At 38.5% G+C, this 288,358-nt stretch overlaps 9 protein-coding genes and 7 non-coding genes across 20 annotated transcripts; 10 read left to right on the top strand and 6 right to left on the bottom strand.

Annotated features, from left to right (window-relative positions):
- Positions 1-13,871: 13,871 nt before the first annotated feature.
- On the top strand, positions 13,872-13,943 carry trnah-gug (transfer RNA histidin (anticodon GUG)). Its single transcript has one exon. It is a non-coding gene; the product is annotated as a tRNA-His (tRNA).
- A 2,037-nt stretch (positions 13,944-15,980) lies between these two features.
- On the top strand, positions 15,981-16,052 carry trnah-gug (transfer RNA histidin (anticodon GUG)). The gene has a single exon. It is a non-coding gene; the product is annotated as a tRNA-His (tRNA).
- Positions 16,053-16,706: 654 nt separating this feature from the next.
- On the top strand, positions 16,707-27,010 carry clptm1l (CLPTM1 like). The gene is made up of 18 exons (XM_059350481.1): positions 16,707-16,957; positions 18,825-19,053; positions 19,166-19,260; positions 19,434-19,623; positions 19,773-19,963; positions 20,060-20,138; positions 20,858-20,975; positions 21,099-21,193; positions 21,628-21,712; positions 22,655-22,758; positions 22,912-22,977; positions 23,984-24,034; positions 24,152-24,234; positions 24,359-24,393; positions 24,540-24,595; positions 24,724-24,768; positions 25,046-25,161; positions 25,251-27,010. The coding sequence occupies exons 2-18, from the start codon at positions 18,889-18,891 to the stop codon at positions 25,333-25,335; spliced, it is 1,659 nt and encodes a 552-aa protein (XP_059206464.1). The 5' UTR covers positions 16,707-16,957; positions 18,825-18,888; the 3' UTR covers positions 25,336-27,010.
- A 624-nt stretch (positions 27,011-27,634) lies between these two features.
- On the top strand, positions 27,635-29,813 carry rplp1 (ribosomal protein, large, P1). Its single transcript, XM_059350196.1, has 4 exons — positions 27,635-27,840; positions 28,834-28,908; positions 29,317-29,428; positions 29,689-29,813. The coding sequence occupies exons 1-4, from the start codon at positions 27,769-27,771 to the stop codon at positions 29,769-29,771; spliced, it is 342 nt and encodes a 113-aa protein (XP_059206179.1). The 5' UTR covers positions 27,635-27,768; the 3' UTR covers positions 29,772-29,813.
- A 1,067-nt stretch (positions 29,814-30,880) lies between these two features.
- Positions 30,881-30,953, top strand: trnav-cac (transfer RNA valine (anticodon CAC)). The gene has a single exon. It is a non-coding gene; the product is annotated as a tRNA-Val (tRNA).
- A 1,022-nt stretch (positions 30,954-31,975) lies between these two features.
- On the top strand, positions 31,976-32,048 carry trnav-cac (transfer RNA valine (anticodon CAC)). The gene has a single exon. It is a non-coding gene; the product is annotated as a tRNA-Val (tRNA).
- Positions 32,049-34,649: 2,601 nt separating this feature from the next.
- Positions 34,650-89,689, bottom strand: ptk2aa (protein tyrosine kinase 2aa). 4 transcript variants are annotated; one of them, XM_059349281.1, is made up of 35 exons: positions 89,562-89,689; positions 83,134-83,160; positions 76,410-76,654; positions 75,087-75,256; positions 73,315-73,402; positions 72,822-72,901; positions 71,879-71,941; positions 69,503-69,557; positions 64,498-64,638; positions 64,154-64,231; positions 63,819-63,926; positions 62,788-62,905; positions 62,344-62,374; positions 60,715-60,779; positions 57,337-57,354; positions 53,929-53,985; positions 52,938-52,958; positions 50,671-50,768; positions 49,694-49,778; positions 49,488-49,588; positions 49,063-49,178; positions 48,420-48,520; positions 48,051-48,140; positions 47,719-47,923; positions 47,332-47,443; positions 47,152-47,226; positions 45,144-45,251; positions 44,441-44,551; positions 40,970-41,032; positions 40,353-40,392; positions 39,974-40,077; positions 37,816-37,971; positions 37,453-37,533; positions 36,551-36,636; positions 34,650-36,449 (listed from the first exon to the last, which is right to left on the bottom strand). In XM_059349281.1, exons 1-35 carry the CDS (start codon positions 89,578-89,580, stop codon positions 36,332-36,334), a joined length of 3,234 nt encoding a protein of 1,077 aa, XP_059205264.1. In that variant the 5' UTR covers positions 89,581-89,689; the 3' UTR covers positions 34,650-36,331. The 4 variants fall into 4 exon arrangements, with proteins under 4 accessions (XP_059205264.1, XP_059205266.1, XP_059205268.1 ...); XM_059349283.1 differs by lacking the exons at positions 52,938-52,958; positions 83,134-83,160; positions 89,562-89,689 and adding an exon at positions 60,304-60,390; XM_059349285.1 differs by lacking the exons at positions 83,134-83,160; positions 89,562-89,689 and having other exon boundaries at positions 44,447-44,551.
- A 13,468-nt stretch (positions 89,690-103,157) lies between these two features.
- On the bottom strand, positions 103,158-103,229 carry trnah-gug (transfer RNA histidin (anticodon GUG)). The gene has a single exon. It is a non-coding gene; the product is annotated as a tRNA-His (tRNA).
- Positions 103,230-103,636: 407 nt separating this feature from the next.
- On the bottom strand, positions 103,637-103,708 carry trnah-gug (transfer RNA histidin (anticodon GUG)). The gene has a single exon. It is a non-coding gene; the product is annotated as a tRNA-His (tRNA).
- Positions 103,709-104,138: 430 nt separating this feature from the next.
- On the bottom strand, positions 104,139-104,210 carry trnah-gug (transfer RNA histidin (anticodon GUG)). The gene has a single exon. It is a non-coding gene; the product is annotated as a tRNA-His (tRNA).
- A 1,146-nt stretch (positions 104,211-105,356) lies between these two features.
- On the top strand, positions 105,357-134,487 carry dennd3a (DENN/MADD domain containing 3a). Its single transcript, XM_059350468.1, has 31 exons — positions 105,357-105,531; positions 106,885-106,937; positions 109,001-109,089; positions 109,250-109,405; positions 109,572-109,704; positions 110,694-110,809; positions 113,601-113,731; positions 113,823-113,934; positions 114,085-114,204; positions 114,957-115,055; positions 115,146-115,265; positions 116,213-116,328; positions 116,654-116,809; positions 116,929-117,025; positions 117,108-117,211; positions 118,514-118,719; positions 118,801-118,960; positions 119,408-119,564; positions 120,208-120,430; positions 122,422-122,501; positions 123,245-123,424; positions 124,559-124,729; positions 125,661-125,790; positions 126,152-126,259; positions 127,977-128,074; positions 130,743-130,897; positions 131,527-131,593; positions 131,799-131,871; positions 131,960-132,078; positions 132,438-132,575; positions 132,744-134,487. Exons 3-31 carry the CDS (start codon positions 109,009-109,011, stop codon positions 132,936-132,938), a joined length of 3,801 nt encoding a protein of 1,266 aa, XP_059206451.1. The 5' UTR covers positions 105,357-105,531; positions 106,885-106,937; positions 109,001-109,008; the 3' UTR covers positions 132,939-134,487.
- Positions 134,488-141,823: 7,336 nt separating this feature from the next.
- On the top strand, positions 141,824-210,617 carry LOC131984606 (solute carrier family 45 member 4). 2 transcript variants are annotated; one of them, XM_059349493.1, is made up of 15 exons: positions 141,824-141,959; positions 143,585-143,660; positions 193,070-193,258; positions 196,543-196,722; positions 196,835-197,025; positions 197,115-197,301; positions 197,558-198,013; positions 198,693-198,964; positions 200,212-200,373; positions 201,091-201,190; positions 201,667-201,747; positions 201,839-201,969; positions 202,114-202,182; positions 202,270-202,424; positions 205,092-210,617. In XM_059349493.1, exons 2-15 carry the CDS (start codon positions 143,639-143,641, stop codon positions 205,255-205,257), a joined length of 2,361 nt encoding a protein of 786 aa, XP_059205476.1. In that variant the 5' UTR covers positions 141,824-141,959; positions 143,585-143,638; the 3' UTR covers positions 205,258-210,617. The 2 variants fall into 2 exon arrangements, with proteins under 2 accessions (XP_059205476.1, XP_059205475.1); XM_059349492.1 differs by lacking the exons at positions 141,824-141,959; positions 143,585-143,660 and adding an exon at positions 163,499-164,672.
- Positions 210,618-215,062: 4,445 nt separating this feature from the next.
- LOC131985302 (G-protein coupled receptor 20) lies at positions 215,063-217,687 on the bottom strand. The gene is made up of 4 exons (XM_059350348.1): positions 217,502-217,687; positions 216,994-217,250; positions 216,759-216,891; positions 215,063-215,647 (listed from the first exon to the last, which is right to left on the bottom strand). The coding sequence occupies exons 1-4, from the start codon at positions 217,685-217,687 to the stop codon at positions 215,063-215,065; spliced, it is 1,161 nt and encodes a 386-aa protein (XP_059206331.1).
- Positions 217,688-223,635: 5,948 nt separating this feature from the next.
- Positions 223,636-226,493, top strand: cfap20 (cilia and flagella associated protein 20). Its single transcript, XM_059349716.1, has 6 exons — positions 223,636-223,984; positions 225,431-225,510; positions 225,609-225,720; positions 225,814-226,002; positions 226,132-226,245; positions 226,387-226,493. Exons 1-6 carry the CDS (start codon positions 223,901-223,903, stop codon positions 226,390-226,392), a joined length of 585 nt encoding a protein of 194 aa, XP_059205699.1. The 5' UTR covers positions 223,636-223,900; the 3' UTR covers positions 226,393-226,493.
- Positions 226,494-228,002: 1,509 nt separating this feature from the next.
- dgat1a (diacylglycerol O-acyltransferase 1a) lies at positions 228,003-244,787 on the bottom strand. The gene is made up of 17 exons (XM_059349714.1): positions 244,374-244,787; positions 241,655-241,742; positions 236,295-236,335; positions 235,203-235,288; positions 234,476-234,528; positions 233,835-233,940; positions 233,418-233,546; positions 232,889-232,963; positions 232,704-232,807; positions 232,550-232,588; positions 232,110-232,151; positions 231,866-231,910; positions 231,515-231,627; positions 231,161-231,226; positions 230,873-230,960; positions 230,162-230,224; positions 228,003-230,068 (listed from the first exon to the last, which is right to left on the bottom strand). The coding sequence occupies exons 1-17, from the start codon at positions 244,643-244,645 to the stop codon at positions 229,922-229,924; spliced, it is 1,557 nt and encodes a 518-aa protein (XP_059205697.1). The 5' UTR covers positions 244,646-244,787; the 3' UTR covers positions 228,003-229,921.
- A 1,648-nt stretch (positions 244,788-246,435) lies between these two features.
- On the top strand, positions 246,436-262,857 carry zgc:63863 (uncharacterized protein LOC393372 homolog). Its single transcript, XM_059350278.1, has 10 exons — positions 246,436-246,641; positions 247,913-247,967; positions 249,284-249,414; positions 249,518-249,598; positions 250,467-250,653; positions 250,777-250,878; positions 254,015-254,156; positions 255,071-255,255; positions 256,595-256,704; positions 257,615-262,857. Exons 1-10 carry the CDS (start codon positions 246,572-246,574, stop codon positions 257,794-257,796), a joined length of 1,245 nt encoding a protein of 414 aa, XP_059206261.1. The 5' UTR covers positions 246,436-246,571; the 3' UTR covers positions 257,797-262,857.
- The last annotated feature ends 25,501 nt before the right edge of the window (positions 262,858-288,358 follow it).

Here is a 288,358-nt window from a genome sequence, read left to right as displayed (position 1 = left end):
GAAGAGTTGTGTGGTGAGAAAAGGAATGGAGAAAAGGAGCAGGGAGGAGAAAGAACAGGAAAAGATGAAGAGGACAAGAGAAGGAGAAAAGGAAACAAAGGAAAGTAAAGTGGGGAAAAGAAGGGGGGAGAACAAATGTAGAAACACATCAATAAGAGGGAATAAGAAGAAGGAGAGTATGGGATAAAAATAGAAATGAGAGGAAATTAGAGACGTGGAAAGAGAAAAACTGAAGGAAATTAAAGAAAAGGGAGAGGAGGTTAGAGTTAAGGGAAGAAAAAAGAAGAAGACAATGAGAGAAGATAAAAGGGGAAAATAGACAAAAGATGAAAGGAAAAAGGAAAGAAGAAAATAGGAAATTAAAAGGGATGGAAAAAGAAGGGGAGAGAAAAGGTGTAGGGAAATTGAGTTTAAATGGATAAACGGAGGGAAAATAGGAATAAAAAGAGGAATAAAATAACAGAGAATAAAAAAAGATAGAAAGAAACTGAATAACTGGAAAGACATGGGAAGTTTAGGGGAAAACTGAAGGAAAGAGGAAAAGAGTGGAAAGACAAGGAAAGGAAAAGAGAGGAAGGTTGAGGAAGAATTTAAAGAAATTGAGTGGAAAGGAGAGAGTGAGGTGAGGGGAGAGCTGAATAAAAAGGAGAGGAGGAAATAGGTATGAAATGAGTGGAAGAAATGAGTCGACTAAAGAAAAAAACAAGAAAAAAAAATACAACAATAGAGGAAAAAAGAAACTGAAGACGAGACGAGAGAAGAAAGAAATGGGGGCGAGGACGAAGAGAGTAGACAGAGCGAAGGGATATTGATAGAGGGAACGGATAAGGGATGAAAGCCTTCTTTCACTGAGTGATGAGGATGTACTCACATCACACGCTACTTACCCAGGATTCATAGCGTGAGATGAGTTCCCAGCATCCCTTTCATCTCCACAACATCCAGTAGTGGTCCATCAGAGGAGAGCCTGGGGAGACACTCAGCTGCAGACAGTCACACATGTGGACACACGGAAAACACAAACACACACACATTAATATACGATGGAATGAAGACACACACAGACATGTTTCTTTGTTTTTCTACGCACACAAGACTCATATGCACACACTTGACTATGACTAAATGAACTAAGTACACAAACACACACAGACACACATGCATACGGGCACTACAAAGTGGTCAGCTGTCTCATCGTATCCGTGGTGATCACAGAAGCCACTTGTTGCCATGGTGTTTGATCTTTCAGTTGGCACGGTTACGTGCTAACATTCTGTCAGACTCTTACAAGAGTGGGATTTTTTTTTTTTTTTAAGAAGATAAAACTCTCTGTTTTCACATGTTTAGCCTATGCTTGTGTGATTTTGTAATTCATTTGTTAAAAATGAAAGGAATAGTTCAACATTTTGGAATTTTTGGGATTAGTATCAATCTTTTCTCACCTGCCACTTTATTAGCTACACCAGTTCAACTACTCATTAAAGTAAATATCTAATCAGCCAATCACATGGCAGCAACTAAATGCATTTGGGCATGTAGAGATGGTGAAGACGACCTGCTGAAGTTCAGAGGGAGCATCAGAATGGGGAAGAAAGGTGATTTAGACCCTGTTTACACTGGGTAATCGGATCACAAGTGGTCAGCGCTAAATCCAAGTGGTCAGCAATAAATACAAGTGCAAACAGGGTTCAATAAGTATTGTGATCAGATCACTCAAACCATCTGCTGTGGTGGTCTAGGACACATTTGACCACATATATTTTGCTGTGTATACGCAGATGCATCCTGATGCGTCCCAGATAAGGCTGTGGCAGGATAATACGTCATCAATGCAGGCCATGTGGTGATCATTTTGATGACAGAGCGTAAAAATTGAGAGGACTCACATGGGGAAGTTTAGGAGGGTACTGGTGCCTGACAGGCTCGACTGAGTACTTCAGAAACTGCTGATCGACTAGGATATTCACACACAACCATCTCTAGGGTTCACAGAGAATGGTCCCAAATAGAGAAAATATATAATGAGCGGCAGTTCTCTGGGCCAAAATGTCTTGTTGATGCCAGAGGCCAAAGGAGGATGGCCAGACTGGTTCAAGATGATAGAAAGGCAACAGGTAACTGAAATAACCACTTGTTACAACCAAGGTCTGCAGAAGACCATCTCTGAACGCAAAACACGTCCAACCTTGAAACAGCCACACTGCCACTTTATTAGGTACACGTTGCTAGCTAATAAAGTGGCCGGTGAGTGTAACTCTCTGTTAAACAAACAATTCCTTTGGGAATTAAAGTTTGTTTACTTTTTTCTCTCACACTCATCCTTTGTCCTAACTGTCATCCCTCCATCTTCCTTTGTAGCTAAAATAAATTACACATATCATTTATATATAATTCATCGAGGGATATACTGTCATATTTGCACAGAAAGCAAAAACCAATTTCCTGTTGTGTTAATTTTTTCTGTTTGAGAGGGCACAGATTTCCCCGGTGTTCATTTCCCATTTGTGCGTGTGTGTGTGTGTGTGTGTGTGTGTGTTTACAGATTGTAACTACACTCATGGCTGCCCCAGCAAGAGAACATCAGATGTCTCTCCATCTCCCCTCCCTTATCTCTCACTCGGTGCATCTGTCCCTTCAGCCCTCCATCGGCGCCTTCCCTCCATGATCCACCCGTCTCGGCATTGCCACAGCGACCAGAGCCACTTCATCCAAATTGACACACATGTCGAGATGAAAAGATTGGGAGAGGAGAGGGTGAAAGAGGAAAGAGGGTAAGTAGCCTGAGATGTGGAGAAACAAGTTGAGAAGAGTAGAAAGACAAAAAAAGGCACAGAGGAGAAGCCAGGGCTGAGGATAAGAGAGGGGGGAGATGGAGGAGAAAAGGAGGAGAGATGAAGAGAGAAACAATCGAAGCTTTACACTCATAGACACAGTATGGAGGCCAGCGGTCTGTGAAAGTGTCGAAGTCACATCTGAGTGAAAGCTCAGCGGGGCGAAAGAGCAGCGGTGTGAAAAAATAAAGAGAAAGAAAGATAGAAAGAAGAGGGGAAAGAAGGTAAGCGTGTTTGTTTTTAATGCACATTTTGACTCAGAGCAGTTACAGTCTTCAAAAAAAAAGTTGTCTTTTTTTTGGAAAAGTTATCACCAAAGATGTAATGTGAACCTGTGACAGAGTTTTTCCTTTGACAGTGAAGGTGCAACATTGATGTTTTTCTCCCACCTTCTGTTAAATGCCTTTCTAATATATGTTTGGAGAAGAGGAGAAGAGACCAGGTGATTCAGAAATACAGATCTGGATGTAACCATCTTCAGATTTCAAATTTTCTCTTGTCCCTGGCAAACATTTCATGCTTTACCTTTCCATCAAAAAGGGTCAATTGGCCTGTGGACTACACAGGAAGAAATGCTTAATTTTATTTTTTTTTTTTTGTTAAAACCGGGTTTGGATCAATTCTGGTACCCAGTACAGGGTAAAGTTTAACCAGTAGAAATAGATATAAAAACCACTGGGTCACCAATAAAACTAAAACACTGGGTTGTTTTGGTGCATATTTGGCATCATTTGTATTATGTACATTGGGTTATTCAGCCATACCAATATGTGATTATTTTGACCCAGTTACAAGGTCATATTTACATTGATGTTGGGCCAAAAATCAAACCAAAAATGATTTTTACATTCATCCAATGTAATGTTATTTTAAGTCTTTATATAGAATCATCAATTAAACCAAAGAATAATTTAATTCATTTTAAATTGATTTTTGTTGGGTTTTTGACCTATTCTAATGCATTTCTTTTGAGTCAGGAACATCATCTTTCATATTATCTCAGTAAATGTCATTTACTGGTGGAATGAGGAGAGATCTAGACAGAAATAGAAAGAAAACAAAGCAAAAAATCTATTTTTTTTGTCGCCAAGAACACCAGCGTTGCCATGATCAACTGTTCTTGCTGCCATGCTCTCGATGTTGGCATCATTATCGAGGTGACCACAAGAGCATGGATAAGAAGATGCACAAAAACTCCAAGATTACAGCTTGTTTTCATGTTGTTAAACTACAAACTACAATACTCAAGCGCAAGCAAAGTCCAAATCTGAGGAGAGGTACAACCATAGATTCGAAATTCACTTGGTTTCTCAAACTAATGTTGTAAATATATAATTATATATATATATATATATATATATATATATATATATATATGTATATATATATATATATATATATACATATATATATATATATATATATATATATATATATATATATATATATATAATTAAAATTATTAAAAATGTTTGGTCAATATAGATCAAGCTACATTAACAGGTAACCCACACTGAGCTGCAGCTCCTCAGCATTACACATTCATCTTAACCTGCGAGTGCATGAGAGGAAGGAGAGCATAAGAAAGAGAGTTGACTGGAGCTTTGAAGAGTTCCTGCTGTTGTGCCTGGAGGTGACTTTGTCCTGTGTGTGTGTGTGTGTGTGTGTGTGTGTGTGTGTGTGTGTGTGTGTGCGCGCGCACGCGCGCTTTGGTCTCTCAGATCACTACTGGGATAGATAGCTGACAAGTCAAATGAGGCCATGTCCATCCTCTGCTCTCCCCTCCTTTTCTACTTCCTCTCTCTCTCTCTCTCTCTCTCTCTCTCTCTCTCTATCTCTCTCTCTCTTTCTCTCTCGGCTCGCTCTCTCAGCTGTGCGACAGATAATTGACATATTACCAGCCAATGACCTTGTGTCGTACACGAATTCCCACCAATTAAAAATTGGGCCATTTCCTTGTCAACCCTGCATAATGTGAATTCATACGGTCCACAATCTAAATGAGAAAGACACACACACACACACACACACACACACACACATATATGCAAACATGCAAACACACCTGCACACTCACACACAAAAGGTAATTGTGTGGTGATAGATGTTCGCCATACATTAAGCCAAGCATGTCCAAAAGGTAACGGCCTATAAGAGTCAGTGATGTATGCAGAGAGGTCAGTGTGTGTGTGCATGTATGTATGTGTGTGTGGTTAACCTTGGAGGACAGTAGAAGGGTATCCAACTAACTTCTCAACGCGCTCAATCACAAAGAGACAGAGCGAGGGTGGCTGCAGACCGACAGAGAGAATGAGAAAGATGGAGAGAGACAGGTGGCGAATGACAGAGAGAGAGAAATAGTGACAGAGACGGAGGATGACACAGAGAGACAGATTGAAAGAGGTTAAAGATTCAGATAGACGGTGAGAGAGCGGGGCAAAGAGGGAGAGAGGGGGGAAATTAAAAAGATGAGTGTGGGAAAGTGGCAGAGTTAAAGAGAAATCCACAGTGTGTGTGTGCGTGGGATCACTTAATCACATGGAGGAAAGAGAGAAGGAAAAAAAGGAGGAAGGAAAGGAAGAAGGCAGTCCACAAGGGTAGAAGGAAGGAGGGAAGGAAGGAAGGGTTATTATTATTGTGCAGGGAATTTAATCAAAACTCAAAGGCAAGCAAGTAGAAAGAAGGGAATGAGGATTGAAGAGAAGGGAGGCAGGAACGAACAAACAGCGGAAGGAAATGAAGGACAAAGCAAAGGAAAGTAGGACAGAATGATGAAAGAACAACACCAGAAGAAGAGAAAGAAAGAAGGCCCAAAGACGAGAGCCATGAAAAATACAAAGGAATGACAAAGGTAAAAAAAAACAAAAAAAAACAAAAACAAATAAAAGACTAATTTATGAACGGGCAGAAACACTACATGAACACTGACTGCAGGTTTAACGTATCCTAATGAACAGGTTCATATGATATATTACAGAAATGTATGCTTCATAAGATATCTAATGAAATATAACCTGTTATAGTTGTCTTGGAACTGTCGCATGAATGCTTTTTAAAACATGTGACAGTAGCTGTTTTTAACATGTGGTTAATGTTGAAAAAAAAAAAAAAAAGTTTTTGAAAAGATCATGGTTTTGGGTTAGCATACCGACCTCTGTACGTCATTACTGGAAGCCCTTACATAGGACATGATGTATAACAACGTTGACTTTTACTTTCAAATGGGATATAAACACCAGTCTCTTAGGTAAAAGTCCAGTCTTAAACGGCCTTTATTGGTCTTTATACTGCATGGTCTCGTTAGCTGCTTTTCTACTATTATAATTATGGCCACTAGAGGTTGCCTTGGAAAACAAAAAGTCAATATGAGCTGCGATAAACTGCACCTCTCTCCGCAAGTGGATAATTTACGCAATTAAAGTGCATTACTTTAAAGATGTAGTTAATGGTTAATCACCCTGGCTGCGGCAGACAAACTCAATCAAAGACAATAATACATAAAATAAATGAAATACACACTTGTAGGCTCAATGAAACATATAAATGGAATACAGTACATGACACAAAAAAAACACTAATTATATTGAAAGAAAATTTTCTGGTCTGCTGTAATACATATTTAGAATATTTAAATCAATTTGTAGTTAGGGGTCAGAGTTCACCTGTCACTCTTTTCATCAAAGCTATTTGTGTGATGTGTGTATAATTATGCTCCTAATATTAAGTGCAAAGAAATCACTGCTCTATGGCATCATGGCTACTGTCACCACTGACAGAGAAGGCGTGAGTGAAGAAAGAAGCATCAGTAATGATTTTCAGTCACGGCAGTAGTGCGGACCACTGCTTCCTGTGTATTTATGCAGCACTGCTGGACCACAAAAGATGCATGAAGGAATGAAAGATTTTTATGGGAAAACGTGGTCGGGAAACTGTCTTTGTGTCTGATCTATGAGCTCTCCCACAATATATTCCATATTTTGCCAACCTGTTGCCATTGTACTGAATCTTCAGCTGAAGAAAAATTAGCATTTAAATGAGGCAAGTTATTTTCTTTTTAACGCCCGCTCTAAATTACTAACGCTGTAGCTTTGATTGAGATGAGAGGAGGGAGACTGGTGGCTTTTTTAGTGTTATTGACCCAGAAAAGGTTGAGTGAGCACGCTTGCTCTTTTTCAGCAACACCCCACCCTGCATCTAACCCTCAAAGTTACACTCGCACAGCTGAGAGCCGCTGATCAGTAGCCTAAAACCTGAACCTCGGATGTTTGGCACCGGACTGCATGACTGATGCAAGCTGTCTCGCCTAAAGGACCACTCCAATGATTTTCAGCCTTATCTGTACGGTGTGCATGTCACACAGAGATTCCTTAATGCACCTGTACACTTGGCAGGACTCTCTGCATCGTGTAGGAAGGCTCCGTTCACCTCCCCAAAAACTGCACTGGATGATGCAGTCCTGGGCTAATAAGCTGCAAGAAAGTTCTCAAAGTTTAAATTTATAATGTGGAACAGAGCATTATTAAAAATGTATCCACCATTTGAAAACATTGAAGGGAAAGGTTAGATTTTGGTCATGACAAAAAAACTTTAAAAGAGATGAAAAGATAGATAAAGCCAGAAAACATTCCGATATTTACCTTTTCTCTATATGATTAAGACATTTCGTACAAGTTCAGTTTGTCACTTTTTTTTTTACATTGTTCTTGTATTATCTCTTCTAATACAATAATTTTAAACATGCACCTAATGCTGCATAATAAGTTGGTTGCATGCTCTGCACAATGCAGTAAGAGCGGACTCTGTCGTCTCAGCAGGAGACAGGTAGAATGTACCAAGAAGTAAATGACCCATGTGATTGTTGAGGGGAAGTTTTGAAACAGACCTACACTTATCATGTGGGTGGTCAGTCTAATCACAATCAGAATCACTTAATTTAACCAAATGTACAGTGTACAAAGGAATTTCACTACAGTTCCATAACATAAGAGCGTTAATCAGCGCCAGTGCTAGACAATTATCAGCAAGGAGGTCACTGGCTTTTAATAGGTGGTTACTCCTTTTTACTGGTACTGATGGTTGAGTAGTTTGACGTTATTGCATTTGAATAGTCTAACCTCTATAGAGTGTTATAGAGTGTTAGCTCTCCAGCTCTTGGCTACAAACCATAGTTGGGAGATGTTTGGTTCCTTAGCTTAGATCAGCTGGTAACAATCTAAGTTTTGGCACCTAAGGACATCTGGACAGGCATTGTCCTCCATGCCACCAGCACCTCTGGGTGTAGATGATAAAGAAGGAACTAAAATGGGTTGCTGAGGGAAAATAATCATTATAACAATGGACAACAAACAATACCCTTTTATCCAGCTTTTTCATATAGTTTTACTACACCCATGGTCCAGTTCGACTAATCAGCCTTCATACTGGAGAAGAGAAGAAGTCGTACTCCTACATCCACGGGGTCAGTGCTCCCCTGCTGCTGTGACTAACCTTTGCTCCACCATCTCAGTGCAGCAGCAGTCAGGCACGTATAGGGTCTTTGTGGTTGAGTGCCACATACATGCACCAACTTCAAGCTGCTGTGTAGAGCCTGAAAAGCTGCAATGCTGCTCCTCACTTGTGCCTCTTGTAATGTCTGCAGCACCTTTAACTTTACTGTTATTTAATTACTTGCTGAGCTCAGCACTGTCCACTCCACCAGAGTAGTACATTAAGTCCTCCCCTAAGAAGAATGAAATCATATATTATGCTGTGTGTGTGCTGTTTTATGACATATTCAAATCATTTTTTGTTTTAACATTTTTCATGTTGCAGCTTTAATTCAAATCACGTGTCAATACAGACTATATACGCGTTTGTGGACGTATATAAGTCTTTGTATCTGGGTGACTGCAGTGATTTGGTTGGTAAAAGAAAGAAAGGTGATATGTCTCTGGAACTATACATTTCTGTAAAATGCAATTTATTCAAATAAAGGGAGCAGGTCAGCAGGGCTCTACTGAGAGGAGAGCAAAAGGTGTCGGGTTAATACTCCAAGACTAGCAATTGAAAATGTGTGCAGAGGGACACATTCTTCCTATCTGGGAGGTCATTTGGAAATAGAGTGCTGAGTAGCCTTCTCTCTGCCCCTGACTGGAAGGCTGTCTTTTTTCTCGCTCTCGATTTCTCTTCTCTGCGCCCCTGACTGTGAAACTCCATAAAGAGTGATGGATGTTGATGGAGACACACGGCGTGGTGATTATGGATCATCGTGGAGTATCAAGGAAGGACGGAGACAGACAGACAGACAGACAGACAGACAGACAGACAGACAGACGGAAACCGAGAAAGAGAGAGACGATTGCAGGCTCAGAATGGTTAATGACAGAATTCATCTGTTTTTTGTAGATGGAGCTGTTGCGCCACTGAGTGGTGAAAGGTTTAACTACTGCCACCAGGGATATTATAAAATATAAGGTGTAGTTCAGACCAAATCTCAAACTGTAAAAAAAATTAGTAAATATAAGTTGTGATTTTCACATGAGACAGATTAGTTCTCTTGTTTTTAACATTTTCTCTTCAGCAGGGTCAGCTTGAGATGGAGTTGGTATAGTTGTAGTCAAGGACAGTTCAACAGAGCAGATGTTTGATAATACTGTACCTTCATCTTGGGGGAAGAGCTGGCAATTTATTATAGAATAAAAAGTTAGTGTATATATTGAAAGAAGTACTCATATCAAAGTACATAAGTATTGTTTGAATTGTGCTTATAATATCAAAAGCAATGATACTCATCGTTTTGCAGCAGAATGGTCCCTGTTGGTTCTAATATTAGATATTAGATATCATATATTAGATATACCAATGCATGTGAAATACATTCAGATGTTGCTGTGTGTTGATAAGGACCCAATTCGAACAACGTTTCATACAATTGGGCTGTTTAATCTGTTCCATATTTGTCTTAATGTGTAAACTGATGACTGTTTAGTATCTTAGTATCTAGTATCTTAAACTTAACAGCTGTCAAACAAATACTCGTAGTAATACAATTACTTTATTACCTTTGGGCCTGAAAAGTGAAGCCTTAAATTTGGGTTTTTTCTAATGGCCAGCAGGGGGCGACTCCACTAGTTGCAAAAAGAAGTCCAATTGTATGAAAGTCCATGAGAAATATACCTGATAGCAAACATTTTCCTTATGAGTTCATGTTCTCAGGTATTCTTATATACAGCATGATGTTCATTTTATAAATTAGGGTCCCATTTACTATAAAATAGACAATAACTCAGGTTATACTTTAGGGGCTTTAGTGGCTAACTGTGTGTTTTCGTCTTAGAAATACAATGTGTTTTCACTTCATGAAAGGTAACAGTAACATTTGGGTCCCTTAAAAAAATCTTGTTAAGCACTTGGTTGTAAAGACACTCTAAGGAGTTGGCTGTTCATTTTGAGTTACAGTCACTAACCAAGCTAGATAGCACTAACTTAAGATCAACTTTCATGATTTCAACGGCCAAAATGCCAAACTCAAGGCTTTGAAACGGGAGTCTACAATCGAATGATGAGTATATGATTCAACAAAAAAAATGTTTTTACTTAAATGTAATGGAACAGAAGTATGAGGTAGCAGAAAATGGAAAATCCAAATGAAAACTGTACAGTACCTGAGTTAAGGTACTTAGTTACATTCCACCCCTGTATTAAAGAATATAGATTCACATAAAAGCAAAAAAAAACTGCATTAACAAATTACATTAAATGAATAAAAGTAAGAAGAGAAGTGGTTTTAAAGACAGCCTAACATTCTTAGTCTGGCTGTTTCAGATATCAGAGGCCCTCAGAGAAAAAAAGTCCGGTCACCTTTAGTCTCAAACTTGGAAGGACTGTTTGAAGAACCTGCCTGAGGATCTCTGCTGGCTCACAGGGGACCAAAAAATTCAGTAATTTAGCTAATGTATGTGACTCAGGTTTCCTGAGGGAAGGAACAAGTACATCACTGGTATGGGATAGGATGAAGCCTTTTAATCACATCTGACAAGTGAATGGGCGTGGAATACATCAGGGGAAAGTTCTGCCCTTCTCTTGGTCATATATCTAAAATGATGCCATTTTTTTCTTTGCATTTCTTTTTTCTGGGCTGTTCTTGACGTGCTGTTCCGCCCAAAGGCTCAGAAACATTGGCTGAGTATTTCATTACTTTGGGAGGTTTGATTGTAATGCAGCTCTCTCTCTCATTTATGCACTTTTTAATTTGAATTTCAATCAATAATATAATGGTTTATATTCTTCATAAAACAATGCTAATTTTCTAGGCCATAAAATACAGTGAATTATAACAGTCAATCAGTGTGTTGTGATACTCGTATCATTCTGAGAACTCCATAATCTGCTCCGGGTTCAACTTCTCTGTTCGTTCATTCATGCTGAAGTCACCACTGGAACAACCACCAAGAGCATGTTATTACTTTGTTTTTCAGCCTGACCCGACATGCAACATTGTGGGTGTGTTTGATTTGCGTGCTTGGTGGGTAGTGCATTTAACCAGTGATTAACATGGATTTTAACCTTTTTTTCTCTCCTTTTTTAACTGGGCCGAGTTATAGTAATGCTAATCCTCATCTTAACTGTGTCCCAAATGTCCTTGTTCTTATTCTTGTGCACCGTTTGTACAGTTCACAAACTGTTATCCCCGACCTAGGTGCTGCTGATGTCACAAGATGATTAATTCAGTGAAGAAAAACTTCACATATTTCTATTCATTTTTCGACTTTGGACTAAATCTTTTCTTTTATCTAAAATATAGATCATTTTACCTTTTTAGGCTTCTGGTGAGAAAGTGGTTATCAGGGGGGCAGGTGGGCGGGACGCGGTCTGAAATGACAAGACATTTAGTTATAAGGAGCACCAGGTGGAAAGAATGAATAGATGAAACACTTAGGAACTGCTAACCACTTAAGCACATTTAAAAAGTGACAAATCTTAGCATAACTAATAACCATATCTGTCACATAAATGCATTGGAGTAAAAAGTACAGCATTACCGTCAGTTATAACATGAAATGGAAATATTTAAAGTACCTTAAAACTAAACTGAAGCGCAATATTTGAGTAAATGAGCTTAAATACTTTCCACTGCTGTTTCTTTATTAATTTATTCTATTATTTATTTCTCTCATTATATTATAATGACTTTTATTTGGTTATTTTTTGCAATTGGACCAACCCAACATAAACATAAAAAAGTCACTTTGCCTGTAAATATCTTGTATTTATAAAGTTGTGTTGCTTTTTCAAATGTTTATAACCTGTTTAAAGGAATTAAAAACAGCAAGAGGAAACAGAAAAAGGTCACATCAAATACAACTGCTGACATATAAGACCAGACAATAAAGCAGAACAGAAAAACAACCAAAAGTTAAGAAAAAAATGACCATATGAAATACACGTCAAGGTTAATTGCATCATTAAGAGGCATTAGTAAGTCCTTTTAATCAGTGTTGACTGTGCCCAAAACGGTCGTAGGCCATCTGACAGACAGGAAGCAAGAGACAAGGATAAAGGACAGAACATGCGTCTCTCTCAGTGATACAGCAAAGACAGGTAGGGTCACAGTTGATACAGGAAGCCTAATAGTATCCACCAGGAGATTTATGAAGTGATGTTCAGTTGGGAAATTTGCCCACAGAGCACTTTCAAGATGATGGTGACGAAATTTACAGCTAATGTATATTCCACATATAATATCCTGATGGCAGAGTCGTTGAGGTAACAGGAGTCTCTTGGACAAATTATGACCATGTTGACACAGCGGACACCCCGTTAAGGCCAACTGCAGGGGGTCAAGGAGTGCGGCCGTAATACATGTGAGATAAGAAAACACTGAGAGATACTCAGACTCTGTGAAGATTGAGGTCAGCGTCCCGGGCCTGAACTTACAGAGGCAGGTGAGCTTGAACTTCTTAAGCACAGGAGTGATTCAGGTAGGTGAGGATGTCTTCTAAGGACAAACAGTGTCTGGTTAAATGTCACGGATTAAATGTCACTGTGACTTGTGTAGATTCGGGCTGTTTCACAGCAATGAGGATGTTTCATAGGTAGTAGCAGAGGCATAAAAACACCACTTGTACACTTTTATATCTGTTGTATGGCCTCAGGTTATGTGGGAGAAATTGGTAGCTGTTAAATCATTTTACCCTCAGGCAGCTAGAACCCTTCATGAGTCTTTATTGACATTATTCTCACTGTTAAACACAAACACTGTAAAATTCTGACATGTGAAAGATGTAGTTTAACAGGAGCAGTGCTGTGTTTTAATGTATATAAATTCAGGAAAAGATTTCCTACATTGTGCAGAGGGATATTTGTTAGTTCTGCATGATTACTAAGAGCAGTTACTTGGCATTTTTTGTAATGAGTAATGGCAATCATTGGAAATAAATATTTTATTGAATGCACATGAACACTGATAATATTGTACCTTATACTAAAAAAATGGATGCAGCCACACAAAAATAGTTCCAAAATATACTTCTTCTATAAAGAATAACAGAAAATGTACACATAAAATGTATAATATAATTAAAGCACAAGTAGTTTAGTGGTAAAGGTTATTAAAAAAATTGGAGAATATGGTTATGAGCAATACATATTCACTAATCAACAACAGCAAGAAGATTTTATCACCGTTTTTATGTATGATGTGTATATGATTGGGTTGTTTTCTAATCATTATTTTATCTTCATGATGGGAATAATCACATTTTCCTCAAATTGCTTGCTTTAACATGTCTATCATGTTGCTTGTCTATAACCCCTTCCTATTGCTGTGTGACAAACATGGGCCAATATTATTCTTATTATTCTTATTATTCTTATTTTTTAATTATGTGAGACTTTAATGGTTCAATAAAGGTTACGTTAAAACATGTAGGCTTGGTTATGGATGAATGTTTTGCTTAATTTACCTGGTTTTGCTGAAAATGAACACAGTTTGAAAAGTACTGGGGATATTTTTGTTTCCAACTGATTTGTTTACAAGGAGGAAGTCAGACGAAATAGCCAGCCGTGATCGTATAGTGGTTAGTACTCTGCGTTGTGGCCGCAGCAACCCCGGTTCGAATCCGGGTCACGGCAGCTAGTTTTGACAGAGAGAAATGGGACATGTCTGATAAAGAGCATCAGTTTGATAGTGTCTTCAACAGTGTTGCCACAGTTACCTTGAAAAAGTAATCCGATTACTGATTACTCCTTTAAAAAGTAACTTAGTTACTTTACTGATTACTTGATTTTAAAAGTAACTAAGTTAGATTACAAGTTACTTTATTAGTTACATTCAGCAGCTGCCGACAACAACCCCTCGCCGCCTCAACATAAAAATGACAACCAGTTTTAAATTGCCAATACTCATTTTATTGGAAGTGTATTTTTAACAGTAACATACAAACTTAAAAACAATTTCCTGAAAAAAATACATGTTTTTATAAAAAATAAAATAAAGACAGTCTGTCTTGACTTCACTTAAAAACAAATACTCTTTTTTAAATAAGAAATAAAATAAAGACAGTCTTTCTTGACTTTACTTAAAAATAAATACTCTCTTTTTTTTTTGATAAAAAATAAAATAAAGACAGTCTTTCTTGACTTTACTTAAAAATAAATACTCTTTTTTTTTAAATAAAAAATAAAATAAAGACAGTCTTTCTTGACTTCACTTAAAAATAAATACTCTTTTTTAAATAAAAAATAAAATAAAGACAGTCTTTCTTGACTTCACTTAAAAATAAATACTAGTTTTGCCTTGTTTCTCATGTACACAGTGAACTAGAACGGCCAAGACAGTCTCACAGACCGTTCTGGTTTTTCTTTTATAAATAACTTCGTTTACATTAAAACTACATGTCTCTCAGTCGGCGACTTTTCCTAAATATATGTGTTTGATGGTTTCTGAAGCTTACAACTTATATATAATAATATATTAAAATGAAACAAACTCTGAGCATTTATACCCCGGACTGCCAATAGCGATCATATTGACTGCTGCATATAAACGGCAGTTATAGACCACTTTGTCCAGCTGTGCTGTGTGAATCGCAAGAGAGAAAGAGATGAGATACCGGGCGCGTACGGGCAAAAACTGAAGGAGGAGGATCGGATGGTGGCTCAGGTAGCGATGAGGAAACTGTCACTGTAAGCTGCACACCTGTCAGCTGCACACCTGTAAGCAGCTGTGCTCCATGCAGACATTTCTCAAACTTTATTTTGTAGGCTAAGGACAGACTAGATCATGATTGTGTTGGATATAAAGCGCCATATAGTCATCCTTACTGATTGACTTAACGTAGCCTGAAGGTAGTGGGAGTGTCTGTTGTGAGTTTAGGGGGACGTCAGCCAGAGCTGTAGTGTGTGTGTGTGTGTGTGTGAGTGAATGAGTGAGTGAGACTGCTGCCTGCTGAACAGAGGATCGCAGAAAAAGGATCTGAAGTGCCCGTGTTTCGGCTTCAAAAACCCGCAGAACTGATCCGAAAACAGCCCAATTTTATCCACCCACCCAAACCCATTTTTACCCGCAAAATAGATTGCAAAACCGCCGATCGACGTCGCTCCCCGAGTCGCAAGAAGAAAGCAAATATATCGTTTTACTAAGGAAAATGACAAAAAATAGTAACGCACACAGTGACTTGGATAAGTAACTTTAATCTGATTACTGGTTTGGAAATAGTAACGCGTTAGATTACTCGTTACTGAAAAAAGTGGTCATATTAGAGTAACGCGATACTAATTAACGCGTTACCGGCATCACTGGTCTTCAATAACTGAAAATGACGAGGTGAATGATACTTTCGTAAAACACACAAACTACAATCTGCCGTGAACTCTCAGCACAGGTGTAGGCCTAATGTCTTTTAGGAAGAAACAGTGTCTGGTTAAAAGTCACTGATTAAATGTCACTTTGACTGTTGTAGACGTGGGAAAATACGGGTGAATACGTCCATATGAGGTTACTATATCAAGGGGGAAAAAGTGTGATAAACAATAACTTGCGCACATTTATTTGTGATATATGACCTAAGGTTATCATGGTGAAATCAGTATCAACTGTTAGATCGTAACCCCGGGCTACTGAAAGCCTGGTTGAGATAGTTCACATGTCGAGGCCAGATCTGCTGGCCAGCCGTGATCGTATAGTGGTTAGTACTCTGCGTTGTGGCCGCAGCAACCCCGGTTCGAATCCGGGTCACGGCAGCCAGTTTTTAAGGTGATGGATGAGCGCACATATGCTGCATGTATGAAAATGAAACTCTGATGCTCATTTATTTGAAAACACTTGGCCTAATGGATATAATATATTGGTGTCACCCAAAAAAGCATGATTCCTGTGGTCTATGTCTAGTATCTTCAGGTTGAATGCACTTATTGTAAGTCGCTTTGGACAAAAGCGTCTGCTAAATGACATGTAATGTAATGTAAAAAGCAACCCTATCGGCGAAACACTACAAGCAAGAACACTGTTTTTCATGCACTTGTCAAAATTGAGATTTGAATAAATATCCACTTTTTTTAGCACTTACATACACCACATTTTTCAGTTTCATTCCTATTTTTCTGAAGGTTTTTGTTTTTTAATCACGGCCTGATTTATATAACATTTTATACCTGGTGATATCTATTAGTTAACATTTTAACCTATTTACAGCTGTAGTGTCTCCCTAGCATGGCTTAAAAGAGGTAATTGCCTTAATATCAATAAGTAATAATTCAATAATGTTAATAATTTATAATAGGTCGCCTATATATTAGGTTAAATAACTGTTCTGTTCGAATACCGTTGATGGTCGTCATCCTTAAAGTGTCTCAGTGCCGTGAAGTCTCGCGATACCACTTCCCAAATCCCGTCAAAATACAAACCAGGAAGCGAATGGCGGAAGTTTAGATCCACCTCACGCTTTCAGCTTCAATTTTTGAGGCAGAGCTGTTTTTTTCTGCTGAATGAAGAGGTCAGCCGAGTAGACAGCAGATGCCTTCAGCTAAAAACGGTGGACGGTTTTGAAGAAACGATGTCGTCGCGCTTAACTACCGGGCGGGATCGATGAAGTGACTGGTGCTGAGAGTGTCCTGTCACTGACAGCCTGCTACCAGATTAAACACCGGTAGGTTTAACGTATAGATTTTACTCTCCCACAACACATGATAACCTTAAAAGAAATCTGGCAGGAGTGACACTTTGTTAAGATTTAAATAAAAATCTGAGAATAAATAATTGCATCTTGACTAGCAAAGCCACAGAGAAGCAAGCAGCCCTTTTGAGTTTAAATTAAAGGGTTTCAGATCGCCCTTTAGCCAGCCGACAATCAGTAAAATTATTGTCAATTTCTACCACCAGTAAACAGTGATGGCTATTGACTGTAAACACAAGGAAATAAATAAATATGTGGCAGATACGTCTGATAACTCTGCCAGTGCATGCTCAAATTTTAATAATAAAACTTTCATAGCAAGCTCAAAGGTTTAAATCTCCGCTAACAGACTACACAGAATATACTGTACACTCGTTAGGGTGCACTGATTTAACAATAACATCTCCAATGTTTGCCAGAGGTGTAATATTACAAATGCAGATCTTTTTACATATGATCTGGCATGCCAAAACTGCAGGAAATATATTGCTAAAACGACCTCAGAAATGATAGAAGAGACTACTTGGCATGATACTGAAATGTGGTTCCTATTGAACCAATTGAACCAATTGAACCAATTGAAAATACATGCCTCTGTTAAATTACTAATTTTCCTTGCCAAGGAAACAATGCATTTTAGAAACCTGGAAACCTGATCTCCGTCACTCACAAAGGCTCTGCGGGGTTGCTTGGCTTTTTGTACAGTCATTGTTATTGTAAGGGAGCGTGCATTGTACGATTTTTCTTGTGCATTACTTTTTCCCTTGTTCTTTTTCCTACAACAGGGGAAATAGCAGTTGAAATACAGCCTGTATTTTATTGAGTAAAACAATGATTACAAACAGCTGCAACAATCAGAGTGAAAATATATTTTTCCTCAATGTCAGTCCATTTCCTCCTATCACCCGCCATCTCTTGTTATGTCTAGATGTGAGGCTGTCTGTAATACAGCAATAACAGGATGAGCAAGTTCTAGCCAATTTTCTTGCAGTAAAAAAGTGTTTTTCTGCATAAAAGCATGCTGTCAAATTGTTTACAAGAAACATGATACATTATTCTATTTTGGGGAAGGCCATTTTTACTTGTCCGCATACTTTTGGCCATGTAGCGTTGTGTATTTCTCATGACGAGTTTTTTAAGAGCCAGCTGATGAACACAGAACATATCATTCAGTCAGCAAGGATTTTGGATAAAAAGAATAATAAAGTAACAATAAACAGCACCTTTCAAAACACCTTTCAAAAGTTACAAAGTGCCTTAAATGGTTAAAAATAAAAACATTTCAATTATGTAAAATCAGACAATACCAATTAAAAAGAAAATAAATACCCCAAAATATTACAAAATATAAAGCAATAATACATTTTTAAAAAGATAGGACATGTTGGAAAGTTTTTTGCTCATTTTAATAAAAAGCTGTTTGAGAAGTGATTGTAAAGATGCAAGTTCTGTAAGTTTCACATCCTCAGGCAGGGAGTACCAGACATGAGGGGTCCTCACTGTTAGAGTTCGGTCACCTTTAGCTCTGAGCCTGGACTTAGGAACAGCCAGCAGAGCCCTGCCTGAGGATCTGAGGCTGCACTTTTCATTTAGGAGCAGCAATTGAACAATGTCACTGTGAACTGAACCATAAAGGGCTTTAAAATAAATCAGTAAAATCTTTTTCTTACTGGTAACCAGTGAAGAGAGGCTAAAACAGAGCTGATATGATCTTGTCTCTAGTGTTTGGTAAAAGCCGAGCAGCTGCGTTTTGTACCAGCCAAAGGCGTGAGATGTGTTTTTGGCTTTGGATAAGCATCCCACTACACGCTAACCCTCTTTCTATGACTCCTCATTTCAGACTTATGGCCCTGCTCCTCAGCTAACCGAGGGAGACGACGCTACGAGACGACGACACAAGCATCATGTTCCTGAAAACATCTTTCACCACCCTGATCGTGGGGGTGTTTGTGGTGTACGTGCTTCATACCTGCTGGGTGATGTACGGGATAGTGTACACTAAACCCTGCGACAGCCCCAAAGGTGACAACTGTATCACGCCCTTCCTGGCAGAGAACCCGAAACTAGAGGTCAGCCATGTAGAGGGATGGATGGTCCCACTGCTCAGTTTTCATCACACTGTGCTGCCAGTTGTGTGTTGCATAAATGTAATCTGTTATTTCTTTGTGTGTGTGTATCTAGTTGAGTATCTACACTGCACTTCGGCAAAATGCAGAGGGAGGGCATACTTTAATCCACAAAGAGGAAAATTTTGATGTCAACAACAAGTTTGAGAGGTTGGTGCAACTCATATTTTTTGTCACTTCTTAGATATGACTATATGGCTATAAGCCAGATAAATGACTTGTCTCCATCCTCAGATCTGAAGTCAGATGCATAGTCATGCATAAGCCTTATTTTGATGTAAAGATTTAATATAAATCCTTGCTTTCCTCTCTTTTTCCTACAGGATAGTAAATGTCTCTCTCCCTAAGAAGACCCGCAACAATGGAACTCTATATGCACTAATATTTGTCCATGAAGCTGGTGTCACTCCGTGGCAGGATCCGCATCAGGTCCATTGGGTGGCTCAGCTCACCACATACATGGTCCCTAAACCGCCGGAAATCTCCTTGATATCTGGAGAGGATCAAACGCAGGTACATCTCAATGGTTTCCCTAAACACTTCCTGGTATTTCAATGCATTACGTCCTGCATCACATAGAGTGCTGTGTGCCTGATGCATTGGGTTGTCTTTTCACTTTCTTTTGTTTTGAGACACATTACTTTGGCCATGTGATCACACAGGGTCAGAAAGAAGAAGCCCAGCAGAAGAAACGTGATGGTAACCCCGCGGCAGGAGGAGCAGCTGGTCCCACTTCCACGTCAGATCACCCAGTTTCCCACTGGCGCACTCGCCTGACACTCAACATTGTCAGCGACCACTTCATGTTCGACAGAGAATACCTTCCAAGTGATGTCCACACCTACCTCAGAGTGTAAGACAGTGAATAGAGAATTACTATTAACAGATTAGACAGACTTTAATAAGGATCCAGAGGCATCAGAGGATGTTTTGTTTTTCTGTGTTTCAGATTCAAAAATGGTAAAAAGGTGGTTTATCTACCGCTGCTGTTTGTTGATCAACTCAGTAACCGGGTGAAGGACCTTGTGGTGAGTTTACATTTAAATATATATGAAATAATACAATGTAATTGAGATTTATCAGTGGCAGATTTTCAAAAGCAATTTTTTAAACTTGCTTAGAGGAAAATGCTAACACTTATACTATAACCTGATGACTCAAGATTGGTAATGACAAGATCCTTGTTGATTTGTTTGAAGTGACCCCATCCATGATTTGCTTCCAGCCTTAGAATAATATAAAACCAAAGCTTAATTTCTCACCTATAAATAACAAGTTCAAGTTCATTATTCTTATCATGCACACAGCAATTACAAAGAAGCAATCGTTGGCACTGAATTAAGCCTCAGACACGCTTCAATAATGCACATTAATTATGTATAAAAACTAAGTTAAAATAAAAGTAAAACAAAGACCTAAAATAGTGCAAATTACAATAAAGGGCTAAAATACAGTATAATCACAAAAAGAAATATAAATATGTGCGGAGAGTGTTGCAAATGAAGTAACTAAATGTAAACTGCATTGTAGTAAATGTATGTATATATGTAAGTATAATTGCAAGTAAGAAAAAAAAAATATATATACACAGACACACACAGTTGGAAAACAGCAAGTAAAAATGAGTATCACAGGAATATAATTAAAAAAAATTCTAAGTATGGAAGATAATAGTTTGTAGAGATTTGCAGGCCATTACGCATCTAAAAGCAGAACTCTAAAAGAGTGTGGTTGTGTGTGTTTGCAGGAGATCAACAGCACCTCCATGGAGCTTCCTCTGACCATCTCCTACGACTCCATCTCTCTGGGGAGGCTGCGATTTTGGATCCACATGCAAGAAGCTGTTCTCTCTCTGCAGCAGTTCGGTATGTTAATCATCTCACTCTGTCTCTCTCTCACAAATAAAAAACACACACGCAGCCGAGAAGCCTTTCATTCTAATGCCATGTACATTTGTCTCTCTGTCTGTCGCTCTGTATGTGTTGCAGGGTTCACAGAAAAGGATGCTGATGAGATTAAAGGAATCTTTGTGGACACCAACTTGTACTTCCTGGCTCTGACCTTCTTTGTAGCTGCCTTCCATGCAAGTCTTAACCATGGAGCACCACACCACCTTACACTAGAATAGAATAAAACAGGGCAGAGCTCAAAAACACTCAAAGTGCAAAGTGTTGAGCATTGCATGATTCTCCAGCCTATAATTTCTTGACATAAAAATACATGAATAAATTCCTGATGAAACATATTGATTTTCCCTGATGTGGAACAATAATAAAATCAGCATGACAGGATAAAAGATAAAGGTTTAATACAGCCAGCCCTAACTACTAAAATTGTATAACCAGCCAATACAGTATTTTTAGAAGCAAACTTTTACCCATTCTGCTTTCATCCTGAACATAACAAAAGCATTTGAAAGTTCCAAAACACCTCCATATTAAAGAGAATAGGGCACTGAGGTTTACTGACAGTGAGCAATGAACTACAGCTTAAAAATCATGTCTATTTCTTCTCCAGCTCCTCTTTGACTTCCTGGCGTTTAAGAACGACATCAGCTTCTGGAAGCAGAAGAAAAGCATGGTGGGAATGTCCAGCAAAGCAGGTCGGTAACTTTATTCCTTTGAAAAAAAACAGTATTGGACAGTAAACCGATTATATTTTTTTATATATTTTGTGCTCTCAATAGCAATATTAGCCATATTGTTTAGCTTCTGATCATTTTCTATAAATTCTGAATCCACAAATGGTCTGGAATTGTCTGACTTTAAATGATGCTTTAATTGTTTTATTGTTAAACTTAAGCAGTATGAAACCTATTGTAAATGTGAAGAAACAAAAAAAGCTACAAGGAGTGTACATTTTTGAAAGGATGTACATTTGATTTGACTCTGAACTGAAGGACTTAAAATGAATAAATTGTTGATATACCTCTCAACGTGAATAAAGACAGTTTTAAGGGGAAAAAAATTGGACAAGAAACAAATGCAAAACAGATGCGTCAGTTGGGAAAAGTTTGGTGATTCAGCTGCAAACTATAAATTTGTTGCGAGTGGCTGAAAAGGGAATTACAGTACAGTATGTAACTGTCAGGCATTGAAGAGAATCTAAAAGAAAGTGGTGGGTGGCCAGATGTTGCGCTCTACTTCTTTCTGCTCAGCAACAGAAACACAACACAACAAAGGATGCTTTTGCATTCTTGCTGTCAGGTTATGGCAAGAATCTGCAAAATACTATGGAGCAATATTTCACCCACTGCAATATAAAATGGGAAGAGTATACTTCTGATTGTTTTGCCAGACCTTTCTCCTGCACTGAGACTGTGTAACCCCACAGATCTGGGACCATGAGGCAACTTGACTTATGGATTTTTAAAGTAGAAAACAACAGTGTGGTCAGAATATGCATCATTGATTTGGAACAATGCTGAACTGCATTTATCATTTTCTGGATCACGTCTAATCCACTGAAAGCCTGGACAAAATAACTCTGCAGCCATGTCAGTAACTTGGACCGAGCAGTTACAGGATTGTGTTTTGTTTTCCAGTGCTGTGGCGATGTTTCAGCACCATCGTGATTTTCCTCTATCTGTTTGACGAGCAGACCAGCCTGCTCGTGCTCATACCTGCTGGCATCGGCTCCATCATCGAAGTAAGTAAAATACATGTAAATACATACATACAGAACTGAATATTAACATACATGAATTCAACAAAACTATTGATGGTAGGTTGATAAGAATAAAATGTGTGATTCTTGTTGATTAATGCATAATATTCTGTGTTTTGGGATTTTTTTTTGCAGGTATGGAAAGTGAAGAAGGCCTTTAAGATTCAGGTTTTCTGGAAAGGAGGCAAACCAACATTCTTGGTAAGTGTGTGTTTGTGTGTAACTGGTTGATCTGTTTTATACGATCAGTCATTTATTTTAACAGCTCAGTATAAATCAATTCTTGCCTGTCAAGGTTGCTCTGCAGTGTTTGACTGTTTTATATGGATTGATATGCGGCCCATCAGTGCCATTTCCTCTAACTCCTGTGCACATATTTCTTTGAATAGATTTTGTTCATTTTCTCTGCCTGCTGCTGTCATACAGCTCACTATTAAATTAATGTAGGTTGAAGCTGAAAGCACAGAGCAGGCACTCAAGCTACAGCCAAATTTTGCAGCCATGATAGACAAGTCAACGTAAAAAAAAATGTTTCTGCAAAAGGGTATGATTGGCCTTGTTATAGATTTAAGTAGAAAATGCTACAATGAGTGGTACTTTTTTAATATTACGTATTTACATTGATGTAATGCATTTAAGAAAGGGGGGGGGGGGGGTATGTCAATATAAAAAATTAACAAAAATAGATATGGATCAGGGTTTATCTTGAAGTTGATAGTATTTTAGTTTTGTATAGTTGTTATCTGTATTCTTTTACTATCCTTTCCATGTCACATGAAACCATTTAGCTTGATTCCTAATCGTGTGATTTATTATCTCCCTTTTATAGATTTTGTTAATCGTCTCCTTCCATTTGCTTAATTGTTGAACCTCTGGTTTCAGCCAATTTTTTTTTTATCTGCTTAAATACCACTGCTATTAAAACTCTTAAAAGATACTTATCAGTTTGTTGCGAGAGTGGCTGTGGTGTTCTGCCAAGAAATAATTGCTCAGGCCCCAAAAGGATGGTGCACTGAAAATGGTATCTATCGCTTCCCTTTGGCAATGTGACGTGTAGTTCTAACGAGTGCATATAGTTTGGAATTGTCTCTTTGGCCACAGCATTTCCCCGTGTTTCAGATCCACTCACCTCACAGCTGCACAGATAGAGAAAATGTGAATAAATATGTGTGCTAACCATAGTTTGTTTTTCTTTTCCGTTGTACAGTTTGGGAAATTAGATGAATCAGAGAGGAGAACAGAAGAGTACGATACCCTGGTAAGACACATGCAGACGATGCAATATAATAAGCCATACTACATACTGCACATGTGTTTACTGGACTGTCAAGGTTGTGCTGTAACTCGATATACACTACGTTGTGTTTCTCTGTAGGCCATGAAGTATCTCTCATACCTCCTTTACCCGTTGTGTATTGGAGGGGCTGTGTATGCTCTAATATTCCTTCGATATAAGAGGTAGGGCTCTGTGTGGTTACACAGCATGTACACATTTTATAACGTGATTACTTATCATGTGATATGGATGCCGTCAGTCTCATCTGTCATTATCTCTCTTTGTGTCTCTCTGCCCCTGTTTTAGCTGGTACTCGTGGCTGATCAACAGCTTGGTTAATGGTGAGCATTTTAAAACACTCTGGACCTTTTAACTAATGCACTGTGAACACTAATAGAATCACAATATGAATACTGCCTTGTGTTATTAATTCCAGTATCTGATCAAAAAGAAAAGTTTTTTCACCTGTTCTTGTGGATGATTCCAGGTGTATATGCATTTGGCTTCCTCTTCATGCTTCCTCAACTGTTCGTCAACTATAAGGTCAGTTCATCACAGTTAAATTGTGTGTGAGAAAAAGTTTCAAAGTTTGCATCTAGGCATTGCAAAAATTGACTTTCAATGTTTTGTCTTTCAAACATCCCACTGACTTATTATGCTTAATTTAACAGCTGAAATCTGTGGCCCACCTGCCCTGGAAAGCCTTTATGTACAAGGTGAGAACACGACTCCAGTTTGTTAGTTTTTCTGTTTTGTGTTTGTTAAATTGTTAGTCTGGAATTACAGACTTGCTGTTACACTATAATAGTGCTAATCGAATAAATGACCACATTTTCAGCTGAAAAATGTTGGTGTTGATGTTCTGGCACAGATGACTGATACTGAAATATGTTCGCTATGACAACCATTTTCAGCATTCTTATTTTCTTATTTTTTTCAAATTAAGTTTGAAATGTAATTGATTGATATTGATGGTTTTTTTTTTTGTGACAGGCATTTAATACCTTCATCGATGATGTGTTCGCCTTCATCATCACCATGCCAACATCCCACAGACTGGCCTGTTTCAGGGACGATGTGGTGTTTCTAATTTACCTCTACCAGAGATGGTACATGCACAACACACAGATTTCTAAGTCACCATCAAAACACTCCCACAGCCGTTTTCTAAACTACAACATTCTCTCCCCTCCCTCAGGCTCTATCCAGTGGATAAAACAAGAGTTAATGAATATGGAGTTTCTTACGACGAAAAACCCAAAGGAAAGAGTCACAAGGACTAGTGAGGAGAGAAGAGTTTATTGGCATCCATGATCTGGTATCTGCGGGTTTTGTCTTCAGTCCACTGGTATCCGCTAGTTGGTGTTGGTTATCTGGTATCAACAGAGCTGGTTTAATGGTCCAGAGTCAACGGTCAGTTAGTTGACCAAGTGCATCAACGTGTTTGTGGTTTTTGACTTTCCACTTCGTCCCATAGTGCAGTGCAAGTGTTGAAAGATCGACGTGTGCTTATCAGCCTTTTGGAAGGGTTTATTTGTTTGTTTTACAGCGTGTGATGGGACAGGAAGATCTTTAACCTCTAGCCTATTCAATGTGATGCAACAACCTGGGAAAAAAATCTCACCGGTGTGAATGACCGGAACCGCGCTCACAGGACACTACTCAGCCTCGGTATGAAAGAGTACACCGATGACTACAGTATCTCTCCTATAGTCGATATTGTAAGCATTAATTCTGCTTTTCCTCTTTTTCAAATATGTCAATCCACAAAGCCAGTCACATTCCTTTTCTATTGGAACAGCTTTATACTGTTAATATCTACCTTAATTTCCAGCTTGGCACGTCTGCAAACACTGGTTAGGTTGCTGCAAGAGTAAATTTTGATTTATTACATTGGGTGGGACTCCCATTTCAAGCTGAAGCCGCCTCTTGAGGATCACTGTAAATATTTTGTTTTCAGAATTTTTCATTGCAATGTAAAAAAAAAAAACCCTCATTATTATCATTCTTTAAAAAAAAACATGTCTATCATATATTCATATTCCATAAGTGCAAAACCTGATACACCGGAGCTTTTAACAACAATCACAGTTTCTACATTGTAAGTGGATGTAATGTTAGCTCAGTTAACTATTCCTCACGCAGAATTTGAGAGCTTATATGTAATTGCACTCATTATGTTTTAATATTGCTCAGTGAAAAGGCTGTTAACAATTTGCCCCTAAGAAAGTGTCAATGAGTAGACAATTTTTTATCCCAAATTATCATGTAGACAGAGCTAACATGTTTAAAGTCTGGGACCAAATTCTAGAATGACGGACTCCATTTAACCTTCCTGTTACAGTGACAATATACATGCTTATAATGACTGAGGGCACTTAAAAAGTAAAAATAATTAGTCAAATTTAAAATAGACCTACGTCACTAACTTGTAGAGATGTGCTAATGTACTTTCCACCTAGGTACAAAGTGTGTACTTTTATCAATGAAAGCCACACTGTCGTTTTCGTCCACTCTTGTTTTGCAGTTTTACCTGCTCAAGTATTTTTTACATATCAGGGCCAAGAAAATATGATTGTGCCAAATATGAGAACGGTTCTTTAAACTGTTTGTGAGCTTTGTATGTCCACCATAAACTGTCCATCTGATGTTTTTAAATAGACACTGACATTGTAAGGGAAACCGTAAATTGTAAGACTTGAGGAAAGTATTACTACATTTGGATTTACAGTCACATTTTGATTTTTTTGGCCCTAGTTTTAACGTTATGATTATTTTTCCTTTGTTTCTATGTTGTTGATGTTTTTTTTAATAGAAAGATAATGGATATATTAGATCAAACACAGTTTTTTTTTCCTGTGTAAATGGGGCCAGGAGAGATTTGCCAGAAAATTGCCTTGAAATACCTATTGTTATGTTTGTGTTTTTGATTGTGAATTAATAAAATTGCTGACTGAATATATTGTTTGCATTGGATTTGAATTTTATTCTGTACATTTTCTTCAGAGTTTTGGTTCTAAGTGATAATATCAGCAGGAATTACAAAAAGCCCACATATAGAATTACACTGTTTCAGATTTCTCAACATATGGTATACCTATGTAGAAATTTGATAGAGTGCTCAATATATATACAGTATATTCAGATCCTCTTGAGTACAACCAACTAGTAGTCAACTTAAAACTCAAATGTTCAGATTTTAAAGATCTGATAAATTAGATAAAATATTTTATTTGATGAAGTGGAAATGAAAAAATAAGTGTGTGACTCGACCTCTGAAAGATTATACCACTTGTTAAAAAAAGTGAATACATTTAAAATTAATATAATTTTGGATAATGATAATATCATTAATTGATATTAATATTAATAATGATAACTTTCGTGTTCTCAATTGTGACGGGGGGTAATTGTATTCAGTTTAACAGGTAAATCTATTTATGTTCAAATTTAAAATAGTCGGAGCTCCAGATTGAGAAAAGACCCCATGGACTACGTCTAACGTCACTGTGTGTGCGTACTGTCGTCAGAGGCACGCAGCCCCGACGCAGAGTATATCAAGCAAGCTCCCGCCCTCTCCCTTCCCTTTTCCGCGACAGGAAGTTAACGTGCCTAAGGTGCTTGGTTCTTCACCAGAAGCTAAGGCCCGCAATCCGGCAACTAGCACCGTCAAATTTAGGCATCCGCCCCGTCAAATATAAAATCTAACATCTACAATGGCCTCCGTGTCCGAGCTCGCCTGCATTTACTCCGCTCTGATCCTCCACGACGATGAAGTGACCGTCACCGTAAGTGTCCCGGCTTATCCCCGACAGCTCTGCCTGTCCTACCTGCTAACTCTTCTCTCTGGAGCGTTGTGTTCGTGGCAGAAGCCTTGAATGGTAAAACTGAGATATTTAGGACTCCACTGACAAGTTAAGATAGTAATATGACGGCTAATATTGAAGTTAAAGTGTTCAACTGTTAAGACAGTCCCGTCTACCGGGCAAAATGGCGGCATGGTTGTTGATAACGTAAGGCCACGTTTCTGGCATCAGGACAGCTGGTGTCAGTGTTGTAACTTTTATGAGCCATTTTTACAACCTGTGGCTGTAGTGGTGTTACCCGCCACACGTCTTACACATTTGAATAAGCAAATAGTAAGTTATCGATCCACCCTTGATTCAATTGACAGGTGCTAACTAATGCTAAGCTAGTGATGCTCCACAACAGCACAACATGCTTTTTTCCCCTAGCAGTGTTGTCACCCTAAAAAGTTTGGTGATTAACTACTTAATATCACCATATTCTAGTGTCTGCTTTGAATTCATTAATTCGTATCATTAAAGTATGTTGTCCTGACAGATTCAATGCACGTGGATGCTGCACAACATAAATAGGAGGTGTGAACCGCTGCATAAATTAGGATAAAGTGTGCTAATATAGGCATCCTTGTGGGGCAGCAATATAATGTGTAATCACTAGCAGGGTTTTAACATTTACAAATTATATAGTAGCAACAGCTGAGTCAGTTGATGGGCTGTAAGTCATGTTAGCGAAAACTTTTATTTAGGCTCAGTAAAGCTTCTGCTGAATTCAGCATACCTCTATTTTTTTTAAAACAGTAATGTTACATTTTAAAAAACGGGTCGAATAAAATGGCAGATTGATGGGATTCACGAACACTTGGCTCACTCCTATCTTAACATTACTATCTTGTGTACTGATGTGATTTAAATAAATACTAGCCATTTAAGAATGAAGTACATTTGTTAACAATCACTTTTTTTGTCTGTTTGTAGGAGGACAAGCTGAATGCTCTGATCAAGGCAGCTAATGTCACAGTGGAGCCCTTCTGGCCCAGTCTGTTTGCCAAGGTGAGAGAAACAAACACACACTGTTCTGTGTTACACATGCACAGTTTAAACTATTTGGATGGATTTGTCTGCTTTTACTTAAAATCCTAAGGGCCTTTTGGTGTCCACAGCAGTTTGATCAACAGTTAAATGCCACATAAGGCAAGAAGTTATTTTCACTCAATGGACATCCCAAAAACGTATTCAGGAAAGCCCTAGTTTTGCAAAGGGTTTGTCCTGAAATGTAACTGTACAGTGGTAGGGTTCCTAAGTATTCCACAGTTTGCTAAAAGTACATTATCAGCGTTGACTTAAATTGGAGAAGAGTTTGCGCTACATAAGAACAATATTGATATTGAAACTTTTAAGTTCTGTGGGTCTGTGAATCACTTACCAGAAGAGAGTTTGATCTGTGACTGTCATTCGTAGGCCCTGTCCAGCGTTGACATCGGGAGCCTGATCTGCAACGTTGGTGCCGGAGGTGGAGCTCCAGCTGGCGCCCCTGCTGCTGGTGGTGCTGCCGCTGCTGGTGACGCCCCAGGTAACTAGACAAACAGTGGTATAAATTGGGTAGCAGGTTTTAGATGGGGTTAAAGACTGCTCCGGTTTGTTTTGCAGCAGTCATAGAAATTGGGTGTACTTGAAGACATGAATATAAATAGTCTAATGCTGTACTTTGTGTGTCCATAAAAGGGTTTTTCGATTGCAAATCTCCCAGAGCTTTGACGACAAAGGGTAGTTTCTGCACCCTGTATCTTTTGCCCTTTGTTAACCATACCCTATCTTTGTTACCCCTTACAGCCAAGGAGGAGGAGAAGAAAGAGGAGAAGAAGGAAGAGTCTGAGGAGTCCGATGATGACATGGGCTTCGGTCTCTTTGATTAAAAATGATGTTTTTGTAATAAAAAAACAAAAGTACAGAAACTATTGCTGCTTTGCTGACTGTTTTTGTTCTTCACATGTTACCCTCTCAAAACCAACATAAGCCACCTTACGTTACCAAACATTTTTAACATGTTACAGCTGCACTAGATGACATAACTTTATCTGGTTTACTGACCTTGACACACTTAATTTACTAGTGTACATGTTGCAGCATTTTCAAACTTAAGTGGGCATTCGCTGAATTGTGTTAAATGCCAACAGAAAAAAGCACAAATGATGAGCAAACAATGAAAACCACTAGATGGTGAAAAGATGACTCCTTAAACAGTAGATTATTGTGGCACTGGTTTTTTACTACAGCTGTCTGCCATGATTTCTTAATTTTGTATGTTTGTCATTTTGCTGGTTGTACTTTTAAGGAGGTGAATGAGTATTTGGAGAGAAATGAGAGGAAATCAACGGGGGGGGGGGGGGGGTGCTGTCAGATGTGAATTGGTCAGAAAAAGGCTGCAGGAGCATGTATATAATGATTTAGAAAGGGTTTATATTTAAAGACTATTTTGGAAGTTCAGTGTAACAAAGTGAAAACTTGACCTAAAGCTTCGACTATCTACAATATAATAACCTAGCTCTTCAGAGAACATCTTTCCTAGCACCACACGATAATTCTACTCCTTAAAGAATTGTCACCAGCACTTATTGATGCACTAATAGCTCTTATTGCACTATACTTTGACTGTTTGCTTTTATTCTTCCTGTAAGTCGCTTTGGATAAAAGCGTCTACTAAATGCAATAACATGCTGTCGCGCTTTATATCATGCTAAATGAATTAACATGCTAATTAAATTAATTTCCACTACCGGAAAATGTTCCACCTTAAACTCTGTTCCTTTTTTTTAAGTTAACGTTAGATCCGACTCCGAGTAAACTTGCATTTTTAAAATAACTGCGAAAGCTCTCCATTGATGATAATGTTTCCCTCACAGACCAAGAGTGAAACAACAAAAAAAGCCTCTAAAGAGAAGAAGTTGGATGCCATCTAACCACGTGTATACATGTATAGATAGATGGTGTATAAAATGTGTTCTGACGTCACTATAGAGCACAAGTTTCCGTAGTGTAGTGGTTATCACGTTCGCCTCACACGCGAAAGGTCCCCGGTTCGAAACCGGGCGGAAACACATTTTCACTTTTTAAGAACTATTTATCTCACACGTTGTCAAACACAAGTTAAAACAGAGGGAAATATGCCGTTGGAGTTATAGAACCCTAACGTTAACGTTGTTTTTTTAAATAAATATCTTGTATCTAATTGTTTCTTGTGAAATCAATAATAATTACCATACTATTTTTAGTATTATAGATATAACAACACCAATAATAATTATAATAGTAATAATCATTACTATCATTAATATCATTTCTGTTGTTGTTCAGTTTAATTCAACCCTTGACCAGTAGCAGCATGTAAAAGGACCATTCTTTCAAGTAGCATGATTACCTGATGTTTAATAAACAGGTGGCATTATAACCACCCTAAAGATTTATTGTTTCACCATGATTTATTCAAATATCAGCGATCAAATATCTTAATAAATGTTAGAATGGATCGGATGTGATGTTTTTTAATTGTGCACACACTATGTAGCAAAATGTATGTATGTATGTTTGTATGTAGCAGATCGCTTCTCAAGTTGTCAGTCTCTCCGATATCTCTCACTCAAAAGTCAAAACGGAGGTGTCCTTACTTTAAGCATCCGAAAGGGGGAAACAGCGCCACCAATTTCCCACTTGTGGCCAAAAATATATTACATCCGTAGTGATAAGAACTACCATAGAGAATGAATGGGAAAAGTTAAGGGCCAGTATTTACGGAAACACGTTTTATTTTATTTAAACAATGGACACACAGTGTGAATTTCATTTAGGGTTAGGGTTACTGGGCGCACTACATTAAATGGGGGCGGCTGGTTTGACTATGGAGAAAGCGAATGACGGCTGACTTGACCGCAGTGTCAAAAGGAGGTGATGCACTTCTAATAAAAAACGCATCCGCCGTATAATGCAGTCACATTATGACTTTATAACAACAGCTCATAGCAAGAGATGTATTAATCACATGCGGTTATCATAACATCATTCAGACCACTTTGCATTAAGCAACATTGAGAAAAACGGTTTGAATTATTGTATCTTACCACAAGTTTCCGTAGTGTAGTGGTTATCACGTTCGCCTCACACGCGAAAGGTCCCCGGTTCGAAACCGGGCGGAAACACATTTTCACTTTTTAGTAACTATTTATCTCACACATTGTCAAACACAAGTAAAAACAGAGGGAAATATGCCGTTGGAGTTATAGAACCCTAACGTTACTGTCCACTTCTTCTGTATCTAACCAATATATGAGTTCGTTCTCTCAGAATTAAATACCACATAAAACCTGTTTATCTTTTTAAGCGGATAATGCAACACTTTGCGTCTTCATAAATTCAGTGCTTAATGTCAGCAAAACTCTCAAAACTCACCCATTAGCAAACGGACCAAGTCCAATTAGCACCTGGACAAAGTGACCAAATGTCGATTTGCCCAAGAAATGATCCACCATGCATGGCTTCCAATGTGATAAGAATGCAAAAACAGCCAACACAGATGGCAATTACTCGTGCAGGACATTTGACATGACCTGAAAGGGTTAAATCTCTAATATAACTAAAATAAAATTGTAAATTTGTTGAATGTTTTCAACTCTCTTTTTTAAATTACATTTTTCATTCAAAACAAACAAAAAAGAGTAGCACTTTAATACATAAATGTGATCTAACAAAGGTAAGGGGCAAATATTAATCATGTATGCTGTTTATATTGCTTGTAATTTGGATGAAGTAAACATCTGTAGAGTATTTTAACATAAAATTGTTTGATTGTGTTGAATTAAAAACCAAAAAATGCAGCGGGTCCACCAGACCCGCAAACACTGGCTGAGTAACAAAAATATGAACAGAACACAAGGGTTAAGTATGTCACTACACAAAACACTATGAACGAGTTTAACAGAGCTCCTTTGCTTCGCATTCGCAGTTTACTGCTGCAAGCTGCTATTAGAAACCTGACACTGGCTCATTTGCATACTGAAGGGTGATTGGAAGTTGGGCAGACAGCTATCCCTCACAGCGAGCCGGCAGCAGGCCGATACACTGAGCAGAGCGAAAAGGGGAGATGGAGCGGAGGCGAGAAACATGACACAAGAAACAACTTGATATATTTTATATTTAAGGGGGCAAGCAAGACATTAAGACATTAAGAAGTGGAGCGGAGGAGAGAGGCATGAAATGATAAAAATATATGAAATATAATATATTTTGGGGGATTTAGTTTGAGGGGGCACAACATTTATTTGAGGGGGCCAGGCCCCCTCTTGCCCATGCCTAGACCCGGCCCTGATGTCGAATGTGAAGCAGAAAATGCAAAATATATTGTTAGCAGACTACTAAAGTTCGGGCAGGTTCAACTGTGTGATACTTTCGTACATTTTAACAACGTATTTATGATGCATTGTAACAGCATTCTCCTCCTTCGCAAAGCCAGAAGCAGAATTTAAGTTTCTTACAGAATGCAAGCATATCATTTAAACTTTTTTATTTTATTTTATTTATTAATGCTGTACCTGGATTCAGGGCTGTTGGTGGAGTCGGTTGTATGGAAACGGGTTCTCCCTCTTCTATTGATGCTTCGTGAAACCAACTCCTGGAAGAATCAAGTCGCTACTGTCTTCCTGTTAGTCATTTAGTCATGTGTCCACAGCTGCATACATGTATCTGTGTACAGGGGCAAAGGGGCTGAAGCAAGGTCTGTGAGCCTGAAAAGTTGTCCTGGAAGATATGTATACAATATATTTAATTTAGTAAAATATGAGTTTAAAACTGTTCTATGCCTGATATCAGCCATGATGACTGAGAACAGTAGGCCCCATGTCCAGGGGTTGGACCAAGCCATTATTTTTTTTAGAACCATTATTTTTACATTTCCGAAACTTTGAGTTTTGAGTCCTAAATACAGTCATGGAAAAAAAAATATTAGACCACCCTTGTTTTCTATAAATTCTTGTTCACTTTAAGGCTTGGTACAATTAAATGCACATTTGTTTGGACAAATATATTGATAACAAAAATACCTCATGAGAGTTTAATTTAAGAGCTGATATGTAGACATTGTCCATAGTTTTCTTGATGATTTTGGTTATTATCAAGAAAACCATGGAAAATGGCTAGATATAAGCTCTTAAATTAAACTCAAATGAGCTATTTTGTTGTTATCATATTTGTCCAAATAAATGTACCTTTAGTTGTACTAGACATTAAAATTAACAATAAATTGAAGAAAAAAAGTGTTCTAATATTTTTTTCTGTGACAGTAATTCACACTAAACATGAGTAATGATAAAGTAAAGTTACAAAAATCATAAATCTCTATTTGTTCTTCCTGGCTCTTATGAAACTTGATTAGATATTGTTTGATTGGTTCAAGCTAAAACAAACTTGCTGGGAATGAAATGTGTTAACTTTGATTCATGAAAGTTGATTTAAGAATTGAGAGGAAATTAACTGATTTGTGGCATACCTTTTAAATAACACACGTCTTGATCTTTGGACTTGGGAAAAGATACCAAGTATTTTTATTTTTTAAGTAAAAAAAAGCTAGAGTCCAAATGATTCGAAAGTCATTGGTGCTGAAGTCCAAATTAAGTTGAAAGTCTTTTTTAATTTCATCAAGTCTTAAGTCATCAAATTTGTGACTCGAGTTTCACGCAAGTCCAAGTCACGTATTAGCCAAGTTGAGGCTGCAGACAAACACAAGAAACAGAGAGAAGCTAGCGGTATTTCTTAATGATAACAGTGTTTTTATTTGCTTGGTTTAGCAACTGTACATGTGACTCCTTCCTGAGAATACTGCTCACCTCAGGGGAGAGGGAACAGTGGAATGGAGAGAGAATCAGAGAGGAAGATGAGGCTGAAGGGAGGGGAGGTAACAGAGGGAGGAGAAGTAGAAATGGTGGGGAGGGTGATGCAGCAGGAGAAGAGAGGGAATAAAAGGTATAAATAACTCTGTTGGAAGGAGGTAGAAAGACAGGGAGGAAAATCAGAAGGACTGATTAAAGGGAGAAAGAGAATTCAAAAGATAAACTCCATGAGCAAGACCTGTGCACCCATTTGGCCACCAACCCACACTGTTGTAAGGTATCTGTCCCTGGTGAAGCAAGGACTTAAGTAATGAAAACTGCATTTGTAATTCAGACCCTAAAAAAGTCCCTGAAAATCCAAGTCCTGCATCGACTAAACTGAAGTAAATTTGAGAAGTGAGAGCTTGCACTTGTGAGAAGACAAACATGATTGAAGGAACCCACAATATGACTGATGCAACAACACAAATTACCTTCAATATACAAAACAAGCAGTAAAGATGAATGGATTTTACATTTTTTTTTCTTGCAGAAAGTTGTGAAAAATAACAGGTGAGTTGCTGCAAACATGTTCAATTAGTGGATAAACCAATATCATTTGAGTGAAATGTTCCTTTTTAGTCAATTGCAGCACATTTGGCACAGAGTGACCTACTGTACAGTTTAATTAGAACCTCCATTGAAACTTAATAACCAATCTCCCTCCACCTCCCACCCCTCTGTCCCTTCACTCCCCCCCCGTTCATCCCTACTCCTATTCACTAACATTTCATGCCTCAGAAACGTGTTAAAAATATAGCTTCTTTGTATACTTTACTATGCAAGTTAACTTAAAAAGTGGCCTGTGACATTTAGTTTGTTCTTCAAAATACAGCTTTCATATTTCATTGTTATGCCAACTCTTGATGCCTGAGATAAAGAGACCTAGAGAGAAGAAGGTGAAAAATACAAAGAGATGAAATTATGGCATTTATGAGCAGCTGTAAATCAATTATTTTTGCCTGCTGAATTCTCAAGAGGAAGACTGAACATAGAGACATACTGTAAGAGTCAAGGCTGATAATAGTAATAATAATAATAATTAATAATGATATAAAAGCATGTTTAAACAACAACATTATCATATCATCTTCATTATCCTCCTCATCCTGGCTCTTCAGTTCCAGTTGTTACGTCCTGCATGTGGAGAGTATTTAGTTGTGTTTGTGTAGCACATTATGGCGCGTCCGTTCACCAAAATATCTCTGCAGTCCTTCAAGCGAGCCTCCGAAACCTTTCTTCAAAGATTTAAAAAGTAGCAATGGATGATTCTTGTTTTCTAAAACTCATCTTTGAGGATACGTGATGGGTGAGAGGAGCGTTTTCTCTGGATACAAAAAGCAAAATAATGCAACAAAAAGTACAAAACAACACGATATTGACCAAAACATGACCGTCGCCAGAGAGAAAAAGGAAACGATGAGGGAAGAGAAGAGGGAGCGGATTGTTTCAGTCATGTTTGCTGTCCATCAGTTCATTTTTTTCATCCGTCCGTCACCAATATCCATCTAATTGTTCTCTGTGATTGGCTACTGCACTTTCCTTCTCCACGCCGACAGAAGCTAATGCGGGCGGATCATCTTGAGTCGTGATTGGTCGATGACATCCAGCAGGTTCTTGGCGTCGACCGCGAGGGCGTGAGCTGCCATTAGCATCTGTTTCTTGTAGTCCTTTTGTAAACTGTCCGAAAAACACAAGACAGTTATTAAGTCACTGTTACTGTAAAGTAAATATTTATATATATATATAATAATATATATATTTGTAGTATTTGTACTGACCTTGTCATGACATACTGTTGGGCCAGTTTCATCTTCGCTATTAACTCAGCTAGGTCTGAATTCAACAACTTCTGGGCCATCTCAATCTGTGACAACACAAAAAAATGTCAGAACTCAACAAACAAAAGGAAACATGAGTAAAACTTCCGTGCCAGCTAAATCCATCAGGCTCTACTCAGCTTGAACCTGAGCAGAGGTCTAATAAGCAAGAAGTGGGAACACCTGTGTTTGTGTGTTTTAAAACTACAGAACAATCAGAACACTGTGATTGTGAAGAAAACTAGTGAGGAAAAAGACTACTTTCTCACCTGACTTAGTCTTTATTTTACTGTTTAAATGCTCTCAATATCATAACAACCAGTCATAGCAAGTATAAAAAATGGATATGTAAATGTATTAAAAAATAATCTAATATATACGTATACAAATTAAGACTTTTATAAGTACCTTTTTTCGTTTTTTGTTTTGGCAGCCCACTGCACAACCCGACATGTACAAAACAGATTACAACTCTTCCTGCCTGCCAACATGCATGTGCGATTGTGTGTGACGCTAGAGTGACGTGTTCTGATAACGGGTTTATTTCAATGTCCGAGTCAGTGTCTGCTGGAGTTGGGTTTTGCTCCTGTGATCTTAAACATGGTCAGAAAACTCAGTAACGTCTTGAGTTGGTATCTTTATCGATAATCTGATCTAATCAAACATATTTAATATTATTGTATATTATGTGTGTTGTATACATGCATGTATGCATGTAACAATTTATTTTTAAGTTTTTAATAAAATAAGCAGATTTTACTCAGAGGCACCTTAAGTTACAGGGTTCAGGGAACAGTTTTGCCCTTTTTATTAAATTATAATTGTGTGTGTGTGTGTGTGTGTGTGTGTGTGTGTGTGTTTACCTCTCTGTGTGTGCTGGCCGGCAGCGATGGAAGTGTCTCGTCTACTGTAGCTAGCAGAGTCCTCAGCGCCAGACCCACCTCCTACACGTAAATAAACGTACATACTTTGGCATCAGTCTTCAGTTAATTAGTACTTTTGAATTTGTTGATAGTGAAGGATATTCTATATAACTTTTGTCTAAATGCTTTGAAATAATAATAGAAGAGTGTAGCATTATACCAAATCCTGTGAGCCAAATCCTAAGTTACAGTGAGCTAAAATGACACTTAAGATGATATCATTTTGCAGCTTTTTTAATTTACCACACTGCGTTGGACGTTCTGCCCCTGTTATGTTTTTCAGAGAGTGAAGGCTGATCCTACCTTGACCATTGGGACGTACTCCTCTGGGGCTGCAGGTTGAATCCTGTTGGACATCTCGATCACAGCTTTGACCAATCCTGTGACATTCTCGTACACTTTGTCGTTGGAACGATCCAGGTTGGCGGTGGGGGGCGGGCTGATCTCCTGAGGCTGCAACTGCACCAATGAGGAAAGCATGACCCTTATAATGACACACTAAAAACTGAAATGTAATTATTTTTTTAAATGAATTCCTTTCAGAAGTTGTATTACAAGTTAAATTTAAATTCTTAAGAAAAGCTCTTTCTGCGACCAGGGTCAACAGAGGTGACTGTAGTTAGTCAGACACAACACTGGGGGGCAGTGTTTGACTAGATTCACACACACACACACACACACACACACACACACACACACTTTGATTGTTATTACTATCTACATGCATTTCTACCTACATACTACACACATGGTGACTTCTCTACAATGACAGAGGAGTGTGCTCGGCTGTTAGTACAGTGACAGGATGGACAGGGTCAGTTTTGCTAGACTCAACCTGCATTAAGAAATAGTTTTAATACTCATATTAAATTAAATGAAGAGCTTAATATGAAAGTTTTGCTCGTAGTCCCAAACCAATAAGCTTTCTTTACCTGCTCAATGTTTATGGTCATTCAAGTTTTGGACACATTTCTGAGATGGTTAAAAAATCCTTTAATGCAGCTGATTGGATTTTGTTTAAGCTGGAGGCATTAATGTGGGGACGTGATTAAAGCACGGCTGAAGTGATTTGCAGGCTGCTCCTTTAATGATAAACAAGCTCTGAGGAAAAGCCTCGGTGGATGGCTTGATTTAAATTTTAAAAAATCTAGTTTCTGTATGTAAACAAACATATTCCACAGCTTCTCTTGTGAAGATCACAAGTCACTGAAATCAGCATAAAATGTATGTAGATTTTTAAAACCAGTTAATGATTGGAACTAACAACATTAACTATATTATCATCTAAAGACATCAATGACAAACGATGATTAGTTTACAATGTTTCTATTGATCTATGAAAAAAACTACAATTACTTTTACATTGGTTTTATTGTTCTTTACCAGAGATATTAAAACCAGCTTAGAAGCATTTGATTACCAGTATCCATTACCTTGAAATGGGAACAGTAGAAGAAGCTAACATTGTTTTATTTGTGACAAAACAATCTCAACTAACTAAACTGCCAATCATTTTTTTCAATAATCAATAAATCTTGAGTCTATAAAATGTGAGAAAATAGTCAAAAATGTCCATCCCAGTCGAAGGCGATGTCTTTAAATGTCTGTCCAAAGGCTAGAGATGTTTATTCTAATATGATATAAAACAGAGAAAGGCAGGAAATCTCCATATTCGAGAGGCTGAAAACAACATTTTCTGCCATTTTTGCATAAAAAGTTAACTGATCCCATGACAAGAATGAACTTCCACGCTCAAAAAAAAAAAATGTATTTGTCTTGCTTACAATGATAGTTTGTTCTTCCTCTGGTAAAGAAAAACATTCTACTACAATTCAGAAAGCTCCATGAAGCTTCTCTACATATGATAATAAAGATAACTATTGGCTAACCAACACTACAGCGATGACAGACGAACACAAAGATCAGCTTACCCTCCACGGCTATGGGGAGGTTGAGGACATGGGAGGGAGGTGTGGTGGGGGGAGTGGGGGTGTGACAGGGAGGAGATTGAAGGGAGGGTTGGGGTGTGCAGCAGGTCGTGATGGGAGGAGAAAGAGTTTGACAGATTGATTCATGAACACACGGAAGTAGAGTGATAAACAGGTCAGAAAAGCAGGATGAGGAAGGAGAAGATGGCAGGGTGTTAAAGGGGAACAAATGCATGGATGTTAATGAGAGAGGGGGACAAAAGAGTAAAGGGGGAGAGAAGAGGGACAGCACATTAGGGCAAAGCAACCAGAGGCAAGGCATGGCATAGCACAGCATGCAACCCATCTGCAAAATGCCAAATAGTGTTGAAATGAACTTAAAAACAATGTTAAGAAAGAGGCAAAGTCAAGGGGACAAAAATGCTCCATCTGATCATTTTTAAAACAGGGGAATATATTTTGTATTTTGAGAAGATTGACTGTGTGTTCATAGCCCTGATGTGTTTGTGCATAATATGTGTGTGCAGGTATACCTTGACCCCCTCGTTGTAGCTGTCGACAGGGCAGAGGCTGGCCAGGTTGCCGAGGTGGCCAGGAGCTCCAGGGCGGGGTGGTTTCTTTGGAGGAGCAACATGTTCTGAACAAAAGGAGCATAATGGTATAATCTCTCTGCAGTTTCGAATAAGTTCAATGCATGCTAAAGCTGTTTTATCACTGCCACAAGGCAACTGCCCTGACGGCCACCTTCCTGCAAGAGCATTCCCCCAAAAACTACAACATTGTTAGTTTTATTTCTGTACTTTTGTTTTAAGTCAGAACATGTATTTATTTATTTATTTATTTTGACAGTATTGTTTTACAGTGTGTGATCGCTTCTTATACTTCAGTATGTCTGTGCACTCGTTCTCTCACCTGGTTTCCCTACAGGCTGGTAGATATGTTGGCTTCCACCCTGTGCAGAGAAAAACACACACATGCACAGTTTAAACTTCCAGCTGTTTTTAGTCCTTAAATGACCATAAAAAGGAGACAAGAGACGAGAGAAAACATACATTCACAGTTGTTATTGCATATTTGAGATATTCCCACCAGTGACGTCACTCCTCAGTTTAAGTTGATACAGTGCAGTGATGATAAGGTCAATGCTGTAAATAGCTTTAAGATAGTATAACCCGCAGTAAAATGTGACTGTGCAGTGCTTTTGGGTTTAAAGTTCCCATGAGCCCTCTGTGGTCATGTGGTTGGTGTGTAGGCAGTACCCTCACTGGCACACAGACAGAAATACTTTCGCTCCTTCTCCCAGCCTCTGTGTTTCCTCTCTCTGTCTGTCTGACAGTCGGACTGAATACTTTCCCTCTGCCTCCCTCTTGAACTATTTCATTCGTTAGCTTTCTCCTCTTTGGTACGATAAAATGCAACTCTTCTCCCCCTTATATTTCCATTTTTTAATCCCTTAGTTTCACACACGCACACGCGCGCACACACACACACACACACACACACACACACACACACACACAGTGACTGACCGGTGCTTGTAGTGTGCCCTCCTCTCTGTCGATGCTTCCTCTGCTGTTTCTGGACTCTGCCTTCTGCATGGAAGAGACAGACATTTGATATATCAAAACATATAATAAAAAAATATATTTTTTTAAATTGTAACGGTTTCCATTACTCTAACAGTTGTCCCAGGTGTTTCTACTGTAGTTTAGAGATAAAATAAAGTAAGTAACACATTGTGATATGATTCCAAATTGTTGACATCTTACACAACTAACAACCAACTAGCATGGAGCATTCACAAACAAACAGAAATAAGTGACAGTCACTTGCAAGTTATAGAAATAAGAACTATATGCAAAGCAGCTGCAGAAAAATGCACCATTAACCAGCAAAAAGACCAAAAACTATGACCACACTGCCTCAGAAAGTGAACATCACCATCAATTCAGAGCAGAACAGATAAAAACAATCCTGTCCAAAGAAACAGAAAACTGTCTACATTTGCATGAATAAAACCCAAGCATGACTCCAAGTCCCTCTCTCTTTCTGTTTCAGTACCGTTTTGGTGAAGCACGCCTTGAAGAGATGCATCCTGGGAGAATAGAGGCTGAAGAAGACGGGAGGAGGAAAGCAGAGAGTGGAGGCCATCGAGAGGAGGGCGGAGATAGGGACAGAAAGTATGACAGAAAGATAGAGGTGCAAGCAAAGAAAAACTTAAGACATAGAGGAAGAAAGACTGATGAAGAAAAGCATCAAGTGGAGGACGGAGAGAGCAGAGAAACTCAGAACGTGGAAGATGAGACTGAGAGAAATGAACTGAGAAAAGACAGAAAAGTTGAGTCAGAGAAGAATAGAGGGAGAGGAAAAGACAGGCAGAGAAATAGAAGTTTTTCCAGAGGAGGAAAAGCTCCACTGAGCCACAGAGAAAAGATCCAACTGCCTCACTCTCCTCTGTTTCTCTCCAGCAGTCTGCTTCTCCCTCCCACTTTTTCCATCTCTCTGCATCTCCCTCAGTTGCCCTTTCTCTCTCTGATGGGTGACTCCTCGTTCGTTCCACCCTCTCCACGGCTCCTGCCAATCCCACTTCCTTTCTCCCTCCTTCTGTCCTCCACTCTTGTTCCTCCTCACAAACTTCCATCTCTTTCTTTTCAGGCTTTACTTTCTCCTTCTCTCTTATTGATGGTTTTCTTTAACTCTTTTATTCTCCCGTTGATCTTCCTTGAAGTTTATCAGAAAGCTTTCTTGCATAATTCACTGATAGAACTTCTGCACTTCAGACAGTCCTCTTTAGTGTATTAACATCTTCCAATTTAGTAAATGTTTTAATATCAATCAATGCAAGGATACTAAACTACTTAATGAAAGTCCTGCATTTTAAATTGAAATATACAAGTATATAGAGCAAAATGTACTTCAAGATTAAATTAGGGCAGCAGACACAACTATCTGGATATTTGTTTGTTGGGTAGGTATTCGGTATTCCTCTTTTCCCTTCAACACTGTAGAATAATAGAATCCTTAAAAAAAATTATGCCTTTAATTAAACCGAAAGACATTTCTCGCCTCTCTTTTGGACTCTGTGGTTCGCTGAGGGCGGGGCTTTTCACACCCATCCAGTGCGGAGCAGAGAGAAAGGTGAAAGGAAGACTCAGCAGTCAGCTAAATTGTTGTTCTCGCTATCAATATTAGCTGAAGTTCCATAGGCTTAAGTTAATAACCTAGGGGAAACACTGCAGCCCTATACTGCTCATCTCAGCTGAGATCTGGCTGACTACAAAAAAGCCCCAAAAATGTTTTTCAGAACTGGATTCAATATTGTTTTAGACTTAAATTTAAGGGTCATATTCTTCTAGATAAATGCTACATTTAGGGTTTCTTTGGGGGAAAATGTTTTAAAAAAAGTAGTCACCATGCATATTACTGCTCTAGAAGTTTTACAGCTTCATTATACAGACAAACTTAAGGCTTCAGAGGTTTGTGCATGGACAAAGGGTTGATGGACTAGTATGGAATGGTTGGGAAAACTGGCAATAAAGTCTTTCTAATGGCATTAGAGCACAATGCATTGATATAGGCCTTAGTCAACACAACTTGTTCAAACAAGTGATGATGCACCAGGCTTCAGTAATACAGATTTCATAAACCAGTCTTAAAACATAATCCTCTCATCATTTGTCTTTGCGGTTTCAACTGGTGGAACTGTGACATTGACCAATGAAAACAAGATTAACAGACTTTGAATTGACCACACTGACTTTCTTGTTTGTTCGAACCAACTTATGGTCTTAGCAACGGTGGTGCATGAGAGGGAATGGTAAAAAGAATTCTCTGGCATTTGTCAAGAGTCAGAAATGTGGTTGAAAAAGGGTCTTTCTACTGATGATTGTTTATGATTGTTTGACTTAGTCATCCCTGCGCAGGAAGCTTTGAAAAACTTTGTGGAAGTGGTTGCAGAAAGGAACTCAATCAAGAGAATATACAGGCCAGGAAAAAGAGGGAAAAAAAACAACCTAACGATCAAATAAAGTTACTAAATCACAAATACGATATCAACAATTTAGTCTGCCAGGTATGTCCTGAGAGATTTCCTTTTCTGTGAAGCAATAAATTAAAAGAGGGGACATCTCTTGCCATCCTTCATCACTCATCTCCCTTTTTTTTTTCTCTCTCTCAGTTCTCCTACACCTGGCTCAAAAATAAAAACCACCCATCAAGGAAAGAGGAGAAACTATTTGACCTTAAAAGAGAAGAAAAACAGACTTGTTTTTCAAAAGTAGTGCTTTGGCTCCCTTGAGGGGGAGATGCTTCAATGTCTGATGAGATAAATCAAGCAGTAAGCCAGTTCAAAGGTCTGAAAAAGATATTCGGTAGCTCATCTTGCAACAACAATACTCATAAAGACATTTTACTAAGTGGAAAAAAGCATCCCAAAGCCTCACACATTCAAACAAAGCAGCATGTGCAGGTTGAAAGGCAGCTAATGATAGTTAGTAGCAGCTTCCTCCCTGGGTAGCTACAATAGCCAATCAAGGGGGGCTTAGTTACATTTATTTACATAAAACAGATTTTTATTGTGTTTTACAAAGCATTATGATGACCCCTAAAAATATAATGGAATGGGTGTGAGTCTTCACTTCACATTTCTCTCTGCTCTTCACTGGATGGGTGTGTGAAAAGCCCCGCCCTCAGTAAAAGACAGAGTCCAAAAGAGAGGAGAGAAACGTACCTTTTGGTTTAATTAAAGGTATATTTTTATAAGGTTTATTCTACAGTATTGAAGGGAAAACATTTTTAAACCGATTACCAACCAAACAAACAAATATCCAGATAGTCGTGTATTGCAGCCCTAATTTAATCTTGAAGTACATTTCTGACTCTTGATATATGCCAAAGAACTTTCCTTTAAGGGTCCAGCATTTACTAAAGGTGATGTTTTGCTCATAATATAGCAAAAATGCACGGACAAAATCTGTAAGCTTATATATTAATTCCATTACCATAACCATGAAGCTCTCCTCCTGCTCCAGCCACCGCTGGTCGTCCTCCATCTGTTGTTGCTGCATCATCAGCCTCTCCTCCATCATCGCTTGGCCCACACATCCACCGTCCTGTACAAAACACAGGGGCTCTTTTTAATTTTTCTTAATTTAATGATTTTTTAAAAACATTTAACCACACTAAATAATGAAATTCAAGACTTCTGTCAGGTTCAGGACAGCGACATTATCACCTCCATCATCTTTATAAGCTGACAAGTGATTGAAGCGCGTGATGATGTTAAATACATAATAGAAATAATTGCAGGATCGAGTTGCCATTTTAAACATTTTCCTGACTGCAGCTGGAAAAAACAAACTTGACAATACGGTTGAAATGCCAGCACCTCACTACTGCAATGCCACCTGCTATCTTTAATCAAAATGGAAAGTGCATGACACAATTGCATATAAAAGTTGAGATCTAGGTTGTTTAAGCTGATTAGGTACATTCTTTGTGTTTTCTAGGAAACTTGGATGCAGCTTGCAGTGACGTGACAGCTCAACAGATACTTTAATGGGTGCAGATTTGGTTCACTAATGGAAGGCGTGATTTGAGTGGCTGAGATGTAACAGAATACATGGAAACGTCTGCTCTCACCACTTTGTGGAAAAATGCAATGGATTTAATTTCAAATGTCACTTCTGAGTTGAGTGTGCGTACCTCCATGCTAGGGCTCCACAGTGCGGTGTGTTCAGGTCTGTGTTGATTCCAGGAATCAGTAGGAGGGTAGCTGCCTCCGACTCCTCCTACACCACCATGTGCTGACGGCTGGAGGTGGACAGACAGAGATAGAAAGAGTTTAAAATATGGCTGATAATGGTAAGTAAATCAACAGTGGATACAAAAAAAGTCTTTTTACACATTTGTTTGGAGGACACAGACAACTTTTAAAGAATTTGTATCCATTGTGTCCATTTTTCAGCTCCAAAGAAGTCACTGGGCTGTGAAAAACAAAGGTTTGCTTTGAAGAAAACAGAACTGGAAAAACTCATTTAAAAGCTATAAAGGAAAAGAAATGACAACATTTCTGAAATGAAAAAAACATTTATGGTAGATATCCATAACGGTTCAGAATGCAATGATAAGTTGACGAATAGATAAGTCAATCTACAGAAGAATAACTGGCAGAAAATGCTGCTTTTCAGCCTCTCCAATATGGCGACTTCATGCTTTTATCCATTTTATATCATATTAAACTGAATATATTTAGGTTTTGCACTCACAAGATATATAAACACTTAACCTTGACATTGTTCACTAGTTTCTGACACTTTATAGACCAAACGATTAATCTATTAATGAATAAAATAATCAGCAGATTAATCTATAATCAAAAGAATTGTTAGTCACAGCCCGAAGACGGTTACAAGAGTATAAATTGTCTGATATTTCCTGAGAGAATTTCTTTCCCTGTCTAGATTACAACACAAAAATCCTAATATTCGAAAACCATTTGTGCTTTCATAAACGTTTTAATGAAAAACAGTTGAGGGCAAACCTACATCTCAAATACAGGCTCACAAAGGTCATTGGACCAGAGTGTTTAACAAGGAATTATTATGAAACAATGATACTAATCCCACTAACGCTTAGGAAGAATTGTTAATAATAACAAGCTTTGATTTGGCATGAGGCCCCAAAGAATCATGGGAGTTCTTGTAGAGTGTTTCAGCTGCTCTCAGTCTAGTGTGTAACGCATGCTACCGAAATATAAAGATGTTATTCTGAAGTGTGATATGATCAAGTTTGACTTAAATAGCAGTTCAAATTATACATTCCTTATAAGGACACGAGGGAAAGAGAGAGAGAGAGCTGCTTATTGCCATAAGAGCTGGAGAGTGGCTTTGATTTGTGTGTGTGTGTGTGTGTGTGTGTGTGTGTGTGTGTGTGTGGCTTTAAGCACTACAGGAAATGCCTGCTGTCTGCTCGGTTTATGAGGAGAGGAATAACTGCACTGAGAGTCTCTCTCATTTTCTCTGCCTTCACATTTCTCTTTCTGGCTTTGACACATGCAGCGCACGCTCCTGTCCTCCGGCACAGTCCGTCTTCTGAGTTAAATCAGACTTTACTGTGGCAGCCTTTGTTGTGATGATTGTACTCAACAGACATTTCAGAGACCAAATTAAAAACATGATTTATAGAAACCTGACAAAAGATGCTTCCGATAGTGGAGGATTAAGTTTCATTGGTATGTTTTTAAAATTCGTGATTGATGCATATTTCTTTGTTTTCCTACAAAGTTTTGATTTAATACTTCTTGGACTCTTTTTGCACCCTCTACCAGTGGTTTTTGCATTAAAATAGTGCTGAGTGCTGCAGGGATGACATATTTGTTGTAGACAAAGCCAGAAGTTAACATCCCACTTATTCCTTTGGCAAAAAGCCAAACATGTTTAAAAAAAATATATTTCTGATGATATGCATCTTTCTTAAATAAGTATCAGTGGTGTTATTCCTGGTTCTTGTTCTTCATGATTCCTGTAAGACTTAATATTCAAATTAATTCTTCCTCTCTGTAGCCATTCACACGGCTGCTGTTGCTACGAAAAACCTCTGGAAGTGAAAGGAAAACACTGCTGCAGCCACAGTGGATGAGAAGGAACAGAAGAGCACAGTTTTCTCACTAAGAGAATGTTGTGTATTCGGTGTGTGTGTGTGTTTTTTGTACCGAGAAGTGGTTGAGTTGAGGGCTGGAGAAGAAGCCTTCACTGGAACGAGGACTGGGGTAACCTGGTCTACTGGGCTGCAGACAGAAAGATAACAGTTTGTGTTTATCAGCCGGGTCAAACACACTGGGCTGCAAAACAAAAACTAATCAGATAAACAACAGGAGATCATTCAGTCGTACTTTAGGCGGTGCTTCATCAGACCCTCCAGAGTCCCAGGACACGGTGACTTGTCTCCTCATCTCCATTCGAAGCCTCTCCTCTTGTTGAAGCTTCTCTTCCTCCAGTATGGTGCTGCAAATGTTACATACAGAGGATTGATCTTAATAAATGAATAATAAAGTGAATCAAATAAATAAAACGTGGGGATAAAAGCTTTGTATCACCTTTATGAATGGACTAATACATTTAAAGGACAATTCTTCTGCATAAGGAAGAAAACATGCTCTCACAACACACATGGAAACTTTAAAGACAAAACGCCTGACAATGTAACATGCATGTGGCATTACAAACACAGCAAAACAGTGAACTTTTACGCACAAACCAACAAAAAACACACTTTCTACCTGAGTTGTGTTTTGAGTTCAGTGAATCGCGGTCGCTTGCTGGGGTCGTATGACCAACATTTGGTCATCAAGCTGTAGAGGGTGGGTGGGCACTGAGGAGGCATCGCCAATCGCTCGCCATTCTCTATCCTACCAATCACATCGTTGTTCTTCACACCCTGAAAAGGCTTGATGCCGTACATCAAGATCTCCCACATACACACTCCTAAAGAGAGACAGGGAGAAAAACAGATGTAGCAAGTTAGGGCTGGATGATGTACTGTAAATCTTTTTTTTTTTTTTTTTACAGTAACACAACACATGTTGTGTAAACTAAACACTAAACAGCTCACCAAACATCCAGACATCACTGGCAGAGGTGAACCTTCTGAAGTTGATAGATTCAGGGGCCATCCATTTGATAGGAAGTTTACCTTTAGAAGCTGAGACAAAGACAGACACAGAAACATTAACATTTTATGCCTAACTTAAATTATGGTATGCATCATTTAGTTTTGCATTCACTCAACGAGCTAGAGAGTGGAAGAAGACAATGTTTGCAAACATGTGCAGTGAGTCAAAATAAAGTGCAGTATCCTGATGTGACCTGTTGGTGGTGGTAAAGCACAGGCAAACAGAAAAGCTGTTACATACTTCTAAACAAAACTACAAGTGTTACTGAGACAACAAACTGGTCTCAGGTTAGCACTGCGTGTCATTACCTTTGTAGTAAGAGCTGTCCTCCATGTATCGTGACAGACCGAAGTCTCCGAGCATCACACAGTCGACTGAAGAGACCAACACATTTCGTGCTGCTATGTCCCTGTAAGACATCAGAATCAATTGTCATTAGGCCTGAATCATAGATGATGTTTGTCTTTTCATATATGCTAACTATCAATCAAAGAGCATGAGAAATGTACTGGGAGACACCATGGCTGCTCCTGAAAACCATGCCATACATTATTTTAAGATTACATTTCAAACACCACTCAGAACCTTCTTTTGCAGACATGAGTTACAGTAAATATGTTGTTTGTCTCGCTTCTATCCCTCACTTTTATATAACTCTGTTTCATCAGGTCTAATGTTCTATGCTTTTATTTATGTCTTCTATTATGACTATTTATACTATTTCATCCTTATCCGTTAATCATTTTATAATTGTGTTTTGAAAAGTGCTTTTCAAATAAAATGCATTGTTATCATTACATTAGATACTAAGATTCTTGATTATATGGTGGTTAATTATGGTGAACTTGAACTCTGGCATGATAATAACAACAGAAATCCAGTACATGCATATTCCCCCACTTATTTCTCAGTCTATAGTGTGCATCTATATATATTTGTGTGTGTGTGTACCTGTGTACAAAGCGTTTACTCTCCAGATATGCGAGCGCTGTGCTGAGCTGGTAGGCGAACAGAATGAGAGTGGCTAAATCCAGATTGTACTTCCTCACCTGAAGGAACGAACGTAACTGTGGACAGAAAAACACAGATAGAGAAACAGTTGTATTAAGTGATTTATAAAATATGGCAGACACTGTGTCAATGGATGTCACCATTTCACTCTGATAGTTGTCTTCCAGCAAAACCTTATTTGGAAGTATTAAATGTGCAAGTGTAAGTGATTCTCTTTTACTAAATGTAAGGGCTTTGAGTTCAGGCTTTTCCTAGGCGCCTGCCATCATGACTGAAACTCAACAGTTTTCTTTGTATACTGACAAGAAGTGACATACTCTCTACTTTATTCAGTCCATATGTGAGAATGTCATCCACAGGCATACCTCTCCAAGAGTACACAGCTCCATGATGATCCACACAGGGTTTTCTGTGATCACTCCAATCAGCTTGACAATGTGAGGGTGGTCAAACTGACGCATTGTCACTGCAAAAGGAAATAAGAGCGCATTAACACACTCATAATTTATTTAACCATGAAATGTTGGTTTCCTGGTTGGTTAATAATAAAACAGAGTGGTGGTCGTCTTACGTGCTTCTTGTAGAAACTTTTCTCTGACGCTGTCTGACGTGCAGTTCTTGCAGGTCTTAATGGCGACTGGTAGAGATGGTTTATCCTGCAGAACACACAGTGCAAGTCACAACAGGTTAGCAGATTATATGTACAGATAATACAGAATAAGGCAAGTTGAATTTGGTATTACAAAAGAAGAATACAGTTTTCTATACAGGTGTATCTCAATAAATTAGAATATCATGGAAAAGTCCATTTCATGTAGTTCAAGTCAAATACCAAATACCAAGTCTTGAGTGCATATAGATGGATATAACCTTTTCAGAGGCCAACATATTCCATATTAAACATACTTTTTAAAATTGGTCTTTTGCAATATTAAAATTTTTTGAGACACTGAATTTTAGGTCTTCGTTAAATGTAAGCCATAAACATTATAATTAGAATAAATTCAAGAAATTAAGACATGAAATGTTTCGTTATGTGTGTAATGGATAATGTGTTATTTCCACTTTTTGAATTGAATTACTGACATAAACTTTTCTATGATATTCTAATTTATTGAAATGCACCTGTATGTTGCTGCAACTTTTTTTGTTTGTTTTGATCATTATTATTTAATGCTTGTTAATTTATCTGAAGTATATCACAATGTAGTAAACATGCAGATAAAATGTTTGAATTATTGTTTAATGCTATGCACAGACAGAACTTTAATATGTGTAAAAAAAAAATCTGACAACAATTTACTTAAAATGTTCAATTTTGAGAACAACGTTTGTAACTCAATATGTTCATTTATAAAGTATTATAATAAGATGTAGGTAATCTGATTTTTGCACTTGTTGTCAGGTTGCAGACTTGAGAATACTTTTAAAATTACTTTTTTTTATCTGGATAATACAGCAACTACCATACATATGTTTTATGGTTTCTTGGTAAGAATGCAAGAAAGTGTGCCCTGTGTGTGTGTGTGTGTGTGTATTTCCACATACCGGGCTGTTATAGACTCCTTGGTGTACATCTCCAAACTGACCCTCTCCTATACAGCGGCCCAGCTCTATCCTGTCCCTCTGGATCTCATAATCCCGCGCTGATAAGAGAGGAGGAGAACAGTTTGTGTAAAGAGTGAGATTTATACATTTACCTGCTGTGAGAACACAGTAAAGACCCATCACATTTGACATGCTTGACTCGGACCATATGGATGGGGTTTACCAGGGAAAAGATGATTTGAATGGTTTCAGGTGATTTTTTTTATCATAGAAAAGTAAGTTAACATCATTTGAAATGGTTTCAAACTCTCAGGAAGTCAAATGATTGTTTTTGGTAAACCCGACCCACTGGCAATCAGATTAGACTAAAATGAACCATTGAAAATATATACAAAAAAAAACATTTCAACCTGGGATTATACTCCCTTCCCCTAACACCTCTAACTAGACAAACCTCAACATGCACACTGCCACACACCAACAAACGCTAAAACCCTTAACAGTTAAAATATAAAGTTCGTAAAAATCTGTTTACATGCACACCAGAGTCCCATTATCATTTCTGTTTATTCCTGTATTCGGACACAGTGAAACGGGGCTACAGGGGAAAAACATAAACAAAGTTGTTCTGAATAAGATAATTAATGGAGATAAAAACTTGGTGAGCTCTGTGCATGTAAACATCAAAAGCCCATTTTGAAAACAGTCTGCTAAGCCGAGAAGAACATCTGGACCTGGATCTTTTAGTGAAATATTGAAGAGACTGATCCAAAGTGATGCGCTGGATCTGAAGTGCAGAATGTCTGCAGTAACCTTTTCATATTCACTGAATATGTCTGAAAGAATTTGAATGAAAGCGGTTGTTTTTGCACATGTTTTGACATTTATGTGTTATCAATATTTCCGCCTTGTTGAAAAGGTCATGAAACATTTCTACAGTGGTGCGTTAGCTGCCAACTGACCACACTAAAAATGGACTAAACACTGAGTTTAAGAGGTTTACGTAGCACACTAACCGTACAAGTTATACAAGTTCACTTATCTGTTGAGCTAAACAAAGTTCAGCTGTTTGACTTAACCAACAGATAAACACAAATACCAACAGCAAAACACATTCCATTAAAAGATAAATTTACTGCAATTAATCCAAACGACAGTCAGGAAATTAATAATTTCTTCAAACACAAAAGAACCCACAGATGGAACATACGACCGTGATAATGAATCCAGATTAAGAAATAAAAATGTCATAACCGACACGATGGTGAAATGAGAACCAAGCCAATAAACAACACAAACACTGTGAGATTGTTTCGCTGAAGAATGGGAACATGATTGATGATTAAACTATTTATGAAGTAACATCTTGCATTGTTTATGGATTGGCCCTCCCTTTCATTTTCAACACAAGACCCGAATGAACTGCACTCTACAGAACGCCAACAACCACAAGTCAACAACAGTCTGGACATTAGGTACCTTCAGTCTTTGTATTTTTCTTTGCCAGACACAAGCAGGGAAAATGAAAACACTGGTTCTCTAAAAAGCCACATCATTGATTCTGTTACCAGGGCTCAAACAGTAACTTTGAAACCAGGCCTCAGCTTTTGGTTGCCGAAACTGAATTTTAGTCCCCTATGTTCTGAATAAGATACCACTCTGTTGTACACTAGCTTAATAATCAAAAAGGGACACAAAAGCATAACAGCTTTATTTCAGTACCTTGAAATAGTTGTATACATACCTGTATGTTGTTTTTGTCATTTTCTGTTCAGCTGCAAGAATACGTTGCCTCAGAAGGCAAAGAACTTAATTTGTGATGTTGACGGTTTGGTTGAACTTTTCACCAAACAGTCAAACAACCGAAACTACTTTGCCATTGTCTCCAAAACAGATGCCTGTTAAAATGCAAATAAATGCAACACGCAGCACTGTCTGGTCCTGGTTCTGACTGTGACTGCAATATTTAAGAAAAACTAATGAATGTATATCCACATTTTTTCAAAGGTCAAGAAATGGTTGCCAATTCCTCAAAATGTTTGCCAATAGAAACCTGACAGCTGTTACGGTCGAGCCCTGTGTTAATCAAGTCAATCAATGGGCATTGTTAGGTTTTAATTAATAAATTACTTTGCAGGAAGATGCACTTATTAGTTCTAATGAGGAAGGGTAAAAGCAATGTCATCAAGTGCCCGGCAAAGAAAAATATGACTGAAATCTCAAGGCATTTCGGTCGGAAAGATTGAGAGAGAGACAGGGAGTTTTACCTTCAACTACTCCATAGCTGACTGTGTTGGCGATGGGAGAAAGAGGAAGAAAAAGAGATGAAGAGAGGGAGAGAGCCAGACAGCTGCTTTAAGATTGAAAATAGCTCAGAAACACACACACATACACACACACTCGTATACAGGCACAGATAATTGATCCATTTCACTCATTACCTGATGTTTAGTTAACAAGTTAATAACTGAATGGTCAAACCAGTCAGTTTTCTATGCAGTCTTTACAGTTATACAGTCTCATTTTAAAGATACAGCAGACAGCATGACATGAACACACAAACTCAGGCACAGAGTCGGAAAATATGTCAGAAGTCTGCAGAAAGTCTGTTTAGAGGAAGTCGCAGGAAGACGGAGACCAAAAAAAGCAAAGAGACAAAGAAATAAATCCAGACGGAGAGAGATAGAAAAAGACTGTGGGAGGAAAGGAGAACACAGTCCATTTTCAAAGTTGGCCACGCAATCAAATATACGAGTACTTTGTACTGGCCAACACATCCACATTAAATGCATTGGAACGGAGGGCAAAAAAACACCATTACTCACAGAGCTGCAGCCAAACGTAGCAGCACATACAGGGTTTTGACTAACATATGAGTGAATTTGACAGATGCAATGTGTGCCCAACCGACCGGAGCTAAACTGTGTGAGTTGTAGCCTCTCTGACCTCCAGCCGGTGTCTCTGCTGTTTATATAAGATGCTAAAACTGGCTTGAATTAGCCGCTACCTAACAAAATGTAGTTTATTGTAACTTTTCTGATATTTCCTGTATGAGTGTGGTTCTTGGAAACACCACAATGGGCTAATTTGATAGCAGAACAGAAAAAATGTTTGTTTAACTCGTAAACATCTGACAGAAGAATAACAGTGAAACAGTTATTATATTGTTCTCCTGCTGCAGTGCAACACAGGCTCTTTTTCTTGAGTTACTTTAGTTAGTAGATGTTAGGCAAAAAAGAAGAAATATAAGTTACTTACTTGAGGGCATGGTGTATGTGTCCTCTTCATCCACTATTTCAGCATAGTCATCCGTCTCTGTAACACGAGATAAAAACAAACATTGTAAAAAAATGAAAAGATTGAAATAAAAAACATACACACAGGAACTAAAGTCTAAAACAGCGCATACATTAACACAAACAATAGGAAAATCATGCACATGTTCGGTTTACCGTGCGTCCGCTTTGGTATGAAGGGTCGCCGATACACACACAAACACGTGTGCAGTAAAAAACAAAACTGCACAATAAAACTAAGAAATGACTGGCTAAGTCAGAGTTTCAGCGACTCCTGCGCAAAGCAACACCCACGTAGCTCCTCTCTTTCTCTCTCCGCACACACACACTTGGCGGATAGTGTCAGCTGAGCATGTGTTGTGCATATCTGTCTGTGTGAGAGCAGCTGGGCTGCAGGGAGTAACTGTGGCGGTGGAGGAGTGGAGGGAGAGAAAAAGAGACGGAGACAGAAAGGAGAGAGAGTTTGAGAGAGAAAATGAAAGATAGAACAGGAAGGAGATACCAGGAGGAAGGGAAAGAGAAAGAGAAAGAAATAGTGGGTCGTCTAGATGTAAGCAGATGGTAACGTTTAGGATCAAATCTGTGCAGAATCAGACAGATAGGCAGAGAGAGAGGGGGAGCGGAGAGAGCCAGCAGGAAAAAGAGAGGGAAAGATGGACCGAGTCTATCCTAACCAGATGGTGGTGTTTAAAATAAAATCAGTGTGCAGACTCAGCTGTTGGAAACAAGAGTCAAACATCTGCTGTCCTGAACGCTACCCTCTCAGCTCTGCCCAGGATTTATCAGGCTCTGTGGGAACGTGTCCCTAAATTTATCAGAAATCCTTTACCAAAGCCTGTGGTTGATTTTCTCATGATAATCAGCCATGCAGAGCCTGCCATGTCGAATCAACTGAAGAAAGAACTACTGGCTACAAGTTGTTGCTGTTGATGTAAGGCAGGCTAAATTATACACTGGCTGATAGTGAAGGGGACTGAAAAGTGTTTAATGGGAAAATAAATAGTTCAGTAATATTTGGGAAAATGCATACATATTTGTTTTACTGCAGTTTTGGGCCTAAATCTTGTATCCTGATTTAGGTAATTTCACATCTTGTTTACAACATATAACTTGATATATCATGTTTCCTGTTAATTCAATTATAAAATAGCCTATATTGAATAACCACATGGTAAATCCTATTTTTGTGTACTTCATAAACGCAAAATCGGGCCTCACTCCCTCCTGCAAGGATCAGAATATAAAGCGTTGTCCAAATTACCTAAATATTGGTGAAATACAGTTCGGCGGATGACTTTTTTTATAATAGATTTTATATAGAATAATGATGATGATGAATGATTTTTTAGATAATTTTGATGTGGATATTGTCATATCGCTCAGCCCTACGAGACTTTGATGAGAAGATTGATACCGATCACATGTCTTTATGGTAAATATGAAACTACAGCAAGAAAACACTTAACTTATCTTAGCTTAGCATAAAGACTGGAGGCAGGGGGAAAAGGCTAGTCTGACTGTCCAATGGTGGGGAAAAAATCCTCCAAACCCCACCTCTAAAGCTCACTAATTATCATGGTATATCTTGTTTGTTTAATCTCTGTCAAGTATTAGGCTTGACGTTTCCCCTTGTTTCCAGTCTTTAAATTAAGCTAGGCTTACCAGCTGAAGGTTCCAGCTACAAATTTAATGGTCAGATCTGAAAGAGTTATTAATATTTTCATGCAACTCTCATTAAGAAACACATTTATATTTTATAAAGTATCAAACTATTCCTTGAAGGATATGATGAATGACATCGTCAGCTTTAAAGTTTAACTTTTATTTAGATTATTTTCATTATTGATAAATCTACTGATTATTATTCGTTTGATCTGTAAAATGTCAGAAAATAGTGAAAAATGTCTATCCCAGCTTTTCCAAGGTGATGTCTTTAAAATTCCAAATAGTCAGTCCAAAACCCAAAGATATTCAGTTAAAATGATAGAAAACAGAGAAAAGCAGGAAATCCCCATGTTTTCAGTACATCCCATAGGGGAAGAGGTTGGAAAAAGTTTAGACTTTTAATCAAACAGGCATGACTTCTGCTGAACCACTACTGTGCATGATTTATGTTTTACATGAAAGGAAAGGAAAGACTTTAATGCGCGTCTAAAAATATCTTCATATGAGCTGGAATCTAAGCAACAGATCTGCTGACTGTCGGTGCTGCGAAAATGTGTTTTATTAGATAAACTGATCATAAACAACATTGCATTTATGCAGCAAAGGGTGGTTTTCATCAGTCGAGGTGTATTTGATAAAACACATTGCAGCAACAGGAAAACATTTTACTTTATTGTTGTCGATGTCTCAATATTTGCATTTTGTAAAGGCTGATTTTAAGTTGTTTCTTTTGGTTTTTCAAATTTGTGTGTTGCATGTAAATAGGCAGGTTATTAAAATGGTTTAAGTTCTATTCATTAAGATTTTCTTTAGACAGATTTCTTAGTTTCTACTGTGAAGTCTATTGTTCGTATTGCTGCATATTCGCTGCCATGTGGTTTAGGATTTGTTTAAAAGAATCAACCCTTTCTAAGTTTGACTGGTCTAACTCTGTCTTTTTCTGCTTTCAGTGGAGGGATAACGTGTGTGTGTGTGTGTGTGTGTCTGCTTGCATGCATGTGTTGCGTGTGCGTGTGTTTGTGTGTGTGATCTCGTTAGCCCATTATAGCCAGGAATGCACCCGCTCTCGAATCCAGCAAACCTCTCCCTACTCCACTCTGTGTGCATGAGAGTGTGTGTGTGAGTACACGTGTGCATGAGTTTGTGTGTGTGTGTGTGTGTGTGTGTGTGTGTGTGTGTGTGTGTGTGTGCGTGCGTGCGTGTGTGTAGAGAGAGAGAGAGAGAAGAGAGAGAAAAAGGTTTGGAGGAGTTCCCTTAAAGAGAAATGCCACTTAATTTCCAGATTCTACTTTTTTGTGTGCCGATCTTGTGGTTAAAAGCAGACATATTTCAAATTTAGTGGTAATCCACTTTAAAAATAATCACAAATACAGAAGACTCAGACACAAACAAAACACAACACTATAATAGTAAAACCACTCTAGCTACCAACAGACCAAACTTAAAAAGCTACTGGTGATTTATTCATGTTTCTAATCACTGAAACATGAAAAAACAACATTCAGCTAAAGAATCTTCTCATTCTAAATTATTTAAATCACATACACACACAGCGCCATTGTTAAATATGTAGGAAAGCATGCATAGACATCAACCCACACACCAACACACACACGCTACCCTTTCCCGGGAGGTTACAGTGTGTTTGGTGAGGACTATAAAGAAGGGACAACAGAGAGAATGATAAACAACAGCGTAACTTTACCATCCCCACTAAGATCTTCTGCAGGGTCCAGGAGAGCATGCAGGAAACGGGACAGCAGAGGAGGAGGAGAAAGCAGCGAGGAGAGAGAGAGAGAAAAGCAGGAGAGAGAAGAGAGCGGTTAGAGCATGAAAAGCCTTGAAACAACATGGGAGATGTTGCAGGATTCTGCAAAAGCCAAACAGTCAGTGAGCAGTTAGCGAAGTTCCAAAATATCTCTGGTGAAGAAGCAGAGTTAACAACTTTATCATTAATACAGAGCAGACACATGTGAGTGTAATGAGGCAAGGAATGGCAGTGTTTGAACTCCAGCATGGTTTTGATTAAGTATGATGTCTACATCAAGCATTAAACATTTGTGAGTTGGAGAGTTAATATAAAGTTGTCAGACAGAGGATGCAGCAGAGTGTGGCATGTGAGATCCTGTGGTGAAATGGAGAAAAAAGGTTGATTTTTATGCATGATTTTAAGGTTTCATGTAGTTGCACTGGGACTAAACAGTAGTTTTAACTATACTGGATTATTGTAATGGTCTCTTAAGAACCAAAACAAGGAGTAGGGATTGATAAGATTTTATTGATACCAATGATATTAGCAATTCGTCATATTCTTTATCAGTTCCATTATTGACCCATGATCAATTTTCTGTGTGAAAAAAAATAAGCCCAGAGTGCAGACAGTGTGTCTGTTAAAGAAACCACACTTTGAAGCATTCCCTCCTCTCTGCCACGACTCCTTCTTCTTGTTAATAAAAGGAATTGATAAACCCAGAGACACAGATGGATTGAATGATTTATACAGTTCTTTCTTTCTGGCCAACAGTTGGATGAGAAGGAAGGATGATACCACTTTCATGTCTGTTCTGCGGTAAATTTACAGCCTGCAGCCGGTTAGCAAAAGAGGGCAAACAGCTGGTCTGGGTCAGTCTGAATGTAACAATATCCACTTAATAGTCTCCTAGTCATAGCTTCTTATTTATTGTACTGGACATACACAAGAGTAGTGTCATTCTTCTCATCTATCTTTTAGCAAGAACACAAAAAACTTATTTATTTACATCCTTGCTTCCAACTTTCTGACAGTGAAGACACTTTGCTGATAGCTCTCAGCTTAACTTGCATTCTTATGCTTTTATTTAGTCTGGTAGAAATGACGAATTATAAATGACATATTAAAAAAAACATTGGTTAGTGTGGCTTTATTTCTCCATTTTAAATGGTTTTCCTTAACAATGTTTTCCATTGACTTCATATCCATATTGTTGTCTGTGTATTGCAATCTTTTTTGAATGTTGGAGCTGTTTTTTTTCATCCTGTGAAGCAGTGTATTCATTCGGTGTTTTAAAAAGTTCTTTACAGATAAAGTTATCATGGCAGAGCTATTCCAACTGCTATCTAAAACAGTAGTCAGCAGTGAAATTTTAAATTCGAAAAGTAGGATGCCGACCGTGCCTGCGTGTCACTTCTGGAGCCTTCAGCAGGAAAAGTTTGGATCATTTGTTAAAGTTTTAACAACAAACCAGCTGCTGTCCAGATTCATGAGCTATTTGTCTGAGCAGTCCTACAAGCTCCTGAGGAAAGCTGCCACAAACACTTAATGTGCATACATTTTCATTAAAACAACATTTCAAATGTTATTTCTGGTACTGATTGGCTGCTTGAGGACATTTTACAGGGCAAATACTTGGTGGTCGAACCCGAATCTTTCAAATGGAAGAACGATCTTTCTAACCACTTGGCAACACTACCATGTATTAAGCTCTGCCTCTTTCAATTAAATGACATAAAACACTGAAAATAATGATTAAAAATAACCAAACTGTGACTTAAACTGCAAGGCATGCGCTGAACTTAGACTCGGGAGAACCACTTCAATCTGTAAGTCAGTACCATCTACTTCCAGTCACATCACTCTGTTGACTGAAAGAAAGATGTTTACAAAGAGGAACATGGAAAATGTCTTTGTCAGCAGGTTGGCAAAAACTGAACATGGTTACAGATAGTAAGAAAAACACAAAAGCCTCAGGTTTGAATACTCCGAACACCACGACCCACTGGCAGGTTTGAAAAGTATGTTTGGAAAAAACAAGACCAAAATTTCACCTTTAATTATAGTCAGAAACTGTAAAAGTAGAAATAAGTTTTTCAAATTTTTGACTGATTCTCAAAGAAATTTATTTTTTTATAATTTATGGCATTATAACTGAGTTATACTACACAAGAAACATTTTACAATCCTCTCTACCAGAAGCCATGATTGTGACGTCCATGAAGTGCTTAATGTATACATATTGCAGTAAAAAACAAGCCCACCATGAGTAAAATGTGCCAGGAGCAGAAAAGAAATGCCCTGAAACGGCTTGGGCTTCAGGGTTAAAGATTCTCAGTCAGAAAGTACTGCACAATTCTTTTCCGTTTGTCTGTTCTTATTTAAAGAGCATTGGCTTGGTTATAAGCAGCAGCACACAAGCAGTTACTGCGGTTGAAGCATTTGTGTTTGTGTGTGTGTGCGTAAGACTGAATTAGTCAAAGCAACCAGGCACTGAGGACAAAGATAGTTTAGTAGAAGAGGGCATCCTTGAAAATTAGATGGATTGTGATGTAGCAGATAAAAGTCCTTAAATCCACAAAAACTTTTTAATTTTATATCAAAATATGGAAAGACACAAAACAGCTGCCAATTTTTTTTCAATAGTTTGAATATATATATATGTATTTTTGTAGCTTTTCTTGGCTGAATTATTGGCTTAAAACAATCAAAATAATACTTCAAACAACTGTTATATATTAAAGTGCATTTACTTTTCAATCTTCAGATTTCAGAGGTTTTTGAGGTTTTTCTGTACACCGTCTTTACTGCAAAGTAACATTACCCAATAAGTATGATCATGAAATCCGGCATTTTATTCCGCCACATCACAATTTTGTGGAAACGCTCTTCCAATAACAGTCCAGTGAGAGCCGAGGATACCATTGGGCGGCGAATCTGAACAGAAGACAAAGGGGAGGAGGAAACGCCGCGCCTTGGTTGGCTTAGGAGGCGTCGATGTCACTAGGTCTGCAGCCAATCAGGCAGGAAAGAAGACCAGAGAGTGAAGGGGGAAAAAAAGGAAAAGAGTGAATGGATACGAGCATAGAGAGGGGAAGAGGTGTGGAAGACCGAGGGGGGAGAGGAGGAAGTAAACAAAAGAGAGCAGGGCAGGATGAGAGAGATGGAGAGGCAGTCCCGACAGAGAAGACAACAATGAGAGATGAGTGAGAGAGAAAACAGATGTCGGGAGGAAACGGAAAGACAGAACAAAGACAGAATTTGGAGCCAAGGAAGCTAGTGTTCATCTTGCTCCTTAACCTGTCGATGTGTGCATTATTTTTTTTATCTTACCTGAGACAGAGATAGCTCTTACTCCACTCCGCACTGCTTCCAACTTTTTCTCATTATTGGACAATCTGGAGAAGAAGAAGAGAGAGTCAAACACTCGGATATAGCAAAACAAACATATTGAGTTAAACTGAAGCCTCTTTAAGAATCTTTAAAGTCAGATTTCACTGAAAGAGTAGCCCGTTTAAACTGCTTCTGTAAACTAACCCTTACTGTTTCAATTATCTCTCTTGCTTTGACCGTGGTCTCTCTGTCTGTGTCATCTGAGCTCTACTATGATCTTTACATTGCAGACCACAAAAGAAAGAGCGAAAAGAAACTCAGAGTGAGAGAATGAGAGAAAAGAGGAGGGGACTACCCAAGTGTTTAAAAACCCTAAGTGGAAAATATTTGGCTCCTAAACTTATCTCCTTATTTGACCACAGACAGAGCGAGAGAGGAGGAAAAAAGAGAGAGAGATTTGAGTTGAAATGACCAAAAGTAAGCAAAAAAGTTGCTGTTTGAATTTGATTAAGTGACAGTGAAATGTGAACACACAGCGTCCAGGGTTTTACAGTCACCGATAAATAAACAATGAACTCCACTTGTACCAAAGCACCAGTGTTTCCCCTGTTAAAAAAAATTAAGGCCCTGCAGTTCTGGGCCAAAAACCATATAAAAGGCTCAAATAAAGTTGTCCAAGTTACGCTTTTTGATTTTTTTATATAGGAAAAAAATGCAGGCTGAATTAAACAATGTGGGCATGAAACCTTTTGAAAACGGATTAGTCTTTTGAGTTTAGATGTAATTTACGCGCATTGAACTGCCATGATGATGTCGGATCACTGCAACAGACTGATTATTTTCATTATTCAATCACCTGTTGATTATTTTCAGTTGTAAGTAATCATCTAGTCGGGAAAAAAAATGCCAGAAAACAAAAAAAACGACCATCAAAATTTCTCAAAACATTTTCAATTCATGATGATATGACACAGAGAAAACTGCTAAATATAATTATAATTATATTTCATTAATGTATTTATTTATTTTAATCTGGACTTTGAAAATGTACCATATCAACAGCATTAATAGATATGCACACATTTGAATTTATTTACTTTATTTTTTTTTTCATATCTACTGTCTCACCTTTTTGTCTTACTGTACCAGAGTATGTAATACCAATGTGCTAAATGTATGAAAAAAGATGTATGCATGTAAATATCTGTTTTCAATAAAAAAGAGAACATTAAAAAAGTATTTATGATTGATTTCTGTCAATCGACTGACTTTTATTCAGCTACTTGCATGCTCCACTCATTTCTAACACGTTCATAAAATATTAAATGAGACAAACAAAACATAAAACTTCAGTGCAAACAATGAATTAAAAAAATGAAACATTGCAACATCACAATCCTCTACTATTCTACGCAAACACTGAGAATGATAGTGTTGTGAAGATATTTTTTGTGCTACAAATTTCAGATTTGTGCGACAAGACCGTTAAGCCGAGAATTAAGCCCCTCACAAAATGTATTCTTTACATGAGACAGATCTGATGACTTAAAGTTGTGATATAAACCAGTTTATAAACTTCTGTAACTATAATTTTACTGAAACAACACTGAGAATGAGGCAGGTACTTACTTTGGGATAGAAGGCAGTGCTCTCTCTCCCTCTAGAGGACAAAAACACACAACATCAGGATCAGAATGAGTGAGTAGAGTATGCAAAAACTTAGTTAAACAGCAGCATTAAAACAGAAATACAACTTGCAGGTCAATAGTATAGGACCAGTAATGTAGTTCAGTATATCACATATTATACATTAAATTGGAGCACTGCACAACTACAGAGACAACCATACTTCATATACCAATTTAGCGATATTGGTTGTTGCAATATCCAAATCAGGAGAAGCTTTTTAAAAATATTATTTCATCATTATGGGAGCATATAAATATTCTTAGGATTCTTGTTCAGTGGCGGAAGGCACTTCCATTACTTTTTCTAAATTGTAAGCAATTCAATTTACAAAATTTAACACTTATTTTTATACGGGGCAGAAAGGAGGGATCAACTGTTTCATACCTTTCTGAAATCTGACGATGAACGAGTGAGTTTCCATGGAGATGAGCCGACAGTAACCGTCAATCAAATCAGCCAAGTTCTCAGCCATGGTCAGTGATGCTGTCGTAACTGTGAGAGGCTGCAAACACACGCACACACACACGTACACACACGCAGGCCTGTTACAAAGAGCCATTATCTCCAAAGACATACACACATATTTTAGCACATAACAGCACAGTGGGGGTTTCCAGCTGCTCCTTACGTCAGGAGAAAACTCCCCTCTCTCCCTCATAGTATTGCTGAATCCAATACTATAAAACAAATAAATAACAGAGAAAGACTCCACTCTTACAGCAGCGGGTGTTGACAACGCCTTCCTCTGTGAATAGAGCCATTATGTGAAATCTATACATGGAAAACCATTAGTTAATCTCTGTATCCATCTCACTCACACACAGAGGGCCAAGTAACCAAGCTAAACACTATGATGGACACAACTTATGGCCTTTACAGCCTTTAGTATCCACTAGAACACAAATGAGAGAGTGAGGCCTTAAATTCTTCATCCTTTCCATCACTCCACAGATTTATTTGGAAGTGTCTAAGATCAAGCACACTTTATATTTTGAACACTAACTCACATCATTGTTCAATTTGCACCAAAACTTGCCTTCAAGTGAGGAAAAACAACTAAATTTCTAGTATTTCTATACATTAACTTCCCACAAGGCCCTCTTCTCTTGTTGAAATTATTCTTGGGGAAGGTAGAAATTCACTGCTTGAATTTAAGGCAAAGTGAGAAATAGTTTGTACGTAAAGGTGGATTACATAAAAGGAGGAGTGATAAGTACTGTGATTTTATCATAATGACACAGCAGAATATCAAACGGTAATGTTACTACATATAAATGGAAATCAGGTGGCTAATATGTCAAATGTCACTATTTTGAGTTGCTGAAAGTCTCCAAGATATGCTTTAAAATGTAAAGCAAATTTCTATATGTAGACAAAGGGATTGTTTGATAGACAAACTGATAGTGAAGTAATACCTCAGGAGCTCCGGCTACGTTGAGCTGCAGCATCCCTTTCCTGTCCTTCTCCTCCATAGCAGAGTACTGGATGGACTGAACTTGGTTGAAGTTAGCTAGATGGGTTGGCTGGGGACAGAAAAAGGAAGAAAAAGTTATTTATAGCTCTTAAACTATCCATATTCATTCACGATCAAATCAACAAGTGATATCAATGGCTTTATTTCAGGAGTCAAGCCTACACTTTCACTTAAAGTAATGGCCAGTTTTGGATGTGGAACATTACAAGCAGAGGCCTTTTGTAACAAATTTTAAACCTGGCTGCTTTGTACAACATGGTCATGGTAGGTACTCACCGTGGATCCCTTGTCAGTGAGGTAGCTGATCCCCTCCTCTGGCCCGATAGCTAACTCCACCTGGATCACCCAGCTGGACTGTTAGAGAGGAAAACACGGATATAAGTTAAAAGAGGAAGAAAGTAGAAGTAAAGATAGAGGTGTGGGAATAAGAAGTTGAGGAAAATGTTAAATCAGGAGCAGAGTACTTGTAAATCATGGCATGAATCATATCATTTGAAACACTTTGGCACAGCACATCTTGCACACATGCAGGACCTGTTGCCACCAAAGGGGGGCAGCCTAACACAGCCAAACACATCCGTCAGAGTACACCAGGATACAGCAGACTGGAAGAAACTTACCCCAAGAGCACATTTAAAGCACTCCTTGTCATATCGGTAGATTGGTGCGAGTACTTCCAAGAACTTCAGGATGCACTGCTCATCGTTGAGATTGGCTACCTGCTTAAACGTCTGCTGAATCAACTTACGAAGCGTTTTAGCCTGAAGAGAGGAGAGAAATGGAAGAAAATTAAAACAAAAGCTGACTTTATATCTTGCTTAAACAGCAGAAAAATTGGGACTGGGCTGGAAATAAAAAGGAGGAGGCATGAGTCCATGATTGCGTGTGAATGTGTGGGCGCCAGAGTGACAGAGACACTAAGAGAGTAAAACATTGATTGACTAATAGTCCGCTCTGGTTCCAATCTAATTGACCTCACCACTTCATTTCAGAGGCACTCTGAGCTCAGATCAATACCTTAACAAAGACACTTTGATACATACATTGATTGTTGGTTACCGCTCAATTAAACATCAGAATCTGTGCGTTCAGCTGTAATGTTACTTTGATCTCTCTATACGTAAGTGCTCGTACAGACTTTAAGCGTGACAGTTGCGTTTTTCAGACCTAATTTCTTTTTTTTTTTAGGTCGGTTATGTCATAGAGTAGACAGATGGGGAGCTGACAGAAAGAAAATCCATCTAGGAACATTATTCATTATTCTCTGGAGATAAAGATGCACAGCACACACACAAACCCTCATAAAATGTCATATATAATCCTCTTCATCTGATGTATATGTACCAAAAAGAAAATACAACTTATATGAACAGGAACTGACCCCTGACAAATTGACCCTTTTAACCCCTTATCCGCAGCTTTAATGCATATCTACGGACAAATAATCAGTATTATGGGCCTTAAAATGTATATAGATGACGGTGTTATCCAATCACACATAAACAGTGTATTTGTGCAAAAATACACATTTACACAAGCACACTAAGAGTACAGACAATCTCTGCTCTATAAATAGTTCTCAATATATAGACTAAGATAAAGATTAGTGGGGATTTAGTTCACTGTAAACCAGGCTTTAAAAAGCATGAGTGGATTTACAGTAGACTGAGTTCATCACAAAATAAATGAACAGTTTAACAGCTAAATTTACAACCAGAAAACAATCAATTCCATTGATTTATTGACTTCAAATGTGACTTGGACACCATTGACTGATGTCAGGTGACTCTAATGAGGCCCACAGGATGTAGTAGAAGTGTATATAACCCCCTTGTGTACACTAAACATTTAACATTTAAGGGATGAGTCATTCATATAATAGTCATTATGTCTTAAATATTTTCTATAATTCATTTTATTAAGCTGCTACCTATTTCTTTTGATATTCTTGCTATTCATTTGTAATAAAAGCATGAATATCTACACTTTTGTAAGTATTACAGAGCCCTGCTGCCAGCTGTCTACTCAGTAGGCCTGAAGGACTCAAGGAACCTATAAACACACACATTTAAAATGCTCCTGTGTGTCCAGCTATGTGTGTGTATGTCTTTTCAACAGATGTCATAACACACAAATGATTACAGAAAATAATGTGTGTGCGCTGATGTGTGTTCTTGATAGGATCAGTGTTTTAATTCCTCGAATTCCACACTCACACACACACACACACACACACACACACACACACAGATATTGTCAGTTTGAAGTATCCTCCCTTCCTGAGAGGAAGTACTGAGGAGTGCCTATCGGCTCCTCGTCACACAGTTTATTTGTCACATTTTCAATTCATCAGTCTGTTTCAAAAAGGACACATTAATGCCTGTAATAAAAGATGCCTGGTTTAAAAGAAAACAGGTTTCTTCATCAGGGTGGAATTAGTTTAAAATGTGCTTTCCAATCAGTCTTTCTGGGGTGAATTATTGTGGAATTCATTTTGATTAGACAAGACCAGTCTGTGAATTTGTGTTACTTTCATTTTATAAATTAAATGCTTTTAATATGTTCATTTTCATGTCAGTTCAATGTGAAGCACTGTAGCACTGTAATTTCTTTGTTGTAAAGCACTTTGTGCTGCATTTCATGTATGGAAGGTGATATACAAATCAAATTAAATATCATTAATATTATAAAAAGTAGAGCATTTTTACTGATCTTAACACATGACTGAAATATTATGCATATATTTTTATCATGGAGTCTTTAATCCGAATGATGCTCAGTCAGTACACTGTTGTCAACTAAGAGACCAGTACTGCACACAACCCAGATCCACTGTGATAAAATAATACATTATAAAAACTACTTAACCAATGCATTAAATAAGATTTAATCTAAATAGACTGTATGAACTTTCTGGCTTCATTTGAAAGCTTTTACACACACATTCATCATGTAAATAATTAAAATCAGAGGAGATTGTTCTAGCAGACTTTTAGAAGTTTTATTTCTGATTGTGCTCTTATGTCTTTATAGTATGCAAACACATTTTAGGCTTGCTGTAGAATACACTACTGAAATACTCAATAAAAAAAAAGTTATCAATATGATGATGAAACGGACGCCTCCGCTCAATCTGGGCTGGTTGATCACAATTTGATCTCCAAAGCCACTAAAGGTCAGTTTTACTAAACCTGCTGCCCAGCCTGTCAATATGAATGAACAGACTCTGCTCCTTATAAAAGCTTTCACCACAGCTAACATCAGTCACTGTTTACTACCACAGCCATCTGCTCTGCAGTGTGTGTGTGTGTGTGTGTGTGGCAGTAGAGTCCATTGAGGGTGAATAATCCCATTAAATGACTACCATTCTCTTTCACCAGAGCGAACGACACAAACGTAAATGACAGCTGTGCTCTCTGTCTCTTTACACGTCTGTATGTATAGCACATGAGCAGATGTGTCAGAGCCTGATCATTTGCTTAACATTAACATAAGTGTTTTTAACTGCTAATAAATGATATAATGATGCATAGAAAAATACTCAACGACAAGCAAGTTATTGGGCTGCAGATAGTTATATTATTTCCTCAAGTTGTTGATCAATCGTTTGGATTTTGGAATCTGGCATCAAATAAATAAATATAAATATGCTTCTTGAACTGTTAATCATTAAGATATTAAATGTTATATTAGCATTAGCATTAGAATCTAAGTGTATGCTCTTCAGGAACAAATTGGTCAAAACAAACAGAAATCAAAATTCCAATGTAAAATAAATTGCATAAATCAGCCTCGTCTCCAAGCTATTTAAAATCAGTATTGGCCGATATCCCACTTCAGTATTGGTATCGGAGCATCTCTGTTCTTTATACAACACTTTTTTGGCATAGCAATAGTCCAACACCTAAATGTATTCCTTTTATTATGACATAATTACAGCTGGGGGCTGGAACCTGAAAATATTTTGTATTTTTGCTTGAAAAACAACTTAAATCGTCATGTATCATAAACCTTTTGTAATCCAACAGACCATATATAGTGAAATAAAAATCAATATATGCCATTCTTAAATTACAGCAACAGAGGAGCCATCCAGTCGAGTCACGTGTGGCAATTAATGGATGTTTGACTGAACGTGTGTGTGTCACTGAATGCATCTTCATGGCTTATAAAACAAGACACAGGGGAGTGTGTGTTGTCATGTCTGCCAAAGGAGTAGAAAATTAGTCAAAGAGGAGAGGAGGTAAAGTAGGTGATGAGGGGGGAGTCAGCGGGGGAGTCAGCAGGGCTGGACAGACGGGGCGCCTCCTCATTGTTGAAAAGAGAAAGTGGGTTTAAACATGACCTTAGGGTCACACACACACAACACACATACACAAACACAGTTTTCTCCCTCTGCAGAGCATCTGTCCGCCCGCCTGCTGACATCAAGACCTTTTCGGGTCACTGGTGCCTTTCTTTCACCCACACACACCAAGACCCTCCCCATAAACGCGTGCCGTAAATTTATCACTGACATAAACACTGTTCAATGTGTCCCTGTCATCACATACGAACGTAGACATCCAAAATCTGCCAAAGTGCAAATTAAAAGTATATTCTCACAGAAAAGCTTATTTATAAAAAAGGTACATGTTGCATGATTACCATTACAAACCAATGTATAGACTAGCACAAAAACAATCCCTTTCAATCATCACCTATGACCCACTAGAAGTGTGTGGTGGCATCTGTACCTGCAGAGACCCTGCCATCTGTCATTTTGCGGTGTTTAGGGTATTTCTGTGCATCATTATTGGGGCACAAAGCTACAAAAATACCAGATGGAGTGCCAAAAAATTGCAAATATAGTGAAGTTAAACACAAAGAGGACTGAGCTCATTCCAAAACCAATTTGAACCAAATTCAAATTTCAGAACAAATCCTGGACTGTTTCCCCTGTTTCCAGTCTTTGCTCTAAGCTGAGCTAACCAGCTGCCAGATGTGGCCTTATATTACTGGGTATTGATTATTTTCATCTAACTCTCGGCAAGAAGGCATAAAAGAGTAATTCCTTAAATGTCAAACTATTCCTCTAAGCGGTGATGCTTGCAGAACAGAGATTCTTTACTGTTAAAAACTACATTAATCACACTACATATAGCTTGTGAGCAGGTAATGTATTTTTTTCCTTATCATTCTATTGCTCATGTCCATTCATCTAAACTGTGCTGGTGTATTGGCCAAGATTTAAATTTAATCGTGTAGAGTCTTGGACTGCTTCACACTTTGTCAGCCAAGCCAGCCCGGGTCTGACAACACATCAAGCAACACGTTCAGAAAACTGGCTTTAAGAAGCAATTACTTACACTAGGGAGCTGCCTATAAACCACACACTTTGGTAACTTTTAGTGACTGAGCTACTCCAGTGGAGCAGATAGGTCACAAGCTGAAAAAGGGGAGAGCACTGCTTACTCACTCAACCAGGACACCCAAAGTTTGATCATAAATCCTCCTATTTAACTATTTCTTCCATAAATATTTCAAGAGGTGAAAGTGAATAGAATGTTTGTTTCAGCAACTTGACATTATATTGGGTGAACTCCACCTTTCTTTTGATCTCCATTCAAACGTCATTACTCTTACCTTGACTGAATCCAACAGGTCTTTTGGGAAAAAGCGCCTCAAACCAACGTCTTTCCTGTAAAGAGAGATAGAAGAGGAAGAGAATGATTATTATGCTGTGATTACACTGAGGAATGGTAATTGACATGCACTTCTGTCTTTATCTGATGGAAGCAGCTTATTTTTTCCTCTGCAGAGAAATTACCAACTACATCCACAGACAGATGCAGTTAGGCAAGTGAAAACAAGGACCAGAAAACAGAAACAGAAAGCTATGACTAAGTGCTGACTATACGGAGCACTACTCATCTTTTCCTAAGAGACGGGGCTGAGGAAAAACAGAGAGAGCGGAGAGAGAGAGAGAGATAGAGAGAGAGAGAGAGGCGGGGAGGAGTACAAAGAGGGAGACCACAGAGACAAAGAAAGATGTGCAGAGCTAAAACAGGAAGCTGGCTAATGACTCAAACTCCTCTGGAGAGTAGACAAGTACAGGGGGAGGAGGCGAGAATGAGTGAAGAGAGAGTAGGGGAAAGGCTGAGAGCTTACATCATCCTATTTCTCCAACACAGGTCAAATATCAGTCAATTATTATCATGGTGTTATTACAGTGTGTGGTGCGCGACAGGGTTGGGATTTCAATTCAAGAGCAGTTCAAATGGTGTCGAGTAAGTTGTAAATCACGGACAAATTGCTGCCTTGTGGTTGTCTAAACTGCCAGGCTCGCCTCAGCTTAAAATATCCTCATCTATGGCAAACACACGTGCAAATACTATTATTTCGCTGGCTTGGGGTCATCTATCATCATGTCTATGAAAGGATACTTTGTAAAACATGCTTTATGCAGAATGCTGCCAAGGCCATGCCCTATCTTGCAATGTTAACAAAAGAGAAATATAATTTGTGTATCCACTCCAAAAATCGGGCCAGCAGTTTTTCCGTAATCCTGCTGACAAACAATCACACTGAACCGAAAACATAACCTCTTTGGCAGAGGTAATAAAGGGCTATGAAAGATGACACACCAAGCCGACTAAAAAGAACAAACATTGATGAATGCCCACTGATTAAACCCAGTGCATTAGCTCACAGACCACAAGGACTACAGCCAACTACAGCCAGCTGATCTCCTTAGAGCACATATTCAGTGGCTGCTAAAGAGGAACAGTTCACACTAATGCAAATCTGTTGAGGATATCTTATTATAAACTTGGAAAAGTAACATATGGAAAACATGGGACTGTAATTTCCTAATAATTTCCCAACAATGTCTGAGAGGTTTCCTGGAAAGAATATCATTGGCACAAATTATAGGGGAAATAGATTGGTATACTTCTTGTTAATTAATTTCAATTAATCGTGAATGTAACCTACAGAGTGAACTTTTGAAAGTTAAAGCTCTTTCCAGGAAACTTCTTGAAAATTATCAGGGAAGTATTCAGAAATTATGGGCCCATAAAATAAACTGTTTAATTATGTTCTTTCACTTTTGGAAGGACATAAAGAAAAAAAGCAAGGGTGAAAAAATGGATATGGACCAGAGACACTCAGCTAGAGCCCGGATGGCAAACTGTCAGTTTGGTGTATTCAAAGCCCCGGCAGCACTTTCCTTCTCCCTCTCTTGTTGGTTTAAAATATGCATGACACAACATCTTTTTCCAATCAAGAGAGAGAGGCAGCGAGGGAGAAATAGAGAAAAAACAAAAGGGAGGACAAACATACGAGAAAAGCAGGCAAAAATGGAAGATGAGAGCATAAAGGAGACAGACAGAGAAGGACTGAGAAGAGATACAAAGAGATATCGGTGGAAAGACAGAGGGCATTCTTCTTAGTTAATTGGAGAGCTCATTAAGTTGACGGACAGAAAGAAAGACTTCATTGGAAGAGGCAGCTCATTAGAACCGGACCACGTTAGAGCCAAGCCTCGTTAGGGCCAGATTTTGTTCATCAACATTCATCTACATCCATCTCGTGGATCAACACATGGAGCAAATCAGGCAGCTATCATAGTCGGTGCGAGCAAACCCGAATAAATCTACAGAAATGAATAAGTATTAAACATATGTGACTGGGTGACTGTTGAACATGAACATTGTAGCTAGATTGAAGAGTTTCTCTGCATCAGTCAATGTAAAAACATGTCAAATCACATTTGGACTGCAATACAATTGATCGTTTCTTAACGTTTCCAGACTTTTTATGCAATTACCAAACTCTTACTGAAACCCTTTCCATTGTTTTCCATTTGTGCAGATTTCTAGGAACCCTGTACTAAAAACTGAGGCATTTTCTGTTACTTCTGCTGGCTTACAAAACCTAATTTCCAGGTAGAAAAAGGATGTAATGTACCAGAGAGGTTGTGAGCTGTTGCAGCACGTTGCTCACGAAGGAAATACTTACTCTAATAGTTCATAGTTGGATTTCTTGTCCAGGGCGTTTCCTCTCATCTCTTTGAAGAACCTCCTAGAATTGAAACCAGCAGAGAGAGAGCACGGTCAGATACATTCACTGCAGTAACACACATTAAAAAGACTTTGGGACTTAATATGTACCAAAAACTATTCAGGTTTATCAGGACATGGATTCCTGTACAACTCCACCAACTTAAAAAATTAATAAACAAGGAACCAAAGTCGTCAGACAAATTCAAGGAATGGCAAATTACTTGGTTGTTTTGTTTACATGTAGCCCTTTCATAAACAATGTGATTTCCTGTAAGGGAGAACACAATTTTCTGTTGTGCACTACATGTGTGAAATGGCAGCATGTGAGAAAATGGCTCAAGAATTTGGTCTTCCTTTAAATAATAAAAACTGACTGTTGGAGAAACAAATTAAATATGAAGGTATTTGAATGTCATCGTTATTCAGTTTGACATTCTCAATGGTCTCAGAGACCTTCACTGTCTGCATGCATGCTGATGAAGAGGCTCCGGCTGCTCGAGGTTACATTAAGATGAGGACCTTGTATATATTCCAGACTCCACTAATCTGATCTGGGGGTTACACACAATGCTGTATTTTTTACTCCAAAGCGGTGTGATTATGCATGATTGTTTGGCAAGAATGATGACTGAGAAGTAAACCATTTCGAATAAAAACAACTCATCTGGTGGAGACAACACTTTCAATAAGGATATGGCTTTAACAGCTTGTTCAGGCAAAATAGATTAAAGGAGATTGTAATTGTTTCAGAGTGACTAACTTTTATTCTCAACTTGGCTTTTGTTGTTAATAAAAAAAGTAATTGAACATGTGAATTCTATTAGTTTGTAGTATATTGTAGCTTTGGCGCGAAAAGTCCTAGACGAGATTCGCCGTTCAGTAGTGCAAACATTTCCCACCTGATTTCTAGACAGCCCAGTTTGAGAGCTACATCTTGTTCCACCTGTTCCCCCATCTCCATCATGTAGTCGTTCTTCACCTGGGGGACACAGACACACCAGAAAAAATATGCTCATTAAAACATTCATTTCTACCACCAACAAATGAAAAGCCTTCCATCTCACACACACACACACACACACACACACACACACACACACACACACACACACACACACACACACACACACACACACACACACACACACACACACACACACACACACACACACACACACACACACACACACACACACACACACACACACACACACACACACACACACACACACACACAGTCCTGTTGACCTAGTTTACTCCAAAGCAAACACATACAGTCCTTCAAGCGGTGCCATATGTCTCAGTGCTGGCTGGCTGCTGGCAGAAAATGAAATATGTTCGTGTGTCTGGGTGCCTCTGTGCGTGCATGATCGTCTGATTGTTTGTGTGTACCTGGTGGTAGAAGTAGTTGAGTGTTGGTTTGTCTTCTGTAAACTGCTGCACAAAGCCCTTTGGAAGATAGCGGATCCTTAACTCATACCTACAGAAGACAAGAAGAAAGGGAGTGAGTGTAACATTATCATATTTCAAACTTTAGAGGCAAAAACAAGTCTTGGCCTTCATATTGTACAACAACTTGCAGCCTGTTTTTAGTAGAAATAAATGTTGGGATATAGTTTTATGTATGAGTCGTCTTCTAAATGATGGAAAAACATCAGATAAGTAAGAGCAAAAAGGGAGAGGAGAGGAAATCGATAAAAGAAAAGACAGATCGTACAAACATAAAGATCTGAACATGGATACGAAGACATAGGTTCAGGGAAGGAGCAGGGAGCTAAGGAGACAGAAGGAGTCAAGGAAAAAAATTGATATGCAAAAATGCAAATTAGGAGTGAAATATCAGCGGAGGAGAGGCAGACAGAGACGCAGAGAGTTGTTGACTCAGTCAGACAAAGCAGGCATCTGGTTCCCTCTCTTTTAATGTCCAAAGAGCAAAAGGTCTTCACCTCACAATAGCATTAGCAGCCAGACCGCCACAATAAACATAATATATATACCCGTGCATTAACATCCAAACTGCCAAACCAACTCAACCACACAGCACCACACGCACATACAAGACCTCCCCTCATCATACAACAGACGGGTGACACTTTTTCATCACGTTGTTTGCAGTAAATCACTTCTTTGGTGTACAATGGGGCAGACTGCTACAGCGAGACTGTGACTGACTCAATTTACATGGCCAAATAAGTCACGATTAATGTCTAGAAACTGGTTATAAAATTAAACCAAAACTATAAGAGACAATGGGATGGGTGCTGGATTAAAGAATGTCCAGCAGAATGGAAACACACTGATCTGCACAAGTGACTTCTGTTAGAAGAACTTTAATGCTGTGTAATGCACATGTGATAAACTACACCTGCTGGAAACAGTCAACATCAAATATTAGTAAGGTAATACTTTCTATAATAAGCAGAACATCTTTCAAATGAGATCTACTTGGTGTGTGGATCTAATTGTTGAAATTCTGAAGTAAAACCTCAGCTTTTCTTTAAGGACCTCCATGCACCTGCCACGGAATCAAGCTGGACAACATTTAGTCTTTGGCATCTTGATAAATAAAGCAAGCCACTACTCTGCTTGGCTTTCTTAATTAAAATAGGGTCACACCAGATTCCACTCCCCATTCTTTTGTATGAGGAACAAGGGGAGAATTGATGAATTTGACCCACCTATTCAAAGTTTCTGACAGTCAACATTGCGAGGCTCTCTAATGTTCGGCAAGTTTGACAGAAACTGAGACTGATCTCGTGTTCAGAAAATAATATTCTTTTTATCATCATTTTCAACTACATGGCAAAATATTACAATCAGCAGAAATGCAGGGACACTGCTTGGCCTAACAAGAAGACTTTTTGGACTGCTGTTATTAGCCTGCCACCCACGCTATTGCCCCAAGTTCACGCTCACAATCCTTCCCACACCATTTCCACTGAGCACGCAAGTAAATTTCATAGGAGAAAATCTGATTTGACAGCACCTTTACAACTACTCTGCCCGTTAGCAAATCAAATCGCTGCACAGCTCTTTGTCGGACACATGCTCCATTCTCAGCCTGAAGCAGTGTACAAGCTTACTATGTTTGATCATCTCTGGTACGCTACATTAGCACAATGAAAATATGCTGTTCAGCAACACACACACTCTTCTTCTCTCACCTCCACTCCTCATTTGGCCGTGCCTGGTCATATTTCTCTCTGACGTGAGACACGCCCATATCAGGGTGGAGCCAATGCACCTGATCTCTGGATTGGCTGTTGCTGAGACGAAGGCCAAAACAAGACGTCCAGCGCACTTTATGGATGTCCAAAATCTTCTGGATGATTCCCTGGAAACAAAATTGCAAAATATTATGTAATATACTTTATTGGACCACTTTCCCTGCACAGTTAGATAACTTTAACTTTAAGTTTAAAAAGGAAATAAAAATGTTACTTTGTGAGACTCAACATGAAGGTAAATTGGGCTAAATTACAAATCATTTTCCTCAAATGTATATCATTGTTGTAAATGCTACATAAAACAAAGTTTCCCAGTTGACAAAAACAGTTAGCCAGTCTAGAAGGAAGTTAGTCTGCCATACTTCAATATGTCAACTGCGCTCATTTTTATGTCTGGCATTTTGCATCAGGTCAATGAGTGCATGTGTGTGTGTGTGTGTGTGTGTGTGTGTGTGTGTGTGTGTGTGAGTAGGTGACTTCAAGCGATTTAAAGTGACGTTCCCACCCAAACAAGTTGACAGACATCATACACACATGCATGATAATGCTCACAGAACCATGTGTTTTGCCAATGCTAGGGGGGTCTGACCTAGATACTGAAGGAGAAAGTGAGGAGAGGAGAGGAGAGGAGAGGAAAGGAGAGGAGAGGAGAGGAGAGGAGAGGAGAGGAGAGGAGAGGAGAGGAGAGGAGAGGAGAGGAGAGGAGAGGAGAGGAGAGGAGAGGAGAGGAGAGCTCCTCTATCGCCACTAAATTTTGAGCAGTCATAAGTAGTTTCTGTGACATGGGAGTGGATCTAAGAGCATTCTTACAAGTAAACATAACCTAGTATACACGCAGAGACAGAGAAAGCGTGCCCTGAGGTTATATGAATTTGCTCGCATAATATTCTCACTGTGCCGAGTGTCTTTTATCAGAGAAGACAGCTAAGACCTCGAGCTGAGGACGAACAGCAAAAATTCTTCTTTAAAACTACTGCTGGGGGTAAACCGCTACATATAGGGACACTTAAATCTTACCACTGTGAAAGTTATAATGTTCAGTTTTAGTACAATAAGGCTTTCTGGTTGGTCTGTTGGGTAATGTTTTCAAGAACCACTATTGAATGCAGAGATTGTCATCAAAGCTAACTCATTTGACTGTAGTTTTTTTTTTAAAATTGGATTTTATTGTCATTAAAAAATGTTAAATAACACCAGCCTTTTTTATGTGTTTTGTCACCATAAAAACATTCATGTTAGGACATCAAAGTCTCTTCTTACCCTGACATCGGTTGCATCTCCGTATCTGATATTGGAGGACCAGCAGCTGTTTTCAGTGTTGGTCTCAAAGTGATGGAAGACTTTGAGAACCCTGTCCACGGAACCGGCCATGGTTCTATCTGACCCCCCCGCACTCAGTCGTGACTTGGCGCCTCCCAGGAGGGCATGGTTCAGGTTGGGGTCCAGGTAGGCCGTCGCCATGGTTTTCCCTGCTGACACTGCTGCTGCTAGGTGTCTGTCATATTCTGGACAAGAGGAGAGAGCTTGTTAGACATTGGTGACATGACGAAGAATAAAGACCAGAATCAGAACAAGACATTTTTTTTATCTTGATTAATCATTTGGCCAATATACTGTATAACCTGATGCCTGAAGTGAAATTGCTTGTTTTGTGCAACAAACAGTGCAAACGAAGAGACATTCTGTTTACAATGATTGAAAAAAAAAAAAAAAAACTATTCTGTCTTTAACACGTCACAAAATAAAAATATGCATTATTTCTGACGTCTTGTTTTGCCAACTGTCTAAAGATATCTGTTTTATAATGATTTAAATATACATATATAACAGGTCTGACTGATCAGCTCATTGCCTAAGCTCCACTTGTGTCTTTTTGCTCATGGTTATGATTTCCAAAAAGAAAGTCAGTAGAGTAGAATATCTTAAATCTCTGGGGCAGTGGGTGTTGAAAAGTTCAGAAAAACTAATTATTAATTACAAAAAACTGTTGCCAGCTATTTCTCTGCTCAAATTCTCAAATTGATTAAATCAACTAAACATTTCAGCTTTAGCTTGTTCGTATAAAATAATAATAGACTGCTGTAAAGTTGTGGACTTGAATCCTGGTCTTGTTTTCCTTAGAATAAAGCTTTTCCAGTATCTTTGGATATGACGTTTTTTGGCAAGACAGTTCTTTGGTATTAAGATGAAAGACACTGAACAATGAAATACCAGAGAGAGAAATAAATACAGAGCGGTACAATCAGGGTCAAGGCTCAGTATGTTACCACCTGTGTCTATGACACAGAGAAGACAATGCACCTCAGGTTGACGTTTTTCCTGAATAAGAAGCAGTGACATTGACACACTTCCTGGAATTTCAGGGTAACTTCATCTGGGAATGCCCGGCAAGAAGCACCTACTCTAAATCTGTGTGTGTGTGCCATTGTAATCATGACACGATGTGGGAAAAAAAATAGTGAGATCTCTTTCACTCTCTCTTATTCTGCTTCCCCTTTGCCCTGTGATTCTCCTTCTCTCTCCTCCATTAAAGGAAAATTGATATGTTCAAGCAGGTAATTACACCTGAGAGAAAGAGACGGAGAGAGCAGATACAGTGACATGCACACACAAACACACACACATAACTGAGAGGAAGGACTGTAAAGTTGTTGAGAGACATATGATGGTAAGATAAATGTGTACTTCCATGTCAGCAAAGTCTTTCATATCCACAGATCTTTCTTATGGCTTTCAACACTTTAACCTACGTTTCTCACACACACACACACACACACACACACACACACACACACACACACACACACACACAATTTATGCAGAGCAACAGTAGCATTTGGCAGTACACCAAGTCAGTTCCCATGGAGTCAGATGTCACACTGTGGAGGGGCTTTGTGCTACTTGTGTTTTAGTGTGTATTTCTATGTGTGTAAAAATAAAATATTTAATTCGTACCTCTGTCCCAACACATGGGGAAAGGACTACAGCCGCTCATCGCCATCGAAACACATGTCTGTCCCTCCCTGTGTCTGTCTGCACCGAGGACAGACAGACAGCTAGCGGTCTCACACCCACGCATCACACACCGAATGTCTCGTATACAGAAGCTACATAAATAAATACACACACCAAGGTCCTGACACAACAGCAAAGGACGAACACGCTCACATAACCCAAACACTAAGACAAACACACACACGCTCCGTCTCCAAGGCAGAAATCTTTGTCTCCAACTTTTGTCAACAGCTTCGTAAGCCAACAGTTAGTTCCAGAGGGGTAATCCTCAAAAAAAGCCAATTTTCTGGTCTGTTGAAAATTTGTACGGAGCATGAAGATGCTACAAAAACTGGTCGACTGGGAAAATGTGAAAAAAAAAAATCTGTCTTCTTTATCCTTTCCTGTTATCCGCAGTTGCACAAGTCAAGCAAGATCCCCAGAGATGTAAAGCAAGTTTCATCCGCTCCTCTTCTTTTTCAGTGCACTTCTACTCCTCAGTGGCCCCTCGCTGATGAAAACACACTGTTTGTTTTTTGCCCAATTTCTGCCCCATGCCTGCACTCCATAGTTACACAGTTGCCCTGGAAGAGTCAAGCGACCATCGCTCAGGAGAGGGCTCCAGATATTTCACTCAGTGGAGTCCCTGTGATGGTGAGAAGACTTCTCCTTCAGTGAAAGTTCACAGCTGAATCTGACATACAGTACGGTGTTGATCCAGTGAACATTCAGTTAGTTAGTGGTCACAGAGAAGGAGAGACAAATACTGAGCTCAGTCATAAACAAACAGAAAGTCATCTTCTTCCCTTGGAAAAAGAAAGTGAGAGAAAAGAGTGAGCCAGAAAAACAAAGTAGACAGACAAAGTGGGACAAAAAGAGAGCGAGAGAGAGAGAGAGAAGTGCAGCGATTGTTTCAGGATGAATGAGAGGAAAAAGAGGACAGAGCAACACAACTGAAAGAAAGTTGAGTGGGGAATGAGAGAGATAGAGATAGAGAGAGAGAGAGAGAGGGCTGCTGGAGAAGCAGGAGGAGCTAGAAACTATTAATATGCTAATCTCACCAGTCTCTTGTGTTCAATGAAAAAAACCCTCCCACCTCTGTTTATGAAGCTGACCTCAGAAGAGCCCTCGTGTTTTACCAATATTGCCAACACAAATGCATTGCAAAGGAATAGAAAAATCTCTTTAACTACTCTAAGATACTACAAGAGACATCTATTTCACTCACTGAAGATAAAGACCAAAAACCAGGACAGAAACAGTAATCAAACCACTTTAGATCTACACCCACTTCACTATTTATACCCTCTTCCTGAAGCCCATTTAAAGCTGAACATCTCCATACTGTCCATTGTTTCATAATTGGCATTTTTAACTCAATCATCCACCATCCTGTAAACTCTTTCTGGCTGCCAACTCTGCCAACACAGATGCTTCTTCATAACAAAGCATCATGGAGGAAACATAAATAAATCATATGAAAAATGTTCTCCAAAACCCTAAAGAGAATAGAACAAAAGAAAGGAGCTTTTTTGGCAACATAAGTGTTGCCCTGGCAGTGCCCAGCATGTAAACTAGCAGCCGTTAGCGACATGCCAACCAATCCACTTCCAAACCACAAGGTCTCAATCAATCCCACTTCAGACTGCACATTCAAAGTCACTGAGCTTCACTTTGAGGGTCATGCTCGCTCTAGTTTGCACTCGTGCTGCATCTCCAGGGCAACATGCCTACAATATCCTGCGAGCGAGTGGTACCTATCGCGGTGAGTGTTACTGCTGACCAGATGCCAGCCTCCATTAATCACACAAACATTTATACGGTCTCAGCTGAAGAACTGAACAGACCTCAACGAGGCACTGAACACACACACGTACAGAATGCACACAGCAACGTCACAAAAGAAATCTTAATGGTACCTTGTGTGTGCCCGGGAGTGTGTGTGAGTGTGTGTGTGTGTGTGTGTGTGTGTGTGTGTGTGCATGTGTGGGTTTCCTAAATGGTACATCTCAGGCATTGGCCATTGTTATGAAAATCTGGAGGGAGCAGGGGGTTTAAGTAGTGTGTGTGTGTGTGTGTGTGTGTGTGCTGAAAGCCTTTGTCAGAGGGCCGGATGTTGCCATGAATGGGAAGCGCTCTTTGGGACTGTGCCAAAGTCTCTCTCTCCCCCTTCTCTCTCTCTCTCTCTCTCTCTCTCCCCCTCTCTCTCTCTCTCTCTCACTCACTCACTCACTCACTCACTCACTCACTCACTCACTCACTCACTCACTCACTCACTCACTCACTCACTCACTCACTCACTCACTCACTCACTCACTCACTCACTCACTCACTCACTCACTCACTCACTCACTCACTCACTCACTCACTCACTCACTCACTCTCTCTCTCTCTCTCTCTCTCTCTCTCTCTCTCTCTCTCTCTCTCTCTCTCTCTCTCTCTCTCTCTCTCTCTCTCTCTCTCTCTCTCTCTCTCTCTCTCTCTCTCTCTCTCTCTCTCTCTCTCTCTCTCTCTCTCTCTCTCTCTCTCTCTCTCTCTCTCTCTCTCTCTCTCTCTCTCTCTCTCTCTCTCTCTCTCTCTCTCTCTCTCTCTCTCTCTCTCTCTCTCTCTCTCACTCACTCACTCACTCACTCACTCACTCACTCACTCACACTCACTCACTCACTCACTCCGTTTAAGATTTTAAGGTTGATGATGGTTGAAAACACCCACCACCTTTAATATAAAAATATCAATTCAAAGGCGCAGGTAAACCTCAGAAGTGTAAAAGCTACTTTGATCTGTCGGTGCATATGTTTAATCAGTTAACAATCAATGTGTTCACATCCAAGCCTTGAAGTTGAAATTCAAAGGCTTTTTGAATTACAAACATATTTTTTCTCACTGTTTTCCTACATTTAAGGTTCCTACACCTATTACAAAGTCAAATCCCCTTGGTAAATTAAATATTTATGTGCAGTATACACAAGCCTGATTCTGGAGAAGCTGGGACACTCTGTAAAACACAAAAATAAAAAGAGAATGCATTACATTCAGAATACAGAGTGTATAATAAAAAAATAAAATTAGAATTTAAAAAATGAACATTTAAGTGTTTTCAAGGATTTCCAGCACCCATAGGAACCATGTAAGTTAGTCTTTGGCTGCTGGCCCTGTCACAACTACATGTAACAATAAAAGTTTTGTGGGGATTTTCTTAACAGGAAGAGTCACAAAGCAACTGTACAGCTCCCAATGACTCGCAATTACAATTGTTCTTAAAACACACACTAATTCATTCAAAACAGTACATTTGTTGTTGTTTCGTGTTGCTTTCTTCCTGTGTATTTATGTTTTCATTGTTTATTTATTGTGTGCTATGCTGTTGTAATTGTTTGATATTAAATTAACTAAACAATTTTAAAGAAATGTTAGCAGGGTGACACATTCTTGTGTTATTAGTTGCTTATGTTGAAGAAGGAACAATTTCCATTTTTTCCTGTGTCTCAGTCAAGTGTCAGTCATCGTTTGGTATATCAGTTTAACAACATCTTATATTTCCAAGTTTAACTTGAACTGATGACATGCAACCCCTCTGACCTCGCTAACCAAATAAATAAACAGATGAATCAGAGGTTCAATGAGAATCATCTGAAGCCTGTGCAGTGACGAAGACCTCACACTTATCAAAGTTTTCACCTCAGGCAGGAAGGAAGAAAACTTAAAGAAAACGGTCTTTGAGTTTAGTTAACAAAAAACACCGCCATAAACACTGGAATAATTACATCCTGTTCTGTATTGACAAATCCGATTTTTCCATTGTTATTTTCTTGCTTCCTTGCAGCTGGCACTGAATAGGAATTGCAGAACACTGGCAACTTAAATCATCTGATATAACCATCGAGCCAGGCCTTCTTTCATGGCACGATGCCATGACACATACATATGCTTCCCTGCATAGTTTATTTAGGTAATACAAAAGGGGAAAACTACCCTCAGGTTATTTGGAGTTAAACTTGGGACTTTCAGCTGTCTTCAAATAGCATATTTTGTTTCTGGTTTATAAAGTGTGAAGATTCCGATTAGTCACACACTCCAACTAGAACGATGTTCACACTCTCCCTCACCCCTGTCTGCACTAATAAAACAAACACACCCACACACACATAGATAGTCCCACTCTGTCTGTTTTCTCTCTGGTTTAATCATCTTACACACCCAAAAATATGACTCACAGTTATGTACAATTTGTGTCTCTCATTAGTACCAACACAGATTATTAGCAGCTTCGGCTCCTTAGAAAATCTCAGCAGTTTATGTCTCACTAGAGGGTGTCAAACAACAGAACAACACATCCACCTATCATCATCACACATACGCAATTCATAGACTTTTTCCATGATGCAGCCACTACACCCGTTTTCTAAAATACAGAAAATCCTACTCAAGTGACCCACTATTTATTGGACTACAAAGAGCCTGCATGTCCAGATTTACTGATTATTTAAAAAGTGATTAAAATTTTAACATGAAGAGTCATATTTGATTTAATTTACCTAAATATATTATACAAGTACTGTGGATAGATGAAGTCCATAATCAAGAAATGTTTTATTTTTATAAACCTGTGTCCAGCAGCAAGTTTTAAAACATAGTCGTGTGGATGTAGCCTTAGTTGTGACCAAATTTTTAAGTGAGCGACTTGATGACAGCACATGATGACAGCAAAGACAAATGAGCCTACATCAATTTTTGTGATTAAGGCACTGTTGAAAGCCCCAGAAGGCTAGCAAAGGCTAGTAAATGGGTAATGTGTAAAGTTCAATTTGTCAAAAATATTCCTCAGGTCAGTGGAAGGATAAGGACTAATATTCCTCCTCTATGCCTGTTAGGGACCCCTTGTGGTGACCTGGCCACACTTGCCAGTGTGCACGTGTATGAGAGAATGAAGCAGCTGAGTGACCATCAGTGCTGTAGCTGGTGTGCAAAAACACAAGGGTCAGCGACTCACCTGTGTAGTAGGCAATCCTGGAAATATCTGCAAGAAAAACACAGAAATAACAGAGTTAGTTGCCTTGTTTCAGTATGAGCCACTGAATAAAGAGATCATCAGGTAAGAACAAAACTGTCACTGATGTTTATTACGTGAAATCCCACAGCAGCTGTTCTCAGATCAGTTACTAAATGTGCCTGCAGCACAATATATGTTGCATTTTACAACTTTGATCAATATTTGATTGACTTTTAAACAGGATATTGATGGATGATTGGATGATTGATTAAAAAAAAACAATCAATATCCCATTCTTCCATGATTTACCCCCACCCGTGATTTGCTGAAGCTTTATTGGTTAACCTAATTAGCTGATGTTCACAATGTTCACAGATTCAGGCTCAGCAGCTGTGAGTTGAGGACAGCGAATGGACTTCAGTTAGGTCTTCCTACTTGCATTCATTTTGTGAATAAACAACAAAATAACATGTGGTTGCACTCTTAAAGAATGCAGAGTTTACATGCTTCAAAGTTTTTGAACACAACAATAAGAATGTGTGGTTTTAAGGCTGGAAAATGCTTCCTTGACTAGGCCAATGTGCGTGCATCCCAAAATTGAAAACCAAATGGCAACCCAAAGAACGGATACCCAAATAGCTGAATATTTGGGTCCAGCCCGAATGATGTCTATGGGCTCATTTCTTTTTCAGCTATCTTGACACTCACAAACAGACAATGCATTTGTTAGATTTGAGAGGTGAGTGCATCAGCTTCCGTGCATCAACCTAAAGTAATGAACTTAACATAAACACCCTTCTTCACAGCGAAGTGGGGTGTTGACTTTAATATTCCTTATATTTATTTTAAGCTCTGCCATAATTCAGTCTGTAGTCATTAGGAGATCTACAGACTGTTAACCGATGGCCAAATGACAAAACATAATTTCTTAGGTGACTCTGTAGTCAAAAACTATGCATAATTGTATTGCACTGTAAAAGGATTTACTCAATGCCACTTTTTTATGAATAACTATGCATACAACATGGGGCATGTGAAGAGAAAGCTTGATTTAACACAAACTTGGAATATTAAGATGCTAAACACTGCACAGAGTGCTCATCAATGTCAGTTGAAAGTATGTATGGTTGAAAGGGCTGAGGGGCTAGTAGGTACACTACACCACATCGATACTACAGCTCCCAAAGTCCCGCAGGAAGCTCAGGAGAAGCTTCCTGAAAACTTGACACCAGGACCTATCACACCCAGTTAGAGCAGTGATACGGCTGTCTGCAGCAGGAGGTCAGGAGGATAAGTGCCTAAGTGCCTTTAGACACCCTGATGTACTCACAAACATACACACAGCATACACACAGACACACAGACACACACACAGGAGGTGAAATGACAGCAGGGGTTGTCAACAATGATGATGTAATGGTAAGAAAATCCACAAACCAAGAGGAAATACCAGAAAGGTGACTCATGCCGGTGTATTATTGACAAACCCTTTGTAATATGAAACCAGGACCTTATAGCTGGTGTGTGTGTGTGTGTGTGTGTGTGTGTGTGTGTGTGTGTGGGTATAGTGATGGTGGTGGGATTCAAATACAACATCATTACAGTAAGACAACTATTGACAATCCCAGATAACATCTTTGGCTGAGTGTCCACAGAGCAAAATCACAACAAAAGCAGAAAAGGTCTGATTTGGTCTACAGTGAGGTCAAGTGCAGCTGCCAAACTAATATTGCAAGACTTATTTTTATTATTAAGCACAACAATTTTGCAACATGTTATCTTGAATCACTCTTTTGATGACTAAGCCGAAGCATCCATTATAATAAACGGCTAGACCATTTAAGCAGATGTGAAGCTGCTTGAGTCCTAAAGTGTCCATAATGACATCTACAGTATCTAGCCCTACACACACCATCTGGCCCATAGATGCTCCCACTGACTAATTGTCTTTCACTGTCTCTCTTGTGCTTTCAATGTAAGTTAAGTGCTATGTAGCCTGGAATCTGCAGCCAAACTGGCGTTTGCTACAGTCTAGACTAAAAACCATAGGAGACTGTGGTCTTCTCATGTCTGAGAAACACGATTAGACTGCACCTGAAAAGCTGGGGAAAATATTGTCATCTTTATACAAATGATAAACATCTTAAACATTTTTATAGCTGTGCATTTTTAGTTCAAAGTTGCTTTTTTATACAAGTTTGAATGTATTTATACCATTGGCAACACTGTGTTTTCTCTCCATAGAATATCCCACGGGGGACTAGCATGGTGCTAATTACATACCAGTCTGTTTAACAGCCTCCACTGCACATATATCAAAGAGTACGATGGGTTATTCTTACACACACACACAGTTGCCCTGTAGACTGGCAGGCAGCCCAAAACACCTGCTCCTCAAGCTGTCCTCAAGAACGTGATGCACAGGAGAGAAGATTTCATTTCTCAGATCAGTGCAGTTATACTGCTGTCTATCCCACAAATTATTTACCCTTATTGTCAAAATGCTGCTTTTAAATCCGTATTTTTTTCTTTTTGAAGGAGTTTTAGAGAAGAACGCCCGCACAGCAACTATTTTCAACTGTTTCCCCACTTTGGGATTGTAACCTACACAAGCTATTGTGAAGGAGTAAAATAAAATACATAGAAGAGTTCAGGCAGCACAAAAATAGTCTTGTGCCAAAACACAAACAGATTTGTAATTTGCATTTTTTTAATAGTTTTTGTTACGTCAGTTAAGTATCACTCGACTGTTATTAACACACTAAAGTCCAAAAAACAGTGTCAGAAAACAAACTGTCAACTACCATCACACACACCTTCACATACAGCCTACTGTATTTACACACAGACACACTGTTGAAAGGCCCTGTGTCTGCAAGCTGTGTATAATTGCACGTTAATCACAGTTTTTTTTGACAACGGTAATTAGACAGAACAATTGTGAGAGAGAATGTTGCGCAATGATGTCTAAACTACAGGTCTCAGATCAGTAATTAAATTAAATTCACAGTCTAAGGGAGGTCAAGGAGTCATGCATTTTTGTCTTTGCTGTAGTTAGTGATGGAAACAGTCACAAATTAAAGACAAAACCCTCTTAAACTGGGAGATTTAAAAGCAAAGTTATGTTTGTCATACATTTGACATTAATATATGAAAACAGAAAGAAAAGGTGTGCTCTGTTGAAAGACAAATTCCCATCATCAAAATGAAATGACTGTTATCAGAACAAAATAGTGTTTCAACATTACAACCTGGTTTTCATGATTTTTATAGTGAAAGCTTCCATTACAATGTCCAAAAATACTTGCTCTTGCTTGTCTAGACTTTTGACAAGTTCAGCCTGTGTTGCTCTGGATTTATATGTGTATGGAAAAAGGAAAGGCTGAAGCAGCTGTAACTACAAACAGCAGCTGATGGAAGTAAAAGTCAGAGAAATTTTGCAAAACCGTGTGCAGCTCAACGCAACAGTGACGGATCAAACTGGCTGAGGAGGAATAGAGCCAGATGTTCCTTTTCCCACAAATAATGAAACACTTCTCCAGCAAGACTCTACTGAATTAACCTGATGAGAGCAGTCAGCTGTTCTGCCTCGTTGCTCTGTGTCTAATGGTTAAAGCTGAGCTGGCACACGCCTCTGTGTGTGTGTATGTGTGTGTGTGTGTGTGTGTGTGACCCTCTGGACAATGGGGCGTTACTGGAGCGTGCAGTCTTACGATGCAACAACATAACCCTCAGGCACCAATCACACCTGCCAGTCACAGCAACATAAAAATTCATGGAAATACACACATACAGGATTTTTTTGTCCTTCAAAATATATTTTGCAAGGACAGGTTTTGAGCACAGTTTTGACTTTGAAAGCGACACATAATGTGCTAAGTAACGTTACACAATAATATTATGGAGGACAAGTGCATGGTTTCATGACTCAATTTAGAGTGAAAAACATGAACAAATCTGCCAAGGTGAGCTGCACAGGTTATGACTTTAAACAGAAGCATGTGCGTTTTCTCATTATTCATATTCAGATAAACATCAAGCAATTATTCAAAGCCTGTCACGTGAACACTAGATAAAATAAATTGCGTGCACACACACACACACACACACACACACACACACACACACAGATGATGCATACTCCAGATAAATCCAACACGCGTGCAACATAATAAGGTCACGTGAACGCATGACTGCTCATACACATTTATCTGCAAAAGCGCACACACTGTGACACACACATTCACTCAAGTGTGTATAGTTCAGGTGCAGTGATAAAGCTAACTGGCTTACTGGAGCGGCACACATGTTAATGTATCACACTCAGAACAGATACACTGTGTATAATTCATCTCAACAGATTTAGGACGAGTGAACCGGTGAGATAGCGTAAGCTCTAAATTTATTTTTTTCCAAATGGTACCAGTTTCTGTTTTTTAGATAAATCAAAACACATCTGACATTAATGACCAATTACATTGCAGTCCCTGTTGTTGGTTTCAGCATGTATTTACAACATGCGCTGAAAACACGTCTTCTGAATAAGAAGAAAATCAAACGTATCATTAAATATTGAATTCTTCTTTCATTTTGTATGAGAGCAAACACTAGGGAACTGGTGTACAAAGGCTAAAAAGTGAATACCCAATTCTGATTGGCCAATGAAAGGAAACCCTTACCGACTCAGCTCTATGCTCTGTAAGATTGGAGTAGTACCATGCTCATATATGTATAATTAACTGCTTTTTCTTTTTCTTCTATTTTATATATTTTTGTGGAGTTTTACGTATCCTAATTGAGGGTCTTGGAATAGAGGCTGTATACTACATAGATTTAAAAGCGCTAAATTTAAATTTGTGATTTAAGGATATATAAATAAAACCATTTGACTTAAGCTTACTTTTTATAAGTGCACTTTTATCTCTCTGACCTGTTTAGCTGCCAAACATAGAATCAATCATCTGAAGAAGTTTCTGCTATGGAAATGCTTGAAGCTAACAGCAGGTGAAGGTGCTGCAACTTGTTTAGCAAACTGCATTATTCCTTAGCAAATTCCCATCAATTATAAACTAAGTTCGACATATTAAAACATACTGAAAAATAGATGATTTAACCTAGAAACAAAACACTGCAGGGGGAATTGTTACTCCATGCCTACGTTAAGAACTTACACAGATACACAAATGTACACAGAACACACTGAAATACACACCAACACCTACACATGGAGCCACGTGGGCAACACTCTGCACAAGGATGCACACTTGTGTTCAAACACAACCCACTAATTTGACACACATATCAGCTCGCACATACTGCTTACCTCCCACACACACACACGCACATAAACACACACACACACACACACACACACGCACATAAACACACACACACACACACACACACACAGCGCTAACCCCCTTCACTGCACGTGCACACTTCAACTTGAAGCCTCCTACATACAGTCAGCCAAACCCTTACATCTCCTTTTTTCACATACAATCCTTCATCATAAGGGTGGCAGATGGTAAACAAGACAGAATAAAATAGGGCTTCAAATATTCTGATAAATGATGGAATGGTTTCAGATAGAGCTGCAAGTAGCTAAATGTCATCATTGATTAATCTGCTGTTTATTACGCATTAATCATTTGCTCTATAAATGTCATAAATTAATAAGACAAAATGCCTGTCACAATTTCCGAGAGCCTAAGTTAATACCTTCAAATATTTTTTTCAGTCCACAATACAAAGATGCTTAATTTACAATGATATGAAAAGCGACACAATTATCACATTTGAGAAACTGAAACCAAATTAATGTTTGTTATTTTTGCATAAGAAATCGTAACTGTGAAGTCCCACAGCTATCATAACTGTAAATTGACTAACTGACTGATCATTTTCCATTCTAGTTAACTGGGACAGTGTTTATGTGCATGCAAGTGTGACTATTGGCACCCTCTTCTTCCTCTTCCTCCTCCTCCTCCTCCTCCTCCTCCTCCTCCTCCTCCTCCTCCTCCTCCTCCTCATCATTAACATCATCACATGCATAACTCCTGCAAAACTACATGTTATTAACAATCCCTTTCAGTAATACTTTATACACCTCTTCCTCTATCTTTTCTCTGACATTACAACCACCACAAACTGCACTTATCAATACTTTTCAATTTAGACACCCACATGTCACAGTTATAAGAAAGAAAAAAATAACTAGAACAGAACTTAACCCTGCTTAATGATACAGTATGATCAGATACAAGTGCATACAAATGTATTGCTTAAACACAGTTTATGCTCATTCATAAATTTTAAAAACACACACTGAATACATTTTTACAAAATCATAAATACACATGCACACACATGCAACCACCTACCCACACATCAACAATACTATACTGTATGTTTGTTTAAAACCTTACCATGGTATAGTCCTTCCATTTAGAAGTCCCAAAGAGAAGAGAAGAGAAGAGAAGAGAAGAGAAGAGAAGAGAAGAGAAGAGAAGAGAAGAGAAGAGAAGAGAAGAGAAGAGAAGAGAAGAGAAGAGAAGAGAAGAGAATAATCCCCCCTGACAGACAGCTAAATTGGGAAAAGCCAAAATCCCAAGCTCCCGTGGTCTTTGGGCAGGCGTGGTGATGTGCTAGCCAGCTAACTCAGTAATGATGGCTAATGTCGGCTTAAGCTTACAAGCCAGCCTCCTCCTCCTCCTCCCTCTACTACTACTACAACTACTGCTAGTACACTGACAGCAGCCCGAGTGGGAGTAGAGTCGGGGAGGGAAGACGGAAGGAGGGAGAGAGCGAGGGGCAGCATGCAGCCTATGACTGTGAAAGGGGGGAGGGAGGCGAATGATAGAAAAGGAGGAAGGAGGAGGGGTGTCTTTGTCTCCCTGGAGAGGGGCGGAGGGGGAGAGAGGGAGCCAGATGTACAGGACTCGGAGGGAAATCAAGAGAAGAGGGAAAGACAAGAGATGGAAAGAAATGATGCAACAACGTCTTGAAGAGAAGTGAGAAACGGAGGGGAAGAGGCATAAAAAAACAGCAACAACATGAGGAAAAAAGATGAGAAAGTGAAGAGAAAATATTAAAAGTGAAAAAGACAGAGCCAAGAGTAACATAAGAGAGATAAGAGTGTGAGCTGTATTGCCTTTGGCTATTCTGCCCCTCCGTCAGAAATTCACCCCCGAGGAGCTACTCAATTAGTCATAATGCAATATCCCTGACTCAACGTTGCCCTACAGAAATCATCAATCTTCAGAACAAAAAACATGAGAAATAAAATTCAATTGTTCCACTGACTTTGTTGGATGAGGGGTACAAATTTAATCCAATTTTACTTTCATCAAATCACATGCAGAGATATAGAGGGAGAAAACCCACCCTACATTTTGAGTCTCACCCAGCAGGCTCAAATCAAGTCATTTTGTCAAATCAGCAGTTATCTCATGACACTTTTCATATACTTCATAAAACCAATAAAGACAGGGTTCCTACATCTTTCTGCAAAGTCTAATTGAAGTACTTTTCAAGCTTTTTTTCTTCTTTTTCGAGCACCTAACAGCTGTGATATATTACACACATATATACAGTACATACAGTTTATACGATATAATCGTAAAACACATTCTGAAGATGGGAAACAATGTTGGGTGACAAAATAAAAAACTTTTAAAGTCTTAAATGTGTAACAGACATCATCTGATATACAAGAAGTTTCGTCTACAATCACTGAAGAAGTTAGCTTTTGATAGCAGGAACATGTTTGTCCTAAAGGCAGAAATCTGTTATTGCTGGAACTTTCCTACTGTATCTATGGCCATTTTCCACTATTTGTGCCTGCAGATATGGACCACAAAATGTGCTCAAAGTGCCATAAAATTACTTGCCGGTCTCAGATTCTTGATGTTATAACCAGTATGTCACATTATATTTACTGCGAATGACCATGACTAAAAGAAGCTCTTTCTCTCTCACACACAAGCAAGCAGACAGACAGACAAGACGAGAGTTGCTCAGGAGTAAAGCAGATTAATGGGCCACTGGATTAGTAGGCCAAGATGTCACACACACACATACACACGCACCGCTTGTATACGCTTACTCTCATTTAGAAGGTAGACCCAAGCTCCATCCCTCATATCCCTGCTCGATGAGTTGGTGTGTTAACATCGCCCTCTAGTGGTGATACATTTTCCAGTGATGTGCCATATCATCTGAAAGCCGCCCTGCTGCTCACACTGCGTGGGTTTTCCTTAGATATATTTACCACTAGGGCTGCAAGGGTTAATGTGATGTTCTACTTTGTATGAAAATAAAAACATTTTTTTTTAAATCATTATTTTGTTTAGAAGTTACAGTTATGGAATGTAAACAAATCAACCACTGTAACAGATTCCAAAAATCCAACAAATTTTCCAGACCAGTACAGTCTGGAACTTACTCAGTAAGATCCCATGAGCTTCAAGCAGCAAGAAAACAAGACAGCTGACAATTTTTTGATTATTTCTTTTTAGAAATCCGCATTTGCCATTTTTAGGGTTTGACATTTATGTTAAATAGTTTACAAACAGAAAAAAATCTATTTAGCAAACTAGGGCTGTTTCCCATTTGAACTTTGCCCTTTCAAACGCATATCTCCCAACAGGAGATTGTCCATATCAGAATAATTCTCACTTACTGGAAATATTGGTTTAGGGGAGAGATGGCACCTCGGTAGAGCATACAAGAGGCAGGGCACAACGCCAAAAGTAGGCCTATGCTGCTGAAATCGTGGCGTTTTGTTTCCACATAACTGGTTCCTAATTTGGTCGTAAATCCTTGAATTAGTCTAATGATTTTGGCGTCAGCCTGTACCGTCAGAAGTTTCCTCATCTCGTGGTGTCTCCAGTTAGACATTTTCAGACTTTTCGGATGTTTGTGTTCTTCTGGTTTTTGCGCCAGCCGCATGGTAGAAATGTCATCAACACACCCACTCGCTCGCTGTGAACTCTCCAGACAAAGATCTATTCTATTCACACATGGGCTCAATCAGATATATGCAGACTTTGTTCTGGAAAGGTAAAGTCCATTTCATGTTTGGTCAAACTGATTCAGCGATTTTTAACATTTGCATTCTCACATACAACTCCTTTGGGTAATGTCTAGATAAATTCAGCTCTGCATTGCTTATGTTAAAGGAACTTAAGAGAGACAGAGGGAGGAAGACAGACAGACAGCCTCGAGACTATTCTTCAATGAACCTTTGTTGCAGGAGAGTCCCTACTGGTGAGTAATCTCACATACATTGACACACAGGCAGACAGAGACACTGTGGTATTATACCCACATCTGACCTCAGCAACACTAGTTTATGGTAGCACACCAGTCTGTGAAGCTGTGTGTATGGGTGTGATGTCATACCTCTGGCTCGTGTCCAGGTGTTTCATTGCTGATCTGTGCATGTGCTTCTCTGTGATCTGTTATGACTGTGTGATTTTGTGGGTGTGTGGCTGCTGTGCATGAATCGAGAGAAAAGATGAGGTCATATGATTGGCTGAGCAGACTGATGCCTGCCCTGGTCTCATTCTCTCTCTGTCTCAGTAAAGTACCTGGCTTGTGCTAGTTAAATACTTTATGGGCAGTTTTATTCTGGAAACCAGTCACTCAACATTATACACAACCCACCAACAATAAATTAGCATCTCTTCATTGTCTTCAAAGACTGCAAAGAGTATCTGGCCTTATGACGGAGTTGCAATGTCAGAGAAAACTGATTTGCTTTTCCATGTATAACATATTTTTAAATATTTTGCCAAGGCATTCAGTACACTTCTGCTTTCATCCTGTGTTATCATAACACGTTATATCTTATCTGTGCAATGTGTAAAAAAAAACAAAAGTGTAAGTGAACCACTGAAGATTCAGAAAGTTACAGAAAAACTTCAGCCAGTTAAAACCCACAACGTTTTTATGAGGGGGTAAAGCATCATTTTCACACTTGAATGAATTAAGCAAATGAGATATAACATGTTAATGAGGGAATTTTCTGGTGCTGCTAGGCTGATTTTGTTACCTCTGGACAAAACCAGACTTGTTGTTTGTTGTCATTTTCAGACTTGCTAAGCTCAGCTAACCAGCCGCTATAGAGGTTCATATTTAGTGCACAAACATGAGAGTGGAATCAATCCCTAATACAACTCTTTTGGTAAAAAAAAAAAAATGCATGTTTCCCAAAATGTCAAACTATGTCTTTAACTAAAGACTCACTTATTACTTCAATCTATGTTTGTGAATTGCTTGAATGCGGTACATTTGGTGTGTGATAATATCCTGAGGTATCATAACCGCTTAACACAGAGAGGTACAGTAGGGGGCAAAAGAAATGTATTGCCAAGGTTATCTATGAAACTAGAGAAGATTGATTCATGTGTGGTAGTACACAGGTACAATGATAATGTTTAAATATTTAGAGGTATAGTACATCTTGGGACAATTCTTTCTTGCCTCATCTCTATATTTCTGTTTTTCTCCCTCTTTTCTCCAGCCAGCTCTCTCCTCCTCCCACCTCTTTTCTCTCTGCGTCTATATGACAAAGCCCAACAATTACTTCTTTCTCTCTCTCCCTCTGTGACTCACTGCAATGTAATTACACTGACTGTGACCGCTCAAACACGACACACACATACAGAGAGAGAGAGAGAGAGAGAGAGGGAGAGGGGCAACTTATTTACAATATCTGTGGTTGTAATTGTTCTTTTCTAGTCTGCAGTTCAGTCACTGCTTCACTTTGAGAAAACTGAGGGAACAAGAGAGCGGTCATTAGTGTGTCGAGTCATTTCAGTTGAGTCAAGGAGTCAGTCTGCACACACACACACACACACACACACACAGACACGCACAAACATGCATATATACACACTAAGGGAATCGCTGTGCTCCAGTTCCATTCATCACTAGCTGACATGCTGCACCAATGACCTGTATCACCAAAGGTAGCTTGCTCCAAGTGTGTGTGTGTGTGTGTGTGTGTGTGTGTGTGTGTGTGTGTGTGTGTGTGTGTGTGTGCATGCCCCAAGGAGGGACAAGTCATTACCTACAATGTCATTTCCTGCCATTGTAGCAAGTTTCAGTGCACACAGTAAGAATGCTACGCTGCACAGTAGCCCATACACACATGCACTAAAACAACTGGATTTGGACAAGATCAGAAAACCTACTAATATATTGTCTTCTATTAAGCTTGTGCATGTTTTAACCACAACTGAAGTAGTAATATAGTACACTGTAAGTACATAGCCATCTGCTTGAACAGCCTGACATTCAGATTGCAATATACCAACTACACACACTCATACACAATCATTAAGTTACATTGTTTTGGGGAATCAAACCCTCAAACATGGTCTAAAGTTATAAACAGAATTAGGGATGCACCAATCTGGCTTTCTTGGGCCAATATAAATTCCATTAGTGTGCAAGATTCTGCAGAAATTGAACCTCAAAAATGGCTGGCCGATGTATAGAAGACTGTAACTTTATTGTAAATCGCAATGCCAGCAGAGACCAGAAAAACTGTAAGCTGCTTCACATACAAGTGAGTTGAAGAGCGAAACTGCTGTGTTTGCTTTGCCAATTCTCTCTGTCGAACCAACTACCACTGGGTGACGGAAAAACATTCTACTAACTCTGCAACACTTGTGATTTCTTTTCCAGGAATGTCAGCACAGACAGCCAATTCGTAATACTGCAAATGCAAGGGCTTTCATCAGTGGCTCAATCACGTTAAAATGTATTTTAATGAGAATCTCTGAGATTATTGCTTTAGTACTGCCACTACATTATGTTAATCATAAAGTTGTCTAGTTTTTTAAAAGGAGCACAATGGAGGATTTTTGACCCAGAACAAACAATGGATTGAAAATGGATCTGACCCAACATAGCCAATCCTTCCACTAAAAAAATGTGTCAAATCCAATCATGGAGTTTAGTTAAATACTGAAGACAGCCCATGCAGGATTACATGCATATCTGCAGGTGGCAGGTGTGTCCACCAGCCGGATATCATTGTGTTATTGTAAAATTAAACTTGAATTAGCAAACGCACAAATGCACACATATATTGTTAAATCAAGTTATAATGAGCTCAAAGTTACTTTAGACTGAAAAAAACAAGACAGTGTTCACTCATGTTATCTTGGGTAAACCCAGTCATTATCACAGCACAGTGACACACAAACATACCAACACACATATAAACACCCAGAGAGGTCTGAGCAGTGTTGCTGCTGCTGAGAGGAAGAAGGCGTTTTCCTCTCAGCTCCTGAGGGACGCAGCATGCTTTAGGATGTACAGTAAGTGCTCTGTGAGTGTGTGAGTGTGTGTGCGTGGAGGGGTGTGGGGGCTGCTTCCTGAATGCAACCAATCCAGAAGCAAAGGGAATGGACCCTCATTCAGCCTCCTGCCTTCCAAAACCCACAAAAACACACACACACACACACACACACACACACACACACACTCCTTTTCCTTCACAGCTGAAACTACATGCAGGGAGGATGCAGGGGAATAAGTTGAACGGAAGAGAAGATATAAGCTAAATTTATAGGTCACATACTATCACGTACATGCCGGCACTTGCACACATATACACAGAACGGCAGTCATACTAAAATTAAGTTACTGGTGCGAAACAAGGAACACCATCTGTTCAATTCAACTGTTCATTCATGATTTTTTTCCCTTCCTGTGGTGAGACGGCAAAATGTATTCATACATTTGTGCAAAATTTGAGAAAACAGTTCAGACCTCCACACAGCTGCAAATATTTACACAGCAGGTATGAAGTAGCCAATCACTGGAGAGAAGAAATGCCACCCTGTTTGCTCGGAAAACGGCAACAACTCATCATAAAAAAATGCTTTCATTGAAAACTCAAGGAAAGAGTTGTTTTTTCCCCTCCAGACAAATTATTTCATTTGGTATCATGAATTCCTCATGACACACATATTAAGGACACACATACTCTTATTCAGGACCTCTGCATACCTCCACACACACTTACAAACACACACACACACACACACACACACACACACACACACACACACACACCACAGCATGTGTCTGCAGTGATTGCTATCACTAGTTGGAGTCATTATGAGTCCCACCACATAATGCAATCTACTGACTGGCTTTTGTTACCCTCGTCTTTCTCTATAGTTTTTCTGTCTCTGTCTGCCTGTCTGTCTTGAATAGAACAAACTTGAGTAGAATATATAGTAGATGGCTGCAAAGAATAAAAAAAGTTGGGACCAAAACAGAGCATGAACCTTGCAGGAAAGAAAAAGAGAAAACAGACTACAAAGACTAGAGTTCTCTGCAATGTAACGGACTGCTCCTGTAAGATCTCTGAGTGTAGTCAAGTGTTTCTATAAATACAGGCCTCCTGCACTGCTCTGCAATTTACACACACACGGACCCACACTCTCACACTCACACACACACGCACACGCACACACACACACACACACACACACACACACACACACACACACACACACACCACTGCCACGCCTGTATTAGCCTGCTGAAGACCAGCCACAGGAAGAGTCGTGTCAGAAAGGTGCAGTTATTTACTCTTGGTAGTTAGTTCATTTTCTTCTTACCAACTTACTGACATCAATCACAAAAGCCTAGATTTAATTTCTACAGCAATGCAAAAAACAACAACAACACTAAAAGCGAGTTTTTTAGTTTATGTGAAGGGATTTCCCAGAGCCACATGATGTATGTCCAACGCAAATAAGCGTTGTTTTCTGCTTGTTTCTCACACTGACAGTAATGACATGTTTCCACTCCAGATAAAGGATAACGCTGCTTTCATTTTGGTCCTGTGATGCCAAATTAGTAGACTGTGGCTGTAGCTCACCACATGGTTCAAACGCACATGAATGAGATGAATTTCAATGGAATCATATTAGACAAATGCCAGCTATCTAACTCACTTAAACACTGTGTGCAATAAATTGTATAAACTGGCAAAATAGCCACAGCAAGCTGTCACTGTTGCTACAAATTCACCATCAAAGACTGCTGAAAGAAGTAATTCTGCATGTGGCGCAGCACTTGGTCACGGTAAGTGAGCTGAATGAATGCAGCCGCGGAGAAACTAAATACAAGCTCATTAAGTGGATAAAGCTAATTAGCAGTGCAAGCCTTGTTTACTAATTCAGAAAAAAAACATCTCAAACTTGTAGAAAGCTCCATGAATGTCATTTCCAATCAGCAACATTTAAATAATAATAGGTGAGTGGGTAGAAGGGTTTAGTTTTACAGCTGACAGTGTCTAGTGCTATGGGTTTTAAACAAGCAACATAGGAGACAAACCATTAAAACTCTGGCTTTTGTAGTGTAGGAAGTAGTGTCTGCAGGACGTCATCCTGGGACAGACTTATTCTCACCACAATAGCTATTATTCAGATGAAAAGAATTTTCCAGACTTTAATGTTAAAACGTCGCAACCACCTCATTTTGCTTGTTTCAGTAAACGACAGCCTATATGAATGAAAAGCAGCATAAATGACATTGAGAATAGTATTTGTATTGAGCCATACTGTGACTGTGATGTGCAGGTGCATCCATAAACCAAAACCATGACCTTAAGGCAATTTTGCATTCCCTACATTAACAGCCATGGATCATATCAGCATACAACATACTGCTTTAGGTTTAACTTGTCCACAGAATTGCAAATATAAGTGTGCAGAAGAGCATCCATATTAGTATACTGTAGGTCTGAAGCCTCAGTGGCCTCAGGGTACTGCAATTCATTAGCATTTTCTTGCATCTTGAATATGAAGTAGAGGCAAATCAAGCTCCAGCAATTTTTACACTTGGGAAAATGCCGGCGAACACAGAGCAGCAGCATGTTTCAGAGATGTTTTACTTGCCTAGTGACATTAAACTTTTAAGTGTTTTATATCCATTTATCTACTTATCCTTTTAACAACTTTGTTATTTCAGGGATTAGAAGTTATTAAACCCGTGCTTTAATGAAAGGGAACTTCAAGGTTTTTCAATATGCAGGAGCATATACATTTATAACAGCCACAATCAGGGGGTGCTTACGTTAGTATAGGACCTAAGACATGTATTTTTCATGAATTCGATAAGTTCATTAACTGTACTTCATGTGAAATAAAATATATAAAGTACAGCTGATTTTTGCAGTCTTTCAGTCATTACTAGACTAGTTGACAATGTGTTATGTATAATGTATAATCATTATCATATCATCGTCATATCATTGTCACCATATATATATATATAAATATATATATTGTTAGGGTTTATGAAAGTCTTGAGAGACACCTAGCTGACACACATGGAAAAATGAAACATAACTGATCCATTTACTTATAATGGAAGAGTTCAGTTTGTTAGGCAGGCAAATCATGGCAAACAATCATCCTTGAATCATTTACACAGAGAACTAAAAAAAGTACTTAATAAAAGGGAATTAAGAGCTAAAGGTAGGCTAAATGTAGGTTAATCCGGTACATTCATTTAACGTAGGTTGGAGTTAAACCACTGAAGTCCAGGAGATTTTGGTTCAAATTTGTCAACTTGCTATGCATTCATTTCTGTCTCTGTTTAGCATCTTTCAGTCTGTCCTTACATCACATGCATGGCTCCTTTTTCTCGACACAAACTTGGCTAACAGTCAGATTTTTCATTTTATTTTAATTTATAAAGTATAAAGCTGCCAGGAACCGAAAATACAAGCAAAAGACACAGGTGTCTATGGAAATGTACCTTTCTTTTTTTTCTTTTTTCTTTTTTTTTTTTACCATTTACCAAACAGTAGAAAAAATAATAAATAATAAAACTACAAAACAGTCTATTTGCATGTAAATTAAAAATAGTAATAGTTTTCATTGTAGAAAGAGAATTCACATTTTACAAATGGTCTAGAAACATAAATGGCACACTGTGAAAGCTCCTATGATTGCACTTTCAACTGGCTTTCTCAGCTTGTCTACATATCATATATAAATAAAGTTATTACTCTAAATAAAACATGTGTATTTTCAATAAATAGATGGACTCCAGAGGGTTAACGTTACTCCACATTCACTCCATGTGACTGTGGCGACGAGTTTGGTGGCAGTAGGTCACTCTTCCTTTCAACTGCCCCAAGTTACTAAAAGGAAAACTACGTCCTAGTTATGTTGCTTTTAAAGCGAAGCTACTTTAAGAGTTATTTATTTCCTATAACAAAGTGAGAGCGGTTACAAAAACTGGGAGAGGAAAGAGCTATCGCCAGCCTGGACGAACGTTAAACCAACCGCATCCCATACTTTCTTTTAGCTGTTGAAATAATCCCCAAAACACAATATCACTCACGTTGACTTGTTCCAGGGGACGTCCGAGAGGTTTGTGTTGACTTTACCGGCGGGAGAAGCTGTTAACAGTCGGCGTATAATCCGTTATTTCAGTTGTAGAGCCGGGAGTAGTTACAGTTAGTGCTTTTTTTTCGCTCCTGCCTGTCTCCCCCTTCTCCCTCTCCCGTCGCCTGTTCCTGCTTCCCCTCTCCACATCCAGCATTCCAATATGGCCGCTGCAGGGAGCGACACACACACACACACACACAGAGAGGGGGAGAGAGAGAGAGAGAGAGAGAGAGAGTTACTCCCTCTGAGGAAAGCCTTGCCTCAGGCACAATAAACTGCAACACATGAATGAATGAATGAATGTTAAGATATTTTACATGTTATTAACATGCATTTATTATAGAGTAAGAGTAGTATAGTGCAGTGGTGGAAAGTAACTAAGTACATCTACTCAAGTACTGTACTTTTTTGCAGCAGACAAGTACAATTTTGAGGTACTTGTACTTTACTTGAGTATTTCATTTAATGTAACTTTATACTTCTACTCCACTACATTTTAAAGCAGGGGTCTCAAACTCAAATTACCAGGGGGCCGCTGGAGGCAGTATTAAAATTACCAAAAAAGACACAAAATTATTTCAAAAAAGAAACAGAATTACCAAAAAAGACACAAAACTATTAAAAAAGACACAGAATTACCAAAAAAGACACAAAATTAAAAAAAAAAAGACACAAAATTACCAAAAAAGTAATTAAAGGGACCTTCCACACACAACACGGTAAAGTGCCATTCATAAAAAACTCACATTAAACTTTCATATCAAGGTGAGGGCCACAAAATATCGTCATGAGGGCCACAATTGGCCCGCGGGCCACAAGTTTGAGACCCATGATTTAGAGGCAAATATTGTACTTTTTACTCCACTACATTTAGCTGCCAGCTTTAGTTGCTTTTCAGGCCGAGATTTAACCTAAAATATATTTAAAGTGATTTGACTTGTTGTTGTTGTTGTTGTTGTTGTTGTTGTTGTTGTAATTTTAATTAAACCTCATAACAGTATATTAAGAAGATAAAATGAGCCCTGTCTTGATCAAATTAAATGTTGCTTACATAAATGCATCATAATATTAATTCAATAATATATTTGGAGTATATAAAACAATCTAATTGAGTCCATTATGCATAACAAATACTTTTACTTTTGATACTTCAAGTACATTTTGATGCTGACTTTTGTTTACTTAAGTAAGTTTTGAATGCATGACTTAAGCTTGTAGTAGAGTAATTTCACAATGTGGCATTGGTTCTTTTACTTAAGTAAGAGATCTGAATATTTCTTCCACCACTGGTATAGTGGTAGTTGTAGTAGCCTACTATCAACTCTATTTTATTTTTTCATCTTAGTAACAGTGGTGGAATGTATAGAGTGAGTGGTACTCAGGTACTGTACTTAAGTAAAATTTTGAGCTACTTGTGCTTTACTTGAGTATTTCCATTTATGTAACTTTATACTTCTACTTAGCAGCCAGCTTTAGTTACTTTTCAGGCCAAGATTTAAAATAAAAAACACGCAGCTAAAATCAGTTAAAATAGACAATAACAGAATATCAAGTAGTTAAAATAAACCTACATATCAGTAAAATGCTATTTACATTGTATAAAAATGATAATAATTCAATAATATATTTGGACTATATATACCAATCTGAGTGGGGCCATTCTGACATTACTTTTGATACTTTAAGTACATTTGGATGCTGATACTTTTACTTGAGTATGATTTTTAAATACAGGTCTTTTTCTTGTAGTGGAGAAATTTTGCAGTTTGGGAATTAATACTTTTACTTAAGTAAGGGATCTGAATAATTCTTCCACCACTGCTTAGTCAACAACTGGTTCTGGTCATCTTGGTCATTTTTGGTCCAAGTCCACGAAGCTTTCTTTATTATTTTTTTCCATGCAGAATGACTTATTTCAAAGGATTATGCATATCTCTACTAAACATTATATTAAAGTGGTTCTTTTTTATGACCATTTGTGGAGAAACTCACTTTAAAAGATCTTTTAATTAAATCAACTCATCCATTAGTCAATTAGACAAGAACATAATTTAGACAGGCTTTATGTGTCCCAGCAAGAAATTATGTGTTAAGAAGATATGTAATGTATGTCGTCTATATAGCGACCTGACATCTATAGGCAAAAACACTGTCAAATTTGTGCTGTCAGTAAATATTCAGAGGTTTGTACTCCTCATGGAGAACAGAAGAAGGGTTGAGGGGGATTTTGTCAGTCAGCCTGAAGGGAACTCTTAGTATAGCTGTTGAGGAAGGATTTTTTCACAGACTTACCCATCACCTTGGAGCAGAACCCCAGAAGCAGCAGTTAAATGCTGGCTTGCTAGAGTAACTTTTCAATTATTTCTGAAAAATTACATCATGTGATAATGTCCTCTGCTGCAAAATCACTGATCCATAATTACAGGGGAAATGTAATTATTCATTAACTACCAACCATAGTCAATGATAAGGCTGATATTAAGTCTGTTGTTCTGACTGCAGCTTTTTTTCTCTTTTTTACAAAGCTCCTTGCTGAATGTATATTTTATCATAAAACTCATCTGTATGCCACCACCCTATCAGTGTGCTTGCCTCTTCTTTAAAACAGACTACCCTGAACAGTGTTAACAAAGTCATTTTTAAGAAAATAATCTCAGTTCTGAATAATAATGCACAAAAGTCTTATTTCCAAAGCTCTTACTCTCCTTTGAAACTGGACTGCCTTGACCCAGATTTGAACTAGAGTTCCTGTGGCCACAATGCAGAGTAGCCTTCTAACCACTATAATTTTCACAACTGACCATTGATCAACAAGATCATGGGCAAGTGAAATGACAAGGATCCAGATTGTTGAAAGTTACCCAATTTCTTTGAGAAAGAAAGGTTTGCCTTGTGTAAAATATGGAGAAAATCAATGGTTATATGTCATAATACTTTTGGAATTGAACAATGCTGTGTCGATGACGCTTACCTTTCTCTTTTATGTAGTTTTTAATAATGACAGAGCCACGTGAGAGTGATTATACTGAATTAAGTAGCAATTTAGATAGTCAGGCGGCTTAGGACCAGATTTTAAGAAGAATGGGGACATGCCGGACAAAAAGCACCACATTTTTTCCACATACTCTCTATCACTATAGGTTTCAATTTTTGGTAGGAGCGACTTCATCAAGATTGCTGATTGGAGATGGCAAATAGATATGTTCACTTTCACCCAGACTGGTAGGCAACTCGCTTCAAGTGCTGCGGTAGGGAATCCTGAGCTGAAAATGTTTGGAATCTGTGTTCACAGGAGAGTGCAGATTATCTGCCATGTACACTGCTCAAACAAATCAAGGGAACGCTCTCATCTTATGTCAGATCTTGATCAACAAATTATTTACAGTGAGAATCTTTACTGATGTACATTGTATAATTTGTTGAGCTCAAAAGAGTATAAAAATTGGTCAGTGAAAACCAAAATCGTTAACCCATTGGATGGCTGGATTTAAAATCACACCAAAAGATGTTTGACAGCGTCTATGGTTGCGGCTAAGGTCAGATTCGTCACCTTACGACACATTTTCTCAGCTCTCTCTCAAAACTAGCTGCCGTGACCCGGATTCGAACCGGGGTTGCTGCGGCCACAACGCAGAGTACTAACCACTATACGATCACGGCTGGCTATCTGGTCAGCTGATAAGGGAGAGTCTCCAAGATGTCAGCTTTTTGGGTTGAGAATGAAATTGTCTTAAGGGACATGTTGTTTTATTAAAAAATAAAAAATATAATGAGACGTGCTTTTGCCCTTTTTAAAAAAATATTATTATTGTTATTGTCTGACCGGAGCATTATTAAACGTGGAAATAACGTCACCATCCTGCCGTCCACCGCGTAATATCGGTGCAGTGCAAGTTTTGCCTGGGGACAGGTCACCTCTAGTGTTTGACCAGTGTTCGCTGGGTTACACACCTTCATCAGTGCAGACGAATGCAACATTCTTGCAATAAATCCTACTCTTAATATTTTAATGTTTGGGTATTGTCAGGCATGTGCAGCTAATCGCAAATTCAGAGAGCCTCAAAAGCTGCCGTGACCCGGATTCGAACCGGGGTTGCTGCGGCCACAACGCAGAGTACTAACCACTATACGATCACGGCTGGCCATCTGATCAGCTGATGAGAACTAGTCTCCAAGATGTCTGATTTTGGGTTTGAATGAAATGTGCCTTAAGGGACATGTTGTCATTTTAAAAAAAAATACAATGAGACGTGCTTTTTGCCCTTTTTTGAGAAGTATTATTATTGTTTCCAGCTTTGTAACAGAGGGTCTGACCATTATTAAACGTGGAAACAACGTCACCATCTGGCCGTCCACCGCGTAATCTCGGTGCAGTTTTTGGGGTGGGACTGGGACAAATATTGCCTCGGGAGAGGTAACTTCCAGTGTTTGACCAGTGTTCGCTGGGTTACACCTTAACTGGTGCAGACTAATGCAACACTCTTGCAGCAACATCCTACAGTAAGATTTTAATATTTCGGTTTTATCAGGCATGTGCAGCTTGTCCCAAATTCAGAGAGCCTCAAAAACTGCCGTGACCCGGATTCGAACCGGGGTTGCTGCGGCCACAACGCAGAGTACTAACCACTATACGATCACGGCTGGCCACCAGAGACGGTGGCTGACGATCTCAACAGATACTGTTTGGTTGTCAGTGGCTTATATTAGTTGTAAGAGTTTATTGACTGAAAATTTGTTTAGTGATAGTGAAATCAGTGACAAAAAATACTAGCCTATATTATGCCCATACTATTATGTTTTATACCGTTATACTTGATACTCTGTTCGATTCCACCCTATGTTTTATTGCTGTATTAAATATTGTCATGCCATTACCTTTAACCTTACACTGTATCTCACAATCCCATGCCATTAAGAATGTATGTAAATATGTTCTGACTTCTGATTGTAGCATAACTTTTCATAGTATAGCCTATTTGTATTACACCTCCATATAGGCGTAATTACAGGAAAAAAATCCATTAATTTATCATATCATATTCACCAATCATATGTTATGTCTATGTAACATAGACTTACTGACCCTGCTTCTATTAATCTCTAAGACTGTTACTTTTTTTTAACCATACCATTCTCAATATATCTTGCAATTTTTGTTCACCTTCAGTTTTGAAACATTTTTTAATATTATTGTTTTATTTTATTTTAGTTTTCTATATACAGTTCATCTAATTATAATTATTATTGTACTTTATTTATCTATACTATTGCTGCCTTTGTCCTGCTGTTACATTCATATTTCCACTGTGGGGATCAATGAAGATTTATTACTTAAACAGAACCGAAATCACAGCTACTAAATGGCATTTATATCTATATAAATATTATATATATATATATTATATATATATATATATATATATATATATATTATGTTATAAATGCAGGCAATTTGAAGTACTGTTGTTTTTCTATTACATTTGCTTTTGTAATTGTGTAAACAATGACGTTGATTCCAATTATTTTATTGTAAATAAACCAGTTATTATGTTATGTTATGTTATGTTATGTTATGTTATGTTATGTTATGTTATGTTATTATGTTGTATTAAAAAACCCGCACCAAATTAATTTTTAATGGTCTTCACATTTAGCAGTACACTAAATACACAGCAGATGGCGCCATGGTATTGTTTACCCAGCAACCGGAAGTGTAAAAGAAAAAGCTTTTATTTTGAAATTTGGGATGTCCGTCCGAACGTGGCGGAGCCTTTAGTTTGACAGAGCAGCGGTAAACCACACTGAGAGAACCGTTGAATCACAGCGTACTGTAAAAGTTAGCGACAGTGTTGAAGTCTGTAGCTTTTAGACTTTTTAACAGATTTATGACAGCGAGCTGGAGTTAACGTTATCTTTAATTGTCGCCAGTGTCAGCGTCTGCCAGTGGAAATGATCGAGTAAGGTGAGTCTTTGATTTCAACGTGGCTATGTCAAGAATCTTGCTTGACCTGTTTTAAAAAGTCAGTTTCATGTCCGTCAGCTAACTTCACGGCTATGTCAGTTGCAGTGTTAAATAGTCTAAAGTCCTGTTTATTGGCATGGTGACAGACAGCTTGTTTTACTGACGATTTGGTGTGTAAATAATCCCGTGACTTTATACTAACCTGGCTCAGTCAGAGTGCACTGTTTCAATTAATTTGTCCTTTATAACGTAACGTAGTGAATCCAAGGGAAATGTCTTGGCTCATAACCACATGTTGCTTTACTTTTTTCTCCACCCGCCAAAACAACTAAAAGATTGAACGAATGAAAATGAGTGAGATTACAGGTTGTAACAACATTAATATACAATGCAGTTTTGTTATAAAGTGAGGGGAGACATAGCAATGAAATATTATAAGATTGTCTTGATAATAAAGGCCACATTACTGCATACTTGCATTTCATTATGCTTTCTACTGGTCCAAGTCATGATTGATAGTTTTCTCACAAACCAGTAAAAACCTTGTAAATGTTTGCTGGTGCCCATTAAAGGGACATGTCATCCTTTTTAAAAGTTCACACTCTTCCTGTGTCCCAAACAGTGGTGGGAGAAGTATTCAGATCCTTTACTAAAAGTAAAAGTAGTAATACTACAACAGTGTTACAGTGCGATACTTAACAGCATTAGTTAGATATAAGTAAAAGCTTAAGTATAAGCCTTAAAGTTAAAATACCAAAAATGAAACACTCCTTATGCAGAATGACCTATTTCAAATTCATAGGCCTATATTATATTAATGTATTATAATTGTTGATGCATTAATGTGTAGAATATTTAATGTTTCAGCTGGTAAAAGTGGAGCTTATTTGAATAATTTATATATTAAGGGTAGCTTAGTAATACACGGTTGCCCATAAAGTTGGAATAATTTTGTTTTCAGACACAATCCTCTGTTTATTGTGGTTTCATTTTCATTATGATATGTTTGGAAGAGTGATTAATAAAGTTGCGAGAAGATGTACACTTTATCTGTCAAGAATGAATCACATTGTCACAACCTTTTCATGGAAAGAGGTGATAATAATTTCTTTATTCCAACTTTATGGGCAGCTGTGTATTAGTTTATTTAGGTTTTGTATTAATAATCTAAATCTGCACAGTAGCTTAGGTTGTTTAGTAGACTGACAAGTACATTTGGCACCAAAATGTAGCATAAAATGGAAATATTCAACAAAATCATTGACCCATTTACTGTCCATGGTACTGTGCCAATTTCCAATTAAAAACTCAATTGGATTTCTAAATTTGGAAATGATTGTTTCGTTTTTATAGAACATTGGCAGAACCGTCCTGGGGCACCGGAGTCAAAAAAGCATTTGATTACTGTAAGTGTGCCCCTTATCTTAGCCACCAGCCTTCTTCCGTTCATCTTTTAAATTCTAAAAAAAGCCAGCAACTGCTTGGTGGAAATGTTATCACCTCTGTCAAAGCAGCTTCCTTTCTGAAATGTATGACGACAAACTTACTTGTTAAAGCTCACAACGACAACTCCACTCAAATCTTATCTAAGTTCTTGTTCAGTGTGTTGATGACTCAGTGTTGTTTTTCTAGTGGAGTCTTTGTAAACAGTGTGCAATGTTGAAGCACTTTCATTCAAAATGCCATATTATGAACGTCTAGATTGTTGTTGTTTTCTCACATGCATGACATCTGCATTTTATTAAGTATTTGGGTGTGTGTGTGTGAAGGGAAGTGTCCTGCCAGTTCAAGTGTGTGAGATGGTTATAAAAGCGTTATGATGGTGGACACTGGTTGAGTTTATGAGAAGTTTAAATGCACACTTACCCCTACACACACAGGGTTTCCACAATGAGGGGTTTTCGGGGGAATAAATGACTTAAGTTTGAGTGTGTTTTTCCGTGACACAGTAGGGTAGTTAGTCAGAGGCCGGAATGGCCTGAAGACTGAGAGAAAGAAAGCAAGCAAGTGTGTCGATGGTGAAGAAAGGAGAGAAAATGACACAATGGAAAAGGGGACAAAAACAGAACAAATATGGGATGAAAGAGGTAAGAAGTAGATAAAAGGGGAAAAGCAGGGAGCTGAGATGAGAGACGGGGAGAGGAAAGAGGAGGAGAGTTTACAGACATGAAAGAGAAAAGGCTGAGAAAAAGAGGAAGATTTCAACACAGTGCAGTTCCTTGGGTTTTGCCTGTAGCTGCAACTAATGCAAGTCAGATGTGTATTCTTGGGTCTGCCTGAGCCAGACAGATAAGTAGGCAGGTAGGCCCGAGGTTGATGAGGACTTAACATACTTCTCTGTATTAGAGCTGCAACAATAGGTTGACTAATTGATAAATAATGGCCAACTATTCTGACAATTGATAAATTGTAAGTATTTTCTAATGCAAAAATGCCAGAAAATACTGTTTACAGCTTCTCGAATACAGAAATCTGACATTTCCTGCTTTTCTCTGTTCTGTCATGTCGAACTGAATATCTTTGGGATCAGGACTGGCAAAACAAGACATCTAAAGACATCACACTGGACTTTTAGAAACTGGAATGGAGATTTCTTACCATTTTAAAGACCAAACAGACAGACAGACAACAAACAGAGCCTTAACATAATCAATTCCAAGTACTAGTTATTTAACTTATGTCTGGTTTTAAATGCATTCAGAAGAAAATATTTGGAACTGTGCAGATGTTTTGGATAAAGAGCCACTGGAGCGCATTAAATAGGGTTGTCAGTTATACAATAACACTTTAATTAAAATAAGGTAATTTTCAACAGAATGAAGAGGTTTCCTCTCAATAATGTGCTCACCATGTTGAGCAGCTTCGATGTTTTCTGTTACAGTTAGTTATAGGAGTTTTCCCATCTGTGATTTTGATGACAAAACTGGTTCACTGCACCAGTGACTAAACTAAGATGTTTAACTTGTGTCTGAGTGTGCATGTATGTCGACACACATCTGGAGGAAGTTGCAGGAATAGCCCTTTGTCCGTGCGTGTGTGTGCAATACGTAAATTAGACCAAAGATTCTGCTTTTTTTTCTTAGCTAATGCTATATTTCACAAATTAGATTGCTCATGCTCTTGTTTTGCCTTTTGGTAAACTTGAACTCAGATGAGTTCAGCATGTGGTTTGGGAATGTTTTGTGAGTCATGGCCAAGATTAAAATCTTTGAACCATCACCACAGATTCTTTTGCCATTGTCTTCAATCAATCAATGTCATCAGATCCCTGTTATAATAGCAAGATGGAATGGTCTGTTCAGGGATTATGAAGTCAATTAAATGCCCGAATAAACAAGGAACTCAAATTACTTCCTTTCCTTGCAACATTACTGAAATCACCTAATATAAAAATGCTACAGGTTGACATATTTATGTGATGATTATCTCATCCCATCTGAATGTACGTTTCCTTGTGTGTTTCTGGCAGTGTGTGTGATGGCAGAGCTCCCGTCTGGACTGCTGGAGGCATGTGTCGTGATTGGAGCCTCCAGTGATAAGCTTCGAGACGTATACCAGGTATATTCACACACCCACAAAAACAAAACCATGTGCACACTGTCAGATAAAGAAGCATGCAAACAAACAGGCATCTTCAGCATTCACACCTTGCATGCTTCTCGTTTTGTTCGCTACTAAACAAAGAAGCCACCCTAAATATTTCCAAACTGTGTCATAGCTTCATCTGCAGAGTAAGTTAAACGACCCACCCCTGTTGGAAGCTGAGGTACTGCAGGTCCATGCCCCGCCATTTGTTTCCAAGGAGAGTAATTCCAGCCAGTCGATTGGACCAGCTTTCAGTCGTGTCCAGAGGAGGAAGAGCTTCATTAAAAAGGTAAGCAATAGATAAACAGTTATACATTAATGGTTACTTGCTTTGTTTGTCAAACAGCTCACACATGCATAAAGGATTGGGCATTTCAGATCACATTCAGCATACATCTTTATTGATCACTTACAGAATGAAAATCCACATTTGTTGTTTTTCTGTTTGTTTGCAGAAGAGGCGAGATCGTGGTGCAGAGGTGCCTAATGGAGAAACAACCAATCGAAGTGAGACGTCCTCAGCAACAGAGGACATCAGTGTTCCAAAGGATCTGGACCTCATCGCCTTGCCGCAGCTCTGTTTCCCTGGTATACTGTGTTTTTTATACTCTGTGCCAAACTTAACATGATCATATTTTCATTTGAATAACACAATGGTGGAAAAAAAATCTGTGTTCTCTAAATACAATAGGTTTTTACCTCTGTATGTTTTTTGGCATTGCCTGTATCTAGAGCATTAGATTACATGTCCAATGTAGTGATATGATTTACCTTGCTGCACTATGGTTATGATTAAGGATCACAATCTTGCCAATCTTGCTATGCTGGCTCAATGCTCATGGATCACTATCCTGCCAGAAGTCCACAGTGTAGATTATGCATCAAAATGACCAGGTGCTGTGCAGACTTGCACTACATTCATACCTTTTAGCCATATGTCTTTTAGTATATGACAAAAAATCTGAGTTTGTCAGTAATTATTGCAAAATGGATGTTGACGTGACTAAGGTGTAGGTGTGTAGGTGGTTTCCAACCACCTACACAGTCTCCCATGAAGTTGGAATAAAATATTTTTTACTTTTTTTCATGAAATGATTGTGATAATGTGATTTATTCTTTACGGATAAAGTGCATATCTTCTCAAAGCTTTATCTTAACTTTTTATATAACCTTAATCTCTTCCAAACATATCACAATGAAAATGAAACCACAATTAGCAGAGGATTGTGTCTGAAAACAAAATTATTCCAACTTTATGGGCGATTGTGTATTTTATGCACATTTTCAATTTGTGCATAAAAAACTTGATTGGAAAAACTTGAAATAAAGAAAAACAAGTGACGGATTCAAACAGTCTTCTAATTGCTACACAGATCTGATGTAACCTTCCTCACACAAAACGGCAAATGTCATAATTGCATCAAGTTTTCTAGATTATTCTATGCCCGTTGAGGTTTGACTGGTGCTCTTTAATTATGTCAACACATTTGGATGGAAACCTGGCTAATGTAGCTCCTTTATGACCTGAACATATATGACATGGCATATCTTGAGACTTCTTGCTTTCCATTGGACAGGTGGTCTTCAGTTAGCCAATGAGCAGAAAGAAGATAGTTATCACTTCCTGGTTTTCACTGACCTGTTTGGGAACCGAACTCATGGAGTTGTGGTGCAGTACTACAGAGCTGTGCAGGTACACACACACACACACACACACACACACACACACACTCACAGACAGACTATGAGGGGTATTTTATGCCAGCACACTATACTTAAACGCCTAGAATGCGTCGCCTGTGCCAGCATAAAGTCTGATTAATAGGCGTGCTTACAGACACGCGTATTGCGAGTACACCAGATAACATGGGTGACGGGTGAAAAGTGCCACTAGCGAACGTAGTGGACGCCTGTGTGTGTGTGTGTGTGTAACGCGTGTACGCCTATAACAGTTCAGCTGTTACACAGAGTCTCAGCTTCATACGGGGTTGTGAAAGCAGAACTTATAGATGAACTCCAAGCCCCAACAGAGCTGTCAGGATATTTCTATCATTTTCAGGCCCGTTTTTATTTTCTTGATGATATTTAATGATAGCAAGGGTGGAAGGGATAATTAAAATAATTTCAGCTACTTAAAAATAGTAATACTAAAGTGCGACGCTCACAGCCAGTTCCCAGTTCGCTCTTGGACATACAGTTCATTACGCATCAGCTGTAATGTACAAATTGAATATTAAGTAGCCATGCGGACCTGTCCAATGAATAAGGATGCTTTTTGAGTAATTTTATGCGCTTGGACATACAGTTCATTAAGCATCAGCCGAGCATTGTCCGGTTCTGAGCTTTGTGCTCTGTGCGCGTTCTCATCAAAGGAGCTGCGATCGCGAGCAAGCTTCCCCCATATTCCAGGGATTTATTATGATGCAGCTACTGCATTGCCATGGTGATGAGATAAACAACATGAAAGTAGCTTACTTCAGAAGCGATCAGCAGCACCGGTGACCGGGCTCCGCCCGGTCAACTTCTGCCCGGCGCTCTGTATAACATGTGGCCTTCCCAAACATCAGGCTCACCCGCCGGCATTAGTTATGATTATGATTAATAATCAATAATAATTATGTTAATAAATGTGAACCGTGCATGGTTCAGAGAACAGTAGCCTATACTAGTGCATGATGATACTTTTTCCCTCTTTTTTATGCTTGATAAGTATTTATTAATACAGGACTTTTTTTTGTCACGCAGTGTTGAGATACTAATATTAATACCATCAGTATTTCCCAGTATCTCAAACCGAGAAGGTAGTAGTAGCAGATTAACTGCGATAGCGCCATCATTGCCACTGAGAGAGGATTTACAGACGTTTCCTTTTTCTTTATCTTACGAGGATCTCGTAATTATGAGATCAGGATCTCGTAATTACGAGAAAAGGTGTCTATTTTTTTTTAATCCAGTGAATGCAATGCGCTTCCGTACACAAGCTCTCCCAACAGAGCTCTATAAAGGCTGTACACAATACAACAGTAAAGACAAAACATGCGTATCGGCTCTATCGCACGGCACAATAAATCATTTTATTGCACAAAGTGCCGACTACAGATGAACCCAAACAGTAGATAAGGTGTTAAGGAACAGCATAACATCAGACAGAATCCTCACATTAACGGCGATTGTTGTTTCAGTACCACGGACAGCTCATGCGTAACAGAACATTCGCAGATCATATCCTACAGCAACCAGTTAGTGTGGAAACCAGTAAGGACACAACACCGGCCTTTAATCTTACTGTTGTCTCACGCCAGAGTTTACTTGTACTGTTTAAGGTTGAGCCGCCAGCCGTTGTGAGAAATAAAGCACGACGCGGTGCGAGCCGCAAATATAACGACCACCCGTCAACGAAGAGTTCCAGGGTGGTCACAAGGGCCGAGTTACAAATGCAATTATACATTTATATCCTTTCTTACATACTTGTTTACATTTTTTGTAACAAAATATGTTTTTATCAAACTATGATGGCGAATTTTGAGTTTAACAGCCGCTTCGCTTCACAATTAAAGCAATCCATGTTTTACCAAGAGAGACCTATTACACAGTTTAGGCTGTTTCAGTCTACCTAAATGCAATTTAAGTACACGCCTCGGCTGATGCTTAATGAACTGTATGTCCAAGCGCATAAAATTACTCAAAAAGCATCCTTATTCATTGGACAGGTCCGCATGGCTACTTAATATTCAATTTGTACATTACAGCTGATGCGTAATGAACTGTATGTCCAAGAGCGAACTGGGAACTGGCTCTTTAGTATTACTATTTTTAAGTAGCTGAAATTATTTTAATTATCCCTTTCACCCTTGCTATCATTAAATATCATCAAGAAAATAAAAACGGGCCTGAAAATGATAGAAATATCCTGACAGCTCTGTGGGGGCTTGGAGTTCATCTATAAGTTCTGCTTTCACAACCCCGTATGAAGCTGAGACTCTGTGTAACAGCTGAACTGTTATAGGCGTACACGCGTTACACACACACACAGGCGTCCACCACGTTCGCTCGTGGCACTTTTCACCCGTCACCCATGTTAACTGGTGAACTCGCAATACGCGTGTCTGTACGCGTATGTAGAATTGTACTTAACAGTCACGCGGGTCTTCATGTCACGTATTTGAGGCGTAGTTCACCCGTCACGCAGCCGTCACGTAGGCGTATGCGCAACAACGCGTGTACAGCGTCTGCGTGACGCCTACGTGACGCCTGTCTGTCCATTGAAAGTGAATGGAATTTACACGCGCACGTTAGACGTTTGATGTCATCGCATAGGCGCTGTACACGCGTTTTAGTATAGTGTGCTGGCATAAAATGCCCCTCATACACAGACAGACAGACAGACAGACAGACACACACAAACACACACACACAAACACACAAAACTTTTTTAATCCAATGACTGCAGACGGTTGTTTCTCATTGGCTGTCTTCTCTGTCAGTCCTGTCAGGAAGGTTCTATCCAGAATGGCCACAGGTGGAATTCATCAAAGTCCCGCCTCTATGTCCCCTTCGTTGTGTGTGTCATCTCAAAGTTTCCCTACTACAACGCTCTCAAGGACTGCTTGTCATGGTAGTAATTTCTATGAAACACATGGAGTAATAATCAGACTCAGTTTGAGGTGATTAGCTCAAACCTGTTTCTGTCTCCCACACCTTCTCAGTCTCCTGGTCCAGTTGCGACCTGCAAGACAAGCTGACGTTGAGGAGACGATAAAGGAATTTTCAGCCAGGCTGTCCCTGGTGCCTTTACCCCCTCCCGGACAGCTACATGTGGTCAGAAAACATTTTCTCCCTCTCTCTGTCTCAGTTGAGATATATCTCACCCTCACTTTATCTGTATTTCTCTCTATGTGTGACCAATTTCTAGATATTTCCAGTACATATATGTGTGTGTGTGTGTGTGTGTGTGTTTCTCCACATTAGTCCTTCAACCTCCGTCCCCTCCACGTGGTTCTTCCATCAAGGGAGGATCAGGACAGCCCTGTTATCGACATCGACCTGCATCTTCCTTTCCTCTGTTTCTCGCACACAACACTGCTCCAGGTAATGCACAGCACAGAAACTGGTATTGCCTTGCATATAAACAATAGAAGAAACCATAAAGTAATGAAAAATATATATTAAGTCATATGAAAAGTGGTGGAAGGTAACTAAGTACATTTACTTATACTTATACTATTGACTTGTACTTTACTTGAGTATTTCAATTTATGTAACTTTGTACTTCTCCGCTACATTTAGCCAACAGCTTTAATTACTTTTTAGAAGATTTAACATGAAAAATATGATTCATTTAAAGTGATTAGACTTTTTTTTTTAATTAAACCTCATAACAGTATAAATAGTTAAAATGAGCCCTGCCTTTACAAAGTTAAAACACTGGTTTCATTAATGCACCAATACAAATAATCTAATAATATATTTAGAATATATAAAACAATCTGAGTGTGTTCATTCTACATAAGGAGTACTTTTACTTTTGATACTTTAGGTACATTTTGATGCTGTTACTTTTGTACTTTTACTTAAATTAGTTTTGAATGCAGGACTTTACTTGTAGTTCAGCAATTCTACAGTGTGGTATTAGTACTTTTACTTAAGTAAGGGACCGGAATACTTCCTCCACCACTGCATATGAAGCTACTTTTACTGTTTATGGGTCCTTTTTTTGGAGAAAAAAGAAGTGAAGGGCGGCAAATTTCCCCTTGCTCAGCTTCTTGTTGGAAAAAATAAAAGCTAATTATTAAAAATGAGAAAAAAAATCAGTGAACCTTGTGATCCCTGTCTCTCTCTAGGTGCTGTCCTGTCTCCTCCAAGAGCAGAGGATGGTGTTTTTCTCTTCAGACTGGGCCAGACTCACTCTGGTTGCAGAGAGTTTGCTTCTATACTTGCAGGTCAGTGGAGGAGGAACATTGTGTCGAAATAATAATCGTGAAACAATCTGTCTTTTCATGTGTCTTCTGTTCCTGTAACATCTCTTTCAGCCTCTGTCCTGGCAGCAACCTTATGTTCCTGTCTTGGCTCAAGGAATGCTGGACTTCCTCATGGCTCCGACAGCCTTCATGATGGGCTGCCACATCAGTCATTTCGAAGAGGTCGCTGCAGTGAGTATAAACAGTCGCAGTCTACAGACTTTCTTCACAGCATCAAGGTTTACAGTCCTGGCTTTGGTTCAAGTCATGTTGGCAAATATGACCTTTGTTACCCAAGATGATGGAAGCGATGTTTGATGTTTGATGTTGGAGGAAGTTGATATCAAGTTAATATCCAAACTATTTTTCTCTCCCTAACATGATACATTTAGGGCAGGGCATTATTTAAAAGACTAACAAGTCAGAGCAGCGTGTTGTGTTACATCAAATGATATGATATTCATTACATTTTTGAATATTTTCTTATTGAATTAAACATCTTTTTATTAATCCACCACATGGTTAGACACTCTTTCTGATGACAAAATGTGTTTAAATCATGAAACACAGAATTAATTAAAAAAAAATCAAGTGGAAAACATAGAATTAAAAAAATCAAATTAAACCAATTAAACAGATTTCATTGGACCCTATACTGGACGTATTATGATTATGATTGAATCTTGTGTTCTTAATAAAACAGAAATGATGTCTTGCATATAATAGTCAGAATCAGTAGAATTAACAGATAGATACATAATGCTTCAACTCTCTTTATAATATCAATACATGTGTAATTCCAATTACATTTTGTGACTGTTGTGTTTGAGCTCACATACTGTATTCAACAATAAGTGATTCTCTGCTGCATTCATCTTTATTCAGTGTCTTACAGAAGCGTAGTTCACATATTTAACAGTAGCTGTCTGTTACTCTGACAGAGCAGGGCACAGTCAGGCTGTGATGAATGAATTGTACCCATTGTGCCTACAATACAGTATGTGAACGTGTGTATGAACGTGTGTGCGTGCGTGTGTGTGTGTGTGTGTGTGTGTGTGTGTGTGTGTGTGTGTGTGTGTGTGTGTGTGTGTGTGTGTGTGTGTGTGTGTGTGTGTGTGTGTGTGTGTGTGTGTGTTTAGGAGACAGAAGAACTAATTCTGGTCAATATTGATGATGGCATCATTCAGTCGTCATGGTCTGAAACAATTGACTTACCAGCTATCCCTCTGGCTGCAGCTGAGAGCTTTACGTCAAGGTAACACACACACACACACACTGCACACTATAAAAGTAAACTGCTTGCTATAAATTCTCTTCACTTTTGGCCTGAAACACTGTGTTTAACAGTGTACCACCACTCCACAGTGCAGACTTTGGTTTTACTAGAAATCATTTTGGCACTGGAGCCTAAAATAGAGCCTCAGCTTGTATCAAAAATGGAACTATAATTAAGTCTACAACCTAAATACATGATAAATCAAATTACAAAAAGAACACAATTCAAATGACTGAAGTCAATACATGTCCTTGAAGTCCAGACTGGACAATACAATGCTTACATACGTGCTGTGTGTGTTTAGGGCAGAATGTCTCCAGCTTCACTATGACTTGGAGCTGTGTCATCTTGGAGCGGGCACCGATGCTAACACCCTGCGCTGCCAACGCAGAGAATGGCAGACACGGCTCAACACACAGATACAAAACATTGCTCTGGAACTAGTGGTCAACATCTTCAGGTAACGCTGTGCTACAAATAGTTGTAATTATAGAAAACAAAAACCTATTTTTTATTTGTCAGAATTAAACAGTTTTCCAGTCTGTATGTTCTGTGACTCTGTTTTCATCACTTCGTCAGAGGCGTCCAGGACTTTCTAAACCATGAACACAGAGTTTTTAACAGTGAGGAGTTTCTGAGGACCAGGGAGCCAGCAGACCAGGCCTTTTACAAGAAGGTACACACTCACATACACACTAGCACACACACACAAACTCTCACAGCCCGTGCTTCATGTTTCTCTTTGTTCTCGTCCCCAGGTATTAGAAACTCATATCTTCCACTCGTTCCTGCGAGACAGGCTCAACAGGAAACGGGACACCTTCAGCCGCATGGAGCAGAACACACGTAGCCATGCACACAGGTATGATGATGGTATAATGTCATAATTGAGGGACAGAAACCAGGCAACACTGAGGGGACAAAAGTGCAAGCTCAATAGCTTCAATAGAAAAATTGTACTAAATAGTTGATGCACAGTATACTTTGAAATGTATGTTCAGAGTGTGAATTGAGACATATAGTCATGTAAACTAGTTATTTTCTAATCCAGTCCTCAGCCTGCCACCGATACCAGGGCTGCCCCAATGTTGTTCTACTTGCTAGACCATGTAGAGCTGAAACAGTAAGCTGACCAACAGCTAATTAAGTTTAAAACGTTTGGACAAAAGCAAATTGAGGACATCGCCTTTTATTCACCAAGTAATTCATCTATTGTTTGAAAACATAGTGGTCAGATTAGTTGATAATGGGAATGCTCATTAATTGTAGCTTTAAAAGCAGGCAAAAGGCCACTTTCATTTAGTTTTTACATACATTTTCATGTGTGTGTTGAGACTGAGAAATGCAAACAGAGTAGGAGACACATTAGGATGCCTTTCAATACACTTGTACAGAAAAGAAGTGATTTGTCAATAAATACTTAAAAAAAATAATGAATCTTTAGGTTTTACCGCTCAGCACTTCCCCATAAAATTAAAGTTAAATTGCCTGTATGTAATGATATAAATATTGGCAAAAGTCATAATTAACCCTTTTTTCAGGCAAATAAATATATTTGGTAACTTCAGGTAATATATCAAGAAAAAAGTTGCAAATTGACTAGATTAAAGTGGCAAATCTACAAGAAAAAAAGTTGCAGATTTAAGAGATTTAAAGTGGCAAATATGTGCGAAAAAAGTCGCAGATTTATGAGAAAAAAGTGTGAAAAAAGCAACTTTTTTCTCCCAGATTCACCGCTTTAAATCTCATAAATCTGCACATTTTTTTCTTGTAGATTTGCCCCTTTAATCTCGTAAACTTTTTTCTCAAAATATTATTATGTATGTTTTTTTTACACATTCTGGCTGTATGTAATATCCTCCGATATTCTCTAGGGTTAAAATTTGGAATTTGCAAGTATTTCAATGAGTGCCCTATTAAGGGTTAAAGTGGTGAATCTGGGAGAAAAAAGTTGTTTTTTTTCCACTTTAAATCTCTTAAATCTGCGACTTTTTTTCTTGTAGATTTGCCACTTTAATCTAGTAAATTTGCAACTTTTTTCTCGAAATATTACCTGAAGTTACCAAATATAGTTCTTTGCCTGATAAAGGGTTAAATCTGATTTAAAAACTATTTATTTTTCCCCCTCAACCTCAACCTCTGTCTCTTCTTCGTCTTTCTCCAGGAATCGTGCAATGACGGAGTCTCCTCGGCGTCCTCTCATGTCTGATCTGTCCCGGAGCGGCTACAACAGCTACACCAGCCCCAACGACAGACTGAGCAAGCGGCTGGGAGCCAGCCTGCCGAACCTGGAGCAACCTGCCAACGACACTGTGACTGCCCTCAGCCCCCACAGACCAGCCTCCCTCAGGAAGATGAGTCCTGATGTTGGTCAGTACTGATGATGGATTCATGGAGGGTGGAAGTCAATTAAGGGTCAAACTATTTATAATTTCCTTTGTCACCTTTCAGGGTTGAAGTTTGCTCAGAAAGCGGTGAAGGTTTTCCGCCTCCCAGACTTCCCCCCTCCGCTGGCCTATCATTATGTCCAGAACTATTATTCTGACATGGTTTCTTCCCTGGGGAAGGCTATTAACGCGACACCACCTGAACAGTCTTCTCTGCTGGCCAGGTACTGTAACGAGACAAAAGGGAAGAAAAATATGTGGAGGGGAGAAAATGTTTCACAATTTATTGTATATTTTACTTAAAAACATTTCATATCTGAATGGTTTTTGGTGTCTTGTTCATCAAAAAATGCTGATACAGTAAATGGATAATTTGGCACAGTACTTGTGTAAATTGTTCAGATTATAATTTGAAGTTCCTGTAGACGGTAATGTTGCCATAATACCAGAATTTTAAACATTGATACAGTTGTAGTATATAAAAAAACTAAACTCTTTCGGTACCATGGCAAATAGGGAAAAAAAGTAATCTGCACACAAAATAGGATATTTGTTTTCTTTTTTTAAATGAACAAACTGCACACAGTGAATGACAGAGAATCCTTTTACAGCCAGGCAAACAAAATAGTCCTTGTCAGATACCTAAAAACATCCATCTACCTGTCTTCCAGGTACCACTACCTGCGAGGTTTGGTAAACACAGTGTCCAACAAGCGTCTGGATGCACTGGAGGATTTCCAGAGTCTTTATAAGACCGACTCAGATATCTTCCCTTCTCAGATGGTGAAGTCACTGGTCGACTCTCTGCTAGAAGTTGAACGGTTACAGGTCAGTCCGTCATGAATGAAGCGAGTTTACTCTGCTTGCTGTAAATGTTGTTGACTGGATTCACTTCAGTTAATTGCATCAAGTGCACCTTATTTTATATACAGTATACTGGACAGGTTGATTTTAAGCAGTCATTGTTGTTGAGGTGTATAACATGCCAATAACTCAAGAAAAAGTAAATACCGGTAGATTAGTTCACAACCTTTAAGCTGTATCAGCAGTTCTTTGATAATTCTGATGTAGAGCTGAAACAATTAGTCAACTCTTCAATTAGTCAATCAACAGAAAAGAATAGCAAAATATTTTGATATTCTATTAATTGTTAAGTACATTTTTCCTGCAATAATAATAGAAAATTATGATTTTAGCCTTAAAGTATGTAGATTATTTCTTTTTTTAAATGTATTAATTTAGATTATATCAAACTGAATATCTATCTATACATATATATTTTTTTATTATTATTATTTATTTATTTTTATTTTATTCACTATTTTCGACATTTTGTAGATGAAACATTTAATCGAGAAAATAATCGGCAGATACATTTATTATAAAAAATATTATTTTGTTGGAGCCCTATTCTGATGATTTAAAAGTATTTATTAGCACTGTGGTAATAATTGACAGGCCGTCTCCTCAGGTGGAGAAACGTCCAGAACTGAAACGGCTCATCACTCGGGTCAAGAGGGATCAGGAGCGGGAACGTGCACGCAACGGCAACGGGCACGAGGAAGGTGCTGTCAAGCGTTTCCAGCTGCCGAAAAAATACATGCAGCTGGAGGAGTTTGTGAAATGTATCCAGGAGTCCGGCATTGTAAAAGACCAAGGAACCATACACAGACTCTTTGACGCTCTAACTGTGGGTAAGTAGTGTTTACATACATGTATATGTGCGTGATTATACAGTAAAGCCTTATTCTGTACAATAAATGCACATTTGTGAGAGCAGTTCAGGATTTTTCCCATGTTTTTGATCAAACAGACTCCAAGATGTGGCCTCAGCATACACACACACACACACACACACTCATGCACACACAGGCTAAACCCCTCCCTCTTCCTTTTTCCAGGCAAACATTTATTCCTCAGGTTAATTATTACCTCACCCCATCTTGAAGAAGGAGGGTTTGTCGTGCTGGGTGTGTTGGTGTTGTAGGTGTAACCAGGACTCCAGTGGTCATTTACTGGAATTCAGCTGGTGGCTAATGGGTAATTTAAAAGTTAGGCATGTTCATGAAAATAGCTACATACCTTGCTCATAATCTCACCAATTCGCCAATTCTCTCAGGTAACTCCTGGCACTGAATTTGTTTACATGTCAGAGGATATTATTGCACATTAAACACCACAGTTTAAATGTTATAAACTTTACGAGCAGCCGGTGGCAACTAGTTCCTGACAGCGTGAGAGCCGCAGTGACCTGACAGCATTCCTGTGATTTCTGCTTGTATGCATGTAAACGGGAAGGACAAGATGTTTGGCTCATACGAGCTATCGAGAGAGTAATAAGGGTTATTTGTTTTGGCAGAATTGCATGCTGGAAAAATCCTTTTTTCAGGAAGAAAGTTTGTAGTGAGAGCTTATCTTGGCTTCCACACTATGTTATTGGAAAATAAGATTTCCTTTCCCCTTATGACCTGCACTGGAAGAAGAGATACAGACAGGTCAGAGTGGTGGACGCCTGGTTATCAGCTCAAAAATCCAACTGTGACTGAGTACTTGACTTCACAATTTCCACAAACAGAATCTTTGTGGGGAAATATTGAGGGGTTCACAGAAATTTAGGACAATATGAAGTTGCTGGAGTTCATCAAACTGCGTTTTGAGTTTAGGACTGTGCCTTTTACCAAATGTTAATTTTGCTCACTGGCCTTTGACACAGGGCTGTGCCTGTATGGGATAGGGTTAGCTTGTTGTGGGGGAGTGCACAGACGCTGTATGTAGTCATTGTTGTAATGTACAGTACGGACGATAACCCCCAACTGTTCACTCTGCGGACATGCTGGCCTGACTCATTAGACTGCTCGGAAAAGGAGTTGGTTCAGTCAGCTACCAGATGTTTGAGAGAGAGGGAGTATGAAGCTGCATTTCCGTATATCTTGCTCAGTCAAATATTTCTGAGTAAATGAAGATCAAAATGGAGTTTGCAGATTTTGTGTCACAGGTCATCTGGCTCTGCTGCTTCAGAGTAATAAGGGACGTTCCTAATGACTAATGTACCTGATGTTTAAACAGGAATTCAGGAAATCATGCACATTTCAATCTATAAGGTGTTTGCAGCGTTTGTCTATGAGCAGCAGCTCTCAAATTATGGTCCACATTCCAGTATATTCTGAGAGAGACTTGATCAAACTGTATTTCGTTATTTACTTCATTTTATCCATTACATAGTGTTCCAATATTTTTTATTTTTAGATATATTTAGATTTATATATTTTTTTCCAATGTTTTTTTTTTTGCTCTTTTCTTTTTTAACATTAGTAGTTAACAAATGTTCAGAAGAATATTAACATTTCAGTGCAAATTATATCAATTTATAATTTAAATGTGTATATTAATTAAATAATGATTTCAATAATAACTGACTAGTATGTCTACTAACGAAGGAAGCATTAACATTTAATAGACTAGTCAACTATCCGCACAAATCTGTACGTGTAATACAGGATAACTGACGTCAAAGGTGTGTGTGTGTGTGTGTGTGTGTGTGTGTGTGTGTGTGTGTGTGTGAGAAACAACAAGAAGGTGCGTGGATTTTCATATTCGTGTGTTTTGTATTGATTAGATGTGAAAAAATATTCATGTGTACGTGAATGTGTGTGTGTGTGTGTGTGTGTGTGTGTGTTTGTTGCAGGTCATCAGAAGCAGGTCGGTCCAGAGCTGTTCAGAGTCTTCTACACCATCTGGAAGGAGACTGAGGCCGAGGCACAGGAGGTCTGTATGCTTGTAAAACACAACTTAAAGGCCTGAATATTAAATATACAGTACTGGCATCCATTGCAGTTATATTCCCATTCACAGTGTTGAGGGTAGTGTGACATATAGATGGAAAATCGCTCATTTTATGTTTGTCAGCTGATCATAATTGAAATTATAAGCTTATTTTACCTTTGCTTACAGGCTTGTAAACAGCAACAGGAAACATCCATAACTAATATTTGGTTGTTTAGCTTGTATTCATTTAGTTTATGTATACATTTTGTGTGAGAGAAAGATCTGATTAAGAATTAAGAAATCAAAAGAAAAGCAGAAAGCAAATTATTGACATGTCTGGTTTTGACTGAAATGTTGTTTAATGTAATTTAGAAAGAACATTTATAATGTCAGTAGAAAATGTTGCAAATCAAACCATATTGAATTATATGAACTTTGAGTAACTTAAACTAGTTAAAGGTTAGCAATGACTGAAACTAGTTAATTGATGAATAATACCATATATTTTCCTTATCTTTGTTACCTTTTGTTAACTGCAAATTTTTAAAAAGTAAAACGCCGAAAGAGTTATTTTTGATCAATTGAATAAATAGATTTGCTTTTTAGTACCTTTTTTAGTGTGTGCAGTTTTACAAATTGTATTATTTTTAACATCATTTAACATCAAGGCCAATAAAGTCCCACAATGAAAACATTTTGTGTACCAGTTGAAGTCAGCTGACTGGTGTTAATGTGATTTTCAGGTGTGCCTGCCAGCATCTGTCTCGGAGCACATTGAGCCCAGCGAGTGTGTCTTCAAGCTATCCTCATCTGTCAAGACGAGCCGCGGCGTGGGGAAGATCGCCATGACTCAGCGACGGCTCTTCCTGCTCACAGATGGACGACCGGGATACGTAGAGGTGGCACAGTACAGAGAATTAGAGGTGAGACAAAAGACCTTTTGAGTCGAATGGGTATTCACAAATTAGATTAAAGATGGCAGAAGAAAAGTCATGAGGAGAGGAGGGTTCAAAAATGCAAAAACCTATGGCCGATTTTGAAAGAACCCCCTAAAAGTTTTTCTGGAAATTCAACAGAAGATTTTTCAGCCTCTGTAGCAGATAGAAATGAAATTCAAAAAGTATTTGAGAGTTTATACCCGTGGCTTTCATGAGAAGTTGAGTTTATTTGTCCAAACCTTCAATAAAGTTTTTTTAAAAAATCAACAAACTCAGCAAATGTTACATTTGACTGAATAAAAAAATCCTATGCATAATACTAATACATGGCCATTGGCAAGATGCAAACATGATATGACCATTGGAAGAAATAGACATAGTTCTCATTAGCCTACTGTAATAAAAATAAAAATAATTATCATAATAATAGTAATAAATATTAATAATACATTTTATATATTGCACTTTTCAGGGTACTCAAAGACGCATAAAGTAATATAAGACAAACAGTCATGATTTCTTATGTCATCATCACGATCAATTATTATTATTATTATTATTATGATGATTATTATTATTAATAATAATAATAATAATAATATACTATTAATAATATTATTATTATTATCTCCAGATGGCCACAAATCTGTCATCTAAAAACATATTCCTCATCCATAAATGCCGGTCGATTGGTTCCGAGGGTTCAAAGTCCAGATCAGCAATAAAATCATCGGCGCTGTTTTCATCAAGATCGCTTTCGTCACTTACTTCTGAGCTCCTCCGCTATAGTCGTCTTCCGCCATGATTTCAAAGTTCTGGAAAAGTCCCATGTTGCATTGCAACACTCCCACGTGTATTCTGATCATGATTCTGATGCATTTCATTGGCCAAGAGACCGAAAATAGGTGGAAAAAAAATACAAATACTACAAAACGACGTATCCGCTGTCCCGGCCTTAATGGTAGAATAACACAACAGCGCTCCTGGTTTTAATGGTAGAAATGCGTTAATGCTTTCCCGGCTTAAATGGTTTAAGTCAGGACTGCAAGCTGGTCGCCACAGCACCAGGTTTAATCTTGCAACCTGCATCCTGACCTTCTTCCTTTTCTTTTCCTGCAGGAGGTGAAAGTGTCCTCGGCTCCATTCCTGCTGCTGCGAATCCCCAGTCTGAAGTTGCGCGTTCGGGGCAGAAAGGAAGCGTTTGAGGCCAATTTGAAAACAGAGACTGAGCTATGGAATCTGATGGTCAAAGAGATGTGGGCTGGGCGCAACATGGCTGACCAACACAAGGTAAAGCTGTTACTCAGAGTGCATGTGTGTGTGCCAGTATGAGTGTTTACTGTACATGTGGGTGAGAGAAGGGGAACCAGAAGAGAGGAATAAATTAATGAAAAGAAAGATAATTTGATGAGTAATTATGAGTCTTCATGACTCATATGTCCTTATCTTGGTTTCTGTGTGTGTGCATGTATGTGTGTGTGCATGCATGCATGTCAGTCATTGTGAACTTCAGTGACCTGTGGTAGGTGTGGTTGAAATTCCCAGAGGCATACACGAACATAAATTCAGTTAATACAGTTCAACAAGAGGAGGGTTTCCTTTGTGAAACCAGGCGATATTACTGTCTCTCACATTTTGTTTAATTGGCTGTAGTCAAATATATTATAACTGTACATCCAGCTTGTCTGACAGGATAGATATGCAGCCTGCATATTGTCAAGAAACACCAAATAATTAAGACAAACTATAATATTTATATTTATAAGTGAATCCATACTATAATTCACACCATAAAATCTATTTTTCTAGCCTTGCTTGAATATATATAAATAACAAATAAAGTAAAAAAAATAAAAATATATATATATATATATTAATTTATGTATACAATAAAATGTATATTATATGATTTATTTATAATTGTAGAGGACACAACACTTTGACTTTAAATGCTCTTTTTAAAAAAAATTATTTCATCATTTTTAATAATCTTTTTCAAGAAGCAAACATATAAAATCTAATGTTACAAGACATGATGTCCATTGGAAAAAATAGCACTTGCATATTAAGAGACATAATTTGGTGAACGTTAATTATTGTAGACATGCATCCAAATGCATATAGATTTTTTTCTTGTACATATTATCTCCTTTTTTATTTGTGAAGCAAAGATGCTACGTGTCAGGTTTAACTGTAAGTGTAAATGTCTCTCTGTCTCCAGGACCCTCAGTACATGCAGCAGGCTCTGACCAACGCCTTGCTGATGGACGCAGTAGTGGGCAGCCTCCAGAGCAGTAAGGCCATCTACGCTGCGTCCAAGCTGGCTCACTTTGACCGCATCAAGATGGAAGGTGGTGATGATTATTGTTGCTGATTGTCTACTTTTACCACCCAGTACATTAACATGGAAAGTTTCATGAATTCAGTTTTCTTTGATTTAGTTTGATTGCTTCTCTGATACACTAAAAACACAATTAATGCAAGCTGTGGTTAATGACTTTGTTATGGTTGCTGTTTGCATACTAAAGACTCTCAGTTAGGACTGGTTTGAGATCATTCGGAAATGTTATGTGGTCTTTAGTACCTAATGACTCATCAGAGGTTGTGGGGAGAGTTTTACGGTTGTTTGGGGGAGTTTCAGTGCATGCTTGTGAATTCACCACCTGTAAAATGTTAGTTACCTCTCTTTAACGGTGGTTTGTGTGTCTCCAGTGCCGATGATGGTTCCCAAAACAACTGCAGAGACGCTGAAGCACAAAATCAACCCCTCGCTGGAGCTTGCTGCACCTCAGGCTGTAGATGTTCTTCTATACACACCAGGTACAAACTGCAGCCAAGTAATCCCTTCACTCTTCTTCTTATCACTGCAGTGACATGTGTCATCTCTCTGTGACGCCAACACACTAGCCAATACACTGGCTGGCTAATTTACACATGACCTTTGCTTTGTCATCACCTTCCCCTTGCTCACTCACTCTGTTTCACTCCCACATGTCAGTGATCAAAGTGACAGATCACATAAAGCTGCATATAAAGTTTCACAACAACACATCCTTCTTTCCTTTTGTAGTACTACGCAAAAAGGAAGCCAGTTTATGAAAGATATACAATTTAGCCTTTAAAAATCGATTCAGAGAGAAAAAAATTAGGTCAGACTTTGAAAATTATAATCTGAATTTTTCTCACTTGCCTCTTGGGACTTCTGTACTTGTGGCTTTATTTGTTCCTGATAATAAAATATATCCACCAGCAACAATTTAAAGGAAACCCTCAATAAATGAGTGCAGAAACTTCCAACGACGACCCAAAGAGTGACTGGATTTCAAGAAATTTGAACACTTATTGGAGATCTGGGAATTATAATGTGTTACACGGTGAATAGAATAGGATAGAAAGTTTTATTGTCATTATATATTAAATACAATGAGATTACGGGTGCCCCTCCATTAGTGCTTTAAAAAACGATAAAACATGACAACCACATTTAACATGACACAATTGCAGCTATATGAATAGTAAAACTTAATAAGTAAAAAAAAAAAAAGTAATTGCACTTCAGTATAGCTAAAATAAATGATTAACAGCAAAATTGTGCACACCCCTACATGATAAAAACACCAAATGAGATATCTAAAAGTATTTATCCCTGCAGTTGAGTTTTTAGAAAGCTGAAGCTGGTCCGGCAGCTTTACAAGGACTCATAATTTGTTTTTCTTTGAATGTGTCACCCATCAGGAAGTGGTTATATCTGACCCTAAAACACAGGCCTTGTTTACTGTTGTTGAGCCTTTGTGTACAATGCTGTGACTTTATTATGCTGTAGGAGACTGACTGGCGCATTACGTGGCAGGAAGACCGAGAGCTTAAAAAGAACTACAAAGCCTTCAGTGGACCGACCATCTGGGGCCACTTAGATGCCCGGCTGGTGGCAGACTGACCCCCAGCACTAACACACTCGTGCACACTCATACTAACAGTGATGGCCACATATACAGACTCTGTTCAGTTCTTCTATAGCAGTCAGCTCTCACATTTCTGTTGGTGAAAGGAACAAATCTGGCTATTCAGATCCTCCCTCCCTGCCTCTCTCTGCCTCTCTGGTTTGAATATAGGTCACTGAATTGAGTTCCTGGCGTATGGCCAGTTCACTCCCACTTCTCTCCCCTCTCTCTTTCTCCCTCTCTCCTCTCCACTTCTCTCTATTACTCTCTCCTTCCTCCCTATGTCCCACTGTCCCTCGGTGCTGCTCCTCCTATGAAATACAGGAAGTTACTTTCTTTTTCTTTCCACCAGCGATGTCTTTAAATAGCACAGAATACGTTGGAGGAAATCTGACCGTTAGGTAAAGCCTGGGTGGAGTCACACAGCAGAAAAATAGTTTTGAATATGAAGTGTTTCTATTCAAACTGTTGCTTGAAATTCAAATCTCCTTCTTGGCCTCCTGGAAGAGTAAACACAGGCTGCTGTAGGTCATAAGCTTGAGATAAGGTGTGGAGAAATAACTGATAAATACTGTGTGTGTGTGTGTGTGTTTCAGGTCAGCTATGGGTGTCTGTGAGCGGGGGGAAGGTGATGGTGTTTGATGCTTCCAGCTGGTCCCTCACACACACGTGCCATGTTGGGAATGCAAAACTGGTAAAGAAAAGAAAAGACACACTGCACACACTTATTTTGACAAAATTGAACCAGATTTTTCCATCAAAAATCTCTTTTCAAAGCCCTAGTTGCATGGGACTGTATTAACCCCATGGAAATCCACCATGTCTGTGATTTGTCAAGTAAATATTCTACTGCACATTACCTACCGTACTACGCCAAACAGGTGATAATATTAGTTCTAAGCAGTTTTGCATCTTGGTGATTTTAAGGTTGTAATTTTTTTTTTTAACTCGTTTTCGCAAGTTTTTTTTTCTTTTTTTTCTGCCTTTTTTCTGCCTTTTCCCCATCTGAAAATGATGGAGGCTGTGAATGGAATTATGAATGAAAAATTTCACAGGTGCAAATTAAGGAGGCTTATCTTACTTCACTTGCTCTACTTGTTCAGGAAGTGAATGTTATGCAGAGCCTTGATATTTCTACGGGAAAATGGAAGTAAATTAAATTTCAATAGAGCTCAAGTCTGAGTTTCTAAGAGCCACACATCCTCAGTTATTTTAGTTGATATCTCTTTTTCCCAATCTTTAGACTGTATTTGATTTTGACAAAGTTTATGGACAATCTGAATCAATACAACAGGAAACACTGATGCTCTTGAGAACTTTGGCATTGTTTAAATAAAAACAATAATACGTTTCCTGGCGTAAAGCAAGCTCAGGACTATAAATGGACTATTTAATATAATATCTCACTGTGGCTTTTTCTGCTTGTACTGTATTAACAGTAGATTTGTTTTAATGCAGAATAGCCACTAACAAAGTTCTTTTTTTGGTGATTAACACATTTGACTTCCTATATATTCTTCAGAATAAAAGTCCTCCAGTATGTTATATATATTTAAAATATTTTATTGTGAAGCAGTAAAAATAGACTTAGCATGAGCATCAACACAGACTGCTTTCCAATATTTATCTAAAATGTAGCTAAAGCTGTTGGATTCCTTAATGTTGAAGTGAACATGATTTTTTTCGTAGTTGTCCCATCACTAACTGACAGCACTTTGTCGTCTCGACATCAGTGGACAGAATCAGCAGCACGTGCATGGCACTAACATCAGATACAGATAAAACTGTTCTCCTCAGGGTTTTTTCCCGTATGCTTCACATCAAACAGTGTCAGTATTATCTTCAGACTTGTAAGTACATGTTTTTAAGGAGTGCACAGTGTGTTTTGAATAGTTTTCATTCCCCTTAAGACCAAAACATCATCTGTGCAAACATTGACTTGCATAAGAAAATAAAAAACAAGTGAAAACGGGATGCCTTAAAGCGTTTCGGAGAGCGTTCAAGGTAAATTAAGTTAAGGATGAGTGTTACGTTTTTAGGTTCTGTGCTAATCACTGACCTCCACTACAGGCATGCAGGTCACAGTCACATGAAGTATGTTAACCTGTTAGTGTGTGTGTGTGTCTGTGTGAGTGTGTTTTCTTTAGACTCAACCATAATATTTGCTCACGGTTCACTATGAGGTTGTGCATTAACTTCTGAACCATGTTCTTACTTCTACATCAGTTACTTGAAGCGTGACAAATTGTAAAACTAGCAATTGATGAGAAAATAACAGGGGAAGTTTGGGGGAAACTCCTATTTTTAAATCTGTATTTTTTCCTGTTTTTGTTTGACTCTGTCTTTTTCTTTCAGTGTTACATTTTTGAAACAACAACAACTACAAGATACATTGTGTTTCTATCAGTTAGATCTTCCTCAGGCTTTTCTCTTTTTTTGAGGAAGACTTCACCTCACACGCCTTAAAAAGAGGAAATAAGAAATAAACTTTTTGGTTTCTAAAAGTGTGCAGAGCTCCTTTGTGTCCTACACTTAATACTTTTTTCTCCTCTACCTGAACAGTTTTGTTTGGATGTGTGCACACTTGGTCCCTTTTCTTAACTTTGAATCTTTAGACTGATGTGAGATGTACTAAGATATGTAAGATAACAGTGTGTTTGGTAGCAAAGTGTAGATTATAAGACAATGCTACCACCTAGTGGAGAAGTATTGCACAATGAATTTCCTCCCACACTAAACTCTCAGGGATTTCACTTTAACCCTACCCCAATATAATGCTTACCATTATGCCTATCTCAGCCACTGAAGAAAAATGTTAGTCACAGTTTACCAACAGGATGTCTTTGAATGTTTTGGTTTGTCTCACCAGCAGTCCAAAACCCAGACATAATCAATTTAAGATAAGATGAAGAAAAGCACCAACTCCTCTTAGTCCTCTTTTTTGTAGAAGAATAACTAAAGTGTTTATTCAGTTATCGAAATGGTTTCTCTCTCATAACTCGGTAATTATTTGAGTAATTGCTAATAAATTAACTCATAATATGTAGTTTGAAAGCTACTTGTGAGGCCTTATGTTTCCCCCCTCTCAACAGCCTCTCCTCCATCACAAAGTTTACAAAAGCCTAAAACTAGTAGGTGCTGGACAGAAGAACATGTAAAAGACAGAGAAATACTAGATAATGCTTCCATGAACATATATTTATTTTTCCACCAAAATGATGTTTAGTGTGTGGACTCTATATCCCTGTCTCCTTATTTAAAATAAGTAAGAGTCTACTCATTCAAGAATTAACCCTGAATACTTCCATATTTTGACTCTTGATCAGTGACATATCTTTCTGTCTTTCTCTTTGTTCTTTCAGAACTGCATGCTGGGAGTTGATAAGGACCAGGTCTGGATGGGCTCCGAGGACTCCGTTATCTACATCATCAGCATGGTGGCCATGGTCTGTAACAGACAGCTGACTGAACACAGGGCAGAGGTCACCGGACTGGCACTTGACACGGACAAATACGGGTAACGCGCACACACAGACACACACACACACACACACACACACACACACACACACACACACAAACACACACTGTTGATGACTTAAGTATATTTCACCAAGTATTTCACTCTTTCTATTTTTGATGGAAGTGCCTCTGCTTTGTCTTTTCAACCTCAGCACACTATTTTTATGAAATGCAGTTTTTCTTCACACTTTCTGCAATATTGTTTATGAACTCTCATGCTGGTGAATTAATTTATATTTAACCCCCTGTGTTTTCTTTTACAAAAATCACCAAAATTACCGCATTTTTAATAGCCAGAAACTGTGAAGAAATAGGAATTAGAATCATATTTTTTAAATTCCAACCATCATTGAACAAATCATGTCTAATGAATATTTTCATCAGGAATGGTAACCAAATCAAAGTTTAAAATAAACAAGAATGAACTACAAGCCTACAATATCCTTAATTCTGCGGTTGTTGGGTCAATTGAAAAGCCATGAATGAAACTGAAAAAAGTGCCCCATAACTGCTTGGGGTTCAGAGGGGTTAACTAAGCTGAGAGATGTGTTCAGTCCTTGTGACATGTATGTGTAAATTAATCCTGCATCAGAGTGACATGTAAAATGTTCAAATGTCCTTCAGCCAGAAGGTGGCGTACTCCTGCAGCGCAGAGGGGAGCATCATGGTGTGGGACGTCTCCACACTGCAGGTCAGTTTCAAACCAACAATCTGTGATATTATTCTATAATTCAAGGACTGAATAAAACAGTATGCATATGCATGTATACTGTCATAGAGGGTCAGTATGACAAAAAATAATCTTGAATTGACAGTTAGTTAATTCTGTTATTTCCCTGTTTCAAACCAAAGGTTTTCAGTTCATAATCATGATCTTTGTGTCACTTACTACCCAGGCGAAGAGACACTTTCGCCTCTCGTGTGACCTTCTGCAGTCCGTCTTCAGCTGTAACGGGACGCTGTGGTGCTGTGAGTTTCTCACAATTTCTCTGGAGCATTAAAACAGGAAACTTAAGAGGTGATCGTAAAACCTGAATTTGTCTGCCTTTCTCTCCAGGCTCCAGGGACAATATAATGGAGGTGTGGAGGACCGGTTCATTGAAACATCGTCTGAGTCTACCAGAGCAGCAAAAAGGATCCACAGCCACATTCAGCTCTATACTGCTGCTACCAGAGGTACCACACACACTATGTTATTATCTCTATATTGTTGTGTTTTAGTGTTTTACTGTATTTGAATGTGACCCTTTTCCTTTGTGTGTGTGTGTGTGTGTGTGTCTGTTTGTGTCTGTGTGTGTCTGTGTGTCTGAAAGAGGAGCAGCACGGTCCTAGAACTAGAATGAAAAGAAACACATCTAAGCCCTCTTTCTCCCTTTAATAAAACCGTATTTTTAAGTTGTGTTTTTGTGTTGTTTTTACCATATAACAAAAAAAAGTATCTTCACATGAATGTATTCATATAAATCTGATGCTGTTAAGTTGTTGAGTTGCTATGTATTGATTTGCTTTGATGTTTGTGTGCGTGTGTGTGTCAGGCGGAGGAGCTGTGGAGTGTTTGTGCAGACTCAGCAGAAGTGTGTATTTGGCACATTAAGGACACCACCAAACCGTATCACCGCGTGGCTCTGCAGGACTGCAGCGGATGTTACTGCATGATTAAAGTTAAAAACCAGGTTAATATACAGGACTGCACACACATACATAACACTTTAATATCTATCTTATCTATCTTATCTATCTTATCTATCCTATCTATCTATCTATCTATCTATCTATCTATCTATCTATCTATCTGTGACATGATGTAAAACCACATTATCTCTCTTTTTTTCTCTCTCTAGGTGTGGGTTGGCGGTGTGGGCCGCAGCTCTACCAAAGGGAAGATTTACATCCTGGAAACAGAACGCCACCAGGTCCTGAAGGAGCTTCACGGCCACAGCGACAAGGTGACGGCGCTCTGCTCTGCGGAGGATCGGTATGTCCTCAGCGGAGCTGGCAAACTCGATGGAAAGATCGCCATCTGGAAGGTGGAGTAGAGCTACGGACAGTCTGGAGGAGGACTCAGTTTGAAGTTGGAGCCCTGAGTTGAATATGCAATTCTAATCCAACACACTTCTTCTCAAACTTAGTGAATAACACCTCACAGTCCACAACTACACAACACTATAAGGATCATACACATGCAGATGGGGTGTATTTCCTTCGTCAGAATCACAAACTCCACTTTTAACGCCATCACTCTGTTTAAACTACTCTGGACTTCCTGTGAACTACGCTGGAAAATCAGCAAGGAAAAGAGTAAATCACAGCCTCGACTTGCATCTCAGACATGTGAAGGAATCACGTGGCGGTCGTGTGAAACAACAGGTTTACATAAAGTGTCACCAGCTGAGCAGCTTCTCCCACCTGCCATGAAGCGGGGACCTGCAGTTAGAAATTCTAAAAGTACTAACACGTTATTTTTTAGGAACATGAAGGACGAATTAAGACTGAAAAAAAACAAAAAAAATGGGCACAAGTGCTGGATATTTTTTTATCCAAAGTGCTTCACTTTAATGAAGGTTTATACATATTTTTTTTGTATTGTCATAGCATACTTTATTTAATGCCGCACCCTTTTTTATATAAAGTGTGATCACACTAGTATTATGTGAGAACATTGTGTGACTGAGCCTCGTCTCCAGCTGCGCTTGTGCAGCTCAGAGGAGTCAAACTACCCTGAAAACAAAATGTGTGATTGGAAATTTCACCATCACACGGGAAAGAACATGTTTGTTTTTATTAAAGTTCTGCTTAAATGGGCGGTGGAGAGTGATCCCTGACATGCAATACAGCAACATGTGCTGTATGTTTCAGAGCAGATCAAGGGAAACAAGTTTGCAATAACTGGAACCTGATAAAAACACATATTATGGAGCAACCTCAAATTGTTTCCCTCTGGTTATATTTCTTTTTTAAATACTTACCTCATTGTTAAACCTGTTTTCTACATTCTTCTCTATTTATTTCCCTGCAGGAGTAGTTTTACCTGTATAACCAGGTGGTTGGTTTTAACAGGTAAAGCTGCTTTTAGTTATAGATTGACAGAAGAGTTAAAGGTCAAATCTAAGTTCCTGGCTATAAAATGCACGTTAAATTTGCATTATAGTTATTTATCATTTTCATTGAAAAGGCCGAATCTCAATTTGAATCTCAAATGTTAATATGTGTTTATAATCTGTAGACATTTGCGTTCTGTGCCTTTTTATTTGGAGTGAAACAGAACAGACTGAAGTTTTCTCATTTCCCTTTTTTTCCTTTAAAATATCTGGGACTTCTGAACAATCAATAAGTTTAAGAGTAAAGACACATATGTTTGTCTCCTGTTTAACAAATGTTTTTGTTTTAACATTCCTGAGGTTCATTCAAAGGTTCAACTTATCTTTTACATGTATTTATACACTGTATATAACTGGTGAATGTGAGCATAAAGTACATAACTTATGTAAACTAAACTGGTGATGATGCAGACAAGACTTCATATGAAACTGTGTAATATCTCCAAGATTTTATAATATTTAACCAACAGTGAACAAAGTAAATTTACATTTTATAAAGGAAGTCTTCACTTTGTCTTTATTTTAAAACCAAAGCAAGTTTCAGTGTATTCTGTTTCCAGAGTTGGGTAACTTTTCAGATGTTTCTCTGACTTTTTCTTTGGAAAATTTTACCTCCCTTAAAATTATTCAAATAAAACTGGTGGAAAAGTACTAGAAAAGACATTACGTAACTAGCGAGGAAGGCTCACGAGCAGATGCTGCTTCATTTTTAAAGGATCACAAGCCAAAAATGCGGGACCACTGTTCTATGCAACGTTTTACAATCTAACAAACATCTCGTGTTTTATGGCATTCATTTATTACTGTGCCCATCCCAGGTCCACATGCTCTATGTATGCAAATGATTTCCAGTAGATTTCCAGTTGAAAACTTAACTCAATCCCCATGGTGTTGCACTTTCCAGAGTTCACCAGAAGATGGTGCTGTTTGATACCAAGTGAAGTTAAAGTCGGAACAGATAGAAGTTCAGTTTCACACATCAGAACCTGCCTTGTCTATAAGAGGTTAGAAAATTATGACGAAAGCCCTCTAAGATTCCCAAAAGGCCAAGGTTGCATCCTCTAAATTTTAATCTGTATCTATTTGTTTTTAATTTCATCCAACCATCATTCCAAACCCCAAATATTCAGTTTTGATTCAAGCATGACAAATAAAAGCAGCAATTACTCACATTTAAAAAGCATGGAACCAGAAAAGATTTAGTTTGTATCCTGTTGAACTTTTAGTCTTACTTTCTCCTTTCTTTTTGCTGTATTTTATTACATAAGTAGTACAACAATACAATATTGTTTTTTGTGTACACTCTAATTCTTGAATATTTTTTTACCTGTTTTGAGGCAGAACCTCGACTTGAAAGCACTTTGGTCAAACTCCTGTTATTTTTATAATTGTCGTATAAATAAAGTGACTTTGCACAAAAGAAATGATCTATGGCTGCAGCAGGGTGTGTACCCTGTTGACAAACTGTCTGACAGACATCCACAAACAGAAAGTGACAACAATCTCAAGAACACAAAGGTCAGTATTGGCTCTGATAGGATTTGACGCACCTATCTTACTTCAGCTGTTTGCCCCTCACAATTTAAAAAGATGCTTTTTATTGTGAGAGTCGACTCTGGCTGAGCAGTGCATACTGATGTATGGTACAGTAAAAGTTTTATTTAACCAGGTGTTAAGCCTCTGGTATGAATAGGGACATTTTTGTCTGAATGGGTCATTTTTTAGCTTTTATTTTGACAATAATTTTCAGATTCAGATATAGACCCATTTTTTCTAATGGGATGGAAGATTGTGATTTAAAAACATGGCAACATTTATAAAATTAAAATTAAAATTTTAAATACTATAAAAAAATATATTTTTTGTAACAGTTTTTGGAAGTGGACATTTTTGTCCTCAATGGCCTTAAAGTGTAGAAGATTTTAAAATCTGACACTAAACAAAATGAACGACGCATCAAAATCAGTGTTGCTAATCTTTAACATATTCACGACTGTGATTTAAAAAAAAAAGCCCAAGCCCCCCATCATTTATTATATGGAAAGTAAAATATTTTTTGTGTTTTTTTACCCCCATAAAAAGCAGCAGTGACATCATGTAATCAAGCATTTAGATTAGATTAGATTAGATTTGTTGTCCCCAGGGGGAAATTCATTTTCACAGCACTGTACATATGAACATTAACAAATAACAAAGACGATCAGCAGTGACATCACACAACACCTGACAGATAAACATTACATGGCAAATATACATTACACTCTGTTCTCATCGTGCTCTTTTGTTTAGAGCAGTAATGGCTGCTGGGATCAGGCTTTTTTAAAGGGTTAAAATGACAAAAATGTTTAAATATTTGGTAGTTTTGATCAGGAGAAAGTTAATTAAAAGATTAAACCCAAAAAACTGGGAGAAAATATTTATATATAATGTTTTTATCAAAGTTTTTGGAAGTTTTTGTCCTTAATAGCCTTAAAGGATTATATGCTAAAGTGACAAAAGAGGGTTAAATAGAGCACAGGCCTTTGTCACATGGTTTTATGATATGATAGATTATAGATACAGATTTTTTTCGACTTTCAATACATATGTGAAGAAGGATAATAGGATAAAGTTTGAACAGACTTGGTCGACCTTGCTCATGTGTTGTTGTTTTTTTAGCAAAACACTGACTCCCTGCAGGGCTGCTGCTCTTTGAATGACCTTTTTGATGACCTTTGACCTCTCTGTGGAGCCGGTCAGGTTGTTTTCACCTCAAAGCCTAACTAAAACTTCCATCCCCTTTAAATTCTGCATGTGCAGCTCTGTGCAGATTTATTCCTGTAAATCTGTGTGTTTATGTGTTTGGATGTATGTGTGTGTGCCGGACATTGTTGTTGCGTTACATAAAGCCATAAGCAGCTGTTAATCTCTCACCACGAAGGTCCTCTCATGGTTTAGGCTGCAGGGGAAGATAAGTCCCTTTTTCTGTGTCTCCTGCAGCTCTTAATCAGTTCCCTTTTTAATCCATAAATGTGTACTTATAGGAAGCAGGAGCTCGATTTAAGAGGACAAAAAACACAATCGCTGTTTGTGCTGCAACTTAAAAAGGCTTGAAACCGTAACTCTGCAGTATAATTCCACAAAGAAAGTGTTTTTCTTGCTGTCAATAAATGAAAACACTAAAAAAAAAATCAATGCCTTTTGTCTCTCGAAAACCTCCTTACCTTTGTTTCTAAGTTTTTTTTCATGCCTACTGAGGATATGAATCTTTAATTCCCCTCAATTCTCACCAATCATTGTGTCATCCCTTGGACATGCAGTCACACTTTACTACATTCCTACAACATTAAACTTACTGCAGATAACATGACCTTGTTTTTTGGTTTCTTGTCCATGCATGTTATGACAGACTGGTAAACAGGATAGTAGAAGAACACCCTGCAGGGCAAAGCAAATGATAGAGAGCATTCAAATTATTACGTGTCTCGACATCAGGCAGATCTTTAACTTCGGATGATGATGATCATTTTGGGTGTTTATGTTTTAAATCTATTGTAAGTGTAGAAAAGCAGCTGTTTTCACAGTTCTACACATTCCATGACACTGGATGCGCAGAAAAACATATTTCTTCTGTTTCTGTCTGTGTTTTGATATCAGTTCCTTCTCAAATTAGACTTCAGATATCAAATTATGTTATCTGTTTGGATGGCCATGCAAAAGAGAAGCAGAAAGAAACACAGAATGAGGAAATGATACGATTTTATCTTAGATCCTGATAAATAAATAAAAAATCATTCACAATATGTTGAATGCATGTGCATCTCAATATATTAGAATATGATGATGATAAAATTGTATGATAAAAACATTTTATGTCAGTTATTCAATTCAAAAAGTGGAAATAACACATTATATAGATCAATTTCTCACAGAATGAAACATTTCATGTCTTAATATATTCAATTTCTTCTAATTATAATGATCATGGCTTACATTTAATGAAGAAGAAAAAAAGAAGAATTTTTAAAAGTATGTTTAATATGGAAATGTTGGCCTCTGAGAAGTATGTCCATTTATATGCACCCAATACTTGGTTGGGGATCTTTGACTTGAACTACTGGAAATTGACTTTTGCATGATATTCTAATTTATTGAGATGCACCTGTAAGTTTTGGTGAATTTGTTTCCCAGATAATCACACATGAGCACAACTCGAGCCAGAATAAGAAACTCAGGTGTCTTTTTGACCTAGCCAGCAGGGACAGGACCTGGCCGACCTCTGTCAGAGCTGTAAGTATGGGTGAACTTCAGCAGTGAAGCCGGTTTACTGCACCAGCCAGAGCTGCAGTCATGTTTCAGCAGAATTTAAACAACTGCCCAAACCAGTTGTTCACAATATCTGTCTTCAAAAAGCAAAGGAGAGCACCAAGTGACTTCCACAGTGACAGCATAAACACATTTGTATGTTTTGTCCTTATTGGAGGCACTTGGTATTTGACCTCAGCAGTCTAATGGATCTGTTGCATTTATGGAATTTATGGAATTTGTGTTGAGTTTACTTAACAATTTACAAATCCTCTTTAAGTGCTAAAGAAGTTTCACGAATGAACATAATTTCTGAATTGCTATGTGTACACACACACACACACACACACACACACACACACACACACACACACACACACACACACACTTTATCAGCTGTTTATTCTGTGGTGCTTTCTATGAAGGATTTGTGATTTGTTGTAGAGCAGAAACAATCAGTAATTGATTGACAGAAAATTTATCAGCAAAACTTTGGATAATTGATTAATCATTCAACTCTTTTTTTTTAGTTCCAGAGACCCAATTGCATTCATTAAATTGAAAAAAGAGGCTACTTTGGTTTAAATAGTGTTAAATGTTACATTACTAAATATATTAGTGCTTAATTTAATCGCCAAAAACTCTGACTATTCCTAACTAATACAGTATATACAAAATGCAAGATAAGGAAATAGGGAAAGGGTTAATCCAGCTCAGTATTCATTTTTACTCAAATAGATAAAAAATAGGGGGAAAAAAGAAGAAAAAGGTTGACACACACACGTGACTTTGTTTAATGATCTGAAAATAATACACATATTTTAGTCATTGGGGATTGTTTATACACATTAATGGCTATTAGTATATTAAATCAATCCCTGTGTTGAATGAGGATTTGTTTTGGTTTTGTTCGGCCCTGGGCCATCTTTAGCTGAACTTGTTATGCAGAACTACCCCTCCCAAAATCCCAAATATCTCGATTTAAACTTCTGTTATTGGATGTTGAAAGTTCGTTAAGGGAGGAGTTACAACTTCAATACTGTTCTTCGTGGTAGGGTTTAAAAGGTTTACTGAACAGGACAAAAATGCAGGTATTAGTTGTTGTTGTTGTTGTTGTTGTTTTTTTAGTTTTTTTTACATATAGCACGGGAAACTGTGTGATCCCAAATAGTGAAGAAGTAAAACAAAACACAAAAACACAACAAAACAATGGTGGAATAATTATTCAGATCATAAGCTTATGTACTTAGTACTTTGATTTGGTATCAAAATAATTGTTGTTATCATCATCTGCTACAAACACACACACACACACACACACACACACACACACACACACACACACACACACACACACACACACACACACACGCACACACACACACACACACAAACACTTGTCATATTTAGACAAAGATACTGAGCTTAACTCAGCCTTAACCTTCTTCCCTTACAGAAAAAACACATGTGGAGCACATGTGATCACGTTTTTGTTCCAAAAACACATGTGGTCACATGTGCTCCACATGTGTAAATGTTGTTATTATGTCCCATCATACCCCTGCTGCAGGTCATTTTTATAGTCATGCCTCTCTGTGTTTTGTTTTGTTTTGTTTTGTTTTGTTTTGTTTTGTTTTGTTTTGTTTTGTTTTGTTTTGTTTTGTTTTGTTTTGTTTTGTTTTGTTCTTGCTTTTATTAGTTACTTTAAAATTATTTGTTCCATTTGAATGTTGTAAAATCTGTCTTATGTGGTGGGTTGTTTTGAATGTATAGAGTAACCAATATATACAACATTACCCTGAAATATTGAAGAGAAGAGGAATAAATTACAATAAAATCAATATAATCAAGTACCTCAAAATTGTAGTTGAGTAAAACTCAGACTTTGTCAAATTTATCTTGATATAAACCAATGTTGTGAGTGTTGACAAGCTCCTGCCTCATCAAGTCACATGTTTTGGGTGTGCCCATCTCTTCACAAATATTGGCCCAATATTTCTGAAGTGTTATCAGGTGCTCTTTAGCTGCTCTTTTATCCAGTTGCACCAGCAGCACTCGTTTGATTCCAGATAGACTAGTCCTGCCAAGATTTAATGCAGAGTCAGACCTTGTGGCCCGATAGGCGAGACGCCTGATATTACATTGCTGAAAGTCATCCTCTGCTCCATCCCACAAGGCTTTATTGTATTGGAATAAATGTTCAATATGCACCAAAAAAAACTGTATGTCATCTTCTCAAAGTTCGTCCAGCAGACTCTGACTTGCAATCTGCTGGCAAGCAGCACAGAAAGAGAAACAAAAAGCAGCCGTCAGCGATGTTAACCCTATAATGTCATTCAACACTGGGATAAGTACTCAAAATCACTGCAGCAAAGTAGAGCTGGCATCAACAACATGAAACAGCAAACAACTCCTTAGCTCATTCTGCTTGTAGGTTTTAACATAAATAGAACCGTGACAGTAATGCTACATGCATATAGAGTACACTATATTACTATATATATATATATATAGTATCAATATCTGCCACAAAAATCTAGTATCAGTCAATTCCCCCCCCCCCCCTTTTTTTCTTTTAATCTTACTTACGTTGATTACGAAATACTAGTCTTTATCTAATAGTAACTATTTTATAAAATGCCATTAGGACTGTATGTTTTTTTTTGTCTGGCAGCTTCTTGTTTTTTTCAGCTACTCTTTTTTGGACTTTTTTTACATTGTTTTTGTCATGTATGCTTAAAAACAATTTCAGAAAGTACTGTTTACAAAGGAGAAAACACCAAAAGAAAAATTAGTTTGGGAGAAAAAAAGAAGAAAAGAAATGCATTTGAGTAAATATACATGGTCTCTTTCAACAACTACAGTCATGGAAAAAAATATTAGACCATCATTGTTTTCTTCAATTTCTTGTTCCTTTTAATGCCTGGTACAACTAAAGGCAGATATGTTTGGACTTATATGATAATATCAACAAAAATAGCTCATTAGAGCTGATATCTAGCCATTCAGTGGTTTTCTTGATAATGATTTTGGTTATTATTAAGAAAACCATGGAAAATGTTGTTGTTATCATTATATATCATTATAGACCAACTGTTCTACTTGTTGTTACCGTTGTTTTATTGATTTTATTGTCTTATGGTATTGACATCAACCTGCCAAAGGGACTAAAGATGTAAATTAGCCGTTGGCTATAATCTTGCATATTTACATGTATATGTTCATTAATATAAATTGTCCCTGTTTTAAATAAATAAACTCAAACTCGAACATATTTATCCAAAAAGATGTACCTTTAGTTGTACCAGGCATTAAAATGAAAAAGAAATTAAAGAAAACAAGGGTGGTCTCATATTTTTTTCCATGACTGTACATATATGTATTTTTTATTTTATTCTACGGTATTCACCTTTAAAAGAAAATCAGCCACTCAGCTTCTTTGTATACCACCGCCGCGGCTCCGCCCCTTTATGCAAATTAGCCGTGACGTCGACGGAAGCCAGCGCTACGTCTCTTCTTCCGACAGCTATTCCTTTAAAGGCGTATTTAAAGCCCTGGCTGCAGTTGCAGGAGTAGCGGACAACCTATGCAACAAAAGCTGCCGCAGAGCCGAGCGACTGTCCGACCGCTCAGCGGACACACACACGGAGCCAGCGGCTGACACGACCCGGCGAGGTGAGCTCCGTGTCCGGTGAAAGCACCGGCGACGAGAGGGGACGGATATTAAACATTTTGTAGCCGAGGTTGGTCTGCCCCGGCAGGCGGAACACACAGCATCTCAGGTTGCTGCTGCAGAGAGAGGAGGAGGAGGAGGAGGAGGAGGGGGAGGCATTTACAGTAGTTTGTGTAGGCCTGTGTCAAAAACAAAAATAGAGGAGAAACTGGTGGTGCAGACTCTCTGGCACAGGTCAGGTTGCATAATTAGTCTGCTCTCATTATAAAGTGTGTTTAATTAGGATATCTGAATGGTTTAAATAAATAAAAAACAGGTTAAAAAAAAAAACAAGAGGCTCAGTGCTGCAGTTTTGACAGCTTAATTTCCTTTACTAAATCTTCTGTAATTAACAAGGGAGAAGCAGTTTATACACCTGTCACTCTGGGTGAGATCAAAACAACACAGCTAAGAGTATTTTTAGATTTTGGGGCTTGTCAATCAAAAAAAGCAAGTATGAGGAGTTGCCTGCTATGGTTATCATCATTGTTTTCATTATCAATGGCCGTTGGTGCGTTTAAATGTTGCGGGTGTCGGTGGCACCAGCCTGCAGTTAAGACTTGTTGAAGAAAAAAAAAGACATTTAGGACTGAAAAGACTGGTTGATTAATCGAAAGATAATTTGTCAGCATGAATTTTATCAATGTATTATCTGTAAAGTTGTTTCTTAAGCTAAAGTATCCTTTCAAATGAGATTATTTTCTGATTGTCTTGGTGTTTAATGGTCAGAAATGGTATATTTTGGGTTCCTTCAGAAGCTGGAAATCCTTGAAAACACTTGAATTTTAATGTGGTGTATTCAAAGTGCTTGAAATTATGGATAAACAGGATGCCAAATCTACTTTGTGACGTTGTCACAAAAACAAATGTTGGTTGTTAACAGCTCATTAACCTCTAATTCAATGTGAAGTGGAATATACTGCATATACTTTATGTACTGTGTGTAAATATGCAAATTAACTGTAAAAAAAATTGCTTGAAAAGTGCTTGAATTTGTCAGTGGGAAAGTCGTAGGAACCCTGAATGTCTTTGAGTCTTTCAGGCTGTTGGACAAAAACAAACAAACAAACAAGCAATTTCAAAGCATCACCTTGGGTAGTGCCTGGAAAGGGACCGATTAAATTGATTTATCTAGAAAATAACTGCAGATTAAAATGATAACACAAGTTTGCTGCAGTGATATAAACATTGAGCTCCTCCACCTTTTTTTCTCCCAGAAAACATTTAAAAGTAATGTTTTATTTTCCTTACAGGACCTTTTTAATGTGCATTAATTTGCTACTATTCATTCACATTTTCTATGAGATGCATTCGAAGGATTCTACACACATTTCTGTGACTGAAAGCTGCAGCTCCATCACATTACTGGTGCAAAGGCAGAGAGAGAGACTTTGCGTTACGTGTTTTGCTGGTTTGTTGACAGCTCCTGATTTATTTTCATGCATGTGCATGTGAGAGTAAGAGCTGATGTTGCTGCAGGGTCGGCCGTTGTATTGATCTAATGTACAGTATAAGCTGACTAACTGTGTTTGTGTGTTCTGAGCTGATTTGCTGAGTGTTAACTCTTTGTTTTTCTGTGTGTGCTCAGGTACGACTGCAGGGCTTTAAATTGCAGCCTGGACCAAACGTCTCAACGACATTAATGAAGCTTTCAAGGCCTTTTGGTGAGTCTAACATGCAGAAACACTTAGCAGATGGTACAAATTTATTTGTATTCACTCTTAGCAGTGCATTTAAAAAGTCTTCCCTGTGTTATTTTGCTGTTTGGACGAGTCAATCTGCACAAAAATATAACAAAGGTCCCAAAGAGAAATGCAAATAGCCAACAGATGTTCTTCCTCTATTTTCTTTCAAGTCTAATGTGTTCTTATTCTGCAAAAAAAAAAAAAACCCACAACCATTATGAGCAGAACAATACAAAAAATAGACATGCAGAATGATCTGATGGCGGTCTCGGCTTGGATCGACCTGACAGGATTGGCACACACAAACGCAATCATACATCCTAAAAAAAAATAAATCAGTATCTCTTTGTCTGTGCTTTCGACATGTTGCGATGCAGCCTGAGTTTCAGGTTGCATGCTGCAGACCGGCCGGTTCTGCTGAAGTGAAAGCAGTCGACTTCCTCTTTTATTAAATACTTGCTGACTATCAACTGGTGCTGAGTCAGCGTCAGGTTATTACCAACAAAGTGTAGCGAGACGCAGCTGGTCACGAGTAGACAGTCACATGAGCACACACACACACTCATGAACTTAAATGTACATTTTCTCAGAAGTTGTGCAAACACAGCACATGCCACCATATGTTGACATTCACAGAGCTTTTGATCAGCTGCCAACATACAAATATTCTCATACTTTGCATGCAGAACTGGGGTATATTTCCATAAACGATGTAAATAATATTGCTTCCTTTGCTCCCAACTTACAACAAAGTAAGATCATAACTACATACACTGTTCTAACAGAGATACCTATAGTGTCTCAGATCCACCCAACAAAACACACACAAACACACTCATTAATGAGGATGCGATTGAGGTTTGCAACTGAAATATAAGCTATTTAATTCCTTGGCTCCTGCATGTTGTTATGCTTCTGTTGAGTACTGTGCTATGAGCCAACAGCAGTACACTCAGTGCAACCCCAGATGTGTTTGTTCAATGGTTTCCACACCACACGACGAAGCATGAGAGTCTCAGTGGGAGCCGATGCAACTGGCAGGTTGCTTTAAAACAAGAACGTGTCCTGCCTTAAAGACATTTCAGATGCTTTATCATGCAACCTCCATGTCCCTATTTAAGTCCTCACTCTCTACTGGCAGGACTGGATGATAAAAGCCACAATTACAAATAAAATCTGCAAAATAAGCAACTTTTCCATCGATGAAATATACTTCATGTTTCTGATTGGCTAATGCTGCTCCATGCTGGAAACTTTGTTTCACTTTGTGTTGTCGGCAAAAGCTGAGCCCAGCTAGAATTTTCAGGGTTTTTGCAGCTTAATGCAAGTTTGATTTAAGACTGTTTCAATGCCAAACATAATTAAATTTAAACCAATTTTAGAATAATGGCAACAACAACAAAAAAAGCCTCAAATGTATCGTCTTTTGGTTTTAATCATGGTGCAAAATCTTGGTTAAAATTTCCATTTCTGCTGTCGTTGCTCACTAGCAGACAGTGAATCCTCTGCTCTGAGCCTCCCAACCTGGAATAAAAAAATAAAAAAATCAAAGGAGTGCTGCCAAAAATCACAAGAAAACTCTATGGAACTCTATTTGAAGCAATTAAAATGCCTTTATTGTGAGTCAAGCCTTGACGGGGAGTATGACCGAACTCATTTTGGCATTCCGTCCAACTCGAATACGCCATCTTCATCACTATGAAGGCATTTTAATTGTGTTAAAGAGAGTTCCTTGGAATTTTCTTGAAACTCAATTTGTGTGGAGGAAGTGCTCCTCTTAAAACATTTAAAAAAAATATTAGTGTTGTTAGTTCCGCTATCGTACGTGACGTTAATCCGAGAGGTATTGTATATTAAAGAAATAAATAAATTTAGCACTTATTTTGATATCTTACAATGAAATGTCAGAAACGCATGAATACTATGCTAACTCCTGTGTCTAAGCATTTTTAAGACTTTATTTTTTTGAATAATGATTTGATACACAGCTTATCTTTATTGTCCAAAAGCCAACATTTGGCTCAATTAATTTAAGTTACACTGCGGCCCCTTTCATGCTCTCACGGCCTTTCTGTGTCACACACACACACACACACACACACACACACACACACACACACACACACACACACACACACACACACACACACACAGCTGATCTGGCTTTGTGTTCCAAACCCTGATCCTGTGTGTAGATAACCCACTTCCTACTGCTGTGAAGTTTCTGTACACAAACCTGAGAGAGAGAGGGGAAAGAATCGAGCAAGTACGTTTTCCCACCTCTGATCAGAGAGCAAGACTGTGTTTATGTGTGTGTGTGTTTGTCGTCTCACTTACATCAATGCCATCAATAGCCCCCCTTATCTCCACCAGATCTTACACACACACACACACACACACACATACACTTGTTGCTGCTATAAATGCTTTTTTTTTAGTCAAAGTTTTCATCAGCTGAGGGGAAAAGACAACAAGATGCCTGTCTTTATATTTGTTTTATTCAACATTTTTGAGGCAAATTGTTAATGTCAACTGTGTAAAGATGTGACCCGACCTTTACCTTTAAGTCTGGTGGGTTGTTTACTTTCTAGGTGGATAAAAAAACACGCCTCACTTCTTAACTTGGGCTAATTGTTCTGCAAATTAATCCTGTTTGAACTCCCTCTTTAGAGAGCCAACTAACATTGATGTCTCCGAAAACAGAAACATGTTACGGTTTGATTTACTGGCGGTTTAATAAGTGTGTGTGTGTGTGTGTGTGTGTGTTTGTGTGTGTTTGTGCGTGTGCGTGTGCGTGTGTGTGTGTGTGGATCTGCTCCACTTCATGCCTGACTGGATGGTTTTCTAGTGGCGGAGGACTGTTATCAAAGTCAATATCAGATGGCCTTACTGTATTTAGCCCTGGCTTTGAGTTAGAGGACACACGTGAGTGAGTTTGTCAATAACACAAAGTGTCTTCCAAGAATAGAGACTTTCCACTTTGTTTGCTCGCTCTCCTGGCAGCTCTCCTCCACTCTGTCTTGTCTCTCTCTCTCTTCTCCTGTCGTTTCTTATTTGTATCTTGTTTACATTTTTGGCTTTAACTCCTGTAGTTTAAAGGCAAATACAGTTTCAGCCAATATGGATAAAAGAAAAGTGGATTTAACTATATGTCAACTGGGCAAACTGTAATATGACTGAAAGCTTCAGAACAGCTGCTAAATGGACCCTGTGGTGCAGCAGTTTGTTAACAGTTAAGAGGCTTTTTAGGTTATTTTAAAGTGCTTTGATGAAAGATGCAATAGGAGCATGTAAATTATCATTTGAAGTGAGAACAAAGGAGCTGGTAGTGTTTGTAAAGAGGCTTTCAACATGAGTTTTCTGTTATTATGAATTTCTTAGGCTGCATTCAAGGCAGATCATACGGCGTAGTGAAAACGCCAGTAATCCCATTCATTAAAGCATTTGGGCTGTGGAGGTTGGCACCATAGGGTTCCCCTATGGCGGTAAAGTTGAAGCGGACTCAATTTGTGGAGAAATGCAGCTGCAGTTGCCAATCCCACGACTGGCAAGCTGGTGAGAGAATGCAGGAAACACCCTGTCTATCAAAACAACTTTGGTACGAGAAACTTTAAAAAGCTAAGAGGATAAAACACTGACTAAAGAGATGCTTGTTGGAGCTATTCTGTTCGGGAATTTGATAGCATGTTTCCTCCATCAAGCTCAGTCCCTCCGTCTTATCTTTCAAGTGCGGTTGGAAATGTTGCAAAACTGATTGGAAAACAATCATTGTGAAATATAAAGGCTACAATGTACCCTGTTTACACAGGTATCTTTTTATTTCTCATAGTCATATTGTTTCAGGTTTGCTGTTCAAGGTCACATGTGGTCACAGAACAAGTTATCTAGAGACAGCTGGCTTGTTTCTGAGTTTTTTTCACTCTTGTCAGAACAGAACAATTCGCTGCCATTTAACCCTCTGTTTTCATTCGGAGGCGTGAATTCCTCTTTTTCTGTTTATAATTACATGTGCAGAAACAATTCTGGCCACCCCCAAAAGGGGAATGCAGCCAGACTGGTAAAACCAGCACCAAGAAGCTGTCAAAAAACTATTAATTCAAAGAGCAATTAATCTGACAGCTTTGTTCATGCTCACTATGTGCCTTTTCTCTGCCATTTGGAGCTTTGGATAAGCAGCACTGATGTTTCTGCAGGGCTCCAACAGTCTTCTCCACTGCACCAAAAGTCAGATGAGCTCAGATAGTGTGAACAAATTTGGCCTCACCACACGTTTGGCCTCTGCCTCCTGTGGTTGATTTTAATCAGTGTGTTGTTGTGAAACATCTGCAATTTTTCACGCAATGAAAAAGTTTTCTCCTTCCAAAGTTTTTTCCAAAGTCATCTTATGACGCAGTAGAAAAGTCTTAAATCAAATAATGAAACCTCGCTCTTGAGATGTCTCTTTGGGTCCGGTCCAATCACTGTCCCCGTCTTCACTGACTCATCCTGTCCCGGGACAAACTGATGTCCTGCTTTCCAATTGAATTATTAGAGCTGACTGGATGCCAGAGACGGCTGGCAGCTTTTACTTCTTGTCTGAGCATTTTTCAAATCTTCACCACACACCACACCTCTCTGTGTTTTGATATGCTGTGTGGCAGTTCAGCTTTACCTCAGGGTGTCTGGCAAAGTTGTTGTGCTGGTGAAAAAAGTCTTAACAAACGTCTTAAAAGTCTTAACAAACTGGGCGGCTGACACACACACACACACACACACACACACACACACACACACACACACACACACACATACACATTACTGGATCATCTGTCTGTAGTTTGACTCTGTTGTGTTACAAATAAAGCTGCAGCTGTTGTTGGATACTTGCAATCTGGCATGTGAAAAAAGGTGAAATATTACCAAACTGTTTTTTTTTTTTTTAAATCTAGTCCTTGGCATGAAAGGAAGTGGAAGTTTTTATCTTGTATAGCTTGCAAAAAAACCCTCTTCTATATCTCACTTCCTATGTATTACTCGGCTCGACTCAACTCACTTTTAGCTAAGCATCTATTTAATTTTCAACTGTGAGTTTTAACAACTTGTTTTGTCTGACCAGCAAGTTAAAACCCAAAGATATTCAGCTTGATATAACAGAAAACCAGCAAATCTTCACGCATGAGAGACTGAAACCACTCACAAAAGGTGAAGTGTGATTTTATATTGCCCATACAGTATACAGGTGCATCTCAATACATTAGAAAATCATGGAAAAGTTCATTTCCAGTAGTTCAAGTCAAATAACCCCAACCAAGTATTGAGTGCAAATAGATGGACATACTTGCCAACATTTCCATATTAAACATACTTTTCGAAAATTGGTCTTTTGTAATATAAAATTTTTTTTGAGACACCGAATTTTAGGTCTTCATTAAATGTAAGCCATAATCATTATAATTAGAAGAAATTAAATAAATTAAGACATGAAATGTTTTATTCTATGTGTGTAATGGATCTATATAATGTGTTATTTCCACTTTTGAATTGAATTACTGACATAAATAAACTTTTCTATGATATTGTAATTTATTGATATGCACCTGTATATAATTTGAAGGAAGAGAAAAAACAAGGATTTTGATACAAAGTCACACTGCTATAGTTTTTTCACACATATATCAAAGACGAATGGACAGCTATCACAGTGACACAGGATTAAAACAAGGAGGATCTCTTTTTCACATCATGAGGACTTAAACAACAACTCATAGATTCATTAAATTATAAAAAATCACATCAGTTCTAGCTTTTTTTTTTTAGAGTGCATCATCTAAAAGGGGCCGTTTATACAGACAGGCAGGCATGCAGGTAGTCGGGTATCTGGGGTGAAAGAAGAGAGATGATAACTGGCTGTGAGCCAGTAATGTCATTAACCCTGTTAGTAATACTGCACTCAAAGTAATGGACACACTTGTTCACATTTGAGCTGATTTGCGTGCTGCAGAAAAAGAACATCCTTTTTCAACATTTTTACAAATAAAACATGATTCATCACAGAAGCAGAAAGACCTGTAACATGATATGTACAAACTGCTACTTTATGATTCAACTCAGTGTCACGTATTAGTGAGAGAAGCATTGATTAACTGTACATACTGGAGCAAAGTGTGTCATTTGCAGTGTGAAACATTTGTTTTTCTTTGATTTTCTGTCTCTGTCAGTCTTATGTGGCTGTTTTTATTTCGTTTTTTATCACTCAGTGGGGTGAAATCCAGCCACAGTGACGGCTTTTATTGCAGCCTCCCAAATATAAAAATGCGCACACTCATAAAATACTTTGATTAAACGCTCCACCAAACAGTTTAATCATCTGTTTGTGGGGCTCAGTTATTGATTTTTAAGGCAGTATTTAGATTGGTTAACTCTGTGTTTTCAAATAAACAGTGTGTGGTTTTTTTTTTTGGTTTATGAAAATGTTCTCAGAGAGAGTTGTTTTCTGCATCTTGGTGCAAGCTTTTGGTTAAATCCAGCACCATTATGAGTCATCACAGCCCGCCTGCTGCCAGATTTGATCATAAAATCATGTTTTGGATGCTGCAGATTGTTGGAATGATGTTGTAGACTCATGACTCATGAAAGCTAGTCACTGTTTAAATTGTAGATTTTCTAGTCACTTTTACATTGATTACAACTCATTTATTACTCATCATATCATGTATCACATTTTTCTGGTGTGCCTAAACTAAAATAACAAGTAACTGTCATTTATTCTTTGATTGTTGTACATTTTCAAGGATTTTCGATGATATTGGACCGCCACTAGCTTGTAATGTAAGTAGACGACATGTTTTTTTGAAGTGTCAGTTTGGTTTTATGTGCATTAGGCTCGTCAGATCTGTACCTAAAACTATTGACGCTACTGACACTACTACTAATGACTTTAATGTATTGTTTGCAGCAATTTTTTTCACTTTTATGCAACATTTGACATTTTAGCCACCATTCTGTTGCTAAATTATATGAAGACTTTGTTGTTTTTGTGTGTAACCACTAGCAACTGTGTTATGTGATCGTCTGACCATATTTCATGGACCTTCATCATTAGACCACGTCTAATGTCCATGAGACATTTTTCTAGCCTGCTACTACCTTATCCACCCAAATTCAATCCTGAATGCTCTGTGTTTTGGTTCACATCCTTCCTGTGGTTCGGACTGTGTTCTCACCTGCAGCGACCCGAACTCTGGTGCAGCTAACCGAGACCCACATGATTGAGCGGACCAGAGTTCGGTTCGTTGGTTCGCACCAGAGTTCATCTGACAAAATGCACCATAGTTTGTTTCAAGCGGATGAAACAGCTCAGGTGTGAATGTCTCTGAAGTCTTGTTTTGGGTACTGACACTGGCATTAAAAAGGATCAATGCAAATTATATAAATTTTCTCTGGTCATGTTTTCAGAATTTAGGCATCAACTTGGTACCAAAGTATCGGTTCTTGTGACACCCCAATGTGGCTATGTGATGGTAAATACTGTTTGATGGTATAAATTGAGATTTACTGATTTACTGATCCCACAGTGGGAGCTATTTAGGGAAAGCTATGTAGTAAGTCAGGGCTGGATTCTTGAGTAATCTCATGATTTTTAGTAATTCGTCACCGTTACGTGATTTGCGCAAACATGGAGGAGGAGAGTGAAGTTGTAAATACAGAACATGTGGAGGTGTCCCGTTTACCTTTTAAAACCTGTAATACTTGAAATTATGGGTCTCGGGAAGGCTTTCATTTTAAAAGAATTTCAGTTTTACGGTGTGAAGCTGCTGTTTTTGTTTGAAACAAAGTTCCAAGTAAAGGAAGAAAACAAATGTGATAAAATACAACTTCTGAATTCAATTTAAAAAACAACAACTTTATTGTGATATATCTAATGTCACTGTGATCTAGAATTATCTATACCATGTTATAAGATTTTGCCTGTATTGTCCACCCTAAATCATAGCTGGGGAAGTCAGATTGCATTTTCGCACAGAGGTTTCATATTTGTGTTGGTGTTAAACATTTACGCATCAATGATCTTCATTTATACAGCAACTCCTTTAGTTAAATCAGATTGCTGTTAGCATGTGATGTTTGCTGGAAAGCCTATAACCAATGTGGTATGTGTTGGCACATGATTGTTTTGCACATTTTGATGACTGAATTTTACTTTGTGTGTGTGGTCAAGCAGTGTGATGCTGTTGCTGTCAGTTGGCCTTTATCTGCATCAAGCATAAGTTTGTGTGCGTGTGTGTGTGTGTGTGTGTGCGTGTGCGCGTGTGCGCGTGTGCGCGTGTGTGTGCGTGTGCGTGTGTGTGTGTGTGTGTGTGTGTTAGGAAGCTCTACAGCGGAATATTCCATTAGACGTGTGGGCGGGGTAAAACTTAAAGGTCTTGTACGATCCTGAACAGGTTTGCACAGGCAGTTATTCTTTTGGCTCGTTGTCAAAAGAAGCTGGTGTGAAACAATGATGTTTGTTTTTATCGGCACATCAGTGTTTAGCTGCTTTAAGTCGGCCCCTGTGGTGAATTGAGGTGGTTATATGTGTGTTTATTAGTAAGGTTTGTACTCGCTCAGAGGCAGGTTTAGGGTTATGTGTTTGTTTTGATTAGAGAGAGGAAAAAGTATAGAGTGTGACAGATCTTGGTCACACTGGTGGCTGAAAAGAAGAAAAAAAACACCCACAAATAGATACATCAAGTAGATATATATCAGCTCCTTGCATGCTCTTTTAGTTTTCTTTTTTTTTCTATCTCCTGTTTGGCTTGCTGCTCCCTTGCGGGTTAAAGCCTCAGGAGGCTGTAAGGGGGGAGGACACACACACACACACACACACACACACACACACACACACACACACACACACAAGGTCTCTCTAAAAGGGGGCAGGCCCCCCGGGTCAGAGAGACAGGATGCAGGTGGGGGGTGCAGTAATGTGATGTTGGGTAGGGGGTACTGTAGTTAGAGGGGGCACAGATGAGGTCTGAGGTGGTCACAGTGTGTGTGTGTGTGTGTGTGTGTGTGTGTGTGTGTGTGTGTGTGTGGTTATGGTGACAAACAGAGCCAGTAACGTGACTCCAGTGTAGAAGTAGGCCAAGGCTGCTGTCAGCAGCCTGTCAAAACCTCACTGTATCCCGCTTCAAACAGTCAGACATGCAGGAGTTTACGCAGCGTTTTTACATCAGGAGTCTGCCATCATCATCTGTTAGCATGCTAGTTGTGGGGGGCAAAAAAGAAGATATGGGTCAGCAGATTACATAAAAATGACACAAAATGTATGAGTCACTTGAAACTACATTGACATCAACTGTCTAGACGGGCTCAGATCAGCAGGCTGTGGATTTAAATAACAGTGTACATGTTTGTGTGTGCGGCCTTCACACACAGGACACTCTGCTGTTTCTCAGACTAATAATATTGTATGTTTTATAATGCTCTGGTCACCTTCAGCCCGTCTAAAGAGATGCTATTTTTGCTTTAGCCTGAAACCTAAAATAGTCGCCTGTGGAGGTTATGATGAAGAGAAAATGTACTAAAGGACCAAACCACTGAAAGAAAGCAAAAGGTCAGTGATGATTTTTTAAAGCAAAAACTAGTTAGCTAGCTGTGCTAACACCTGTGACCTGACCTCAGTGTTTATGTGGGCCAGTCAGAATGCTAACCAGCTAGCCTATTAGCCAGCGGGGCTAAAAATAAACAATAGGATAACTGGGCTATTACTGGCTGCAAAGCTAGCTGACAGGACACACAGCAGGACCCTCTCCTTTTATAACTATGCTAGTAGTGGATGCATAATTCTTAAACCTGCTTTGTTGCACCACAAAGGCACATTCTTGTCCTCTTGACTCACAGATGGCTTCAGGTGAAATAACAGAGCATTTTAACACTAAGGTTGCCATGGCCATTAACTCCGAGCAACTTGTTTTTTTCAGGTAATGCGTTGTTTATTATTATTATTATTATTATTATGCAGGGGAAAAAATGTAGAAACTATAAAGATATACTCAGTACAGTGGCATCCAGACTCATGTTTGTAAGCCAGTTTTCACCTCAAAACAGAATAGATAGGTTAAGCAGCAATAAATTAACAATAATCTGCATAAAAAAGGGCCCTGCCTTATATTTAACTCCACCAAGGAGGTTAAGTTTTCACTTCTGTTGGCAGGATTACAGAAAAACTACTGGGCCAGTTCTATTAAACTGTCTTAAAGGGTGTAGCATGTGCCAAGGAAGAATATAACATTTTAAAGTGGATCAGTGTCCTGGGGCAGATGTACAAATACATTTGTGCTGCTTTCATTTGGTGTCACAATAATCAGAAAAATTATTTCCAGATCATATTTTATGGCTCACCTGATCTGTTTTATTTGTTCTTTGTTGTCTCATAAATACCGGAAAAAGCTATCAATATGTTGTTTGAACACTGAGCAATAAAATACAACACATTTGTGGTTTCCACATTACAAATTAAAGCTCATGAACGCACCAAAATTAGAAGTTCAACTTCCAAGGCGCTTTTTCAACTTGGGAGCATGCCACTTGGTGGTTGTTGTTCTTTTGGAAGATGTAATAGCTGTGAGAAATTACCTAGGACACTGACGCGAATGTTGTTTTTCTCACACGGCTGTTCGTGATTATGTTCTGAGTAATATGAATTTAAAGTGGCTTATTGTTGGCATAATAGTTCCACAAATGCCTGCTGGCTTGTCTAATTGGGTGGAGCAGTTCTCTCCTTGAATCACCCATTGATACTTACTTGAACTTGTTTATCAAGAAACTCATGCAATATTTACATACTGTGTGTGCGCATGCATGCATATGTGTGTGTGTGCATATGTGTGTGGGCATGTGTGTGCATGCAGGCGTGTGTGTGTGAACATATATATGATAATATGCAGCAGAAACCTGATCTTGGTATTCTGTCTAGTGATTTTTTTGTTTAAAAGTAATTAAAATAATATATTAAGTATTAAAAAAGTCTCTGCTTCAGTGCATATTTAATGTGACTGGGTTTCTCTTGCAAATTAGATGTTTAAATCATCATCATATTGCTGTACATATAACCATGACCTTAAAATGTTGGTAGTTTTTACAGCGAACCGGCTCGTTAAACTCGATCAAACTGTTGGCAGAGTTGTCACTCACATGCAGAAACAATGTCGGCATTCGTGTCTTCCTGTCATACTATCAACTTTACTCTTTGGCAATCGCCAAAGAGTAAAGTGGGCGAAGACGTTTAGCATCTATTTTGAGCATAGAGGCTTGCAGCTGTAAGGTTCAGGTGAGGTTGAGATTGGAGATTAAATTCGATCTGTCAGTGGGAGGTCCTCATAGAAGCTGTAATATGTAATATGTGAGTGAGGGACAGTGCATGTATGTGAACAGCAGGTATATTATGTCATATTCATAGCAGCCAGTATAGTGATATAAGCCCCGTGTTATGGAGGGATTTGTCATTGAGGGAAGTGCACGTTGATACACATGTGCCCCCCGGTACTCTCTGCACTGCAGCACCATTGCACCATAATGCACACATCCAGCTTCTGTTTACCCCCATCTCTCTCTGTCTCTCTCTCTCTGTCTCTCTCTCTGTCTCTGTCTCTCTGTCTCTGTCTCTGTCTCTCTGTCTCTCTCTGTCTCTCTCTACTTATCCCTGCCATCTGCCTCCCGATGCTGGGAATATGATTATTTCTCATGGGAATATCACCAACAGAATGGGAATGTTGAAGTGTTTGTGTGCATGCATTGCTTTGCAGTTAGCAGCCTGTGTGTGTTTACATGTTTCTCTGTCAGTGTCGATGGTCCAGGAGCTGTCTTCTGTGTGTGTGTGTGTGTGTGTGTGTGTGTGTGTGTGTGTGTGTGTGTGTGTGTGTGTGTGTGTGTGTGTGTGTGTGTGTGTGTGTGTGTGTGTGTGTGTGTGTGTGTGTGTGTGTGTGTGTGTGTGTGTGTGTGTGTGTGTGTGTGTGTGTGTGTGTGTGTGTGTGTGTGTGTGTGTGTGTGTGTGTGTGTGTGTGTGTGTGTGTGTGTGTGTGTGTGTGTGTGTGTGTGTGTGTAAGACACACAAGAGGGAGAAAGTATGGGACTAAAGACTAAAGAGTCTCTGTACTCCGGTCACACTATTGCAGACTGAAGACCCAGAAGACTAAACGTCTGTCAGTGACACCACAACCACACACACACGCACACATGCAGACAGACACGGGTACACTTTAAAACCACATCCTTTTTCTGCCAACAAAGATCTTCATGTCTTAGATTGGATCTTGTCATGTCTTCAGCTTTCTCCTGTATGCAAAACATTTTAGTTTAGACAAATCCAGAACAATGAATACTGATGATATCCTTTACTACTCAAACACAAAACAGTCACAGTAAATGTTTATAATAGTCATGTGAAATACACATAAACTGTGTATACACACATTTGTTATTTTTTTTCTTATATTTGCACGTATACTAGAAAAATATAATTATCAAATTGCCTGCCATCCGTCAGCCCAATAACCCAACAAGTGTGTGTTATGTTAAGCAAGCTCTCTTAGCTTTTTTTGGTTAATACATAAACAAAATAAACTCACAAAAAGTAAAGGAAATGGAAAGAAAAGAAAGGAAATATTCTGATACCTTTTCCATATTTAATAACAGAAACCTTCTAATTTGTCGAAGGAAGACCATTACATTAGCCAATGAAAATTACAACCCTACAAACAAACAAACAAACAAACAAACAAACAAACAAACAAGCAAACAAGCAAACAGACAGGGAATAACTCAGCCAATCCAAACCCAGCGTATGAATTTAACATTAAAGAAAAACGGATAACACAACATAAGAATAAAAGGAAAGAAACTGAACTAATATTTAAAAGATGATTTTACAAAATAAAGACAAAAGATACCCACAAAATTCAGTTCATCAATCAACAGACAATAATCTTATAAGAATACTGGATTTACATAAACACGATCATAAGTGAATGAAAAGCAGCTTAATGTTTCACCAGGAACCAAAAGATATGGAAATCAATAAAATACTAATGTGATACTGAAACCTTATAGCTCCCAGTGGCAGTATATAAAACCAGATTACGTTATTTTATGCCTCTGATGTGAACCCATCTGTTCCACCTTCAGGGATTTCTTGTGTTTCTCACAAAATACTCCCATATTGAACAAAATAAAGCAACAGGATCAGGTCACTTCTTCTCAGGTCTTTGCTTAAAAATATTGTAGTCAAGTGTCTCTTTCACAGTAAGAAAAACGCCTCTCTTTATTTGCAAACGTCCACGGGCCTCAGCAGTATGTGAACTTGATCCCGAGGTCCTCAGCCTTGTAATCTATATCCAGCTCTATATGGGTCAGTGCTACAGTATGTTGTGCGTCATCTTCGCACTGTTCACGTACCTTGCTGGTGTGCAACACCAAAATAAATGTCCAGGAACAAGCTGACGGAATAACAATAAATCAGTTGTTGCAAACTTTGCAAACAAACACATAAAGACTCACAAATAGGTCCACAAAGATTGATATACATATCTAGGGCCACACATAAACTGTTTTCTTTATTGAATATTTTTATGTCAGAAGATGTAAGAAGTAGAACACTCCACCAAGGCCGTGCCCTATCTTGCTATTAACAACAGTGAAAAATTATCCATATATATCAACCCTGTGACTTGTATCCACTCCAAATTTCAATTGGTTCTTCCTCGGCCCATGCTACACGCTACAATTCTACAATCCTGGTGTCATTTAGCAGACGCTTTTATCCAAAGTGACGTATATTTGAGAGCTTGCACAACACAAGCAAAGATCAAATCAGAGTGCACCAACTTACACAGTTTCATGAAAATTGGAACAGTGTTTTTTTCTGTAAATCTCGCTGACAAACAAACAAACCAAGCTGAAGTCAAGGGGTTTGCATTAATAATTCGTATTTTATCCAACCAGCAGATCAAACTCAAAGATGGTACTTTTACAATGAAATAAAAAAGTAGACAGGTGAACTTTTTTTTTACTTTTGAAAAGCGGGAAACAAGAAAATGCTTGAATTAATTAAAAAATATACACTTTCTGTTGCATTGCTGCATTGTAAAAAAAATGCTTAATTGCTGACAGAACAGTCACTGACTTGGACCCCTATTCCATTTAGCAATTACAGGCAGTCTGAGTCATCCGAACACCAGTGGACAGCTCTAAATAAAGGTTATAACACTGTCAGGACGCATTGAGGACGCATTCAGATCAATTGTCAAAAACCCCAGAGAAGTGGTTTAGGCCGCATGTATCCACATTCAGATAGTACTGAGAACAAGTATGTGACTCTTTTCCAGATTAGGGACCACAAATGGTCACTAAAGACGCATGTGGAGACGCATGCTACTGCCAGGTGAGAACACATAGACTGAGAGCCGTTCACTTGTCTTCGAATCACAGACCACATGTTTATGATGAATGGAAACATTGTCTTGTTCTGCATCACCCAGTCCTCAGATTGAGTTTTCCAAGACGCCATAAACTGTACACATGTAAACATATATATGTGCAGTCTTTGTTACACAGTCCTCGGATGTGATGGGGTTGAGAGCACCAACATCCATGTTTGTCTCCAGTCCACAGACTCAACCAGACTGCTTGTGGCTCAGAGCAGGTTGTCCTTTAATCACAAGACTGGCTCTTCAGTCCCTGGCACCTCCTCTCTACGTGTTGAAATGTGCTTTGGCGAGCCAGACCCTGAACCCCAGGTTACTGCCAACGGGCAGGCCAGCTCTTTGCATAGTAGCCGCCTCTTTTGTTGTGTGAATGAGTGTGTGATTGAGTGAATGAGAGGCAAATTGTAAAAGTGCTTTTCCTGGTAGAGGCGCTATATGAATGCAGTTCATTTAGCACTTAACCTGATCTGCAGAAATGGGTAGCTATAGGGTTTCCAAAAGGGTTGCACAAGACACAGAGAATATGTGGAGCTATTTATGTGCAATTGTAAAATCCAAGTCAGTGGTTATTTGCACATTGACACAATGTCCTACACAAGATCAGGCCTGCAGTGGGCAGGAAATATGTCTGTTTTCTCATGTTACATGTAAGAGAGCCACAGACAGGGCTGAAGAAGAAGAAGGAGGAGAAGGAGACGAAGCAGGAAAATCTAGAGGGTAGATGAAGTGAGAAAGGCCAAGCTTGTCCCGATGTCCTGCCGGTGTCGCAGGTAATCTGGTCTGTGGCACAAGAATAAACACTCACTAAAATAGACCTGGGTTACGTGTGTGTAGTATGTGTGTGTCTGCAGATTCAGAACGCGTGTGTGTGTTGATTTGCGAGACACAAGAAACGACACTTAATTTGTCCGTGACCTTGGACTGTACAGGCATCTCCTTTCCCTCCCTCCTGCTCGTTTTCCTCTTGTCTTCTTTAGGTATCCCTTTTTTTATTCTCTCTATCCATCTGAGGATAAAGTTAATCAAGTTTTCTTGGCAGATATTCAACTATATTGTTTTCAACCTGTTTCTTAGCTTGTCTCCATCCTGTATTCCCCTTCTTTTTGTGTTTCTTTGCTATCATCCTCTCCACCTCCCCTCACTTTACCTTCCCTCTCTCCCTCTCCGCTCTCACGTGAGTCTGTACGTTGTTTATTTTGGCTCCCAGAAAAGCTGATGTGAAATTCTATATAAGCTGAGCTCATGTTACGGACACACACATGCACAAACACACAGAAACAATAGGACAACTGACTGGTGCTTACATGTACGGACCTATAATCAGATAGCATTCACTGCTTTGTTTGCGTCTGTGTGTTTTGTAGGACTGAGAATTAGGGCAAAAAGTTCTATCACCAGTGAGAAATGGATGTATGGATGGACAGCAGCACCATAACTTGTTTTTTTATGTTTGTTGACACACAACTACAGTTACATAAGCACAGACCCACAGATTTACATCACAGACATGACACATACCTTTTAGACCCACAAAAAACACCGGAGTAATCAAACCTGATGTGTTGCATTCCTCATGGGTCATTTGGCTGGTTATTCCTGGCAGGTGTCCACGCCTCAGTCGCTTACTGTGTTTCACATTCAGAGCACAATATAGTTGACTATAGGGATGCTAATAATACTTAATGTTGTGTGGCGAAATATGTTAAAAGACTACAGTCATGGATTTCTGTATTTCAGAAGAAGAGATTGTAGAAAAAAGGTTATAAAAAGAAGAAGTCTAAAAAGTGAAGCAAATGCAGAAACATGCATTATTTCTAACGGCCAGCAGGGGGCGACTCCACTGGTTGCAATTAGGAGTTGGATTGTATTGGAATCTATGAGAAAATGACCCTACTTCTCACTTGAATTTATACCTCAGTAAACATTTTCTGAATGAATTTCAAGTTGCTTTAAAGCTTTTTATTGCTAGAATCAAGCAAATTGACATTATTTCACTTCGCAACTGTTGAGCTCAATCATGTGTGTCCAGGACGAAAACGTGAGTAACCTGTTCCTCTGGGTGGGTTAAGCCGCACCATTGTAATATCATTGCTGCATGGAACCCTTCATAATGCCACCCACGGTAGAAGGATTATTAGATTAGATATCTGACAGCTCAGTGCCACAGTCTGGCTTTCTTTTGTTGCACCTGGGAAGGACATCACTCCACATAATGGGTCTTTGTTTACAATTTCTGCAACAAGACAACTCAAAGTGCTTTACACAAGTCATCAAAAGCAAAAGGACATAACATCAAGTTTAAAAAAGCCTTTAAAATCAAAAAGAGTGAAAACAACAGATAAAACAGAAGCTAGAATATAATAAAAGTTACAGTGCAGAGTTATATAGTTAAAAAGTGTAAAATAAACTGCAATAACACTTAAACTAATGTCCCATTAGTAGATATTATTAGGAACCTAATTATCGTATTGCTTTGGGCTGGAATACTTTTTGGATCATTTTTCATATTGTGTATTCCCTTTTGCATGTTGTTTGTTCAACATCACTTAATGTGCATATCATTCGACAAGGCATTACAAACCGAGACCATAATTTTAGCATCTCCACCCTGTTTGGATGTTCCCATCTTTCCCAACTTAACCGTACTTTCCCTTCACACTGACATATTTGTTTTGTTGTTGTTGTTGTTGATAGCATGTTGTGACACATTTTGCCACGGAGGTAATTTCTGATGCCTTGCCACATCGTGTCCTCTCTCGTGGTGTTTTTTCCTGCGGTCGTCCTCTCTAATTTTAACATAAGAGATCTTCAATTAGTGTGTATTTGTGATGTATATACGAGAGCGGGTTGTTATGTAATCTGCTGCAGTGTGTGAGGTCAGTTGAGGAGGGGGCTGTTCGTGTGTGTGTGTGTGTGTGTGCGCGCGCATGCATGTGTGTGTGTAAAATATTCATGTCTTGAGTGCATCTTGAATGTTAATGGAGACATGTGAGAGAAGAAATGGAGAGAAAAGATGAACCGGAGAATGTAAGAAACAGGCGCGGAGACAAATATTTTTGACCTCGGCCCTCTTCCATCTGTGTGCCTGTCTGTCTCCTCTCACCCTCTGTCTGTCCTTCTGCTCCTCTGCCTAACTTTTTCCCTCACTCCATCTCCATCTCTCCTCCTCCCACCTACCACCTGCTCAAACGCCCCATCCCCTTTCCCTCCACCCTCCCGCCCTCACTCTTATTTTGTTTTCTTTCTCAATCTCCCTCTCTCTAAGAGGCTTGATGAGGGTCTTAGCACTGTTATAGTGTGTTTGTGTTTGTGTTTGTGTTTGTGTTTGTGTGTGCTTGTGTGTGCGAGATGTTCACGTGGCAAGCATTAGTGTGTGTTGGGTGTGACGAAACGTGCCGTCTCCGCAGGGTCATAATCCAGAGGCCTGCTGGACACAAAAACACACACTTTGGAACTTAACTCTGTGGGAAATCGTATTAAACATACATGCAGTCTGTCTCTCTCTCTCCCTCTCCCTCTCCCTCTCCCTCTATGAGGCGTGTTATTAGCCAAAAGCTTTCATGCCTCATTCTCCTCATTTCTTCTTCTTTTTTTCTGTCCACATATCTCTCATATCTTCTCACCAAACACACACAAGCCCTCTGTTTGGAACAGTAGCTCAATTTGAAAACGACGCATGCTTTCATCCTCCCCGTCCAGTTTTAAAGGCTGTCCGAGTGTGTGCGAGGATGAATCATGTGCTCAAACCAATTACACTGTTTAAAAATGGACTCTTTTCATAGGAGAGTGTGTGTGCGTCTTGAGTTGTGGTATCATCAGCATGTTGGTACTCTCCGAGCACTCACGCTTCACAGATTCAAACACACGTTTTCTCTCCTGCCCTCTTGGTGTCGGGTCATGAAGCTGGTTTTGGATTAATCCGTCCAGGGTTTGAGTTATCGGTCTCTGACATTTTCACTTCTTCAGGCTGATACAATAAAGATAACTGGAATTTTTTTGTGGCGCTTGCAGCCTTGAATTTTCAAGAGGCAGCATCTCTATGCAGAAATAATGGGACGTTTTTCTAAAGATTGCTCCCAGAAGTTTTTCACTTTTTCTTTCGGTAAGTTTTTATAGAAAAAAACAACGACTGCTTACAGTATAACCAGGACATTATCATTTCTGCAAAGAAGAATTTCTGTTTAGTATTTAAAAAGTATTTTATGCTACATCACCTCTTTTGCATTCATGTAGTGGTAAAAATGTTGAAACTCTCTTCATGGAGTGAAGTATCAAGCAAGAAATATGTTCATCTTTTCATATAGTAGGAAGAGAAATGAAAAGGCTGTGACACTAAAAATTTTGAAAAGATTTTATTCATACCAGTGGGTTTCTGTTGAAGCCTAATTGTTAATAGTTCTCTATCCAGCATTTCCATTCATCGGCTTAGAAAAAGCAGCAATTTTTTCCTCCGATAAACCTTTTCTAGAGCAGGCATTTTGTCTTGTCATTGAAGGAGAAAGTAAAGATATTATTTAATGTAATACCATTAATGATGGCTGCATTCTACTTTAGGGACATCCTAACGTTGTGCATACTGGCCCACTGTAGTAGTTTTTGACATTTAATGGAACTGAGCCATATTTAATGTTATTCATTTCACCTGTGCTTTTTCTTACCATGACAAGTAGAACGTCTGCTGTGATAAATCTTATTATCAACATGTCCTTGGTACTGTACCATCACCTCTTCTTCTTCTTAAGATTAAAATTTCCTTTATTAGTCCCACAACGGGGAAATTTCAAGAGTTACAGCAGCAAAGCGGATAGCAAAAAACAATAAATGGTAAACAGCAGTATAAACTGGAAATGTAAGTAAATAAACAAGTAAAAGATATAATAAAGTATTAACAATTTACATTATAAACAAGGAGAAATATAAAAAGTATTAACAATCAAAACAAAAATAAAATAAAAAAACTTTTAGGAACATTATATACAATGTAGACAGAGTCAGCAGTTGGACATAGGTAATATTGCACATATAAATCAAATTATAGAAATATTTTACAGTGTTGTTGGTGATTGTCAATGTTTGGTTTGTGTGGTCTACTGGAAGCAGTGCTGATTGTAAAGTCAGTAAAGTTTTTGTGCCTACTGATGACAAATAAAGTAGCTTTTTTTTAAATATATGCTCTGGTCAATGCATATATAATTAAGTTACTAATGTGGTGTTTTTTCTCTCCCTCTCTTCTTCTCCTCCTGACCAATGGGACTCTCTACCTGCTGCCGTGTTCCTCCAGATTGATCAGCCAATCGATGGGGATTTTCAGAGGAGCTCCGCCCCCCTTCGCTGCCTGCCCTCCTCCTCATCCTCCTCCCCCCTCCTCCCCCCGCGGCCTCTTCTTTGCCCCCACCCACTCCGTCATCCAGACCTCCATCCAGCCCTCAATCCAGCCCTCCATACACAAAATGACTCTGAAACTTACTGAATGGTCTTCTATATGGATTTTTACAGCTTGTAATAGACAGTAAGAAAAAGAGGGAAAACCTCAATGACAAAAAAGCCATAAACACACCACACACACACACACACACACACATACACAAACATATACACCCTCACGCACACACTCACACACTCACACAAACACACCTGACAGAAAGAAGCAAACGCACAAACTCACTATTGGAATGTACCGCACACTCTTCCTGTGAAAAATTCAACTGCTTCCTTTTATTTTTCTGGATTTTCTACAAGCCTTCGGAAAGCTGATTTTGTTCCTTTCTTTTCTTTTTTCGACTCTGGGACAAAACAAAAAGCCGAGAGGAGGATTAACAGGTCTTGAAGTTGAAGCTGCAGTGTTTTTGGGAGGACAACTTGTTTTTAGGACAACTGATTGCTGAGGTTTTTTTTGTTTTCTTTACATTGACAAGACAATAGATAAGTTTTCCTTCATTTTTTTAGTTTTAGAAGAACCTAAGCTCATTTGATCTTCTGATCGTTTTTTTTTATTGTAGTGGATATTAGCACTAATGTTTAAAGAAGTAATAGTTGTTACTACCATATAACTAGCCGATTACGACCACAGGCTGCAATTTGTAGCTTGAAAAGATTGTAATTAAGTCTTATAGGTCTAAAGTAACTTGACTTGATACAAGAAAGCAGGGACATAGTATTGTTTCTTTTGGTAGCTACAGGTTATTGTTCTCAGCTCTGTCAGTGTGTCTGAGGGGGTACACTTGTTCTCCCGTTGCGTGCATGCCCTCCACCATGCCTCCCCAGAACACAGAGGCCGACGCCATGCAGGTCGGAGCTCTGGTGGGCGGGGTCAACGTCAAAAAGTCCACGGCATCGGGCACGGACGAGGAGAAAGGAGGAGCAGGAGGCGAGACAGACGGATCGGGAGGCGGAGGAGCAGGAGGTCGAGGAGGGGAGGAGTCGGTGAGCGAGGGATCGGTGGAGAGCATCCCGCTGAAGAGATGGGTGATGCACGGGGCCGTGATGTTCGGCCGGGAGTTCTGCTACGCCATGGAGACGGCGCTGGTGACACCTGTGCTGCTGCAGATAGGTGAGTGAAGAGTCCACACACAAAGATTCACCAGGTATATTTACACAAAAACCACAATTACATCACATTAAAAGTGTCAAATACCTCAAGAAAGTTCACTTTACCTTCCTACTTTCCACCTTACACACCCTTCTATCACACAGAAAACTGTCAGTTACATTGACTCTTTATAAAGCAGCAATGTCACAAGTATATCTGCAGTAGTTAATTTCACTATCTTGGTCTTAAAAAATGTTGCAAATAGTGACAAAGACCCTTTTAAAGTTTCCCAAAGTCCAGGATGACGTCTTTAAGCCTACATTCAGGCTCCAGGCAAATCTCATTTGTTTCTCAAATCAGATCTTTAAGACAGACTCAAGTGATCAGATATTCGTGTCCAGACCACACCACCCCATCTGCATAGGTTGCTTTCTAGTACACGGCTCTCTGAAGCTCTGTGTGCAGCTGTTGCCTGGCAAAGGCAGCATTGTTGGCAGCGCGGAGGTCCCCGGGGTGTTGCCAGTAGACAATAACCGTATATTTTGGTGCTTCGTGCTGCAGTCATGGCGGGCTTCACTGTGCAGCGAGAGGTATGGTGCTGTCCACAAAGTACTGACTGGTGTAGTGCTTCAGATCTACTGTAGAAGACGATAGGTGGGTTGCCAATTTTACAATACGGTGAGGAATGTTTGGCATGCTCTTTGGCTGATTCTAAAACCGATTTGAGCAAAAACGGCATCCAGACAGAGAGGCATCTGTGGAAATCTGATTGGAATTGATCCGTTTTGCAAATATTGCATCATGTGTTGCTCTCAGACCTTATAAAATCAATCTTATAAAAGCCGAAGTGTCTTGCTTTGTACGACTGTCAGAAAGTTCAAAGATATTCTGTTTATCATCAAAAACAGCAAATTCTCACAAGTTGCAACCATCTAGTTAAGAAACAATAAAACAAAGTGTATTCTGCATAAAATAAGAAGTCATATGCCAGACTGAGTGCCTTTAGGCTTAATATAGTGTGTGAGAGGGAACAGGGATTCAGGTTGTTTGTCCTCATGTTGTTCTGGCATTTAAGAGGACACGCTGACAGCTCGATGTGTCCCACCTCCTGTTCACCTTGTTCAGATGGACTTCAACTGGATCTGCCTGGAGATTAGCTAGCTCTCTGTCTCTCTCTCTCTCACACACACACACACACACACACACACACACACACACACACACACACACACACACACACACAGACATCCAGTCTCTGAGAGCACGCTGTCATTTGCACCTTGCCTCATCTTTGACAGCCTTTTAGAATTCGCCAAGTCCAATTTGGAGTACACTGGATCCCCGAGGGGAGAGGCAGAGGGTGTGATGAGTGAAAAGGAGGGGAGGAAGAAAGAACATGAGAGTGAGAAGGGGAGGCAGAGAAAGAGGGCGATAAAAGGCGGAAACAGCCGTAACCTTGTTTATAATTCAAAGTCACTTCCCATGCAGTCCCCCCCTTCTCTTTTCCCTTCCTTCTCTTCTCTCTCCAAATCTCTCCTTCCCCCTCAGTGGCATAGTGTGATCTCCTAGCTTACATAACCAAGGCAACATGAGTGGCAGGACGTTCTGTGGCCACCGTGACTCCTGGCTGGATCACCCAGGATGAGCCGCCACAGGGAGAAAAGCTTTGAGACACTTCCAGTTATCTGTTATTTCCAAAGGACTCTTCTGAGAACTGACAAAAGAATGTTAAAATGTTTAATACATTATGGCATTAAAAGCCAAGATCAGTCTAAAAAAATAATGAAATCATTCTTGAAAACAACTTGTACCTTGTAATCATAATTACATCAACCTTTTAATCAGGCCAGGGGAGTAGCTGCATGTTATAATACTAATTTTAGCCTTGATTTAGCTGCCCTAACCTATTTTATTTTTTTTAGAACAGGATGTGTCTGAGCCCCTCTTAGCAGATTTTAGAGCCACTGAGAGGTCCAACTGCTGCAGATTAGTCCAGTGAAATGAATAAAACGAAAGCAGACAGGGTGGTGATTTCTAGCCGAGTTTCATCACTGATGTGGAGAGTTAATCCAGTCATGTCGGTCCTTTCACGTCGGGCTAATTGACTGCTGTTGAATCTGACCTTTTGCGCTGATCACAGGGATTGCCTTCAATCCAAGTGAATTATGAAGTAGATTGTACCCAGTAGGGCACATTGCAACATGTTTGAATTCTATGCTGATGTTTTTTTAATCTTGCACCCATTTACATGACCGGGCTTGAAATGTCTCGAGATAAAGATTTGTTCAAATTGCATCCCATTAGGCATAAATATTTTAACGCTAACAGGTTAGTCGGCACCATATTGTGTTGTGGGAACACACCTGCAGGCATAAATCATTTCTGTGAAACACAACATTGACATTTCATAACCTTTTAATATGCAGAACCTGTTTTCTTTTACTTTTTACACATCCAGCAGACACAGAGCAACATATTATTTATTTGAAGTCTTGTCTGGTAGGGAGTTGTCTTTGTATTGGTTGTAAAGGTGTAAGTGGCTGTGGTGCAGAGTGATGATGTAGGACACTAGAATTGCACAGATCTTTGTAGTCGTAACTGTTATACATAATAAAAGTGAAGCTAATAAAGTTCAATTAAATGTATGCATGTTATCCATTTTTTTTTAGAATACATGCACTGTATATGACCTATATTAACACATGTCTGACCGCTTAAGACCTGAGATGGAAATTATGTAAATACATGGCCAAAATGAACATATCTATTTGACCAAATAATAATCTAGTGATATTCTCAATAACTTTAATGGATTAATTGACCCAGAAAATGTATATTTTGACACCAAGATTGATCTTCTAAGTGGCTTGGAAGATATATTGGTTCTCATAGATTTTATATGGCTGCCATCTCTGATCAGCAATCAAGTGGCTCTCACCAAAAATTGAAACTTATGGTGATGGACAGCATGTGGAAAAAATGTGGTGCTTTCGACCGGCGTGTCCCCTTTATTTTGACATGACTGTTGTTGTTGGTTTATCACTAGAACTGATTTATGGTAATATTAAGGACTGTTCCCAGTAGCAAAGATTTTAGTTCCTGTCCTAAGCAACTTTCTTTGGAATTACTTTGCAACACAAACTTCACCCTTCTTGTGATCAGTGTTGAGCAGTATTATTGTAATTTGTGATGCTAGCTTCAGTAGTATTTCAGTAATAATACTACTTTGTTCATCATCAGTAACAAGTAGTATAACAAATTTCTAATGAAAATTCAGTAGGTAGATACATTTAAAAGCCTATGACCTTATGTCAGAGTACATCCATATTTTATACAGAAATCCACCAATCCAATCATATCTTCGGAATAATTTTTGTAATCGTTGGGCATGCACATCACCAAGCAGCAAGCTATCTTGGAAGATAGACATGCTCACATTCAGCAATACATCTTGTGTGATGGTAGTAGTACACTGCAAAAAAACTCAACCTTAAATGTCCTGAAACACCCAAACAAACAATCAAAACTGCTTTTTAAACATGGACGGCAGGAAACAAGTGGCAAAGAAACTAATGAAGCTTGTGGCTGAGCGTGTGGTGGATGAAATGTTAGAACAGAATATCCCAAGGTAAAACGTCATTTGCAAGCTATCTTTGCTTTATTAAATAAGGGAAGTTGTTTAAAATATTGTGTCTCATGATCAGGTGTGCGTTCATCTAGCTTTTTAACTTTATTTATGGATTCAAAAGCTTCAGAAAAACTTCTACTTCGGAGTCGTAGCTGTCTGAACTTGGAGGAGAAATGACATAATTACCTATTCTATGGGATGTAATGAGGAAAGGTAATATAACAAGTAATTACTGTTTGAGTAGTAAATAAAGTATTATTATAACTTTTGAAGGAGTAATGAATATTAGCTACATCTTACAAACCTAGCCCTGCTTGTGATAATTCCAAGATCAGCTCACTAGGTTTTATTTCATCCCGTGAATCCATTTAGAAGTTATGTCCTCATGAATTTCCCCCACAATGGCTGGTTTTGTGCCGATTGATTCATATTTTTAGCCTGCTGACAGACAAACAAACAGGCCTAGTGAGATGAAAACAAACCCCTCTCCAACTCTGCGGGCAGGGGTCCAAGTTCTGGGATAACAAATATCGACCCCCTCCATGTGCTTAATGCTCCATGCATGCTGGAGACCGACTGTAGCTACTGGAATTAGCTGGATAGCTGGCTGGTTGGCTGGCCCTGAGTGAAACCATTGTGTGTGTAACCCCACAACACTGGGGTCAGAGAAAGTGTGTGTGTGTGTGTGTGTGTGTGTGTGTGTGTGTGTGTGTGTGTGTGTGTGTGTGTGTGTGTGTGTGTGTGTGTGTGTGTGTGTGTGTGTGTGTGTGTGTGTGTGTGTGTGTGTGTGTGTGTGTGTGTGTGTGTGTGTGTGTGTGTGTGTGTGTGTGTGTGTGTGTGTGTGTGTGTGTGTGTGTGTGTGTGTGTGTGTGTGTGTGTGTGTGTGTGTGTGTGTGTGTGTGTGTGTGTGTGTGCTACGGACACAGTTTGGTGAAGGAGCTCATATTTATACAACCCAGAGAAAGGATAAGACACTTCTACCTTACAAGGTCTTGTGTGGAGAGCATGCAGAGCTCTTTCCTCCTGGCAGCAGTCACTCAGACTAAGACACAGACTTTTTTTCCTATAAAGGCAGGGACATGCATAAAGACTAATGGACCAATCACGCATCGCATTTTTTAAAATAAAACTTGGCCTTGTCTGCTTCAAACCAGTGTTACAGGCACAGAGAGTAAAAAACAAATGTCACGTGGAATAACCAAAACCAATCTACTGAACTTTGGCAGATAATAGTATTTTCATGTATTACTCATAATAAGACATTGATTGAGAACAGGCCACACAGCTCCGGGGCATGTTGTGAAGATTTTCTTTCTTGTGTACAGGCTTTGATTCATTCTGCGTCTCCTCCAGATTTATTTTACTACAGGCCTTTTTTTTTTTTTTTAAGATATCCCGGCTCACTTAATGACTTAAGCTCAACTGAGGTAGGAGCAAATGAGAGAGAGGCTGAGTCAATGATAAAACGAAGATAAGGAGTGAGAAGTGAAGGAGTGGAGGAAGTAGGAGGAGGAGATGAGTGCAGACAGCGTGCTGTGCTGTTGTTTTGATTCGGAGGATGATACATTACATAACAAGCTTTCAGCGCTCAAAGTGTACACCGACAAAGCTGTTAAAGCATCATGATGCTCACTGAAGACAAATGAGGAGGAAAAACTGTTAATAAACTGACAAAAAAAACTGTAAATAATCTGATGCATCCAGGTACAGTCACAGAGTTATATATAAAGGTTACATCAGGATATTTACTTGTTTCAGATTTGGGACGTTATTAGACACCCTGTGAGTCAAATACCTTCAGAAACCTGGCTCAGAATAAATGTATCAACACAGGGACATTTAAGTGTACAGTAGCAGAAATTAGCGGTGGGTGATTGAGTAAATTGAAGGTCTGATGTGTTTTCAGCTCCTGGAAATACTCTTGGACTGTTATCTTTTAATATGTTTTAAGTGTTGCACATGCCCTCATAAATATCGTTGCAAATCCTGCAGAAACAACTTTTATCAACAAACAACAACAGTTATATTATACTGTACAGATTTGTTATAGTATTTTTCAGTATCCTTTTTCACATTTTTTAATCATGCTTTTTCTATTCTATATTCATTTTCTGGACTATCAATGTCTTTATCTTTATTTTTTATTACCTTGAAACATGTTAATTGCATGCACCAAACACAGTCTTGACACAGAGACTAACTTAAATTCTTGAAGACTCATTGTAGGAGAAAATGTCCATATGCAAGAGAAGGGAGACACACTCCTTTCACTTTCAATGAACTTTATTAAATACAGCACTGTGAAGGTCTCAGGGCCAAAACATTGTATTTTGGAAAGTTGTTTTTCTTGATTCCAGTGCAGCAATTTATTGATTTCTGATTTCCTATCTTTAAAAAGTTATTGTACACCTTGAAATAATTTTATGGGGCAGCAGTTATTTTCTTCTTCAGGGAGAAAGTATCGTCAATAAATGCTTTTTTCTTGCAGCTCATATTCAGAGTGAAGCCAAAGATCCAGTGTTATGGTATTTGATGAGATGTAGATGATTTATTTAGCAGCAGCTTGCTGGAGTGCAGCTCTCCAACATGTCACTCAGTTGCTTGTTCTCTTCTAACCACATGAGTGTGTTTCGATACCAGATAGCGCGGTCTAAAGGTGACCCACCGGGCGCTTTTTCACCATAAGTCGTGTTAAATCTTAATCCGTCTATTTGCTTGTTTGACTAACTAGCAGTGCATGCAGCAGTAGCTGTGCCACCAATGTGGTACCCAAAAACAGTCGAGGGCTGGCAGCTCTGCTGCATTGTTATCCCTCTTTGGCCGTCTTGGATTTACTAAAGGAGATTACCACAATCCAACAGGAAATGTCATTCTATTCATTCACAGGTTGTGTGTTAGAAAGCCTCAGCTCCCTCTAATAGTGTCTTGACTGTTACTTCCACCTTGCACTGTTTGACACAACACACAGCAGTAACATATGCATGCTGCGTCTTAGTAGTGGAGTGGCTAAGTGATATAATCATTCAGTTTATGATACAAGCGTGAAAAATGGCATGAACACTCTCCATGGGTCATTTAACAAGAAAATTGTCCGAGACATTTGAAATTTTAAGATGGCGGCCATTTTTCAAGATGGTCGACACCTTAGTGAAGCAGTTAAGTGATATAATGGTTTACTTGGTGATACTAGCATACAAATTGGCATGAGCAGGCTCTGTTGGTCACTTGACAATAAGCCACCCACAGTTACTTGAAATTCCAAGATGGCGGCCGTTTTTCAAGATGGCCGATACCTTAGTGGAGCAGTTAAGTGATACAATGGTTTATTGGGTGATACACGCATAAAAACTGGCATGAGCAGTATCTGTGGGTCACTTGACAATAACCCACCCACAGCCACTTGAAATTTCAAGGCGGCAATTTTTTTTTTCATGATGACTGCAGCCTGCCATGTGGATCTTTAAATTATTAAGAAATGTATTGGGTTCCTCAAGAGAGGTTGTTTGACTGTGCTTTGTCTGACTCCTTGCCCACGACCTGTCCAGTTTGCTAAAACCTGTCAGAAGTTCCCTCCCACCGGCATAGCTCTCCGGGTTCACCGAGGTACACAAGCTCAATGAGGGCTTTTTAAAATACCTTTTTAAATTACTTTTTTAAAAACTAACTGTCATTAAACATGGGTGGGGAAACACAGTTGTGGGGGTGGACGGACGCCTTTGTTTTGTGGACTGATGAAACATTTTCCCAGAAGTGTCATGGGGTGTCAGGTTGCTCTTTGGCAAACTTCAGGCATGCAGTGATATTTCTTTGGAAATCAGCGACTTTCTCCTTGGTGTCCTGCCATGGATGCCACACCTAGGTGTGGTAGACTCCTTTTTAAACCATACATAGTGCTGCATGTTCTTCATAAAAAATGCTCTTTGGCAATCTTCAGGCATGCAGTTATGTTTCTTCCTTCGTAGTGTCCTGCCAAGGACACTACACCCTTTCAATTTTACTTGTGTGGCAGACTCATGACTAGAAATGTTAATCAGTTCCAATGACTCCTTCAAGTCTTTACTTGTTACACTGGAATTCTTTTTTTTACCTCACTGAGCTTTCTGCGTTGTGCCTTTGGAGTGAACTTGGGTGGCGCCCACTTCTAGGAAGAGTAGCCACAGTACTAAATTGTCTCTATTTGTGGACCATTTGTCCAACTGTGGACTGGTGAATACCTAAAGTCTTGAGGTTACTTTGTAACCCGTTACAGTCTGATGCAATAAACAATTCTTGATCGCAGGTCTTCGGAGAGATCTCTTTTTGGCGAGGCATGGTTCACATGGGCAGATGCTTCTTGTGAATAGCAAACTCAAATGTTTGAGTGTTTTTTATATGTCAAAGTATCTCTACACCTCACTCAAATCTCATTTTATTATTAGGACTTCAAGTTTGCTAACTCTTGACTCCAATCAGCTCTTAATGGAGTCATTAGCAAAAGGGTTCACTTTTTCTACTAGCATTAAGAGTGTCTCATATATATATATTCAATAAAACATGGAATATTATAATTGTTTGCATGGTATGAGGATAAGTACGTTGTGTCCATAATCAGGACTTAAATGCAAATCAGATCACATTTTATGACAAATTAATGCCGAATTAACTTTTCTTGCAACTGTATATTTGGAACAAAACTAGTTATTGGGCCATCACAAATTCAGACCCTGGTTGCCATGGGGCTGATGGTTTCTAAGCACTACTAAGAACAGAAGTGCTTGCTATCCAATCATTGAAATTACTAAATCTCCAAAATGACTAAGGTTTTTGAAGACAAATCACAGCATGGATTTTTCTATGTTGTTACAAAAGTCTGGGTATATTGATGTAATATTCTGGAAGGGTTTTGATCATTTTTATCATCATCATTTTCATTTTCACTTTGATGTGTGGGATACAATTAAGTTCATGCCTTAACCCTACACTTAGTCCGATCTTTCATCCAATGCCATTTTTACCCTGTACGATCTGTACACCACCCGATTAACTAAAACTACTCAGAGAGTTGTCGTCTGTTCTTTGACTAACTTTACAATTGGCTGACATTGAACCCCACTCTGAGTTTAACAGCAGTGATATATCACCAGTGTGCCCTGGTAGTGCAGATACTCACTCTTGTCTAATCTGTCTGTGATCAACAAATCAACACAACTGTATTTTGATGTGTTAAAACTTGTTCTTTAGAATAATCTAAAACCCAATACATTTCTATGAGAAAATTGATCTTTTGAGGATCAAGGGGGCGGCCATCTTGAAAATAGACATTTCAAGTGGCTGGGAGTGTTTTTTTTTGTCAACCCAAGTAACTGTGGGTGGCTTATTGTCAAGTGACCCATGGAGACTGTTCATGCCAATTTTTATGCTTGTATCACCAAATAAACCATTATATCACTTGACTGCTCCACTAAGGTATCGGCCATCTTGAAAAATGGCCGCCATCTTGGAATTTCAAGTAACTGTGGGTGGGTTATTGTCAAGTGACCAACAGAGAGTGCTTATGCCAATTTGTATGCCAGTATCACCAAATAAACCATTATATCACTTAACTGCTCCACTTAGGTGTCGGCCATCTTGAAAAATGGCCGCCTTCTTGGAATTTCAAGTAACTGTGGGTGGGTTAATGTCAAGTGACCAACAGAGACTGCTCATGCCAATTTGTATGCTAGTATCACCAAATAAACCATTATATCACTTAACTGCTCCACTGAGGTGTCGGCCATCTTGAAAAATGGCCGCCATCTTAAAATTTCAAATGTCTCGGACAATTTTCTTGTTAAGTGACCCATGGAGTGTGTTCATGCCAATTTTCACGCTTGTATCATAAACTGAACGATACTGCCAAAAATGAGCACTTAGCCGCTCCACTATAGTGATCATCCAGCTTCTGATGCAAATTGTCCTGTGATCAACTTGGTTAAAGCGGTAGTCCCACTGATCAATACATGGAATGTAATGTGTGAAATAGCACCTGACCTGTTTAATGCAAAATATAATGCACTATAAAAGTGCATTCCTTTTTTATGATGTTGGTAGAGTTGGTCTTTATTTCCGGCAAGGTGGCTCACCATTGCAATGAAATGCTGCAGGAAACCCAGAGGTTACCAAAAGTACCTGTCATATTTCACACATAAGCTAGATTGTAGAATGTTAGCATGCAGCACAGTGGACCCATGGGTGTTTTATAGACCTGGTTACTGCTTCACTACTTTACTGCTAAGCCTTGCAGCCAATTTTTTGTGTTGCAGCCAATAATCCCCCTGCCTACCAAAAAATCCTTTTCCTGAGAAAAGTAATTTTTGTAGAATCTGTGACATCATCACAATGTAAAGCCTATGGGCTGAGTGGGGCCAGTGGAAGAAACAATGCTGCTCATATCCAGTCAGTTGCATAATGCATAGGTAAACCTAGAAGCTAGAAATTATTTTACGTGTATGCAGCAGGTGAGCAAATCTCATTGGAGTGAAAAGATGTCCTCTTTGGGTCCGGTATACAGTTCTTATAATACACTCATGTGGATCAGTGGTGCTAGACTAGCAGCAAAAGAAGGTTCTCAAAATAAAAGCCCAGTTTGCTTAATCCATGCAAAATGCCATCTTGTTCTTTATTTGCCATATATGCAACATGCTACAACTACTTTCATTTTGTTCTGTAGCTTGTTACTTATGTTAGCTGTCAAATCCAGTGTTTTTAAAAAGCTAAATTGTCATTGCAATCTAACACCAGTGACTCAGTTGGCTTTGTGCTGTTTTATGTAGCAGTCTACAAAAGTTAGATTCCCACGTTGCATGTTAGATTTAGCATGCTATTTGTTCTGCAGCAAATCAGCTTGATCTTGCATTGTTTACGCGAGCACCCCAGGTAGCCTAATCCACCGGGTGATCCTATCATGTTAGCTGGTCTAATCTAGTGGATGACCTTGCAGACAGAGTAATGCGAGGTTATATAAATGACTGGCTTGATGTCACACAGTGACTAATCACCATAATCTGACCCAGTCATTCATGGGACTGAGTAGATGAAGGACAGAGTAGGTGAATGAATAAAGAGAGACGCGGGCATTCACCGAGGTGCGGATGAGACTCTCTATGTGGGAAAGAGAAAAACCTCTCGATAGAGAGAAGTGTGAAAAATGTGAGAAATAGGAGCCAGTGACCGTATGAATTGTTTTCCTGCCAGCCTGCAAGGCGTTTTAACCACAATCTTCAGTCTTATGTGGTCTTTTTACACTTCAGCCTGTGTCTGCAGAGCAAGAGAGAGCAGAGGAGAAACACACCAGTCTAGTCAGTTATTTAAAGCCTTCCTATTCATAGCATGTTATATAATCGCTGCAGTGACTTTGTTCATTTATTAATGTTATTGCTGTACACACACAGACACACAAAGCGGGTTATTTGCTAACATCACCACTGTTGCAGGGCGTTGTGTTATTGGTGTTATAAGGATTTAATAGACAAACAGCCGGTATGTGATGATTGATGCCAGCGGTTCCCAAACGATGGAGCGTGGACCACGAAGGGGTCGTTGAGAGGCTTCGTCAGTAATCAACACTGCAGTTCATGTGTTGTCGTTTGTGATCCAAATGCAGAGTCAGCAGAAACTTTAAGACAAAGCCATGTTATGTGGGTTCATACGGGTGTGCCATGTTTTTCCATGCAACAGCCGATAAGCTAGGTATGTGTGCGCTATTAGTGTAAGATATGTGAGGAATGCAGGGCTGAATGTGTGTGTGTATGTGTTTGTTTGTCAGCACATTGCTCCCCAACCGCCCCCACCCCCCTCCCCTCCCCTCCCCTACCCTCCAGGGAGGTGAAGTCATCAAAAACAAACCACCAAAGCACTCTCAGGTGATGACGAGGGACAAAGAAACATCAGGGGAAGCAAATTCTTTAAACAGCGGCTGCAAATAACAGCATCATGTTGTTGTATTATTGGATTGATAAATCGGTAGTTTAATCAATCGTTTTGCTTATTTAATCTCTGAAGGGCAGCTGGTGAAACAGAAAAAGTACGAAGAACTTAAACACACAAAAAGATCAGTGCAGTATTCTATAAATGTGCTGAAAATGTTCATTAGTTTCATATTGAAAATCACAGACACAGTTTGCAGCACCATCCACTTTTTGTTTGCATAAACATTATATTTATAATAATAGTGACATTCAGTACATTCTGTAAATAATAGATGGCACCATGTGATCATGAGAGGTAATGCACCTTGACCTCCGTCTATGTGCTGGATATTACTTACTGTATGTTTTTCAAAGAGCAGTAAATAAACAAATTTTATTGTAAGTCAAATCCTGTTATTGTGAAATATTTTTAATCTAAACCCTGAAGTGGAGACTGTTCTCCCATGACATCAGCTTCAGTCTATGTGTATGTATGTATTCATAAGCAAAAAACTAAACAACACAACCTTGCTCAAGTCAGGTCACGCAGGTTTTTGCTGCAGTTTTAGTGTTATCTGTATCGTGTGATAGCTCATGTTAGGAAACCTTATATAGATATTGTGCAACTTCCACAGTGGATGCTCTTCAACTAAAGAAACATACATTTGATTTTAAATTTGATCTGTTCTCTTATAAAGATTATTTGGTATTATTAAAAATCAAATGAAGGTAACAATTCTGAAGTGGCATCAAAATCATTATAGATCAAAATCTCTGCATTTTATTTAAGTTTAAGGTAAATGTTGTGTATGTTTAAGAATTTTGGATTGTCCATAATTATGTTTGATCATTTGTGTGGACTGCAGGAAGAAAAGTTAATACATTGGGTTGTTAAATTAATTGCTTGTTTCCACACGTGTTGTTCAGATGTTTGTCTGTGTAAATACCTGCGAGTGTGCAGGTGCAGTTTGATTGTTTTGGTTGTGGAGCTTTCATCACAGATGTTCTGTTTAATAAGATGCACATGGCCTCCAGAAGGCCCAATACGGAAATAGATCAGAGGTAAACACACAACACACAACACCCACACTGCATTAACACTTCAACTACAGCTCATCCAGAACATCGCAGCTCTTCAGTGATCTCAGCAAAAGACTAATGGGACAACAAGCTGCTGCAAAGAATTCTCTTCATCCAGAGTGTTTGGAGAGCTCAGACAGCTTCACACCACTCATTATGAAACGATACATCATATCCATATTAATCCTCAGGCTGTTGGAGAGATCAGGGAAATTTACTTCAAAATAAAATAAAAGATAATAATGAAAATATGAATAAAATAGTATGAATAAAATATTTATAATTGAATAATATATTATATATAATTATTATTATTATATTATATATATTATATCTTTTTATAAAAAAGATAGAAAATTAAAAAATAATAAAAAATGAAATATTAAGATTACAGAATTATCAAATGTTTTCAATAATAGTTCAAAAACATTGTGCAAAAATATATTTCTGAACAATAATAATCATAATAATAGCCAAAATTAGGCCCATATGCATTGCATTGTCTATGGAGTATGCACTCTTTATTAATAATGGTTCTGTTTCCATGTAGTTTTTTCACTTGGTATCAGTTTATTTTTCATATAATACAGAACAAGTCGGCTGTAGTATAGCAGTCAGTCATACAGACTAGAAAATCCATAAAACAGCACGTCACACACACACACACACACACACACACACACACACACACACACATAAACACACACAACAGCCCTAATAGCGGCCAGCGAGAGACGCAGTAATGGCTGGCCTCAGGGTTATTTTATGTGTGTATTTAAGAAGGAGAGTAGAAAAACATCTGCTCTCTCTCACTGCCGCTCATTGGCTTTGACAGTATATAGCTGAAAGGATGGATGGGTGGATACAGACGGACTAATCATGTGCAGTCATATATCTGGATAAAGGCTTGTGTACTCCTGGTAATGATGATATGTTTTGACCTTTTTATAAGCAGAAATGCCTGACCAGGGACAGGGGGTCACAGATTAGCCTTATATGCAGCAAATCTGTATCATGTTATTGTAACCTTACCTGCTACAGTTTGTATTGCATTGTCCCTGATACATCAACTAAGAAATAAATAAAAATTAATGAATGTGGGAGTAATTTAAGGAAAAAAGATGTATCTGTGCAGAGAATAGTTGTCTTGTTGTGGCTCTGACTAAGTTTGCTTGTTTTCCAGGAAAGTATAAAAGCTCACAGTATTTGCCCAAACTGATCTGAAATTTATCCAAATTAAGGAAGGACCCAATATATTTTTCAAAACATCACATCTTGCAGAACTGCAACTGCCCATAAGGTTCATCTTGGGGTAGAAAACGAATTCATAAGTGTCAGAAGGAGTTTTGGACAGAAAAACAATGATTGAGGAGAAAATGGAGGTTGTAATGGTGCATTCACATGCTCCTGTGATGGTCCCATTTCCCACATTTATTTTGAAAATAATAAATAATACAAGTAAATAAACATTAACATGCACAAAATAAATGTGTATAGACTAAATAAAAAGAGACATAAAATAGATCTTTATTTACAACACAGAACTAAGAAAATGCAGTCAAGGAACACCTTTCTCTCTCCCCCTCGTCCCATTTCTGTCACTTCGAATAAGCACCTGAACGCATCACTGTAACAAGACTTTTTGCTGACCTACTGTTTCTGTTGTTACATAATATTGCTGGCTGACTGCTGCGGCTGATTGGCTTCATTGATCGCTCCTTTGGTAGCGAAAGGGCAGCCGGTGATGCGGTGTGGAGCTTCCCGCATGTGATAGGTCAGGCTCTATCTGAGGGCCCGCCTCCCTGCTGTCAGTCACATATGGTCGTATGTTAACGTAATTGGCAGATGGTGGAGGCATTAAAAGGGAGCTGAATGAATACATTGAGACATTTTTGTAGATCGGCATACAGCAGATCTCACGCCTTAGATTTCTCTCTCAGTTTCAATCTCCCTCCATCAGTCTGTGTCTCTCTCAGTAGGAGGTAGCCAGTTTACTGCAGTGCTGTTACATAACTCTGCTGACTAGAAGCAGCTGTGTATGTGTGTGTGTGTGTGTGTGTGTGTGTGTGTGTGTGTGTGCATATATGCAGGCTTCATGCAATTTTAATGCCACCTTCCTATACAGAAAGGAATGGCTGGTGGGGTTTTTTACCCATATGAACACGCACATTTAGTGGATAACAACCACCATGGTTTGTGTCAAACGTGCTGAATGGACAAGTTTAAAACCAGTTTCCACTCAATATACAGCACGTGTGTGTGTATTATTTGTCATTGCCCAGTACAAGTACAAGTACAGCGAAATTAAAAGGGCAGTTCTCGTTTTAGTCCAACAGAATACATAATTAAAAACATAGTGGAAAAAATATAACAAAACCAATAAAAAAGCATGTTTCGGATTTTAACAGGGACATAATGGGAGTTATTGCACATAAAATAAAATAAATATATGTATGTTTTTTTTCTTTCTTGGAGGCGTTCAGGGCTGTTCCTGAGTCTGTTTGCATTAATGACATTGACACTCTGTGAGAACACACACAGACACACAGACACACAGACACACACACACACACACACACACACACACAAATACGGAGCTCAGTGTGTGACTGACTACAGACTGCCCATTCATCACCACATGATTTTCTTATATATGGCACCCTTGCTGTCAAATTAATGAATAAAAGCAAACAATTATAACAAACACTATCAGCTAAGAGAAACCCATAACAGGGTCTGAGTTCAGTTCTAATTCCATGCACTACTTTCCAAATTAATTAATTAATTTTTTCTTAAAGCTGCATTTCTTCTCTTCTTAAGATGTTTCTTTTACCTCTATACTATTCTCCTTCTTGCATTGCATTCATTTGCACTTTGTGTCATCAGCGAAGCCACACACAGCCGCACATCGCTCAGTATTTCACTCCGCTTGGCACTTTGTAATTGATGACCTTGCCTGTGCAGCTTGTGAGTCTGTGAGTGCGAGTGTGTGTGTGTGTGTGTGTGTGTGTGTGGGAGTTGCGTGTGTCTGATTGATGTTCTCGCCATCTCTCACTGCTGGGAAGTACAATGACTCACTCCTTTCTGTCTCTGCCTCCTTCCCTTCGTCCCCCTCTTCAATCCATGAAAGCATGTTTTGCCATTTAGGTAGTTTGGTAGGCTGCGTGTCTTTTTTGTTGTTTCTTGTTGGTTTTAGGTTATAATATATGAATAAATAATAAACTCTGTTTGGACTGCATCTTTGGGAGTAGGGAGTCATCTTTTCATGCTACGCTCAGGTTTCCTCAAGGCCGGGTGTAACAGTCAGCTGGGGTTAACAGGCAGCACAAGCTGGTGCCTTTTTATTTGTTTTAATCTCAGCAGCGTTTGGGTCACTAGGCTTCACAAATATCTGCAGGATGTTCTGTTTTAGGTAGAGAGCTGTTCGCCCAACATTTACAGTGCCTATTAAATGTTTGCACCCTCCATGAATTTCAAAGTATTGTTTTATTGTTTTACAATTATGAATCACGTTTGACTCAGTGCAGATGCAGATTTATGTTTTTTACACAACTAAAAAGATGATTTAATTTAGACACTTTCAAGATATAAAATTGGAGTTATTGTGAATCCTTGAGACCATGAAGCCACCATGGAGCCAACATTCGGTTTTTCAGTTATTTTCCAATAAAACAGCTGCCACCAGCACATATTTTACTTCCAATAGCCCGCTCCGCGCTGGCTTTTTGCTGCTTCTAGTAAAACATGTGCAGAGCATGCACCGCCGCTGCGTGCTGTGACAAATACCATCCATTGATCCATCCATCTATTTTCATCCACTTATCCGGGGCTGGGTCGCGAGGGCAGCAGGATACGCAAAGTTTTCCAGAGGTCCCTCCCCCCAGCAACAACTCCCGGGGACACTGAGATGATCCCAGGCCACGACCATGGGGTCTCTTACCAGTTGGACATGCTCAGAACACCTCAAACACCCAGCAGGCTCCGTGCTCCAACGTCTGAATTCCTGGAACTGTGCAACACAAGTTGTACTGGGCCGCTGAAATTGTGACGTCTGAAAGAACCACGACACCACATCTTAAAGTGAAAGTGACTGGACTAAATCATCGCCGTTATTGACCTCAGAAGCTTTGTTGCTGTTACTTTGTGGTTAAAAGCTCACTGGAAATCACATTGTGTTAATAACTCTGTGGCAGCTAAGTGGCTGCTGAGCTATTGGCCTCATTAACAGTTTTAAGTTTTGTTCTGAACTGAACAAAACAAGTTTGTCCCAGAAGATTCTGGGAAATTAAGTCAATGATGATGTAGACACTGCAGGTTAATGGGAAATGGGTACACATTAACCTTAAATGGTCCTCTGGAAGTGAATAAAATCACTTTGTAATGCTTAAAACAAGCTTAAAATTTGATATACTCTCACTTGCATATTTTAAAAATTAATTTAAAAAAATAAAATTTGTTTTTTCACCCTTGTAAACAAATATTGCAGATTTAACCTTTTAATATAGTCAGAAATCACTACTCAAACATGTGCCCTAAGTGCTGCTGGTGTTAGAGCTACAGTGCATGTTTGCATTTAACATGTGCAATTTAAAGTGCATTTAACATGTACTTTACTTACTTTTATGTATTGCTTTCTATCTCACCACTCCTTTTACTTCTTAACTTTTTACTTTTTGATTCCTTTTACCTTTTTTCTGTCTATCTGAGAATGTCTTGTGATTGTTCCTGCTCTGTCTCTTATTGTTTTTCTTTTAACGTAAGAATTATTTTTAGGTTTATGGCATCATTCTCTGTGTTATTAACTGCTCTCTGTCGAAGCACTATGTAAACTGCTGTTTTTAAAAGGTGCTATATAAATAAAGTTATTATTATTATATTATTATCACTGCTTGTGGACGATATTAAAGCGATCTACTTAGCTGCAGAGACACAAAGGGGCCTGCAGCATTCATCTTGTGTTGGCATAAAACCTGCAACCAGATGCCTATCAATAATAGAATATTGATGTTAATATTTCAAATCTGCTCCCAAAGTCCATCTGTGGCCTTTCTTCGATTTTTTGCCTCCGCCCTGAGCGCTGCACCTGACTCACTTCACATGTTTTTGTTTTGTCAAAAACACCTGCTTCCTCCTTTCCCTCTCTCTCTCTCTCTCTCTCTCTCTCTCTCTCTCTCTCTCTCTCTCTCTCTCTCTCTCACCCTCCTTCCTTCCTGCCCACTTTCTCTCTCTCCCTTCGTGACCTCTGCCCCACTCTCACTTTCACACCATTTCTCCGGCTCTTTTCGGGACGCTTGTCATTTTTCTTGCGGTTTTCTCACGCCAGCGCAGGATATGAAAGGATTGTTTTGTGTTTATGGGAGAATGGGAACGGGAGGGATGGGAACAGAGAGAGAGAGGAGAGATGAAGGAGAGAATGAGGGGGTTTGAAAGGAAAAAAGTCAGATTGTTTGAGTTTATAGGTGCTGGATTGCACTTTTGTTTGGAGGATTGATAAGAGACGTGAGTGACAGTGGGTTTTGTTTACCGGATAGGAAACACAACATTGTTATCATCGTGAGAGGTGAAGCAGAAAACTCTGAGATGAAAATGGAGGCGTTGGAGAAAAAAGAGATCCCTCATGGCGCAGGAATACAGCTTTTAAAAGTGAATTTTGACTCACTTTGCTATCAAAATTATCCAAAATAAAGACAGGAAATGGGTAAAAACATCAGGCAGTGTTTTATATTTTTCGTATTGACAAAAACTCCCATGAAGACTAGAAACCAACAATTGGTTTGCTGGTCTAAATGTGTCTTTTAGCGCCTAACAAAGCCTTCAACTACAGTTCACAAATATTGAGTTTAATTTAATAAAATAGGTTAATTTTGTAATTTTGTAAAACGGCTTATTTTTATGCAAGTGAAAATGAGAAATTGCATTTGTAGTGAACTATTTTCGGCTTTTATTTTTTTAAATAATTGATTATAATTGATTGACCTGCAGACACCACTACAATAGTCCAGTGTGCTGAAAATACACACAAAAACAAATTTTCTCTGTATCTTGTTTAGACTTTTACAGTGCACATGTCACTCAGTGTTGCAGCATGACTCACAGATCTGCTTTTAATAGATTTTGGACAACAATGGAGCTCGAAGGCACAGAGGAAAAAGTTTAGACTTCGGATACACAGACAGCACTTATTAGTAAGATCAAATATTAGTTGTTACATAAACATACATAAAAACAGAATGCATCAAATTTAGAATGAGTGCATTTATTTCCAAATAAAAGTTTCCCATTTTGAGCATCAAATATCTTGTTTTTGTATTGTATTCAGTTGAATGTTGGTCACAAATTTGCAGATCACTGCAATCTGTTTTTTTTACATTTCTCATAGCAACTATTTTGGGATCGGGGTTATACATAATTTTTCAGTTTTTATGGGCTTTCAGGGGCAAAGACCTCTCCAGGACAGACCGAATACAGAAGGCACTTTCTACAACTATGGAATCTTTTTTCTTTGCTTCAGGAAAGAATAAAAAAAAAAAAAAAAAATTGTAGTGCAAAAATCAAAAACAGAAATGCCGTGAAAACAAGGAGAGGACTGTTTAGGTATGACGACTCATAGTATTCAACTGATCATTTGTTTGATATTATTTTTAAATGAAACTGCAGCTGTGTACAGTATAAAAAGCTCAAGTAGAGTTGCTGTTAAGGGAAAAAAGCTTTTAAGTTCAGCATCAAATTCTGCATAAACTGGTTGAACAAGGTGTTGTACACTATGTGAGTGATTTCTCATTTTTCACATTTTTACCCAAAAATTTTCTGGGTGCAGCCGCAACGTGGAGAAACACACGTAAAGTCTTCCAAAAAGTGGTGATGAATGGGCAGTCTGTAGTCAGTCACACACTGAGCTCCATATTTGTGTGTGTGTGTGTGTGTGTGTGTGTGAGAAATGTGCATAGTAAAATGAGCGCTTTGATGATAGATGGAGCACATTGTACATTTTTCTTTCCCACGATCAATCAACAACACACCCAGCCGTCTGCCGGCTCGAATATGAACTCTTTCAGTTGCTCTCTCCATCCTTCCGGCTTTCTCCCTCTCTGTCCGTCCACGTTTCCTCCCTGCGTCTCTCACCTTATCCTCACCGTCCTTACTTTTTTCCCCCACTTTCCTTCATCCAAATCCTTTCTCACACTCATTCTCTTTCTGTTTCCTCCTTGTCTCCTAACTATACTCATTTCTTTTTCTCTCTCTCTGAAATACTTCCTGTGCCTTGATTCTCTCAGTATTGTTCCTTGTGTGTGTGTGTGTGTGTGTGTGTGTATGTGTGTGTGTACTGTACTAGGAGTGTGTGGGAACTGAGCTCTGTGTGTTTCTTATTTTGGTAGGTGAGTCTGTACAGTATGTCTCTGTCTGTGTGGGAACAGAGACATGTCTTTATTTACTAGGTGTGTTTTTCTTTATCTGTGTTTGTGTGTGTGTGTGGGGGTGGGGGGTGGGGGGTGGGGGGTGTGGAACAGTTTAATAGAAATTGTTTTCCTGTTTTGATGTTGACAAACCAACAGACAGACAGATTCCTATCTGCTGCTTTGTCCCCTCCCTGCTTTATAACTGAGTTTTAACAGGTATTGTGTATGTGTCTCTGCTGTACTGGTGTCTTATTTTTCCCGCTATGTTTATGTATAGTTTTGTGTGAGCGAGAGAGAGAGAGAGAGAAAGCAGGAATAAAAATAAATGTGACACAAACGGAGAGAAACAAAGCTTTCCTTCGTCTGAACAAACTCCACAACAGGAAGCCCTGTGTGAATGACACAGCCATATTAGGAGACAGGAAGCGAAGGTGATGGAGTCTCCGTGGTGACAGGGTTCCCAAGACCTGGTCACCACGGCGACAGGGGTCAAGCCTTGTTTATGGCCGGCCGATGAGAAACACAGAGGTTGACAGTTGTGCAGGACCTGTAAAGTTTCAAGAGGGGGCAAAGTGCCAATGGGACACAAAGCTCACAGTGTCCCTGCTGGGGATTTTTGTTACTTTCGCCACAAGTTTCTTTATTTTTATCTTTATTTTTCACTGTTTACTAACTAACTGTTGCAAAATAACAATGATTGCCCAGCAGGCATAACTCTCTTGTACTACAGGGTGTCCATTAAATCTCTTTACCACTTACAAAAAATACTACAGAAGCAAATGAACAGACAAATACGTGGAAATTATTACAAAATGAGGAGTAGACATTGAAGTTTTTTTTGCCTCATTTAATACACCTCTACATGGGCACCGTTAGTTGCATGAAGCACATCAGGCACTATCCCTGTCTTCATAAATTTCTTGACCATGCACAAATTGATGGATGTGACGGTGTATTTCTTCCATACTTTGTTCTGTAATTTTGCTGAGTCTGCATATCCGATTTTGTTTCAATAAACCATTATACACATTGTGCCTTCTCTTGAGGAGTAGCCATTTTTGTAGGGGTTTATTTTACCACTACCTATTTCATCAACGGGGTACCTGAAATATACAAATGCAATGTGATTTAAAAACTTTCATAACCACTGAGTACATCCAACAAAACAAGCTCTTTTTTGTCTTTTTTTAAATTATTATTTTCATCATTTCAGGTTAAGACATCAAAACTATGAAAGGACACATGTGGAAATATGTACTGAAAAAGTGTTAAGTTACTTAGTTTAGTAAGCTTCTTTTTAGTTTTGATGTTTTTAATATGAATATACAATGTAGAAATGATAATAAAGATAAAGAAAAACCATTGAAAGAGAAGGTGTGTCCAAACTTTTGACTGGTACTGTTCACATCAGACTTTTGCCCGTGCAATTAAGTTTCAATACTCGGCAGAAGCAGTGAAGTGCTGCTACTCATCATCAGTGGTGGAAGAAGTTTATATGCTATACATACTGACCTATTTGCATTTTACAACCTCCTTTGTCCTCTCCTCTCTGCTCTGTGTAAACATCTTACAGTTCACAATTTGCTGGATTTTTGTCATGTGACTGTTGGTCTCAGTCGAGTCTTTCATGACTTTCCAGTTGTGCTCAGGAGTGCAGAATTTTTTTTACAGGATATTTTTAGTACAAGCAGTTTATTTTTTGTTAATTTTATTATTTTGATTTATTTTAGAAAACATTCCTTTCAAACCCAGATGCAGGTTGTTGGGAAATATCTTGTGCTTTAAAATATTTTTTAAATACTGTTAAATACAATAAAGTGAAAAACTATATATATATATATATATATATATATATATATATATATATATATATTTAGAATAAGAAGAATTAAGCTGTCATCTTAAGTAGAAGTAGCAATGTTACAGTCTAGAAATACTCTGTTACAAGCAAAAGTCCTGCATTCAAAATAGTAAGTAAAAGTACAAACATTTTAATATTAAAAGTTACTTGAAGTCTCAAAAGAAAAAAAGTGTTTCTGCAGAATGGCCCATTTCAGGATCATGTTTGACATAACACTGGATTATATTTATTGATACATTAATGCATACATCACTAATGTTTAAAGTGCTTTATCTACTGCTGGGTGGGTTTTAGTTGTTTTTGTATTACTAAACTTAACCTGAAAAGTAACCTTATCTGTCAGATGAATGTAAATGTTTGTAAAGTATCTCAAAATTGAACTTTGTCCAGCCTAGTCTTCACGTTTCCATTGACTAAGTTCATCTGACAGATAACATTTAAACAGACGAGAAAACACCCAGCTCTATCCCGAAGTTACAGTTGCAGCAAGCGTTTAATAATGCAGCACAGTTATCATGATAAATGATGTTGGGGCTTTCTGCGTCACAGTTTCAGAACGGTCCACTGACCATAATTCTTGCCGTAGAGAAACATGTGATTCTTGGACATGTGGTGAAAACATTGAAATTACCATGATGGCAGCAGCAGCAGGGAGGTTTTCACATGACAGCGGAATTTCGCAAACAAACAAACTCCTTTCCAACCGACTGTGTTGAGTCACACAGGTTTTGCCTGAATTTCCCAACCAAATGAACTCCGTGTATCCTGATCTGAAGGTGTGTTAATGGATCTGTGGATGTTTTACAAAAGCTCTTGATAATTAGATATCATGGCACTCAGTTATTGATGTTTGTGTCATTAAAGAGGTTCTTTTTGAGAATTATGAAAATGTATTTTAAAGGGATGAGAGCCTAATGCACTTTCAATCAAATTAGCTGCCAACAACTGGCTCTTCCCCTCCATTTTTTTTCCATCTTTCTATCTCCATAGCTCACTGAGGACTGAAACATCAGTGGCATCTTCCTCTCATTGATCTGCAGAAACACTCTGCTCTCTCTCCTCCTTTGAGATAACTGTGTGACAGGATTATGGCTTGAAATCACTTGAAGGGAAACTCTTTAGAAGTTTAACTGACTTTTTTCTTTTTGCAGAATGAAACAAACAAACAAACACACAAAAACTTCTTAGAAATTAGAGGTTAAAAATACACCTTAACCACTGATTAACTTCTTAATCCCAAGTCATTTAGTTTGTTTTGGTCCTGTCACGTTTTACTCACTCTTGCCTTGTTATTCACTGCAATATGTAAGTCCGACACCTTTACTGAAACTCTTCTGTGTACTATAGCACAGTAAAGTGCTATTACAAGTACCACTATAAAAAAAAAGGGGGTGCTCCAATATGATTTATGACAGCCTCTCTTGTCCTCTCCTCTCTGCTCTGTGTAAACACTCTGCAGTTTGGTCCACATTACGCAGATTTTTTGTCACATGACAATTGATCTCAGCCAAGTCATTCATGGCTTTCTAGTTGAGCTGAGGAGTGGAGAAATTAATGTGTTGTTACAGAATCTGGACAGTTTATTTTTGGTCAATTTTGAATCAGACTTGTATAATAAAGTGATTTTGATGAAATATCACAATTCTCATTCTTATCACAAGTTTAGATATAAATTATTTTTCCTGGCCGAAGCATTTGTCACACATGATTTGTTCAAGAATTGACTGTCTGTAAATCTGTTGATAATTTTGTTTTTTAGAGTTTCTCACCATGATAAATTGTGTAAGTTTGGCTTTATTTTTTTCAATTTCTTCTTCACTTTTTGGGGGAAAAACATGGGTTTGATGGGAAATTGGCTTTTAGCTATAACATCACCATCATCTTGCCTCTTTTTTTCATTCCTGCTTTGTGTCTTGTCTTGAGCAAAATCTGTAAATTTGTGCAATAAATAATAAAATAAAATAAATAAAAACATTTTTTTTAAGTGGAATTGCTAGATGCATTGATTTATAAATGACAAGCACTTTTTTGGAGGCATTCTGAAACCTCTTAATTTTGTTCAAAGTTATATTGTCCGAACTTTAAGCATAGCTATTGAGCCAACTCCGGCTGGCGTTCCTTCAAACAGCAGGCTGAGATGTTATCAAGCGTTGGACGGACTCCAAGAGTAGATATATTCTCAGTGTCTGACTCTCTTGTCTCTATATAAGGGATCGTGTGGCAGCCAAATGGCATTTAATGTATTTGTCTTGTCTTGATTGAGCTGCATTAAGCGACAGTTTGACAGTGAGAAGATGATAAAGTCCTGATTTAATTATCTGTGATTCAGCTGACTTCACTCAGTTCAAAGACCGTCTGCCTCCTCCTCCTCCTCCACATCCTCTTCTTCTTCTTCTTCCTCTCAGCAGCTCGGTGAAGTCACGTCTCGTCAGAGTGCGTAGTCTGATTTTATTTTGTTATTGCTAATGCGTGGCCATGAAATGACTCTGGGATAACTACTTTCAAAATTTTGTGATTGAGTGTAAACACACTGTTAGATCCGGCTCTTGTGGGTAACAACAAATCAGCAATGCCAGTAATATTTATCTTAGTGTGAGGAATATTTTGGATTTAATGGACAAGAACAGACTAGAAAATATCTCAGCAAATTAATATCCTCTGAAAATCAGTGTCAGTGACAAGATAATTAGTAGTTAAAGGTTTAATGAGCTGAATTGAAATACTTTTTTCTACCTGAAATACAGTCATTCAAGCCTTGTTTTCTTCAGTTTCTTGTTCATTTTAATGCATGGTACAACTAAAGGTACATTTGTTTGGACATATTTAATGATTACAACAAAAATAGATTATAAGAGTTTAATTAAGGAGATGATAACTATACATTTTCCATGGTTTTCTTGATAAAAACCAATATCATTATCAAGAAAAACATTGGAAAACAGCTAGATATCAGCTCTTAAATTAAACTCTTATGAGCTATTTTTGTTGTTATCATTAAATTTGTCCAAACAAATGTACCTTTAGTTGTACCAGGCATTAAATAAACAAGAAATTGAAGAAAACAAGGCAGGTCTAATACTTTTTTCCATGACTGTATACCTCATCCATCTAATCCTGGTCATCTCTTGCTGGTGTCAAAAATTGGAAGTTGAATTACAGATAAAGTCGAGCTAGTTGTAGCAAATAAACTGGCTGAACTCACTTGACCTTCTCTGACTTTCAGCTGTTGCTACTGGTATAGATTCCCTCCTCAAGATGTATTTTTAGATGGTGTGTTTAGGTGTGATGTACCAACTTTTGAGCCCTTGACAAAACTGCTGTCAGCTCCACGCAGGCAAAGTTTTAAAACTGTTGAGCTTGAAAAACCCTGCAGTTGACCTTGACTGACTTTTAAAAACAAGGACTGACTCAGCATGTGGAGCTGCCAGATTTCAGTCCGGAAAAAATGCTTGGAGGTAAAATAAACTCACAAAGTTTGTACAAGCAAAGATAAAACAAACAGTCTGCTGTAGAGGTGAGATGATGCGTGCAGTAAATTTGTCTTAAAGACTTAAACACTCACTCATTGGATTAATTTAACATAAAACATGTATTAAACTGTAAGCAATACTGGACCCAGATTAGCTGATGTCACTCATGGTTCAAATTAGATAAACCTGTTGATATTAGGAAGTTCTGGCAGTAAATATTTCAGAATGTCAGCACCAAATGAAGCTGTTATATGTTTACTGTTATCAGTGAGAAATTGTTCTTGTTAGTTTTATTAAATGTTAGAAATAAGACAAAACTATTAAGTTTTTAAAAAATCAGTTTATTGTCCCATATTTTGGATTGGGCTTCTTCCCATGCATCTGTAAAACATATTGCACATTCATAAAAGACGAGGGTAAAATAGCTACAGGACACAAGAAACATATCCAGTCATTAAACATACACTGATGCTTCATTAGAAAAAACACCATAAAAAGCACTACCACTGTAAAATGATCAATCAAAATAATAAAGCTTTGTTGCTTTTTAACTTAACTTCATACTTATTTCTCACATGTTTTAAAGGGATAAAACGTTTTTTAAAAATCTATTTAATCTTCAACGTGGGATGGTATATTAGCAAATATATATATATATGTGTGTGTCTTCATATATATATCTTCATTTATTTTATATTTGTTCATACTACTACTACCTGCAACAACTTATTTAACCTATTTAACATGCAATAATATATTTTCTCCAATGTGCAATATCAGTAAAATGTACTAAAAGTACTTTCATGAAACAAACACAAATATATATCAATAATAAATGCCAAATAGCAGAAATGTATGTATAGAATGCATGTATATGTCTTATTATTTATATTCTTATTCGTATTCTGTCTTCTATATCTATGTGTCTTTATCTTGAGCTGCTGTGACAACTTAATTTCCCTACTGCGGGATAAATAAAGTCAAATCTTATCTTATATCTTATCTTATATCTTATCTCTTTTCTTATCTTTAGAAATGAATATGATCTCTTAGTGTAGTTATGAGCTCAGGTAACGTGTGAAGATGTGAATGCTCTTGGTAAACTAAACGTGTGTTTGAACAGTGTGTCTCGTGTCCTTGCAACCACTTTTGGTTTTATGACTTAATTAAGAACTGTTTTTGATGCTGACAGATCTGTGTGTGCAAGGTGTTGTCTGATGTTATTCAAAGCTATTGAAAGCTTTTATCCTGAACAGTGTCAAGTGTGTGTTTCCATTATGTTGCTGCATCCTGTGTGTGTGTGAACTAACTGCTTACAGTACAAAGATATTTTCATGGATATATCCTAATATTTCCATGGGTTCATCCTAATTTAATATCCTGCCATGCAACGTGTGTGTTTATAATCCTCACCTGGTTTCCGGCAGTGGAAAGTTAACACGGATAATAATAAAATGTGTGCTGCAGGAGCAAAGTCACGTGCACATTACAGTCTAGGGAAGGTCTAGGAAATATTAATCTTTTAAATTCGAAATACTCAACTACATTTTTTCACTTATCCTGCTTGCAAGATCATAAGTTAAAGTCTAGTATTTAAAAAATGGCAGAAAGATGACACTTAGACTTGAAAGCTTTTGTACATTTCAAAGATATTTTTTAGTCCTCTGATGCTTCATGTTGTGTCTGTTTCTAACAAAGTCCCAGACACTTGATCACCGAGTCTCCACACTCCTGTTCATTTTCTCTGCACACAGGGGTTCCTGTTGCAACCCTTTTGTTTGATAATCCTGAGCCAACGTTCACACAGACGCTCAATAGAGCTGAGATTAACCTTTGGCTGCATACGGTTGCCTTGACTTTCTCACTTTTTTCCTTTTGAGTGCATTTTCACATACAGTGTTGAAAAAGTCAGCAGCATGTCAATGCTTTAGTAACTGCGTCTTTATGGTGCTGTATACTTCACCTGTAATTACTACTATTGTTGGCATAATTAAGTAGTAATAAATCACATTAGAAATGATGTCAAGATTAACATTTCAACAAAGGATTAACTAGGGCTGCCTTTCGGTATTCAATAGTTTAAGGTTTTAAGATACCTGCATTCGGTCCTTTTTCTACCCAGTTCTAGATTTTAAAAAACAGAACAACTATTTGTTTGATTTAACATGCGGCCAATCACCTCAAGCATTTCTTTCATCAATGTGATGTTTGATTGGCCCACTACTGCTGCAGCAACATCCCATACAGTGTGGTGAAGTAGAGTGGCGTGTATTTGACTGAAACATGGTGGTGGCATTTTACGCAACTGAACGATTCTATTCACATGATGGATATCGACTATCGAATGGAGTATTTAAAAAAAAAAGGTCAAGGTCAAATCAAGTACTCTGTTGGTATCAATATTGTTATAAACATGCAAGTATTGTCATTTTTTAAACGATACCCAACCCAATTTTTAAGACCTGTCACAGCTGATTCTATGAAATTAAGTGGAAATTAATTAGTTTAACTTCGGTGGAGTACATAAATAAAGTAATAAAAATGTCATCATTACATCAATTACTGATGTCTTATGATGTTAGTTTTCAAAGTGAAATATTTTAATCTACCACAACTAACGGTTGTCTTTTATTATGTCAAAAATGCAAATCACTTCTCAGTACGAATCAAAAAGAGCTTTTAGCTTTATCTGGTGCAGTGAATGTATTGTGTCTATTAGATAACAATTTCAGGAAAAAAATAAATACAAGTATTTCAAAAAAGCACTTGATTGCAGTTTTGCATAAATCTAATTCAATCCTGTGTTTTTCTGTTAAAAAAATCAGATTAATTTGAATCAATCAAACAAAATATGATGCATCTAACTCCTACTAATAGGATGTTTCTTGTGCCCCCTGGTGGACGAGAGAAAAACTCCATGGTGAAATCTGTTTATTGGTTCAGCATCTGTCTCAATCTAACATCACTGGATAAGCAGTTCACACTTCTCTCTACATGTCTTTATAACACACATCTGTCTGTCTATCTGTCTGTGTGTGTGTGTGTGCGTGTGTGCAGGTCTTCCAGAGCAGTACTACAGTCTGACGTGGTTCCTCAGTCCGGTCCTCGGCCTCATGTTCACTCCTCTGATCGGCTCGGCCAGCGACCGCTGCACTCTGCGCTGGGGCAGGAGGAGGCCGTTCATCCTGGCTCTCTGTATCGGGACTCTGATCGGAGTCGCACTGTTTCTGAATGGATCGCTGATAGGTGAGTGTGTGTTATTCAGTATTACCATTTATTCACATGTTTTGATGGGAACCTAAAAAAATGTATAGAAGTTTGTTTGTCAGTGAGCGAGACAGAACATTTCCATTTATTTCAATCAATGAATCAAATTTGTATAGCACCTTTTCACACAGTTTAATGCAGTTTAAAGTGCTTCACAGATTATTGACAAACTGAAAATAACAGTTAATTTGAAAAACAATAGAAAAGGAGAGAAAAAAATGCAAATATAATAAAATAGATTTAAATGATATGATTACTGTTATATTATTATTATTATTAATAATAATAATAATAATAATAATAATAATAATAATGCGTTTTATTTATGGGCGCCTTTCAGGACTATATATGTATATATATATATATATATATATATATATATATATATATATATATATATATATATATATATATATATACATATATATATATATATACATATATAGTCCTGTGTGTGTATATATATATATATATATATATATAGTATATATAAATAATATATAAATGCTGTTATCTAAACCACTTGAGACCATCACGGTCTCAGGGGGAACTGAACCCCGAGCTCTGACAATGCAGATGCTGTCGTTTTACCCAGCATGCACTAGTCCCAGAGAAGGAATAAAAGAACAGGACAGCCTCTTTCAGCATCACTTGCTCGAAAGCTTCCCTCCCCCGCTGAGAGTTTTGTCCTCGTTCAGAGACTGGCATTACCCCCAGTCCGACCCTCAGCTTATTACGTCATCCAAATGTCATTCAAAGGACACAAGCAACCAATCCAATCAATCAATCACATTGATCATTTGTCAATCATGCCGCACAGATATTGATCTCTGGGGCGATTTTATCAGCATAGTTCCGGTTGCAATTATGCATTAATTCTATCTGCATGTACAGACGTAGACACACGCAGAGCCACTAAAGCATTGTGAGGTTTGTGCCTTTTCTTAACAAACCAGAATGAATAAGCATGGCAGGTATGGTTATTTTGCAGGCATTTAAGGGAGAAAAAGACAGACTGTTAAAGATGGAGTTTTGGGCTATTTTGTCTGTTTTTTAATCCTTTTCATTCTGCCTTTATATACAACTTAATAAAATGTTTACCATGCTATGTTGGTATCACTTTTTCCAGCACAACCTCATCTATATGACCTGATCATTCTTTTTTCACTTTGACCTGCTGGATCAGCACTTTGAACCCAAAAAAACACCAAAAGACCCCCATTAAATCATATATATATATATATCATGCTCAATGAATTCTAAATATTACAAATGTGAACACAGGTTGCAAATATAAAACGAGACATCTAGGCCTTTTATCAGCAAAGAAAAACTAGCATGCAGTTGACGGCAAAGTTGGCGGAACTCGACGCTGCTTGTTTTTTATATTGTGACGTCATGAAGAAGTCATGTTTTTTGATAATGCTGGCATCATATGGCTCTTTTAATGTAAATTACAGTATTTGTTTTTACAAATACCGACAGTGGGAAAATTTACCGGCCAATCCAGTCACAATCTTCTCAGTGTAATGCTTAGTATTCCCAGTTATTGAAATCCCATATATGGGTCGTTTCTACTGAGCTCCAGCTCATGCCCACATAATAGAGTCAACATGTTTCATATGTTTCACCAAATGGGTGAAAAATGTGCAGAGCAACAATAGCCCGCTTTTTAAATGTCTCTAAATAGAACAAAGTGAAATGAATTGTCAGAGGAGTTATAAATAACAAGAACGAGAGCTGTGTGAACCGATTTCTGTCAGCAGATTTTATTCTGTTCTATTCAATTCTATTCTGCTCTACCTCCATTCTTCTGCACAGGGGTTGGCACTCAGGTCGTTTTAGGGCACCAGTGTGTGTCTGTGTGTGTGTGTCTGTGTGTGTGTGTGTGTGTGTGTGTGTGTGTGTGTGTGTGTGTGTGTGTGTGTGCGTGCGTGTGTGAGTGTGTGGGTGTGTGAGCACCTTGCCAGCGGGGTTAACATGGTGGGAAAAGACCCGTGACCTGAATCTGTGTGGGAGAAAGAGAGAATGAGAGAAAGTGTACGTTTCCATGGCTGTGTATATATGAATGTGTGTGAACAACACAGGGTGACATGGGAAAACTGTAGTAACCTGTATATGAGTGTGTGTGTGTGTGTGTGTGTGTGTGTGTGAGTGTGTGTGTGTTGACATGGGAACACAGGAGCAGGCAGTTCACAGGGAAATGCTTCCTGTTTGCTTCCCCCTTTCCACCAATCACAATTTACTTCCTGTCTGTCTGCCTGGATAGTGAGTAGTGCCGCTCCATTGTCCCACACACACACACACACACACACACACACACACACGCACACACACACACAGCTTTTCCTTCTATGAATGCTTGTTTTCCAAATGTTAATGGATTTCAGTTTGTAAAGTCACGCTGCGTCACTCTCTCTCTCTCTCTCTCTCTCTCACACACACACACACACCCATACACGTGTTCCTACAGCTTTCCCATGTCACTCCATGTTGTTTTGCATTAATTCACACAGTTTCACTCTCAGTCTGTAAGCGCAAACGCACATCGAGCTGCTCGAGGGCAGGACGGGGTCACGAGTGTAATGAGACACACAAGGTCACACACATCATGCAAAGCAGTATGGAAAATGTGCAGTGACCTATTTGTGTGTGTCTTTGTGTTTGTGTGCGACTGTTGTAACTCACTAATCAGATATTGATCACATGTTTAGCTCTGACCAGGGTCATAACAGTGTCACAGTTCCACATATTGGATATAGAGCGTGATTATAGTTCGTATTTCAAAATTAATTTTGGAAATTAAGATTTACGTGTATGTATTTCTTTTGTATATGTGCTTTTTTAAAAAGTTTTTTTTATCATTATTGTGTAAAACATGCATCAAGATGTGCATACTTGAGAAAATGTTTAATTTCGTCCCTAGACCATTTTGAGGACAAATTATCCCATTTAAAAATATGCTATATTTTTTCTCAGTTATCCCTCTTAATGGTGACAGATAAATCTAGACAAATAAATTAATCTAGTTTCGTCATGTTTAGTGGGACACCTACACATATTCATAGAAATACACTGAAAAACAGAAAAATAAAAAGATTGTTCAATAAAAAAGATAATCTATCCATCACATTTGCAGTATTTTATCCACATCTCTGTCTGTTATCTGTTTAACAATCAGACAGCTTTCATTGTTCGTTGTATAATAACAACAAACATTCTACAATTAAAACTTTTTTTCCATTCATGTCTTTCTCCGTTAGGTTTATCGATGGGTGACGAGCAGGGGAGACAGCCGATAGGAATAGTTCTTACTGTGCTGGGGGTGGTGGTGTTGGACTTTTGTGCGGACGCAACAGAAGGACCAATCAGAGCGTACCTGCTAGACGTGGCGGACACGGAGGAACAAGACATGGCGTTAAACATCCACGCCGCTTCGGCAGGTACTGCTGACATCTGACATTTAACTCTTATATGATTGTAATATGGTAGTGGTAGGTTTAATGCACATAAATATACTTTCTAATATAATTGTGGTGCTTCCCATGTGTGCAGGTCTTGGTGGTGCAGTCGGGTACGCCCTCGGAGGTTTAGACTGGACACACACCTTCCTCGGCGCAGCTTTCAAGTCCCAGGAGCAGATCCTCTTCTTCTTCGCTGCCATCCTCTTCTCCATCTCTGTGGCGTTACATCTGTGCAGCATCGAGGAGCAGCAGTACTCGCCCCAACACGACAGGCTGGATCAGGTACAGCGTGTGTGTCTTTGTGTGTGTGCACTGTGACGTTCAATTTTAGTTTTTAAAAGAATCGTTAAGACTTTGGTTTTCTGTCACAGGAGAGTCCGGATCGCTCCAAACCGCAAACATCGGCCAATGGGAGGACGGGACTCCTCGCGCCCAAGCTGGAATTGATCGGAGAGAATGAAACGATGGACAGCTACGACCTCTATGACCCCTATGGAGACGACCTGTCGGAGCGCGGGGATGTGGACATGGACTTCCTGGACATGGAGCTTGTGAGAAGTAAGTTACTCCTGAAAAATCAAATACATTTTGAAAGGAAAATCAGTGTCCCTTTGTTTCCAAGGCTTAAACAGAAAGGAAAGGAAGCGACGTCATTGATATCAAAGCTTTTATCACTTAATAGTTAGATTCATTCATTTCCTATAATCAAACAAAAACATGATAATTTAATCTTGTATTTGTGTCTCTATCCCTTCCTATTTTTTTTAAATTCATCACATCCTAACCAATCCTCCCTCTCCTCGTCTCTCTCCAGGTAAAAGCGACAGTGTTCTCGCCATGGCAGACGCCACTCTCGACCACCTGGATCACGACGCGTTGTTCCTGTGGCACATCGAGCCGTCCATCTTCGCCGACCGCCTCTCACCCTATCACGGCTCGCCTCCAACGACCGGTCACTTCTTCAACCCCCATCGCAGCACGCCACCACCTCGCTTTGGCAACATCAGGCGCAGCAGCAGCGCAGGAAGTCAGGATCTGCTCCAATCCAACCACCACCACGCACACGCCATCAGTCCCAGGATTTCCCGCCTCTCAGCTTTCATGCAAGAAATGGAAAACGACGACGGTCAGGAGGCGTTGCTGAACAACCAGCTGAATGAGCAGCGGACACAGAACGGGCAGCTGTTAAATGATGTGAATAATCCTGACAGGGTTAACACAAACAGATTGAGCTCTAAAGGACAGGCACATCGTGCTGGGATGGTCAAAGGTTGGTATTTTCATGCTGTTTCACTGAGGTTAAAATTAAATTAAACTAAAATTAGGGAAGTATCCAGACTTCCCTTTAATGCTACAGTCAAATGATTAGACCATTGTTTTCTTCAATGTCTTGTTCATTTTGATGCCTGGTAAAACTAAAGGTACTTTTGTTTGGACAAATATAATGATAACAACAAAAATAGGTCATAAGAGTTTAATTTAAGAGCTAATACCTAGCCTTTTTCCATGGTTTCCTTGATAATAACCAAAATAATAATCAAGAAAACCATGGAAAATGGCTAGATATCAGCCCTTTAAATACACTCTCTTGTGAGCTATTTTTATCATTATGTTTGTCAAAACAAATGTACCTTTAGTTTTACCAGGCATCAAAATGAACATGATATTGAAGAAAACAAGGGTGGTCTAATCATTTTTTTCCATGACTATATTTTTATTGCTATGGAATAATAATTTTAAATTATTTAAGATACGTTTTTGTGACTTTCAATAGAATTGTCAATTGTATTACTGATTACATCAATGTATTTTAATATATTTAAAGGAATAAGTCCATATATTGATATGTCTTCCCCTATCCAAAGTACCTTTAATGTTTCTTAATTTGTAAAGAAGAACATTATTATAGACATTATTTGTGTAATACTGTAATCTGTGTTTTATTCCAGCTGCCAGCACCGGAGCCCCCATACGGCAGTCACGTCACCGTCACATCTTCTACCGCCAGCCGTCCTGCACCTTCTCCTACTACGGCCGTGTGGGCAGCCACCGCTACCGCTACCGCCGGGCCAACGCCGCCTATCTCATCAAGCCGTCTCGCAGCATGAACGACCTGTACGAGGTAGAGGCCAGACACAGGAGGAGGCACAGGCAGAGGAACAGACACCGCAGCGGAAACACCAACTCCTCCAGCGGGGACACGGAGAGTGAAGAGGGAGAGGTGAGGAGGAATTCACAAAGTTTCTCTTTTACATAGAGCATCTCTCAAGGGGGGTAATTAAATTTTTTTCACTTTGTTGTTATATTCCTTCTACACATCACACACAAAGGCCCGAGATACAAAAACACGCACAAAAAGGACCTATAAACATGCATCACTGAAGAGAAATCACAGCCAGGGGGCTGCCGATGGACAGGCACCCCGAGCAGTTGGGGGCTCGCAGCCTTGCTCACAGCAGGGCCCAGACGAGGAAGTGGGCACACTCAAGCAACTGCTGTCACCGGTAGGATTTAGTAGGCTGTTTAAGTTATTTTGCAATAAAAATCTTGGATCTCAGGCTCCTTCCAACAATGCTCATCAAATATGTATTAAAAAATAATATTCCAGTAAAATGAAAAAAGATAATGCAAGTTAAATTGCAGGGCTGATATGTAAACAAATAAACGTATAAGGAACCGTAAGTAAAACATAAAAGTGACGAGTGATAAGCTCAGGAGCTCAAGTTCAACAGTTTTATGGCCTGTGGGTCCCTGTTCAGCACTGGATCCGCAGAACATTTTACAGCTTTCTCATTAACCTGCTGGTCTTCTTCCTGGGTGTAGAGGTTCTCCATGGACGGCAGCTCCGTCTTGGTGACGTGCTGAGCAGTTTTCTCCTCCCTCAGCAGAGGGTGGTGCAACTGCCACACCAGACGGTCATGCAGCTGCAACATGTTGAACCTCCTCAGCCTGTGCAAGAATACCTGCTGTCTTGCAGACTTTGTTCTGGTGACGGTGTGGTGAGTCCAGATCAGCTCTCCACCTGAAGCTGCTGACTGTCCTTCTCCCTGGTGCTTCCTTTAGTTTACAATCAGCTCCTTTTAGTTTTGTTGAAGCTGAGAGGTCAGGGCTCTGACTCCTCTTTGGGCCGTGTCATCGCCATCGATGATCAGGTTGAGCTGTGCATGGGGGGCCACACACTCGTGCATGAACAGATAGTACAGTAGGTGGCTGAGAACACAGGGTGGAGGGTGGTGGTGTCTCTCCTCACTGCCTGAGACCGGCCCGCCAGGATGCTGAGGATTCAACCACATTTCTCTGTGCCCGGTGATAAGCTTGCAGAGCACAGTGGTGAAAAGCCGATGAACACCATTGTCAAATGTGTCCAGAAGGGACAGGGCAGTGTGGTGGGTTATGGTGTCTTTAGACGCACAGCCTTTCCTTGGTGCCGGCTTGGAGACTTGTCTGATCTTGTCTCCTGTCTTTAAGGTTGAGACCACCGTGCGGCTGCTGTGGCTCTCCATGCTGAAGATGCCTCAGGAGCTGCTGCGACTCTGCGCCTGTCACCTGCTCACCTGGTTCTCCATCATCGCTGAGGCCGTCTTCTTCACTGACTTCATGGGACAAGTCATCTACCATGGAGATCCGACCGTAAGTCAGACAGGGCTTAACACACACACAGATGTGTTTATCTAATTAAGAATAAATCAAGTGAATAAAAATAAAATACAAAATGCTAAAAACGTATTTCATTAAAGGAATGAAATCATTTGTAATTTGAAAATACAAAAAACATTCTTTGCAAACTGATATTATCACATTGTAGGCAAAAAAAATACACTAATTGTTGTTGATTTTCCCCCCTACAGTTTATTTAACCTGAGGATAAAAATGGATCTTATTTGAGAAAAAAATTACATGTAGTGTGTTTTAAGTATTTAAAATACACAAATACAAAGTATTTTGTTTCAAAAAATATTTCTCTTTTTTTTGTCCAGCAAGATACTAATTACAAAATACTAAGTAACTAATTAAACTAATTAAATATGTATTTTAAAGACATTTAATTGGAATTTTGCACATCTTTGTATATCCCTACACTCCACTTAAGTCCAATGACTGTACTGGCACGATGGCTTTTCTAAACCAAGGTGGAAACGTGACATTTCAGAAAGAGACGAAGAACAATACATCTGCTGCACATAACCTTACATAACCTCTATTATCTAGAAAATTGTCTCTTCTGATGTCTTCGTGTGTCGTGTAAAGCTCTCATCAGCAGGTTCAAGCTGAATTAAACTCTGCCTTAGTTAATCCACAGCTCTGTTAAAATTGAGACGTGTTTTTTTGTTTTTTTTAATCTCGCAGGCTCCTCTTAACTCTACTTTATTGGAGGATTATCACAAAGGAGTTCAGATGGGATGTTGGGGGCTGGTTATATATGCCATGACTGCCGCTACGTGCTCAGGTAACACACAGGAACACACACAGTTGCATGCATACACACCTCCACAGTGGATTGCTTACTGTCATCAAGAATACAAGCTCCTTACTAATTATTAACATTCAGATATGTGCGTGCATATATTTATGATATTTATGCATTCATATGTGTGCATATGAATGTATAAATACCTGTGCATGCAGTGTATACAAGAATATGGATTTAGGTCTTGTCTGTGCAGATTTGCGTCTATATATGGCTTGTGCATACATAGCAATTTATGTTAAGGAATATATAGATATGGATTTTTGTAAATTATTTGCACACCATGTAATGTTTTACATTCACAACAAGCACTGAATAAATTTAAGTTTAATTATTTTATATTTTTTTGTCAAAATTAACTGATAAAAAGCTGTCAACCAAAGAAAACCTGTAAAATGCACTTTTTTCATCTTGATATTATACTGTCTACTAATTAATCAACTAATCTTTTCCAGCTATCCTTCAGAAGTACCTTGACAACTTTGACCTGAGCATTAAGGTCATCTACATCATGGGAACACTTGCATTTTCTATAGGTATGAACCACAGTACAGTTATATAATAGAACCAAAAAAATTGTCAGTGACTAAAGAAGTATTTTGTCTTTTTTCTTTTTCCCCTCTGTAGGAACTGCTTTCATGGCAATCTTCCCTAATGTGTACGTCTCCATGGTGATGATAAGCAGCATGGGCATCATCTCCATGAGTATCTCCTACTGTCCTTATGCTCTGCTGGGGCAGTATCACGAAATGAAAGAGGTACAGACATAAAAATCCTCATTTGTTTGTTTTAATAAGTAATACTAGCCTGCTCAGGGACTGTAGATGAAATTTAGATGGATAAAAAGCATTTTTTAAAATTATGAATCTTTCATTAACTGTAACTGTCTCTGCCTCCTGCAGTACATCAGGCACAGTCCTGGGAACTCCCGAAGAGGCTTTGGCATCGACTGTGCCATCTTATCCTGCCAGGTGAGTGTTTGTGGACTAGTCCTTTATATGTGTGCTGTAGTTTGCTGAAATGCTTGTGTTGTGATATCACTATTTGTAATTTTGCAGGTGTACATCAGTCAGATCTTGGTGGCTTCAGCTCTGGGTGCTGTCGTGGAAGCTGTCGGCAGCGTCCGTGTCATTCCCATGGTGGCCTCCGGGGGCTCCTTCCTCGGGTTCTTAACTGCCCTCTTCTTGGTCATTTACCCGACTCCAAACAACGGGTAAGAAAACCAGCCGGTGTTACTCTTTCGCTGTCATTAAAGGAATAGTTTGACATTTTAGGAAATGCACTTATTCGCTTCCATGCCAAGAGTTAGATGAGAGGGGTTCAACTTTCACACCTTCATTTTAAATATGAAGCTACAGCCAGCAGCCGCTTAGCTTAGCTTAGCTTAGCTTAGCTTAGCACGAAGACTGGAAACAGCTGCATTGCAACATTTGCAAAGTAGTAGTAGTTCCTTATGAACTATTCTCCAAAAAGAACACACATCATTTTTTTATTAATTCTTCTTTTCGAACAGAAAAATAAACAACAACATAAACTACAACTGTGTAGGCTAGATGCATATACGTATACATACACATACTCACATGGACACCGTTATACAGATGTTCATAAACATACAAACATTTACACACATACAGTACATATAGCCCTATACATATAAACACATACAGTATATATAACCCTATACATATACATGCATCTGCCGAGTCTAAGTAATAAGATATAACAACCAGTTAACTTAATATTCTCTACGCAGTTCTTTATATCATTTTGGTCCGGAAAAAAAGGGAGTAGGCTGAAGTAAAAAATACTTCTCTAGGCCTATCCCCTGGTACTCAACACTTCAAATAAGAGATCTCTCTATATATATTTATAGCCACTTAATGTCAAATAAATATATATTATTATTATTATTATAATTTATTTATTTATTTTCTTATCAGTCAACCATAGTATATCAAACAAATTAGATCTGAAAATTTCTATTACTCCCGCAAAGAAAACAAACGAACAAACAAATAACAACAACAAAACAAAACACTGAAGGCAGTTACAAGAACGTCCTCAACCGATACTTTTTTAGCATATCATTTTTCATAAGCCTTTTTAACTTAACAATTGTTGTGCATAATTTCATTTCATTGCTGCAGTTGTTCCATATTCTCACTCCTTTACTTGTAATGCAGTGATACTTTGAATTGGTCCTTATCATAGGTGTTTTCAGTACATGTATACCTCTCATGGCATGTGTACTTACTCTGACCTGAAACAACCACTGAATACTTTGTGAAACTTTTTTAATGAATTACTTTAAACATAAATTGTGATATTTTAAAATCAACTACCGGTAAGTCTCTAAATTTGAGCGTTTCCAATCTGATAAACAGTTGGTTTGTTGGCTGCTTGTAGTTAGCGTTACAAACAATTCTAATAGCTCTTTTCTGCACAATATATATAGGCTCCGTGTTTGTTTTGTAAGTAATTCCCCATACCTCGACACAATAGGTGAAGTAGGGAAGTATAAAATGCAATACAATGTATATAATGAGGCCATACTGACCAGATGCTTAGCTCTGAGTAGCACTGCAATTGATTTTGATACCTTTAACTTAATGTAGCTTATGTGTGCCTTCCAATTTAATTTATCATCAATTATAATTCCTAGAAATTTAATAGTAGTTACTTGTTCAATTTCTGTGTTATTTATCCTCAGTTTCTTATTTGTGTTGATTTTGCATTTACCAAAAATAATACCTTTTGTCTTACTTAGATTCAATGTCAATTTGTTTGTGTCATCTGCAAATATAATAGACTTAAAATGATTACATACTTCACCTATATTATTTATGTACAAAATAAACAGAAAAGCTTTCTGTCCTGCAAATAGCTCAATATCCAATCATATGCTGTTCCTCTAATTCCATATCTTATCAACTTTCGCATCAACAATTCATGATCTACGGTATCAAATGCTTTTTTCAGATCAAGAAACACACCTATTGCATATTCTTTCTTTTCTATTGCTGATGTTATCTTGTCTACAAAATCTACTAATGCATGTGTAGTTGTCCAGTTGGTTCTGAATCCATATTGCTGTTCATACAGTATGTCATGTTTTGTTATAAAATCCTCTAATCTTTGAATGATTTTTTTTATTAAAAAAAAAATAAAAATCATATATTCTAATATGCAACTCTTTTACTTCTAGTTTTAGGTTATACACAAGTTTAAACAAAACAGAAACAAAAACACATTTTCAAACATTTCTTACAAAATAATGATCATACCTAAAGGCTTTATATATATTGGACACCTTATGTTTTCAAACATTTTTTTAAATTTGCAAAGTAAACAATATATTCTTAAATCCTTAACACAACCATTCCCTAAGTTAGCCACTTTGACAGATAAACATCTAGTCTTTATATTTGTCATTGTCCTTATTTTCTTTAAAATTTCTTTAAACATATCTATTCCCCTTAATTCATACAAATGTTTTACAAACAACCTCTGGATTCTATAATAATTATTTTGCACTTTTGTATTGTTTGGTTGGAAAGAATAATAAGAATAATACAGAATGTATAGAGAGTTCTGATTCCAGATATCTGTTTTTTTAACACAATATTGCAATAGATTAGGACATGTTTTGTTTGTAGTTTTCTGCATGTTTTATAATTAATTATACATTTCAATTTTGACATAATTCACTTGATTAAAGGTCAGTTGTTTTGACTGTTTCAAGTCTTTATGCTTAAGTTAAGCTAACTGGCCTCATGCTCGTGGCAAGAAAGCAAATAAGTATATTTCTCAAATTGTCAAATAATTTATTCTTTTAAGCCCAAACTACTGTCCTAAATGTTTATGGTTTGATTGATAGGGACGGGGAAACAGCCAAAGCTACGACAAAACTGGAAAATCCCAACAGCAATGAAGTGGCCGTCACCGTGGTGACAGAGAAAACCAGCTTCCTGAAACTCAACAAAAAGGGCAAGGCCACCACCACCACCACTTCCTGTCACACGGAGAACGAGTCTGCTCTGTGATCAGTTGGCTTAAATCGACAGACGGCAACAACTAAGTTCACTTTTTAAAGAATCGCTGACAGAAAGACTTTCTCCGACCTCGTTGTGCTGGAGACACAAAGCAGAGAGAGGAGAGCGATTTGCTCCTCTCGTGTTTTTTTTTGTGCTTTTTCTGATTCGGTATTTTGATTTTCTAAAGAAAACAACTAAATCTGACGTGGGACCAGTGTCACATCAGACCAACTTACCCAACAAAAAAAGCATTCTGGTCCCAGTGCTGTTTTCAGCCATCACAGAAATTCCTTCCACTTCTCCCTCACGGACATTCGACTGATCCGTCAGGGTCGTCCAGAAGTGAGACATCCATCGGGTCACGGTTTTAAGGAGAGGTCGTCTCTGTCTCTCAGGGCCTCTAGGAGGTGCTACTGAGCAGCCGCCTGGACAGGAAACTTCAGGGGACTCGTACATACACACACACACACACCTCCTCATCTGGGGTCAAAACAATCGAATGAACACACAAACAATGAACGTTGTTGATGAACTTTAGTCCTCGAAGCTGCAATCATTCAAAAATGCTGAAAATTGTTCTTCCCTGCTGTGGAATCGGCTCGATTGAAGATGATGCCGATGAGAGAGTGTGTGTGTGTCTGCTGACGTTTTCACCAAAATAAACCCAATAACACACTCGGATTTGCGGGACTTTTACTGCGACAGTAGCTTTAAGACTCTTTTGGGAGTGTTGTTTCTGAAGCAAGGAGCCTGAAGCCTGAAGGTTCTTGGGGGTAAAATGATTGATCTTGAGTCCCCAGATTGATTGCAAGTGTGTTTTTTGTTTATGTTGCCCTCCTCCACATGGCAGGAGTCTTTACTTTTACCTTCACTCCGGGGCAAAGTTGATAATAAGCTCTGCTCAGAAGTTGCCTGTATGTTGAGGGTCAAGAATACAGAGGTGTACTGAGTGAAATTCCAGGAAAGAAAAAGTGCAGATGCAATATGTGCAGTACACAGGGCATTACAATCCCAAATATTATTTTCATGATTTTTTGAGGGCCCAGAATGATGCTTTTTTTTTTTTTTTTTTTTTAAATAATCTAGACTAACCTACCTGTTGCATGTTAGAGGAGACAAACCAAACACCAGAGAAGAAGAAGAGAGATGAGGAGGACTCCTCTCTCTCTACCTTCTTGCTTATTTTTTTGAAAATGCTGTTAGCACTATGTTTTTCACTAACTGCACATTAGCTGAGCCATTGTTTGAAAGAGTGTTAAATAGCATTCAGTTAGAAAAGCCTTGTTTTTTTAAAGGGGTGTTGGATTTATTTGTCTTAGGATACCCAGATGGGTGGAACTTCCTGACACTCCACCAATAATGGTCCGAGTCAGGAGTGGGACACAAGAATATTACAACGGATGCTGGATATATTGAAAGAAAAAATATTTAATATAAGCAAAGCAGAATAAATCCTTCTAGGATTGAGTAGCCTATAATAACAAGTTTGGGGTTGTTGGTTGAGTGTTCAGTGGAGGATTTACGCTCCCAGTTTAGGTGTCGTGTCGGTTGGTTCTGGCACTTTACTGGGCCAAATATAAGTATAATATAGTATTTTAGATGCTCATTAAGTCTGTGTGTTGCACGCTGAATGGATATTTAGAAGAAAATGAAAAGAGGACTGGAGAAATGTATTCACTTTTAAAAAAATACATACAAATGTTAAAACTTTTGTTAAGCAGAGGGGTATTGAACTTCATCTGCTTATTTCCCAAACTGTTTGACCTTAAGCAATATTTGACTTAATACAAATTTAGAAATACAGTCATGGAAAAAATTATGAGACCATTATTTTCCTCATTTTCTTGTTGGTACAACTAAAGTTACAACTAAAGTTACATTTGTTCGAACAAATATAATGATAACAACAAAAAATTTGATATCTAGCCATTTTACATGGTTTTCTTGACAATAACCAAAATCATTATCAAGAAAAATTATATATATACATTATATCTGTCCAAACAAAAGTGCCTTTAGTTGTACCAGGCATTAAAGTGAACAAGAAATTAGAGAAAACAAGAGTGGTCTAATACTTTTTTCCATGAGTGTACATGCCGTAAAGGAATACTTACAAAATGGCTTTTTGTACATCAATTACTCACCATGTTAACTTAAATTCTTATAAATTACTTTTTTTCACATGCCTCCATGGTCAATGGAGAATCCAAAAAAGACCAAAAACTGTGAATAAATTGAAGTAAATAGAGGCCAGGTTTACCAGCAGCACAACTACATCTCACGCCTGCACAGGTGCACTACTCGTATGGACAGGCCTGTGCTAGTGTGGCAGGGTTTTGTAAATAGATTATATAATATAAAGTTTAGTGAAAATGCATGTGTGTGGGAAGAAGTGAGCATAAGGCTGGAGAAATGAGACTTGGATTGGACTGCAGGAGTTGGGTGAGAGTTTGAAACAGATGTTTTGATGTTGTTTTGCTGTCGTTAAACCTGGCCTTCATTTACTTCAGTTTAACAAAGATTTACTTCATTTCTTCATTCGTTGTGGAGGCATGCGATTAAAACTTTGCCTCTTGAAAAACAATATCAAGACTTATTTACAGTTACAAAAACAACCGTTATCATCAATAGCCGGATTGGACCAGAATATATTATCTCCAAACTGAGCAGTTAGCTGCATCAAAGTGTTGTAAGAGATGCCTGTGATGCTCAGTGCTGCATCTGCTGTTTAATGAGGTCAAAGCGGCGTGATGGAGGAAGTAAAAGTGTTGAGTTTAGCTTTACTTTAGCCCTGTTAACATTTATACACAGTAGTGAGACTAATGATAACAATATTCCATTAAAAACACATGCAAGTTGTAGAGATTTTATTAATACTGAATGATATTGACTGTAGAGCGATAAATAATCTTGGAATGTTTCAATAGCTGAAAAAAAACGTGTAGCGAAAAAGACTAAATGAAAGAAAATGAAAAGTATCGTGACTTACGTTTTCTGACAAATCAGATTTTTTTGTTGCAATAATGTCCGCTGTTAATCAGCCGCGGAGAAGACTGTGTGGGCAGAGCAGGGTTGCTTGTGGTGGTGAAATCCGGGTGTTTTTTTCCTGCATCTGTCGGGTTAAAAGCTGTGGATTTGGGTCAGTTTTCCTTTCAGCCCAATCAGCTGAAACATGCAAATTGTAAATTGCAGTGAGTTAATTTACTGATGACATATTGTTTTATTTTAGCGTGTTTTTCAGCATTTAACAGAGAAGGTTATTTTAATTTTTGGGGTTTTTAGAAGATTCACTCACTTATGATGATGTGGTTGTTGTTTTTTTTCACTTTTGATGGGTGTCTGTGTCGAGTTTAACCCTGTTTTTAACAGAATAGATTCCTTCCATAATTTCAGGTACATTCAGTCAGGCCCAGAGTAGAGAGAGTAGAGTGTTTTGCTTCCTGGGTAGACCCTGCTCTGGCTGTGGTGCAGGGACGACAACAAAAGACAAGGAGGTGCAGATGCCAGAGTTTCGTGTGGCTTCTGTAACCACCAGGGCAATAAAACATTCTGAATGGACACACAACTGCAGTTTAATGACAGGAGGATTAAAAAAACAACAACTTTGGGTTTGGGAGGTTTTGCATGCGACAACAGCAATATGCATGTGTGGAACACCAAAGTATGACTCAGTAAAAATCACTCGAGCTCTTTTCTTTATTTTCCTAATAGGTCAGGGATGTATTTTCTAATGCATGGCTGGATGTTTGTGTCTTTTTTTGTTTTAAATGTGTAAAGAAAAAAACCAACATGTACTCTTTAAGCTGCAGCATTGTGCTCGGTCTGGGTCAGTACACGCTCAAAAACAAGCATAAGACTTTCTAAAAAAACGTTTTTTTTTTTGCACATTTGTGAGTGAAGACAGCACACGTCTCGTGGCTTTGTGGATGGAAGACGAGATGTGTGTCGCTCTGAGCAACACTCCTTGTTAGGCGAGAAACTCCAGGCCTCGAATACTTGAAGTGCAACTTGAGTGTTTCTGTTCCGATGCAGCGGGAAGTCTTTGATTTTTCTTGTTCTTAATGTCCCAAGCCTTTTTATTTACCGCAGACTCTGGAATGTTCAGACAGCAGCATGGCCTGCTGGGAGATTGAGTTCTTACCTTTGATTCCATCTTGTGACTTAAATGTTTTTTCAAACAAAGTCAATGAATGTGAAATGATTTCACGCTGAAATCATTTTTGTTTTGATGTTCGACAAGCCAGGGAGGGAGGTGAGGGTCTGACATTGCACAGAACTTGCACATAATAAGTTAAGAAGAAAAAAAAACAAAAATTGTAGAAGTGTTTTTTTTTGCAAAAGGAAAAACAAAAATAACTGTTGATATTTATTTTTTGGAGCTTTCTTGTCTATAAAGGACACTTTTCACTTAGTTTCCAAAATATTACATAAAAGCTGTTCTATTTGCTGTTACAGGTCATGTTACAGAAGCGGACTGGATGGTGTGTGTGTGTGTCTCTTCGTGTGTGTGCATGAGGCGAGAGTGTGTTAAAAAATGTCATCTCAGTGTTTGTTTTGGGTTCTTGTTCTCTGTTCTTTGCAATCACCTGGTTTACACTTAACTCTGGAATCGATAGCTGCAATACCGGAGGATATTTACAAGTCTTTATTGTCTCTGTTCTGGTGTTTTAACTCGGCTAGAAAATGTCTTCTTTTCGTCTGACTTTAAAGGCAGAGCCACACACCAGAGTCTGGCCTTTGCACTTTTTCAGTGGCAGCCATGTTGGCTCCACCGTCCTGATCATTGAATGAATGTGACGACGACGTGGTGATGCTGTTTCATGTTCCCAGCCAGCAGCTGTCAGTGGCAGCAGCATGGCAGCCATGCAGTTAGTCCAACCTGGCCAGACTCTGCTGTGTGTGTATGTGTGTGTGTCTGTGTGTGTGTGTGTGTGTGCGCGTGCATGCATGCATGGATGCGTGCGTGCATGTGTGTGTGTGTGTGTGTGTGTGTGTGTGTGGCTCTGCCTCTGGTAAACTGTGTGTTAATGACCGAGGAGAGATGCCTATATACTTTGATCCTCACAGAGATTAAATCAAGAAGAATACTTAAAGAATGGGAAAGCAAGTATGCGCAGTGTACTATATATAACATGCCTTGTTATTTGGAAACAAAAAAAAAAGATGTAAATATACATATTTCTCTTTAGTTTCTTCTTTTTTTTGCTGCTATAAAAAAGATGATTATTTTTGTTAGTAGTTTTGTTTTCTATATAAAGACTGTATATATCTCTATGTTCTGTAAATATGCTTGAGCCTTCATATGTAGGACTCTGGATGAACACTGTATGGAACGCACCTTTAAAATCTGTTCAGAATTAAACCAACAATGGCTCCTTTCATTATTTAACATTTCCAAACATGTGAGAACAAGAAGGGACTCACGGCACACCAGAGAGCACATGAATACATCCTTGTATTTATTTAAACATTTTCTGCCGGTGGAGGGGTGAGCAGAGTGCTTTGAGAACAAATCTGAGTATTAGTGTTCAGGGCCGGACCTTCACTTTGGGGGGCCCTAAGCAGGATTTGGTTTGGGGGCCCATTCATTCTAAAGGCACTTTCACAACCCAAGTCCATTTGATTAGTCCAAGTGAGATTGAAATTGTTGGTGGGTATGAAGACAGGGGAAATATACTCTCAGTATTATTTCTTGTTGGTTGGAAAGTTGGAGGAGGAAAACGTAAACATGGAAATTAACAAAGCTACATGGAGCCGAAAGCACACCAAGAACCTTTATTTCTACTGGCCGTAATCCTGTTCTGGTGTTCCTATCAAACCACGGCACAGATGTCAATCAAAAATTTAAATCCAAGTCCGTCCTCCGACAGTTGTGTTGCCTCTTTCTCTCTGTGTACATCTCACAAAACGCCTGCACAAGTAGCCCACAACGCTCACATTGCAATCAAACCGCACTAGATTTAGTTTAGACCCTCTCTCTTGTTTGCTTTGGTCTGCACCAGAGTACGATTGGAGCGTTCACAAGCGACCAAACAAACCATAACAAGGATTTACCGCACCATAGTTTGAGTTAGGTGCAGGATGTGATTCTGGTTTTGTGACGGTACACCAAACCCAAAGTGTCCACCTTTGACATCCTAGGAATGAGACTCAACAATCAACTGTCTTTCTCCAGAATTAGATACTGCACCTTTTAATACACATAATGTATAAATAAGCATGTAGGAGCAGCCTCACTATCTTTAAATAGTGAATACAATATGTTTCTATTACGCCCTAACCTGATGAAAGGTCCTTCTCTTGGCTTTTTGCTTGATCTATTTAAAGTTTGATGCACATTTTTAGTGTTAAGTTCACATTGGAAAGAGCCGAATCTCCCCTGTCTTAATGTATCAGTTATATGTAGAATATACACAGAAAATATACATTAAAGTTCAAGGGAATGACACAACTAAAAGGCTGTGATGCATAAGGCAACCATGCGGTGAATAACAGCATATTGTGTTAAGTCTGGTTCAGTGATCAAATGAGAAAGAAAGACAGAAGGAGCACCATTTGAATAAGATAAACACAACATCTGCCAACACATTTCTTGAAACAGGTAAATTGTAAACATTTGTAAAAAAATCAAGAACCAAAACAAATCAGCAGTTATTGTAATTTGGAAAACTATAGGCAAGTTTCACAACTTCATATACTGGGTTTAAATTAATTCATAATCATAATTCCTTATGATGTTTTATGAGGCCTCTGTTTTCTTCAATTCCTCATTGAACATTTTTCTTCAATCATTTAAAATACCTCAATTCAAAATAGTCATTTTGGAGAGGTTGTATGAGTTTAACCCCCAGGGTTTTGTAATAAAATGTTTTATTTGATATCAATGCAGAGTTCGAGTATTATTTTTCATCTTTCATGTGACTGCTGGTGAAGGAACCTGCTGGTCTTCCTCCAGGTCTTCAGGCTGACGTCAACCATTCTTTCCCCTCTTGGGGCAAAAACATCAGCTCAGCATCTTCAAAGCAGCCGACTGGTTTCCCATGATGCCGTGTGGTCAGACCACTGAGAGAGAAGAGGAACATCAGGAAACTTTGTTCCTGCAGAATCAGATGTCTGTCTCACACTCAGGGTCTGACCCCCTCTCTCTTTCCATACAGAGAAACCAGAGAAGGAACCTGAAACTGGTGTGTGTGTTTATGTGTGTGTGTCTGACCGAGACTCATCATGTGACTGCAGGACCAGCTGATGGTAAGTGTGTGTGTGTGTGTGTGTGTGTGTGTGTGTGTGTGTGTGTGTGTGTGTGTGCATGTGTGCATGTGTGTGTGTGTGTGTGTGTGTGTGTGTGTGATGTACTTATGCAGAGGTGTAAAGTTACAGAACATTACGTTAAGTGAACTCTGATGACCTGCGGCCCCTCTGGAGGGGTGAGAGGGAAATACAACTCACTTTAATGACTCATATTCTCAACATGACTGACAGTTTATTTAATATCTGTAAAACTTAACAGCTTGTCACTAATATGCAATCAATAAAAACATTTTAAGAGTGAACTACTTCCACACTTACCACATCTTGATTTAGCTGATTACAACTGAAGTAAATGTTTTAGATGAACTTTTGCTGAAAATGTCTTTTTTTTATTTTAGGTTTAATGGAGTAGACAATAGTAAGTCAAAGCTTTCTATGTAAATAAAATATGTTTGCAATTTGGATTTTTATCCCCCAGAAGGCTATAAAAACAGCACCCACAGGTTGCACAGACCAACTTTCTCATATATAACCTTATATTTATATTTAACCTGCACAGCAATATTATCAGTAATGATCAGGTATTATAATTGAATTTGTTATAACAGTATGTTTTCATTTACTTTATTGTAACATAGCTGCTGTGGTGAGACACTGTCCTCTGGTGGAACAAATCAGATGAGCTCTGTAGATCTGATTCAAACTGATTTTTTATTATTTTGTCTATTATTATTATTATTATTATTATTATTATTATTATTATTATTATTATCATCATTATTGTTATATGAAACTTTATTATATCCATCATTAAATATAAGATGGTAAATTGATGGTTAATCCAACTTTTATATTATCTATAATCTATAATAATACCTATACTTTAGTGTTAACTAATTATTAATAATGCCATCATTTATTATTGTATCATTGGTTTGTGTTATATTAAATCATTTATAAATGATATATTGTATAGCTGAGAGAACATAAATACATTCTGATTGCAAAAATTGCATGCATTATACATTTTGTATAATATATTAAGTCGTCATCCAAATAATGTTTATGCTTTCCAAAATATTTATTCACCATTTAACAAAACAATTGATAACCATTAACAAAGTGTCACAAATGAATCTATGTAATAGTATAATAGTGTATAAAATGTTATAATGTGTGAAACAATAAATCAGCAGCAAATTATTGCAACTACACAAATCCCTGCCCATCATTGAAATTAAATGCTAACAAATATGGAAAGAGAGGTATGAACCTGCAGAAATGCCTCACACCAATGATTATGTTCACTAAAGTGTCAGAAATATAAAATGGATTTTTTTTTTCTGTTTTTCATACTTTTCTTTAAAGTCAGTGTTTTAGAGGTGTAAGTTCTCTGTGTGGTGCTGACGACACCTTCGATTAAGACACTTGTAAAATGATAAACAAAAAGAGGTTCACTGAGCGCTCCAGAAACTAACTGCTACAAGTGTTTATACTTGTGAAGAGAGCTTTGCTTCGAGCTTATTCAATGTGTTGACTCAAGACGCTGCCCCATTGTTTTTCTCTCTAACTCCTACTCTGTCGTTCTGCGTTTTAATGTTGTTGACGTCATGTGTTCTGAATGTTTTTAACCTTTGCTTTGACTTTATACTGCTCAAACATTGTGACAGAAATGGTAAGAAGTTACACAAAGTAGTGTTTCTATTAAAGAGGTCATAATTTGGCCACTTTACTTACTAAACATCAATTTTACATATTGGTACTTTAGCCTTTATTGGACAGGTTACACTGAAGATACAGACAGGAAACATATAGTTGGGATTTTTCGGTGACATGGTGCGGCTTTAATTACAGTGAATTTTTATTTCAACAGCTCCGGTGGACAATTTTTTTTTTAACGCAAGTTAGTTTAGTTCAACATCACTGCAAATTCCAACCTCAATAGTAAATATTTGAATGAATTCATACCTGTTTTTGACATTAATCTAATGTCAAGTACTGGATTTCATTGGATTTTACAGGTGTACCTTATAAAGTGGCCTTGGAAATCCACAATCCTTCCAAGAAGGCGGTGTATATGATGAGGTCAGAGCCTAGATACCAAATATCTGTACATTCTCTATAGTTTCATAATAATCCACTCCACATGAGCTGGCAGTCTCAACTGTTATTCAAGATCTTTCAATATTTTTTTAATCCTGTCTTTAGGACTTTTTAACATCACGATTTAATGATGCATGTGGTCTCTCCAGCAGTAAGAGCTTACTAGTTTCACAGCAAAAGCCTCCCTTTGTGGTCCAGTATTTGTTCTCATCAGCCTCAGTATAACTTCTAAGCTGCAAGGTCAGGGGGATGAGGCGAGGACATGGAGAGATAAAGGGATGGAGGGGCGACTGAAGTGTTGTTTTGTGTTTTTTTGCCATCATTCTTTGATAGTTTAGTTTGTTATTTTCCAGCCCATTCATTTTTGTCTTTGTTTCATCACCCTCACTGTCGGTGAGTCTTTCTCTCCAGGTGTCTCTCTGGACTGTTCCACTCACATGTGCTGAGAGGGGGTAACCTGTCTTTAAATGGACTGTTCCATGGTGACAGCAGAGAGGGGAGAGCTGGTGAAGGTGAGTGTGGCCACACTATGAGCTATCGCCAGTGCCGTACCTGGACATTTATTCACCGAGTGCCTCTCCCCGTCGCCCCCACTTGTGTGTCCCGCCTCCCCGTCCTCCCTCGCTCCCCTCCTCCTTGTCCTCCACACTCTCTTGAAGCTGTCCGTGACAAAGCAGTAAACCACTGGATCCAGGCAGCTGTTCAGGCTGCTTAAGGTAACTGTGATGTGATAGGCAAGTACATGCCCCGTCCCTTGGTTAGGCCCCTCCTCTCCGACTTTGACCCGGAAGTAAACCAGCACCTGCCGGACGTGGAATGGCGTGAAGCAGATGGTGAAGACCACCAAGACAGTGGCTAGCAGCCTAACAGCGCGCGCCCTCCTCGCCCTGCTCTGCTGGGGCATCAGGCCTTGGCTGGCGGAGAGAAAACATGCGACGCGCAGAGTGAAGCCCACCACGGCCAGCAGGGGGAGGAGGAACTCCAGGATGGTAAGGTAGAAGAGGGCAGGGATGAGCACGCAGGAGGAGCTGAACTCCAACGCAGTAGTCTGTAAAAGATCCCAACTATATTTCCTTTAGACATAATAACACTCATAACACATAACATTTTCATGAGCCCAGTTACAATAAACTTGAAATAGCACCTTTGAAAGCAAAGTTAAAATATGTGTTAAAAACAAATAATATAAGTAATAAAATCAAAAACACAAGATTAAACAAGATTCAATAAACCCGTAAGATAAACTGAGATTTATGGGAAACATATTGAGTTTGCCTGCCTGAGCTCCTACAATACCCAAATCATGTATGTAATAAATAAAAGGGGATCAAGAAAAGAGCCCTGGGGAACCCCACAGGCAGATCTCATTGTGAATAATTCAACTGACTAATATTTTCTTCTCATATTGTTTAACTTGAAGGCTCTTTAGGGGCCAGAAGAAGTAAAAGTATTCAGAATTTCACAAGACATATACATGAGAAAAATAATTATATTCTATTATTTCAGTAAAAATGCACAAGTGATTGCTTTTCTTGAATCCTCTAGTGACTCCTTTAGATTTATCTTGGGACCCTTTGTGGGGACCAACCAAAGTTGGGAATCACTCACCTAGCCAATTCAAAGCTTCACAATCACATGGTGACCCATTTAGTGTTTAAGGCCTGAAGTGGGTCTCCCAGCCTGCGCTCCCTAGTCACTGTAATACTCCTGACAAGCTTTACCAAACGTTTTACGTCATGAATAGGTCTTAGGGACAAGTTTATACTGTTAAAGCCACGGTTGGAAGTTTAGGGTTTTTCAATGAAACCAAATTCCCCTAAAAACCATCAGCTCAAATGATATGGTGTGCATTTCCAGTAACACAAGCACCTTTTTGTTTGGATTATTGGACTGGAGCTAAAATTATTAAAGGTCTGTGTACAGGTCTCTGTGCATTAGCTGGCCCAAAGACTTTACTGCCATAGTTCAAGCCTTTAAAGGAATAGTTCAGATATTTTGAAGTGGGGTTGTATTATGTATTTGTCCATTGTCAGTGTGTTATCTATAGTAGGTGTGTGTATGCATGTCTATTGAAGGAGACTTCTTTTCATTTTTATTCTGTTTAACCCACGGTTGAAGATCTATTGTTTGTGTTGTGTTTGTAGTGCATGTGTCTTCACCTGGAAAGAGTAGGTGACCACAACAGCAATGAACCAAACTGTGGCGCTGACACACCTGGCTGTTCCTGTGGTCCTGCATCGATGGAGAGTACCGGACGCATGGACAACAGCGAGGTACCGATCTATACAGATACTGGTAGGAGTGGAAGGGAAGTCACAGATGAAAGCAGAAGTAAAAAAGGTTTCTTCAAAAAAAGCTTCTTTTAAATGTTAAATTAAGGAGTGACCCACCCACCTGGTCAGAAACAGTATACTGCAGTACATGTTGACAAAGTAGCTGAAGGTGTGAACGTAGGAGCAGGCCACACAGCTCCCTCCACTGTGGTATAGAGCAATGCGAGCGGGCAATGACAGCGCCACCAGCAGGTCAGCCACAGCAAGGTTCATGGTGTAAACCACAGAGGCTGAGGAATGGGTGGAGGCCCCACAGAAGACGTAGAGAGCCAGACTGTTGAGGACTACACCGACCACCAGCATCAGACAGTTACACACCTGCAGCAGAGGAGAAGCAGTCAAACCTAGTCAGAGAAGGCAGGGAGGCTGTACTTCAAACTAATATAAAGTCATTTTATTATTATTTCTTGGGATTCATTTAGTCTATTTTTCTCTTTGGCTTCTTTATACCACGTGCCATAAATACATTTTACCTTTAACAGTGATGATTATCATTAAATGAAGGCTTATTTATGTGAAAATGTGGACTAACATGATCCCTTCTTCTACTAATTGGTGTCTTGTCTTACCATGAGAGAGACCCACACAGCATAGAAGTCTTGGTACAGCTGTACATCTAGGTGGGCTAACCTATGCAGGTAGGGTGCCCCCCACCGCTGGTCCCAAGCACTGCAGTTAGTAGGGTCAGAGGTCAAGAGGGGCAGGAGGGGCTTAGTGGTGGAGCTGAAGCTATTGTTGATGAGAAGGCTCTCCATTGTTTGAAAAGGATGAATGAATGACAGGTTGGGGTCTGAGTGGCAAGAGAAGTGAAGAAGAACAAGAAGAAAATAATCTGGTACATAACAGTGTCATGTTTGACTTTTAAACAAACATCTAAAAGTACGTTGAGGCATCTGAGCTCACATTTCAACAGAAAATGTATCTTTAAGCATGAAATATGTGTGCAAAACATTTTCTGATTCATTCTGAGAAGAAGTTACAGTACCATCATTTGACTGAGAAAAACTAAAGTACATGTGCATCTCAAAAAGTTAAAATATCATAGAAAAGTTTATTTATGTCAGTAATTCAGTTCAAAAGGTGGAAATAACACATTATGTAGATCCATTACACACAGAATGAAACAGTTCATGTCTTAATTTATCTAATTTCTTCTAATTATAATGATTATGGCTTATATTTAATGAATACCTAAAATTCAGTGTCTCAAAGAGTGCCTCTGAAAAAAAGTCTATCCATCTATATGCACTCAATACTTGGTATTTTGACTTGAACTACTGGAAAGGGACTTTTCCATGATATTCTAATGATTGAGATGCAGCTGTATATGAATAGTAATACATCATCTGCATAGAGGGCAATTTTGTGTTGTGTTTACTGAGGTAGCAGTTAAGACATAGCAATGAAACTAGCTTTTGCTTCATTTTTTACTTTGTTATAGTGAAAATAAAATCTCCATGTGGCAACCTCAGGGGCTGAAAAATTAAGCAAGCAAACATGGAAGTGCCAAAAAATGCAGTTCCTTGACTGGCCACTTGAGGCTGGCTCGAAAAGAGAATCAATCCCGATAGACCTCCATGTTAATATGCTCAACTTTACAGCAGAAATAAACATGTTTACAGCCTGGTACAGAAAATGCTTTTAGTCTCTGTCGCTTATTTTCCCCATGTTGGGGGGTGGTTTTATAACTCACCTGTTTAAAGCTATGCATAATTAATAAGGGCTGTTTTCAGTGACAGGTGGGTGCAATCTTAGATGGCATGTTTCAGCAACCAGGCTTCATTTGTCCTGCCTCAGCTCATCCATATTCCACCTCTTTGCTCATTTTTTGATTAGCCAGGCATTACAGAGACTACGTCCATGTTGTATACAGTGATAATAATACTCCAAGCCTCATCTGTTTGTAGTTTAAAGGCTAAAAACGTGCTTGTGCTGTTACTGTCTATGTTAAACCATCACCCAGCAGGAATTTAAAGTAATAACAGGAGCTCCAGTAATGTTTGCAGCACTGGAGTCAGCTGTAGATATTGTATTATAAATAGTCTGAAACAGCTCAAATCTATATTGATCCAATGTGCTCCAACTGGCTCAAAACAACTCAACATATTCCAGCTTGGTGTGCAGACACACACATACTAAAACCTAAAAGAATGAGTAATGACCGCTCGGTAAAAAGTGGTCAACATCAGCAGAAGTTAATCCAGAGAGAGAGACTTCAGAAATCCTCGTTTTATAAACAACGTCCTCTCGTACCGTAGAGGCGACTGAATCCATCTTCATATGTGCTCTAACAGGATCGGACACTTTCAACAAAGTTAAGTGTCTGACCTTGTGTGTTGCTTTAAACACAGTATTAATTTGAGCCTTGTCAGTGTGTGCTGCTGTTTAACACACCGCTGACACATGTTGTGCTGAACATGAACGTGAATGTGACACATCCTGTTGAAAGGCGGGGAGGCTTTAAACTCCTCATCATGTAGATGGTGTTCACTTTCGAGAGGTTCGAGGTGAATGTAAGTTAAGCTAAAAATAGAACAAGATTTTAAAGGGACTCTAGCTTGGCTGATAGAGAATGTGAGAAGAGATAAATGGTGGAAAATAATAGTCTTGAATCTGCAGTGGGGAGCTGCGAATATAGATAATCATGTTGAACAAATTAAATTAAATTTGTTCTGTAATTTTCAAGATGTAATAATACCTTTTACAGTGTGTCCTTGAGAATTTATCGGCAGTTGGAGTTTAGCTCAGTTGCCATGTAGATGGATCTGTTGACATGTAAGCTTAGAAATAGTTTGTGAAACGACTATTTCCAAGGACAAGAATGAACTTTCCTGTCGTTTTAGCTGCAAAAGATTTTCAGCTAAAATATGCTCAGCTCTGATATAAATGTAAGACAGAGATGGAGAGTGATAGAAATCACCAAACACATACTTTAAATATAAGTTTTAAAGTTTCTACTTCCCATAAAACACACCTGTTACTGTCTCAGTCAAGATTTTTGGCAACCCGTCATGGTAAGATAAAACATGTTTGATTATTGAAATAGTACTGCTTAATTTAGAGGGATTCATCTCAAATAACACTTGTGATATGATATTTAAACAAATTCAAATGAGTTTCACCTAAACAGGACTTGGCAACTTTCTTCACTAAAAACAAGGCAGATCACCTGGTGGGTTTCACAGTTGAAAGTGTTATTTGACAGACCTTAAAATGTCTTTCCTTTCCTTATAAATACCAGAGACGGATGAGCTTCTATCTTTTAACACGTCCTGTCTGATGAAAATCTTTCCACTCTTCATCATCATTTAGTCAGATGGATAAAACATGTCTGAGGGCCTGGACGAAAAATTCCTTCACGCTGGAATCTTGTTCCTGATTCAACCATTTCTTCAACATGTCGTGTCCATGTGCGATAACATTTATGTGCAGTTTATTGTTCCCCAGGACACAGACAAGATTGGATCATATAAATTCAACTGTCAGATCTTGAAAAGCATGCTTTAACTTTAACAACCTTAAATCTGTAAAATTGAAGAGTTCTAGACAGGACTAAGAAATTCACTTTATGTCAGCTTTAATTAATGAAATCTCCAGTTTTCCCATAAGGTCCCATCAGAAATCAATGAGCTGCATGTAACATAAAGATGAGAGAAAAACAACTGTGACTAGAGGGTGCTGGCAAAGTCTTGTTGGGTAAAATAAGTGTTTCTTTCAAATATTATTACACTAGGTTTCAAGGCATGCAGACCTTTATGAGAAATGCGCTAAATTGCAACATTTTATTGATCTTTTCTTGTCTGAAATGAAATAAGAGAAAACAAATGTCAAACAAGATGTCAGAAAAAAATATTTCTGAAACATACCTTGTGAAGACAAAGAGTGAAAAAGCTCTCGTCCAGTAGATCCACCCACAACTTCTTAAAGTTTCAACGTTTATCCTTATGATAAAGTTGTTTTTAGTCTTCTGCTTCTTCTTTTTTCACTGTGCCCTCTATTCTTTCTGCAGTCAGTTAGTAAACACAAGAGACTGAGTAGACAGTTGGCCCCTCCGAGTGGGATGATTGTATCATCAGGCAGCTGGACCTCCTCCTCGTCTTCTTCGCAACTCATGCTCCTGTCTCACAGAGGTGCGATTCAGGAATAAATACAAATTATAATAGAATACAGTAGAAAAAAATTGCCTCTAAGTTCCTTATATACTAATTTTCTTGCACCTCTCTGGCTCTATTCTCCTTATTTTATCAATCCCTGTAACCTTCTCTCCCTCCATCACCCTGCTTTATCCCATAGATAGATAGATAGATAGATAGATAGATAGATAGATAGATAGATAGATAGATAGATAGATAGATAGATAGATAGATAGATAGATAGATAGATAGATAGATAGATGGACGGACGGACGGACGGACGGACGGACGGACTGACTGACTGATTGACAGACAGACAGACAGACGGTCTTGCCCACAAATTGAAGGGTTTCATAAGGTGTAGTTAGGTGATTTCAACATATTGATCCAAGGAAACTTGACTATAAAAAAATTTGACTATAGTGAAAATCATTGGTGAGAACATAAAACCCATGTCATGTTAAGAGGATAGTGAGCTGGGGAACATATACATGCTCCTCTACAAAGAGTTGAGGTAAGGTTATGTAAATGAGAGATTTCAGTTTTTGATTTCTAATACATTTACATAGAAATCCCTGCAGCCTTTGTCATGGGTTATTGAGTGTAGATTGATGGGCAAAAACATTGTTTGTGATTACATCGAAAACAGAAAGTGAAGGCAACAGGATCTGATCAGGGTCTGAAACAACAGTTGAAGTGACTAGTAGACAAAAAAATTAGCAAAAATGAAGTCACAGAAACTCTATCTTGTCTCTATGAGGCAAAAGAAAGGAGAGACTGGAATGGACTACAGTAAAGTTTATTTAATGCTGTCTCTGGGTGGTCCCACACTGAAAGGGTCTGAAGGAATAAAACATATGTCCTTCTCCACCTCTGTTTGTCTCTGTATAAATACCTGAGTCAATTAGAGAAGAGAGGGGCGAATAATGGTGAAGAAACAGACAAAGAAATCTAAACTGTTTCTGCTGATGTTTTTACGAAGCTGCCAGCTTGTGAACCACTTTAATTAAATTTACACGCACACTTCTAGGAACAGAGAGAGAAAGAAAGAGTTCATAGTGAAGGAGAGGGGGATGGAGAGGAGGTTTTTTACATTCATTTTAACAGAGATAAAGTGAAGCAGCACCTCATAAACCTCAGTGACATAAACAGCTAGAGAGATGGCGACCACTCCAGTGTGTTTGTGTACATCCAGGTGCATGTGTGCAGCTGTGTACTGTACATGTCAAAATGTAAAACTGCCGTAGCACACATTCATTCATCTTCACTTCATATGAAACTTATATGGGACTTTTTATTATTTTACATTGCTGGCGATGTCATTTTGCAAAGGTCCTGGCTAATGTTTGATTGAATCTTTCTTGGCTTGTTCAAATATTTGAAACCTTTGTCAGCCCGGCTTGTTTAAAGTGCTGGAGACAGAGAGGAAGGATGTCTCTCTTGACACTTTAGTGGGATTTACTGGGTGAAAGAAGTGCTGAGATGCAGTTGTGTGTAGGAAATCTATTTGAAGAAACTGTTATTGAATTAAAGGGCACTCCAACCACTCGAAAGCAATTGAAAGGTTAATTAACTTAAGCAATATTTTCTAAGGTCTCAGGAAATTACTAAAGTAACATTGCTTGTTTCTCTTTGGATGGACTCTTAACAAAAAGTCTGTGTTACAAATGGAGTTTGAAAGTGGTTGGCCTTTAAAAACCACAAAGGGTCAATTGAAAATAACCTATCAAGTTGCATTAGGCTAAGTGTAGGATCCAAACCAGGGTAAAAAACACTAAATCCATGTCTGTGTTTTATCTGTTTTGACAACTGCAAAGTGCAGCACAAATTGCAATGTTATGGCCTTCATCACAATGGTCAGAACAGCCCAAATGAAGCAGAAAATGTAAACTGTGTAGTTTTTGTAATGCATCTTCATCTAGGAAAAATGTAGTGGATATACCTTAAATATTTTAGTTATGTCTATATTAAAATTAAAAAACAAAAATCCTTGAATTGTGGTTTCATGTGTGAACTTGTAATGCAGCCCTATGTTGGGTAGTATTTTGATATACAAATGAAATGAAGAATACTGTGACATATTACTACATTACATAAAAAGAAATAAATGTATATATGAAACAATCTCTAGGATATTCTGAAAGAAAATAGATAAACTTGGAAAATAACAGATTCAATTATCTTATTTCTATCCCCCCCCCCCCCCCCCCCCCCAAAATCACTTCAGAAACAATTTCTAGGATATTCTGGAAATTAGATAAACATCGTCCAGAACTTGATATTTTACTTGACAATGTATTATTATAATTACTACATATATATTGCTGTGATTCATATTTACATTATGGCGTCAACATGAAAATGGAAGTTTTAATTAACAACTAGAAAATGTCCTCTTGCGATTGTCCCGTGGCCCTAATAAATTACAAATAAATAAAGTTTCAGGTTTACGTGAAGAACGCTCAGAATACATTAGTCAGGCTTTTTGTTGCCCCGGCGACCGAGTTGCGTCACCATTAAAGAACCGACGTGAACAACGTCAAGAGCTTCTGTTCCCTAGCGACAACAAAATAATAAAGAACTGGACATTACTGTTTTTTTTTTGTGTCCCAATGAGAGACGTGGGAGGACATTATAATAAACAACGAGTCTGATTTAACCAAAACGTTTGAATTTAAGGACTGCGGAACGGGCTCCACTGCTCCACACGGAAGCGGTAGCGTTGGAGACGGAAATCAAATCTGTAAACAAACGTAACGTTTGCTAGCTAACAGGTTTAGTTAGTAACTTAGACGTAAACACGTGCAGAACGACTGAGGACCAAGCCCAAAGAAGATGTTTAAAAACACGTTTCAAAGCGGATTCTTGTCTATTTTATACAGTATCGGCAGCAAACCGCTCCAGATATGGGATAAAAAGGTGAGCAGCGATTCAGTATGAATGCTATGAACGTAGTGTAGCTTCCTTAGCTAGCCATGCTAAAGCTAACATTATCAGGGTTAGTTGATGGCTAAATCTGATAATGTTAAAACTGTCTTGGAGTGTGTTTTGCATGCAGTGTTCAGTAATCTGACAACGCTTGTGTTAGTCACATGTCGCTTACATTGGGAAATATATAGGAGGAGGTAATCTGCTTCAGCAAAGACAAAGAAATTAAGTCAATAAATTCCATATTTTTGTTATTAATTCAGCTCTGAATAGCGCTATCAAGTTTCTTTCAAGATTATATTTCGCCTTGTTGATATTTAAAGTAAACACGGGTTACAGTAGTGTTTGAAAACATCAGTATTAATCTGCATGGAATTTTGAGGATTTGTGACGTTAAAGAAATATGAAACTTTCAATGTATCACCTTAATGCTGTTAATTTAAACAACAGTTTGGTTTTCAGAAAGCCCACAGTTCTCACTCATTTCTAAATATAGCAGGATACAAGGTGGGCTGAAAGGCGCTGTTGCTAAGCAACCGTTAAAATAGTAACAGAGCAGGATATGATATGGTGAGGTTGGCTAACTTCAATGGTGGGAGAAGTATTCAGATCTTTTACTTGTGCAACAGTAGCAATACTACAGTGATAGAAATACAAATGTATTCGCATCAAAATATACTTAAATGTAAAATGAGTCCCATTTATTAGGCAGAATTGCCCATATTACTGGATTATAATCAGTGATGCAATACGTGTTTATCACTTTTATGTTGCAGCTGGTAAAGATGGAGCCAATTTAAATACATTTTGGTACTTCTTGGTATCTTAGCCTATAATAATACATCATAATATATAAAATGATTTATGTTCTGTAATCTAAATCTGCAAAGACACTAGTAACGAAAGCTAGAAAATTAATGCTGTGGAGTAGAAACTACAATATTTGGCTTTAAAATGCAGTACAGTAGAAATATGAAGGACAATAAAATTAAAATACTCAAGTTGTGTACCTCAGAATTGTTCTTAAGCAGAGTACTTGAGTATATATACTTGACTACTATTACTGCTGGTTAACCTACAACAATTTGAAGATATAAAAGGTCCAGACAGTTTTTGTCACCATTACTGACTGCTCCCACATGACAGTTAAATAGTAACATAATATTATCAAAAACTAAACAAACTCCTCGGTTAGTACTTGTAATAACTAATGTTATGTATTGGTGACACTGTTTCTAAATTACTTCAAACATATCTTTAGCATATGTGTATGTGTATTAACATGAGCAGCTTCTTGTAATTTTTTGTCCAACATCAATACAGATATATCTGCAATAAACTAATATCTGCAAAGCTGAATGATGGTGACTTTGTCAGTGCGATACAGGTTGCTTTCTCCATAAAACCTTTAAAAAATACTGTTCTGTGTGTTCACAGGTTCGGAATGGTCACATCAAGAGAATCACAGACAATGACATCCACTCAATGGTGTTGGAGGTTGAGGGGACAAATGTCAGGTGAGTTTGTGTCCGTTCAACTCATTCTTCAGCTCATTAACAGCTGTAGTCAGCCTCATTCATTCCCTTGTCTTTTTTATTTCTTCTTCTCTCTGCAGTACAACATATATAACGTGTCCCGCAGACCCAAAGAAGACCCTGGGCATCAAGCTTCCTTTTCTCGTTATGATCATCAAAAATCTCAAGAAGTATTTCACCTTTGAAGTTCAGGTAGGGTAGCCACTCTTAAAGATACAGACCACTTCCATGTCTTGTGACACAATAAATCTATTAATTCTTTACCCCCATCTTTACAACTTTCAGGTGCTAGATGATAAAAATGTTCGCCGGCGGTTTCGGGCAAGTAACTATCAAAGCACGACACGAGTGAAGCCGTTCATATGCACCATGCCCATGAGGCTGGATGACGGCTGGAACCAGATTCAGTTCAACCTGTCGGACTTCACCAGGAGGGCCTACGGGACCAATTATATTGAGACGCTGCGTGTCCAGGTTAGTGCAGAGACGGCTGAGGAACCAGCTGTCTCCAAATACAACATGCACCAGTGTGAGTTTATAATCTTTGTAGTCAATGTTTCTACCTTCATCCTCCCTCTAATGTCTGATCTGTTTTCCATTCAGATCCATGCAAACTGTCGAATAAGGAGAGTGTATTTCTCAGACAGACTGTACTCAGAGGACGAGCTCCCAGCAGAGTTTAAACTCTACCTTCCTGTCCAGAACCAGAAAGCAAAGGTACCACACACGCACAAACATGCACTACATATACCACATAGTTATGTCTGCATGGTACAGTAATGTTACAGAAGGTTTTTTGAAAGTGGATAGATTTTTATACACCTAACACCCGTCTGTTTGTGTATTTGTGTCTTGCAGCAGTAGAGATTCTCACCCTGCACTGTTCTCCAGACCTGATGTGGAGTTTGTCTGTAAGATGTTCTGTGTGTAGACATACGATAAACATTAAAACTTTGTAATATTGATATTTTTGAATTATGAGTTTTGAGTGCCGTCTTGTGTTGCTCTCTGCACAATAAAGTTTTTTATGGACTTATCTGTCCTCCCAGTTTTCACTGCAGACTGTAGTGGTTCAAAGATGAAATAATATGTTTTTTAGGCATAGTTTGTGCCACATTTTACAGCACTCATGCTGTAAGTGTTGGCAAATAAGACATTAAGGATAGTGCAAATAGAATAAAGGCCAAAATCTTGTCCCTAATAACACAAAGAAAAATAGAAGAGTCCATCCATCAAATATAAATAATCTTTATCAAATGACACAAGTAATTTCAGGTGAAAGACTATGAAAATGATGCATTCCCAAAACATATAATCTTTGTTTCACTTTGGATTTTGTGTACAGTATGAATAGATCTGTAATACATTAATTGTACTACATGTTGCATTACACAATCATCCAAACACAACTAAAGGCATTTTCAACACAATAGCAGACACAGTGCAGTGATAATGTGGAAACAGGAATTGCCAGGTTTCAGGTAAATAATAACAGAAAACAGATAAGCTGGGAGATGCAACTTATTTTCTGGAGTTATGATAGGTCCATCTCAAGATGAGGTTACGCTTCTCATGCTAAATGCAGAAGAGATCCAAAAAAACGTAAAAGCAAGGGCAGAATAGAAGTAAACAACTCAACTGAGTAAATACATTTTTCAGAGGAAATAATACAAATTAAGAAAATAATTTGTTTGAGTTCGTCTCACCATTGAATGTTGCCAGTAATTTCTGACACCGACTAACTGTAATCATTTTACTTCAGTTATTTTACATTTCTTGGTATTGAGATAAAACAGTTGTCAATTAGTACTCAAAACAGTGTTGCTACATGTGCTACTTTAGGAATCATCAGGTCAGTTATTTACTCTATGCCACTATTTGTCATGTACTTCACCACTGTTTAGTTTATAAAGTTCACGCAGGTTTTAACACCATCACATTTGTTGATAAACGTGGGTCAGAGTAGATATAGCTGCTATTTGTGTGCAGAAATACCATTAACATGATACGGTTTATGCATGTGTTATGTGTTGAATAAGGCATTTCAAAATAACATCTTGTTTTCAAGAAAACAGAAAAATACTGCTTTAAAAATGTACAATTGAAAACATGTCTGCTAAATAGTTAGGTTGCATTTGCACAATAATTTTAATATGGGCAGTAAGTCTTCAGTTCCCAAATATTTCAAAACACCATGAATATAAATGCATTGTGAATCTATTGGCTACATAGAATAAGGTTAAGGAAGTATTTGGCCACTCTGCCTTTTTTACAGAAAACTTTTGGTCGATATATATTTAACATTTTGCGTTTAAACAGATTTTTACAGCAGGCACTTGTAAATTTTCATAAGGAATGCCAGCAGTATTTTTGAAAACTGGTTTTTATAACCGTGTTTTTTCCTGAATGTGATCGTGGAAGAAGAAGAGGAAAAAATTGCTCTGATTAATCATAATCGGTCAACTGTTATTGAGTATTTGGAAAGAGGTCCAAAACAAAACGTAAACACAACATATATTATTTTATGGCAATATCCATATTGGCGACCAAATAGACTCTTTAGAATTTAAATACTGAAAAAAACCTGTGGCATGAAAAGGCTGTTTGAAATATATTACAACTGCAGCTGCTGTTTTACTTTGAAAGAAACTGAAATCAAGCCAGCCTTAATGCGACAACAAAATATCAACAGGCAAATTACAAAACATACAAATTATTTTGACAAAACATATTTTCCTTACACCAGTGATATAACTTAAAGAATACATTCGTAGAAATCTATTGCTTTAGTCGACAGCATGCATCTCTTTAAAGTGCAAAAAAAACATTCATTGGTTCAAAACAGTAAATCAACTACTGCATTACATCTTTGATTTAGAATAAAACATAAATTATATTTTGGCACAGCATAACTGTAGACAGTCGTACCTACGCATAAAATTACACAAAGTATAAAATAATAAGTCAAATGCAGCACAAAAAATAGAACCTAAAGCCAAGACAAATAACACACCTGTAGAATGTACTGTTACACTAAAAGAGCTTGCATTGATGTTGTAGAGAAGAGGCTGCCTGGAGGTCAACGACTGTACAAATAATGTCAAAAAACATCCTTATGTAGTTTCTCCTTTACTCTTTAGTTTCTCCTTCTTCAGATCTCTGCCTTTAATTATTCCTTACAAATTGTTTTATTAGAAATTCTTGTGGTACTCCATAACCCACTGCATCAAAAAGAGAGGGAGACATAAAAAAAAAACTCACTGTGGTCAATTTAAGACCTGGAGACATCGTTAATTGCCATTTTTAAGCCTTAGCTTGTAGAAACAAACTTTTTATCTGGCTTCATAATTCTCTGTTGCCTTTGGATAAAAGAAAAATATACTTTTAAATCACTGATATAGAAACTTTTTTTTTTAATATGAGGTCTGTTGAGGCAGGCTCCTCTTCTGGCGTGTACTCGCTCGGCAGTGGTTCACATTTGTTGCACACGAGGGTGTGCAAATTTTCTAGAACTCGAGGAGTGCTTGGTTACAAGCAGGGTTTTCTAAGGCCATTTCAACCAATGTGATGCAAAAAAAAAAAAAATCTAAAAAGTCATTATATTTAGAAACTTTATCAAAATAATGACTTAGTGTCTCAAAATAATGAGAGATTTTCTCAGAAAAATGACTTAACGTCAAAATAATGATTTCTCTCTGAATGTTCTTAGAATAACGGGTTAGAAAATAACAAAAATAACGAGTTGTCGTTCATTATTTTGAGATATTAAGTCATTCTTTCTAGATACAACCTAAGTAAGCAATTATGTTTGAGCAAGTTTTGCATTATAATAACTTAAGGGATCGTATTTTTTCATGACACTGGTGGAAATGGACTTCCACAATTTCTACTTTGAATGCAGTTAAGTACTGTTAAAGTTAAATAAATTACGGCTAACCACTAATTTTGGCCACTTTTAGCAAAATGTGGTTAACAGCAAATCATAATTCTAACAAATCTCACAGTGAAGGATAAATTCCATTTCCAGAGTTCAGTGCCTTTACACTTTGGGTTATTTGTTTGAAGTGGAAGCGTCGAATGCTCGATACAGATATTAAGAGTGTGCGGTGACTGCAGGTCCTGAGGTTTGCTAACACAGGAAGCTTTAGTTGGTCCTAAAGTGGAATACTGCTTTAAAGCAAACACCTCTCAAGTTGGTAGAATAATTTCCTGACATACTTAATTTCTCTTTAGTGCAAAAATCAACAAGTCCAAAACAATTTCCCTGCTGTTACTGCTCTTCACTGACAGGTTCATATCAGCAGGGCTTTACTGTTAAAGTCACCTTAACTTGCTCTACATTCACTCATTGAGTTGTCCTGCAGGCTGTGGGAGTGTGTGTGTTTGTCCCGTATTATGTCGTGCTCCCGTAATGAGTGACATAGTAGTCATGGACATACATCAACACAGCGACCGGCTGGCCAATGATGAGGGACATCCACACGGCGGCGTTGCCATAGTTACCATTCAGGAAACGACCCACAAACCAAGCCAGAGGAACCTGAAGAGTTCACAGGTCAGAGTTCAGAGTGTGTTTGTTAACAGCAGAGGAGACAAAGTGATTTGAAACAGAGTGAAAGAGAGACTCACTCACCTGAGCCATCATTCCCATAAAGGCCCACAGTCTGAACATCTTCAAAGGGACACTCACCAGGTACTGAACAAGAAAGAGAGACATACAATCATCAGACACAGAACTTTTAAAATGTATACAAAATATGTAAATATAGTTTTGGCATAACATAGGGCTTAGACTGACTTACATGTCTACCTGTAAAACAGCAGTACACACCTTTTCATATTGGTTCAAATCACGCATTAATTTTGAAATTTTCATTGCATATCATGACATTAAATTGTCTTTGTACTTTGAAATTATTTAGATTATTTTTGGAAGTGTTGTTGTTATGTTTAAATAGAATAACTGTCCACATTAGGTCGTTTAATGTACATACATTAAGTAAAAAGCAGTTTTAGAGGTTGAATTAGCAGATACAGTGCATTCAAATCCATTTTCCAACATTATATTATGTTACAGCCTTATACTAAAATCCTTTAAATTGCTTTTTTCCCACCCGATCAATATTTCCTCAGTATGCAATCACATCAAAGCATTTGTTATTTTATTTTTTGTATTTTTCTTGTCAATTTATGAGAAAAAAAATAATCAAACGATAGTAGCTTAAGGCTGCAACATTAATATTCTTAAAAATATTGAGTTAAAGTGAAAAGGCCTAAAAATGTTCAGAATGTGCTGTGTGTTGTGCTTTGTGTCACATAAGTAGACTAAATACTGTTGGTTTACCTCGTGGAAGAAGGCAGATACCAGGAAGACGGCAGTTTGAGCCAGAAACTTGTTGACCCCCCTTCTCAACATCGGCTTATAAAAGTGTCTGTAACATACAAAGATGCTTGACAGATTACCCTGATCTTGATCTCTTTAATCTGGTTAAAACACCCTCAAATAAATGCCAGTCTACAGTATGATTTCGCATTGTATTTTTAATCTTACTTCATACAGAATAGAATGAGAATGTGAAGTTTAAACATCAAACAGTGTCAGTTCTGAAAAGATAAAAGTGTTTGTGCTCACCTCAGACACCACTTGTGAACTGGGATATTCCAGTTGGACCAGAAATATGTGACAGTCTCAGAGTTCCTGAATTGAACAAAAATGGCACAGTTTAAAAATCTGACTTCTGAATAGTAAATATTATTTTATTCCTGTTTGATGTGAGACACATAATCCTCCTAAATTTAGGGAGGATCACAGCAGAAATCTATGAACTGATAGATCAAAACATCTACAAATTACCCTGCAGATTAAACAGGACACCCTCAACATTTATGCCTTTTACATGAGTGTTTTTATTAGTTTTGATCAAAATGTTTCCGTAGTACTTCGGTAGTTTATGTAGTTGTGTGTCTAAATGTTCCTTCTACTCACCACCAGTCTTTGTAGAACTCTCTGTCTCCAAACTGCATTAGCTCTGCCACAAAGTTCATAGAAGAGTGGAAAAACCAATAGAAGAATATTAACCATATCAGATGGTTAGGGACCTGGCAGAGGAGAGGGAGAGGGAGAGGAGGAAGAGGAGGAGACGGGGTCAAGGGAGCAGTAAGCTGGTCACACTATTGGTTGTTACCTCCCCTCTAATAAACAGTTATCACAAGGTATAGCAAAAATTAATATGTAAAAGTGGTATTTTTAAATTGTATTAATTTATTTTTCTGTTATAGGGTTATGATAGCACTTAGTTGTGTGTCTAGCGTAACTACAGTACATGATGATACTCACAGCTAACTTTAAGAGGCGCTCCACCATCCTAGAAAAGTCCATTTCCTGTGAAAGATTCAAGTACAATTTACATTTCTTCATTAACAATGTTTTGTCCTTAAGACAAGATCAATTATAGTCTTATCATCCTTTGCTTTAAGCAGTCCTGAGAGAGTAGTGTGTGTGTGTGTGTGTGTGTGTGTGTGTGTGTGTGTGTGTGTGTGTGTGTGTGTGTGTGTGTGTGTGTGTGTGTGTGTGTGTGTACCTGGAATGGTTTCATTGAGTTCTGTATGGTGGGAACCATCCACTGGAAGACACACATGAAAACAGATATAAATAGGTGAATATTTCTGTTGAATCTCTTGTTTATATTTGTTTGGGCAAATATAATAATAACATCAAACGTAGCTCACAAGAGTTTAATTTAAGTGCTGATATCTCGCCATTTTTCATGCTTGCTAATTATTTTGGTTATTATCAAGAAAACCATGAAAAATGGCTAGATATCAGCTCTTAAATTTAACTCTGAGATATTTTTGTTGTTATCATTATATTTGTCCAAACAAATGTACCTTTAGTTGTACCAGGCATTATAATGAACAAGAAATTGAAGAAAACAATGGTCTAATATTTTTTTCTATGACTGTATGTGTGCACAGCATACTTTCTGAGTGAATTAAGTTGTCTCATTAATGTTCATCATACCTGCTGTATCAATCCCACCAACAGCTGCATGAAGAAAAGCTACAAGAAAGAGCAAATCAAAATGAAAATATGTTAACATGCATTTATGTTCCTATTTCATTCTTAAGAACTAGACAATAAGTGTGTGTGTGTGTGTGTGTGTGTTCCCTCTCACCATTTCAAAAAGTCTTCTCATCAGGAACCTTTTGCGTATCCGAGGTGACCGTGGGAAGTTAAGTTGGTAGCAGAGAGTTGGGGCAAAGACAAAGTAGTACATGTCTAAAGAAGAACAGAAACAACATGTTCATTGAGGATTATTTATTATTTCTATTTTAAATTCCTAAACTGCATCATGGTTACCTCTGTGGGTGAGGTTGCCTGGGTAGGAGACATGGCTATGAATTGCTGAACCGTTAGATTGTGCCACAGACGGACCTGAAACATAGACACATGCACACATAAAGGTAGAGATGATAATTGATAATTAATTTTTCTACAACAACCCATGAAATTACATTATATATACTAATAGAAATCCTTGACACCCAATGTGCTGAATATCTGTGTGTTGTTTATCCCAGCTCCTACTACGAGGAGATAAAGTCAAGTTGGATTTAGGATTAAAATAGCTTCAAAACACACAACTTTGATCTTGTTGTGTGTGTGAGACTGTGTAAGCCAAAAGCTGCAGTTTGTCTTGTCACCACTAGATGGTAATACCAGCTCAGTAATAGATGTAAAAATAATATAGTCCTGCAAAGCGTGCACAGACTTTTGCATGTGAGTCTAATTTTTAAACCTTTATTTAGCCATTTTGGGCCGATTGTAAGTCTGATTAACTCTGCCTTTGTACTGTATTTTACATGTGCGTGTGTGTTGATTTACTTACATGAGTATGATCGTGTTAGTCTCTTGGCTTTCGCTTGTCTGATTTCTCGACACCACCTGTTGGTGTCTTGGTAGGAGTACAGCTTGAGAAACAGCACTGTGTAGACTCCTAGGGAGAGCACACCTCCCACTGACACACACACAGCAGACACACACACACACACATACACACACACAGCAGACACACACACGCGCACACGCGCAGGCACAGGCACAAAGGACGGTTTACTAACAGCAATAAATGACAAATAAAAAGAGGAACTGTGTCTGTAGATAGTAACCAAACTAAAAAATAGTTTTTTCTGATGCAATTTTTTTTGTGCTAGCATCAAAAATACACATACATTCATTTCTATTCAAAATGTCTTATACCTGTCTGATAAATTTACCATGTTAACGTGTAGTATCTTGCATGTACCTGGGGTCATGGAGGTCAAAGTGAGTACAGTGGCTGAAGGGAAGATCAACAAGGATGTCAGGTTAAAAATATGAAGAATCGCTCCTGTTGTTTGGGAAATGGTACCCTAGGAAGGATGACAGGAAAACAGAAACTTGTCACCGTGAAACATCTGATCTGTCACTGTAGATATGCTTTCATTTTCTTCCTTCAAGCAGAAAAACACATGGTTTTCATGTGCAAAACTAGATCTAATGTGCTTTTTACAAATAACAAAATACAATGATGTGTAATCTAATCTGAACCAGGAGTGGTGTTCTTATCAGGGTTAAGAGCTGCTATAAAGAGGGGAGGTGCTGTTGTGCTGAATTTACTGCACAGACTCCAGGATGTGTAAAGCACCAAAGCCAGGCAAACATCCCTGATAGGAAATCCCTGAATAATACATGAAAAACAAACCTATGCTCTCTTTACAGTTCATTGGACAGTGAATCAATATTTTCCACAAAATCCAAGAGCAAAAATATCATGTCACCCTTCAGTCTTTGGGGTCCAAACTAAGGAGTCAAAAGTTTCCATGCACACAAACAACCTGAACTGAATGAACTGGGTCCACAGTAGTAAAAGTAAGAAAATGTATGCAAATCACTGCTGGTACTCACCACAGCCAGACGCCTCTCTGTGTACAAGGCTGCTAAGATGAACACATTTGACACTGAAATAAAGAGCAGACAAACAGACTCATCAGCTACAGCAGCACACAGATGACAACAATAGAAGGATGTTTACTTTATTTTATTGCTAAGTGTAAAACCATTTAACCCAGACAGAGAGACGGAGAAAATGATAACTGGTGGTGAATATTGATTTTGTTGAGCATGATGGTTTGCAGGCCAGTTTCAGGTACTATATAAATCCAATACTTTCTCTAAATAGCAGCATTTTTTTCCAATTGACTGTTGTAATGTTGTCCTATAGGCAAGTGTGTTCATTCACCTTTGTTTTGACTTATTATAATGCATTGATAAAGCCAGAATAGACAATGTCAGTAGTCTTTGGGTAAATAATCAATAGCAGCTGTGCTAAAATTTTCCACGCTAACAGTGCTTCTATGTGTTATCCTTGAGCATCTGGCTCATTAAATCTGCTACAACATGCAGTATCAGAGGCTGTAAAACATGTTTTATTATGGCCAACAATAATACTTTGTGTCACAGTGCTAGAGACTAATGATACCTGATGTAAATACAGGAAATACAGGTACTACAATTGTTTGCTCAAGTTCAACTTAAACATCAGTGGCGAGGTCACAGAAGGACAATGAGCTGTGAGTCATTCCACATCTGTTTACATACTGACATGGAGGCAGTAAAAAAAGAGGCTCCATACCGATGATGAGGCAAGCTGCTGGCCAGCTATAGGGGTCCTTCAAGAAGAGAGACACTACTTGGATAGGGTCCACCAAGATACCATATCTACATGAGAAGAGGGAAGTAAAGAAATGGATAGAAATGGTTTTGTTTAGATGTAAGGCTGAAAATGGTTGTGTTATAAAGTTTAAGGTTTAAGACTGGTGAGGTGAGATTAGGGTTCGGTGTGGCTATGGTTATGACAAGAAACTTCACTTTCGTAACAGTGTGATCTATAACAATAGGAGTGAAATGAGTGAAACCCCAATAAAGTTTTTGGTTTAGTCAGTTTGTCAGCAGGATTATGTAAAAACTGCTATTCTGATTTTCATGAAACTTGGTGAAAGGGTGCAGCATTGGCCAGGAAGAATAGGTCCAAATTACGGGGCGGATACTGAGATTATTTTTACCTTTTGTTAACATTTCCAGATGGGGCATTTGTGCTGCATTCAAGTGGTATCTAAATGATAGGAAAATTGAGTTTGACTGGAAAACGCCCCCTCAGAACAACTCCTTGGAAAGTTATGAAACACACCTCATGGATCATCAGATTTACAGACTATTTTACTATAGTGGTCTATAGAAAATATGCTTTTTGGTCTGCAGGGGGATTTTTTGCTGCAGTACAGCGATGGCCACTGGGAAATATTGTCTGATCCCTGCCAACCTATCCAGTTCTTATTATGCATCCCGAACAATGACTTCCAAACTCGGCAAATGGGACCATCAGAGCAGCATGTGAATGCTGTCCCATTCTAGTTTAATATGATTGTTTTAAGATTACACCTGGACACACCATTCTGGCAGTTGTATCTAAATTCATAAGAAGCAAAGTGCATATACTGTAATGCTATATGGTTGTTTGTTAAAGAGATGTGTTTTTGATGTTATATAGTTGTTTTTCCTGTTTGGACAAAAGCATCAAATTAATGTGATGTAATGTAATAAAATAGGAAGTAGATGTGAGGTTAAACTGAGCTTTGTTAAATCAAAGTGAGTTGAGTGAGTGAGTTGCAACAGCAACTGCTTGTGTATATACATTACATTGCTGTGTGTGTAGGTGCATACTCACTTAATAATGTTCTCTAAGAAGAGGCGTGCATTACTCAGCACCTGAGAGAGGAGGACAAAAATGCCAACATGAGATAATGAGCATAGTTTACAGTATCAAAAAGGTTGTTTTGTATATCTGGCCATTCACTCAGTCTGGCCTTTGTTTACCCAGAAATATTTTCAGACCTCTGCTATAAATCTGGCTTATCATTTTCTTTGCCTGCAGCTCTGCTTGTGATTAGTCTGCAGAATGTTAAGTGTTTGCTTGTTGGTGAAAACAACTTAGAAACAACTGACACACAGTCACACAGGTATACACACCTATTCTGTGTCAACATTGTTTTCATGCAGAGAGACTTACAGAAAAAGCAACATAAAGTAACACGATCATATCTACAAGATCTATGTAAATGCCCACATAGATAAAGTTTAGCAACATGTTCCTGCTGCCATCCCACCTTGATAACAGTCACACCCTGCTGCTGACCGCTCTGTTAAAAAGTGTCAAGTTAAATAAGTTTATCATTATATTATGTATTAAAGTTCAAGGTCTAAGTCCAGCTTTAACTCAGCCATCAGTTATCTCAGCTTTCTGAGATAAAGCTAACCACCAGCTCAACAGAGAGCCAGTGCCACATATGTACGTAAAGTGTGTTAAACTTTTTTAGTTGTTTTATGGTGCAAGTTAGAGAGACAGTTCAGATGAAGAGGACAGTGAGGGTTTGACACACGATAAGGCCATGCAGCAGTCATTATGTGGCATGTTACACCTTAGCCCACCGGTCTGCCAAGATCCTGCAGCAATGTGGTTATGATTCAACTATGTCTTTTGTCCAAACCAGTTACCTTTGCCTTAGTAACCTTCAGCATGGACAGAACAGACAGCACGTAGCCCATGGCCTGCTCAGATCATTTCTAAATTATTGCAATGCCTGATTTTAACTGTACAAATGTGTCCCTGTCCTAAGAGAGGTCAGTGTGCCAAGTCAGCGACATAGCAACACTCTGGCGGATCGCAGCAATCCAGTGTCTTGCTCAAAGACACTTCAGCTGGGGGGGTATTAGCTGAACTCTGCAAGCTGTACGTGCACTTTGGAAATGGATTTGTTATCTTAAAGTTACTCAAACACAGGAATGTTATCTTGTTGTATGAATAATTCACAAGTTGATATCCGTCTTTTCCCTCTTTTTCATTTGTTGAATGAATCACATCTTTTAGTACACAGATTAGAATTATTTTCATTTTCTTATCTTCCTCGTTTTATAATCATTTACGGTTTCCTTAGTCATAAAACACTCATGATAAGATGTTAAAATTGCAGCAATTACAACAAAGCATACATATTTATCAAAAAATATCCAAGTAATACAAAATTCACAATCTAAAGACACCATTTATATTATCTTTGAATAATCTGTATTATGTTTCTAAACAACAATTATGAAACCAAATGAAGCATGATACATTTTTAGTGATTAACTTGTCTATTTGAACTGTATCTCAGTGTCCAGTGGATAAGAGAGACGTATCAGATGTTGTAAGCTTAAAAATAGAAAGACTTGCTGGGGTTGGTGGAACTAAAGGACCCAGACATACAAAGATAACCTGATAGCATTGGTGCCATCAAGGATTGAATCATCAAACATTTTGCATTGGCAAAAGTATTCTGTTAAAGGTTTTCCTTTGACAAAGAGCAAAGACTAACAGCTGACATGCACGTATGTTCTGATCCTATGTAACCAGCAGAGGTGTACAGTCAGCTGTTTGTATACATATCCCAAAAACACATTGTCCAACTAAACGAACAGAAACATAAAGTATTATCAGACATTTACAGCTGCCTGTTAGGTTTTGCTTTGCTCTGCACCGTCCTTGTGGTCATCTAAGCTGCTCACATGGTCTGTTTGGCTGCATATCAGAAGTAACAATATGAACCAGCTGAAGCATCAACTGTTTGTACCACATCCTGGGGAGATTTTGCTTGATAAGGATCCACACTGTGTCTTCTGCCAAATATGTCTATTAGTGTCTGACACTAACACTTTCCTTCTTTACCAGCACAGATGTTAAAGCACCAATCTAAATCCACTTAACATTATGTGTGTGTCTTGTTAGTGAGAGCGTTAAACCTTGAAATGGACACATTTATGCTATATATATATATATATATATAGTGTGTGAAGAGGGATATGATGATATATATATGATCTTAAAATTGAGGAAAGCTTGAAAAAATGCTGCAGTTGTTGTCGTTGTTTGATGTGGGTTTGACTCTCACTGTGGAGAAATAAAAAGACTGAAGTGATATGAATAGACTGAGAATTTTCTCTTATCTGACGAAAACAATGAAATTAATTTTATGGACACAAATATATATATATGTATATATATATATATATATATATATGTATATATATATATATATATATGTATATATATATATATATATATATATATATATATATATATATATATATATGTAGTGACCTCATTGCTACTCAAAAAAGATGCCACTAATATGAGGAGATCCCCGTATTTTACCCGCACAAATGAAATGTCCAGTTTCTGTATATCACTCAACTCAGTTTATTATAATGTTTCCAAACAAATATATATTTCTTTCTTAAACAAATAAACGTATATTTCCAACGTATACATCACATTTCTGCGGTCAAAAAACTGTGTGCATCTCAACACAATCAGTCATACACCGGTGCCTTATATTAACTCATGACCTCAGAACCCATAATGAGTGCTCTTCTCCACCCGGTGGTGGGAGGCGCAAACAAACAAACAAACAAACAAACAAATAAACAATCAAAGCAAAATGGCTCTTACAATAAATATGCTTATACCAAGGAGGACTTGGATGTCATTATATGCTGGTAATGGTTTGTAAGAAACAGGAAACCAGATGCAAGAGTGCTTCCATGAACATCCAAATTAAGTCCCTTCATTAATTCTCTGTTAGCAGATGGAAACATAATTGGCAGACACAGCTTATAGTTTGAAAAGTATCCTCCAAAAAACTGGAGAAAGTCTGATGTCACTCAAAAGACACACACACTTACTTCCCAAGCACTTTAAGAGAATTAAGCAGAGCGTAGCTGTTCTGATGGCAACTAGTGTAATTTTTTAATTTTGCCAACCATCCATATTTTAAGGCTATGCATGAATTGATTTAGTAATATTCGTAAACACTTGGTTTCAACCCTTCAAGTGTAAACATTTAGGAAATATAAGATCACATATAATCTCTCATCACTAGAAACATGTGCTCCTGCTGCTGACATTTTAGGAATGCAGCCGACGGTCCTGGTTATCGAGGACAAATTACACTAAGCTTCCAAATGCGCACACACACAAGTCTCTGTGGTTCCACTTCACACTCTTACAGCCTAATCCTGAAGGCTTCCTAGAAACGGTCTGAACCGAGCGGTGTCAGCCGTCCCCAGTGACCACAAAGTAGAGGACGTGGTCGTCACAGCAATATAAACTTTCAAAGATGGGATTAATCCTGTCACAGAAATGCAAAATTAGCCGTGATTCGGAGAAGAAAAACACAGAACTGCACAACAAAACACACATATGCAGACCCTTATATACACTGCACACGAACACAGGGACAAATAATAACTCATGTGCATGCAACCATGCAAGCATATGCATTTCTAAATATGCAGAGCATGCATGTGTGTGCACATAGATAGATAGATGCATGCACTCACACATGCATACAGCTTTATTTATAATGTGTGTTTTTCAATTTCGTTAGGATTATAGCTAACTGGATATTTGTGTCCTCCACACCAGTCAACACACGAACATGACTGGATGTTTAGAAGCACTGTGGGGTGTGTTTAGAGACACACATTCTTAAATACACCCATTGGAGCACAGTGGAAAGCTAATTTTCCTGAACAAGATCCTGTTGTCCTTAAGTGACCTCAGTCCAGGGGGACATATTTAACTGTGACACATCTGTGATCTTGAACAGAGACTGTAAAATAAGGCTGTGAGGCAGGTAAGGGCAATATGGTCAAAATATCACATGAACAACCAATATTTTCATGTTTTGTGATAACTTTGAAAAAAGCAGCAGCTAAAACTAGTCTCTGATGTGATTCACACAGACCACAGTTCATCCTTAAACTGGCCTATTTCCCACAGCATTGTTACCATTGTCTGGAAAATAGCTATACAGTATATCCATATACTGTAGCATAGCTTGTTTAACACAACTACTACTCCTACCAATTTATTTTCCTGTCATGGAGTGCTTCTCTCATATGTATTCTGCAGTGGGCTTCTGTTGCTGCTTTCAAGTTATTATTCTCAGTTTGTACTTGCAAGCTGAAGATTTGTAAGCATAAACTGTCATGCACACAGGGGCTTTTTTAAGAGCTATAAATACAAATGCCCCTGTTAGAAGATTAATCTTTTGGTTTCCTGTTTTATTTTAGAACTTCAGAATATTAACTTCATTGGCAAAGCATGCTGCTGACTCAGAGAACATCTATCAGGCATGTAAGTGATGTTATAATCTATTAAAATGTGACTTTTAAAGCCAAGGATTTAAAGTAAAACCATATAATACTAATGGATATGGGTCAAATCAAAGAAGACACTAAAAACCCAACACTTTTTATTCTTTTATGTGTTCAAAGATGCGGCATACTTTGCATCCTGTAATAATCTCACTGCTGCGATTTAGGGATGATCATAATTTTCCTTGGTGCATGCACAGTGTATAAACTTTGTCTGTCACTTAAGATATTTATTGCAGGTATATGAGAAAAGTCTCAATGCAAAACAGCTGACAAAGAGTCAGAGGACTTGGACACGAAGCGGGAGTAACTGTGCATATAGTATGTGGTGAATCTACCAGTGTGAAGAGAGATAACATGAAAAACAACTTATCGGACACACATACAACTTAAACAAACAAGTCACTGTAACAGGTCCAACTCTAAATCCCGGGGACATACTTTGCATGTGTGGGCTGGCACTTCTGCTTTCGTTGTTAAAGAAACGACCAACATCGCTCATGCAGAAGTTGCAATTTGCTTTAGTAGTTGGCAGTTTTTATTTACTGTATATGTGTTTCTGTGAGTGTGTGTGAGAAAAGAAAAGAGTCTAGTTTTTGATCATGTGTAGAATAACACATGTGTACAAAATGGCCAGGCAGTAAAAAGAGGTCAAGTCAACACAACAAGAGAGAAGATTATAGTATTAAGGAGCCCCTTTTTGCCCCACAAGCATGTAAATCCTATGAGGGTACATATTTTGCTTTGTCAGGGTCTTTACCAGTAGTGGTATACAGTTTGTGGAAGTGACAGTTACAGTTCTGACTGGACACACACTGTCATTTTACTCACCAGCATGACAACACACCAGTTGAGGATTCCTCTGTAGTTGCTGTAACCACTGGCTGAACTTAAGAGAGACTCCTGAAGGACGTGACAGCTGCATGGAAACAGAAAGTCAACACTTTTATTGATGATTTCTTCAGGGCTGATCAAACACTTGCATTCCTTTCTCCCTGTTTATCTCCATGAGCTCAAGGATTAAATCACTTGGCAGATCACTCCAGTCCATCTCAGCTTCTTCTTCTTTTTGGAAAGAATATCTTGAAATTAAACTAGAAATGTTATTGTGAAGAGACCAAGAGGACAGATTTTGCATTTTGATGAGGGTATGATGTTTGTATTTGGTTTGAAGGAGGCTGTATGATTCAACCTGACAACTCATAGTGACTCATCTTTAGCCCACAATTTCTTAAAAATGTACTGAGCAACATGGTGACACGTTTTCACAAAGGTGACACGACAGTGTTGAGGATCCATTATGCAGCAATAACTATTTTTTTGAAATATTTAAGTATTTCTATTAATTATCTATCAATTATGTTCTAGTATGAATGGCTGTTAAATAAATGAATCACATCCAGTAGTGAAATGTTTGGTCCTACAACTGCACCATGCAAAGATTGAGTTGTGAAAATTTAGGTTAAAGGTTTAAAGGGTATTGTGAAAACTGGGCCTGTTCATCGGGCAGGATTCTTTTTTATACAAGCGTACGTGACTACAGACAACAGAGTGATGAAAGAGATGAAAGTGAAGGATGAGTAGAAGAAGGAACAGAAAGGGAAAAAAATATAGTAGGAAGGAGTAGGAAGGAGAACTCGAAAGTTGAGGGAAGAAAAGCAGAGTAGCGAGTGCAAAGATAAGAGAAACAGGATAGAAAAATAATGTGGTGGATAAAAAGAGAAAGCTGGACTAAGGAAAAAGGTAAAATGAAGTAAGGAAGAGAAAGCGCATTCAAAGACAGGAAAGAGTAGAATAATTCCTCAGTGAGTGCCAGGAGGGCACACATAACATGACTGAACCAGCAGTGGAAATGCTGGCATTTTGTCACAGGATTGCAAAAGCACATGCCATTGTAATTTCAAAGTTTCTGTAATACAGGAGAGTCACAGTACACACATACCCTGGACAAAACTCCAACAAAAGTATTACAATCACTCTATTTCTGCTGTTACAATGTTACCTTAGCTCCCTTAGGATACTGATCTTTATAATACCTTTAAGTCAAAAAGTTTGTGTTAAACGCCAGCTAGACTCTTGGCAGATTACAACAATAAGTAAAGGTGGCTCACTCATATAGAAAGGCATGTTCTCAAAGGTAAAGACATATCAGGGGAAGTAGGCGTGTCACCATAAAGTGTTTAGGGTAAGGGTCAGGCTAATGAGTCTTCTCTTCAGGTGTCTGTTCTCACTTGTACATACTATGTATTCTCTTGTCATGAATCCAGACTTAAAGTTTTATGTCATGTCAAGAAAGGCTGCTGAAATGAAACCTTCTTTGATTTAATCATTTATAATCACAACATTTAAAAATTTCTGGTGATTTCCACCCCAAATGTTTATGCAAATCAATTTATCTTGGGCTTGATTTCTAATGTGATTTTCCTACTTAAACAAAACTACAATTAGCCTATATGAAAGCCTGAAATACACAACATGGACAGTTGTGGCAGTTTGTGCTTGGTCCAAATAAATACCAGTAACATACCACTAATAGAGAGCTAAGAAACTTTTTCTTTTAATCAAAGGATGGTGTTGGTCATTGATGGTGAAAATTATACTCTATGAAAGTATTCAATGTTGGTTTGCTGTGAACCTGTAGAGTGCTACAGCCTACTGCCCCTTTGAGTGCAGCTGTGGACAGCTGTGGCAAACAGGGTAACCCCCAGTCAGGAAAGGTAATTAGCTCAAGAAAATCCTAATTAAATCCAGAGTAATGTCTGCCCATATCACATACATGAAGACAGCCGAAAATGTCAATATTGTCACCCTGGTAAAATAATCACCTAACTCATTTTTTCAAGTTTTGCAGGAAACACAAAAAACTGCACCAAAAGTGTAACATATAATAACATATACTATTTATTGATAATTGATTGATAATTCAATTTCTGCATAGTAATGACACTGTGTGTAAATTATGTAACTTAAGAGAAATAAATGACAATTTTTTGAACATGCCTTTGTGACTTAAGCAAGATATGGTAACACTTTATTTTGAAGGTGTCTCCATAAGAGTCACACAAGCCTGTCAGAAACATGACATGACAAGTATCATGAGCATTAATGTTACTTCAAAGTGTCATTAATGTTTATGACACATCCCATGTCATGTTTTATGACATGCTCATGTCACTCTTATGTAGATACCTTAGATTAAAGTGTTACCAATATTAGTGTCAACAATAAAACACTAATAAACTAAACTGATAACCAAACAATCTCCCTCTAGCTCTTCTTTGCTGGGTTCTTGTCTGATGCCTATGAATGTGGCAAATTGTCAAAGAAGTGATGATCTTAAAGGGGTAAAATCACATGATCTGATCAACTGAGGATGTAGGAGATTTTACCATAGGTGGCTGGCATCATGAGGAGATGATTTAGGCAAACAACAATTCTGACAAAAAATGACTAGCTATTATTTTAACAGTGTGCCGATATGAAACACAGTTAGTTCCTGTCATTTTGGTGACGTTGGAACGTAAATTTAACGTCTTTAATAAACGTTTACCTGAGTCTCTCGTTAAAATCTTCCACCACATTCCTCTGTTTCCTCGGACTGTTTGTGGGCTGCTGCTGCTGCCCTGACGTCTCTCTGTCCACCTTCCCGTTGTTACTCGCATGCCTGGACTCCTCGTCCGTTTTGGCTTTAGCGGGACACTGCGGGGGTTTCTCCCCAGAATCGTGCCACTTGCTCCCGTTGGCTTGTTTCAGCGCTCCGCCGGAGATGGTGGTCCTCCTCCGGCGGTTGACGGGCCCTCTCATCTCGGCTCTGTCGCTCATTTCAGCGCCTTCAATCGCTGCCTGACATCGCTGATCAGCTCGCTGTCACCTGGTTCTCTGCTCCCAACCTCGGGGTGACAGAAAGGGCTGACTGAATAGTCCCAAGTCGTGTCAGCGCTGGTTATGATAATGTGTTTCATCACCACTACTAGTCTCAATTGTCATTTAAGGTTGCCAGGTCTGTGTTTTCAACTGACATCCCCCTATCGAGTCAACACTCAAACCATTTCCGGATTAGCTATTCCACACAAAAAAACTAAAATTCACCGTGTCATATGGAAATACATCATTTTAAAAATCAGAACTCTTTGCCATAACAAAGATCTAGAAGTTTAAATAAATTATTCTGTTAACCTGCAACAACTACAGGCCCAATAATCCTTCTTAAAGCTGGAAACAATACAGGAAAAATATACCTGAGCTTATTTATGTGCATGTACCTTTAGTTTATTCATCTGTCACTGATATGTTTGGTATATTGTTTATTTATTAATTAACCAAGTCCTCAACTGAACACTTTAAATACGTTTACAGTTTATTTGATGAGGTTTTGTGATTCTATGCCCTGAGATTAGCCTCTCAGGCAGAATTACACCCATAGATTACACCCAACATAAACTGTTGCTTTAAACTGTACCAATAAATGAATGAGAATCTGATTATGTTGTCGCTTGTTTATAATATGACTATATGGATTGACAGTAAATTAGTAGAGGGGAATAAAATATGACCCCATGCCCCATGCCAAACCCATTCATTCTACGTTCTTTGAAGAAATACATTTGCATCACATGTTACCTCTAGAATCAAAGGTTTTTCAAGTTTTTATTTTTATTTTTATGGCAGTCTGATGAAGAATTTCTGTCTTCACTTGCATGTGGATTTTTTTTTTTGGGTCAAGGCCATAGCAGGGTTTTAGATTTGCTACTATGAAGTATTTGCAAACAACCAGCAACGACCTGACAGACAAAGCTCAGGGCAGGAATAGACCATTTGGGAACTTCCACATGTCCTAAAATGACCCGACAACTCGTAAGTTACTTTGCAGAAGAAAAATCAATGGCATATTTCACCTATATTAACAATAAAGTACCCCTTGCATGCCTTTAATGTTAGAACATTTAATGCAGTGCAGCCATGCCTTCTCAATACAAATCTCACAATTGCACAGTCAAGTTTATCAAAATTAAAACAAATTGCATTTGAAATAACATATACATTAGTATTTCATTTTTATATTGGTATCATGGTTTTGTTTTGTTTTGTTTTGTTTTGTTTTGTTTTGTTTTGTTTTGCTCCACACATGGGATTTTGCAAAAGCTCATTATCAGTGTATTTTTTTCTCTCATTGTTGCGATCATATGCGGCAATATTTTATATATCATTTATTATTATTTTTGACTCAGAAGAGAGAGAGAGTAGCCAGTGCACACAATACATCCACTAATATCCATATTATTATATTGAAAGTCATATAAATTGTTCATAATATTGTTCTAATTTCCGGAACAGCTGCTTTTAGTGCTGTACTGTCGTCTTGTAGAAAGGGTGAAATCATTAAGATTAAGTAATTGTGTCAAAACTCAAATTTCAATCGAGGGAATGCTTTTATAACATTGAATAAAACAAATATTGCCCCTAAAATACAACAACTAGAAAACTACAGTCAAGTCAGGTTGTCGTGTGAATCGATGAACAACCAATAGCGTTCCCGTATTGTGTCATGTGTCTCTTGCGGCCAATTGGAGCGTAGCTGGATCCCCTCAGTTTGATTGATTCTACCAGGGACAGCTGTTGAGAGAAACGGCCAGGTTTAGCCACATATTAGCAGTGTTTTTACCCGTTTAGAGACACATTTTTTTAATTTTTTTAATCCGTCTATGGCACAACAACAACTTTGTCATTCGGTTGTCAGTTTTTAAAGGGATGAAAAGGCACAAGAAGAAGAAACAAAACGCAGGAGTTGGGGTGAATGGGAATGCATCTGTCACAAGAGGTAAGTCAACCAACAGATGGTTAGCTAGGTAGAGTTTAATGTACGTACATTAAACTTAAACGATAAATAGCCACACAAAGTTAGTTCTAACATTATAACCAACCTGTATATTTACTTTTATCGATCTATCATATGTGTAGCCTTCAGATAGAAACCTGACCTGTCCAGTGTATGTGGCTAAACGCCAGTAAACTTAATACTATTACTGCAGCCAGCTGACACTAACTACAAGTCATGAATCACGAGTTGTCTGCAGTAATCGTAACATGTGTATAACAGCCAGACAATTGTCCTTTTCTTTACATTTTTGTAAAAGTAAACATTGGTACCTTATCTGTCAGTGGTGCTTGCGTGGCAGCCTGTCAGCCAACTTGGACACTGAGTAAAGTTGCAGCTGGTAGCCACAAAAAGGAAGATGGACATGTTTGTATTCAGTCTAACAAAGCAAAACAAACAGGCAGACAATAAAAAGTAGATATCAGATATCAGATATGTCATTACTCAACATTTGATTTTGGTTTAATGCTTCAAGTCCTGTAAACAAATGCACCTTATTTTGAAATGGATCGAAACTCACTGCAACGAGAAGCAGGTACACAAATAATGGCCAAACTTATATATTTTAAAGTTTTTTCACATTATACAAACAGTAAACAAAAAACAAACTAGAAAAATGAACAAATATAAAGTCACTGGATGGTCAATAAATCAGGCAAATTTAACAAATTGAAAATAGAAGTTAAAAGTAAGTAAAAAGTAAAGAATAATGCCCCAAGTAAACAAAGTAATTAAAATGAATCTGTCTGATTAGATAAATAAATACACAATTTTCCTACCATTTTTCTCTTAATTATTTTCTTCTTCCTCTTCTTTTGGACTCATAGGGAGTTATTTGTTCAAATAAATGCAGGTGTTTGGCACTAATGATCATTTTTGTGACTCATTATAACCAGTCAGTTCATTCAGTCAATGAATCAGTCAAACATCTAATAATTGCATGTTTTTTATTATTTGTCCCAACCCTTAAAATCCTAACCCTGCATGTGTGTCTGTGATTGTTTTATGTGTGATTGTTCGCCTCTATTTGTGACAGTAACATTATCTTTCTCCTCCTTCTTGCTTCCCACTTGTTTTTGTCCCTCTATCCATATCATTCTCGTCTTCTTCCTTTTTCTTAATGTGTTCGCCTTTTATTTTATTTCTCTGTGTGGCCTTTTATTCCACACCTCCTCTCCATCCCCCTTTCCCTCATCTCTGTCTTTTTTTAACAGAACCAGATTGTGGGAGGAAACAGAAGCTGACTGAGATCCATCAGGCTTTGATCAGGTGAAAATAATAATAATTACCAGCGACAGTTTTGCTTGTTAAGGATGCTTTATCTTTCTTCTGCTCTGAATGGCATCCAAGAGGACATATTAATTAATTTTCCCTTCGGGTAGTTTGTCACATTCAGTCAAAACCCCTCTGGATTTATGTTATATTTATTATTTAAAGCATTATTCAGCTTTAACTGCTGCACATTAGCTATCTTGCTAATAATGAGACCATTTCCTTTGAGTTTTGGTTAAGATTGTGTGAGAAACACTGACATACAAATCCATAAAATTTGGCAACTGCAGATGAACTGATTTTGATGATGTCTTTTAAACACCAGAGCAGTGAATGAACTCAAGACGCTTGGTGTTTGACCAGTTGACGAGTTTCTCAACCCACAAGCTTTTTCCTAAAACTCTGCCTTAATATATTTCTATAAAACAAAAAGGCTTTGAGAGTTTCTATTATACATTAGTACCACAGCAATGGTCCACATGATGTGTTTTCCCAAGTGGGAATTCTCCTCCCTCTGCTTCTTGCTGTTCCACAATTAGATGGTATGCATTTATCCGTAGACCGTGACCTTCATCACTCCTTGCTAAGCTAATTTCACACATGAAGATTACTCACATGTGCTCAGAGGAATAGTGTGACGAGGATCATGCAGACAGGAATGTGGGACGGTTGATGCTAGAATGGATGGTCTGGAGGGACGCTTGCCCGATCCGTCCCCGTTCTTCGAATGCGCTTTTGATCCCCTGACCAATAAGCTATCCATTCTAGCATGTGCCATGTGGGACTTGATGGGGAAATGGAACAGCAAAGCTCATGCAGAATTGAGCAGGCTGATTTTGTGAATTCACATTTAATTGCACAGGAACAAAACATTTAACTTAGATACGTGCACACCCATCATGCTGTCACAGTGTCAGGGTCAGAGTGAATAAAACAATTGACAAATTTATTAAATTGTGTCTCGGGGTGAAAGTTTGATCAAAGTCTGATTCAAAATCTTGTATGTAGTTAGTTTTAAGCTGGCTCTGCACTACATAAACATCCATTTTAACCCTGCATATAGTGTCATATCCTGCTTTTAAATAATGTGACTCATACATACTATACAATATATAACATTACTACATTAGAATTGGAAAAAATGACACTAAAAAATGGACACAGTTGATACTTGGAGCCATTAACTGAGTTTACTTGTTTGAGAAAATAATTTTTGAAGACTTGTCAACAGGGAGATGTTTCTGCTGTGTAAGCAGACTTCAAAGTAGTGTATCACACTAAACATTGTCCAATTTTAACTTTTGCATGCACAGTGATCCAGTGGACATTGAGACACTGAGGAATGCAGCAGCCAGTAAGGGAGGACTGCTCACTGATGAACTGAGGAGGAAAGTCTGGCCAAAACTACTGAACATCAATGTGTATGATCTACCACATAAACCTGGTCAGTGGTTGATTGATACTAATATTTACTGGGTTGATGTATGCTACATATTACTACATTACACTGTTAATACTGACAACAATAATAACATGCCTTCTGTTAGGTCGAGATGTGAGGGAGAACCACAAGGACTACAACCAAGTAGTCCTGGATGTCAGGAGGTCGATGAAGCGGTTCCCTAAAGGCCGGTGTCTTTTTTTTTTTTTTATCTCTAAAGATAGCTTTATCACACTGTACCCCCTGTACTTGCAGCAACATGCAGATATCTGGCAAAGCTTAATAATTAATAAAGTGAGCAAAAGCTGCAACAGGAAAAATTCTTATGTCACAAAATGCCTGTGTTGTCAGCCAAAAATCACAAAGCGAGGAAAGCAACCGAGAAGAGTGTCTTATATAACTGTCAGTCCGATCCCAGTTAATTATGGCGTATACTAAACAAACTTTTCCGTTAGGAGGAAGAAATAGATTTTCTGAAAACAGGCAGCAGGGAATGAGGAAGAGCTGGACTCACAGCATTAGATCCTTAGTTTAATGATCAGTCTACAGTGACATTTTTGTAGCAGAACTATTTGCAAATATGTGTGGAGCATTGTGTAACTGTGTCTCAGTCTGTGTGTGCTTAGTCAGATTTGTAACTGGAAAAGAATATCGAAATGCCTTTACAAATCTCAATACACACACATAGATTCTGAATACAATTCTGTACACATTTCCAAATCTCACTACACATTTAGAGTTCTTACTCATTTACAAATCTGTCTACATACACATGGATTAAGATACAGGTACTTAACTCTCCATACACATTTGCAAATCTGCTGCCATAATAACCCCATCTCTGTCGGTATGCAAAGCTGCCTTGCAAATGCAATTTGTTCTGTCATTTTGCAATTAAAAGATCCAGAAAAAGTAAGAATGATGTACTTTTGGGTTGATAACCTGCATCAACATGTTTGCTACAATAGCAATTAAAGACATTTTACAGCTGTTTTCTCTGCATATTTTTTTCCTATTAAGATTGTATTCATTTAAGCTCCTTGGTTCTCCCTCAGGTATGCCAGCCACAGAGAGAGCCATTCTTCAGGAGCAGCTGATCGACATCATACTGGAGGTTTTGAAACGCACCCCTCAGCTCCATTACTACCAAGGCTACCACGACGTGGCCGTCACTCTGCTGCTGGTGGTCGGGGAGAGGATGGCCATCGCCATGCTGGACACTCTGTCCAATCACCATCTCAGGTCTCTTTTTTTCCTCAATGAATCCATTTATTTAGATATTTATTTACCAGACCTAATTTATGAACTATATAAAAAATCGTTTAGCAGATATGTTTCTATAACTGTGATTTTCTGTGTCTGTAGGGATTTCATGGATCCGACCATGGACAGCACTAAACACATTTTAAACTACCTGATGCCCATATTGGAACAGGTTGATACAGAACTACATGACTTCATGATCAGGTGAACACACACACACACACACACACACACACACACACACACTTAATTTCAAAATGTGCAGTTAGTTTCTGCCCAATGAAATGTGAATATATTTATTGTAAGTTGCTTTGGACCAGTGTAGGAAATAAAATAAATTATTATTAATAATAATAATAATAATAATTAATAAATACATAAATGAAATAAACATTTTCACCCCACTGTTTAAACAAATCAGGACATTTATAAAATTTTGGGGGAATAAACTTGCTTTTTATATGTGAAATGATCTCATATTACAATACATACCACCTTAGACCAACATGTGTTAATACCAAGCATAATATTGCAATTACTAGTGCATTTCTTTTGGCATTTCTGCCCTTTGCCCCCATTTAGTTCCAATGCTGCTTAGGTAATGTAAGCAACAGCCACTAGAGGGCGTCAAAGTGTGGATTTTCACCTGTCGGCTTCATAGAGAGACAAAGAGTCGAGTGTTTTGTTCTTGTATTGGAACTCAATTGAAAATGCATCAGTAGTTGTCTCATTGGGGAGTTCCCGTGTCAGATGGTCCAACAGCTGTTTCAGAGGCTTTTCTGTCCCACCAAGGTGTGCATCGCATTTACCTTTATTTGTGAGGTGTAATTAGCCAATGCATGATTCATGATCTTTTTGCATCTTATTGAGACAACAACAGCAAAAAAGTATTTCAAGATAAAGCTAATTACTTTAAGTTAAGTGTGTAGTGAGGACTGGGCTTTGGGATGTTTGTGAGTCAATGATTTAGCTTATGCCTATAGCTCATATTTTTTTTTAATATGTGTGCATATGTGTGGGTCTACTGTACTTTTGCTGTCTTGTTGTCTGTTCATAATTGATGCTGTGCTGGCAACCTCGGTATTTGCAAATTACCCGTCTACTCGCATACAAGCTCACACAAACAGAAAAGGCACAAAAAAAAACAAGACAATGCACTTGCAGAAAAACGGCAGTATAAACAACACCCGACTTCAAAGTTTGGAACACTCTTTTCTGTGAGCACTTCCCCTTACCTGCCTTCTTATCTCTGCCTCCTTTCTTGTTTCCCTTTTCCGCTGCTCCTTCTTCATTTTATCTTTTTGATGTCCCTCTCATCACACACACTACTTGCCCCTTGCTCTCTTTCTTTACCCCTCCCCCTGTCCATCACTCCCACCACTTCTTTCAGCCTGTCACTCCCTTCCCCTTGTACTCATCCTTCTTCCTCCCTGAATGTTCCTATCTAATATTTATCAACAACCTCTATGACTATCCAATTTACTTGAGACTCTGTCAAAAATATCCACCTATTTATGTCTACAAACAACAAAGAAAGACAAGAGAAGAGCACAGGAGGGTTATAAACAGTATATGAATGCCGATTCTTTAGAAATTGCTGTGTTTATGAGAAAATACTGCAACCCCAATGTCTTTGGATTCAGATGGACTATTGAAGATCAGTTTAGGAATGAAGGAAAATAATGATGTTGTATGATGATGAAGTGTAGAGCTGCACAATTAATCAAGGTTGTTTCTCATTGCAATATGGACTAGTGCAGTATCCATGTCACAGGAGTCTCAATATTTACAATATGACACAAATATGTGTCAAAATATCATTCTGAATTAAGTGTTATTCTACAAAGATTTACAGGCCTGCGAATTGTATTCTACAAAATCTTCATTTGGTACAGATTCTCCCGGAGAAATCACACCAAGATCATTTTCCTATATTTTTCAATGAAAATGAGAATAGTGATGCATAACTCATCTCTCCAACATTGTTTATCATATCACAATTGTACTTTTTTTTCTCCTCTGTGGCTGTGGAGGAACTTTTTTAAGTCTGGGAAAATAACCCAGTAATGTCATTAGAGATATCTCAGGTTCAACTCTGAGGCTTCATACATTTTTAGGGAAACGTTTTTAAATACTTGTGTGAACGTATAGAAAATGTAGGCCTTTCACAGGGATGGTCTGATTAAAACACACTTTCAAGATTCATTTTGGGAATCGTTGTATCCACCACATGTGGAGATTAACTACATCGGGGATTAAAAGTCAGGGTATCTCAGCTTCTCTGCTTAGATGGTTCATATTATTACATTATTACATGTTGTCCTTCTGTCTAAGAATTGCTTATATTGTACAAAACTGTGGGTGCAGCATTAGTTTTTATAAATGTGTTTCTTGCCTTCCATGCAGCCTTTGGTTTTTTCATTAACTATTATTATACTATTACAGATTACAATATGAAAAGCCATTCAGAGAGACTTGTGCTGTGTGGTGGATTGTGATGTGATGAAACCACTAGTTGCCTTGAGCAATGGCAACCTTTTTCTCTGGTGACCCCTGAAAAAACCCTGTGTCACATGTAACACATTTTGAGAGAGTAATTTTTCCTTCTGAGACTGTTTTCATTTTTTAAAATGACGCAGTAACTCATCAATAAATTAACTGATTAGAAATAACCTTAACCTCTTGAGTCGAGGCCAACCGATATGGGATTCTTGAGACTGATACCAATACTGATTTTAGAGGGGAAAATTAATGAATTACTGATATGGTGGCCGATAAAGTCATTTTATGAGCTGGAATGAAATTAGAACTTTTCTTTATGTGGATTGTGCACCGATTTTTCACCACTCTGCAAATGAACCCAGTGAGCTTCTTTCTCAAAACTTTTTAAATTATATTTAACATTGTTATACATTATTATATATTATAAAAACAATGTATTACATTGTTTTTAAATTATATTTAACATTGTTATACATTATTATATATTATAAAAACAATGTATTACATTGTTTTTAAATTATATTTAACATTGTTATACATTATTATATATTATAAAAACAATGTATTACATTGTCAGCCAATTCTATAAATGATAACTAAGAAAATAAAGAACAAATAGGAATAAAATTAATAGCTAAATAAATATTATTACTGTTCAGTTTAAATCAATTGCTGATTTTAATTAATTTAATTGCTATTTAAAATAAAATAAAAATAAATACAGTTATTAGCTAACACCATTTTTTAATCATGCCAAGCAACATTATCTCCATTCTATATTGTGTAAAAAAAGTTACTGTGTGTTTACATGTCTCTTTTTTTTCGCCTTTTCTTTAAGAGCGGAGGTGGGAACCATCTTCGCGTTGTCCTGGCTCATCACATGGTACGGCCACGTGCTGTCGGACTTCAAACACACCATGAGACTGTACGACTTCTTCCTGGCCTCACACCCACTGATGCCCATCTACCTCGCTGCAGCGGTAAGGAGGCAAAGAAGTCAACAGGAAATGAACAAGAGGCGGTGACTTTGTTTTGTAGGCTCACTCGTGAATACATGCTCACACACACACACACACACACACACACACATACACACACTCGTATATGCATACACACAGTGAGTCAGAATACTGTAAAGTCACTGGACTAGTTAATTAGATACCCCTAATGCACAGATGAGAGAGAGAGGAGTACAGAGGAAGAGATAAAAGAGAGGGAAAAGAACAAGAACTGCACCAGGAAACAGAATGACAGGAAGACTTGACTGAGAAGGAGAAACGGATTACAAAGGGAAATAATTTTTATATTTGTGTAGTCTTTTCTCTTCTTTCTCTCTGAAACTTGATCCTCTGGGTGCACACACCAACTGTTTTGGCAGAAATGTTTGTTGCTGGAACGTGTATGTGTTTACGTGGAAATAATTTACTATCCATGTGGAAATGCGTCTTATTTTTCAAGTGTTTATTTGCGTGTGAAAAGGTGTTTTTACATGTTGATTAGTGTGTACAATTTTGTTCGTTTGCAGTTGTGTGTGTGTGTGTGTGTGTGTGTGTGTGTGTGTGTGTGTGTGTGTGTGTGTCTGTGTGTATGTGTGTGTGTGTGTGTGTGTGTGTGTAGGGGCTGGGCAGAGGGAGAGTTCTGTTTGAAGTGTGTGAAACAACAAAGCAGAATGTAGTTCATGTTTCCTCCAAGGCTGAGTACAGCGCACAGCATGGGGGGTTAACTCTTCATCTGCCTATTTTACAGATGAGCGCTCGTTCTTTCTCACTAGCATCACTGAAGCTTTGCAGTATGTAGAATCTAATTCATGTTTGCTCCGAGGTTAACCAGAGTGCACAGTTTCAGGGTTAAAACCTTTAACCCCCCCCCCCCCTCCTCCTCCTCTCCTCCTCAGATCGTGTTGCACAGAGAGAAGGAGGTGAAGAAGACGGAGTGCGACATGGCCATGGTGCACCACCTCCTCTCTCGCATCCCCCAGGACCTCCCATATGAATTTCTGATCGGCCAGGCCCAGGACCTGTTCGACCAGTACCCTCCGTCTCTACTGGCCAAGCGGGCAGCACTGCAGTCTCGAAAAAGGTGAGAGGGAAACTAAGAACTGAAACCAAAAATGATTAACAATAATGATGATGTTGCTATTATGCATCCACATTAGCTGAATGACGCATCAAGCAGGGTCATAATTCAGTCATAATCATAAATATGAGCACTTTAATCTATATGTTGGAATTTTTCTATAAGGACCGAAGGTTTCAAGCCCACTGCGGGAATTGAAATTAAATTTACTTGTTGCATTCTGCCCGAGCAAATGGAAAAAAACATAAAAAACATTCTGCCTCAATATTTACTCAAACTGTTGTGCACTTAGAGCTGCAAATAATGATTCTTTACCTAACTTAATCAGACAATTATTTTATAGGGATGCAAAGACGGAATGATACTGATATTTTTATTGTTGCATTTTTTTATTTTGTTTTTGTTGTTATTTGTTCACTCTGTTGCATCAAAGAAACAAAGATATTGGTGCATAATGATGTTCAGCTGATGACTTGGTGCACCCCTATATACTTCTTTATTAATGAATCAACCAGTTAGTCTGCAAAATTCCCACAAAATTGTTGTATTGTAATTGTTGTAATAAAAAATGCCCATCACAACTAACCATATATTATCATGGTTATAATAATGACCTAATCAAACAAAATCAGCAACTTTTCACATCTAAGAAGCTGTAAACTGTCAATATCTATCAATGAATGATAAGTCAGTTGTCAAAATGTTCTTCTGTCTGTCAATTAATCAATTTCCTGACTAATTGCTCCCGCACCTGTGCCTTTTGCGTTCAATAATTTTTTATCAGAACACTAATTCCAAAGTTTACCACATCAAAAAAAATTGAGGTGGTGTGTTTGAGTGTGACGTAATTCCCTCAATGACCAAGAGGGGGCGCTCTGAAAACACATCCAGCTTTGGTGGTGCTGCTGACATGCACAGGCCAGTTAGTGTGTGTGAGTGAGTGTGTGTGTATGTGAGTGTGTAACCATGCATGTGAACATTTTTCCTTCCACTTCTTTTCATATTGAGGAGGAAACATCCAATACACAACTCCACTTCCTCTCTGAGTATTCAGCAGTCTCTCCATCAGTCTCCCTCTCTTTGTCCTTCAGTGTTCCTTTCAGTCATTGTTCAGGAGAGGAAGTGACATCACTGACACGAGGCCTTGACTGATAGATGTCTCATAATGCATTACACGCCCAACACGCCGATAGCTTCCAGCTCCTGAGTTGGCAGATCTCTCACCTGCCTGTATCTATCAGTCCATCTCCTCATTTCACACAAGCTGTCCAAGCTTCAACTTAGACCAACTAACTCTTCCTCCCTCTTTCAATTCTTCTCTTCTTCTTTTATCTCTCTCCAGTCTGTCCATCAGCACCTTCCAGGCTTTTCAGCTCTCCACCCTCCACCAGAGGCCCGACTCTGTTCTCCAACGTCTAACCAAGGCCCAGGGCCCCACCACCTACAGACAAGGTAAAATTATTAACTATAATCTTATAACTGAGTCTGAAGAAAATACCATGAATCAAGTAAGAGTCAATTTTGGTTGGATGCTCTTTGAAGTTTGCGGGGGGAAAAAATAATATTGACTGTGATATTGTAAGAACAAACATGAAAATCGTTTGATCGATTCACAATTTTTCGGCGCCTTATTCAAGAACACAACTCTTCAGAACAACAAGGCAATAAATATGTCATCCCCCACAAATGTTGCCCCCCTTTGGGCCAATCAATAACAAGTAAACAAATGATGTACTAGTACCCCCCATCAGACCAATCAAGTGCAAATTTAAATGTGCCAGAACAGAACAAAAATATGCTTTATTCCCGTTGGTTTTGTGTAAAACTTATCAGTGGCGTCTGACATATTGTCTGTGATGTACAGGCAATCAAAAATACGCTTTAACATTCCCCTCGGGCCAAACAATATAATATTAAAATTGATGCACATCATTCCCTGCAGTTTCATCAAAATTCAATTAGCGGCATCCAAGATGAAGTGCGTAACGGACAGAAAGAGCACCTCCTGATATCACTGTGGCAGACAATGAATGGGAGTCAGTTACAGACAACCCGCTGTCTAAATGTTAAACAAGTGATGAATGTTGACTGACGAGTGCAGTGAAACTTTAAGTGACTCCAGTTAATTAAAGTGAGAGTACTGCTTGGCAAAGGATTGGTTGTTTAATACTTGTGCCCCCTTCTTGTCTACTCTGTGTGTTTTGACACCCCTTGACCCTCTTTTTTTGTTTTCAATCCCGGTAACAAAATGCAGCTTGATCCTCCTTTTGCTTCAGCTTCCAACTTTATGAATCCTGTTGACCCCCCGCATGTGTCCGCTCCTCACAGTCTGACCCCCCTCCTCCTTGTTCTGTGCTCGTAGCCTCTCGACACTCAGGTCTGGAAGCGGCTTTGCCCCGAGACCGAGGCCAGCTGTGGGGGAAGGGGAACAGGATGGTGAAGATGGCAGTGTGGGGGCTGTCCGCGACGCTCGGGGCGGCCGTGTTCGCCGTGGCTCAGACAGCGATGGACTGGGGACCCGAGGTGTTACTACAACTGTTCTGACGTGGCGGTGGGCATTCAGAATGTTAGACACACGCTAACACATGGTGACAGCAGACACGCATCTGCTCCTCAGACGGATTAAACAATAAACAAACTTACACACACAAACAAAGACGTTGAAGACTTGAAGCTCCTCTCTCCTGCTGAGAGGAGACGGTGGAGGAAAGCAGGAGGAGGTCAGTTATCTTGGTGCCAAACAGGTTGTTGCTACTCAACCACATGAACATATGTCAGCCACTAGCCAGCCTCGGGATGTGTGTGCTTTTTTGAGCGGGTGGATGCGTGTTATATGTGTCTGAGTGGGTATTCCAGACGTCATGCCACATGTGAACTGAATGAGCCTACTGGAGCTCCCTGACCTCATGGGTCTCTGGGCCAGAGCCTCAATAGGAAGTGACTGTTACCCTTTCCTTTAAAAAAAAAAAAAAAAGTAAGTCAGATGACCACAAAGATGCAAAACAACCAGAAACAGGCACAAAATAACCACAGAGAGACACAAACGACTGCAAATGGACAGATAGTTACCACAAAGTGATACAAAACGACCATAAAGAGACATAAAACGACCACAGTGAAACTAGAAAATGAGGCAAAGTCACCACGGAGACACAAAATGACTGCAAACTGATGCAAAACAACCAAAAAGAGACTAAAAATGACCACAATAAGACTAAAAAAAGAGACAAAATGTCCATAGAGACAGAAAACGACTGCAAACTGATGCAAAACAACCAAAAGAGACAGAAAACGACCACAATGAGACTAAAAAAAAAGAGGCAAAATGACGACAGAGACACAAAACCACTGAAAACTGATGCAAAACAACCAAAAACAAATGCAAAATGCCCACATATATGAAAAATGACCACAAAGAGCAACACAATGACTACAAACAGACCACAGAGAGATTCAAAAATACTAAAAAAAAAAAAGACGCAAGACAACCACAAACTGATTCAAAATGACTACACAGACATACAAAGAAACTACTGAGAGAAGCAAAAACATTATAAAGGGACATAAAATGACCAAAAAGAGACACCAAACAATGACAAAAAAACAGAGATCCAAAACAACCACAAAAAGAAACAAAAAGTATGAAGTGAGGTAAAATGACCAGAAGGAGACAGAAAAATTGGCAAAAAGACACAAAATGACCACTAAAAGAAGCAAAACAACCAAAGAAAGAAGCCAAATTTCCAAAATCATTACAAAGAGACGTGGACACTGTGTTTGTTCTGTGTCTCTTTCAGTCCTCTGTAGGAGAGGTCGGGGGCTTTTATCGGCTTTTGTCCAGGGGCCCGTTATGTCATTATTCGCCCATGCATGTGAGACACCAACACATTTTGCTTTTTCAGGCTGTTGCTCACACCGTACCACTGCAGGAACATTTTTCCACGTGTCTCAGTGCGTTTGCTGTTAGCTCATTATTTTGCTGATAACTCGTTTTTAGCCTGTCATGCTTGTTCCGTTGCATTTCCGTCGATGGTGTTTTAGTGCGCTTGTTGGATCAGCAGCCATATCTGAGAGCCAGAAGTGCCTGTAGCCAGCAACGATGACACATGAATACAAATTATTAAAGAGCAGTGTTTTCTGCTGAAAGCTTCTAGTTATGAGCAAAGAAGGGGAGTGAGAGAGAAAAATGAGGAAAGATGGGGGAGGAGATTTTGCCTGTGAGCCACTCGTATTAATTGCTTTACTCCAGGTGTCGGCGAGTTACACTTACAGTAGAGTTTCACACAGAAAACGAGTTGCTGCTGCTTCAAAATGTTATACACAGTTGGCGTGCAGCCCTCAATGCAAGCAGTGGGTCTTTTGCAGGAGGTATTGAAATACATATTTATTTAATATATTATTTTTATATTTTTCTGGAGCAGTGTTCTGCATGTTGTGGCCAAGCACGACTGAATGAATATGGAGAAGACACCAGTACTTTTACACTCTTAAAATATTTAGCAGGTTTGCGCCAACATCCACCCTGAACAGCCGTCAACAGGACTACAGTCCTCAGACTCACTTCTTCTCATATTTCTCTTCAGCATTTTAAAGCTACAGTGATTATTTTAGTGTATTTAATGGACAAAATTGTGTTTTAATTTTATTTAAGTGGAAAGAATTAACTAACTGCATTCCACATCCAGTAGATACCGTTGGAGGAAACCTACTCGCTGAGTTTCAGCACCTGAAAAGTGATTATTAATAATACAGGCTGTTTCCAACCGAGGTACATACATATGTGCAGGGCACGGGGGTTTCTCCAAACAGCAACGCTCGGTGTGTGTCAGCTTATATTCTGAAATATTTATCAGCTTTTATGAGCATGTTTCAGAGTTGCATCTGTTTCACTGTAGTCGCAACACTATCATATCTCCCCTTCCTCCGTCAATAGATATAAATCTTTGCACAGCTGGATTGGATGTGAAGTTTAACATGTTGATTTTAGTTGCTCTGCAGCATGTTAATTCAACTGGTTTGCGCTTTCGTTGTGCATAAAAATTACCGTAGTGCGTGCATTTTTACAAATCTAGAGTCACATTTCTGGCCTCAGGGCGATCTGAGAGAGACTGCAGGGCTGAGTAGTTAACAAACTGGTCAGTCAATTTATCAGTCCATTAAGGAGTTAGTTCCAGGCATTCTCCAGGAAACTCCAATTGAAGTGATTTTGATTGCTGATAATCAGTCAGTTAATTCATTACAGAGTCAATTAATTGATCAGAGCCTGTAACTGCAAGCCAGTTTAGGCCGTCAGTAAGCTGTAATGAGTAGCTGCTGCATGTTCCACCTGTCAGTCCGACACGCTGTACATCGTATAAAACATCATGTGTGTGTGTCTGATGTGATTAAATGCAATAAGTGTGTGTGTGTGTGTGTGTGTGTGTGTGTGTGTGTGTGTGTGTGTGTGTGTGTGTGTGTGTGTGTGTGTGTGTGTGTGTGTGTGTGTGTGTGTGTGTGTGTGTGTGTGTGTGTGTGTGTGTGTGTGTGTGTGTGTGTGTGTGTGTGTGTGTGTGTGTGTGTGTGTGTGTGTGAGAGAGAGAGAGATGGAAAATGTAAGCTTTAGTCACAGTTCAGTTTCTTTTAACTCACTGGGCATCTTTTGTGTTTTATTGAGTTTTTATGCGTTTTTTTGGTACGAGGTGCCTCATTATAAATATCAAGAGTCTAAATGTTTATTTTAAGAGCAACAATCTGATTGGCTATTTATTTAATGGTGAAACATTAAAATGCATTTTATGAATGTGTATTTAACATGGATATGTGGGTCAGTTAAACAAATGAATAGGTTTGTAATTATCACAGTCTGACGGTTTATTATGATATTTCAAAAGTCATTTTACATATGAAATACTGTAACAGGTCGCTCATTATGAATCAGACTAGAAGTTTAGAAGTTTAAAAGGAATAGTTTGACATTTTGGGAAACGTGCTTAATTGCTGCCTTGCTGAGAGTCGGATAATGTCGGACTGTTCCTTTAAATGTTCGGCTCACTTCTTAGATTAAAATAGTAAACAAATGACATTGCAAAGGGAACACTTACTGTCTTATGGTGCATGGTCGCCTTGATTTGCATCTTGCTCCTATTACACAAAAGGCTTATTTTACAGTGAAGTTAATTCTGCCTGTACTTTTAAAGTATATATAAAATCTTCTTGTGCATCTTTGATGCTTGGCTACAAATGATTGATATAAAATTTGCATGTAGTCTTTGCTTACACTTGTTTGGCTGCCTCAGACATAAATATGCAGGGAAAAACTCTGACCACAGTCTGTGATGCTACTGTGTAGTTGTAATATGAGTGCCATGTAGACCTACACACACACACACACACACACATATATATATATATATATATATATATATATATATATATATATACACACACACTCATACTAGGAGCGCGTGATGGTGCTGGTGGTGCCAGATCATAATGAGGATTTAATTCCTGCCCCTGGCTCTTGGCGTGCTTAAGACAGTTTTTCCTTCTTGTTTTTTTTTCTTTTCACATTAACACTCAAACACCTACACCAACACCTGCAGTGGTCTCATTCTGGCAGAGGCCTTACATGAAAAATGATTGAAGCGTGGTTTGAATGAAACCAATCAAGATGTAAAAGAAAGAAGATGGATGCTGTCGATCCCATGTCTTAAGTTGGCTAAAATAACAGTTAATTTTCAGGTTTCGGGCCATAAAAGTAATGAAAAAGACTATAAGAACTCTTCTAGAGAAGTAAAAATAGTAGAAGTAATAGAGCTGTAGTGCAATGATTTACTTTAGTTCATAGTAGATTAAATATTTCACATTTTCGCTGCATTTATTATCTTTTGTCTCACTTAATACCAGCCCACATCTGCAAATATTTTGAGGCTATTTTGCACTCCACCTACTATCCATTCTGTTGAATCTATTTGCCAAATAAACAAACAAAATCCCATAGATGATTCATTCCAGAAAGTTTTAATACATTTTAACCGATCTGCTCAGTTTTCATGTTGATTATGAAACAAGTGATGCATCCTTTGAAATGCACACACAAAACAAAAAAACAAAAAACACATTTTGCTGCTTTTGAATGAAAATCAAAGCAAATGGAATAAAACAAACCAAACCAACATAAAATAAGAAATAGAGGAGTAGGAGTTATTTCAATAGCTGGGTGCAGTGGATGTAATTTGAGAGCAATTTAAAGAAAAAAAAAACACCTACTGTGATTCAAAATAACTTGAATTTCATGCCAAATTGTGAATTCACTGTGGTGAGATGAAAGGCCTGAAGTTGAACTCCCAGTGAGCTCTTGTTGAGTCTCTCATGGCGGCTCTGTCCTCCCCTCAGGTCTGAAAACTTTCCCAAGAGATGCGATTGCACCAAATGCTTTTACAGATAATGTAAAGCCCTAATTTGCGTGTGTATGTTTGAATTCTGTGGGCATTTTACTGCATGTTTCTCATATCAAGTGTACCAAACCTTTGGTACAAACATATCAGGTTCTTTGCACCTTGTTCTTGTAAAGTGTTTGTAAATGAGACATGAATGAACAACTGAATAAATTATATTTAAAAAACACTTCTGGTTACAGTGTAAAAGTTCATTATTGACCTTGGAAACAGTAGTTTGATAAAAAAAAATGTCAAAACCCAATCAAGCATTTATTTTATTTATTTATTCATTGCTGTTTCTGACATTTTATGGACATTTTGAATGAGTGATCAACAGTGAAAACTGCTTTAATCAGGTTTTTCTGGATCCTTTAAATATCTTAAAAGGCATTAAATTAATTACTAATTATTATTATTATTATTTCTGACATCGCATTTTAAAATCTCAAAATAAAATGGTAACTTTAAAAAAAAAATGTTTTTACATCATTTGTTGAAAATTGGTAGAAAATTGTCTATTTAAGCAGATATTTTGCAGCATGGCTGAAACCGGTAAGGTCATATAATTCAGTCACTCATGTATTTTATGTTCAACTTTTTTTCTTAACTCTCCAGCAACAAGCCATGTATCTCTCCAAGTTATGTTCTACCCTCATCTCTACTACCAGACAAAATAAGTTTTATATTTATATTTGGGCAAAATTGTCTTGAACCCTTAGTAATTAATATTGTTACATGTTTTCTTTTTCTTTAGTTTAGAATATTGTAAAACTGGGCCTAAACTTCATTTCAGGTGGCATTAAAAAGTCTTAAATTTAACTAGCCTTAAACTGTAGGAACCCTGCTTAGTGCACATGGAGTAATTTAAAGAATTCAGGAGCTGTTTTGTCACTATGCAGTTTAAAAGAAAAAAACAAGGACATCCCTGTCTTCCTTTGTGTCTGTTTGTACTGTACAGCTGTTGTCTTTTCATAGGCTCTGTTAAACTGGCCTCCTTGGAGAAATTAGGTCAAAAATGTGTTTGTGTCTGTGTGTCTGTGTGTGTCTGTGTGTGTCTGTGTGTGTGTGTGTGTGTGTGTGTGGGGAGGACAAGGCTGCGCATCTGTCCGTCTGACCTCCAGGGAGACGACTAGAGATGGCGAGCAAATCAGAGAGATGAGGTGAGGCAGAAAGGCGAGGGTTAAAGAGGAGCGAGGGACGAGATGAGGGAAAGATTTATACTGTAGAAAAAGACATCTGGTGGACGTGTTTCAAGGCGGCCGAGGTCCTCAAGAACACGTATTTAAGCGCAGTCCCCTGAGGATTTCTAATGAGCTGTAGTGGAGGTGAGTGTGGGTCAGATTGGAGTCTAGAGCAGATGTGGAGAGCAATGGTTTGAATTTATGCACGATGGTGGTACGGCCCCTAATTTCAGCACTAAATAACGACTGCACACACATTAACACACACTCCTTCTCTCTGAACCTCTGTGTCGGTGCTCGCCCTGATCTTCACTGAAATTTTTTACTTTTGTGATAAATGAAACCTTTGATTCTGGCTTTTCTGTGAGGTTGCATAAGCCCGGCAACAATCTGTGTGAGTGTGTGTACTTTAGCTTAGAGCACACAGTTGAGAAACACAAAGGAACAGAGAGGGGTTTGGTAAAGAAAGTGCTGTATGTATGTGTGAGTGTGCAGGCGGAATACAATTCTGCATATCTCTGTTTGTGTGTAAAACATTGGGCACGCTGGGGACAACAGCTGCTCCAGGGGTCTGTCTGATGCTTTTTTTTTTTTCCCTGGTGACACGCGCACACACACGTACTCACACAACCTCATTGCCACCAATAACAGGAGCTGCAGCACCTCGACTTTCACTGCTGACTTATTTTAATTCGTTCATCGGACTCGGTTATACAAACAAAATAAGCTCCATGTTGCCTGTTCTGTGTGTGTTTTTTTAATTGATTGAGTTGATCTTGTCCCTGTGGTTTGAAGCCCTGGAACCGTGCCAAACCTTTAATTAATAAGCTGCATGATAATGTTTCAAAAGTGCATGAAAATCAATGATAATTATCTGGAGAAAAGTGACATTTGAGATGATCACAGTATGCACTAAAGCCAGAAACTGATTAACTGAAATGTATCACATTAATATCCATTTTCTACTCAAGGAAGAACCAAGTAGGGGAGCTTCTCTGGAACTCATATCAATGACAAATAATCTTATACTAGTTAATGAGTTACCATAATTATATTCTCCAAAATTGTACATAGCATTCATCAAGTTGGAATTTTGACCAGGATACTCTGCTTTATCCAAGTTGATGATTAAACATAGCTTAAACTTATTCAATCCATTCCCATTCCCAACTCGTCACATATGGTCGCTTGGTCAGGAACCCTTAGCGTCACTTTTTGTGCCAAACTATGTTGCTCCAGTAGTTTTAAACATGTCGTTAACATTGTGAATTCAAACAAAACTACTTGGTTATGTGTAGGAAAAAGATCATTGTTTTGGTTTAATTAAATATGTTTGCTATGTAGACTCACCGGTCCACCCCTTCACTCCACTTTGCAGACTTTCTTGCTCTTTATACCACCCTGATTCGCTGAGGAAAACTGTTTTTAATGGGGGGCAGCTCAGCTTACCTGGGAGAGCGCGCACTGAGTCCTTACTACTGCGGCCTTTTGCCGCATGATGTTGTCACAACATCACAAGTTTGTTTTAAAATGAAGGCCGCATTTGAAAATGGTTGTCGGCCAAGCAGAGGACTATTCCACTGGTCTGATTTGGTGTAATGGTCGGTGAAGGCCATGAACATTGAGTCTAGAATATTGTGTCCCTGGAAAAAAATTGAGTATTTTACATTACACAAACATAAATCCAGGCTGTTGCAAGCATGCATAGTAAAAATATCCTGATCATCTTATTGTTTGATGATTCACTTTTTCACCAAGCCTTTCATTATGAATCAGTGCTGAAATTTCTTTCACAGTGTAAATCTTTTTCAGTGAAATGTTATATATTATATCTTTTAACTACTGACAGATTTTTTTGGCCACTTGTTTGCTTACAGAAGCTCTCAAGACGATCTCATAAAGCTTTTTATTTCTATGCTCCACTTTGCTTATGAGAGTGCCTTCATCTCTAAGATCAACAAATGACAGACTGATACTTGAACGTTTTGACCACATCACATTTACTTCACAGTGAAGCTGCACCAATCACAGCAGCTAATATGGCAAAGGCACAGTCGAACATACACATGCATACCGCACAAAAACTGTCTTTTGTCTGTCTGCAGCCCCTTTTTCCTGCTTTTTCCCTCCCTCCCACTCAGCCCTTCACTCTGTCATGGATCAGAGAACATGTCCCAAAGTGCTTTACAGGCAACACACGTGCAGCATGTCCCTGCATGCTGATGTGACTTTACAGCTTTACAGCAACCTTGTACAGTAGTTGTGTGTGTGAGGTGAACATCCAGCGGTGCCCACACAGACTGTGTGAAGCTGCACAGGCGTTACGTGTGTGGCTGTACATGCTCTGACATTGTGTGTGAATATTTCAAATGGAGCAACCTCCCGTGTTACCTTGAACGCTGGCGGGAATGAGACGTATGACCCAATGTTTCTAGATTTAGACGCTGACTGGTAGGTTAAAAAAAAAGATGGAGGCTGAGAGTGAAATGACACATAAATCTTTTTAAGTAACATGAAGTAACGGCTGAGCAGTCGTGGATGGCTATAAAGAAAGTGTTGGCATCATATTCTCCTCAATGGATTATCAGTTTGTTACAACATGTGTCTTATTTTTTGTAGTTTTTGGCTTTTAAAGTATTAGCTGAGATCTGCAGGGATGACTGATTAAATGTTTCCTGCAGGATAACTTGTGCAAAGTGAAGCTTTTAAAGTTGAGTGTGTGATATTTTTCGTCCTGTATCAAAGCACATAAGGTGTTATATTCCTGTGAATCTCTGATAACCCCGGGGCCTCATTAGCCTAAACCAGGCCTGGTCCATACAGCTCTATTAATACCTAATACTCATGCGTTTTGGTGGGTGTCTGTCTCTTCGTCTGGGTGGACACTTGGGACTGACCTCCTGTGCTTTTCACACATGACCTCTCGTCCTCTCGGTCCCAACGCTCCTATTGGTCCCAACCTCCGCTGACCTCACCTCTGTTCCTGTGGACACCAGAGGAATCAGGAAGAGCCGCGTCGAGCTTCGTGTCACTCTGAGCAGGTTGAGATAGTTTAGCTTTAAAGTTTAAGGGCCTCTATACGCTCCTTTGGACAGGCTGTTCAGTCAGTTGGAAAGTGGAGAAGAGATTATTTTAGAAAGTCTGATAATGGGGCTCTATGTCACCCAATTTTTTTTTTATCTCCATAGTCTTCAAATGTGTTTTTCTATCTTGTTTGTTGATCTCTTCCTCCAATAAGTCTCTCACTACGATGACCAGCTTCCCCTCCGGTTTATGAAGGCAGCCAGGGCCATAATTGATGACACTTACAAATGATGGGTATTTATCAGTTTAATTCCAGATTTAATGTATGAAGAAATAGGCCAGCAAATACAAATAATAACATTACAAATAAAGTAAATTAAGATAGCGCTTTATTAATCCCAAAGGAAATTCTAGTGCCAGGTTGCTCCAAATGTACAATAAAAGAAGAATAAAACAATCACAGGAAATAGGAATATACAAGTGTCCTAGTAATCACAAAAATTAATAAGTAAATAATGAAGTTTTCACTGTTTTTTCAGCAATATTTTACTCCTGGAAATGTCAAGAAGTTTTTTTTTTAACTTCTTTTATTGGGATTTAAAAAAAAATACATATACCAATAGTATTGCTCATATACATTCTGTGCATATCTACCATGGATAAAATAAATAAATAAATAAACAAACACATACATAAGTAAATTAAATTAAATTAAATAAGAAAATGGCCTAAACAAAATAATTTGAAAAGAAAAATATGTCCTATGTTTCACATCATGCTCCTGCTTCCCATCATGGGTTTGTCTTAGGCTTTTAAAGTGATCTATAAAAGATTGCCGCATTGAATAAAATACATGTGCCCTCCCTCTAAAATAATTTTTCTTCCAACTGTAAGTGCTGTCAAGAAGGTTCAACATCTTTTTGACCATTTTGACCATCATGTAGGTAAGAAAACTACAGGAAATATATATAAATAGTATATATATATAAATAGAGTAGACTCTAGAAAAACTGCAGCGTGTTCATGTTAATAAAAAAAAGATTCAGCCAGTGTTGACGGTGTGGTTCACTGATCTGTTCTAGTAGTTTTTGGACAACAATGGAGCTCTACGTCACAGAGGAATATCAGGTTTTGGATGTACAGACAGTAATTGTTAGCAGGATCAATTCATTGTTACTTTTAGTTTTTTCCTGGGATTTGTTGAGAGTATTGCCTGCTTTATTGTTTAACAGCCGTTCTGGGTGTAGTTCATCTCTGTGCTGCTTTAATGTACAACAATAAACATCCTACAAAGGTTTACAACAGATTCCCCTGTGAAATATTCACACGATCCTCGCTAAAGTGTTGAAGAAACAGTAGGTTTGAATTACTCTTCAGGGTATTTCCCAAATTGAAGGTTTTTTTTGTATGTAAAAGGTAAAAAAAAGATGTCCGACTGGTTTCATGGCACTGCAGCTGACTGATTTCACAGTTTGGCATTTGGTTAAAAGTTTCTTCCCTTTTTCTCCGCTGACTAATTTAAGATGTGTCATAACTAAGTTGTGATGTCTTGTTAATCTTTCAAACTAGCTCTCAGTGGTTCGAGGCTGCCTGGCCTTCATCCATTCTATCAACCCCACATAATCTAATTTACACACACACACACACACACACACACACACTGCAGAGAAGAGGCTAACAAGAGACTGCGAGTAAATTTTACGCTTGAATTGGATCTGTCTGTGTCAAGTGTGTGCATGCCGCTGAGAAGCACATCTTCGGAGGCAGTGAAACAAGTTTTATGGCGGGAACGGATCAATCTGTCTTAAGTCACAGGGATCTATCTCATGTCCTTCATTTGAAAATGCCTGGCAGAAAAATGTGTAGAGCTGGCAAATGTCAACAAGCGTTCAGTGTGTGTCTGCGCGGGTGTTTGTGGGTGTACTTCTACCACAGTGAGGACCAACAGGGTGACTGAGTGTGCGTCTTTTTTCTGTGTGTGTCTGCATGCGTGTGCGTACAAGTGTGGGTGTGTGTTGCGAGAAATATGAATTTGTTGGTAAATGTCAAGAAGTTGGCAGTCTAATGGCTGAGCTGACAGATGATCCATAAAGCCATAAAGTGATTGGTTTCGAGATTCTCATTCATTCTAATGCAGCTGTCATAGTGGAGGAGTGTGTGTGTGTGTGTGTGAGTGTGTGTGAGTGTGTGTGTGTGTGTGTGTGTGTGTGTGTGTGTGTGTGTGTGTGTGTGTGTGTGTGTGTGTGTGTGTGTGTGTGTGTGTGTGAGTGTGTGTGTGTGTGTGTGTGTGTGTGTGTGTGTGTGTGTGTGTATGTGTGTGAGAGAGAGAGAGAGAAACAGAGTGAGTACACTTGTAGTTTAATTGCACTCAGAATGTTCTTGCTTGTTGCATGCTTGTTAGTCACTTTCTTGTTTCAAGTCTTTCACACTAACTTCTGTTCATTCTGAGAATTTTGTAGGAGATTGTAGGAGTTATGTTGACAAATATCAGCAGAGATACACATAGTTCTATCACACACTTTATCTGTAAAGATGATAATAAGCAGGTAATGAGCGTTGCTCCACATCAGGAATATCAACTACATTCATCCAAGGGCCAGACCAAACCCGAAGCAGACACTGTGGGGGCCAATTTTTATTTAACGATATCAGTGTCAACAGACTCCATAGAAACATAGGAAATCCATAATAACTAGATACTTACCTAGAAATTATCTCAGATTTCTGCAAAGGAGGCAGTTTATTGAGGAGTGATAGTTAAAAACTGTGATTACGAAATTGTCATCTTAAATATGTTAAATACCAGAACACATTTCCTTTTCTCCTCACATTATTCTGCAGTTGATGATCACTGTTCTTCATGCTAGTAAAAGTATTGTTGATGATAAAGTTACATGATTATATCTTAGTTAGGTAGCTGGAATAATAGACAAAATTTGACAAAAGTAGCCTTCAATGCAAAATTATTTACGATTTTCTTTGTAATTCTCTGCATAAATGATGAATGTTGCTGAAAGGCATACTATGCAAGATTCATCAGTTACTGTTTGTAAAAAAAAAAAACATTTAAAGTTGGCCCCACCCCCCTGGCTCAACTAACAAAAAAGTAGATGTGGTCGAGCGAGCTAGAAAGCAAATGAAGACAAGGAGCAGCCTTAGCAAGAAAAAAGAAAACGGTATTTTCTAATTGTTTTACAGTAGTTACGTTCTAAACCACAAATAAACACACCCACACACCCTCCACACACCACTTTACAACCCTGTTGGAAGGTGCTAAATTGACAGATTTTGTGTGGATGTGGATTTTGTGCGGATTCCACTGTGGCCTCTCTGCTCTGCAGCTCTTTATACATCAATAACACTGAAAACGGAGGACAGAGACGGAGACAGCGATGTAACCTAGTTGCTCTTTCTTATGACCTCACTTTTGCACTGTTATTCACTGGAAGCTGCACACACAGTGCCCAAAGGCTTATGCCCAGAAATGTCCCGAGTGCAGCAAAAAAATAAGAAGAAAACAAGAAAATACAGGCAGATTGGCAGAGTCTCTGCAGATACAGAAAGTAAGTGATGATTTAGAGCAGGGGTGTCAAGCTGATCCATGAACGGGTCGGTGTGACTGCAGGTTTTCACTCCAACCAAGCTGGAGCACACCTGACTGAACTCACTCAATCACCTGAACTGTCTCCACTCAGTTGATTTGTTGTGTCAGGTGTGCTCTTGCTAGGTTGAAACAAAAAGCTGCACCCACATGGCCTTTTCATGGACACGCCTGATTTAGAGGGATTACTTTTGTATTTGAGTCTATACATTGTTTTTCAGGAAAATCCTGCACAGTGTACCTTTAAGAGTCAATTGGCTGCACACACAATCTAAAAGCTTTATCTTGTTTTTTCAAGGGTGATGGCTCGCAGAACTGACTTTGGTTCAGATTCTTTTGTCATGTTTTACAGAATTGGTCCACCCAAATCAAGAAAAAGCATTCAATCACTGACCTTTCTGTCCATGCAGATAGCTTTACTCAGGTTTATAGCTATCGACTCTGAGACTTCTGCCTCCAACAAATATAACTGAGCTGAATAAAGTTTTGTTTTGCTCACAGCATTTTAAAAACTCCATTAACAAACACCAATAACAATGTGTCTTTCCAGAGACAATGTTCCTTTTATACATTCTGTGTAATCCAAAGGCGTCGCTGTGAACAATTTTCACTGCAACGACTCTACAGAAGAAATAGTGTCTATAAATCTGTTTGTTTGTTGTTTTGTGGATTATCAGGAGAATGCTTTTCATGAAGGAAATGCTGCTGCACTTTTTAAAATGTCACTTTCGTATGCATTGAGCACAGCAAGCAAAACTACATTGACTTGGTATGGTGGCTCACTTAACTTTTACATATTCTTAGATCAATATTTTGCACATTCCTGCACTGAACTGCATTTTAAAACAGTATATTGCACTTTTTTTTCTTTAAAAAAACATATTTTTAAGTACATTATTAGATTCTATATTTACTTTTCTTTTGCAAAACCTGTTTTTATTTTTATTTTACTGTTATGCATCAAGGCAAATTGCTTGTATATTAAAGCCTATGTGGCAATAAACCTGATTCTGATTCTGAGAAAACACTGACCCAAAAAAATACAGTCACCAGTTGGCCAAACTCCAAAAAACTTGTGTTGTCCTTAAAGTTAAGGTCTCCCTCCAGGCATGTTTTAAAATACTCTGCCATGATTAATGTTTGGTACACAGTTTTCCCACATAGAAAAATAAAGTCCCTTGGCCATTTAGAAAAAATTCTGGAGCTTGCAATCTGCAGACTCTTTAATGTCTGGTCAATTTTTATCCGTCAGTTTAAACATTGAAGAGATTCAGTCATCTAAGTTTGAGCCTTCAAACTCTTGAGGAGTCTGATGTGCACCAAAATCAGCAACCAGCAGACCTAACAGAATGGGTTTTTTTTTTTAGCTTGTTAGCTCATAACTGGCAGTGGCTGACAGTTGTTAGAGGCTGTAATACAAATGATCATATCTGCTATGATCTTACAGGGTCTTTTTCATAGACTGTAAAATGTCTTATTGCTCTCTGTACTGACAAGTTCACCTTGCACTGGAGGTTTCAGGTGGCAAATTGTGATGTACAGTAACTAATCTAGCTTGCTTGGCAATATGTACGAATTTCTGATTATAGGTTAGAGCACAGTAATCTCTACAGGGTGTCCATAAAGTCTGTTTACTCCTCATTTTGTAATAATTTCCACATATTTAAGTTTTTTTCCCCTCATGTAATACACCTCTACATGGGCACCGTTAGTTGGTTATGGTTAGGGTCGTCCACTCCTCTCTTTTTTTTCAAACTGACCCTGCCATGCACGAATTGACGGATGTGACGGTATATCTCTCCTATATATCTATAGTTTCGCTGAGTCTGCATATCCAATTTTGTTTCAATAAACCATGACACACATTGTGCCTCCTCTTGAGGAGTAGCCATTTTTATAGGGGTTTATTTACCATTACCTATTTCATCAACAGCGTACCTAAAATACACAAATGCAATTGTGATTAAAAACTTTGATAACCACTGAGCACATACAACAAATCTGATTAAGATATCTCATCAATTGCATTTGTTATGCTTTTTTAAATTGTAAAAAGACTTTATGGACACCCTGTATATGATTTAGGAGTAGATCTCAATAAAAGAGAATCACGATTAAGTTGACACTGGTGACTTTATTTTATTGGGATAATTGTGATTCTTGTCAAGAGCTGTGTTTGAGCTCCATTTCTTTTTAGAGTTTTGAGCATATTTTGATTATTATCAGGATAATATCCATCTTGTCAGAACTCGGGTCGTGGGGGGCTGGAGCCGATCGCAGCTGACATTGGGTGAGAGGGGAGGAACACCCTGGACAGGTCGCAAGACTATCGCGGGGCTGACATAGAGAGATAGGCAACCATTCATGCTCTCATTCACTCCTACGGGCAATTTAGAATCACCAAATAAACCTAAAATGTATGTTTTTGGACTGTGGGAGGACGCCGGAGGACTAGGAGAGAACCCACACTGACACAGTGAGAACATGCAAACACCAGGATAATTTCATGAACTGCAATTATTTTGACCAGGATACATTTTAGTATAATGTCATTATATTTTCATATCATAGAGGAATGTGAAAAGTCCTCTCTAGTGACAAACTTTGCACAGATGCAAGTCACTATAGTTAAGGTCAGACATTTTATGGGACATAAACACATTTTTGAGTGGAGAGAGACTTTAAGTTGCAGCTGTTTGCCGAGCAAGTACATAGTATCTCCTTCATAATCATATTTTTGGAAATAAAACCATAAAGAGAAGACAAAAGCAGCAGGTGTAGAGTGACGCTGGCGCTGCAGTCTAAAACTTGCATGTAGGCGGCTCTGCTGCACAGACTGTTGAGTGAAGCACCCTCGCCTTTCAGCGACTCTGAATGATGTAGCTTCTTTTTAAGGACAGCTCTGCTTAGTTAACATGGAAATAGCCCTAGAAAAGGTGAACAAATTACACCTTTACCGCCCAGCATGGAGACGAGAGCTGTGATCTAGTTCCTAAACTTTTAAAATGAGGTCCACGCTCCATTAGACATCAAATGGCTGACCGCAGCGGAGCACTTTAGGATGTGGGACTCATAATCGCTAAATATTCATCTATCAGAAGAGGCATAGAGAGGGGACGTGTCAAGGCTGGGAGCTGAAAGTTATTCACTGCTCCTGATCCTGAACCAGCAAAGGGTTGTAGTCTTTTATACATGGCCCGGAAAAGCCTCCGGGTGCTTCAGTGCTTACAGTTTCACTCCTTTATAAACTACATTCAGCCAGACCACAAAACAAATAATGTGTTTTGTGAGAGAGTAGCTCCAAATCTAATCTCCTGGTTCAGTAGTTATGCTACACTGGCGATGTAGCTGCATTACAGCATGATGCTTCTAGCTTCGTCCTTTATTCTTGTTCAGGGCAGAACAGAAATACGACTGCAAGGACCCCATTTAAAGCTCCAGATGTTGGTGTCAGCTCTGTGAACAAAAACAGATAAGAGAAGGCACAGGATAAAAGGACATTAAACCACCTTGATACAGGCCGGGATAAGATCTATCAAAATTGGTCTTTTTATTAGCAGCATAGACACCAAGAGGGAAAGAAAATGCAAATTATTCCTTTTTACCAAGCAAAGATGTCACTGTTGTCATTGTACTAACAGGATTGTGTGTGTGTGTGTGTGTGTGTGTGCGTGTGTGTGTGTGTGTGTGCGATCCAAAGCCATAAGCCCATATCCATGACCACAGATTATGTTATAAATAAGTGTGTGTGAGCGTCGATGTTTGATTACGCTGTCACAACTTTGGACGTGACATTACGTTTCAATCTCATTCCGCTGCAGATCTGCTCTGAGCTGGAATTGACTATCAGCTTAAGTTGCCTTCCACCATATATTTAAATGTTTCTGTTTACGGCGGTTTTGGGAATGAAAACTGACAAAATATCCTCCTGTTGGAGGACAGAAACTCAGAAACACACACACACACACACACACACACACACACACACAGTAATTCCCTCTCTCCTCCCTCCCACTACACAGAGGGATGGATCTACAGTATCTGACTGTTTATATAGATTTCTTCTTCTCCTACATGTCTTCTCAAATTCATCTATACACTGTCAAAACAAGCAGCTGCAGAAAGAAATCTATCACTAATCCACATAAAATACATTAAAGGAATAGCATTTATAAAAATGTATAACCCAGATGTTAGATGAGTTAACATGGACACCAGAGGAATCTGGGAGTGACCTTTCATGTTTTGTGTTTCTTTGAGTATGGTGAAATAGTTGCACTCTAAGTTAAAGGGCCTAGAGGTGCCTTGGTAGCTGAATAGTTACCTGTATGTTTCCAGCCAAGGTCCTTTTGTTACATGTCCGACTCGACATTTTCTATCGTCTGAAAACAATTTAGGTTTTTATTCGATTTTAACCAATACCATCCATAATGGCACATATGATCGTTTGTCAAAATGAGCGTTTCACTGCTCACGGTGCCACCGAGTGTTCTAAAAATAGCACACACGTCATTATACATACGTGCAGTTTTGGTACATTTAGGCTACAAAACCACTGACCTATGTTTAGGCAAATAACTTCCTTGTTAGGCGTTATAAAAAACAGTTTAAACTGAATTTAATGTATGTAAATGATGGAAGTAAAGTAGTTACGAGGGTGACGTGATCCACGAAGTTACGTAAAAAGTAATTTATTTTTGTTTTCAAACTGGAAATGAACCTTGTTGTCCTGGGTGAAAGTCCGCCGTTTGTTCAACCCATCCACTCTGAATGTAACATCTGGCATTTAAACTCCACATTGCTGCCGATCACTACTACTATGTCTGCAAGATGGCGGCAGAGGACGGTTTGAAATGTAAATGTGCGTTGTATTTTACTGCACGTACAAACGCCTTATATTGACGTTTTTGAGGGGAGACCAGTCTCCATATATCCATCATGAACTGCTTCTGAAATAGAAGTCCTCCCTCAACTCCCACTCCATTTTTACATCTCAAGTTTCTTTTTCAGACCGAGGCTGTGGGTTTTAAGATTGACCATAACCTGACTCCAGCTCTCTGACACGGAGACGACATTGTTATCCATCTTCTGATCTAAAACAAGGGTAATTTCCTAAAATATTCCTCTAAAACAGTATTTCTTCGACTGAAATAGTCTTTGACTGTTAAAAAAAGGCAGATGTTTGCTATAAAAGTAGACTTTTTTTTATTACTAATGCGTCTCACAGGTTTATTAATTCAGAATAAACAAAAGGAGCAGAGTCACTTCCAGCTCGGTTCCTCCTGTGCATTAGCAAGAATCTACTTTATATTTTCACTTTTGAAAATATTATGATCATTTTCAAACACCACGGAAGGATTTCTTTTGATGTCTTTTCTCAATTATACATATTCACTCTCCCACTCACTCACACCTCCTCTCCATCATTCCCTTTCATCTGCATCTCAGCTCTTCCTCTCTGACCCACCACTCATCCCTCTGTCACCACCACATAACACTGAGTTAATCAGCAGCCATTTAGTCCTGTTAGTGCCTGTTAGCTGATTCCAACATGCAAGTTTACCAGGTAAACGCATAAAGATCACAGTGAACTGACAACGGCGTCCTGACAGGAAGCAGCTCCTATTACATGCGACCTCCGCTCCTTTCTGACTTCCCCTGCCGCGCCGCCTCACATTCGACATTCATTCACCTGATACCATCGACCCTTACAGAGGGCCCGGGATTCGTTTGGTGTTAGTTTAGTCCGAGGAATCAGCAAACAGCACTGAGAGATCAATTCACTCTGAGTGTAATGACTATTGATTCTGTAGGAGCGCAGAGACAGAGAGGGAGTTGAATGTATTTAGATAAAATAATGCTTTGCTCTCTCACGCTACGCTGAGCTTCTCTGCTGCTGTCGGGTGAACTGGTGGAGGGCTGGATGTGCATCTCAAGTGCACACACACACACACACACACACACACACACACACACATGTATGTGACTACAAGGGGCCAAAAATCTTCCTCTGTACTTAAAGTTGCACAAACATATCAACATGCAACTTGCATACAGTATGGGTGTAAGAAAATATAAATACACTTGAGTATCACATGTTTTGTGATACTGTATCAATTCTCCAAAACTCTGTATTGATTATTAATCTGGTGTGTTGATGTGCACCATAGCTGCAAGCCACACTGCTTACGATTCACCATATTTCCTATTCTTTATCTTCCACCACATTTTCACTGAAAGCAACGATCAATTGTACTTGAAGCAAGGAGTAGTTGTTGTTAAAAGTAGTTTAGCAGAATAAAAGCTTGATAGGTTACTGTGTCTTAACAGAAAACCCAACTGTTTTTCAAAGTAAAGCCCCACAAAGTAGCTATATTCTTAATAGGAAGTTAAGAATGTGGCTGTATTGTAAAACTCATGCACACTGTCAACATTTCTGCAGAAATGTTCTTGTGTCTAGTTCACATGCAAAGAGTCAAAGCAGCCAGATTGCACATAAAGTAACGTTATAATGTTGGACGTTACGAGATTGTGCAACAAATGCAAATGCAGATCCAGCTGCTCTGATTGCATTTAAATAATATTTAACTTTTTTAACTTAGATTTTATGCATATAGATGCATAAAATCTATGCTCTAACAGTTTTTTGTAAAATTATATTTTAAAAAAGCACAATATATCACCTTGCCTACTGTGTTGCCTTATATTGCAATATAAACCATGTATCGCAATATCACATAACGCATCGCCACATATCATAACGCCTGAATCTTATCGGGGGGAGTTATAAGGGCAGGGTGTTGCGTCAGTGTTTATCCACCATCGTAGAGCAACTTAATGTGAATGAAATACATTTGTTTAATGGGCAAGTAGGTGTAACGTTACACACATATACAGGAAATTTGAGCCCTGTTTTTGATGCTGTATTTGATTATATTTACATTTGACTAGTATGTACAGATATAAATATTTAAATTTATCTATATCAGCTACATTATGAATAAAACACTGCAATATTTAAACTGTAACAGGACAGTAAAATGATACGATAGTGCAAATGATGCTGGAATAAATATGAATTAATTAATGTAACAGGCTGCTTTATATACACGAGGTACATATTTTACATAAATTAACTAACAGTGAGTGTATTAAGTATATCATCTACTGGTAAAGTGCACGCTTGGTGTTAAAGGGTTATTTCTCAGGGATTGTTTGGGTGTTGTTAATTGTTGGTCCTAGTGAGGGCCAGCAGGAAGAAATGTATTTATCCTGGTAGTTTCGGTGTGCAGTGTTCTGTGGAGCCGACCAGAGGAGAGAAATTCAAACAGGTTGTGTACAAGATGTGGAGGTCTTCACTGATGGGCTTACATTATTTTTGTAGCAGGGAGATTAAATTCATTCTAGTGTGAGTTTTTCTTCACATCCTCATTCTAAAATCCACCTTTAAATCCACATTTTAAAGCTGATTTAAAAAAAAAAAAATCTTCACAAAGAGTTCAGTTTGCATCTTTGTCGCCCTGATGATTTTGCAACCCTGGTATATAAAGTCATGTTAAAAAATTATTAGACCACCCTTTTTCTTCAACTGACTGAAAATAGCTCATAAGAGTTTAATTTAAGCTGATATCTAGATATTTTCGATGGATTTCTTGATAATAACCAAAGTCATTATCAAGAAAACCATGGAAATGGCTAGATATCAGCTCTTAAATTAAACTCTTATGAGCTATTTTTGTTGTTATCACTATATTTGTCCAAACAAATGTACCAGGCATTAAAATGAAGAAGAAATTGAATACCACGACTGTATATGACCTCATTTTCCTCCCTTTAAAGTCAAATATTAAAAAGAAGGGATGTATTAACATTGCACAAGGGCTTGTTAGGAGTCACAACCATCACTTTCAGTCATTTAATGTGAAATGGTCAAAGACTTTCTCAAAGTAGGACATCAGATAAGGTAAATATCAAAGTGTGTGCACTGCTGGGAAGAAAAGGAAAACGCTACATGTGATGCTGCCTGTTGGTTGCAGAGAGTCCTTTGATACCAGCCAGCCCTGACCTTGACTGATTCTGTCGATAGTATTGAATTAACTTGGGATTTCCCAAATTTGACCAGTTGAATGCACACCACAGAGTCGTGATTTGAAAGGTGAGTCTGTCTTTTTCTGCCGCTGTGCTTCCATCGCTCTTCTTCTCTGTATATTTCCTGTGATGTGTCATCACAGCCAAGAAATCCCTCATGTATTAAACGGTTGAGAGACCTTTCAGCTTCATGAGCTGTCTTCTTCCCCCCTCTGTGTCTCCTCTCTTTTCCTCAGGTCTCCCTTTCCTCCGTCTCCCCCCTTTTGCTTACAAGTCTCTTACATTTTCTTAAAACCTCTCTCTCCATTTGTCTCTCCCAGAGAGCAAAATCTGCCGACTCACCTGGTCTCAAATTGAGTGTGTGTTTATGTGTGTGTGTGTGTGTGTGTGTGTGTGTGTGTGTGTGTGTGTGTGTGTGTGTGTGTGTGTGTGTGTGTGTGTGTGTGTGTGTGTGTGTGTGTGTGTGTGTGTGTGTGTGTGTGTGTGTGTGTGTGTGTGTGTGGCCCTGACAAGCTTTGTTGGGTCATGAATCTTTTACCCTTACCAGTCAGCACAAATCCCCCCCCTCGACAGACACACAAACATGCATGCACACACACACACACACACACACACACACACACACACACACACCCCTGGCAAGACAAACAGCTCCTGTTTCGCTTTGGTGATCTGCTATATGTTAACTTTGTTAGAGAGGCTCGTAAAAACACAAGTAGAGAATGAACCGGAGAGGTAAAATATAAGAGGAGAGATTCAAAGACAGAAACGGGAAGAGAGAGTGAAAAATGAAGCACGAAATGCTGCGGAGAGAGAGTGAAATCCTGTGCGCTGAAGGAAAGAGAAGGAGGGAAGAATGAGGGGAGGAGGAGGAGGAGGAGGAGAGCTGGACAGGAGAGAAAGGTGTGAGCTTATCTCACTGGCCAGGCTTCAGCGAGGTCACTCTGCAGACTGACTGAGGAAGGAGGTGTAGTCACTCCACAGAATGACTCAGAGGAGAGAGTGAGCGGCGAGAGTTTTAAAAAAATGCCTGAAATACTTGTAACTACAGGGGAGGTGGGAAAACATTTGGTAAACATGTCATGTAAAAATACAAACTGTGCTACAAAGGTTGAATGCTAATTTGTGGCCTTAAAAGCTTTTGGTTGCTGAGTTTTTAAATCAAAACAAGGCAACACACTCTCAAGAGGGAAAGTTCCTGATGCATCATCGCTAAAAAAAAAAACTGCAAAATATGCCACACATACTGCAATTCCACCTAAAATCATAAATAATACTGATGACGTTTTCAATAAAAGTCCTCCAGTTAAAACAAATAATTTATTATCTTCTCTTCTGGTTGAGCCAAAAACAACCCATGTGAAATAACGGCAGAATTGGCTGTCAACCTGCCTCGTCCACTTTAACTGCAGTCAGTGATTTCCTGTGTTTCCCCGAAGACTTTGAACAAAAGCCACATAGCTTCTGTGTGTTAGTGAAGGGAATAATGATCAAGTAAGAGTGGTGAGATAGTGATGCCATGTGCCGTCTCCCGGTTGCCCAAATTACCGTACAAAGATGCTGTCGCAGAGTGTTGTTTCTCACATGTTATACAGATGACAGATCCACAGAAACTGCAAGCTGTTGCTGCACTGTGTTGTTGTCTATTTAGGCAAAATGTTGGTAGAGAACGTGTTATATGTGCTGCTTCTGCAACCGATTTCTCCCTGTAAGTGGTGAACGTTGGTGAAAATCTCAGAAAGAAGTCTTTGTTCTCTCATTCAGAAGCAGAGATACAAACCTGTTTGTGTGTTTGCTGTTGATTTAGCAGAAAGGGAAAATGTTTTGACCATTAAAATCATTTTAACGATGCTGGATGTGTCTCCATGTTATGTCATATTATCACTTTTAGGCAGAAAACAGCTCTAGGAATCTAAATTGACCAACAAATGCAACATGCCGTGTCTGGGGTAAAGATGCTCTGAGGTAGAAATTCCTCTTCTCGTGTTATAAAGAGTCGTCTGAATGCCAGCGACTGTTTGTGTCAAAGCTCTTTACAGTCATTTTTGTAAAGAAGCCAAAGCTTCATTGCTAGATTTCCAAACAGGGCATAATGTCAATTTTTAACCAACCAACCACAATATGAATTTCTTATGAGAGCTTAAAAGTCATTAAACATACATAACATGCAGGGAGTCGTGTTGAGGAGGACGTTTGTACCAGACGGAGAGGTTTGCAGGATGTTTTATGTCTTTACAAGCAAAATGATGGAAAAGCTGCCATTGGTGGCTCTGCTTATTGGTCACAAATGTGCGCTACAGGCCTATCAGCTTCTGTGAAATGTTTTGACGCCACAAACTGGTAGATTTCAAATCCGCACTACTCTTGAATAGCATTTGGTGAGTGCAGATCATGTCAAGGCCAATGGTGCATTCAAACACTCCTCAGATGGTCCCATTTGCCAAGTTGGGGAAAAAAAACTTACTTCAGTGGGTTTGTGAGCTTTAAGTCGTAATGGGGAAACAACATAAACGCTACAAAAAAAATGTGTTGTATTTTATTGCTCAGAGCATTTAATCCACAGAATTATCATACAACTCTGCATTTCCCCCTCAAAACTCCGGAGCCTTTCTAGCGTCTTTCAGCTCATTGTTTTGGTTAAATGGCCAACAACTTTACTGTCATGGTTTCACTCTCATCATCAATCAATAAGCTCTGATTATCCTTCTGAATATTTTTAACCGTTATACCAACACTTGTTTTAAGCCCATAAAGATGACAAGTGAAAAGCTTCTGCAACTGGTTTGAAAACAGCAGGGGTGCCGTTTAGAAATACATTTGGAAAACTTAAGCAAAGCAACTGAAGGACCAACATGCAGAACTCTATAAAATTTTCAAGAAGTTGGAGAAACCTTGTTATATTTTTGGCTCTTTGTGTAGTTTCAATTTGTCAATTTTTTATCAGAAATAGTATTGAATATCAAAACAAACAGCACACAGACAAAGTTATCGACTCAATGGTGAAAACAGTGGAGGGTTTTGCAGCTAAAGAGCCAAATGCTTTTCTTGGGGGTCGGTAGAGACCAAAACCAGACCTATAAGAGTGAATATTGCACTTACATTCATCAGGTGGCAAAAAACAACTCTAAATTAATGATCATGTTGCTCCATAACTGTTGGATAAGAAACTGTTTGCCAAAATATCCTCTATAACTTCAAAACCTTAAATACATCAGCTTCAGTTTACAGTTTGTTTTACCCCTAAATGGCCAGGTTTTAAAGCTTGGATGAGCAGATTCAAAAAGTTGTACTCCAGAAAATAGAAACTGTAGTTTGAAACATGTATATCTAATTAACATTTTCTAACGCACTGTTTTGCACATTTTTACATCCTCTCTGGGACTTCCAATTTAGGGCACAGGTGTGAGTGTTTTCTTTAAAAGTAAATGCTAACATGCAAGTTTTGCTGCAGTCATATGTTTTATATTAAAGTGGCACACGAGGTGGTTCTGTTAAATTCACATTTTTTATACGTGGTGGATTGGAGTCTTTCTTTGTGATCTTTGCTGTGTGTCATCTCCGGCCCGCCTTCTCTCATCTTCCCTGTCACTGTTCGCCGTCAAACACTGAGGAAATACCACAAACAATAACAACTCTCCTCCCACTCTGCCTCCAGATAGAGCAGGAAAAAAGATTAAAAACATCCAAATGATCCTAATGCCTAATAGTTTTGCCTCTGAAAGAAAAAAAATGGCAAAAAGACACTCTGACAGCTTCACATGGGGGAGTCCTGAGTAAACAAACACTGATCCAGAAAGCGCTGATCCAGCCTTTCCTGGGCTCCCTCGATGCAATCGCTCCCCTCCTCTCTTCATCTGTTCATTAAGGTCAACCTGATTTTTTTTTTTTTGGAGAGAGTGGGGAGAGACGGTGAGGAAGAGGAGGAAGATGAGATGTAAGAGGATTTGGAGCTAATTAGGGGAGTAGGAGGCAAGAGAGGGAACAGATGAGAGAGGTGAGAAAGAGAAAAGGAAGGATGAGGGGAGTAAAAATGGGGGGAACGGGAGAGAGAGAGTCACTGAAAAAGAGAGAGTGGGCAGGTGAATTTGCTCAGTTAGCTCCCTGGTGTTTAATATCACTCTCCCACTCTTTCTCTCCCCCACCTTTGCTGTCGTTCTCACCCTTACTTCCACCTCCCCGTCCATTTATCGTCCTCCCCATCTCTCTTTAATATCCCCTCTTTCTTCCCACTTCCTGCTCCCCCTCCATCCCTCTGCTCCTCTTTCCTTCCCTCTCTGTTTCTCTCAGTCGACTGATTTTCTCTGTTTCACACCTCTGCTATCAGAGGGGACTGGCCAGATGGATGCAGGTGTGTGTGTGTGTGTGTGTGTGTGTGTGTGTGTGTGTGTGTGTGTGTGTGTGAGAGAGAGAGAGGCAGGGAGAAGGCAGTGCTGCAGAGGCAGAAGAGCATGACTAATCCTCAGGACACACACACACACACACACACACACAGACACGCACTGAAGTTGGCGCTCGCATAAACACCATCTTCCCGGTGTTGTGCTGACCTGCCAGTGTACTTAGCTCATGCCCAGGTAATTTTTCATTCAAATTGACCAGGTGCATAAAGATGGCAGCCTCTTGAAAAGGCAGTTTTCCGTCCTCCCTGCCCATCCCCACCATGCAATTCCAGCATTTCATCCAAACATGAAAAGCAGATGGGAACGCTGGCGCTTTGAAATATTCCAGCTTTATGAAATCATAAAGATCAGTGAAATTCCACAATCACCAGCCTGTCTTTTTCTTTCATTTTCACTGACAATAACCTGAAAAATGAAAGGGTTAGTAAAACCTTAGTCATCTCTGCTATACTGCATTGTGGGTGCAGTCAGCAAAGCCATGCAAAATATACACAACCTACCTTCCTACCTACAGTCAGTGCAAAGCTTCAGACTGGCTAATTCTGATCCAAACCTCTTTATGCAAGGTTGTATATGCAGGAAAAACATATGTATGTTATTTTTCCATAGCTACAGGAGTGGATTGTCCTATTTATATACTTTAAAACTTTTGGCCAGTATATTAACCTTGTTTTTTCACATTGTAGGAGCTAGATAGAAAGCTTCTTTATTAGGACTGTGTCTGTCAACTTTAAAGAATCTGTTTTCTTTGTGCTCTACTTACTCATTTGAAGTAGGTGTGGCCAGCATTTCCAGATTGGAAATGCTTATCAAAAGTATTGTATCAGGACAAAAAAGAATATTGTATATGTGTCATAACCATGAGAACAAATAGGCGGGAATGTGTTAATATAAAAAAACACATATTTTAACAACTTTCTGATACGCCTACAAATCTACCCACATCAAGATTTTGAGTCATGTTCATCATAGCCTACACCAAGCATGATTGGCTGGAAAGAGGTCATGTGAGAAGAGACAGATCAACACAGATCTAGGATCCATACAGGTGCATCTCAATACATTAGAATTGAAAAGTCCATTTCCAGTAGTTCAAATCAAATAGCCCCAACCAAGTATTGAGTGCATATAGATGGACATACCTTCCAGAGGCCCACATTTCCACATTAAACATACTTTTGAAAATTGGTCTTTTGTAATATTCAATTTTTTTGAGACACTGAATTTTAGGACTTCATTAAATGTACGCCATAATCATTATAATTAGAAGAAATTAAATAAATGAAGACATGAAATGTTTCATCCTGTGTGTAATGGATCTATATAGCTTGAATTGAATTACTGACATAAATAAACTTGGAACAATGATAAAGACATTACTGTTTGTCAGATTAATGCAGTTATCTAAAAATAATGCTCATCCTCTTGTATTCACTAAGGCTACAGTATAATATGGATATAAATATTTATAATGCCTGGACAGAAATGTTTGGATTAAAATGAGGGCCAGAGCTCAAGGGGAAGCCCAAACTTCTGACTGTGACATTTGGACACGTGGCTGTAAACACATCAACCTATGCATATTTTATCAACATACATGCATTTTTTTTACCAGCGTAGACACAAAGGACCACTATCTGATTGTTAACAGTAGTTCATTTCTCTCGCTCAGTTCAGATCGGTTCAGTTCGTGTTTGGCTCGGCTCGGTGTGGTTCAGTGTAGTTCTGTTCATCAGTGTGAATCAGTGTTGTTGATGTTGCTAAACTCATCTAGTTGTGAAGTGTAGCAGAATCAATTACACGGCTAGATGCTCCCAATTAGACTAGGCTGATCAATGTCAGCCAAGATCACTGCATAATCTCTTACACACACTAACACACACACACACACACACACACACACACACTGCATAGATGATTTGATAATTAAATCAATCTGAACAACTAGAGCTTCACTAATGAAGCAATGATCTCAGATGAAATTCATCTGAGATCATTGAGGGAAAGAAAGCCTGAGTGTGTGTGTGTGTGTGTGTGTGTGTGTGTGTGTGTGTGTGTGTCTGAGTGTGCGTATGTTTGTCAAACGTGTGTGTGTGTCAACAGATAGAGAGACAGATTGTTGTTTTGATTTTAGTTTGCATTTAGATGAGAAAGCACTTTTTCCCATTCTGAGAATAGTGAGAGACGGACAGTCAGACCGGTTGAATGTTCAGGTCAGTTTTCTTTTGTCAGTTACCTGAGAAAACCTTATAAATCCAAAGGCCCTGGAGACATAATTTTGTCTCTCATTGTCCGGCCTAATTTCCTCGTTGAACTCGATCAAAGTGACAGTTCAGCTTGTTTGTCCGCTCACAGTAGAAGCCGACTGATGAAAATATCAAACGTGTCTTCTAACGACTGGGACGTCCCAGATGAGGTCAGGAGCAATTAAAGCGGGGTGTGTCGACCTTCTCACAGCAGGAGGGCAGCACGACGCTTAATGACTCTGCTGACATGTGAATTTGTAGAAACTGGTGTGGGTCGACTAAATAAGCATCGTCTAGTGGGCGCTTGTCCCGAGTCAAATGAGTCTGGTGAGATGAAACCTCTCCAGCCTGATGCAGGTGTGAAAGTTAATTACCACGAAACATAAACAGTTATCATTTATTGCCATGTTCTTCTTTTTTTTTCTTTTACTAATATATACTATGTGTACTTGAGTTTGGACTTGGTGGGCCATGTGAGGTTATAATATGTTATACAAGCATAGTGTGATAACTATGTAACGGAGCAACTTGAGATAAGTCAGTGATCTAGTATTTTTTAAAGTTTTAAAATCACACTACTTAAAGGTAAAAGAGGTAAAAAATTGATGCAAAATGTTTTACATTAAGGTATTTAAACATACACTGTCAACCTTAGATGTAAATTTACAGGGAAATCTGAACAGTATTCTACTGTAGGCCTATTGATGTCATACAGTGTCTAACTGTTTATTGCATTGCAGTGTGGGGGGAAATATGTGATTACAGCACTTCAAGAGAATGCCATTTTTTACAAGTGTAAATTTACACTGAAAAGTTTTACAGTGCACTCTAAATATTTATGTAATCTACTGACAAAACTGTGAACAGTATTGTTTTGTAAATATACAGGAATAAAGAAATTTACTGCCGATTTAGTAATTTGCTGTATTTTTAAAATACAGAAAGAAACTGCAAAAACAAATAACAGTATTTTTCTGCAGGTTAATGACTGTAAACTTACACTGACAAGTTTTAAATATTCAAGAATTTACTGACAAAACTGTGAACAGTATTGTTTTGTAGATTTACAGGTACACAGTAATATACTGCAAACATATTTCTAGTAATACACTGCATATCTAAAATAAAGTAAGAGACTGTAAAAGATACAGTACTTTGCTGAAAATTTATACTAAAAAGTTTAACAGTGTAGTAGAAACCCAGACTACGTTAGAAATGAGTATGAACCTAAACCCTTAACTAAACATCACCATATATTATCTATAATAGTAAGTGCTGTAGAGCCTGTGCTCAAAATAAAAAGTGAAGAAGAAGAAATATGTTCAGAACAGATGCAATATGGGCTAATATAGCCAGTAACTGTAAGGAAATTTAGCAGTTTTATGAATACCTTTTGCATGTCTGTCCATTGTGGAACAGCGATTCCTCAAGATAGAGGCTGCTATTTGTTGTACAGATTGTAAAGAGCTTTTTGAATTTCATTTTTGAATTTTCAACCCATATTATAATCAACCTACTGCTCCAGTTATCTTGCATGCACCCTCTTGCGGAGCTACCAGCAGGCTGGGAGCCGCCTGCTGCCTTAACAGACTTAATGGTGAAGATTTATCCTACGGTGTCACTGCACGCTGTAAAATGTTGTCATGACCTGTGAGAGTAAAAAGACCAAGGTGGTGTGAAATTCATTATCCTTTAAGAGCTGCTTTTTGTTCAGTTATTCTCAGGCTGGCCTCGGACTTTTCAGTGACACGCTCTCCCTTTTTGTGGCATGAGTGTGTGTGTATGTGTGTGTGTACGTGTGTGTGTAGCATTAACTTCCATGTGTGTGTATACTCTGATCTTAGCAGTGACAGTTTGATTAAGCCAACTGAGATGAAGTCACTCTGCTGCTTGGCTTTGCTCCAAATCTGCGGGGTTCCTCTGGTGTGTGTGTGTGTGTGTGTGTGTGTGTGTGTGTGTGTGTGTGTGTGTGAGTGTGTGTGTGTGTGTGTGTGTGTGTGTGTGTGTGTGTGTGTGTGTGTGTGTGCGTGCGTGCGTGTGTGAGGCTGTGTTAATTGCTAATCACCAACGTGTGGGTTTGCTTTCTTTAACATGCTGCTTTGGCCCAGAAAAAAAAAAGAAAAAAAATCCTGATTAATGACATGATCTGTCACCCCGGCGATATGATGATTAACGACATGATTCATCACCATGGCGATACGATGGAAATAAAGCCATTAATTCTACTGATCAGATGACAGAGGGGTGGTGACGGGGTGAAAGAGACAGACAGGCAGGGTGAAACACGGGAACATGTAGAGAGAGAGAGAGTAGGCGGGACAGACGGAGAGTAAGAAAATCTGAGAAAGTGTGTGAGGAAGGGAACAGAAAGAAAAAGAAGCACAGAGAAGAAGAAATTAAGATTGAGGAGGCGATAAAATAAAGGGAGACAAAGAAACAGACGACTGGTGGTTTTTAATTGGGAATGTCAGCTTCTCTCTTGACTCGCACTCAGGACAGGACGTCACATCTCCTCTTCTGTCGTCTCTGCACACATGAAAGAAAGAGAAACGGTGGAAATGTCATTTTTTAAACAGCAGACCGATCAAGTCAACGACTCAAACAAGCTGCCTGTTTCTTGGTGGTGTGCTCTTTAACTGCCTGCTGGAATTCCTAGTGGGCAATCGTTTAAATTTTGAAAGAAAGAGGGGGAAATTGCTGTGGAATATTTTAGAATAATGAATCTTAAAACAACATACATTAGTTCTAAACTGTCAGAAAAGTTGTAATTATCAGTAAAGCATGTAAATTACATTATATATTATTTCTTTTGCTGTGCCAATGTGCAAATAAGTAGCATTTCTATGAACTCCTAACAGTATTTTCTGAGAAAATGCTTTTGAGTCCCTCTACAAATGTGTTTTTCTCATCTTTATGTCCCCTGAAATGTCTGACCTTGACTATACTGACTTGTATCTGTGCAAAGCTTGTCACCAGAGAGGTGTTGTCACATTCCTCTACTGAAAAGGGAGATGTCAGTGCTCTTCTTAAAAACAAGAAGGATTCAAACATATGCTGGGCAAGATAGATTTGGTACGTATAAAAACGTTCAAAGCCAATTGCTGTCTAAATTGCTGAAAATGGAAAACAAGCTTGAAACCTTCAGCGA

Source organism: Centropristis striata, chromosome 14, assembly GCF_030273125.1.
Source record: "Centropristis striata isolate RG_2023a ecotype Rhode Island chromosome 14, C.striata_1.0, whole genome shotgun sequence".
NCBI lineage: Eukaryota > Metazoa > Chordata > Actinopteri > Perciformes > Serranidae > Centropristis > Centropristis striata.
The sequence above is the reverse complement of the archived record's forward strand: the minus strand, read 5'-3'. Positions and strand labels throughout refer to the sequence as shown.

Coding starts and splice junctions, on each gene's coding strand:
- clptm1l (XM_059350481.1), top strand. CDS start 18,889: ATGTTCCTGAAAACATCTTTCACCACCCTGATCGTGGGGGTGTTTGTG. Junction 19,054..19,165: donor CAGAGAACCCGAAACTAGAG/GTCAGCCATGTA, acceptor GTGTGTATCTAG/TTGAGTATCTACACTGCACT. Junction 21,194..21,627: donor TCTTTGTAGCTGCCTTCCAT/GCAAGTCTTAAC, acceptor TTTCTTCTCCAG/CTCCTCTTTGACTTCCTGGC.
- rplp1 (XM_059350196.1), top strand. CDS start 27,769: ATGGCCTCCGTGTCCGAGCTCGCCTGCATTTACTCCGCTCTGATCCTC. Junction 27,841..28,833: donor ACGATGAAGTGACCGTCACC/GTAAGTGTCCCG, acceptor GTCTGTTTGTAG/GAGGACAAGCTGAATGCTCT. Junction 28,909..29,316: donor GGCCCAGTCTGTTTGCCAAG/GTGAGAGAAACA, acceptor TGTCATTCGTAG/GCCCTGTCCAGCGTTGACAT.
- ptk2aa (XM_059349281.1), bottom strand. Junction 64,232..64,497: donor GCTTTAAATGTGCTCTTGGG/GTAAGTTTCTTC, acceptor CCTCTCTAACAG/TCCAGCTGGGTGATCCAGGT. Junction 37,972..39,973: donor GCTACAACGAGGGGGTCAAG/GTATACCTGCAC, acceptor TCATTGGTGCAG/TTGCAGCCTCAGGAGATCAG.
- dennd3a (XM_059350468.1), top strand. CDS start 109,009: ATGGCAGAGCTCCCGTCTGGACTGCTGGAGGCATGTGTCGTGATTGGA. Junction 123,425..124,558: donor CACAGTACAGAGAATTAGAG/GTGAGACAAAAG, acceptor CTTTTCCTGCAG/GAGGTGAAAGTGTCCTCGGC. Junction 130,898..131,526: donor CTTGACACGGACAAATACGG/GTAACGCGCACA, acceptor AATGTCCTTCAG/CCAGAAGGTGGCGTACTCCT.
- LOC131984606 (XM_059349492.1), top strand. CDS start 164,363: ATGCCCTCCACCATGCCTCCCCAGAACACAGAGGCCGACGCCATGCAG. Junction 164,673..193,069: donor ACCTGTGCTGCTGCAGATAG/GTGAGTGAAGAG, acceptor GCGTGTGTGCAG/GTCTTCCAGAGCAGTACTAC. Junction 193,259..196,542: donor TCTGAATGGATCGCTGATAG/GTGAGTGTGTGT, acceptor TTTCTCCGTTAG/GTTTATCGATGGGTGACGAG.
- LOC131985302 (XM_059350348.1), bottom strand. CDS start 217,687: ATGGAGAGCCTTCTCATCAACAATAGCTTCAGCTCCACCACTAAGCCC. Junction 217,251..217,501: donor CTGTGTGGGTCTCTCTCATG/GTAAGACAAGAC, acceptor CCTCTGCTGCAG/GTGTGTAACTGTCTGATGCT. Junction 215,648..216,758: donor TGGTCACCTACTCTTTCCAG/GTGAAGACACAT, acceptor GATCTTTTACAG/ACTACTGCGTTGGAGTTCAG.
- cfap20 (XM_059349716.1), top strand. CDS start 223,901: ATGTTTAAAAACACGTTTCAAAGCGGATTCTTGTCTATTTTATACAGT. Junction 223,985..225,430: donor TCCAGATATGGGATAAAAAG/GTGAGCAGCGAT, acceptor GTGTGTTCACAG/GTTCGGAATGGTCACATCAA. Junction 225,721..225,813: donor ATTTCACCTTTGAAGTTCAG/GTAGGGTAGCCA, acceptor TACAACTTTCAG/GTGCTAGATGATAAAAATGT.
- dgat1a (XM_059349714.1), bottom strand. CDS start 244,645: ATGAGCGACAGAGCCGAGATGAGAGGGCCCGTCAACCGCCGGAGGAGG. Junction 231,227..231,514: donor GAGTTCTACAAAGACTGGTG/GTGAGTAGAAGG, acceptor TGTTCAATTCAG/GAACTCTGAGACTGTCACAT. Junction 230,961..231,160: donor GTTCACAAGTGGTGTCTGAG/GTGAGCACAAAC, acceptor TGTATGTTACAG/ACACTTTTATAAGCCGATGT.
- zgc:63863 (XM_059350278.1), top strand. CDS start 246,572: ATGAAAAGGCACAAGAAGAAGAAACAAAACGCAGGAGTTGGGGTGAAT. Junction 249,599..250,466: donor GATGAAGCGGTTCCCTAAAG/GCCGGTGTCTTT, acceptor GTTCTCCCTCAG/GTATGCCAGCCACAGAGAGA. Junction 250,654..250,776: donor CTGTCCAATCACCATCTCAG/GTCTCTTTTTTT, acceptor CTGTGTCTGTAG/GGATTTCATGGATCCGACCA.